The 288,358-nt window shown below is 37.1% G+C and overlaps 8 protein-coding genes across 12 annotated transcripts in view; 6 read left to right on the top strand and 2 right to left on the bottom strand.

The window, feature by feature from the left end:
- LOC121426060 (G-protein coupled receptor moody-like) overlaps positions 1-467 on the top strand; it is a 24,579-nt gene extending 24,112 nt beyond the window's left edge. Inside the window, exon 2 of the mRNA XM_041622203.1 lies at positions 1-467. This exon is cut by the window's left edge and continues 2,185 nt beyond it. The gene's annotated coding sequence lies outside the window, so the exon portion shown is untranslated.
- Positions 468-14,527: 14,060 nt separating this feature from the next.
- LOC121426153 (vascular endothelial growth factor receptor 1-like) lies at positions 14,528-79,217 on the top strand. The gene is made up of 27 exons (XM_041622334.1): positions 14,528-15,156; positions 44,305-44,694; positions 50,301-50,468; positions 54,638-54,775; positions 55,458-55,736; positions 57,027-57,326; positions 58,097-58,423; positions 59,152-59,342; positions 60,395-60,560; positions 61,330-61,617; positions 61,959-62,085; positions 62,813-63,051; positions 63,565-63,867; positions 64,386-64,688; positions 65,647-65,901; positions 67,371-67,468; positions 68,386-68,548; positions 69,437-69,541; positions 69,844-69,954; positions 70,195-70,394; positions 71,313-71,426; positions 72,788-72,910; positions 73,065-73,138; positions 73,775-73,915; positions 75,754-75,859; positions 76,135-76,516; positions 77,666-79,217. The coding sequence occupies exons 1-27, from the start codon at positions 14,751-14,753 to the stop codon at positions 77,698-77,700; spliced, it is 5,532 nt and encodes a 1,843-aa protein (XP_041478268.1). The 5' UTR covers positions 14,528-14,750; the 3' UTR covers positions 77,701-79,217.
- Positions 79,218-84,967: 5,750 nt separating this feature from the next.
- Positions 84,968-94,122, bottom strand: LOC121426743 (probable tRNA N6-adenosine threonylcarbamoyltransferase, mitochondrial). Its single transcript, XM_041623126.1, has 8 exons — positions 93,668-94,122; positions 92,867-92,966; positions 91,885-92,045; positions 90,745-90,874; positions 90,047-90,254; positions 89,163-89,317; positions 87,394-87,596; positions 84,968-86,001 (listed from the first exon to the last, which is right to left on the bottom strand). Exons 1-8 carry the CDS (start codon positions 93,901-93,903, stop codon positions 85,926-85,928), a joined length of 1,269 nt encoding a protein of 422 aa, XP_041479060.1. The 5' UTR covers positions 93,904-94,122; the 3' UTR covers positions 84,968-85,925.
- Positions 94,123-98,751: 4,629 nt separating this feature from the next.
- Positions 98,752-134,591, top strand: LOC121426938 (ankyrin and armadillo repeat-containing protein-like). 3 transcript variants are annotated; one of them, XM_041623355.1, is made up of 23 exons: positions 98,752-98,892; positions 102,820-102,999; positions 103,521-103,697; positions 105,100-105,352; positions 106,058-106,332; positions 106,785-106,944; positions 107,642-107,918; positions 108,238-108,421; positions 108,922-109,144; positions 109,836-109,850; positions 121,919-122,120; positions 122,661-122,869; positions 123,358-123,462; positions 124,312-124,725; positions 125,292-125,533; positions 126,118-126,268; positions 126,964-127,125; positions 129,512-129,741; positions 130,428-130,586; positions 131,327-131,444; positions 132,088-132,394; positions 133,160-133,209; positions 133,693-134,591. In XM_041623355.1, the coding sequence occupies exons 2-23, from the start codon at positions 102,832-102,834 to the stop codon at positions 133,941-133,943; spliced, it is 4,332 nt and encodes a 1,443-aa protein (XP_041479289.1). In that variant the 5' UTR covers positions 98,752-98,892; positions 102,820-102,831; the 3' UTR covers positions 133,944-134,591. The 3 variants fall into 3 exon arrangements, with proteins under 3 accessions (XP_041479289.1, XP_041479292.1, XP_041479290.1); XM_041623356.1 differs by lacking the exon at positions 98,752-98,892 and adding an exon at positions 98,923-99,047; XM_041623358.1 differs by lacking the exon at positions 109,836-109,850.
- Positions 134,592-151,475: 16,884 nt separating this feature from the next.
- Positions 151,476-223,359, bottom strand: LOC121425885 (sushi, von Willebrand factor type A, EGF and pentraxin domain-containing protein 1-like). Its single transcript, XM_041621975.1, has 24 exons — positions 222,946-223,359; positions 220,471-220,539; positions 205,526-205,588; positions 201,826-201,952; positions 199,864-199,982; positions 188,237-188,425; positions 184,362-184,538; positions 181,948-182,202; positions 181,435-181,620; positions 179,770-179,958; positions 178,686-178,880; positions 178,078-178,284; positions 177,370-177,579; positions 175,744-175,847; positions 174,518-174,686; positions 172,523-172,747; positions 171,868-172,056; positions 170,824-171,021; positions 170,054-170,189; positions 168,807-168,925; positions 168,412-168,600; positions 167,005-167,193; positions 165,951-166,150; positions 151,476-151,552 (listed from the first exon to the last, which is right to left on the bottom strand). The coding sequence occupies exons 1-23, from the start codon at positions 222,953-222,955 to the stop codon at positions 165,951-165,953; spliced, it is 3,714 nt and encodes a 1,237-aa protein (XP_041477909.1). The 5' UTR covers positions 222,956-223,359; the 3' UTR covers positions 151,476-151,552.
- On the top strand, positions 156,970-159,925 carry LOC121425884. Its single transcript, XM_041621974.1, has one exon. The coding sequence runs from the start codon at positions 157,773-157,775 to the stop codon at positions 159,294-159,296; it is 1,524 nt and encodes a 507-aa protein (XP_041477908.1). The 5' UTR covers positions 156,970-157,772; the 3' UTR covers positions 159,297-159,925.
- LOC121425883 (cytochrome P450 2U1-like) lies at positions 185,872-218,692 on the top strand. Of its 3 annotated transcripts, XM_041621972.1 has the most exons (8): positions 185,872-185,967; positions 186,334-186,416; positions 198,520-198,617; positions 211,773-211,947; positions 212,902-212,989; positions 214,756-215,164; positions 215,554-216,016; positions 217,043-218,690. In XM_041621972.1, the coding sequence occupies exons 3-8, from the start codon at positions 198,570-198,572 to the stop codon at positions 217,234-217,236; spliced, it is 1,377 nt and encodes a 458-aa protein (XP_041477906.1). In that variant the 5' UTR covers positions 185,872-185,967; positions 186,334-186,416; positions 198,520-198,569; the 3' UTR covers positions 217,237-218,690. The 3 variants fall into 3 exon arrangements, with proteins under 3 accessions (XP_041477906.1, XP_041477907.1, XP_041477905.1); XM_041621973.1 differs by lacking the exon at positions 186,334-186,416 and having other exon boundaries at positions 185,876-185,967; XM_041621971.1 differs by lacking the exons at positions 185,872-185,967; positions 186,334-186,416; positions 198,520-198,617 and adding an exon at positions 209,010-209,248 and having other exon boundaries at positions 217,043-218,692.
- Positions 223,360-223,593: 234 nt separating the features above from the next.
- LOC121426085 (sushi, von Willebrand factor type A, EGF and pentraxin domain-containing protein 1-like) lies at positions 223,594-286,784 on the top strand. Its single transcript, XM_041622232.1, has 55 exons — positions 223,594-223,959; positions 230,175-230,231; positions 232,876-233,005; positions 233,870-233,985; positions 235,932-236,126; positions 237,084-237,272; positions 238,128-238,379; positions 239,061-239,246; positions 239,690-239,884; positions 240,839-241,036; positions 241,751-241,957; positions 242,505-242,711; positions 244,468-244,571; positions 245,055-245,220; positions 246,407-246,634; positions 247,690-247,878; positions 249,749-249,949; positions 251,834-251,969; positions 253,253-253,371; positions 253,812-254,003; positions 254,317-254,508; positions 255,864-256,064; positions 256,482-256,724; positions 257,917-258,105; positions 258,762-258,968; positions 259,393-259,641; positions 259,880-260,125; positions 260,441-260,641; positions 261,552-262,145; positions 262,501-262,662; positions 263,339-263,500; positions 264,201-264,362; positions 266,702-266,914; positions 267,561-267,878; positions 268,475-268,834; positions 269,358-269,588; positions 270,018-270,171; positions 270,537-270,695; positions 271,095-271,359; positions 271,910-272,200; positions 272,800-272,944; positions 273,758-273,878; positions 274,378-274,511; positions 274,951-275,161; positions 276,182-276,381; positions 276,881-277,057; positions 277,839-278,069; positions 279,468-279,638; positions 280,143-280,346; positions 280,811-280,986; positions 281,906-282,023; positions 282,933-283,127; positions 283,507-283,680; positions 284,810-284,960; positions 286,078-286,784. The coding sequence occupies exons 1-55, from the start codon at positions 223,890-223,892 to the stop codon at positions 286,391-286,393; spliced, it is 10,860 nt and encodes a 3,619-aa protein (XP_041478166.1). The 5' UTR covers positions 223,594-223,889; the 3' UTR covers positions 286,394-286,784.
- Positions 286,785-288,358: the final 1,574 nt, after the last annotated feature.

Here is a 288,358-nt window from a genome sequence, read left to right as displayed (position 1 = left end):
GATTTTTCATGGTCGGTTGACGAATAAGGGGATCTAGAACATAGTATTAATTTGCCTAATAAGGAGATCTGGAATGTCTCACAATAAAGCGATCTCTTTCATTGTGCTTGAATTTGAACTAAGATATTGAGAGGGAATGAGATCAACCCAACATTTAAATTTAATTATTATGGGTGTGTGATATATGGCGTGAATGGCCGTCCATAGCTATCAAGTGAATCGGGGAAACCTTTTTCATGGAGTGATTTGTCTTCCAGTATACCTGTAGAGAGTTTCACGAAATGACTTGTCGGACGTTTCATCCGACAAAGTATGTATTAGCGGACAGTTACCGTAGGAACCGTATTTCTCTGTCAATCAAAATCAAGGAAAGAGCTGACTTGTTGGATGAAAAATTAATTGTTGGTGAAACGCAGTACAGAAGCCAGTAACATCAATCTCCTCGAATCATTTTGAGAACGAATACTAGTATAGTATAGTGATCCGACAATAGACATGATAGATGGCGCTATTTAAAGCTTGTGACCATGTCATACGGAGTGCAGGCACTCTACGTGTGACAGAAATTTCGTGTGAGAAATGTCATTGAATTGTTTTCCTGTAATACCATTTTTTAAATAACTTGTCATCATTGTTTATGAAAATAAAATAGGATGAATAACAGACTTTATTTTATTGAAATTTTTCATGCTAACGCTGAAAAAATCTTTGAAAATTAATGAATGATTAGTATTTGTTCTTTATTGATTACTGTGTAAGCTCCGTATCAAAGTAACCAATCTTCGCGACGATATTACTATGGAATAGATGCGATGAATTTTGCCTTAAACTTGCCAGACCTATCATCTATGTAGTAAGAGGGGAAACGGATTATTCAGGTACGGTGTTAGTGCGTTTGGTGTTTTGGGAAAATAAACACCTGCCCCCAAACGAGCTTTAAATAGGTAGCTGCATGATGTTCATAAATACCATTCAGTGCTTGCTCCAACAGCCCGATTCACTTTTTCAATAATAACACCAACGCCTTAACACCCGACACGGAACGTGCTTGAAATTATCCATTTATTCAAGTATTATAATCTTACACGCACACTACACAACTCAATCAAAATATTAAGGTGTTACCTCCCAGCGGTACAAGGATAAATTATGTTGATAGAGTTGAGACGGCCTAAAAGTGATGACCTTTTTTCCGTTCAATAATTACACGTAATCAGACCTCTCTTTAAAAATTTGTTTCGCTCATTTATTATTTTTTTAAAAAAAACCTTTTCCTCCTCCTCATTCTTTCTAAAGAATAAGCTACAGTTTTATATCAAGTAGCTTTCTATACATCAATTACTAAGTTGATGATTTTACCTAATTAAGTGTCTTTGATTCTATCAAAAGAGCGAGAAAGTGGTTTTGCTCTTATTGAAATGTCAAATGTCAAATATAACTATGCTATAAGCACAGATATAAGAATAAACAGAAGCAATATAGTGAATATCATACGACTTGTGTTTTATTTCATTTCATTGGTCGTTTTTTCTCTAATTTTGTAGTATAGAATTTTTTGTTGTATCAAGAGTCATAATGGTGATAGAAATGTCCAGCGAAATTTATGATTATGTTTCTATGTTTTATTCTCACCAATGAAATAATTTGTATTGAACAATAGCATATACTTAAACATTGGGAGGGTTTCGTAAATCAAATATTTTTCAGTGAAAATTATTGTTACAATCTACTGAAATCTATACTCATCTGATTGGCGAAGAATACATTCATTGTTTCACGACACCATGGCTGTGGGTTGCTTGCTCCGGATTGAGAATGAACAGCGCCATCTTCACGAACTAAACATGTTTACAGGTGTCACGCGCGTAAAACATTCCCCATAGACTTGTGTGTTAAAATGGCACTTTTGAAAAATTCATAAAAAATAAATGTGAAATTAGAGGGTGGAATGTTTACTACCATTAGATAGAATATATATCTGACATTCCATATTTGACCAGGAAAGGGTACTGTAGCCAGCTCATTTTAAAAATAAATCGCCATTTATGAAGATAACTATGAATGGATCAAATGAAACAATAAAATAGCCCTAATTAGTTCGCCAGTCAAAAAATAGTTCCAAGTCACTCATTTACCTTCCCAATTCGGAAGAAGGAAGTTCAGAAGTTACCATTTCTATAATCAGTGTTAGATTTTGAATCATATTTATACATTTTTGTCAATCAGCAACATCAAATTGAAAAAAATTCGAATATCTTTAGCCCTCCTGATGTAAATAGGCCCCCGGGGGGGGGGCCCACTTCCATTCACAAGTGGAAACCATGCGCGACCATGGGGTCTCGAAAAGCACCCTAAACACGTTCCATATTCTGAAAATGCACCCCTTAACAAGTATTGGCGTGTGAAACCCTACCCTTAACAAGTATTGGAAACAAAACGATATACTCTTGGCAAATATTCCCTGAAATGAACCCCTAAACAAGTACAGGAATGTTTTATTGTTACGGGTCCTTCGGTCGTCGGCTTTACCTTATTTGGTTTAGTACGACCCCATCTTCTACACCTCGCGCAAATCGGACTCTAAACACGAAGTGTTGGGGCAAAAAGGACATCCTTTATAAAAACATTTTAATTTTGTTTTATCATCCCCGCAAATTCGACCCTAAACACGTAATTTTCCTAGCGAAATAGATACCCTTTTTTCATTATTTTTGTGTTTTTGACACCCTTATCACGTTACGTACGTAACGTGCCCTATCGTGAAAAAGACATCATTTTTACGTGTTTTTTTGGTCGCGCATGGTATCCACTCGTCAATGTAAGTGGCCCCTCCGGGAATTAGGCTCGTGGCACCTACATACAAATATAGAATTTTATATTTATGTGAGAGCCGACACCCACGTTCACCCTTTCCATCCCCTCCATTCGTTTTGTTATCCCCTCTCTTTCTCTCTTTACATCCGCACTTTTGCTTACTATTATTTTCTCTCATTTCTTAATGTAGCATTGGACTCGGGATGGGGATAATATATATACCTCCACCGAGGCCCCCATGAGCATAGTCATTTTAAAAGACCGCTCGATCGGAAAGCAGACGACATGATCACTGTTTTATCGACTCTGTAAATTAATCTACCTCTACATTGCTTCGCATAGAGGTAGATCTAGAGATGTACAAGTAGATTACCTTTCTCGGTCAGTGCTCCAAGAGACTCATCAATTATTCAAATACCCCGGATGCAGTGATCATGGTTGGGCTTTAACACCTTGAGCCAAAGTAAAGGATCCTTTGGGAGTATAATGTATGAACAGGGAATACTGTGGCATGAGCAGGGAGTTAGTCATCATTATATTTACGATTTAAGGAATATGGTCTGGTGTGCATTTGTTTTACCAACTGAAGTAAAAAGGATTTTTTTTCTTTTTTTTCTTTTTTTTATACAATTCCATAAATCATTAGGGACCAAAATTTTCCTTTTTTTCCAAAATGACAAAAATATATTACCATTTATTTCTTTTTTATTGTGTGTGTTCCAAACACATACCGTGATCTTCGCTAAAAAATATGTATAAAATATATGATAAAGTAATATGAATAGGGGAACTCTTGTTAAACGTAAGATTCCATGCAGTTAAAGCCATAAAGCTGACAAACTCATGCAACACGATTGTATTGGATTTTGCTTTGATTTGGTTTATCACAATATACACACCGTGAAAATGTTATGTTTTTCTTTAAATGTCGCAAATAACTCTGGACTACAATAACATACTCCATGACTTGTGCTAAACTTGATTGTTTCATTATTTTGACTCGTAGTATCACAGTTCGGGAGACAATCTGAAATTATATAAGTCTATAACAATAGAAGGAATAAAGTATTGCGTTCGCATATTTTTTTTCTCGATTCCCTGTCTCGTTCTTTTAATCTTCCACCCTCTCATTATCTTCTTCTTCTTTTTCGACAACAACTACTACTACTACTACTACTACTACTACTACTACTACTACTACTACTACTACTATACTGCTACTACTACTACTACTACTACTACTACTACTACTACTACTACTACTTCTTCTTCTCCTTCAGTTCTTCTTCTTCTCCTCCTTCTTTTTCTTCTTATTCTTCTTCTCCTCCTATACCCTCGCTCCTCCTTCTTCTTCTCCTTTTCTTCTTCTTCTTCTTCTTCCATATGTCTCCCTCTCCCGTTCTTCTCCCATCCATCCTTCTTTCACCCCCCCCCCCCTCCCCCTCCCCTCCACACACTCTCTGTCTTTATCTCGTCTCATTGCATCGATTACCCTCTATCTTGGCGTCATTCTTCTCTCCAATTGGTGTGCTGGGATAGTAACTTCACAGTCCAATCGATTAGACCAGTTTAATATCATCTTGATATATGGATATAAATATAAAATATGGATGGGTGTCACTGGCTAATAGATGGAGGGGGGATTGGGGCACTGTTCTTGAAATGTTTCCGGGCCAAAACAAAATAGGAAAAAGTGGAAAGCGTGTATAAAAGGGTGAAATATGATACCATCTTCTGAATATCATGTCCACTGAATTCCATCATAAAATCAGGTTTCATTTCAAAAAGTTAAAAATATGTGTTCGGTCCTGTGGTTCCACTTTTAGCATTTTTCGTAAAGTGTTATACCATATTTTAGTGTTAATACCCCCCTCCACCTTCCCAGCGCCTGCTTGGAAAGGTGGCCCGCCCCCATCCTGACAGCATGGAGCTCCCGACAGTAATGATAAAGCAACGCCTCATTATCATCCCATGTCCGACGAGTCCGTTCTCTTGGTCGATTTCCGTTGCAATCTCCTCGGCACCTTCATTCCCCAACGTTCACATCCTAGCTAGCTTCATCAGCAAATTGAGAATGTGGTATTCTGGGGAGCTTGTCATTAAAGGACTTGTCGGAAGTTTTATCCAACAAATCCACAAACTGACAAGTCCCCCCCCAAAAAAAAATGGTAAAAAAATGCTTGTCAGCCAATCAAATTCAAGTAAAGTTGTGAAATCTGTAACATCCTTTCAGACAAAAATGTTGATAAAATGCTCTCCCGGTGGGGGGGGGGGTAAAAGGGGCGTCCTTGGCTTACCTCGGCAGGGGCGCCGCCACAGGGGAAGGGGCGATCACCCCTTGTGATTTTTCATAGTGAATGAAGAAAAATAAATAACAAAATATAAAGAAAAATAAAAAGAAAGGATAGAATAAAATAGAGGGGTGTGGGTCGTGTTGGTTTGACCATGGAGGAGAAAGACGTGGTTTGAAGTGATCATAATAAGCGATAGGCTTCCCAGAATATTTGAAAGGGGCCTCTGCGTCCGTGAATATTTTTATTACGATTGCGACGAGCCGGGCTTGAAGGTGAGCGATTCCTCACTCATCTTTGTGACATTAAAGGTATTGTTTAACTTTGTGAGCAGCCGATTTAAAAAATTCTCAAACCAAGATGAAACATGTGTACAAGTCCATGTATTAGAACTAATAAACCCTGAAACAACCATTATTGAGAATGAAAAGCTAAACTACAAGGCAAACCCTGATTTTGTAAATAGGCGTCTTATAGACACCTGAATAGTACACATAAGTGTACGGGATGAAATTAAGATGGTGTTTCCGGTCACTTTATATTTCAATTTTGAAGCACTAAATAATAATTTTCGAACGCAATTTTTTCTGGGCTTCATTTTTGTAACATATCACAGACACAGGTGACAAGTGTGACCTTCTAGCTCAGATTTTTTAAAGTCAAACCAATGTTAACCAATCACTTTAATGGGTAGTAAAATCAAGGAGACATATCTCCTTGGTAAAATTCCGGGGGCCGGGGGGGCACTTCCATTGACGAGTGGATACCATGCGCGACCACGGGGTGTCATTGCAGGAAAAGCACTCTAAACGCGTATTTTCCATATTCTGAAAATGCACGCCAATACTTGTTATGAGCGATTCCTCACTAACCATTGTGACATTAATGGGTAGTAAAATCAAGGAGACATATCTCCTTGGGAAAATTCCCGGGGGGGGGGTTGCACTTCCATTGACGAGTGGATACCACGCGCGACCACGGGGTCTCATTGCAGGAAAAGCACCCTAAACGCGTATTTTCCATATTCTGAAAATGCACCCCATAACAAGTATTGGCGTGTGAAACCCTACCCTTAACAAGTACTGGAAACAAATACTATTGGCAAGTATTCTCAGAACTGAGCCCCTAAACAAGTACAGCGATGTATTTTCCATATTCTGAAAATGCACCCCTTAACAAGTATTGGCGCGTGAAACCCTACCCTTAACAAGTACTGGAAACAAATACTATTGGCAAGTATTCTCAGAACTGAGCCCCTAAATAAGTACAGCGATGTATTTTCCATATTCTGAAAATGCACCCCTTAACAAGTATTGGCGCGTGAAACCCTACCCTTAACAAGTACTGGAAACAAATACTTTTGGCAAGTATTCTCAGAACTGAACCCCTAAACAAGTACAGCGATGTATTTTCCAGATTCTGAAAATGCACCCCTTAACAAGTATTGGCGTGTGAAACCCTACCCTTAACAAGTATTGATACTATTGGCAAGTATTCTCAGAACTGAGCCCCTAAACAAGTACAGCGATGTATTTTCCATATTCTGAAAATGCACCCCTTAAACAAGCATTCGAAACAAATCAATAGCAAGTAATCCCTGAAATGAACCCCTAAACAAGTACAGAGATATTTTAATTGTTATGTCACGGGTCAGTCGGTCGTCAGTTTTACCTTTACACATCATTTGGTAGTACGGTCCCACCTTCCACAACTCGCGAAAATTGGACTCCAAACACGTAGTGTTGGGGCAAAAGGACATCCTTTACAAAACATTTGATTTTGTTTTATCATCCCCGCATATTTGACCCTAAACACGTGTATTTTTCCTGACGAAATGGATACCATTTTTTCAATATTTTTGTGTTTGACACCCTTATCACGTTACGTACGTAACGTGCCCTATCTTGAAAAAGACATCATTTTACGTGTTTTTTGGTCGCGCATGGTATCCACTCGTCAATGTAAGTGCCTCCCCCCCCCCCGGGGGGGGGGGTAAAATTAAGTATTATATCCTGACGGTTTATCAAAATTGCGTAAGACTATTTATAAGTAGTATCTCACTTGACATGCTTCAGAAATCACGCAAAAAATCTCCAAAACAACTTATAAAGAAAAAAAGAGGTGTTGAAAATATTTTCCTTACCTTGTCCGAATTGAAGCGCACTTGACTGACCTTGCACATGTTGCAGGGATATCAACAACACGCTCTTCAAAGAAATTGGTCCTTGCTGAAATTCTCATTCACCTGTTCAATGAAATATGACAAGGGGGAAACCCCAAACTCAACAGGATTCGGGCAGACAGAATAATTTCACAAAAATAAATCTACAAGAAAATCATGCCCCATCCACCCAACCCTCTCTCTCTTCCTCACTTTCTCTATCTATCTACCCCCTATACGTGCGTCTTACAATAATAAAACAATATATATATTTCTGTCTTATAGAAAAATTAACCCCACACTCAGAAAACAGGTATATGCCTTGCGCACGTGCGTGGGGGGGGGGGGGATTTTTTTGTCAGTAATGTCCGTCGTTTTTAGATCTGAGTGGCAGCAATAATTAGCCTTGGGCAATATCGAATGACCCCAATCCAGTGAATCTACCACCGGGGGAATAATACATCATTTGGATAATGGACGAAGAGCGTCTGATATCGCTGGCGGATATGCCGAAAAGCCGTTATTTAATAGGGAACTCCAAAATCCGTGAATGGATGGATGGATGAATGGATGCGCTTTTCACTTCCATTCCCTGGAGAATAGATATTGGAGTCCTTGCTATGGTCATAGATGTATGTAAGAGCATCGACAGCAAAGGAGGGGGCAGGGGACTTGCCCCCTTGAATTTTTATTTTTTGTCGGAGAGGGCAACGGCGTATGCTATTATGGGTATTATTGCTAGTATTGGAGGCCCAGCCCCCCGCCCCCCCCAAAAAAAAAAAGGAGAAAAAAATCTAGCCTGCGTTAGTTAAGTCTGCAGGCACAGACCCTGATTGACACTTTGATCAACAAGTTTGTCTCCACGCAAAGACTAGCACATCCAGAACTTGGAGCGTGAGGTCCTTCAGTACACAAGGCATGAGCAGGCTGCATGCACAGTCACACCCTAAACTCGAGTGAAGGGTTTGCACAGGAGACTAGCGTCAGTTGGTGTTTGCATGAGTTTTTTTTTCTTTTCTTGTTCATCATTATAAAATTAATTTTCATTTCTTGCAATTGTGCCTGTATGAGTATGTTTTTTAAAGAAAATGAATGATATATAGGCCTGCTGATGATTGATTCAAAATAACAAATCTAATCACAGTTCAGCAAAACTGCACGAGGGGGGTCTAAAATAGCATGAGAATCAAAGTGTTAATTTTTAAGCAGTGATTTAAATGTTTCGTGTTTTTTTAAATATAGTATAAACTAATTCTTCGAATATTATGCAACCAGGTACATGTAATGGTGGATTGAATAAATCATTATAGAAACATAAGATATATATGTATATATACATTTGGATTTTGAACGTATCAATCTATTGAACCAAATGGATTGACTTGCATTTGAAAAAAAAAAACTTTATGGCGATAAAAAATGACAAATTATATAATGGCTTCTACTCTACACAATTGCCACGAGCGTGAAGATCAAGCTCGTTGAGTATTACCAATAAAAACGAATTCATGTTCTCATCCATCAAATGAGGTATAGTACAGCGTTATGATAGACAGATGGGGCCTGTGTTGAGGTATTTTACTTGTCCAATAAAAGTTGCACATTTTTAATCGCTCGCTACGATCTCTCGCAAATCGCGAAGAAACTACAGTAGCGCATGCAGTGAAAACCAAGCACAATATTTTGACGGGTGAAGTAGCCAAATATGTTGTATTTTCGATAAGATATTTCATGGGACTTAGGACAACGCCACCGGGGGGGGGGGGGTGATCGCCCCATATCTTTAGCTAAATAGTAAAAATTAAAAGGAGGAGGACATTTTATAAGGCAAGAAAGGAAGAGGAAAAGTATAAAAACGGAGGTTTGGACTGTGAAACTCCATAACCCCCCTATTATTCAATGAAGTATAAAATATATATGTCGTCAGAGTTAGGTCCTCTTGCCACCCCCCCCCCCCTTCCTGAAACATTCTGGTGCCGTCCCTGCATCGCCAGTGTATATGGTGGACTGAAAAAAACCCTAATAAATAATCATATTCCGTATGATTTTGATAAAGAAGTGAATTTTTGTACCAGGTATACATAGAGATGAAAGAGAAACTAAGTCAAAGTTGAAAATATTTCAACGCGTACCTGCATTGTAATTAAAAAAATATATATATCTCAGCCATAAACTAGAAGGAATACCTCGTTACGTGAGTTCTTCGAAAACATTATCGTACTCTTCTCTTCAATGTCCGTAATGATAGTTATGTGATGGTATACTCGAATTTCCAATTTTAGATTAAATTACAACTACTTGTCACGATTTGGAAACAAAAATCCGATTTAAAAAGGGGGGTATGTGATTTCAGTTTTATGTTTTAAGACATATCGTCATTAAACCGTCTGCAACATCCCAACGTTATCGTATATCTCATCCTGCACAATGCAATTTATAATTACCAATCTTTACTCCGCAAAAATGATATAGGCTAATTAAAAATGCAATCAGTGTATAATTTAAAGTTCATGTCAGTATGTACATGGTTTAACCAGCCAAACATTTAAAAGGGAAGTCCATGAAATATAAAGATAATTTCAAATATATGTCCGAAATAATAATAAATGAGAAAAGAGTTTGATTCCTCCTTACCTTGTAAAATTGCAATTGTTGTGTCGTTAATTGATTTGATGAAGAGTTTCCAAACAGTCAAATCTGAAAATTATAAATATTTATACATTCATATAATAAAATACAAAAGAAATAGTGGGTGGCTGACACGATCGACTCTCTTATTCGCATATCACTGTGAATTGTCAAGATTGGGTAAAAATCAGCGAAATGCTAAAATTTTATGAAATTGGCTTATTTTGACACCCAACTTTTGCTCATAATAATAATGATAATAATAATGATAAGATAATAATAATGATAATGATAATAAAACAATTGTAAGAAAGGTTTTATTTCGCACATAATTATTTACCTTAGGTGCACTAGCCGCTCCTTTATTACCCCCTGCTAGGCTTAGTTATATAGATTCCAGTGCAAACAGGTGCAGCGCATTGTGGATCAATTTCTAGCAGATGGAAATTAGCCCATGGCTGAGATTTGAACCACGACCCTCTGTTTCAGAGTCCGGAGTAATACCCCTGGGTCACAACGCTCCATATCAACGCTTATCTAATTGTTTTATTTATATCAAAATCATTTCTGTTGTGGTGAACTTGACCTTGAACAATCCAAATTGCTTTAGAAAACATAAAATGAAAGAGGGGCGCAGTCGATTTGTAAAGCGCTTTGGTACGATTGTACTATTTCCCTCAAACTTCACATTAAATATTTTATGTTAGGAGGGGTATCATATGGAAGATTAAAAGTGCCACCGAGATGTTGAGATAATTATCTCGGGAAGTCGACATCTTGATAGCAAAAGATAAGATGACGAGATCCTGGATCTCATCATGTCGACATCTTTTAGAAGAGATGATGAGATGACAAGATCCCGGATCTCATCATGTCAACATCTTTTAGAAGAGATGATGAGATGACAAGATCCCGGATCTCATCATGTTGACATCTTTTAGAAGAGATGATGAGATGTCAAGATCCCGGATCTCATCATGTTGACATCTTGTAGAAGAGATGATGAGATGACAAGATCCTGGATCTCATCATGTTGACATCTTTTGGAAGAGATGATGAGATGACAAGATCCTGGATCTCATCATGTTGACATCTTGTAGAAGAGATGATGAGATGATGAGATGATCTTGTCATCTCAACATCTCTTCTAAAGATGTTGACATGATGAGATCCAGGATCTTGTCATCTCATCATCTCTTCTACAAGATGTCAACATGATGAGATCCAGGATCTTGTCATCTCATCATCTCTTCTACAAGATGTCAACATGATGAGATCCGGGATCTTGTCATCTCATCATCTCTTCCAAAAGATGTCAACATGATGAGATCCAGGATATTTTCATCTCATCATCTCTTCCAAAAGATGTCAACATGATGAGATCCAGGATCTTGTCATCTCATCATCTCTTCTAAAAGATGTCAACATGATGAGATCCGGGATCTTGTCATCTCAACATCTCTTCGAAAAGATGTTGACATGATGAGATCCGGGATCTTGTCATCTCATCATCTCTTCTAAAAGATGTCGACATGATGAGATCCAGGATCTCGTCATCTTATCTTTTGCTATCAAGATGTCGACTTCCCGAGATAATTATCTCAACATCTCGGTGGCACTTTTAAGCTTCCATAGTATCACGGGTTCTGATTATTAGAATTCCCGCGTTTTCGCTTTTCATTTCTCATAATACTTGCTTCAAAAACTCCAGGACGTACCGCTTGACTTGATCCACTTGACTGACGAGCGTGAATGTGAAGATGATGCCATTATTTTGATTAACTAAATGGGGGAGGGGTTAATACTATACGTGGCGCGGCTTTGAAATTATCCATAAAGGCTCTGTCACGCTCTAAATCTCATGTATTTGAAATAAACCCAGATCTGCTGCGAATAGTGGCCAGCCGAATGTTATGTTTTTTAATAATTGAAAAAATCTTGAGATTAAAAAAGTTAATCTTTGAGATTAATAATGAATCCAAAATTCGTCTGGTCACAAGTCACGGCTAATCTGGATTCAAATCTTTGAAAATTAGAGTACACATAATTCATTGCATGTACTCTTAAAACAAATCCGTCAAATATGAAAGGGGCAGCTGGCTGCAACGAAAATTAGGCCTATTTTACTATAGGCATGGAGCTAATAGCTCCATGCTAATGGCTCCATGATTTAACTAGGAGACAATTATTTCTGACTGGAATACATCAAGAAATGTGACTAGACAACCTGTTACACGTAGCTTGTCACTGATACAATTTGAATTCTGCACTTCCGTAAGGCGTATAATGCCTATAAATGGCTAAATGCTCTTGAAGCGCACCCAAATCCGGTTCGGGAGACGGCAAGGTCGGACTTCATACGATTAAAGGCGATCGCACACCTTGGTCTGCGACTCAATTTTGGAATAAAACGTAATAGAATTTGATGCTGATATTGAGACTTGGAATATCTTACTGTGTAATGTTCGAAATCATCGTACAAATACCCATGTTCAAATCTGTGACTATGCTATACCATCCTTCCTATAATAAAAGCAAATTTGATATCTAGTCGTAATGACGTCATAGCAGTCGTACGATTGACTACGATTTGAAACGAATTTGGCATTTACTCCAAAATAAAGGCTTACAATCTTACAAAAATAATTATATTAGTATTCTTTCAATTAAATGTAACCTAAAATAAAATGATATGTTCCATTCAAATTTTCAGAATGAGCAAAATGCGATTTGTTCCAAAATCTGATCGCGAACAGTCGTAAGGTGTGCGGTGGCTTTAAGAAATGAAAGCGGGGCCGCAGAGGGGGGGGGGGGGGGGATGTAACGTCAAGGTAAAGACCGACAAGGCAAATTTCGAAGTGTGATAGGTACTGTGTTGCCATGGTAAAATCACAAGTTTTTCCCCAATTGCTGACTGGTGTAGGAGTGAAGACAATCATGTAAGACACGTTTTTGTATGTGATGGATACTGCGGGGTCGCGGTGAAGACATATTATAAGAAAAACATGTTGAGTTAACGTTTTTATGGAATTAAATTTCGTTCATCATGATCATCACACGACGCTTTCGTTACAAGACATGGGTACTAATCATCACCTGTGATATATTCTGTTGGTGTATAGAATTATATAATGGTTCGATCGATTAGTGATTGCATGGGGCAGAACCTGTGATCTTTCCATTCCAGTGGTTAACTGGCCACCGAGCAATGATGAAAATGGAAGGAGGCATGCAATATTAATTCAAAGGATGTAAGCATATCTGACGACGGTCGTGGTTTATATTTTGATTTGTATATATACAATTTATTTCTCATTTGTCATATTTTGAGGAGCCCTCAATACTTGCTTTTTAGTGGGATGCTCCATTTTAACAAATTACATGTATAAATCACCAATCCTTTAGAAATCATTATCAGTCTTGACTGGTAATCATTCTCTTGCTTTTCATATTTGGTAATTTCTTTTTAGTTCTAATTTATTGTTAAGTTATTTTAAGCTCTACCTTCAAAATCTAAATCCACAAATTTGATTAAAATTATCAAAGTTGATTATCAAATAAACATAATTTCCGAGGATACCGATATTGTTTTTAACAACATGTTTACATATATTTTGTGCCTGTACATATTATTCATTACTGTATTATATCTTGTTAATTTCTTCCCTATAATATCATCATTATTAATATTATTTGTTGTTCTTTGTTAAAAGGGCCACATGGAAGACCACCAAATTGGTGATATGTGTCACAATGTATAGATATAATAGATACATAAATAAAATTCACTACTCGCGATATATTACGAATCCGCTTTTTCGGGGGGGGGGGGGTAATGGGTATAGAAGATTATGAGTGTTCCAAGATTGCGACGGAATGGGTCACCATATTTGCCAGTTAATTCAGATTAACACATTTTATCTGAACTTGACGAGATATTTAATTTAGCGTTGTGGCCCAGTGGATTATTCTTCGGACTTTGAAACAGAGGGTCGTGGGTTCGAATCCCAGCCATGGCGTAATTCCCTTCAGCAAGAAACTGATCCCCAGTGTGCTGTGCGCCTGGCTATACATGGAAAGTCCGGGGTTCGATCCCAGGCCGCGGCACCTATGCCCGTGAGCAAGGCATTTAATCTACATTGCTCTTTTATCCTGCTTTCAAAATGGAAATGCTATATGCATTATTGGTAACGAGGTGTGTACTTGAACATTTCTAGAAATAGAATTGGCAAGATACCTTGAGTCGGCATGACAACATGTAACTTTTTAGAAGTCGACATGGCAACATACCCCAACATACCCCAAACCTTACTTGGCAGGATAAAACATCCGAGTCTGAGTAAAATGAATATCCAGCGCGGGAGATTCATCATCCCCCGTAAACCAATGTTGTTTTATCCACTCATAATACTAAAAACAATTACAACAACCCACACTTATTGAAATGACAAACTTGACAAATTAATGATAGAATATTGTATCATTTTGTTCTTTCAATTCCAAGTTATTGATGCGGAAATTCTATGACGACAGAGGGCGGTATAGCTCTGTAGAGATCATCAGAAATTGTATTACCGTATTACCCACCGTTTTAGTTAGAAGTGACTGATCCGATTATCTCACGGATGACAGACCAGAGAGAGAAGGAGAGAGAGAGAAGTGTGTCACACTGTACGGCTCGCGATCAATACAAGCACATTTACATCCGCATTTGCACACACAAACGCACACACACAAGGTGCGAGGAACACTAAACAGAAAGCTGCAAAAAGAAAAAAAAAGGCCACAAAAGCAAAGAGTCGAATCGAAACATGCCGTGCAGACGACGGCGAAGTCATAAATCATAAAGCGCGAAAATGAGTTCGGAATATGATCGCCCTTACTGCTGCCACAGACACTTAAATAACACATTTCGGATTATAAGGATTAATAATGCAGTACTAGACGTAACTCTTAGGCCATTTCATAAAGTAAACTGTTGCACCCAAGGACACGGGACTTGTACATCCAGACAAATGCGGAAGAAACGATATAAACACAACACAGAAATAGATAACTCCGGATATGGAGCACGGACTACCAGTGGTACCAGTGAGGTACGGGGGAGTTGCGGGGGATCACTCCGGTGTATCGGTGGTGGAAGTGGATTTACTCTTTCGTGTTCTGGGGAGCAGAGGAATATATCACGTTTATTGGGACGGTCGGGTGTTGCCATGGTGAATTTATTATGGAGTTTGCTACTTCTTGCCAGTTTTGCCTTTGGTAAGTAATTTGTATATTTTCAACTTTATGAAAAAAGTTTTCATTTTAGAGTGAAGTGTACGCGTGTCACAGTGTTTGAATTGCTCTATGGATTGAATGTTAAAAAAGTTTGGTTGCTGTATAGTACAAACTATATATTTTTCAATAATACATGGGCATATACTTTTTCTCTGAGTGATGGGCATATACTTTTTCTCTGAGTGATGGGCCTAAGTGAGAATTGGGAAATGACGAACAGATAATTAAGCCGATGATATACATAATTTATTCCATCCACATAAATTTGTACTACATGTAATCCTCGTTTCATGTTCTCAAGAGGTCCTTTCTACATGATTATCAAGGTCGTACGCAGGTTTTTCTTCGGAGGGGGGGGGGGGGCAGGACGCGTAAAAATTTCCGAAAAAAAAACTCGAACGTGATTTTTCTTAAATTACCAACGTCATACATGTACATCTATCTCCTAAGCCCCCAGAACAGAAGTCAGACCCCGCCCCCCATTAAAAAAAAGAAGGGGGGGGGGACAACAGCATAGGGTCTAGAAGAAGTGCGCCGGAATTGTTTTATTTTATGGTACAAATTCTTCGTTCACCATATCATGAGACCATGCAGGGGAGCTGCGTTTCATGAAGGGACGTGTCGGACGTTTTATCCGACAGTTACTAACAGTAAGTTCTCAGCCAATCAAAATCAGGGAAAGTTGTCAGATCTGACAACTTGTCGGACGAAAATGTTGATGAAACGCTTCCCTGTGATCTACAGATAGATTTAACAAAAAATACAGTTCAAGCAACAAACTTTACATCTTTGGCGCATTGTCATTCGGAGGGTTTTCACGACAATAGCAATAGTGATATCAACATTCAATTACTCAATTTATTGTTTTTTTATATTTTTTTTCTCGAACTATCAATGATCTCATATTTTGAATTGTGTGTTTTATACAATTTAACCGGTATTAATGGTTCCATTTTCCTATATCATTCGTCATAAATACATGTAGGGGAAGGCGGGGTAAGTTGAGCATAGGGGCAAGTTGAGCCACCAGCCCCAGGCCAATAATGAATGAGTCAGACGTTGTGGTGGTGTCATGTATTGATGACCCATAGCATAACCCCTAACCCCACCACATTGTTTTCCACTTTGAAACAAAAAGTAGTTTTTTAGAGGGAAAAGTATGAATTTCAGCCAAAAAAGTAAAAAAAAGAGTGTGAAATAGATAAGTGCTTTATACACACACACGTCTTTAAATATAGTAAAAACATGATAACAACATTGTTAGTCCAGGTATGGATCTTCATTCTTGTTATAGTCTTTTATATGATGGATGCATAATAAATGTGTGGATACAAAATTATCGCACTAAGTTCGGACTGGGGTAAGTTGAGCCAAACAGCATGGGGCAAGTTGAGCCATGGTAATTCTTATGGTAATGTATCTTAAAAAACAAACAAACGATAAAAATCGATTGAAATGCAGGCTGAAAGGAGCAAATTTACATGACTGCTCTTTTCCTTTTAAAGGACGTTAGTATTTATAGAGAATTAGCAAGTGAAAAGACTTTAAACAAAAAATTGACATGCTGGTTCTCCCCCCATACATTTTGTACGTAGTTTTTTGTGGCTCAACTTACCCCAGACGGTGGCACAACTTACCCCATATATGGGGCAAGTTGAGCCATTTGACATCGGTTTTTTCAAAGGTCACGATGACTTTCAGTGTGGGGGTAGAAAGTTATATGTAGGTGAAAAACATTTCCCAAGAATCAAATTTAAAGGCAAGGTACTTATTTCTACAATAGTACTAGTCATATCAATTTTAACATGCAAAATGCAAAAAGTGTCACAACTTACCCCGCCTTCCCCTACTATCTTGTAAGTCAGACATTTGCATTGGTTAACCTTTCATTTTTACATAGATATTTTCATGTATCTTAATTTGTAATAAAGGTCACTAACCTTCGCGACGCGCACTCTTTCCCCAGGCCCAAAAGGGGGGCTTCCATAACGAAAATTAGCAATGGTTGCTTGAGAGGTGACCGGTTTTCCCCGAGTTGTATAAATCCCAGAGGAGTTTAAAGGACATCGATAATTCATGACCAACTCTGCTTAAGTTAATTGGATAACGGGTTCGGAATACATGGACCGTTAAATCATTCATTAAAAAGGCAATGGAATGCAAATGAAGTGTCAGTTATATTATAAATACATGAAGTAGAATTCGTGGGTTTTGGCATTGCACTGTTCATGCACACTGACTCACAAAACAAACAAAAATTATGAATGTTCAAACACAAAACAAACTTTAAATCAGGAGAGTATTGTCGTGAGATACATGTAGTTTGTAATTGTATTTGTAAAAGCAGAAATGTGCATTGGTGTCTGGCCCTATTGCACCTCAACCCACATTGATGTATATACCATCATGTACATGTATGTACCCCTAACTTGTACAGTATACATGTACGTGATCTGAAGAGCTCAGTTGCAAAAGGGATTTGGTCCATTTTTTTTTTAAATAAAATTTGATTTTTGTTGTCTCAATTCCCCTAACCTGTACGTGATCTGAAGAACTCAGTTGCAAAGGGGGTTTGGTCCATTATTTTATCAAATTTGAAAAATTTTTTTGTCTCAATGTATAGATTTTAGTAGCTCATTATGAGATGATACCAAAGAAAATTAAAAATTCCCATTAAGGAGTGAACAAAAATGGCAAAGAAAAATCACCTTTTTCAAAAGGGGTTATAGGTTTATTTCAGTTTGGTTGCAAAAGGGGTGATAGGTCCACAAATAATTTTTTTTGGAAAAAAATATTTAAAAAGATATGAAGACAGGTAGATTTTTTGTACCCTATGTTATGTTCACGTGGTACATGTAGGGTATCATGGCAATTTAGTTTCGCATAAGAATATTGCAATATGGGAGAAAAAATGAATTTCTTGGAGTGGACCTAACCGCTTTTGCAACAAACTCTTCTGAAGAGCTCATTTGTCAAAATGAATTAGATTCATTTTTCATGAATTTTATCATTTTCTATCTCAAAACCTATAGATTTTTAGTCGCTCTAATGATACCAAAGACAATTTGAAATTCACAATAAAACATGAATAAAAGTGGCAAAGAAAAACCACTTTCTAATTCAAAAGAGATTGGATTCATTACAGTTTGCTTGCAAAAGGGGTTAGGTCCACAATGATAATTTTTGAAAAAAAAAATATATAGAAAGAAAATTAAAGACAGGTAGATTTCTTTTATACCCAATTTTATGTTCACATGATACATGTAGGGAAGTACATCATGACAATTTAGTTTCTCATAAGAATATTACAATAAGTGAGAATAAACAACATGATATTTCTCGGAATGGTCCTAAGTGGACCTAACCCCTGTTGCAACCAAACTCTTCATGACTGTGATGAATTAGGCTAAAAAAAAGTGTACAAAATACATGTACAAGTAGCAGCTTCTTTGTTTACATGTACATGAACATGTACGCTTAGCTGTTTATTTTCCAATTCGTCTTATATCAATTATGTGGTCTACCATCAGTTAGTCCACTAGACATGGCATGCATGGTCTAAAAGCCATTTCGTATAACAACCAGTTGGTCCAGCGCCATTTACATGTAGTCCATACACATGCACAATTCCGTCTATATTAATTGGACTACAATGTACATGTACATTTAGGTGTTAATTGTGCAAAATAAATGAAATCAAATGGATATTAGACCAACTGGTTATCAGACGAAATGGTTATACATGTAGGCAAAATGGTGATGGACAGAATGGCATTGGACTAAATGAATGAAAGTAGACCATGTGGTGACGAATTGGCGGACGAATTGGCAGTAGACGAATTGGCAATTGCCCATTATAGAGGGTATGTGGACCGGAAAGACAGAAGCAAAAATAGTAAAATAAGGAGCTGCCTACATTGTAAATGTAAGTCGTGTAACTCTATAGGCCCTATGTGTGTATTAAAGGTCAAGTCCACCTCAGAAAAATGTTGATTTGAATCAATAGAGAAAAATCAGACAAGCACAATGCTGAAAATTTCATCAAAATCGGATGTAAAATATCAAAGTGACACTTCAAACATGTCAAAGTTTCGCTTATTTTTAACAAAATAGTTATATGAACGAGCCAGTTACATCCAAATGAGAGAGTTGATGATGTCATTCACTCTCTATTTCTTTTGTTTTTTATTGTTTGAATTATACAATATTTCATTTTTTACGAATTTGATGATTAGGACCCCCTTGCCTGAAGCACAAAATATTAAAATAATGGAATTGCACGTTTTCAGGGAGGAATGAAACTTCATTTCACATGACAATGATGAGAAAATAAAAATATTTCATATTTCATATAATAAAATATAAAAGAAATAGTGATTGTGTGATGTCATCAGTTCCCTCATTTGCATACCGACCGAGATGTGCATATAACTGTTTTGTGAAATGAAGCGAAAATTTAAAATGTCATAACTTTCTTATTTGACATCCGATTTTGATTAAATCTTCAGTGATTATGCTTGTTGAAATTTTCTCTTTTTATTTAAATCAAGTTTTTGTTGGGGTGGACTTGTTCTTTAAGCTGAGAAAAAATATGACGTCATACATGTACATGTATTTAGGTCGTCTTCACCCCCCCCCCCATCCAAAACAATCTCGCGCCGCCCACGTGTTTCTGAAATTCTGACCTTCGTAAATGCTCGTTTGTAAATGTAATTTGACTCCATCGGAACTCGGAAATACGTTAAATGCAAATAAGGTTTCTGGGCCGGGTGTATAGGAATGGGTGGACTTTGGTTAATGACATAATCATGTACATGTACATTCATGATGTTCATGTACAGTACCATAGCCTCCTCCATCACTGATAATAAATGGTAATGATGTTTATAATGAAAAATGAAATTCATCATCATTATTTTATTGTGTTCCAGGTGGTAATTATAGCCCTGCAAGCCAGTAATAAATCATTAATGTTCTGAGCATCGAATGAATGATGCAATGTTTACAATACTTTGATTTATGAAGGACTTTCTATTTACATATTTTAAACAAAAGGAAAATAAAAAGTAGGCCTACATCGCATTTTCATGATGTTCATCAAGAGATATTTAATCATGGTTTATTCATGAAACCTTTTGTTTCATGAATATCACAACCACAAAAATCACAATCACAAGTGGATATTTCCAAAGAGTTACTTCTGAAATGCTGTATCTAAGATTGTGATTTATGAGTGCATGTGCATGCACCTTTTTATAAGTAAGTATTAAGAATATGAAAACATTATCAACTCAAAATCACAAATAAATCAAGAAAATTACCACCGTACAAAACGATGTTTACATTATACCCTAAGCTACATCTCTTCCTATACGCGTGCATGTGACCGTTGTCCTGCGTTTAATAATTAGTGTCCTTTTTAAAGTTTTATCCCATGAATCACAGACTTGGGGGTTCTTTCGCTTCGATTATTACTGCATACTGAATATTTTTTTCATTTACATGTTGATTTCAATGAAAAGAGAAAAAATAAATATGGCTGAAATTTTCTCATCAATATCGGACATTATACATGTAAGCTACATCATACACTGTAAAAAAATGAAGTGCTAATTTATACCTTGGTCACATTTGCTCTACGGCGGCCGTACGGCGAGTCGAAAACAGCCGTTTTATTACTTTTGATTCAAACCACCTATATGTAGTTGGACAAAAAATGCTAAAACGGCTGTTTTCGACTCGCCGTACGGCCGCCGTAGAACAAATGTGACCATGGCATTAGCATTTACAGTGCTTGTATACATGTAGTGACACTACAAGTGCTGATTTCCTAGTTCATGTAAACTAGAACTTTGGCTTAATGCTCAGATGCCATTTCAGAATGGCTGTTTGATAAGTATATAAAATATAACCAAACAAAACTGACGTTTTTAGAATTAAAATCGTTCGAGCTCAATATAGCTGAATAGGCCGACATGTTTATGGTTTACTACTCCCAGAGAGGTGGAATGTGCTATATCCAGTACACTTGGTCATTGGTTAAAGGACAAGTCCACCCCAACACAAACTTGATTTGAATAAAAAGAGAAAAATTCAACAAGCAAAACACTGAAGATTTCATCAAAATCGGATGTAAAATAAGAAAATTACAACAATGTATGGCATTATAAAATTTCGCAACATTTCACAAAACAGTTATATGCACATCTTGGTCGATATGCAAATGAGGAACTGATGACATCACTCACTCACTCACTATTTCTTTTGTATTTTATAATATGAAATATGAAATATTTTTATTTTCTCGTCATTGTCATGTGAAATGAAGTTTAATTCCTCCCTGAACACACGGAATTCCATTATTTTAACATTTTGTGCTTCAGGCAAGGAGGTCCTAATCGTCAAATTTGTAAAAATTTAAATATTGCATAATTCAAACAATAAAAAACAAAAGAAATAGTGAGTGAGTGACATCATCGACTCTCTCATTTGGATGTAACTGGCTCGTTCATATAACTATTTTGTTAAAAATAAGAGAAATTTTGAAATGTCATACCTTTCTTACTTTACATCGGATTTTGATGAAATTTTCAGCATTGTGCTTGTCTGATTTTTCTCTGTTGATTCAAATCAACATTTTTCTGAGGTGGACTTGATCTTTAAGATGATATAGTATTGCTGCTTGCATGCAATAGGGAAAAAAGTTTCAGGATGCACTGCTAACCTTGATGAAGACACAGTTCAGGAAACATGGCGGCTGGATATTTCATAGTTGATTTTCTTTGTGGTAATGAGTGACAAACGAAAATAATTTAATGCAACATTAACATTAACGTGTTTTATACATGTACATGTATGACCTTAAAAGTACATAAAAATCTGATGTAAAATAAGGAAGTTATTTTAGATATCCGCTTGCATTTAATTTCACGAAATAATACATGTAGGTCTTTAAATTCTGATGTCAAGAGCGAGGTCACTTTTCAATAAAACTTATATGGGATATGATCATATGACTATTATTATTCCATTAAACTCCATCGCACCACTTTTATATGTAGAAGTTCGTATGGGGAGGATACATGTATGTACATGCATATATCGTCCCTATTAAATATTTAATGGCAAATAAACTGACCTATGTATACCCATTCACTAACACTTTAGAGTCTATTGTACATCTGCACTTTATACATGTAGTCATTAATTAGATATGCGATGCGATTAACAAGTAAGGACAAAATCCATAGTAAAACTCCGTGTCCATTATTCATGGGTAAAGTATCTCACTGGCACAGTTTATATGGTGGGGTGTTACTGTATCCTCATTATAGATAATCTAGATTGACTAGTGTGATAGTTGTTATATCATTACTTTTGAGCGGATTATTTTTATCATTTCGATACATTTTATAATCAAACTCGACTCTTCACCGTGCGCGACACGGGCATCAACACTCAATATATGGGAGGGGGTCTGCAGGCACAAACACTTGGTTTTCGCATTTCGCGTAGTGCACATTGAAGAGTCTGAAAAGTGAGACTAGATTTACTTTGTACCGTGGCTAGCAAAGAGAGTTTGGTGTCTAGTCTTCACTCTAGACGTGGTATTGGTTAAAGTGTCAAATACACTGTAAAAGATGAAGTGCTAATTAAGCACTTACAGTGCTTGTATAGTGACTGCACTACGAGTGCTGATTTTCTAGTTCGAATTTAAACTAGAAAATCAGCACTCGTAGTGCAGTCACTATACAAGCACTGTAAGTGCTAAATTAGCACTTCAATTTTTACAGTGTAATAGTCTGTGCTTGCAGACTAGGGGAGGGACAGACATCTCTCAATTTGCCCCCACATCCATTACTTACCAGATGTATTACTAGAAGGTACGTTTCCCCCTCTTATTTCCGAATTGCATTATTTCAAGCTAAAATTACATAAAGCTTCACCCCCTGTTCGTTTTCCCCATTTTTCAGCACCGATGAGAGCACTTGAATTGGGCGCAATCATGTGAGACCCTTTTTTCCTTATGGGGTTCTGCACAAAATTCGAAAATATTCCCCTGGGGTCGTCGCCACACAAAGGAATCCCTACGACATGATATTACATCATATAGACTTAAGGCGACCGCACACCTTACGATTGGTCTGCGACCCGATTTCAGAATAAAATGGGGTAGAATTTGATGCTAAAAATTGCTAATATCGAGACATTGAATATTTTTACTGTGTATTGTGTAATGTTCTAAATAATCGTACGAATACCTATGTTTAAATCTGTGGCTGTGCTGTCATCCTTCTTTGAATAATAGCAAATTTGATATTGAGTCGTAATGACGTCATACATGTACATGTAGCAGTCGTATACAATTGGTCACGATTTGAAACTAATTTGGCCAAAGGCTTGCAATCTTTCAAAATGGTTAAATTAGTATTCTTGCAATTGATTGTAACCTCAAATAAAATGATATCTTCCATTAACATTTTCAGAAAATGAGTAAAATGCGATTTGTTCCATACTCGGATTGCGAACAGTCGTATAGGTGTGCGGTGGCCTTTACATTGCAGGGCTCGGGAATGGTTTTCAAAGTGTGTGTGTGTGGGGGGGGGGCTGACAATGCAAAAAATCACAATCATATGGTAATTTTTACGTTTTTGTTCACGGTTTTGGAAACATTTTTTTTTTGGGGGGGGGGGGGCTGAAGCCCCCTATTCCAGCACCCCGCTTCCGCTGCCCCTTCATTGCAGATATACTCGGATTATACACGTACATACTGGATATGTAGTATCTCGGGAAGTTTAATCACCTTACATATTAGTATTACATATAAATCCATTAATGATTAATGTATACGTGAAGTACAGTAACAGTATAGGGCTGCAGCAATGGCGTAATGAGCCCAAAAAATTGAGGGGGGGGGGCAGATATAGTGTATCGGACAAAATCTATGAAAAGTTGCGAGCGAGCGAAGCGAAGCTTTTGACATGATATTCATAAGTAATATCGTATTTTTCCCCTTGTCTCTTTCACTTTGTTTCTTTTTTCTTTATTTTTCTTTTTATAGTTTTTGTCTTGGTCGTCAGTGAATCTGTAACCCACTGGGCTGCAGAGATCATTTTCAGGGACCCGTTGCAGAAAGAGTTGCGTTTAAACGCAAGTCAAAAAATCAATCGCAAGTCCCAAATGCGCGCTGTTGATTGGTTGAAAATCAAGTTACGCATGATTTTTAGAGTTGCAATTGATTGCAACTCTTTCTGCAACGGGCCCCAGGGCAGCAAAAACATGTGGGCTGCGTATGATTCTTATTCAATCTCCATGAAATTATTCGCATTCAGTTCATGGTCCAGTATTTACAAGTGTAGGAGATATTTAATATAACTAAAAATAAATACTACTTCTTGTATGATAATTTGGAATAAGACAAACGAACTAAAAAAACAAACCAACAAATATAAAGTAAATGTATCATAGTGGAATTATGATGCATGTAAATGAAGACGTGTACATTTATCCACGTACATGTACATTCCCATTTCACGCCTAGCCTTCATTGTCATTGGCGTGTAACGTACATAAACAAGCGTCAATGCTTACGTAATGCCTCGCTCTATTATCAAGTACTTAGTCACCCATTGTCATGGTAGACCGTTATTGAATCAAGGTCCTTTGGTCGCCGGATAAACCTTTATTTAGACAACACACTGCATTGTAGTCGCAGACAAAATACAAACACACGAGGTTGATGCAAAAGTACTGGTAGGACAGGTACGGCTGTATACATGTAGGTGCCTCATAAAGCTGGACGTAACAAATGCCTTTGCGTGCGTACGACTGGTGACCCATTCTTTTGTTATACATGTACCATGGAGCTAACAGTTAATAGCTCTATTGTTATATGATACATTATGTGTATCTGACTTAGCACCAAAGAACATGTTCCAGTCATGCGTAACTTTACGGACAGCTTTTTAAAACACCGACCTGGGCCCCGTCTGCATACAAGTTACCATTATGGTAGCTTTGCCACCCACCCAATGGTAACTTGCATAGAATCCTTGATTCTGATTGGTTGTTGATGGCAAGGTTACCATGATAATAACTTTTGTGCAACGGGGCCCAGGTTATTCATTAGTTTGTCTTTAATATAGAGCGTGATTACTTCTTTGAGCAATCTTATCGTGAAGATCAGGTTTCATTCTATCGAATACACACACGTAAATAAATCATTTATTTAATGTATGTAACAAACAATTATCCAAAGAAATATAAAGGCAAATAAAGAAAATGGAAAAATCATGATACATGTAGGCATACATGTATATCACTACAGACAATAACCATTCCATGGCGATTATGCATCTGTTCAATACTTTCCAGACGGACCAGACCTCGCCGCGACGCCACGAGCCTTTGCGGATACTGCACATGCATGTAATATTGGCGCCACTCGCGATACCAAGTTCGTCTACATTTGGGAGCCATGTGATTTCATGCTAACTTAGTATTATTATAGAGCTATTATGGTATTATTCTTAAAACGTCAAAGAAAACAAGATCATCAAAATCAACTAAGTGTCCAGTGACTCCAGACAGTTTCTTGTGATGAGAGGTACATGTTTATTTCAAAAGTTTTTTTTAACAAATTATAACAGACTCCGCTATAGTGTCCATGATCAAATGAAATCAGTGAAATTGAATTTTACCTGCGTAACTACACTGTATACTTATATTCAATATTTACGTGCGGCTTAAACTTTTATAAATGTATATAAGCTGGTTGTATTTGTATAAAGCTTGGAATCTGGTCAACTTCTTTATTGGTCAAATCGGGGAAAATAGGATTTTCCCTTACAAATTTGCTGGTCAATTACAAGGACGTGGCTGTATGTTATATGTACTAGCGTATGTATTCAATCATTACTGACAGAGGCCAAGGTTTATCACCTCCCTTATTTCGATCTCTTTTCTCGGAAGTTATTACGTGATCGTGATGTCGATAGCTAAATGTAGTTCTAAACAGGACCCGTTAAAACCAAACTGATATCAGGACTTTTATTTTTACGATCATGTCGTCCGTTATGCAAACAAAGTTAAGGAGAGAAGAAGTGGTTGCAAACGATGATTTCATTGTTAGAAAGTCTTTTGAAATCAAGGTTTTTATACATAAGTATGAAATTAAGAAATAGTCATTTTAGGGGGGGGGGGGGTAGAGTGTATACATATTCTTAATTTCTTATATTCATTTAGTCTCCAATGGTCTCCATGTATAGAGTATAAGCTGTCGTTACATTTTAAAACCATTTCCAGCTTATAATTCAATTTCCCGAACCTACTTTCACATACGAATTATGTACCCCAATAATATTTTTCAGTCGACATGCAATCGAAATCCTCTTCCGCTTTTGAAGACTCGTCTTGTCCTAGACAAGTGCCATGTCCCAGCAATGCAATCTCTCAAATTTCTATCTCTTTCGCATTTAGGCCCAGTGAACATGGTATACTCATACTGATTTGTACCCAATTGATCAATAAACCCTCCAAATGAAGAGTAATTTGTGTCTCCGGTACGGATATGGCATTTCCATTTATGTCGGCATTTTTATCTAAATGGCTCGCAATATTACGATGCCCTGAGACTCGAATGGCACCAAGAAGTAACCTATCAAAGTACTCGTGTACCTGCATGTATATTGTATAGAAATGATATACATTACATGTACATTTATATGGTGCAGCCACAATCCATCATTAGTCTGCAGTCGCAGACCCTGATTGAAAATTGGATCAGCAAGTATGCCTCCACGCAAAGACTAGTACATACAAAACTTGCTGAGCAAGAGGGCCTTCATTACCATGATTACACAAGGCGTGAGCAGGCTGCACATTCAGACCCTTAACTCGAGTGAAGGGTTTGCACAGCAGACTAAACCCCCATTATGGCATGATGTTTATGCACAGTGTGTTTATGTGCTTGTAATTGTGTGGACTGCACACTGTGGACTTGAGATGCTACAGTTCTTGGTTCAATACCCTGGTGGCGATTCCTCCGGAAACGGCCGGGGGCCCCAAAATCCGTGTTGAACTGAAGAGTTTTGTATAGAGCTGCAAATCTTTGATTAAAAAAAAAACCTTTAATATCTCCCCCCAATTTTACACAAGAAAAAAAATAGCTGCAAATGAAACTTACGTGTTTGATCACAGTGAGTTTCGAACCCACAGCAGCACGGGGACAAGGTGACGAGGTGTTCGATATTTCCAAATGACTTTCCTGTTCCAAGGTGCGAAGTCTTTTGCGGATTTGACAACCTAGCTAGTACGTTAATGTAGATCATATCATAGAGCCGTACACGGACATGTAGGTCAAATTAACAATTTTTTTTTTTTTATTTACAATTATGTTTATACATGTACTTTATCGCTTATTTGGTAGGGATATTATTTTGTAGGGTCGTTATCGTTTATCACACAATCATAAATTATCAACACCACCACCGCCACGCCCATTATCATCACCATTATGTCGTCAACGACATCATCATCATCATCATCATCATCACCATCATCATCATCATCATCATCATCAGTACCATCATTATATTATTTTCATTCATCACAATCATCATTGTCATCACGTCATTACCACCACCCGGGATCACCACCATCTTCAGAAGTTACAGCCAACATCACCATTAACTACCCACACCACCATCACCACTATGGCATCATCACCATGATCGCCATCCTCACCATATTCATCATTAGATTTAGATTTATTCATTTTCCGTTCACAAAGCACAACAAAATCAAAGTCACAATACATAGTCAAATATAAAGTACAACATCAATCGGAATAATGCATAAGAATTAAAAGGTATAAACAATAAGAACTAGTGCGAAGTAAAGTAACTTTGACTAATAACTATATAAAACGGAACGGAGGGGCTTGCCAAGAAAAGCAAAGCTTGTATGGGAGGCAAGCCCCTGTAACTTAGTTTCAATACGTATATTACAAAACTATAGTATCAAGGAGAGACGGAAGACAGTTTAAAAGGAGGCTATACAAAATATCGAAGGTAACAAGGAAATAGTGACACAAATTAGAATAAATGATAATAGTAATAATAATAAATAATAATAATAATAAAATGGTAACAAAAATGTGATAATGAGGGAGGAACAGAGAGGCAAATGTAGGGAGAGAGGGGGTGCAGGTACAATTTTAGGTGCAAAGAGGAGCATGTCAAGTGCGGGAACAGGTCGGCAGGCAAGTTGTCCTGGGAGGTTAACAAAAAAGAAGTTTTTTAGTAGTTCTTGTAGTTTTGGTTATATGGTAGATTGACTTGTTTGTGTAAAGTATTGGCAAATAAGCATCAATGCCGCCACCATCAGCATCACCATCATCAAAATCGCTTTCATTAATCATTTTTTTCATGTATGTTATGATGAAGTGCCCATCAGGCCAGCATTAACATGTATTCCCTATATTCGGTTTCAACTACGAAGCTTAGGACCCACTCCGCAAACCCATTTCGTTCAATCCCCGGATTTCCGTTCGGTTCCCTTGGCATTCGAGTTAAATCAAAGAAAACATGGAGATGACACACATGCGCACAAAAGTTTATTAACCTCCTTGTATCATGTTACAGAATATTCGATATTCTCGCGTCATGTCTTATTTTTCTTGATCGATGAGCCACGCGAGCGCATGCATACATGGGCAGCTCCACGGGGGGGGGGGGGTGCAGGGGGTGACCACCCCATAGGATTTTTCAAGTAGTGAAAAAAAATGTTGGAAAAAAGAGAGATAACGGAAGAGAGAAGAAAATAGAACATATAAAGAGATGCATGCATAGGCCGTTTAACTATATCATATAACATTGTCACAGAGTTGAGAAAAATGGGTCGTCTTTGTCCCCCTATCACGATGCATTCTGGCACCGCCCCCTACGTGCAGAAACGATCAAATGTGCAGGACATATGACATGCACGATCATCATCACAATTGTGTAATTTGTATCTGATAATACTAAATGCTGAATTTGTTCTCAAACACAGGGTCGGCGCCAAAGGGGGCAGGGGCGGTCGTCCATGTGTATGTTTGAAGAAGTAAAAAGTACGAAAAAAAAGAGAAAACAAAACGAGGGAGGAAAAAGGAAGAAAGAAGAAAAAAATAAGAAGAGGAGAGGTTTCTCTCGTGTAGCTAAATATATGATACACATGTACAGTGGCTGATCTAAGGGAGGGAGGGGGGGGGGGCACACCTGGGCCCCCTGATTGAGAGCCATAATCCATATTTTTTAATGTAAATATGCCGTTAATACACATGTGTGCCCCCCTCCCGTGACAATCACGGCAAATGCTTTAAAAGGATTATGTCGTTCATACAGAAGTGAGGTTCTTTTTTGGCTTGTCAAATTTTGCGTGGAAAAATGACATTTTTTCTTTGCTTGTCAAATTTTCCTAGAGAAAATATGCCAATTTTTGGAAAATCTTGGATCCGCCCCTGCCCCTGTACAGTCTTTTGAAAAAAATAATGTGACCTTTTAGGTCGACTTGTCCCCACCCCCTTATCAAAATCTCCTGGGGAGCGTTTCATGGAAGGACTTGTCGGACGTTTCATCCGACAAGTCCCGTTTCATCCGACAGTTACCATAGTAACAGTACCTATCAGCCAATCAACATCAGAGAAAGATGTCAGATCTGACAACTTGTCGGATGAAACTGTTGATGAAACACTCCCCAGGTGTCGCCCCTGTGCAATTATGTTGTTTAGCTGATTCGATATCAACGAGCATGATTATTCAAAAGTAATAACATATATTTAATTACCAAACATTCTTCTCGTATTCATTTTTTGAAATGCTGATCATGAAGTATGTTACATGTCCATGTATACTCCTTGTATATGTTGTTTATACATGTACATGTAAAGGCAAAATGTCTTCTTGTCGCTACAACGTGTACTCTGAAAGTACATCCTTGCTCAGATGAGTTCCTGTGGTCTAACTGGATATTAATAGGTTTATAATGATGAATGATTCACATTTGTTTCGCCCTGCGTAAAATTTTCCCTTCCATAGGCCTACCCTAGTCTGCAGGCGCAGACCCTCATTGGAACTTTGATCAACAAGTGTGCCTCCACGCGGAGACTAGCACAGAAAGCCTTCAGTACACAAGGCATGAGTACATGGAGGCTGCACATTCAGACGCTTGTTTCGAGTGAAGGTTTGCCCAGCAGACTAGGCCTACCCCTTCACAAAGAGAAGCCATCTTTGGTTCTCGTTAAAAGTAATTACTCCATTATTCTTAGTGTTACGTAACTCCTGACGTAAAACATAACGAACGACGCCAATTACCAGCAATCATGCTAGTAAAGTAGAGAGACTTACTGCTGCCTATATTTGGATTGGATGGGATGATATGAATTAATGGCATATCGAAAAAAATGATCTGGATAACTTATGATAGATAGAAACTCAGGAAGGAAGTAGTGTAATCTTTTAATGCTCAGACGTAAGTTTTTTTCACTTCCGGTAAATTATGTAGGCTTTTATAGGCCTGTATTCTGAATGATGACATTCACATGTACGTGTACGACCTGTTCCTTTTCTAGGTTTTGTACAATGTATTATGACTAGGGTCTAGGGACGATGTAAATACACACACAGTATTACATTGGTGGTATCGGGGTAATGTCACCCCCCCCCCCCCCTCTGTCAACTTGATGTAGCGTTGCGCGAATTTGATGGCCTCTGAGTTTTGAACTTCTTCATGTTCTTTCTACTCTCTTCCCTCCTCCTCCTCCGCACTTTCTCATTTCACTCCTTGAAGGCCTTATAGGGGCGGTAGCCCCCTGCCCCCGTACATGTATGACCCTTCATGCTCTGTATGCATTACTGGTACATGTATATATCCGACGGAATCGATTTGAGAGATATCAAGAATTTATTGATAACCAATGGCAATATATTAGTATTGATTATTGCAATATAAAGGTAACGTGTAGAAGGTCTCTGAGGAAGTAGATCGATAAATAATTAAATATATTGCAAGAATGGGGAAGTAATTATATTATACATACATAAATACATACATACATACATACATATATTATAAATATATATATAATATCATTAACAAATGAGTACTTTATCATTCATAATGGTGATGACCGTGGAGCGTGGGTGTATAATTATTTCTTAAAAGTTAAATCTCAGTAAATGGGAGCGTGGGAGGTCAACACCTTCCGTTTCCCAGGTGCATCGCATTCGTTCATAATGCATCGTATTACCTTGATTTATTGAGACGCAAAGAGTTGTTATTTTTTAGATAATTATGATTACCGCACATCACTTTCGTCGAAACAGAAATCGGGGATATTCTGGCAATCGTAGTACAGTTAATAAAGAGATTAGTTGAATGAAACAAACGAACTGGGTTGGTTGGAGTAAAGGTTATACAAACAAATTAAATTACTCTATTGTCAAACTTGTCAAATGAGATACGTGTACAAAATCATAGCACATAGCAAACTACTGTTACCCAAAGTTACATGTATGCATTTCATAAACGTTTACATGTAAAGGGGGAAATTTTGAAGAAAAAAATGAAAGTGAGCTTTTAGTGTATGAATTTGTTCATAAATATTCAGTAGTGATTGTGAAATTGTCATTATTATTTGGGTTGTTGCTGTGTGTCAGGACAGATTTGACCTCGAATAAGCCAACGTTTATTAATTTTGTTACATTGTACGTAATGAATTTGTTTAAATTGACCCTTTCACCATGTGCTGCTTGTCTATTCTGATTATGTATAAATATGAATAGATAACTAAAAAATAAAAACCCTTATCAACAATCGATTGAATCCTGCATGCTTGTAAAATTCTTCAAACTTTTGATAAATTATCTGTCTGGACACTCAACGTCTGGGTAGATAATCTACCCAAAGGTTGCCATGTTCCCCATGGCTTGGCGATGACAATGCTGTACCCAGATGAGAAATGAGGTAGATACCACACATTGTCTTGATGTGAATAGCAGCCAACTACATGTAGTAGGTTGATTTCACACCGCGCGCGATTCTAAAGTAAAACGCATTCAAGAACATAGAAAATGTATTGAAAATGCCCGTCAAATCGCAATGAACAACCGGGAGGTCTTTGTCGAAAATTGGTGAACTGGAACAGCAGTTTCTTCCAAAGTTTCAGAGCTGAGAGGAAAAATGCAAATATGTCGTTTTTCCAGAGTCCAGGACGAAAAGTGTTGTTTTGTTCCACCCGTTTCGACAAAGATGATGGCCATTTGACAATACATTTTTCATGTTGATGAAAACGTTCTGCGTCGGAGTGCGAATTGCGAAAACTTTCTGAGATATATATACTTGAGTAAAAACCTCACAAGTAATGTCTCGTTTTCATTCGGTATACGACATCGTATAGGGTGATCTTATAAAGTGATCGTATTCCTTGTGTTGACGATAGTACGTAATCGCTATGGATGTTGACGATGGTATACGATTCTCGTACGGATTCGCGATCTCCGTAGCCTTAAAGATTTTGTTTAGCGTAAAGCGTGTACAAATTTCCACAAATCGTAAGATTGTATACATTCTAAAAACACAGTAAAATTTTACCCAATATTGGGTAGAAAGGGAACATGTATTTTTACGTCATTGTGATTAATGCGCGTAGCTGTACCATAACATAATTATCGTATATTTTAAATGTACTGCGGCACAGCTTTGCAAGACGGCCGGTGGCCGCCCACCGTCTTTCGCTGCTCACATACAAAAAAAGACCCGATTTCCGGATCAACTCTTTAGCGTGCAGATCATGTACGATTAGTTGGTTGGCTGATGAGTGACTTTTATTTTGATCAATGATGGATGGATTGATTTAATGTAAATTACATGTAATTTGATTACTTCTTTGATTGAATTTAAATGTATATGTAGGCTAGTTGTAGGGCCTAACCGTATTTTTTTTTTGCGTTTGAATTTGAATATTTCTTGTTGTTATTCTACATGTAGCTTAAGAAATTCAATCAAACGTGTATAAATTTTAGAAACTGCGAAGATGAGTCTTGACTTGATAATTAGAGGAAACACGATATCACATTATTCTTAGGGGCACAAATAAATTGATGCGGCCGAGATGGAGACAGTGCGCCCACTGCTCGTAGAGAAATCACACCTCAATTTCATATTCAGTGAAATTTAATGACATTGCTAGAGTTTTCCCATCCGTATCTGTGAACAAGCTTCATATATATTTTGATTATAACATGCTATGTTTCCGTTGATATACGGCCATCCTACACTGTAAAAACTGTGGTGTTAAAACTGACACCAATTGATGTTAATAGAGGACCACACCCTGAGGTGTTAAAATTACACCCTAAAGATTGAACGTAACACCAAAGAGTGTAAATGTAACAACCAAAGGTATTGTAATAACACCTATAGGTTTAAAACTACATGTAACACCACAAATAATTAACACCGGTGTAAAATAACTGGTGTGGTCCTATATGTACATTGGTTAACACCACAGTTTTTGCTGTGTAGATACTTTTAAAATCGTCTTTCGATGTCCAGTAAGTCAGTTTGGCGTCATTGGCAGAGGAAGCCCTATTATGAGTCATCTGTTACGTAATCAATCCATGGAATTCCCTCACCTGCACTGTAATGCGCCGAATTTGCCCTAACCCCATGCAATGTGCACTGTCTGACGCATCAGCAATCTATTGAATCGCGGATCACATTTCTTTCATCTGAATATATATATATTTATATTCTTTCATTTATGTTACTCTTGAATTTATTTTGCTACGAAGTTCGAGCCAAAGTTGAAAAAACCAGGACAATGCATTTATTTGCATTTATATCTGCAATACAAGTACACAGACGATTTTCAATTATTCATTTTGATTATATTCATTCTGCATGAAATATGATTATAATTATTTATAGATTGTACCTTAATTAATCACTAGGCTTCCCTCCTCCTGTTTGCACGATGGTGTCGATCTTTATAACTGCTTCCCAGGTTGTGTGGCTGTCCAATCCGTACTAACAATTTATCTTCCAGTTGTTCTAAAGTCGATTTAGCTGTACTTGTATGCTAGATGTAGGCCTACTCATTTGAACATTACTGTAGTGCACAACGTTCTATAAAGGGAACCGTTAGTACATCAATCGTTCATTAGATGGCCATTTCTACTAATTTATAGGCAACCGTAGTTAATGTGTCAACAGTAATGTACGATACTGTTGACATATACATGTACATTCCTCCTATTTCCTATTAAAATCTATATTGCTATTATTGATACCAACTTCACATTTATACATGTACATTCTAAATTTTGAAGTGTAATGTGAATTTGGTATCAATAATACCAGTCGATCTTAATCGGAAACATAAATGTTACTTTGAAAGCGTTGTAATCCCTATGTTCCTGAAAATGGATTTGCGGTGCGAATGCTATAAAAAAGAAGAGTTTATAATGGTTTAGGAGACAGTACATGGTCAAGGGATGGTGCTACGGATGGGATGGGGGGGGGGGGTCCTTCCCTATGATTCTTACATGTAAGTAGTGAAAAGGTAAGGAGAGGAAATAGGGGAAGATAAGAAGAAAATGAAAGGAAGAAAAGTATACCGAAAGAGAGGTCTTGGTTTTGTAACTCTTCATTACCTCTGTTATTCTATTAAAACAATACATTTGGTGCTCCCTTGAGGTCGCCTTGTCCTTATGATCAATATTATGATCGCTCCCCTAGCTGCTATAATATAATACGATAATACTTCAGTATAATAAATAATGGCACCTTTAATATGACGTCACAGTATTGTCAACCTGTCAAAAAACCCTGGCGATGCCCCTTGGGCAATACATATTTCATGAGTTAAAAAATATAAAGTTCATCTTCGAGGGCGAACATTTAAATTAGGGCCTATGAAATCAATACCATTTATTTCAAATTTAATTCGTTGTTGATGTCGGTTGCTCACGTTCGCACCGCCCTCGAATGAGAATAGGCGCGCTTGAGCTTATTCGAGGGGCTTCTTCCGTAAACAGCAATGTAAATACATGTGCAAGTGAGCTTCTGTCTGAAGCTCTTTGAAGTGAGGTAATCGTCAACATGGCAAATAAAGTCAAATTGACCTGGTCAATAATTGGTTTAATGGTCAGCAGTAACTTTGTCAATATGAAAGGGGTCTCTTACGGTAGTTTTTCATGACCTCTTGAAATTCCGTTTTCATTTTTGTATTCCCCCTATAAGCGGCGTACTTTGGTAAACTGAGAAACAAAATCTCAAATCTAGGTTAATCGAAAATATGACCAGAGTTTTCCTTTTTTCTGCACAATTAGAACATTAGAGTGATTATGAAAGTTCATAATACCAAATGATAGGGAACACTCCCTTTTGATCTCAAGATCGGGTCACATCGCAGAGGAAGGATATAATCAGTAGCCGAAAATTTTTGAGGTATCTTTTCGAGATTTTTTGTCTTGTATTGAGAACAAAAGTTTGATCATCGGTAACAATACTAGCGATTCTTCCTCCGGATCACCCCAATCCTCATCGCTATTTCATCCCCCTCCCCCTCTTCTGGTCCACTCCTCCCTCCTCTTCCCTCTCCTTCACCTATTTTTTCCCTTATTCATCTTCTATCTCTCTACCCCTACATCCTTCCTCCTCATTCTCCTCTACATCTTCATGGTCATCACCGCAATATTTCCAACCCTTTTACCCCACCTTCATATCCTTCTTCCTCTACCCCCTCCCTAGTCTGCAGGCACAGACCCTGACTGAAAATTTGTGATCAGCAAGCGTGCCTCCACGCAAAGACTAGCACATACAAAACTTGCTGTTTCAATCATGAGCGAGAGGGCCTTCAGTACACAAGTCATGGGTAGGCTGCACATTCAGACCCTTACTTTAACTCGAGTGAGGGGTTTGCACAGCAGACTAACCCCTCCCCATCTCCTACTTCTACCATAGGTGCATGGTCCTACCCTCCATCCAATCTCTTTCTTCCTCTAGCCCCCCCCCTCTTCCTCTGTTCTGCTCTCCCTCTCTTATTCACTCTCTGTCTTCATTCACACATGTACGTAATGTTTATCATTAATTCGCTTATGTAAACCAATAATTGTCAGAAGATCCTTGCATGCGGTTTCTCAATCACGTCACTTTTAGTCATTCAGAAACGCATCGAAATTTCCCAGTGCAGTCCGCATTGTCATTTAATTGCTCATCCCAGGAGAGTATATAGACGTCACAATATATGATGACGGTCATTAACATCATCATTAAATCACATGACATAGGTGCACGATGTGTCGGCTGTCTCATAACCACTATAAAGTCCGTTTATCATGATTGCTTGCTGTGATTCATTTCTCTATACGCTTGGAGTGTAAGGTAGATGTCAAGAAACAAACATGAAAATAAAATAAACTTCTCCGCTTTTTAATGAGAAACTTATACTGGGAGGGGAGGCGAGATGGTAGTTCGATTCTCAATTGAAATGATATTTTGTTCAAAAGTTTTGGAGTCGCATTATTCTGTTTGCAACTTTTTTTTGCAGCGGACCTTCAATAACACTGTGTTTGCATTGAGCATTTTGTTCATCAGGTGTGATGGTGAGGTCCTATGCAAGGCTACATCGCGGGGGGGGGCACTTCCATTCACGAGTGGATACCATGCGCGACCATGGGGTCTCGAAAAGCACCCTAAACACGTATTTTCCATATTCTGAAAATGCACCCCTTAACAAGTATTGGCGTGTGAAACCCTACCCTTAACAAGTACTGGAAACAAAACGATACTTTTTTAGTGGCAAATATTCCCTGAAATGAACCCCTAAACAAGTACAGGTTACGGGTCCTTCGGTCGTCGGCTTTACCTTATTTGGTTTAGTACGACCCCACCTTCTTCACCTCGCGCAAATCGGACTCTAAACACAAAGTGTTGGGGCAAAATTGACATCCTTTATAAAACATTTTAATTTTGTTTTATCATTCCCGCAAATTCGACCCCAAACACGTTATTTTCCTAGCGAAATAGACACCCTTTTTCATTATTTTTGTGTTTTTGACACCCTTATCACGTTACGTACGTAACATGCCCTATCGTGAAAAGGACATCGTTTTTACGTGTTTTTTGGTCGCGCATGGTATCCACTCGTCAATGTAAGTGCCCCCCGGGGGCTACATGAATAGAACCAATACATTGCATGATTATGACAGTCTATATACAGGTAAAGGGATCAACAATGATGAATTGTGTTTACATTTATAATTAATATTCAAGGGAAATTTCATCGATATTATGAGGCCTATGTTCATTTTTATATGATATCAAATACATGTGAGCTCAGCGAACAATATCAATGGAATGCATGTACCATAGAGCTATTTATACAGACAGTACATGCATATCAACCTGTGGTATCAATCTATAGCCTACATTCTTTTTCTGTCAAACGCCCGAATAGCTCTATGGAATTGGTAAGGAAATCCGACAATATATCGACCTGTTTTCCGGGCTGTTTTTCCTCCTTTGAGAACGAGACGAGGTATATTTCCCAATCTCAGAGAGTACATGGTGCATTGGGTATTCTAGTAAATCTCTGCATCAATTCAGGTTTACTGTTTTCTCCTCATGCCACAGTTACACCGGCGGGGAACGATCCGATCCGACCAAATCTATATACGGTATTCCCAATTACATATCGGTCGGTTTGGAGGTGATTTCGTTGTTGTGACTGAAACATCGACCGTCTTTGAAAACATCAATCTCAGAGGAGAGTAATACGTGATTATAGGTCGACCATCATTATTCATTTCTGACCTCCTACACGTAAGAAACAAGCTAAACTCATCGGTTTCGTGTTGTCGAAGTCTACGTTCATAATTTTGGCTTTAATAGACCACGTTCGCACATGTATTTCACACATTTCATTTATGGATAAAAGTGATGAATATACGACAGGAAAATTAGGCCTTTGGCATCTGATCTTTGACAATATCGTCCCAAACAGGTCAAAATTCCGGCTGTAAAATTGTGAATTCACACATAACTCATCCAAGGATTCATTCAAAGCATCCTGCAATAAACTAATAGGTCTAATAATAAAGTTTAGAAAAAGCTTAAATCAGATTTAAGGTTAGTGGTTATAAGCCTACTACAATTATGACAATGAACTGACCAACTTTTGGTTTTGAAATATCATCATGAAATCTTGTTTTTAATCAACAGTTACATGTAGTTATACGGTGGTTAATGTTTTGATAAATTTTGGTTATGTCGGTCAAGCTCATGGGAATTCTGTGGCTACTCATCATCGGTTAGGGTATGTTTGTAGGTCAGCAATGACTGTCATATTTTATGGGCAACCAAAAGGGCCAAAATTAATAATCTAAAAAAGAAACTCTTAGAAATAAATGTAGTACATGTATCTCAGAAATGCATGTAGTCTTTCAGAAACAAATGCAGTCTCTCAGAAATTAATTGCCGTTTCTTAGAAATGAATTAACCTCCTTAAGATAAAAGTAGTATCTCACAAATATAACATTCAGAAATGAATACATTACTCCGGACGAAGTCAGAGTTAAATATATTAACAGTAACCAGAAATTGAAATAATTGAGAAATAAGGCAGCTCAGAAATAAATCTTGTCAATCATAGATAAAATATTTTAGAAATATAAGACTCATTCAGAAAAAAAAAAACATCGTAAGTGAAATAGCAGTAAGTTTTTACAAACCAATGCCATCATTCAGAAATAAATAACCTCGCAAATAAAAACAATTAAAAAAAAGAGAAAAATATAGAAATAAAGATAAGTACAGAAACAAAAACAACAAAAGAAATAAAGACAACCGCAGAATCATAAGTTTACACGAAATTAAAACAATTCTTGGAAAAAAAATAATCACAGATTTGCACGCATTTGCAGGAATATATGTTATCAAATAGATAATTTATTGCCGAGAAAGTCAGAGAGACTGCATTTATTTCTGAAAGACTACATGTATTTCTGAGATATACTAGTAATTTCTGATTTTTTTTTTCAGATTGTTAATTTTGGCCCTTTTGGCTGCCCATCATTTTTTGCATTTATTTCCAAATATAAAGCCTAAAACGATATTAAACAAAAGTACCATGTAGCGCGGAATTCGATGCAAAAAGCGTTTATGATGTAATCACAAAGAACAACAGTTTGGCGAACGATATTTTGAATATTTTTGATGACCACTATTCAAAGTGAAAACAATTCGTGGAAAGTTCATTTTATGCCCTTGCATGCATTACAGCACCACTCCAATTGCATTGGACTCTTTTAAGTCAGTGATTACGTCATCATAATCTGTCGGGGGGAAACAGGCCACCATGACCATTTAAGCGTCGACCTGTCGGATTGTATTCATCGGCGGATCCTAATGAGGTCGCCAATAAGGGGCAGAAAATGTCTTTAATTCCCCTCCGAATATTCCACAAGCAAGAAAAACAGGGCATCACCTTTGAAAAGGTGCAAGGGGGAGGTGCTTTCTCTTGTAAAGTACATGTAAATACATTTACCGGTCTTCAAGACGGGAGGGGGGGGGGGTCCGACACTGGATATTATCATAAGATTATCACTTAAACGTAAAGTCCACCTCAGAAAAATGTTCTTTTGAATCAATAGAGAAATTAAAACAAGTATTATGCTGAAAAGTTCGTCAAAATCGGATGTAAATGAAGAAAGTTATGACATTTTAAATTTCCACTTATTTTCACAAAATAGTTATGTGCACAATTTAGTCACATGCAAATGGAGAATCGATGATGTCCCTCACTCACTATTTCTTTTGTTTTTTTTTATTTTTTTATTGTTTGAATTATACAATATTTCAATTTTACAGCTTTGACAATTAAGGACCAACTTGACTGAACCATGAAATGTTAAACAATGGTAATTCCACATGTTCAGGAGAAATAAAACTTTGTCTCACAGGACAATTTGGAGAAAATTTGAATATTTCATATAATGAAATACAAAAGAAATAGTGAGTGAGTGATGTCTTCAGTTCCCTCATTTCCCTCATTAAGCGAAACTTTAAAATGTCGTAACTTTCTTATTTTACATCCAATTTGGATGAAATTTTGATTGTTATGCTTGTTGGATTTTTCTCTATTCAAATCAACTTTTTTTGTTGGGGTGGACTTGTCCTTTAAGAAGAACCTAGTTTCAAGATCTCTCCTCCCTTCATGCCCTTTGACGCAGAATATGGTGGTATTCCTGCTTGTGCGCTGTAATATGAACACGATGGATATGTGTTTGTTTTTGTCTGCTTGCGTCAGATAAATTGAAACAAATGGTACTTTGACACTGTTTAGTCGTAAATCCTGCGTTTTATTTTTTTAGAGGTCATGACCCGGATCGGAGGTCAGAGAATCAGCCGCCATTTCCATAACAACGTTCTCACTAACTCGATATAGTTTCCAAAATAATAGACATGGTAAACATAGTAAAGCGTGTTTCTATAGGTACATGTGCGTCAGGCCTACACGACATGTCACGCATGGCAAATGATAAGCTCCACATTCCAGATCACGAGTAATCCTTTGAAAGTTTCCACCATTACCCATCCGCCCCGTCATGCAAAATGCATTTGCAGAAATCAAGACAACGTGTTCAATAAGATCTAGGAATCGTACAGATAGTTTTTGTCGTTTGATTGTCATTATTATAGGGTTCTCGTAATTGAGTTTATAAAATGTAAAACAATTATAGTAGTCATATTTTTTTTCATTTTCATTTGTTTATTCATTTTTTTGTATTTATTTATTTTTATTTATTTATTTATTTTATTTATTTATTTTTTTTTTTTTTTTTGAGGGGGGGGGGGCGCTCGCCCGCTCTGCCCACCCCCTTTATCGCCGCCCTTTACACGCATATGATTTTGGTCATGTATAACGAAACGTCATTCATGTAATAATCCGCATTGAATCCGCATTTTGTGGCAAATATAATCGGAAATGAAGTGATGTTACCGAGGGCAAAGGAGCAGGAAAAGAGCGGTATGACGTCATCATGTCGCACTAAAGGACAAGTCGACCTCATGCAAATAAAATTTAGCTCGAACAAATGAATTACATGTAGATCTACAGTGATCTATGTCAACTCGAACTGTTACAGAAATGTATTGTGTTAGCAAACCATAATTCAATTCTGGATGGCTTACTTGAAATCTATCTAGATCCATAAAAGTGTTAAAAAAATCAAGTAGGCCTACATACTAAAATCCAATCAATCATTTTACTAGTCATCTTGACATTGTTATTAAAAAATATAGATATTGCTAAGCCATATATTTGCAATGTCAGTCGTGCTGGTAGGCTATTAAAGTTAATGAGACTCTGTCTTTAGCGTGGTTATGAATAGGCTTTCTCAGTAGGTTTTACGCATGCACTTGAAATTTAAAAATCATCTTGTTTTTTGCTTCAAAAATATACATAACACACAATTCTGCTCTTATTAAACTAGGCATTTTTTACTTGTTCTGTGTTTTAGATGTTGTATACATTGACCTATTCATTGCATTGCTTTGAAGAACAAGTATGACAAATGATACTTCTTCCTTCAAAAGGATTACATTAAAAAAAGTTGATTTCTCGGCATAATTAGAATGTGGTTAGTAAGTTTCAATAGCGATTAAGGAGTTCAAAATCTAAATTTTTAAGCTCTTCATAGTCATGATAGTTACATGTATTCGTGAAATGTTTGCACTGGTAGGACCCTTCTACTTACGTGTCTTCTCCGATTCATTCTCTTGCACATTTCTATTTTGCAGAACTGAATAATTGCATGTAATATTCAGAGCTCAAATTCAAATATATTCGCATAATGAGAACGACTGTGGTTTGGGGAGTTAAAAATCTGTTTAAGAGTCAAGTCCACCTAAGAAAGATTAATGATTTGAATAAACAGAGAGAAGTCAAATAAGCATTATGTTGAAAATTTCATCAAAAGTTATGACATTTTATAAAGTTTCGATCGTTTTTCCACAACACAGTTATATGCACAACTCAGTCGATGATGTCCCTCACGCACAATTTTTTTTAAATTGGAATATATCAATTTTTACAGATTTGAAAATAAGGACCAACTTGACTGAACCGTAAACTTGTAACACAATGGTAATTCTACATGTTCAGTGAGGAGAAAACTCTGTTTCACAGGACAATGAGGAGCAAAAGTTAGAATATTTCATATAATAAAAATACAAAAGAAATAGTGAGTGGGTGATGTCATTAGTCCTCTCATTTGCATACCGACCACAATGTGCAAATAACTGTTTTTTTTTATTAAACGAAACTTAAAAATATCATAACTTTCTTATTTTACGTCCGATTTTGATGAAATTTTGAGTGCTATGCTTGTTGGATTTTTCTCTTTTTTTCAATTTAAAACAACTTTTTGTTGGGTGGACTTGTCGTGCAAGGTTTACTTCGTTATTTGGAATCATAACCTCTTCACAATTTGTACGGTTTGTTCTTATTCTAATAGAATAAAATTATATACAAGGTCCATTTTGCCGAACAGAACCGTATATAGACACGACATATTTTCTTTGATATATTACGTGATATTTGCCAACCAAGATTGAAACTTCGACATGCCCCAGACGATTATTGATTCATGATTGGTCATTATTTCTATAGAAGGGTCGTATAATAAAATTTATAGTCTGATATTCTCTCAGTAAACACAAGGTACTGTTTAGAATAAAAAAAAAACAAGTTCCCGAACGTGTAGGCCATATTACTATGGCAATATTTAAACTTTACTGATCCAAATGCAATTGTACAAATGTATCTTTAAAAATCCCGATGTAAATCACTGTCATTCATATAGTCGTTTTGAATATGAAAATTTTTAATTGAAAAAATACAAATATTTTCGAAACTTTGTAACAGTGAGTAGTTATTTCCAGTTTTTCGATGAAAGCTGCCATATCTTTGAAAATGTTGTTAAAATTTTGAATTTTGATTAGTGTTCTCGTTTTTCACATTATAATGAATTTATTGTATGATTGATGTTTGTTTAAATACAAATGTTTTTATTTTTCTCAAGAATCTACATTTAGGCCTATAACTGAGCTTAACATATATATCATGTGTCAAAATTTAAAACTAAACATGGGGTTACGGCAAATCTATGAATACGTGCTTCGCAGTTGATTTCAGCTCTGCTGTTGTCAACTTGGTCATTTACCCTTTAATAATAGAAACGTTGGAATGTAACATTTGTCACGTTTTTCGGCCTGGTCATTGATCACCATGGTAACTCGATTCCTCGATCACTGTGATGACTGGTTGTCTCTTGGCGCTTATTTAATTCGCCTTCTGCGAAACCCAAAGGTTTAATCTGTGTTACGTCCATAACCTACTTCGTCTATCTTATTAGGTGTGCCCTTTCGCTCATCGCCGTGATTTAGTGTTCAGTTGAATTGAATCTTCAGAAAAATGATTGAAAGATGATACACGAAGAAGGTACAGGAGGTCGCGTTTTACTTAGTTTGTATGATAATGAGTTCCATCGGCGAGATAACTCCCCATTTTTTTGGGGGGAGGGGGAGGGCAGACAAACGTGTAGCATATTCGGAAAAAATCTTACAATGCTGCAGCGAGCCAGAGAATTGAGCGAACAATTGTTTTGGCCGTTTAAATACAACAATCAGATTTTGTAATATATAGATTTGACTTAATTGCTTAATATCCAGAAAAGAATGTATTATATTTCTCCCTTTTCGTTTCATTTTCTTTACTTATTCTCATTTTTTCTTGGTCGTGGAAATTTTGGAGGTCCGTGGCCACAAAGTCGCCCTCACCTGTACGCTAGTCAGTGTAAAATGTGTTCTGAAACTGTCCTACATTGTACTTACAACCATGACAACCCATGTTCGGCGTACTATTAGGTGAATCATTTATATTTCATCTTAAACTGAAGAAATTTTCAGTGTGTGCTTTTTAGAACTATTATGGAGGCCCTAATACTCGATTTTGCTGTGTTTGCTTTGTTTACTTTTAGTTCCGGCTCTTAATTCTATCACTTATCTTTTATTCCATATGTCCAGTGCCAGTGACATGCCAGAGCATAATGGTGACGGTCTACCCAGAAACTGTCCAGGTAACTGAGGGATCCAGTGCAACTCTCCATTGTAATTATACCATGCCCTCCATTGCCTCAAGCCTAGACCAGGCTCTAAACCAGGACCTAGACCAGGAGCTAGAACCAGAACAGTCTAACCAGGAACAAACGGTCACATGGTTAAAAGATGGCGTCGTCCTTAGGACTTATACCGGTGACCTTGCCATAGTTTCCCAGAGTGGTGGTAGGGTGAGCTTGGTGGCCCCAGCATCGCTGAGGATATCGAGTGTTGTTGATGAGGACAGTGGATCGTACACCTGCATGATTGAGCAACGAGGTCTGATGGGGTCGGCAGCAGCTACTCTTCATGTTCAAGGTAAATACTTCGGAATTCATGTGGTTTTGGATAGTACACTGTGTCACACAGTGTGTTTACAGTGTAGTGGATTATTTGAAGATGTGATTCACACTGTAATAATGTTCAAATTTTAATAGTGTGGAGCTAATTCATGCTGTGTTCCACATGGTGAACACTCTGTGAACACTGTGGGTGACTGGGATTCACAACAGGATTACACTGGGTGACTTGGTTCACATTGTAAAGTGTAAACACACTGTAGGAGCCTGTTCCACACTGTTGACACACTGTGGGTGACTGGGATTCACAATGGGATCACACCATGGGTGACTGTGTTCCACATTGTGGGCACACTGTGGGAGACTGTTCCAAACTTTATGACTGTGTTTTACACTGTGAATACACTGTGGGTCAGTGGGTGTCACAGTGGGATTACACTGGGCGACTGTGTTCCATATTGTAAGCATGCTGTGGTAGCCTGTTCCACACTGTTGATACACTGGAATCACATTACAGGAGACTGTGTTCCACATTGTGGACACACTGTGGGAGACTGTTTCAAACTGAATGACTGTGTTCCACACTGTGGACACACTTTGGGTCAGTGGGTTTCACAGTGGAATTACATTGGATGACTGGGACTCACATTGTGGGTTAGTGGGTGTCACAGTGGGATTACACTGGGCGACTGTGTTCCACATTGTAAACACACTGTGGGAGACTGTTTCAAACTGGATGACTGTGTTCCACACTGTGAATACACTGTGGGTCAGTGGGTGTCACAGTGGGATTACACTAGGTGACTGTGTTCCACATTGTAAACACACAGTGGGAGACTGTTTCAAACTGGATGACTGTGTTCCACACTGTGAATACACTGTGGGTCAGTGGGTGTCACAGTGGGATTACACTGGGCGACTGTGTTCCACATCGTAAACACACTGTGGGAGACTGTTTCAAACTGGACGACTGTTCCACACTGAACACACTTTGGGTGACTGTGTTCCACATCTTGAATACACTGTGGGTCAGTGGGTTCCACAGTGGGATTACACTGGGCGACTGTGTTCCACATCGTAAACACACTGTGGGAGACTGTTTCAAACTGGACAACTGTGTTTCACACTGTGAACACACTGGGTGACTGTGTTCCACATTGTGGACACACTGTGGGAGACTGTTTTAAACTGAATGACTGTGTTCCACATCGTGAATACACTGTGGGTCAGTGGGTTCCACAGTGGGATTACACTGGATGACTGTGTTCCACATTGTGAATACACTGTGGGAGACTGTTTCAAGCTAGACAACTGTGTTCCACACTGTGAACACACTTGTTGTGACTGTGTTCCACATTGTGAACACCTTGTGTGTCACTGTTCTTTCCAGCAAGGGTAGGGAAAACTAAGCTAAAGGTCCTATTTTATGAGAACTACCAGGGGCATGTTGTATAAACTACTATGGTAACTTTTGATGGCTGCATTGTTACGAAAGATACCACAAATGCAGTCATAGGTCCCAGAATGACATCCACATCCCCATTGCATGATTTTTTTTCTTTTTACATCTACGTAGGCCTACAGTAAAGGCCTACAAATTTCGTAAGGCTCTTTAGTTCATTATACCAATAGAGTATAGAGTTTCAATATTATATGAGACATGCAAACCTTGCTCATCCATAATTGACCATCACTAGTCTTGACTGCCTTACAGGGTATCACTTGTAAGCTGTGCAGGTTTGTACATGTAATGTCAAATGAATTTACTGAACATTAAATGAATAGGGACTGGGGTACAAACATGACCAATAAGATGGTCTTGACATTTAAAAGGTGTAATTTATAGAAATAGGGGAGTTATTTTTGCTGTGCATATTATATGAGCTGAAGTATCATGCATATCTGCTTTTCATCTGTAGTACCGTTATTATTCAAATACTCTCTTTTGTGTTCATATCCATTATATTCATTTGTCCTTTAGTCAGTGCATTTCATATTTAGGTAGTATTCTGTATGTGTATCTGTCTCTTTTTCATCCACATAAATTGATAAATGTAAAATCTTTATTTAATTCTTGCATCAAATATATTATTTAACGCTGGGATGGTGCCAGGGCCTTTTTACTTTGTATAAGGGGGGAGGGGGGGGGCAAGATGACAGGAAATTTATGTCTTATTTATTTCTCCATTGAATTATATTAGAGTTTTCTAGAATTACATGAACACTCCCACTCCCCTCTCTCTCATATACCCTTCTTCTTGTTTCATTGTTTTTCTACCTTTTCATGTTTCTTCTATTTCAATAGTTGAAAAATCATAGGGAAATGCGAGGTCACCTCCTGCCCCCTTCTCTGGTACTGCCCCTGTACACATGATAATTCTCAAGGGCATAGGCTGGGGATGCACTTGCACCCTCCTGCTGGGGCAGAGGAGTTCCGACACTGGCAAGCAAAATGAAATTTGTACCCCTTCTTGTGCTGTCAACGTCTGATTTTCCAAACTTAAGTTCCACCTCCCCAAGATGTGCATCTCCATACCACTTTAGTTTCACCTCCCCATGCTCAAACCAGCCTATGCCCTTGATTCTGTCAAGGAGCTTCGAAGCTTCCTTGATTCTGTGCATGTAACTCCATGACTATATGGCTATGATGTATAAAATGTAGAAAGGGAAGTCATGCAACATGTATTTAAATGTTCTTAGTAATTCATATATCATATGGCTATTTTTTATATAGAGAGAGTAGAGTCATGCAACATGTATTTAAATGCTTCTTATTAATTCATATCAGACACACTTTATGGAACAGGGAAAGGTAAGATCATCGTTGTCTGTGTTTTCATTTTCCTTATAAGTGTCTGTTATATATGATTTGCAGGAAAAAAATAACCCCATGCTTTCTAGATAAGTTTCTTATCATTTTTTACTGACTTTCACTACATAGTTCTGAAGAATTTTTTTTTGATTGGCTATTTTCAGTGTCCCCATGCATTATCTGTACATTACACGTAATAACACTGTAAACTAAGCTGAAAAACACACACCCAAGTCCCAAAACTAGCCTGGCTGTCATAGAATCTAATTAATTTTATATCATGGGAGAAAGGATTAGCCTTTGATTTCACCTAGTTGCAAAGCAGTCATGCACAAATGATTACGACTCATTAAATGCGATCATTAAAGAATACATGTTACTCGAAGAGTTGTAATACTTCAGTGATCATAATTTCTTATTTTTATTTTTCCAGAGATGAGATGATATCCCCTTATTTGATGTACAATTGTGATGCTTCTCGATGGGTTTTATCCATTTTGACAGGAAATGTTAGATGAGCCAAGCCATGTCCAAAAGTCAATTAAATTCAATGCAGCGATTAGTCGGGCATTCATTCATCCAAAACATTTGAAGAATAAGTAATAACAATCGTAATACTAAGAATTATATCAAATGACATGATGCCATCTCATCTCCCAAAATAACCCCAAAGAAATAAGTTTTGGGCACGGAAGCATTATGCTTTATAGATTCAATTCATTGGCACATACATTTATATGATATAGATTGTTTATGTTGTAAGGTTTTGGAAAACTTAATTTCTAATTTTCTTATCTAGGGTGACTCTTAGGACTCTTGAATTTAAATTCTTAAAGCAGTTTAGGACGTATACTTTCAATCTAGACACATTTCTAACTGACCAAGGGGTATTTTATGTATATTTCAAATTATCCAGCAATATTTCATTTTATGCTATGCCATTTGATTATTATTTTTTAAATTTCAATCTAAATTATGATTTGGCAAAGATTCTCTTTCTTCGATCCTCTCCCTCTATAATCCATCTTTCTCACCCTTTCTCTCTCCTTTCCTCTGTCTATTTTATTCTCTTTTTTTCTCTCTCTATCTCCGTCTCCTCCTTAATTCCCCCCTCTCTCTCTCCATATCTCCCTCCATCTCTCTCTCTTCACGACTCGTTATTTTCGTTTACTCATTCACGAAACTGGTGATTTTTTTAAGTCACAAATCATCTTTACTATATCTATTTTGTGTTTTTGTTGCATTTGAAACTTTCTGAATATTTTTTTTTATTTTTATCAATGTTATTTTTTATATATTTCCTTTGTTGCTTGCACACAGGCAAACAATTATAATTTGCATTTTTTTTAAATTTTGTATCGTTGCAATTGTTAAGACAAGCTGGGTGTACAGACTTTAATCCGAAGAATGGCCATACAAGCTGTAAAGAAATTCTCCAATAACAAATTGATTTGAATTAACAGAGAAGAATCAAGAGAAGTATGACAATGAAAATATTTTCAAGAAGGGTTGATCATTACTTGATATTTAATTTTTTTTTCACTCAATAATAACTTTTATCTAAAACACTTTATTATTGAGATTGGATTTGAGTGGCCTCATATAATTTCAAAAGAAATGATCCATATTATTACATATGAAATGGTATACTAATATTATTCATGATCACAAATTACTATGGGACTTTGACAGATATACATGCACATGGGATCTTTACATGTACACAGTATGCACTGCTACCTTTTTATGATTACACATTCGTTGTATTTGAATAGAAGCCTTATTAAAGACAATTAGAATTATGATTTTAGATGAAAGGTGTTATTCTACTTGCATTGTTTATCATTGTTTTTTAATTTTATGTGTACATGTATGTACTTTCAATGAAATTTTCCCTTTGTTTTTGTATTTCTGTTGTCTTTGCCTTAATAATATTTAGTCAACGAAGTTGGTAGCAACAACAAACACTTCACAGCAAATATGTTTAATTTGATATACATTGTGTATATGTATAGGGTGTGTTGTCAACAGTATGTTTTATTTACATATCAGATTTTATTTTCTCATACAATTATGTGATGCTGATTTTGACAGGTGAAATTCAATATAAATGTAAATACTTTTTTTTTTTTTTGGGGGGGGGGGTTATGTACATTTCCAACATACCAATTATCTATTCATCTTGTGATATTCTGTCAATGATTCGTTATTTTGATCATTAGACTTTAATCGATTTCAGTTTTAGAGAAACTAGGATTGATTGTTGAATCTTGTGGATGACTTGGACAAAATTCAATGGCGCAAATATACTCTTGAATTTTGTTTGTCAAAACACATTCCAGATTAGGCATATTGAATGAAAATACTTTTGATATCATGTATCATGTCCTCAATCCAAAACCTAAGTGAATAAGTCAGGTTCATCAAAGCATTGAAGGTATGCACCAAATATTAATTTGCTTAATAGACCAGACCTGTCCATGTAAGAATGAATAAAGTTTCTAATGTTGATTACATGACAAGCTTACCTTGAATTGAATTTGATATCATACCATGGCTGTGAAAGCATTGTCCATAGCCAAGTCCGACGACTTTGAACAAAATACAGTTTGATTTTAATAAATACTCATGCAAATTCGGCTGGGGAAGCCCCATTACACATGGATTTCTACATGTATTTCTGTTATTCATTGATAATAAGAAAAGGTAAATTCCTGTACGTTTTTAGTTTTGTATCTTCTTTGCAATAGACTGACATGTACACTTTGATTTCAGGAAATAATTGGAAGAATTGTCTTATCTTTCCCCTGTAGGGAGACTTCCTGTTCTCTTGGGTCACAAAGGCCGTTCTGAGGCAAGTTTCCTGGCAGGAGAAACACTACGGTTACAGTGTAAAGGGTCATATCCACTTCACTGGACCTATCATACAGGAATTGATCACAGTAAAATCTCCATCAGGTCTAAGCTTACCCCTATACCAGGTACGCCTACACCAGGAAAATTTATTCCTGTACTCAGTAAACTTACTTGATACCAAGTAATCTCACTGTTATCACAAGTCTCCTTTACCAGGTGAGCTTATGTGTAATATTATACCAGGTAAAAGCCAGCTTACCTCGCTCCTTTGCCAGCTTACCTGACACTCTTATGCAGGGTAACAACATCTCCAGACAAGATAGCCTAACCCCCAGCTGTATACTGAGAGATTTTACTCCTGTAACAGGTAATCCTACCTCTATACCAAGTAACCCTACTCCTATACCAGTTAATCCTACCAATATACCAGGTACGTGTACTCTTACCCCTAAACCAATTTATCCTTCCCATATATCCAATATCCTGCCCTATATCACATAACCCTATCTCAATACCAGGTAACCCTACTCCTATAACAGGCAATCCTACCCCTATACCAGGTAATCCTGCTCCTATACCAGGTAACCCTACCCCTATACCAGGTAATCCCATATATCAGATAATCCTGCCCTATACCACATAACCATACCCTTATACCAGGTAATCCTACTCCCTATACTAGGTAACCCAACTCCTGTACCAGGTAATCCTGCCCCTATACCAGGTACTCTTTCCCCTATACCAAGTAATCCTTTCCATATATCAGGTGATCCTGCCTTATACCAGGTAATCCTACTCCCGATCTGAGGTAACTCTACCCATATACCCGGTAATCCTTCCCCTATACCAGGCAATCCTACCCCTATACCAGGTAATCCTACCCCTATACTTGGTAATGCTTCCCAATACCAGGTAATCCTACCCCTATACCAGGTAATCCTTCCCCTGTACCAGATAATCCTTCCCCTATACCAGGTAATGTTACCCCTATACTAGGTTATGCTTGCCAATACCAGGTAATCCTACCCTTATACCAGGTAATCCTACCCCTATACCAAGTAATCCTACCCCTATACCAGGAATCCCTACTCCTATATCAGGTAATCCTACATACCCTATACCAGGTAATCCTACCCCTATATCAGGTAATCCTACCCCTATACCAGGTAATCCTACCTCTATGTCAAGTATTCTTACCCCTATACCAGGAATCCCTACTCCTATATCAGGTAATCCTACCCCTATACCAGGTAATCCTACCCCTATATCAGGTAATCCTACCCCTATACCAGGTAATCCTACCCCTATTCCAAGTATTCCTACCCCTATACCAGGAATCCCCACTCCTATACCTCATACCCTAACTCCTATATCAGGAATCCCTACTCCTTTATCAGGTTATCATCTTTTTTCTTTACCAGGTACATGTAAGCTTGGTCTCACATCATGCAATACTTATGTTGATTACATAATACGAGCATCAACATTTTTAAAATCAGCCTTGAAAAATCTTATTAATTGGTCTATATCATTTTTTTTCTTGGTGGCACAGATACCATTGTTTCTTGATATAAGAAAAAGAAAGTTTTGGTTGAATTGGTAATATTTGCATTTTGTCAATATTATTCAAAGTTTATATGAAAGGTTAGGCAAACAGTATTTGAGATACAATCAGTCCAAAGCATGGACACTAGACAGTATTCCAAACCATGGACCTACTAGTAGGTCCATGTCCAAACTCCAAGCTCCAAATAACCTTTTCAATACTTGCTGTTATTATGTGACTTTGTGAGGTAGAATGACATTGGTAGCTTCATTTCATTTGGAAAGTGAGTGTCCTTGGAGAATGACAGCAATTCCCAAATGGCCATCTTAATAATCATAAACGCAAGAGAGGTTGGATTTATAGCTAGTTATTGCAACTCGTTTGTCTGTAACCTGACCCCCTGCTAACCCTTATTGGGTTTGACACAGCCGCTCAACAGCTGACGGTAGTACACAGCATGCTGTTAATGAAAGCGATATGTTGGAGCATTTAATGGATGTGACGGCTGTCCCTTCTGTTAAAAGTTCTGATCTTCCCAACTGCCATTTGTACACGTCTTTCTGAGAAATATGATGAGTGGGAGCTAACTAGGTCAAATAGATGAAAACAAGCTTATCCCATGATGAAGTTGTGGAGCCAGGATATTAACAGGAGGGGTAGCGACACAGAAGGGACAGGAGCCCAGGGGTGGGGTAATCAACCCCTGCAATTTTTAAACTAGTGAAATATGGAGACAAAAGGGAAAAAGGAGGGAGGAAGGGAAGAAAGAAGGGATTAAGGGAAGAAAGAAGAAATAAGTTTATAAACAGGCGATGTCAGTCTTGGCAATTAATGTACATGCAACTCTATGATACACCTATAAATTCAATTGGGAGGTATATGACATCACCATCAGGCCATTTTCCCCCACCCCATTAAAATATCCTGGCGCCGCCCCTTACTAGGGGACTGATATTAATGTTGTGCATCATTGGTTACAGAATTGGACCTTTGGGATTAGTGGACTTCTTAGATGTGTCATATTTCAATTTCCTCAAAAGGAAAATAATCCTTTTTCTCAATTATTTCTTACTGAACAAATTGAGTGAATACTAAAAAAAAAGGATAGGTTCAGGTGCACATAACTATTTTCATCAGATGTATGATTTCCAGAATATTCCTTTGGCATCTTATCTCTTCATGTCCAGATACGTATGAAATCACTTTAATACTCCTGATATATGGGATATGATTTTTTTTTTAATTTATTCATTGTTCCAGCTTTTGATGATAATAAAACATATGAAACTACATAGTTGAATTGTATATTGAAAAGAAAAACATGGAAAACCCAAGATCAATGAAACTTTGAGGAAGAAAATAACAAGTAAGAAATTTATGAGCATTTGAGTAATGAAATCACTAATGCTTCGGAGATCATACCATTGGCAATGTGACCAAGATGTGCAATGCCATTAAAAAAATCCCATCAGTACTTTTGTACATATTTCACTTAAATTTTATCATGTAAGTCTACGTTGCAATATTATTATTTTTTATGAGACGACGTGTTTAATGAGAGATCACCTCTTCACCAAGTCACAATGATGTGGATAATACACATGTTTTGGAGGACTCAGACCATGTCTTACATCAAGTGAAATAACAATATAGGCCTAATAAGCAGCGTTTTGTATTTGAGATCACCAACATTCTTGTACACTTGTGTCGTGCAAATTTTTATGTTATATGACCATTTAGTTTCTACCCATAATTCCGCTGGAAAGAATGTGTTCACAGTGTAGACTTTGTGAAAGTTGTGGTTCACATTGTTAAAATTGCTTAAGTGTGGGTTTTCACACTGTCACTGTTTAAAGAGTGGACTCATTGATTCAAAACAGTGTACTCATCAATAAAATAGCATACTTAACCATGGCAACCATGGTCCATGGGTGCCTGTACAGTGCAAGTTTTCACGCTGGATACCTCTCAAGTGTGGGTTTTCACACTGTGGAAATCTCTACAGTGTGAGTTTTCACAATGTGAACACCTTAAGTGTAAATGTTTACACTGTGGATACCTGTACAGTGTGAGATTTCACAGTGTATTCACAAAATAGTGCATTATGTATATGTAAAGAGAAGATAATTCTCATTTGGCAAATGCTCTAATTCAATAGTGTGAAGACAGTTTTACACTTTGGAAATGCACCTTTGCGTGTGAGTTTTCACACTTTGGATACCTCTACAGTGTGAGATTTCACAGTGTATTCACAACATAGTGGATTATGTGTATGTGAAGATATAATCCACATTGTTGAATGCTTCAATTCAACAGTTTGAAGACAATTTTGCACTGTGGACATGCACCTCATGAATGTTTACACTGTGGCCACTTCGTGAGTGTGAATTTTCACACTGTGGATGCCTCTACAGTGCAATTTTTCCCACTGGATACCTCTCAAGTGTGGGTCTTCACAATGTGGATACCTACACAGTTTGAGTTTTCTCACTGTGGACACCTTTTTAAGTGTAAATGTTTACCTCTACAGTGCGCGATTTCACAGTTTATTAATTTATATCACAGTGGACTATGTATTTGAAGATGTAGTTCACATTGTTAAAATCTCAAATTCAACAGTGTAAATATAATTTTGCATTGTGTTCCACATTGTTCCTTTCATCAGTGAATGCTCGCTTTAAGATTATATCTTGGGTCAAATTTTTCTCTATATAATCTGGTCGTTCAAATTTTTCATGGCTCGTTTAGAATCATCCTCTTGGAACGAGAGTAGTGTGCTGGTAATCATCAATGCAACAGCCTCGGACTCCGGATATTTCACCTGCTCGCATACCCATGACAGTCAAGACTTTTCCAGGGAAATATATGTTTATATTAATGCCACCGGTAAGTTTGAACGTTAAGCCCTGTTATGCATGGACACATTTAACTGAATTGAATGTGTGTCAACTCATTTTATCAGTTATTATTTTGTTGTTTACATCAAGCATTCACTTCTATAAAGATTTGCATTTTTTATCAACACAAAATATCTTGAATTCAACTTCTTTATATGAAGATTATGAAGAATATTGTTAAAACAAAATACGATTTTTGATATCATCAGTGATTTAACGAATCGGCATAAACCTCAGCTGGTCTCAAAAACACATGATAATCACGTTCAAAGTTAGGATGTTTTTCAAATGCTCATAACTTTGTGCTTTGAAAGAAACTAGAACAGTTATTCATACCAATTTAAAGCATACAATCTATCGAATTAACTATGGTTTTTGCCATTTCGTAAAATCATTCAATGCATACGCGCAAAATATAGGTCGGGTTATTGACCTCTGCGCGCCATTCTAGAGACTTATGTAGTACAGAAAGAATAGTTTAAGCCATTTGCAAAAGCACAGCCAAACCTTTGCCTAAGTTAAGCCTGACTTCTGAATATGGGCCTACATGTATGTCACTAAATAATAAACGCAAAGATTTATCTTGAACTAGGACCAGAACAGAAGATCCTCTCTCTGGGATCAAGTCCTCATTTAATCAATTTCTTACTAAAACTTCTCTTTATTAACAGATGCCAACAGTTTATTCTTGCCAAGTGACATCACCAATATCACCCTGTACGCCCTGGACCCCTTTGTTCTGCCATGTCGCGTCTCAATACCCTCATTTGACGTGAATATTATCCTGGCGAATGGTGATGCGGTACCGCAGGATGAATTACCTCCTTACAATGATAGGGTGGGGTTTAGCGTGAGTGGCGAGGACGCATACAAGTATGAAGGTAGCGTGGCCTGCGTAGCCGTATTCGATGGATTGCAAGTTGAGCAGACATACCTCGTGCAGATAATAAGTAAGTTGAAACACAAGACACTCCACTAATAGTGGCGTATCTAGGGAGAGGTAGAGGGGCATAGTCCCAGAAGTGAGAAAAAGGCGAAACTTAAAGAAAAGTATTAAAAATGTAAATAAAAATGTTTAACAAAAGACAAGATAAGAACGAAAGAGAGGATTTTTTTAAAGTTTTGATTTGATAAACAACTAAAAAAACCTACCAACGTTGAATCTTGGAAGAAAGTGCTCAACTGGGCAGAACTTTTCCTGTTTTCAAAGGTTTTATAAGAGTTGTGTTCCATTACATGAAATAATCTGTGACTAACACAGGAAATTTGTTCCAATTTCATTACTAATACCCATATTTATATTTTTTGGCAATAAAGTCTCCATAGTTACATTTATGTTGAAATATAACGAGTGATCCATTAGGCAAGCTTGCGTTAAGGGCTCTACTCACAATAATTATTGATCACCAATGAAATTTTTCCTTTAATCTGTTTCAATAAAAGTTTTTATCCTTTGGAATGATCTACCCCATGAATTTAAACAGTGCAAATCACTTAATATCTTTAACTACAAACTTAAATCCCAACTCCCAAAGAACTTTTTCAAGCAATCTGCTTATGATGACAATCCTTCTCCTGCAAATTGTAAATGTTAACTAATTTGGTATGAGATCAGTTTTGTTTGTAATGATAATTTTAGTACATTTAGTTATGATTCATGCCAAAAAGTTCTCAATATACTATGTTTGTTATGTTATGGAAAATGTATTATATACGAATGATGTAATTGCAGAAGTAAACAATAAAATCAAAACTTTCTGTATTCAGTTTAATCACCTATGGCTTGTTCTAGTTTTTTTTTCTCTATTTTACTTATTCATATCTCATATGTTAATGTATTTTCTACCACTTCAATTTGCTAAGAATAGGGTAAATCTTTTAACTTTTTTAGACCCACCACATTTTTATTTTGTATTCTCTATATTTATCCTTTGTTTATCTGCTGTATATGTATATACATTATATATCTTATGATTTATTTGTACTAAATTGTTTTTATTTTGTATGGCAATGTGGAAAATAAACTGTGAACTTTGAACAATTTCTTTTAAGCTTTTCCCAAGGCAAATCACAACTTAACGGGATTTACTTTATTTGGTGCCAATTAGTGAGAGTGGCATGAAAGAGTTAATGGACTCAATTGCATGTTAGCAGTATATTCCTGAGTGAATACTGTCCGAAATGCATTTCTACATGTAATGTGATTATAAATGGAGTTCTTCCCGCCATCCTCCCTGTAGGAAAACCCATCATTGTGAATTCAACTCAAGACGTCACAATCCCAGAATACACTACACTCACCCTGGTGTGTGAGGGCGCCCTGCCACTTATATGGGTCCACGAGCTCCCTGACATGGAAATAGATATCCTCATCTCCACATTAAGGCGACCAAATGGAGACTTGTATTACAGGAGTATCTTGAATATAGAAAGCGCGACGTACGGGAACACAGGGTATTTTTCCTGCTTCTACCTGCGATACATCAATGTAAATGATCTTTCTCTAAGAACATCTGTCTACGTCTTTGTCAGCAGTTATGGTTAGTACTTTTTTTTCTCACCCTTTTCTCAGGGAAGTTAACTCTTACCGTGCAAAGGGTGTCTCTTTTCAAGATTGTTATAAATCGTGAGAAAGGCTTGCTTTTTGTAGAACGTTTGGTAAGTGGTTTACTCAGGACTATTATGTGATTACATTAGGTCAAGGAATTGCAAAACCTCATCCTTTGTGAAAAGAGCCTTGGTGAAACCTGAGTCTGCCTTTTGGGAATTAAACCCTTTAATCTACCGATGTTCAGGTCTACTTACCAGGCACTTCATGAAAAGCGTCCTTAACATTGGGTTATTGCATTTGGTTGGGTTGTAGTGAAAGCAGATTTTTTCCACGAAAAAGCCCCCAAAATTATCGAGAAGGTGAGATGATAAAATCAGACTTGTTGAAATTTACTTGACCTATTTTAAGAAACAGTCAGTTCATGACCAATAGGTAATTGCCTGATTGTTCAGAGTCAGGATTTTAAACATTGTATACCTATACATCTTTGGGGGCAAAATAGACCTCGGCCACAAAGGGGCTAAATTAGTGTACAATATAGGTATCTTCTCCCAAGTCCAATTATTCTCATTTGTCCCCAATATACATGTATTCTTCAAATGGGACCTTGAAACATATATGCTTTTCCCCAAATATTTGGAATCCCTCTCTGCTTCCAGATGACCATCTAAAGGGTTTGGGCATAGCTTTATTGCCACAACTTCATAACGATACTTTATATTTCTATTCTCTTCCTGTATTTTCATCTTCTGTGAACAGATGAAGATCGCATCTTCCTTCCAAAGTATGCTATTGAGTCTATTGATTACAACAAGGCAACTCCGATGACCGTGCCCTGTCGGATATCCAACCCGAATCTGGATGTGACATTTGAAGTATACTTCAAGGACACCGGCGCGGAATTCACAAACTTCTACTGGACGCCTTCTTATGATAAAAAGGTTGGATTCACACTCACACCGACCGGTGAAACCATAGATGGCATAGCTCTCATCTTCACCTGCTATTCAACTGTTGTCAATGGCAATCAATCTGATACCAACGGTGGCATTAACGTGGCATCAATTTCCATGTTCTTGGGGGATTGTAAGTCTTGATGAAAGGGGTGAGGGTCCTGTTTCGTAAATCCTTGTTACAACAACAAATAATGCACAGTTTCTATGACAAGTTGACTATCAGCCAATCAGATTGGAGGATTTCATTCGCTTGTAACTGTTATTCCAAATTTGGTTTAGTAACAAGTCTTTATGAAACGGGTCCCAGGGTGGGTGTTTCATAAAGGTATTTCATAAGTTACGACTGTTGATTTTTTTTCTAAAGTTAAATTATGTGCGCCAAATTTTCAGTAGTGTGGATTCAGCTTATCCAAAAATTCAGATGAAAGTTATTAACTATTTTATATCCCTTACATCTGTATACAGATGTAATGGATATAAAACAAATATATATTCAGAACAAGCTAAAACCTTTCACAATGAAGACTATCAATAGTACCCTTCTAGTGAACAGTATTGGGTCTATGGATAATTCATTGGAAATTTATTTACTGACCATTTGATCACAGTCATAAGCAGGCAATAATGTATTTAAGTTGCCCTACTCAGATGTCTGATACGGTTGATTATCATTAACTTCATCATCATCATATATCTTTGTCCTCATAATCATCATGATCATCCTCCACATCATCATTATCTTCATTTTTTTGAATAGTCATTATTATTATTGTGGTTTTGGTTATTATATATCTGCTTCATTGTTTAATAATATAATTAGAAATATGCAATTTTTTGTTATTATCTTCCTTACCACAGCTGAAAAACCAATATTAAACTTGGAACTGGGACAAGATAAAGAAGAGGTAATTGCCAACAAGGAGGGTTTTGAACTGACGTGTCGTGCGTTTATACAATTCTCTCTGCTCTTTCTTCCCAACGCTCAGGATTACATACCCAGATTTGCATGGGTGGGACCAGGGGAAACGAGACCAGAGAATGTACTAGAGGTAAAATCTTAAATTTTTGCATATTTTCTTGGAAATACCATGTGTTATATTGACGGACACCCATGCGTACAAGCAGGAGGAAGCCAAATAAGCATGACACTTCCTTTTTCCATGCAATAATATTACATTTTCCCGCATGTGCCTATCTGTGTTGGCGATTTAGGGTGTGATCTTTTTTCATCTTAGATATCCTGATTGCACACCCTTCAGGTTATATACCTGTATCTGTCCCAAATCTAAATCTAACATGATATATGGTGACAATTAACCTTGATGGGACAGATGTTCTCATGAAATCAGTATCTACTTCAACTACTATCACTTATCTTTGAATAGGCAGATTACATATTCAATAATGATAATAACAGTATATTTACCCGGGGTAGCCACTTTAGTTCCCAGCGGGCCTCTATTATTCTTGCCCAGCTAAGCTATGATACCGATTCTGGTGCACACAGCTTTTTGAGGAATTATTTCCTGCCGGTACCCATTACCTCACCTGGAATGAGTGCAGCACAGTGTGGAAAAATTTCTTGCTGAACAAAAACAAGCCACGGCTAGGATCTGAACCCACGACCCTCTCTTTGAAAGGCGAGTGTCAGAACCACTAGACCGCGACGCACCCATATATTTAGGATAGTACCAGAGAAAAACCATAAAATTTGCACTAATGAAATCAAATCATTGGCGTTACGGAGAACACAGTTACAGTGAAGACAAAACCGTTCTTTGCACATTTTGAGTGCGTTACTCCACATGCTGTGTGTAGAATGTCTGCTGCGGTTTGGAATTCCTTGCAAAACACGTCACCCCCACTAGGAGCGCTCCCATAACAACAGGGCAACTTTACATTAAGTTGTTTTGAAAACAACTTTCTGCTGATCAGATGGGAACGCTAGCAAAGCGGTCTTCCGAACTGGTTTCCTTAACCAATTTCCAGTAAACTAGTTTCAGAAAGTATAATGATAACGGTGTCACAGTGTCCTATTGTATTTGATATTTCATGTCAGTAATATCTTTATATAATTTTGATTCCCAACTTCTTTCAACAGCTTGAACCTGACCCTAACAGCTATGTAACAGATTACATAGCTGGATTTACGTACTACAAAAACAAATTTGTTGAGAATGCCTCTGTGGATGACAATGGGATCTACACATGTTATGCAGCAAATATTGGGGCTGAGGCAGAGGAAACCATATCCGTTCAAGTGCATGGTAAGAAGAGATTTAACCCTATCTAGGCCAGAGGGGGGGGGGGAAGGGGGGGGGCTTCAAAATTTGTGCATTAAGCTTGCGCTGCAATGTTTCAGGATTTTTTTTCCTTCAAGTCTCCTGCATCTCTTAATTTTTGACGCCCTGGTTCGCAGTTTCGAAATCATGCAACATTCTGTAAGTGCATGTCAGGCCAAAAATTGCTCCAAAATGTGATTTTGTGTAAAAACTTATGTTATCATGCCATATATGATGGGCTGGGACATAAAGCTATGCACATTGTTTGCAAACTATGCCAATTTTGATATTTTCCCAAATTATCTTTCACTAACTTGTGATAAATATTCTTGACTAAGAAGAAAATATCACAAGACTCACTGATACGAAAACCCTGCCATGTTTTCCGACCACCTCTTGATTTCTCTGCCCGATGTAGAAGGGATCCCCAAGCTATGCACTCAAGTTATCATGGAAAGAAAAAGTGTTTTGTGTGCCTCAATTTCTAAAATATATTCATAATACAATAGGAAAATATGCAATTAAAATGAATACAAAACTGCATTTAGTGATTTATTCCAGCCTCTGTAGAAAAATTTGAATAGAAAATGTTCGTCACACAGCAGTCACAGCTCCACAGAGTGCGCACTTTGTTTTAATGGAATTAGAGTGCGTATCTTGTTTTAATGGAATGAGAATATGAAAGCTTTCATGTTCTCATTCCATTAAAAAAAAGTTCACCTATTCTTATTTGTATTATGTACTGTTCTTCCAGCGAGAGGATATGCTGACATCAGTCACCGATTCAACGTCTCTGACCCGACCACGAACCTGACGGCCATCGTTAATCACGACAAGTGCATCTGGTTCGATGTACCCGCTTACCCTCCACCCAAATTCAGGGTTTCTCCTCCAAGGAATTGGGTCCTGACTATGGATGAGAGCTCCAAGGTCCTCAACATGTGCAGTTCAAACGTCTCGGAAGCTCACGAAGGAGACTATACTGTGTATGTGTGGAATGACTACCAGAACGCCAGTATTACCTTCTTCTTTACAGTGCAAGGTATGACCAATACCAAGGATTGTTGATTGATGATGATTGTAATGATGATGACGACAACGACAATGATGATGATGACGACGGCGACGATGGTGGTGGTGGTAGTGTTGGTGATGGTGATGATGATGATGATAATGATGATGATGGTTGTGGTGGTGATGATGATGGTGGTGATGATGATGATGGTGATGATGATGGTGATGATGATGGTGATGATGATGGTGATGATGATAATGAAGATAGTTTTGTGATGATTATGATAAATATGATGACGATAATGATGATTGTGATTATTGATACATTGGATTTTAACATATTTTCCTCATGCCTTGTTGTATATGTAGTACCGCCGAGGTCTTCCATTGCAATTAATCCTGCACCGGTCACGCTGTTCAATTCTTCAATAAAAGGCTTTGTTATGGGAACGACATATACCTTGGAGTGCAAATCTACAGGAAAGCCAAAACCAATGTAAGTTTGAAGGATTTCAAAGTACACCCTTACATGAAGTTGTTCTGAAGAGAGAGAGAGAGAGAACAATCAAATAAGCATATTCTAAACATTTCATAAAAATCGATGTGAAAATAGAAAAGCTACAACATTTAAAAATGAAGTTTTCACAATGCAAAATACAAAACACCATAATGTGGAAAGGAGTTGTTAACGTTTAGTCACTCACATTTCTTTGGCTTCATTTCGTGGCAGGTCAGATCAAAGAAGGGCTCATAAAAGGAGAATACTCTAATTATTTCTGTCCCTATGGGCACGTGGGCTGTTGCAGAGATGTCTGACTAATCCGACCATACATGTAGATCCAGAATGTACAGCCATATTTTGTTATTTTTTACTTCATAGTGACTGTTCACGGCCCCATCTCACACAAAGTTACGATTGATCCAATCAATCATACCTCTTTGGAAATCCATAAGTGTCATAATTTCTTCTACAGGAAATTTGCAGAATGTCTATTGTAAACAAAGGTGTCCACACCAAATTGTCAAGAAAACAATTAATTTGTGAATATGCATCATCATATCCAGAAAACAGTTTGAACTATCATACATTTTAGATCTTGATGTTGCTGGCCGTCCATAGGTGTGGTTGATTGGATCGATGGCAACTCTTTGTAAGATGGGGCCCAGATGAATGAAAGGAAGAGTTTACAAAAGCAGAATATTCTTATTACTTTTGTTCCTAGGGTGTATTGGTTGTTTCAAAGATGTCCAACGGACCCGAGTGTAGATCCAGATTGTGTAGCCAGTGATCGCTGGGAGAAAGTACAGGCAACTACAATGTCAAGTGTGGAGTATTCCAGCGATGACAGCATTGCTACGCTGATCGTTGAGGCTCAGGAGTGGACATTGTTCCGCTGCACAGTGTGGTCTCCGTCGGAGTTCTTTCAAGACGTCCATCAAGACGTCGATTTCAAAATCCTTGGTAGGTCTTAGAATCTATGACCTGTGTTCTTAACATTAATTGCAACCCTGGTTTAGATTAAGGCGGTTGTATATATTTATTCAATATGCTTGAAAAGTTAATGGAAAGAGAAATATAAACAGAAAGGTACTTACTGAAGTTAAATTTTTATCCCTGTTTTAGTAACTTAGAAGCTCTAAAGCAGCAGTGACACTGACATAGTTTCTTAAGATTTTAAAACTGTAGCTCCTCTCCATATTCTTACAGATGTAAATGATATTAGGTATTTATATTGCACATAGTTTTCCACCTTGTTAGGTGCTAATGGTGCTTGTAGATCAACGTGGCTACTGATTCAGGCGCTCACAGATTTTTTTGAGGAATTCCTTCCTTCTGGTGTCCATTCATCTCACCTTGGTCAACTGCAGCATGTTGCAGATGAATTTCTTTCTGAAGAAAGTAAATGTTGTAGTGGAGATTTGAACCCACAGCTCTATTATTAGCACATGCCATACATCCTCCTCATTCTTGTAGATTCTGAGAGAGGTGTGCGCATATCAACAGACTCCGACGTGGCCTTTATTGGTGACGATCTCACTCTGGAATGCCATGCTACTGCGTTCTTCTTCACCGAGATCAAATGGTTCTTCGTCAACCCCAATGGCACTGATCGTTGGTTAAACAGCTCCACGCCAAAGTACAACTCCTATTCTCTTGTTTCAAGTCTGCGTGTCAGCAACATCACGAGTAATGATGCGGGATCGTACGTGTGTGTTGCAATCAGTGGTGATAATCCAGATTGGGAGAAAAACACAACACAGGTCATCGATGTCAGAGGTAGGGTCATGATTTTTCCTCAAGTTTTCAAAATGAGTATTTGGGTTATCAGAACAATTTAGCATTTTAGTAATGTTTATTTCTTCATTCTGAGGTAAATTATGTTATTATTATTATTAGAATTTTTATTATTATTATTACTAATATTATTATTATCTTAGCTTTTACTGTTTTTATGTATCATTGTTATTATATTTTAGAAATTTTTATTTTTTATTCTTTTGTTATTAACCATTATTGTTCTAATTACTTGCAATATCATTATTTTGAAGATTATTATTAGCATTACTATTAATCCCTTGTCATAATAATATTCATATCATTATTATCATTCTTATTATTAGTATTAGTATTATTAGTGGCAGTTGTAGTAGTAGTAGTAGTAATATTAAGAGTAACAGCAGTAGCAGCAGCAGCAGCAGTACAAAGTAGTAGTGGCATTGTTATTATTGTCATAATCATTATTATTACCATTATTATTGACACTATTTGTAATATATTTTTTGTTTCCCTTGTAGAGGTGAGCGAGCCAGAGATTATCAGATCATCTGATGATCCTACGGCTATCAGCCTGGATCGCATGAAAGAGAACCTCCACATCCAATGCCTTGCCAGAGGGCTCCCTCGTCCAAGCCTGAGCTTATACTTCACCCAAGCAGACCCCATTCTGCTTGAGGATGCTGTCGTCGGGGGCAACGCATCTGTGGTGTGGCTGAACTATGAGGTGGTACGGCCGCCCTTAGCCATGGGTGGGAGTTATGAATGCATTGCAGAGAGCAGAGGTGGAGAGGTCCGACAGACATATCAAGTGTCTATAACAGGTTAGTCTGGCATCAGAGGGGTGGTGGAGTATGCTGTACGGGGAGGGGGAAGGGTGTAATTCAATTCATTTCCATTATGTTATTGTTATTTGACAAAGAAGTGCAAAAATGTGTGGTTTTTTAATGTGTTCAATGTGTTGTGCCCACAATGCTGTGTATGTCCACAGCACTTGTGCGGAGACATTCCTGTGCGGACTCTTATGATATAATTAGAGTTTTTGTAGAGACTTTTGGATCTTTGATCAGTTGTAAAGTCATTGCAACTGTTCCCACTGTTTTATGTTCACTTACATGTAGTCTAAAAGCATGTGGCCTACTTCTCAAAATAGTCTATATCCACATGGGCTCAACTCATTTGGTGTTGATCCTTCACTTGATCAAATGCTCTATTAGTATATATCTCATTGGCCCGTATTCTGAAGACGGGCTTAACTTAAACTTAGGTTTGAAGTTGTGGTTTAAGTATGGGAAGCCAAAAGTATCAAAATGTTTATTTAGTTGTATGTTTCTTACGCGCCTTTGCTCTTTCCTGGTTTAAGTATGGATAGCCAATTGTTACATAAATCACTAACAGTAGAGATCTCATACTTCAGCTCATTTGGCTCCCAAATCATTCATGATTGTCTGGGAAGTATGAATATATGATTGTATTCAACATTGATGAATCAAGAAAGAGCACCGTAAACATAAGAAACATACAACTCCATAAAAATTTTGATACTTATGGCTTTCCATACTTAAACCATAACTTTAAACCTGAGTTTAAGTTAAACCTGACTTCAGAATATGGGCCAATGGCAATGAGTCCAAATGGTTAAAGGACGAACTGTTGTAGCCATACTAGGATTAGGCCATGTGGGATGATACAGAACGGAAAGTACGCAAAGCAGGTGTAGCCTTATCGGCAATTTACCTTACCTTCCCGACTAACTTCAGAATTTATGGTTTATAATTACAGAATCTCCTGAATTAAAGATTGGAATACTGAGCTCTGCAGTCAAAGTAGGAGACAATGTCACTATCAGTTGTTTGGTAGTGAGAGGGTTCCCTATTCCAATGGTTCAGTTGAAGAAAGAGAATGTTCCAGTATCCCTCTCGCAAGGCATCGGTAATATCTCCTACACGCTCACAGCTCAAGCCAGTGATGGAGGAAAATACTATTGTAAAGCACTTGATGCCAACGCTACCTCTGATTCCATTGAGCTAGTAATTGGTAAGTACACTCATAATAATAATAAAAATGAAGGCCTGGGCTGCGGAAGCAGGGGGGGGGGCTTCAGCCCGCCACTTTTTTCCAAAATCGTGTGCAAAACAGTAAAAATTACTGTATAATTGTGATTTTTGGCATGCTCAGCCATCGCTCCCAACTTTGAAAACCGTTCTGCGACCTCTGAAAGGGTAGATACAGTGTATTGTGCACATGCCCATCTTGTTAGATGCTCAAGACACTCGTAATTACTGCCTAATTTGCTAGACTACCCATCTTGGTGCTTGCAGCTCTTTGAGGAATTACTTCCGGCAGGGTCCCATTTACCTCCCCTGGGTCGAATGCCACAGCAGAGTCTGGATAAACATCTTAATGAAAGGAGTAACGCCATGGCTATATAATACATACCCAGTCTCTTAAATTTCTTTTCTCTTTCGTTTTCTTCGATTTCCTTATCTTCCTCTTCTTCGTGGCTTCTTCTTTTTCCTGTTCTTTCTTTGGTTTTATCTTTCTTAGCAGCTTATCATAAACCTAATTTTTGGTCAAATTTTCGAAAATTGCATATGTTCCGGAAGTGTGATTCACTCCTTTGATTCGCCAAATTTCAGATCAAAATTTGTATTATTTAAAGAGTAAGAGCATGTTCAATTTTTTTTACAAACCAGCTCAACCCCCTCCTTTGATTTTAAAAACCAGCTCAAACCATTCTTTGTGTACGGTAAGATCTCTGGAATGGTGCGCTCAGGTCAAAGACCTGACTTAGATGCTGCGCGTAGGTGGTGCATATGTGGTTCATGCCTATAAAAAACATGTGTATGGTATGAGTGATTTTACTAACTAACTAAAAAAACAGTGCACATGGTATCCATGATGATTTTACGAGGTAACTCAAACCCACTGTTGTTGGTAACAATTAGCAGCTTCTGAAATGAATACATGTGCTTCAGTTCAAACGTTGAAAGAATGAATACGAATTGCAGACATATTTTTGTATATTTTAAAAGAAGGTATGCTTTTAATTGGTATAAATGATTGATCTGGTTTCTTTCAAAAGTGCAAAGTTTTGAGTGTCTAAAAATCATCAAAAATTTGAACGCATTTATCTAAAAGTCATGTTTTGGAGACAAGCCGAGGTGTAAGCCAGTTCGTAAAATCACTGACAAAGTGTTATTATTATCTAAATACTGCTATGTATTATTATGATAGTATTTATTGTTAATGTGGGCAGGATCATTGTTGCCATGATAATTGTATTTATTTGTCAAATTTCTATGGGAGCTCTATATATCGTAATGATGGATGATGCAGTGGGTTCGGGGGATACATGTGCTCAGTCGCGCAACCCGTGGAGCATTTTTAGTTATTATTATCATTATTGTTTTTGTTGTTGTTTTTGTTATTGTTATCATATTATGTTTATCATAGTAATAATTTTTTTTTGTAATTTGCCTTTTTGATATTTGATGCTACTACAGATAAAGCACCACCAGGCACTTTGCAGAAGGTCATGCCTTATCTCCTCTCCTCTGTATGTTTGATAATCCTCATCATATTACTTTACTTCGTATGGAAGGTAAGCAAAACAAAGAATCATGGGCGGAAATCCTAGGGGGGACAGGGGGATGCGTCCCCCTACTATTTTGGGTCTTCTATGATGGAAAGAAATACATCAAAATATAACATGTATTTTGGTCGAAATGATTTTACATTTGGGGTGATAACCTTTTTTGGGGGGCTTGCCAAATTTTCCAGCCCCTGGTCCCCCTATCTTTGGGGAGAAATCTCCGCGCTTCGGATGTAAGGTTTGACAAACCTTACCTTAGACCCTAGTTCATTCCATCCATATGTGGACATTGATCCAGGGGTGGGTCCAGCCGGATAAGACACACTAGTTTTGAGGTGTCAACTCTTGTGCAAAAACGATATGGCCTCTAAAATGTAATGTGGCTAATCCTGTATTGGTCCGTATAGAGTTCGCCCTTGATGTTGATCCTGGGAGATAAGGACTGCTACGTTTCATGCGATGCCACGACCTATCAATTCTTCTCTACCGTGTTGGAAGTGGGCTCATTCCATTCCTTTGGTCCCAAATTGGGTCTATCGTGACAATGCTATTTTCTGGCATCCTTACAAAGTAGCCCAGCCATGTCAGCCTTTGTTTTGAAATTATTTGGTTGAGCAAATTTTGGTTTATTTGATTCTGTCAATAAAGTAATTGTCAGTTTGAAAAAAAAGGACTTACATGTAACTCACTTTATCACCAGGGAGGATGGGGTGAAAGCTGACAGATAATGATGTGGGAGTAAATATAAGCATTCGGCCAATTTCATACAATTCCATTTTCCCATAATCTGTTATTTTTGAACCAGTTTACTGTTTTTCTCCAACATTGTATGTTTAATAATTTGTTATTTCTATTCAGGTCATTCAAATTTTCACTTGTACAATGATGACCTTGTAAGATTAATGTTCTGTTTTGCTGCAATACAGTGTCGGCGGAGACCGAAAGTCCGTCGAGCATCGCGACTACCTCCTATGGAGATGCCACGCCTTGGTAGTAACAGGCGATCGATTTATTCAGTGAGCGATGATCCATATGAGAACATGGCATACAATCAACGATGGGAGTTTCCCAGAGAAAGATTAAAACTTGGTAAGTGTGGGCGAGATGAAGTCACTATTTCCTCCAAATTTTCCCTCTGGCGCTGGAATGTAGGTGCTTTGTAATGACTTAAGCTATTAAAGGGATTCCTAGTAATTTACCTTTCAATGTGCAGTCATATGAACTATAAAACTATATATCAATTTTGTGCAGAATTTTCAGTCAGTATATTTCAGAGACAAATAATGTTTTTTCCCCTGGTATGGCATTTGTCTAAATAGTGACACAGTAGGAATATGATTTTGAGGCAGTTTTTGTTAGATCTCTAAGGGTTTCAGGGCGTTAGGTAGTATTCTATTAGTGATAATGAAGTGGTAATCAATGCTAGTAGTAGTAGTAGTAGTAGTAGTAGTAGTAGTAGTAGTAGTAGTAGTAGTAGTAGTAGTAGTAGTAGTAGTAGTAGTAGTAGTAGTAGTAGTAGTAGTAGTAGTTGTAGTAGTAGTTGTAGTAGTAGTAGTAGTAGTAGTAGTGGAAGATTAGATAGAATAACTTTGAGAGGTTGGCTATTGTACAAAAACAATATGGCCCCTGAAATGGTATTGTGTTCAACCTGGCTAGATCAATTAGTAGTAGAAGTAGTATTAGTGATCAGTAGCGGACCGTGACCCGGAGGAGACAAAGCATGGGGGGGGCACTGTATTGTTGGTGAACAATGCTGTGCCCCCCCCCAATGCTTTGTCTCCTCCGGGTCACGGTCCGCCACTGTAGGTAGTAGTGGTAAAAGTGGAAGATGATGATTGCAATGAAGGAGTAGGCCTTAAATAGGCCTTCGTACTATCCAAATTTTCAGTCATTATTACAAACAATCATAACCATCATCATAATAGTGTGATTATTTTTCTGTTGATATTGATTTTATTTTGTCCAATTTTTTCACAGGAGGTATTATTGGGAAAGGAGCTTTTGGTCTAGTCATCAAAGCTGTTGCTGTAGGCATCGACGGCACTGAGAAGAACATAACCGTTGCAGTCAAGAGACTCAAAAGTATGTCGAGGGTGAAATGTGAATTATCAGTATCAATCCTCTGGCTTAGTCAAAGAATTTCAGCTGTTCTATTAGGATAAAATTATTCTTCAGATTAGATAATTATAACAAAAAAATGAAATTTTATACAATGAAATACAGACAAAATAATGACAGTCAAACATTTGCACACTGTCAGTCACTATTTTGTCGACTGTTGCTCATATTTTTGGTAACAGGAATCGATAACCAACTGTTTTGCGATAATACTTCCTTGATCCTCCTTGGATTATCTTTAATCTCTTGATTTCTTTTATTTTCAGGCGGAGCCTCATCCCAGGAGAAGAAAGCTTTGTGGGCGGAACTCAAGATGCTCGGTCACATTGGGAAACATCTCAATGTTGTTAACTTTCTTGGTGCTTGTACTCAAAATGGTGAGAAATGATAGATTCCACTTATTCTTGACTCTGCTTTCATCTTTACAGTGACACTGTTCTTTCCATAAAATGGCACATTTCATATGCATTTGAAGTTATGATGGAGTGATGTGGATGAATTTTAGTCACCTTTGCTTGCTTCTTCTTGCATTTACTGCTCCAAATTCACGTTGATCATGTGTATCTTTATGAAAGAAGGCGATTCATGAAGGTTTTCCATGATCGTGTTTCTTACAGGCCCTGTCTTGGCAATTGTGGAATACTGTTGTCGTGGAAACCTATTGGACTTTCTTCGTTCTAAGAGGAAATACTTCACAGAGACCCCTGAAGGCACCGGTAGTCAGAGTCACACGGGCCATTCTAGCAGTACCGGGACTAGCAGTAATTTCCAGACCTCGTCAGGAAGTGAGAGGCGGATGAAGGCTGTCTATGATCAGGTAAGGCACCTTATGGCAAGTCAGAGCCTCATCTTTCGCCGCAGGAATCATGCGGACATCTTTTTCTCGCTAATGCTCATATTTAGTCATAGACAATAATAATAATAGGCATTTATATAGCGCCATCTATCTAGAAATATTCTATTCTGAGGCGCGTTGTTATTATTATTATTACCCCGGCTTTAACTCGAGCTGCCTTTCAGCGCTCATGCATTTAAGGAATTAATCCTACCGGGTACCCATTCACCCCACCTGTGTCGAGTGCAGCACAGTGTGGATAAATTTTTTTGCTGAAGGAAATTAAACCATGGCTGGGATTCGAACCCACGACCATCTGTTTCAAAGTCAGAAGACTTATCCACTGGGCCACAACGCTCCACAAAACAGTGGTCCTGCATGGAAAGGCGTGGCAAAAACTTTTGGCAGGAATACATTGCAGGAAGCACCGTTGTCTTGTCTATACTAAACAGTAGAGAGAAGTGTTGAAAAGATGCTTACAGGACTCCTGTGGGAAAGATGGTACAATGCCACTATTTAAGTCTACATGATTGTCTTACGTGGACTTTAATTGTAAGCTCACGCTGTTCGTCTGCTGATTTCTTGTTGGGTATTGAAATAAAACCCAAATGGATTATGAATTGAATTATGAATTAGGACTTTTGCTACCAATGTTGTTATATCTGCCCATATCTGCCAGCATTATTTTTGTGGATGGAAGACCAACTTCACCCTAAGCTGAACTTCGGTTTAATAAGTAAATGCACTTTGGGCTTTGATCCTGATTGACGGCTTCACCTTTAAAGCCAGAGATACTCAAAAAAGGTTGTCTTTTGCCAATCATATCCGTACCCATTATATACTTTATATAACATAATCATTATATAATTGTTGATGGAATTGTTTGTTTTTGTATTGCAGGTGATTCCAGAGGAGCTTGCATCTCCTCTTCAAGATGATCCTATTGATGGCCAAGATCTTCTTTGTTACAGCTTTCAAGTAGCAAGGGGCATGGAGTTCCTAGCTTCTAAAAAAGTAAGATGATTTGGCTGTTGAAAATAGATTTTATGATAATAATATTAATAGTAATAATAGGCATTTGTACTTTTAAAAAATGTCTTTTTCTGAGACAAACAAGAAAAAGGAAGGAATATAAGAGTTTGGATGAAGAGTCTTACATGTAGTGCCAGGAACTGATACTATTAGACAAGATAAGAATTCAGTTTAGATTTGAAAGTCTCTTATAATGATATAACTCTTAAATGTATTGGTAAATTATTCCAAAGAGAAGATGCTGGAGCGGAGAAAGCTTGCTCACCATACTCGTGCTTCGGGGTCTTTAGAAAGAAGCTGGTGTGATGAGCTCAGGCTACGAGCTGGTGTATGAGGCGTGGCAAGGTCTTGTAAATGTATTGGTGTCATACCATTCAAAACTTTTAAGTGAGAAGAAGTGGTTTAAAATGTGTATTACCACACAGAGTAATTGCATCACAAGGTCATAGTCTCTAGATAAGTCCCCTTTTGTAACGTGAAATTTAATTTATTAATCAACAAAAAAAATTTAGAAAGGACCTGGTTAGAAGGGGGGAGTATTGTAAGCTTGACCATTGCTTACAAGTTAAGGCACTATAAAGGTTTTCTCAATTTCTAGTGCATCATCGTGATTCATATATTAATTCTATCTGTTTATGCATTTCACACTTAAGGTAAGTTAAGTTAAGCCAATGATATTGTTTTTCCCATCATGATACAAAATAATAATAATAGTGTATATTTGTAGAGCGCACACACCTTCAGTAGACGCCCATGGCGCTAGCAGAGCAACAGTTCTCTTTTACAATGTAAGAATTTAATTTTATAGAAATTTAAATACTACACAAGAACCAAGGACAAGTTATGGTGGAACTTGTAATCATTGATATGTTTCCTGGAATTAATGAATCTTTGGGAACAAAGTTTGCAGCAAAGTATCTAATCTAAATCATTGAAATTGTTTTGCAAAGCAGTTGGACTATTTTTGTTGAAGTTTATCGCCTAGAGATTACGCATCCTTTCATATAAAAGTTCTCAATCTTAAATCATCAATCACCATGATCATTTCTATGAATGAATGCTGCAAGATGCCACATTTTAGGTTTATAGATATTGGAAGTGTTGAAGTTCTTGACCCACAATTGGTGAGCTGTTTTCTATTATAGGAGAAATGTATTTGAAAATTGAATAGGCTTTAAAATCTAATGTGACTTTCTTCTATTTTTGCTGATTTAAAAATATATATGATGTCCCAGGACAGATTAATCCTGTACATAGCAATGATACAAATGTTTTTGTATTTATTAGTCAAGAAGATTATATTATGTATTTATCTTTCAATATAATCCCTTTTTTCTGGAAAGGTAATTCATCGTGATTTGGCAGCCAGGAATGTACTTGTGACAGAAAACTACACGGTCAAGATATGTGACTTTGGACTTGCTAAACACCTGTATGATGACCCAGACTATGTTGCTAGTGGAAAGGTATCCAGTATTATTACATCTTTACAGTATTGAGGTTTTATACCTTATTATGATTAAAATATTGGCCAATATTGTCCTTTCATTTTCCAAACAACAATATAATGAAAGCCATGTAATTATAAGTTATGTTTCCATATCCTTATCTCCATTGCAGCAAGGTCGTCTACCGATCAAATGGATGGCTCCAGAATCTATTTTTGATAAAGTATTCACAACATACAGCGATGTGTAAGTCTTCAAATGATAATTTTATGCATATGAAATAATAATCTTTCCACTTACTGTTGATGCCTGATAGCCAAGTCACCAGAGCAATGGTTTTGCTATCTGATGACGTGGGTTTTATTCCCAACTTGGTGTCCTTGTGCCCTTTGGTAAGGCATTTATCATCAAGCCTTCAGTCCTCAAGTTGCTTGCCTAAATATTTAAGGTTTCTTTATGATCAGTTTATAAAAACTTGCTATCAAATATTTACAATTTTCAATGAAAGCAATACTTTCCAGCATTTTTGCTTGTAGGTTATAAATTTTTTTAAATTATTTTTTGTGGGTTTAACATTTATGTTACCCTACTTGTAATTTGGGAGTTGACATTGATGTTCTACATGTATACCCACAAAGCTACAACAATGTACAGTTCACATCTGACGGAACGTGCAATAGTAATAATATTGACTGGCATTAATTTTTAGGAGTTAACAATATCCCTACATACATGTAGACTGACATTGCCCTCATCACTACATAAGCCGACATGGGACTTTTTCTGGATCAATACCTGTAATCTCCTTCAAGGCCAATCAATAGTTTTATTTTAATTAAAACTGTCATAAAACTTATTGTGTCCTGTCATTTTCTTCATCAGATGGGCATATGCTGTCTTCCTTTGGGAAGTATTTTCTCTTGGTGGTTCGCCTTATCCTGGTATTCAGATCGATGAGCAGTTCTACAACAAGATAAAGAATGGATATCGCATGAATGCACCCGATTATGCGCCGGCAGGAGTGTGAGTTTGTGGGACTAATAGTCACTGAAACAGAATTTCCAAGTATATATTAAGTAGTAAATCATGTCTTTGAATGGTTCAAAATAGTATCTTTTGACCAAACACATTCTGCAGTCTACTGTGAACTATACAATTACTTTATTTTTATATTTTGCTGAAATTCCTTCCCTCATTTTATTTTTTCCTAAGCACTTAAAGGCATGTTTTGTGGTAAGCACTATACAAATAATGTTAATTATTATTATTATCATCATTAAAGTGATTGGCTAACATTGATTTGACTTTAACAAAATCTGAGCTAGGTCACACTTGTCACCTGTATGTGTGATATGTTACAAAAATGTAGCCCAGAAAAAATGGCGTCCAGAAATCATTATTTAGTGCTTCAAATATAAAGTGAATGGAAACACCATCTTAATTTCATCCCATATACTTATGTGTTCTACTTAAGCGTCTTTGAGATACATAATTACAAAATTGGGGTTTGCCTTGTATTTTTAGCTTATCATTCTGAATAATGGTTGTTTTCAGGTTTTTCTAGTTCTAATGCATGTACTTGTTCACACGTTTCATCTTGGTTTGAGATTTTTTTTAATCGCCTGCTCACAAAGTTAAATAATACCTTTAAAATAAAACACATGTTAAGCGAAATTTGCTGTGTATGATGTCGATAATGAAATAGTGCACTATTTCATCATCAGCGTAGCTGATGGTAGGTGCTTTACCACGAAACTGCCCAGGGGGCCACTTCCATTGACGAGTGGATACCATGCGCAACTATGAGGTCTCAAAAAGCACTCTAAACACATATTTTCCATACTCTAAAAATGCACCCCTTAACTAGTATTGGCGTGTGAAACCCTACAAGTATTAGAAACAAAACAATACTATTGGCAAGTAGCTGAATTGAACCACTAAACAAGTACAGCGATATTACAATTGTTATGTCATGGCGGTCGGTTTTACCTTTACCAACATCATTGGGTGATTCAGTACAGCCCCACTTGCGCAAATCATGCTCTAAACACGTAGTGTTGACTCTTGGGGCAAAAAGTACCTTTATAAGACATTTTAGTCTCGATTTGTTTATACCCTCGCAAAGTTGACCCTAAACACGTATCTTTCATATCAAAAATAGATACCCTTTTTTCATTATTGAAGTGTTTTGACACCCTTATTACGTAACGTGCCCTATGAAAAGATGTCTTGAAAACGACATCCTTTTTATGTGTTTTTTTGGTCGTGCTTGGTATCCACTCATCAATGTAAGCGCAGGGCCCCTCCCCCCCTGGGCGAAACTGTCATGATGAACTTGATGTGATGGCACATTTGGACACCAATCAGACCCAATGAGCATGCTAACAGAATGAGTGAGTAGATCATTCGGTGTCTGTAACTTCAATAGAGTTTGGACTGGATTGGGGATAGATGAAGTGGAACTGGATTTCTGAGACCTAACATGTTTACATGTACTTCCAACGTTGGATGTAAAACATATGTACCAGGCATTTCTTTCAAAAATTTAGAGAAAATCATTCCTTCTCACTCAGATTAGTGTTATTACTATTTTCCCCCCTACATTATTGTTGTTTTTTCTTTTATAACTTGTTGTTCTCCTCCTTTTTTTCTTCATCTTCTTTTTCTTCTCCTTATTCTCCCCCTCCCTCCTCTTCCTCTCCTGTTCCCCATTACTTGATTTACTACTAAAGGTCCTTGCATAATTTACGAGGGTGTGAGATGCAACCTAAGAATCTTTAGGCACGCAGGTGAAATGTATATATTTTCAAAGTGTATATAACACTGATACTTTAACGAAATTTACAAATGTTCAATTTCAGTTATGACACAATGTTGGAATGTTGGACCCCGGATCCTGAAGCAAGACCTTCGTTCAGTATCCTGGCTGTAAGGTTAGGGGATATGTTAGAAGCAAATGTAAGATCAGTAAGTATCCAGTTATTAATTAACCCTCAGGCTTTAATACAATGATGAAAAAAGTCTACAAGCCCCTTTATTTTGAGTTGCATTTTCCGTATGTTGATTTTAGCATGTTGCCATTAAAATTGATCATTACTAATTTTCTTTGCTTTCCTCTTGCAATATGGGCCATTTGACATTATTTGACTTCATATTGTGATACATCTAATTGAAAATTGTTTCATATAGAACCGTGTATTGATGTTTCATTTTTTTCTCTCTCTCATTCATTGTCTCTCTAGGAATATATAGAGCTGAATATGCCATATGAACAAGTTAACCACACGGCATCCAATGAGCTTCCGTCTCCACATGAGGACACGCCCCTTTTGGGACCCAATCCACCTCCTGCTTTCAAACCCACACCAGTGAACAGCGCCCCCAATACTCCCCCTCCTCCAACCCGCATGGTACGGAGTGACGCAAGTGATTCCTCGCAAGACGTTTCACGTACCCCCGACCTATCGCCTCCTGTCAGAGGACTCGAGGCTCGGCCATTTTTGCCAAAGGACGATGCCCCAAAGAAAACGACTGTTCAGGATGTAAATGAACTAGAAGAGGGGAGGAATACCCCGGAAGATGATGTCTTTCTCACCACGGAAGTTACAACTAATGGATTAAAAGGTACAAGTACTGAAGCACATCTACCAGTATGATATTGATATTGAATACTCCTTATCTGTTTTAGTGCATAATGATATGCACAAGAAATTTTGTTGGGTATGTCACATGATTTTGGAAAGGCATTCATGATGGTTCTGAATTAAATTCAGATTGTAATGCTGCATCTCTGATTTATGATTACAGTATGTTTTAAAGTGCCTAATTATTTTAATGTATATTTAGCTGGAAACAAACTTATTTTAATCTTAGTATCATATGATACTAAACCTTTTCTGAAAGTTTTAAAGTTGTCACATGATGTTATGTGAATTTATTCTTTAAAGTACTAACATTTGTCATCGATGATCAATCTTGATGGAGCAAACATAGATTTTTAACTAGTATTGTACTTAAGCTCTGGTCATGAGAAAATGCTGTTTTTATCATTGTAAAATCATACTACATTTATTGATTGTCAAATAATGAAAGTTTGTGATATTTATCTGTTTTCTGTGAGTTTTTATAACTTATTCACTTTTATCACGATTCAATGCAGCCATTCTTGCGTTTTACGTTTAGGTTTGCAAGTTTTGACTTTAAAAAAATTCTGGAGCTCATAAAGAATATTTTTGTTTTTTCTTTTATGATTCTTTTTTTCTTCCCAAGTGCCTTGTGTTTAGTTTCATTGATTTCTCTTTCGAACCCAAGTTCTTTCCTTGATATATAAATGCAGTGTACCGTTTCTGGCTCCGATGTATATCAGGTAGAAGAGTACAGACCATTTGTGTTTCATTATTGAATGAACAATTCTAGGTTTTGTTTGATCCTTTTCTTTTGTTCATTGAAATTGCTGTACAAGTTAATTTGACTGAAGATAAAAAAATACAGGGTACAAAACTATTCCACCTATTCTTCCAGGTTTTTGTTAATTTTGAATTTAAGTTTGTAATCATTATTTGTCAGCACAAAAGCCAGGGGAGTGGTATACAAAGAATATATCAATGGTTTTCACAGGCTTACCTGTTCTAAGCCAATCAGATGCAAGGATTTAAGTAGCTTATAAAAGTCGTCAGTGAAAATCACTATTCGTTTCATGAAAGGCTCCCCTGTTTTTTCATTTTTCTATCCTCTCACTCTAATATTTCTAATATTGTTCTCGTTATAATACAGGTTTCACTGTAAATGCACAAAACACATGGTTATGACGTATGACCTATCCCCGCTTCGCTTGCACCTCTGTTCTTTTGTTTGCCTTCATCACCACGACCTCACATCCTCTCTATCGCTTTCAACGTTCTCTTCAAAATGTGTCGTCTTGTTTTGCTTGTGTGGTACTTCAAACCCCATCCGGCATTCTTTTGTTTCCGAAAAGCTCCCGTTTTGCATGTCATATTAATGTTTTGCATCTCATTGTGTTCTGTTGTGCCACTTTTGTAGCTTGTGCTTGCATGTTGAATTCTGTTGTCGATCCCGAAGATAAATTTTCTTTTGATTTTACACTTTGTTTTACAGAAAGAAACTGCTCCCTTTCTATTATTTCAATCAATGTTAGTATATTTCTACTTTTGTATTGTTATTTATTTCTATGTGCAGTCTATACCCACTCTCTTCATCTTATTCTAGTATTCATTTAATTTTATTTATTTATATTTTTCTTTAGATCAGACTAAAATCATGAGGGAACAGTATCACAGAAAAAGTCATATTTATATTCTTTTCATTCAGATTTAATAGAATATATCCCTGATTATTTTTTTTCCTTGATTCAAGAAGCTCATCTTGTTTCTTGTTTTCTTTTTAGCTAGTCCTTGATTTTTTATTACGGAAATGTTTCTTTTAATAAGGCACGATCATTTATGTTTTTAGATTTTCTTACTGAAATTTTACTTTGTTTTTTTAATGTAGCACAATCATTTGTTACATTGTAAGTTCATCATATCCCCAAATTATTTATTAAGTCTTCTTAATGTCGCAATATTCCATGTTTCATTTTTCTGTTTTTATATTATATTTTCTTTACACCTTGTGATATTTCTTTAGAGAAGGAAGAAATCAATGAATGATAATGTTCTGCTCATCGTACTTACACTAAATTGAGTCAAATTTAGTAAAACTTAAACCTGAAAAATGTCAGGTTTTATATTTTTAATATGAATAAGCTTTTAGAAGTTTGTTTCACTTCAGCTATGTAAGAAGAATGTGCAATAGCTTAGGGGTAAATATAGTATACAAATAATTTTTTTGTAGGATTTTTACCAGTACATCTTTGCCACAAGTACGATAGTAGCGTAATATTTCTTTTTGATATTTATGTATACATGTAATATACAATGTACATGTGATGATTCAGGGAATTTATATGTTTTTACCATTTGCCAAAGGGCCATGAAAATAAATTCATGTTCAATGCAAACTTGAAGGATAAGTTTGGTAAAAATACTTTCATCTTAACACATTAATCATTCCTGGATGAAATGGAGTAAGTATGGGTGCATTTAAGTGTGTGATACACTGGGAAAATCATTGGTGTCAAAACTACACCGCTAGTGCTTAGAGGTCTGAATCATGCATATACACCAGATTTTTACTTAGTGTTACATGTTGTTCAACATGCACCCATTTGTGTTGACACATTCTGGTTGTTCTATTAACCAGGGGTGTGAGTTCTTTTTTTTTTAAGCTGATTTCACTTTTTGTTTTTGTTAATTTCAGCTTGTTTTCAGCTTTTTGTGTACTCTGTACAAAAGTATGTGAGCTTGTGCAATTTCAGCCTTAAGTTGTGGTTACTTACACCCCAGATTAAAATTATTTGGTGTTATGTTCAAACTCATTGGTGCAGTTTTAATGAATGCTCGAGGGTGGATTCATCTCAGAACACTGACTAATGTTCTAAATACCAAAGTATTTACAGTGTAGGTATATGTGTATAGGTGTGAATGCACTGTTTGATTGGTGGATTCTGTATCATTTATGAAAAATGTAAGTACTTAGAGGCTGTTGACATTCATACTGCAACAAAAATAAAGGTTTAAATAAAAAAACAGTAATTCTTGCAAGATGACACTAGGCTGCATACCAAATTTTAGTATGCATCATTAAGAGAATATCAACAGATCTTCTGACTGTAACCCCAAATAAGCTTAGAAATGTTTCCAGGGGGGTGTTTCACAAAGATTTAAGTATGACTTAGATCGCACTTAAAGGCCGATGCATACATGATACATGCAACGCGCAATCTTATTGATCAATACGCAGTAATGCGCGTTGTCTTGGCATGATCTGACCAATACTGTCATGCCTTTTGTACATCGCGCAACTAGACATGTAAGTGCGACTCTAAATCATACTTAAATCTTTGTGAAACACCCCCCTGTACATCTCCGAGAAAAATCCTGAAGTATATACATCTGTTTGTAACATACATTTGATTACAACTGATTATTTTTAAATCAATTTATATTCAAAGATGTTTTTATTTCACATGGAAATCTTAATGGGTACTACATGTAGAATTACGAGAGTATTTTTTTAATGTATGAACCCAGTCTCCATTTGTTGCTTTGTGTGGCAAACCTCTTACAAATCATTGATGACATGGGATGAGTTCTTTATTTGCAAGATAGAATTGTCTTAAATGTTCATATATTCAGGAGATTTATTCATCAAGATGCCACTTGGCATTCATTCTTCTTGAACAGTTAAAATAATTTGAAGACTGCTGCATCCATTTTGGGGGATTACATTCTTTTCAATTTCTTTTTCCTGAAAGCTAGCAATCATACATGAAATATGATTTGAAAGAGAAGGGAAATATACTTAATTGTAAGGCACATCTTTTGCATGTGTAGGTGGCTTGTACAGGTAGTTTAAGAGAAAAATATATGTATATCTTTGAATTTTGAAGTAGTTTGTAATTTATTAATCAGTATGTATTGTGTAAATAGTAATATTTCAATTAGTGTAATGCATTCTTGCCTTGACAAAGACTCACAGATTTATTGTATAAATGAGAATGGGACACTTGAAGTTGGCTGAATTATATAAAATAGACAAATCAAAGAATGACATCAAAAGAAAATTTGAGAATAATTGAATATTACAAAGTTGTGAGCAGTTATTTTTAACCCTAAAAGGGGGAGGGATTCCATCCCCCTCTACATTTTTCATGATAAATTCGTCTTGCAAAATTTTTCAACCGCTCCGCTCAGTGACTTTACTGTCAAATCTCGTGCAACTTTTGAGACCAAATTTGCGATGCCCGGGTACGCGATTAAGAAATTACGCAGCATTATGTAGGAGTATGTCAGACCCAAAACTGCTTAAAAACGTGAATTCATGTACAAATCCAATGCAAAGCGTGTTTAGCCAAAACTCATAAATGTATCATTATTTCTACTTTTACTTATTGAATTGAATTAATTTTGTCTTGTTTATGATCAAAATCAAGTCTGCAACAACTTCATTGAAAAACAATAAAGGGGCATCCTTTTCAAGCCTTTGTGCTTATGACTGTCCCCAGTCATGCAATGATTGTTATTTTGCCGTGAAATATTGTCAATATATTTTCTATTGTATGATTTATTTTTTGCATGGAGATAAAGAATCAATCAACCAATCAAAACAAAGAGATAAATAAGAAATTTAAAAAAAAATACATATGAAAAAAATTGCGATACCAAATTTTTTTAAAGTACATTTGATAAGGATCCTACAAAGAGTCTGTGAATAAAATATTAGCAGTTTTGAGGCAGTATAATAGTTGATAATTATTATTTATTTATCATAATTACGAAAATTCTTATTAAGAAAAAATTAACCATACAGCCGTATAGATTTTATCACACACTACCACTGTGCAAATTTTTGTGGTACTCGTGCAATCGAAGGCCGAGACCTCGGGGGGGGGGGGGGGCAGAATCCACGTCTCCCCGGCTGTGAGATACATGTAGGTCCAGATAACCCGGCTCTTTTAGGATTAAGATCGGTAATACTCTGTAGATTCTCTAATTAACAATTCTAACAAGACTAGTGATGTCACACCAGACCAAAGTCCCCATATTTTCTGTACATGTTTTACTCTCACGCTTCTAAATATTGGTAGATCATATTTTGATGGGAGGACATTAAATACAGGTTTCACAAAGTATGTAATGGGCGAAGAAGTTGCACCGTCATTATAATGAGCAAAATATGATGGTTCTTTGTATTTTTCTCTGCCCAAGTGGCTAGTTGTTAATGTTTGATAACACACACCATCACATTGCAACACTCCAATGATCATAACAGGATGTCTAATATTTATCAAACTTTGATTTTATGCCTTGATTTGTCAGATTTCATAAGCTGACTTTTTACAAGAATTTCATTCTCCTTATAATAATAAGAAAATACAGTTGCACATTCAGGTAACAAAAGTGTACAGTACTGGTACTTGTATATGATATTTCTTATATATAGTTTCCGTTGCATTTGTGTAGAAGGATGTAATGTATATAATTTCAAGGGTGGTTATATTTCAGAAATATATTAAGATAGATTATTATGTACTGATCTTTATTATATCCTGAATACAAAATGCATGTCCATATTTGACTCATTTTTGAAGAGCGGCTGATGTCTGAATTCTTCCATTTTCTCCATCCTACAAATAAAATTAATGCTTAACACATACTGCTCTTTTTACCCATGTTAATTGTTAAATTAAATTTTCATGAATTTCAAAGTCAAATAACAGTAGATGTTCCGTGTACAGGAAATGCACTCTGTATTTTTTTCCCGATTTTCATTAGCTCATGGTTTTAAACTGTTTTTAATAGGCCAATTGTTTACCTTTAACATGTATAGAAACTTTTTAATAGTAGTTTGCATTTGTAAGAAATTATCATGAGGCTTAGCTTGTCAGATCAATCCAATAAGTACATACTAAATTTATGATTATGGGACACTCATTGCATCATGGTGCTTTTAATCTTGAATATCAAATGAGGAAGTGTGTAAAATTAATATTTTATATTTATTTGTAATTGAATTGAGCATTCTTGAAATGTGTATAGCTAGTTTGATGTATTTGGGGGTAGGGGGGTGTTTCATGAGTTCAGTATGACATTAAGTCATGCATTTAATGCAAACGTGCGCATGATACATGTATGTACATCTAATGTGCAATCTTGTTGATTAATATTGATTGATTGGCTAAATTTCACATCCCCTGACCAATGCAGTGATTCATTTCATACTGTACACAATCAGGAATTTAAGTGCGACTTCTATATAGTCACACCTAAATCTTCTTGAAGCATCCCCCAATATTTCAGGGGCTCAGACCGCTCTTCTACACAAGTTAGATGTGTATTCATACATGTATCTTGCTGCAGGGCCAATGCTCACATGACATCCCAACTGCATGCAGTTGGGATTTTGCATGGAGTGCAATTTTAAGACACACTTGAAATCTTTGGGAAACAGTACCCCTGGAGTCTATTATGTACTTGTGAGGTAAGAGCATCTTCTATGTTTAAATGCAGTACAAATGAGGAAGAATGATATTGTTAAACCCTGGAAAAATGTATACATTGTACACCAAATAAACCATTTGGTACAATTTATAGGACATTTTCAAACACATGTACATAGAAAGTTTATGGAGTACCCTCCCGACTTCCTTCTTCGAGATCTAGGTCAGTGTAGGTAATTTGTAAAATTTATGAATAACCAAAGTATCTGAAAAAAGACTCAATTATTAATGTTGATTGCCACCTCCCATTGTACTTTGTTTACTATCCAATTCTAACTTAGAAAATTGTAATCAGATATTTCATTTTATATTACATTATGAAATGCAATGTTGAATCAGTACATTTGTGAGTTGTTTTAATGTATCAGTACATCGTGCGCAGTTGATAACTTTCTCATAAGATAAAGTGTTAATGATTATTTTGTACAGAGAACTAAGGACTACATTCCAAAACTATATTGTACATGTACATGTATATGTTTGTCTATATTTGAAATCAAAAGGCATAGAATAAAATGAAAAATTTATGCACTCTACATTTGTTTGTCTTGCTATTTTGTTCCAGAAGTCACAAGTACTTTTAGTATTTTATATCCATAGTCAATAAACAGATTATAGAGTGAAAATTGTTCAAAAGAGGGAAGAATGGGTTCATTGACTATACAGTGCTACACTCTTTCATCAAATTTTGATTTGTTACTCCAAGTCGAAATAGCAAACAATACAGTTGAGATGGTAGAGGTAAGTGTAGCTGGTGAGTAAATAATATGCTCACTACTGAGCAATTCCATAAAACATGTACGTCCGACCCCCTTTAAGTGGCACCTTCATGAAATTTTCTGTCAAATTTCTTGCTCTTTTGAAAGTCTGTAATGTTCTAAAAGGACCATGACTTGGTTAGTTCAAGAAGTGAAGTCTTGAGAAAAATGGGTGTCAGGACGTACAAAAAGGTTGATCATTTTATGGAATTGCCCTACTGTGAGCATTCTGAATAAGTGGCAATTAAGGATTTACACGTATGTCTTTTCCCATTCCCGTTTTTCAGGCGAAAGGTCGTTAACTCTATATCTTGCATAGTGCGCACTAGGACCGACACCCCTGTGCTTTCTGCACAGATATTGAAAATCACCACACATACGCATCCTTTTTGCACGGTGCATGCTCAGACTCCATTTATGGCAGTCATGCAGGAATTGAATTCTCCTTTGCTTCCACTTTTCCTGGATTCCAGGAAATTCAAGGAAGTCTTGCTATTTTCCAAGATCATTTCAGGAAGTTACCATTTTCGGGAATGATATTATTTTCTGAATATTATTTCAAAATCTATCACAAAATTGGATCTTTTTAATCAAATGTCAAAAATTTTGCTGCTTGTTTTGCTCGCAGCTCTTAATAAACTTTGCCTGTTACTTCATGTTTCGCCCTCTCAAAATTTTTGGCTGGCTCAATTACAGCACTGGGCCCTAAATTTCATTTTTGTGTGTGGGTGTATAAGAGAATTATAACTTATCAGAGACTGGAGAACATTCAGAAAATTCCAGGATATTTTGTAAAATTCCAGAAACTCTCAGATTAAATTCCAGGAAGTTTCGTTTTGAAAAGTGGAAGCACTGAATTTCTCCATGTACACTCATCGTACCATCCTCCTGCCATCCAGGTGACAAACATCTGAAATATGTTACCTCTCTTTTTCTTCTTCATTTCTGGAAAATAGTTTTCACATTTTTGCTGGAAATACATGTCATGCCTGGGATTAAAACTCACAATCCTCTGATAGAAAGACAAGAGCCGGAACCACTAGACCATGACATTCCCATAATGGTATTCGATTTCACGTTGTATACAACTTTATGTTCGTAATTTTCTTTGTTGCAATGTACAAAAAGTTATTGAAATTTGGCTATTTGCATTAATTAAATTTAAATCCCTCTGCATATTTTTTTATTTTTCTCTCAAAATAAATTTCCCAGTAACAAGCTGTCAAAGTTAGTAATTGCAGCCTATCATTTGATATTTTTAACTGGTAAAGTTTACTTTCCTTGACAACCTACAAATTAAACTTGCTGCATTTGTTTGAAGTATGTGACAAATCAGGACCCCTTTACATAAATGGTAACTTTGTTATTACCATGGTAACAGCGCTCAAAAGCCAATTACAATAAAGGTTTCTATGGTAATACAATAATCAGAAAATTACAATCGTTGTAAAACTTTATTACGTGGGGCCAGGCAAGTGTAATTAATGGAAACACACAAAAAGCCATTCAGATTTCATTCTCTTTTTATATTGCAATATAAAAGGATGTTCTCAATAATCAAATACTTTACAAGTCCAATGTCATTTCAAAGACGTATTTTCATAGATCTTGACTTATCAGCATATTCACAACTTTCACAATTTTCCATGGAAATTCAATAAAATATTGAATTATCAAATCCTCTTTTATTTTGACATCATTGTTCAGATGCAATGTCATTGGCCTACATAATATGCAACAAACAGTTCTTGGAATGAGCAACATGAGTAGCTGACTTTGCACTTTTCCCAGTCCTGCTGGAGATTTCCTTAAATAAACTTGATGTTAAAACAAACTTTGGTGATTAGGATAATGGTCAGTTCTCTGCATTACTAAGGGTTATCTTGACTTCGCACCAGTCCAAGTTCTGCAGGAAGATTCCATGTATTTCCACACCTTAACTTGAAATCAAAGCAAGCTTTATCAAGTCAGGCAATGAACAATTCTTAGAATCCGCAACATCAGTAGCATGACTTGGCATTATTCTCCATCCTGCTTGAGATTCCACACATACTTGAAATGAAAGCAAGCTTTAGCGAGTAAAGCCACGAACAACTGTTTGAATTAGTAGCCTTGACTTGGCTCTATTCCAGTCTTGATGTAGATCCTTCCATTCTCTTCACCAAAACTTAATTCTTTTTACTTTGATGTTTGCTTCCCTCACCTGGTCTGAAATATCTTCACCAAGGGGCATCCTAGGAGTAAAAACACAAGAAATTCATAAAACTGTATTCATGGGCATGGGCGGAAATCTGTCCCCAAAGGTAGGGGGGACCATGGGCTTGAAAATTTGACAAGCAAAAAAAAAAAAGTTATCACCCAAAATGTAAGGTCAATTTAACCAAAACAAAATTGACAAAAAAAGAAAAAAAAAGGTTTTCACCCAAAATGTAGCGTCAAAATATGTGTATTATTTCGATTGTGAATGATGTTTTTCCCTCCATCATAAAAGACCAAAAATAGTAGGGGGGACATTTGATATTGTGGCCCCCCAACTAATTTGGTAGGGGAGACACGTCCCCCCTGGGATTTCCGCATATGTTTATGGGCTATGCTATGAAATAAAGTATCAAACCTTTTTTTATCTCACTAGAGTATGGCATAATCATTATTTTTAGGAGCTACTTCTTTCAATTCAAGGATAAATATTTTGTGCAACAAGTTGTTATACAGTAAATTTATAATCAGCTGTATGCAGAATACTGGTTTTCTAAATTTTGTAGTATTGTTTGTGGCATATCTCAGAGCATCTCTAAAAAAGTTGGTTACACGACAGCATTCAATTCATATTTTAAATATAATTTGGTCTGGGATGAAGGAAAATGCTTGATTCCCTCATGTATTTCTTTCCTTGTATCTTTCTAAATACTTCAATTAAAAAAAAAACTTTGTGAACCACAATAACTTTAAAGCAATATAACGTTTTTATATGAAACTACAAAGCAGAACTTGAAATACATTACACATGAATAATCAACTTTAAAAAATAAATATCAATTGATCATTTTTTTCAGTTAAATTAACCATGATATTGAAAACAGTATACCTTATCAAATGAAATTAGAATTCATACATGAAGCAACCACTGTAAATTTGACTGAGGCATTTTTTATTAGTTCTATTACATTTTACTCTGACTTGTAGCTTATCAGGGATTCAGTTTTATGATTATTAGGGGAGACATAAAAAGTTCTAAAACTTTTTTAAGGGGAGCACTACAAAAAGCTCTTGTTGAAAATACAAAGGGGAGCTCTTTTGTCCGATTACAAAATGGATGGAGGAACATACACTAAGTTTACAACCCACAACCAAAAGAGACAAACAATGAGATACATGCAATATTTATGTCAATGAACTTTTTAGTGTCATTCTTGCAATGTGAGTTGTTGCTTACAATGTAATTGTGTGTTCTTTCTGAGAATGAGGTTTTCAGGGTTGGCTCTAACATTTTGATCACTGACTGACACTGATTGTTAAGCGATCACTGAGGCGAGTGATAAATCTCTCTACCTGAAATGGATTAAAGGCAAGTGGTAGCCTTAAACCGAGTCCATGCTTGGGTTGCAATGTTTTTTTTTGTCACTTACTTTGGTTGGAATCTCACAGACTGAGGATCATCAGCAAAGCCCATGCCTAGTCTTAGTCTTTCTACCCCAGCCCAAGCAATCATGACTCCATTGTCTGTGCACAGGTGCGGTGGAGGGCAAATCAGTTTGTACTTGAAGTGACTGGCGGTGAAGTCTAGGGCCTTGCGAATGTACTTGTTGCTGGCGACTCCTCCCGAAACAACCTGTGAAGGAAAAGGTGTGGGTTATTTGGTGTAAGCTCTGCGGAAATATCTTAAGCATTGATTTGAAATGAAAAAAGAGTTACAGATCAATAGAATGTATTGGTAAGAAAAGTGACTGACTGCCATCCAATTCATTTCATAATAATCAAGAAGAAATACTTCCCCGGTGTTCAGCCAGTGCTCTTAAAAGTTGCCACAGATATTCATCTTGGGGTAAAGACATGCAAGATTCATTTTCTAAATGTGTTGGAAACTGAATTACCAAGGTAATGGCATATGGCAAGGGGTAATCACCTTCAATGTTATTTCTAGTCTACTGAAAAGGCAAAGGACCTCTTTTCTTCATATATCAAATATGGTGATAAAAAATGAACAGTTGGGCTATCCATCTGTACGTTGACTCACTTGCCTCCTACAGTAATTTTGATGTAATAATTAGCCCTATAATAATCTTTTTCTAAAGTGCAAATTACAATGAAGTTTATAAGAGCATGTTTACAAGTGGAAATTTACAGTGTAGTCAAAAGAAACAGAACTTGTGGCAGTTAGACGGGTGGTGCTTTCATGGTCTGACTGACTGTACAGAGTCACGGACATGATATTAAAGGGGAATGAAACCTTTGGAACAAAGAGGCTTGTGTAGAAACGGAAAAATCAAAGAATAAGAATAAAGAAAGTTTGAGAAAAATCAGACAAATAATGAGAAAGTTATGAGCATTTGAATATTGCAATCACTAATGCTATGGAGATCCTCCCATTGGCAATGCAACAAGGATGTGTGATGTCACTGATGAACAACTTTCCCTTTGGTGGACTATAAAATACCCTCAAAATGTCTCTTTTTACTTTTTCTTATGATGATACAAACTCTTTATCCAAGATGTAATCTAAAAAAATATGTATTGCATGCCCTCATGTAGAAAGAACACATGATCTATGGATAGATGTGATAAAAGAGGCAATTCAAGTGAAATATATATACTAAAGTAATAGGGAGAGTTGTTCACAAGTGACATCACACATCTTTGCCGCATTGCCAATTTGCTATCTCCATAGCATTAGTGATCACAATATTCAAATGCTCATAACTTTCTCATTATTTGTCCGATTTTTCTCAAACTTTTGTTGATCTGTTTTTTTTATTTTTCTGTTTTCACACAAGCTATCTTGTTCCAATGGTTTCATTCTCCTTTAATTTATGCAAAAAAAAGCTTTAAGATGTACTACATGTATGTTACAAAGGTATGTTTGAATGTTTTGTTAATTTTTCAACTAGTATTTATGTATTTTGTTCCAAATATACCTGTATTAGACTTAATTACCTCTTTTTTAAAGCGTATAGAGATTCTGTCAAATGTTATGCGCTATATCATTTTAATAATTATTACTATGCAAATTTCATGTATAATCCTATTTGATTCAATGTCCTTTGGCAAAAAATTAGACCTTAAGGTCATGACCAGTGTATGCCTTAAATCAGCATAGTCCATGGTTTAACCCCCCCCCCCCTTCTGGATGAATCCTCCTTTGTTAATTTAGAACAATGAGATTTTTTTATGAACCTACCAGTGTCTGGTTCTCTTCTGGGATGAGACCGGTCTGCTGGCAATAGAGCATGGCCCGAGCGATCCGTATGATCAGGTGCTGAGTTAACTTGTGCTGAAAGGATGCCGCTATGTCGTTGACGGAGTCGAGATGATCGTTGTCAGAGACGGACAGACCTTGATGCGCGAGAGAAAGGGAGGGATTCAGTATCATCCCTTACCATCTTCATCATCATCCTCCTCCTCATCATTGTCAATATCATCATCATTACAATATTCTTCAGTATAACCAACATCATTATTGTCACCATTATCATTTATCATCATTTATCATCATCATCAATCATAAATTTGTGTGTATTTAAATTCGCATTCGCTCGATCTTGCCGCGAAAGTGTACCACAAATATTTCAGAATTTACAGTATTTGCCTATTCACTGGTGATTTATATACCGGTATTACCCTGGTTATAGCAGCAGCTGCTACGTGAGGCAATCGGTGCATTCAAGATATTAATCCTGCCGGGTACCCATTCACCTCCCTCCCCTGGGTCGGGTAATGCACTTTGTGGATGCATTTCTTGCTGAAGGACATTACGCCATGGCTGGGATTCATAACCACAGCGCTCAATTTCAAAGGTGAGAGTCAGAACCACACAACCACAATGCTCTACAAGTTATGTAAGACTATTGGGAATTTGCAAGAATTTTTCTTTTCCAATGTACAATCGACATATCAATTGTAAATTAGGTAAAATTGATGTTTCACTGCCTGATGCAAAAAGGAGACCAGTAAATCAAATACAAATTTGCCATCAATTGCCAGAGTTATGATAGATTTGGGGACCTAAATTTGACTTTCAATTTCTTGCAAGTTTTTTGCAATGACCCATTAACATATACCTACCTTGTCTCACCTCATGATGCTGTATAAGCCAGTTTGCCATGTTTTTGAGACCGGCAAAGGAGAAGTTACAATTTCTATGATGGCTCATGGGGACCCCTCGTTCCATCAATAGCCTGATGTTGCCGTTCTCGGCCATCTTCTCTATCGCTTGTCCTCCGCTCAATCCTAGGCAGTCTGGGTGGTGCTGAAGCTTCAGGCGTCTAGCAACCTGACAGAAATAAACAATGAGATAAGCAGAGGCACAAGCAGTGCTTGTCAATGTCATATATGGGAATATGGAGATCTAAAACTTTCAGCTTAATCAGTTTGATGGAATGAAAAAAAAATGAAAATCCATATTTTGTTTGAAATAGACATGAAATGAAATACTCCGAAAATCTGCTTTGCCCAATTGATCGTGGGCCTGGCAGCTGCTGTGCAGCGCCAGATTAACGAGGCTCTATCCCTATAATCGTTGAACGCCAAACAGGATAGCAGCAACTCCCATCTACTGACATATTTTAATCTGACGTGGCTGGGGTATGAACCCCCGACCTCCCGGTATTGAGACGGACGCTTTACCTACTGAGCCAACACACCAGTTCATGGGGAGTTAATAACAATGAACCTCTTGAATATACTGACAGATTCACATAATGTCTGAATTTAGGGCTTTTGAAGATTTAGAAAAGTCTCCTAAACTTAAACGCAATCCATACCTTATCAAATGCCTCTCCTGGAGCGTCATCCAGTGTCACACCAAGAACCTTGAAGTCTCCTACTCCTCGTGCTACAGCCAGGATGCAGTTACCACCAGAAACAAGTAGAACCAAAAAGGGAAAGTCTACTCTGGAGAAAATAATAACAAAAGGCATTTATATAGCGCCATCTATCTAGAAATATTCTATTCCGAGGCGTGTTGTTATCATTATTATTACCCTGGCTTTAGCAAGAGCTGCCTTTCAGCGCTCATACATTTCAAGGAATTAATCCTGCCGGGTACCCATTCACCTCACCTGGGTTGAGTGCAACACAAATGTGGATAAATTTCTTGCTGAAGAAATTACGCCATGGCTGGGATTCGAACCCACGACCCTCTGTTTCAAAGTCAGAAGACTAATCCACTGGGCCACAACGCTCCAGATGAAATAAAAAAAATATATATATTGAGTCGGTATGTATCTATCATTGTTATCCTCATGATGGACAGCAGGGTTCTACATGTATCTAGAGACTTCACAGTGGCTGTCACAATAAATCTGACATTAGCAAATCTTTTAAAATAAAATAATTTGTATCAAATATAAGAATGCTTATTGTAATTTATACAAATAGAAGATTGAAGTTCAAAATTAATACAGCAATTCTTCTTTGCAATGAAATCAGTAGCTGTGGGGAGCAGTGCTAGTTCCAACTTCTCTCTCATTCTCGGTTTACGAGCATGAGCCTCCATATGATTGATGGGAATAAGTGTATGATAAGAAAAGATAAGTATTACTTTAATCTCTCCATCACTGTCACTGTAAGGGGATAGGCTCCACATGATGGATGGAAATAAGTACAAGATAAAAGAAAAATAACTATAGTTCTCACCTTACTATCATTCTCACTGTAAGGCAAGGACCTTCAAATGATTAATAGTAATAAGTGTAAGATAAGAGAATGATATGCATTGATTTTGTCTAATTTTCTCACTGTTAAGGGCATGAGCTTCCATTTGATAGTTGGGAATAAGTGTAAGATAAGAATAAGTAGAGGTCTCACCTCTCTATCATTCTCACTTTGAGGGCATGGGCCATCGGGCCTCCATATTTATTGGAATAAGTGTAAGATAAGAGAAAGATAAGTAGAGGTCTCACCTTTCTATCATTCTCACTGTAAGGGCATGAGCCTCCATATGATTGATTGGGATAAGTGGAAGATGGGGATGACGAAGCAGCATATCCTTAGTGTACTGTAAACCAACCCACAATGAGAGAGGCATGCCAGGCATGGTACTTAAGGCTACTGCTGATAAGTCCTGGATAGAAAGGTAAATAGATTTAGTCAGCTTGGACGCTTAATAATAAATACTTTATTAAGATGATATTAACAAACCAGGTGGGTGTTTCATAAAGCTGTTCGTAAGATAAGAACGACTTTAAGAACGGCTGGTGATCCTTTCTTGTGGTAAATGGTATATTCATTGGCGATGGTTTATCGCGTAAGAAAGGATCACCAGTCGTTCTTAAAGTCGCTCTTATCTTACGAACAGCTTTATGAAACGGCCCCCAAGTGACTTTCCATACATCTGACTACGAATCAGGGGATTCTATGATCTTGACAGATTGTTCAATGTTAGAGTTCACAGGATAAGATATCTGTCATTAGTTATGGTGTTCTCTTTAACAAGAAGGTAATATGGAAAGCCATCTGTTTCTTAAACATTGAATTGATAATTCATTCAATATTTCTGTGCTGTAGTAGAAAATGACCTGTATTGGTATAATTGTGTACTATGTATTCTAAACAGAAACATAATTCTAAACTTCCGCTGCACTCAAATGTGCTCTTAATATCTCAATATTTCTTCAGAATTAAATACAAGTTTACCATTCTATTGCAAAACATCTAACAATTGAAACTGAGTTCCCTGAACAAGTCTCAATCATTTCAATTTTAGTTTCTACAATTGTGGAATATATGCAAGTCATGGACAGCAGCCTGTTATCCATTCTGTGCCCATGGTATTGCAATTCATGATATAATAAAATCAGAAATGATGGTATAATAAATGATCTAGTAATATCTATCATAATATAAAGTAACAGAACTTAAGAAAAAAAAACATTGACCTTTTACCTTAGCCTCTATCCCAGCATCTTTGATAGTACCTTGAACAACGGGGTCAATGAACTGTCGGTGAAGATCCTGAGCCAGAGGAGGGATGATACCCCCATTTCTATAAAACGATTAACAAATTTAATTTCTGAATAATGAATGACCTCTATGAAAATAAAATAGATATGAAATAGGAAAATCAAGAAATCGATTCTAATATAATTACGATGATTTGATCATCTGAAGAAAATAGGCATGGTTATCTCAAGGGAATTCTTTCATGAAAGTCAATTGAACTAGAAGTTTTCATTATCCATGTGAATTATTTCATGAAAGTCAACAGTTTTCATTATCAAACAGTTACTAATGTGTGGCTGATGACAATTTAAAATCAAGGCATAGATTTTTCCTTCGGAAAAGAAATTTTTAAAGCATAATCTGTGTATTTTAGCAGACCCAACATGAACACTTTTTTCTGCGACCAGTACCTTTATCTTAAATACTCCGTAGGAAATGTAGCACAAAATTGATGGTTCATCATATAGAGCCATGTGTCATGATTGATTGCAATATCTAACAATTAAAATACAATCAATAATATCAATCAAACTTATGATCGATTGTAAATCTCACACAGAACCCACAAATCAATCAAGATGCCCTACAATTGATTGCAAATTCACGATCGGTTGGCCGGTTAGTTAACATTGATCTATGAATTGTAAACTTGCAACAGAAATCTGCATTTGATGGCAAATATTTTCTTGAATCCTCACCCCCCCCCCCCCCCCCCCCGCTAGTGTTACAGGCCTCATAGCTTACTTGGCATGAATCCTCTTCTGAGTATGAAGTCTTTCTGCAAGTATCTTGCCCGAATCATCCATGACTGCAGCTCCAGTGTCATCACACGTCGTCTCAATACCGAGCACTAACCTACCGTAGAACCGTCGATGGTATCTACACAGTGGAGCGGTCACGATGGATGATGGAGTACGACTTCGAAGCAGGTGCATGATGGGAGCTCGGGATGCCGATATGGGTGGTGCCATTTCATTCATTCATCCACTTCTAAAAACGATATGACATGAACTTGAAAGCATCATTCATAAACACATGTAAGCCTATATAGGCCCGAGTTGCCGTATGGCCCTGCCGACTCACACTAGTGCGAGGTATTCATGGTATTGTTATAGAGTACCAGAATATAGTAACCGGTCTTTGTATACAAGGCCGAGTGTAGCCGTGCCCCGGGGGGGGGGGGGGCAGTCAAATATATGATTTTGAGTTTATTTATTTACTTTAATAACAACAATAGCAATAATGATAACAATGTGTTAATATCACAGCACAAACATAACTATGCTAGTATACAGATGTAATTGCTAACATTATAAAGGATAAAATGAGAATACAAACGATAAATTTGAATACATAAAATGTGATGTGCACGTATAAATCTAAAACAAATGTTTTAACAATTTTTAAGATCCCAGTCACAGTTTCCAATATTGATAATCTAACAAAAAGATATGTGTATGGTTGAATGTTGTTGTCATTTTTTTTTCCAATGCTTTTTTTTCAAGACTGGCAAAACATGTGTTTTTCCCCGGGGTCATAAATGTATTCTAGCGATTAAAGGGCCAAAATGTGTAAATAAAGCCTGCGAAAAACTTGTTTAGGGGGTTATTTTGCACAAAGAGAAAAACTTGTTCGGAGGGTGTTTGGAATAATTTGGCCACCCGAGTGTACAACAATACATTTGACTGCCCCCCCCCCCCCCCCCGGGACTGTGCATGGGCACCCATTGCCATTTGATTGAATTGCAAGATTGGCAATGGGTTCAGCATGTTCAGTCATAACCCAGGGGGCTTCGGCCCGCTGCGCGGGCGGGAGCCCAGGACTCATCCGCGTAATACTAGTCAAACATACTCTCCAAAATGAGGTAGAATTTGGTCGCAATAGCACACCAAATAAAAGGGTAAAAATAAATTATGCACTTACATGTACCTCGATTATACGGATGAAGGTCCGTGTGTTGTAACACAGAATTCCAGACATCGTCACCGAGGCACAAACTGGACCCTCAAAAAAGGAAAAGTTAGACGTTTATGTCACATTTGTTTGTGCCTTGCACTCAGGAATTCTGTGCCACGATAACGTTAGACCTTCAATTATAATTGAGGTAGGGCCTAAGTGTAGGGTGTCTGGAGAAAAAAAATAATTTTTCCAGGAAATATCACATTTTCTTTGTGAATTTGAAGTGAAAAAACCTTCAGACTGACAGAACTTTAATATTTTTTGAAAAAATCCAATTATTGGCTGTAAAAATGAAGAATGAAATTAGGTCACTTTTCAGCATTTCTCTGCCATAGACTGTGTAGTTAAGAAATGGACACACACAAATCCAAATTTTTAGCTTCCAAGAGCTGTTATAATGCCAAAAACTTGTCCATAAAGTGTCTAATAGGAATTTTTATGCTCTTTCTGATGGTATGATTTTTATAAAGATTTGGAAACCAGATCACAATGAAAAATTGCGACAAAGTGAAAAAATTTGTGCAAAACAGAAATTTCATTTTCCCATAGAAAACGCATGGGGAAGTAACAATCTCAACACACAAACAAATAAGGGTTTGCAATTTATCTCTAAATCCTTATTTCAAATAATCCTATAAGTATAAACTTGTCCTTACTCAAAAGAAGCCCCTGAATTTTCTCTTTCCATACATGTCAAATAAAAGTTAATAATCAATTCAGATCACATTTTTTTAGCAGCCTGAATTTCCCGAAAAAATGTGCCATATTTTCCCCTAAATCAGCCAGGGCTCCGTAACACAAAGATTAGCGATCAATCGCTACTTGAACTGACCAATCAAGATCATCGTTGCATGCGCATTTTGCTGAGTAGACTGACTATGAACCAATCATAATCGGCCTTTGAAATTAGCGATCAATCGCTAATCTTTGTGTTACGGGACCCTGTTTTCATTATGCTGACACTTTTCAGTGTGGCTTCAAGTGCAAAATTATTTTTTCTCCTTTAAGCTTTATTTGGAGTGCTATTGCAATTGCGTCCACATTCTAGCCCATTTTGGAGAGTAAATGTTTGACTACCGGTATTTCAGAGATGCCAAGTTCAAAGACCAGCTATGCATGAGATTTTCTGTGAATCTGAGTGAGATCACAGACATTGTGTACAATGTATTTGGGGATAGGCTGTGATAGTTGAGTGAGACAGAGATTTGAGGGGATGAACAAGAGTCCAAAGTGCTTGAGTCTCAGGCATAATGCGTGAGACTTGGTAGCTCTGCTATTTTATCACAGACTACATGCACAATTCAGTCAGTGACACACACAGCTCAGTCAGTCAGGGTGACCAGACGTCCCGTATTTCCCGGGATTGTCCCGTATTTCGCTCCTTTGTCCCGGTGTCCCGACAAACCCTTCCCGGGACACCATTTGTCCAGTATTTCAGAATATTGAACAAAATGTAGTTAATACATTTAAAAGTGATGAATTTTCATTAAATAACTAACAGATGACGAAGCAGAGACAACAACAACCCAATATTGCAAACGAACTGGCCTCCTGCCTGTGTATATACAGGCTAGGCATGTAGAATCAAAGCAAATTCTCAATGGTGCAAACAATCTCACATGATAAACCGTTTTTCTGCCAAAATAATCACAAAATCTATCATTATATTATGTATTCTCAGATTTAATGATTTTGAGATGTTATCGGAGGAACAAGTTATTGACTTTCCATAGTTGTTTCAGCTTTCGTTTTTAGTCTTGGTGTGTACGATGCCGCGATATTTCATCTAATTTCTAAGTTTGACAATATGTTTCACTTTGAAATTATATTCATTTCTAAAACATTTTACATTAAAAATACAACAAATATTATGAATTTCATTAGAGGATTGGATTTTTGTAGTTTGCCTGAAGTTTGATCTTTTTCATTTTTCTTTCTTTTCTACCCTATCCTTCCTGCTTGCCGTTTTTTGTTCCATCTATCTTTATTTCTTACCTTTCTTTCCTGAACATTTTTTTCCACTCTCTCTGTTCATTTTTCTTTCTTTACTTCTTTCTCTTACTTTCCTTCTTTATCAAATTTCCTTTTTTATTTCCTTCATTCTTTAAAATCACCTTGGCTTCCTTTTCTCTAGCTTCCTCTCCTGTTTCTTTTCGCTTTTTCTTTCCTTCCATTATTTACTTTTTTTCGTTCTCTCCTCCCTTCTTTCTTTCCTCACTCTTTCTTCCTTTCTTTATTTTTTCCTTCTAATTCTTTTCCCTTATTCTTTCTTTCCCTTCATTCCTTCCTCCCTCCCTTCCTGTTTTCTTCTTTCTTTCAAAGAATGAAGGAAACATATTTCTTTCTTCCTCTTTTTCCCTTTAATTCTCTCCTTTATTTTGTCTTTCACACATTTATTCATCTTCCCTTCCTTTCTTTCTTTCTATATTCATTTCAAAGAATGACGGAAACCTTTTTTTTATCTCTTTTATTCTTTCTTATATCCTTCTTCTTTTCTAACTTTCTGTTTTTTCTAATCTCCATTTATCTCTTTTCTTTCTCTTCTTCATTCTTTCGTTCACCCTCCCTTCCAAATCTTTATAGGCCTAGGCCTATGTTTTTCACAAGTTTAACACTGTGTATGGGATTCTTTGTTTGTCAATTGTCCCGTAGGCCAGTAGAGGCGCACGGCCAATATTGGAGACTGTCTCCAATGTGGGAGATTATCTCCAATATCAGAGACTTTTGTGAAGAATTTGGGTATCCAATTTCAGAGACAGTCTCCAGTTTTGGAGACCAATTTCCTTTGTTTACCGTACATTTGCGGCAAAAGGATTACCTTGGCGGCAAATAAAAATGTGATAAGCAGATTCCTCATGAAAAATTACCCCTTTTCACCGTCTACTTTAAAAATTCACCGTCTACTTTTGTTTTGATAAGGATTTTTGTTGTCAATCACAAACAAATCAAATGGGCTTCCATACATGTAATGTTTGGACCTCATTGGTACTAGGAGTGTTCTGACCTCAGTGAGACAAAATTTTGGGTGGAAAAAATCATGCTTTTGTTGGTGTTGTTTCTTTTGTCCTTTTGCAAAGCAAGTCTCCAATGTGGGAGATTGTCTCCCCTATTGGAGAGTCTCCCATATTGGCCATGCGCCTCTACTGTAGGCCTATTTCATTTTGTGAAATCTGGTCACCCTGCAGTCAGTGCACTGACGCACATGGGCATCATGGCGCTGCGGCCTGCGGCTGCTGCGCTGGCTTACGTCGACTTTCGTTTACTCACACTCACAGTTTTCTCTTCAGTCCTGGCTTAAAGTTATGCGACGTTGTTTTTTGGTTAGAAGTCCGTGATCGCGTGATCAAGAGTTACTTCCAAAGGCAAAGTCATGGAATAATCTGTTTCATGGACTGCGATTTTACCTGGGGCTGGGTCCCTTCCACTGTCCACATACCTCCCTTTGCAACTTTCTTCAGGTAGAACCGCCTAGCCCTCCGCCTCCCCACGGCTTTACTTTACATGGGCGCATCCATTTTGTTTTTCATAGTCTTATTTTTACAGACCAAAGTGGTTATATTCGAAATAAAAGTTAGATTTATGTCCTCAAAATGCAAAAATTAGACAAAATGATATAATAGTCTTAAAAAAATGAAAAGTTTCAATAAACACTGACTTCAGTATATTTTTTCATGTTTTTATCTTATTGGCATAATACCCGCATAATATTTGGAAAAGTCTGGATTGAAATCTAATAATTGATTGCCGAAATTTGACCTTTGGCACTTGATGACCTATTTCGCCTTGACGCCGTATCAACAACCTCCATCCGAGTTTAGCTAGCTAGTATTTGGGAGAGAGTTCTAAAATCTAAGATTTATGGCCAGTTGGGCAATCAGTTGTTTGAGTGCTAAGTAGGGCGCTTTTATTGATGTTTCTCACTAATATGGCGAGATGACAGGATTATCAGAGATAACCACAAACATTTGAATGCCGGCAGCAGAGAGAAGTAACGCCAAGCAACGGCAACGGTAAGCTACGGACGGTTACTTCGGAACAGGCCAGGCGAAGTTCGTGCAGGCCCCACGGCCCACTCCACTCCACTTCAGTCCACTATCGCTACACTACACTCCACCTACCCAAACTTCGAGACCGTGAACTCGATCAGATATTCCGAGTGACAAAGGTGGGATTTTATGGGGAAAATATAAAATTCATGCAACATCACGATCTTTTGTTTGAAAAATAAATACAAGTATTGTAATTTAAATTCAAGTTCAAGTAATATTCTTTCTGTACACAAAGTTTCACTTCTTTTCCATGCTTCTATCACTCTAAAAATTGGTGATTTAGATTTTAGACTAGAGGCGAGCCAACTTGCAACTTGAGTTGATTCTTGAAGTTCCTCACGCGCATGAATGTGCCGCCGATTTAAAAAAAAATCGGATGCGGGAGGTACTACTAGTACTGGGTCCGGTCCGAGCTCGGAGTCCTCGTGCATGCAATGTTTTGAAATCGGAAACAAATTATTTATTCGTGTGAGGAACTTCATGTTGGCTCTAAAATCACCAATTTTGAGACTGATAGAAGCAAAGAAGTGAAACTTTTGCTTTGTGTAAGGTTACAGGTAAGAATATTAGTTGTAGGCCTAGGCCCTACTTGTTTTTAAAGATAGTGATGTTTCATGAATTTTATATTTTCCCACTATAAAATCCCATCTTTTGTCACTCGGAATATCCGATCGAATTCATGGTCTCGAAGTTCGGGTAGGTGGAGCGTAGTGAAGTGGAGTGGAGCCTGCATGAATTCGCTCGAGGTATGTGGATCCCAGCAGTCAGGCTTCCATGCTTCTCTCAGTCTCAAAATTGGTGATTTAGAGCCAACATGAAGTTTCTCACAAATATGGTATATAAATTCAGACCTTCATTTTTGAGGAGCGATCGCGCTCCTACCGCGCTCCTAAAAAAAATAAGGAGAGCAAAAAATCGCGCTCCTAAAAAAAAAAATAAATGAAAAACAAAAATTGCTAAAATTTCACATTTCACATCTTTAAATCCATGAAATTGCCTTCTTTTTCCATAATTCCTTGAAATTACTTTGATTTAGTGGAAAACTATCAGAAAAATGAAGAATATTCATCTCTTTCCCGACACTGAATTTGATTTAAACTCGGTCAATATTGCAGTCCCATTGTATTATATACAGAAAAATGGGAAATTCTAGCAATTTTTTTTTTATTTTTTTTTTAGCAGGAGCGCGTACGACATCTTGTAAACTTATGTGACCCAGGCCTAGTTAGTTTCACCGCAGATTAATTTAGCTAACACAGCTATTGTATATACAATGTTAAGAAAAATCTACAATTTATCATACATGCTGGGGCGGATCCAGCTTTTTATAAAGGGGGGGGGGGTTGGGGTGGTATGCGAGGGAGCGTAGCTACCGAGTCCAAACGAGCGATTGGGAGGGGGGTGTCCCCCCTCCGACAGTAGGGAAAATTTTTGAAAATCTGTGTGTGAAAAGTTTTTAAAAAAGATAAGATTTTAAAAAATGGTCCCCAGATTTTTTTTGGGGGGGGTTGCAACCCCCCCTCTAGATCCGCTTCTGTACATGTATTGTAATGAATTGATTTGAGCTCCTCATGGACATGGAGAGCGATTCTGAGGAGCTCAATTGAGCTCCTCAAAAAAAATAAGGAGAGCGATTTAGTGAGCTCCACGAAAGTATAAACGTGAAGGACTGTAAATTCGCTGCCGATTTCAAAACATCGGATGCGTGAGGTACCAGGTCCGGTCCGAGCTTGGACCCGAGATCGAGTTCACGGTCTCGAAGTTAGGGTAGCTGGAGCATGGTGTAACTTTAGCGGTAGTGAGGTAGAGTGGAGCTTGCACGAACTTCGCTCGAGGTAGTGTTATATCTGACAAATTAGATTTTTCACACGCAACCTCTCATATTTTCCTTTTTAGTCGATCGTACAATCAGACACATTGATTTTGTTTACTCCATTCGAACCCTATTTTACCAGAACAAATAACACACATAATTTGCAAAATTATCATTATAAATTGTTCTAAGTATTGATAAAAAAAAAATATTCAACCACTCAAGGGATCATTACATGCCGCCTCGCTCAGAAAAATCAAGCCATAGAAGTTGTGTGTTGTGTACACCAGAAGTGGGATCGCAGCACGCACGACTCACTAGTTCGAAATCCACTGCCAAATGCGGTTCATGCAATTGTGCAAGGTTTATACTAATACTATTAAACCTCGCAATATGTGTGTGTGTATTGAACTAATACAATGTCAAAATTATTTAATTAATTCAATTTTTATGTCAGACAAGGGTCTCTTTCGTTGAAATATCAATGAAAGGTGTCCCTGTGTTACAGTACATGTAAATAAGGGAAATAATGAAAATTTTGATTTTTCCAGTTATGTTTCTGAATCTTTAATTTTTTTCTCGTCTTCATAAAATAAGCTCCATACATCAATTCTACAATCAGTAATAAATGAAACATTACATATATTTGATCTCCATTTAATATTGAAATATGATTTTATGAAAAGTCGTCATTCGAAAATAAAAGGTTCAGGTGACGATGAAGACTAAATATTTTTCCGATACTATCGATATCAAACGATGTTGCGAAATCAGAGGTCACATGGTAAGGTCAAAGGTCATTTTCAGGTCAACGTTGAAGTTTACATGCAAGACTCTCTTATGACACCTAATTCTGTAACCGTAAGTCACTTTTCAACCTGGTACATGTAGATAAACTGGTAGATGGACATCTCACAATGAAGTCACAATGATTTCACAATGAAGTTTCGATACAATTATATTTTGCTGCCCTCGCAAATCATGACATTTCGGGTTATTTTCATAAGTGGGCTAGACACAAAATCACTTTTGCCTTGTTTTACATCCAATTTTTATGAAATTTTTAGTGTTATGTTTGTTGGATTTTTTTCTTTTTATTCAAATCATCTTTTTGTAGGGGTGGACTTGTCCTTCAAAGCACTGAAATAAAGGTATCCGGCAAGAGGATACACTGCCATACTTTTTCATCACGGAGCCATGAAATGGTTTCCGCATCAGCGAGACTTGTCAACAAGGATGGATTTCCCTAGGAAATCCATATTTAGAGGGTGAAATTGATTTGGTTTCATCTACAGTGTAGATCTAATATTGTTCAGGTCCAGCCTTATTATTTGTGTGTACTAGGTCTAATGTTGTTTGTCCTCTCTATATCATGTTTTTCATTTGTGTTTTTTTTTAATTCCATAAATGCAAGCGCTTTCATAACAGTATCTGGTGCCCCCCCCCAAATCATTTTATGTATTGATTAATTAATTCTTTAAATTTTACCAGGCTGTTCTCCATAACTGGTACTCAATGTAATCCAATTTTTTACTTTCCATTGATTTATATTGCACTATTATTGCCTTTTAAAAAATTTTCCTCGGTATATATCTCCTTTTGTGTTCCCGTAATTTCCCTTTTTAGTCATATGGTGCACTGATACATTTTAGGAAGAGATTAAAATCATGGAACAATAATCAATAGAAATCAATAACCATTATTGTTACTTCTAGATGAAGTGGAGATAAGACCATCTGCGCATGAGCCTAAATGAGAATTAATTGTTAAAATCAGATGCTTGGTCCATAATGTGATTTTCTAAGTCTATTATCATGGTTTCATTCACTTCAACATGCGTCATGAATCCCATTAATGTGGGTTTTACTCTTAGATCAAGTGTAATGTCGACCAAACAGAAATTAGGCCAAATCAATAGACCAAATGGGTTTTAATAAAGCCCATGAGCTATTAGCAAATCTGGGAAGCAGACAAGCTGCATATTGACTATTGTAAACCACTCACCCTATCGCATGCTATGAAACCACTTACTGTAGCTCCCAATGTATGATATTTTTGTCTTTTCTGAAACTCAGCTAACTGTTACGATGTCAGGCAAAGGAGCAGACACCAATCTTCATGCTGGGGAAGTCGACCCCACCCTGGTGGCAAACGCTACAGCCAATCGCATGGCAGCTCAGTTCTTTGAAAAGTATGACCGCTTCGAGGTGCAAGAAATGCTGGCTCAGACTTCATATCACTGGTTCTTATCTCAGGTAAATTCTGAAAAAAAAGAACCTCTGCCATATAACTAAGCCGACCCAAGTACATTCCACAGATGATTTCATTTCTTGTATATGATTTTGAAGAAAAATATGATTAGCCCTGACCTACTCCAATTTTCATTTTGTTTACCAAAAAAGTCAGTAAAACTAAAAAATCTCAGGGTCTAGATAACCCTTGATTTCTATTATATGTGTACTGTGCGAATACCTCTTTGATGTATATGCAAGGAGTTCCTCCTGCATGCACAACGGAAGAAAAAATAGCTTCCATAAAGATCCTTTTAATATGTGGAGTTATGCCTAGCTGGTAGCTGCGCAAGGGTTTATGATCTAGTCAACCATAATAGCCGAAACCTGTGATTTGTTGAGAGACATGGTTTGTCCGTAACTAGACAAAATCATTATTTATTTTTTTTAGGCTTCAGGGAAAAATGCTCTTTTAGTTGTTCCTCAAATGTTTTGTGATAGGGCAGGAAACCAACGTATGATTTTTTTTCCATTATTGTGAACAGGATGAGCACAAGCTACAAGCAGAGCCACCCAATGGTATCATCATGTCGAGTAAACCCTTCCTTAATAATAACTGCTTGATTCTAATGCCCTTTGACCCAACGGTGGAACCTATTGACTTTCGGCTCATTCACCAAATCCTTAGAGAACTTGTGATGGGCATTTACGGCCTTAATCAGGTACAGTATAGTAGACAAATTATTTTACAATTTTTTTGTTTACTTCTTAAAACAGTTTTTTTCAATGTCACTTGCTTTGTCAGGATATTGGCATCTCTTTCACCTTTCTTTTCTCTATAAGATGAGTTTTCCCCCTTTTTGTGAAAAGAAAGCAACAGAGAATGATAATTTTTTTTCTATATTCAAGCTTCCATATAATATCATATATAAGATATGATGTGAGGAAGTATATTAATATTATCTTTATTGGTTTTAGCAAACAATGTTTTTATCAGAAAGTCTTTATCACCATATTATAAATCTATATATCTTGTTTATTTATAAACCTAGCTTTAGGGAGTCATATACTGGTTAGCTGAGCTGAAAAATGATCACACTGTAGATCATTAACACAGCACATGGGAGACAGACACAGTGCATATTAATTGCTCATGAAAAAAATCTGACACCAGGCTGGAATGCCATACCTTCATTGCATTTGTCCACTTCTCAGCGATTACACATTTCTAACCAGAATCATTTGGCACAAGTACATACATACTCTTGGGTGGCCATTTTTTTTTGTATCATTTTGGTCAAACTTATTTTTAGATTCATTGGGTTATTTCAAGATTGGTGTTAAACTTTTGGTGTTAGTGTTGGATCAATTTTTATGTCAGCATATATAGCACCAAACCTGAAATGCTGCTGGTCCAGGAATGAATTTCACAAGGTGTTGAGCTGTCAATAATGGGATCTGGATAATTTCTATAAACTCACGTTAGTTTTTGGAGCTTACTTAAGCAGTCTCTATTGTGCTTGTACAAGCAACTCATAACCTACTTGAACCGAGTGGTCCCTGTCCAAAGCCTATTGGAATCACACATGTATTCAACTGGTTAACACTCGCACTACACTGAAGTTGAAATTACCCATTGTTACAACTGCCATTTAGATTTTTATGGGTAATAATAATATTATTACCCATAAAAATCTAAATGGCAGTTGTAACAATGGGTAATTTCAACTTCAGTGTAGTGCGAGTGTTAACCAGTTGAATACATGTGTGATTCCAATAGGCTTTGGACAGGGACCACTCGGTTCAAGTAGGTTATGAGTTGCTTGTACAAGCACAATAGAGACTGCTTAAGTAAGCTCCAAAAACTAACGTGAGTTTATAGAAATTATCCAGATCCCATTATTGACAGCTCAACACCTTGTGAAATTCATTCCTGGACCAGCAGCATTTCAGGTTTGGTGCTATATATAGCACTTTTCCCATAACAACTCAAAGCACTTTATAGCATATTATGCTGTAAAGTGCTTTGAGTTGTTATGGGAAAAGTGCTATATAAACACTAGCTATTATTATCATTATTATTATTTTATTATTTCATTTTTTTTAAACCTACATTAACTGCAGGTACCTTCAATAACCCTAGAAGCTAACTTTGATCAGAGTACCTCCTGCCAGTTACCGCCGGCCTACAACGATACGTACGTCGGCCAGCTCCTCACCAACGTGGACTACATGATGAAAGCGTTGTGGCACGGGGCCTACTTCCCCAGAGATAAACGCACCAAGTTCTCCGAGCGCTGGCGCTCAAGCCTCGACGTCAACGCGGAAGGGGTACCCGAATCTAAGAAGATCGTCCTCACAGAATTTACATTGGCAGGTGAGTTTGTTGGACCAGGGGAGCGTTTCATGAAAGGATTTTATCCGACAAGTTCCGTTTTATCCGACAATTACCATGGTAACATTACCTCTCAGCCAATCAGAATCAAGGAAAGTTGTCAGGTCTGACAACTTGTCTGACAAAAATGTTGATGAAATGCTCCCCTGGGCATCGTTACGTAAATGTTATAATTATAGTAAATTTGCCATCCAATAGTAAATTCCTGAAATCCTTAATTATCATGCCAACTAGTACTGATTTTCAGTATTTGGTAACTGGTAAAAGAGAGGAATAATGATGATTTCATTAAGTTTTAGGTTTATGTGTCATTCTATGGTAATTGTTTGCAAATACTGATTTGCTCACCAAAATGCATGTACTGTTTTTCAGCTTTTTTAATATACTGAAATGTTCTTGTTCAAGGTGGTAGCTCTGAGTCATGTGGAACAGATTTCTATTGGCTACTGGGAATGTAAAAAGTCTATTAGACTGTGCAATCAAGAATTACCGATTCTTGCAGGCATAATAGAAAAGTCATATTTTCCAAACTTTTTTTGTTTATGAATATGATTTAATACAATTACAGTGTATGTCCCTTGTTTCTGTTTATTCTAAAGCACATTTGGTAATGATTTCATCTGAAAGTGCGCATCAGAAATACTGATTATTAATTATTATTATCATTATCTCTCTCTTTCTCTTCAGGAATGATTGATGTCACCAAAGATCCTGACTACGCGACCATCTATGACAACATGAGGCTCTTCCCAATGAGCAAGCACGACGCTAACATTGACAAACGTCTCTTCATGCAGTACGTCAACGACATGTCGGTGCAGTTGACGTGGAGACAGAAGACTGTCCAGCAGCACAATAACTTGTTTGTGATTGATGCAGCTTATGAGGTTTCCGGAGTCTTGAGGCTTCATGAGGACAGGACTGACCGTGATATATACGAGAGACTGCAGACAAGATTACAGGTAGCTATTCACTGGGTTTTACTTGGATGTAGAAATATTGCTCATCATGTTGGATAATCTTTTATCAGTGGAAAACTTTTTTTTTCCAGCACCTTCAACATCCGATTTTGACCAAGTTAACATTACATGTATGTAGATGCAGTATAATCTGGTGAAAAAGCATTCCAAATCTGTTGCCTCTTATGAAAAGGAAATTTGCACTCGAGTATTTTTTTTTATTTTCACACTATGACCTCTGGTTCAGCCACCAACATGGATCTAATATATGTAGTGTACTATCTTTATCCAATCAAGTCTCTTGAAAATATATTCAGATTTACATCTCTCCTGGGATCAGTTCATATCTTTGTCTTGTATATGGTAGAGAAGGTAGTCTCAAAGCTTTTAATATTTCAAGATAAGCAGACACCCGATAAAAGCACACTATCATTTTTGCTTCCCTTCATGGTCAGGCCCATGTTGATGTTATCGAGAAACATTTGTGCAACAAGGCCGAGGTACGGCGCCAGATGTCTCTCTTGAGGCTGATCAGTTTCCTCGTTCCATTCTTGATGGGACTAAGGAGAAAGAACAAAGTCCCAGACATGTCCAGACTTCTACCTCAACTTACAGGTGAGTGCTGTACCAACAGAGGGACTTAAAAATTATCTTGTCATTTTGTAGAATTTGAGAATCAAAGTCCCTTGCCCCTGCAAATATAATTGATTCCAAGGAAGTTATTTTAAAGATAGTGTTAAAATGATAATAATGATGATAAATAATGGTAATATTAGTAAGTACTTTGAACTACAAGGTCCAGGATCCAAATTCCATTGCTGCTCTTGCATCCTTCGCAAGGCATTTACCTTCTTTCGCCACTCCCCACCCAGGTGTAGTAATGGGTGTTCAGTAGGAAGGAATTTATTGCTTACGCACCTGATCAGGATAGCCGTTCTAAATTCAACTCGGAGGTAATGCTATGCATTGCTTAGAAACATTATTTTGAGCATTTCATATATGTTTATTGATATTATTACTAATACTAACACTTTATAGCCCCTTTACCAAAAAAAGCGCATTACAAAGAAAGAACAAGTAGTCATAATGAATGGAAATTGAAAAAAAAACGTGAAAACCCACATTGTACATCTGGAGATCATTTTGATGAAAGAAATAGTGATTTTTTAGTGACTCGACTCGTAGCAATATTGTCAATGAAATTCACTCAATAATTGTTTCATGAAATACTCCCCTATTCTGCTTTTTAAGCCTATGCTCGAGTTTGCAGTCTTCTGTTATAAATTCTATTTTGGACCCTTTTTTCTCAAAGCTGATGAATGCAAGACAGAAAGGGAACTCCCACCCTTGATGCTGTCCCCGGAGTTCCGCTGCCCAAACTTTGACTTTGGTAACAAGTATTTCCACCTCCATGGAGGCATCCAGATCGACATCGAAGGCGATGACGTGGTCCTCGACCCCCCTGAGGTCATCCTCAACCACTACAACAAGATCCAGTTGGAGGCCACGGAGAGACTGGCGAAGCTGACGGAACCTGACACGTTCCAGGAGTCTTATCCTATGGTTGTCATTGAGCTTGGAGGAAAGAAGTGAGTGCTGTGTTTTACCATCCTCTACTGCTTGAAAAATCCTTTGAGGATGTACATGTAGAGGGGGAAGGGAGACATGACAGGGTATTTTTGGGGGATGGGAATGTTCAAGATGGCTATGATGATGATGGTGATGAGTGTGATAATGGTGATGATGACGTTGAAGACAATTACGCTAAAGACAACGGCTGTGACGATAATAATGACGATTTTGATGATGATCTTGGTGATAATGATAATGGTTGTTATATAACGTAAAAGACATTTTGTTAATAAAGAGATGCTTCAATTTTAATTTACCAATCCATTCTCCCTGTAGATACTATGCATTCTCGATGGACCTTGAGACCTACTACCCTGTGTCTCCGCCACGCCCCCTTTGGTGTCATTCATTCTACGAGAAGATCAAGGATTTGAAGCCAAAGAGATTACCCTTGACTGATATCCACATGCACGAACAATTCAAGCGGAGATACGGATACCACCAAGCCATCAAGTTTAAGGTCTGTAAAATAATCTTTGCGTGAATTCACAAAATTTGTTGTACAGAGCTGCTAAAATCACCATTGTTGCAAATATGTGAGAGGAGTATAAAAGTATTTTGGGGATGAAAAGGGGAAAAGAAAACAGAGATCAAATATGCATCATCATAAGGTCCATTTCAATGAGTGTGTACAAGATGGAATGCATGTTATTGGTGGGTATGTGCTATAGCAGAGGTTTATAGAAAATCTTGGGAGTTAAAAAAAAATAAAGATACATGTACGTTCTTAATGTTGTGCCGAAGCAATTGGAACTACATGTAGTGCCTCATGCTTGTGTCTTGACTGTAGATATCCTTGAACATAGTTTGCTGCCATTAAGACACATTTACTTGTGCATTATTTGTTTTATATATTTCTTTTTGACTTTCTATAAACACTTTGCACATTATTGCATGCCCACCTAAGGAAAATGAGTCACTCTTCTAGTTATTTATCTATCATAATTTTGTACATTTCAGTCCTTACAAGCTGGTCTCAGGCAAGCGGCAATCAGAGGCCTAGTCTCTGTATTTCAGACCCTCGCTCGTAAATGTCCCGCATCTCGTCTTGGCAACCAAGACGAGGATGGCTACTCCCTGGTTCACTACGCTGCCCTTCACAACCGCGCTCAGATCCTTCAACTACTTATGATACAAGGCCAAGATATCAGTGTAAGAAGGCATCATCTCACTACACAAGTCGGTAAGAAAAAAATTGTATTTTGGAACCAAAGGGCAGTACATGGCAATTACTTGATGTTTACTGGCAGTGACACTATATGCTTCTTATTCGAGAAGGGTTGTCAATTATGCATTTCCATTCTCACTCTATATGTGCCACACAACATTGCTTATTCTGTGCCATTTCTATTCATTTCTCAAATAATCATTTAGTCTCTACTGGTTCATGATGCATAGCCATTTATCAATTTAATTTGAAGCATCATCTTTCCTTATCTTATCTGACATGGGGTGCTTCACAAGGATTTAAAATCACAATTAAACAGGAACAAACATTATTGATAAAATAAATGTGTGGAGAAGGGAATTAAGGCAGTCAGAATAGTGCATAAATGCTCGAAAAATGAGATTGCTAAGATAAGACTCTAGTCATTTCCAGTGACAGCTTCAATAATTGAAAAGTTACGGTACCATTGTTGTAAGCCTCTATGAAACAAGGCATTGGTGTAGTATTTGCTGGCACAAGACTGACACGAAACTCTCTTTAGTGCAGGCTGTTTTACATTTTTACATATATACTTTCGATGCATATTTTCCAATTCAGCATTTCACCTGTTTTATTATGTTGTTTTGTACCTGTCATTATCTTCTTTCATCATATTTCATTCTTACATGATATATCTGTTCATTTTAACTATTCAACTGACTTATAGCAAGTATTTGTGGAGGTAAGTCCATTGCGTTGAAGATCCCTGTTACTTGCTAGCTGCTAGCCTTGTAGTATTGAAACCCAATCCTGTTTTCTCCCTCCCAATGACCTCAGTCTGCTTTAGCTACTTAAAATATTTTTGTTGTGGATAGCCGCCTTTAGCTGGTTTGTAGCCCCTTCCCCTTTCCATACCCTTTTGAATGATTTAATTTTTCAAATGACCCCTGCCTTTACCAATTTATATATTTTGATGTGGAAATTTGTTTTTTAGCTTTTTGGTAGCCCTTTTCCATACCCTTTTGAGTGACTTTTTTTCCTTTCCAAATGATGATAACAATTTATGAGTATTTAGATGTAATTTGTAGCAGATATGTAGTCGTTTTTTTTTTCTTCAAATTACTTTTTAGCAACTGACATACATGTATTTTTTTGTCAAGTCATGAAAAGTTGTGTCTGTGTTAAAGTCCCTTCCAACCCCCCAACAATTCAGTTGAGTACATCTTCCTCTGAAAGTTGTAGACTTTAGTCAGTTTTCCTAATACCTCCCTCCAAATTTATTCCTTTGTTGTAACTTTTTTTTATTTCATTGTCTTTACAGAGAGTTGTTATTTCAGTGACATTCTAATGTACTGTATCTTTAACCCATTGACATACACAGGAAATTATTCATCTATTTATATTGATCCTCAAATTGACAACAATATTTTAGAAAAATGCAATTTTTCTTTCATAGTTTGAAAAAAAAATTGAATATGGATTTAGCATTAGTCAAAAATATGATAACATTAATTGGTAGATTTTAACACTTTATTTCTTATATTTATATTGTTAATTTAATTATATTTTTATATTATCACTTTATTATTTTTAAGGTGGTGCATCCTGTTGCCACTTTTTGAGTGTATGAGGATTAGCCTATTTTAAATTTATATTTTTAAGGTCATTGTCTACATGTATACAGAGCTTTATAATGCTGCATTCAAACCAACAAAACTAACTCCTAACTGACTGATGCTAAGTCATTAGAAATGACACAATCAATGTCGTTGTAATGGGGTTGGTTTTGCTGGTACATGAAATAATAATAATGATGATAATATATACTGTCATATTTTACCCAGGGTAGCCATTTCAGTTCTGAATACTGTTCTCCCAGCGGGCCCTGCTTATTAAACATAATACTGTTATAATTAAACCAAGCTTTAGCATGGCTTCCTGGTGGGTGTTTCATAAAGCTGTTCGTAAAGTTACGCACAACTTTACACACGATTGGAACCTGTTCTTAGTTCATAAATCTATTACATAGGGATATCACATAGCACAAGAAAGGATCACCAGTCGTGCGTAAAGTCGTTCGTATCATACGAACATCTTTATGAAACACCCACCAGGTTTGACTTTGGCTTTAAAGGAAACCAAAACCCAAGATGAGAAGTGCACAAACTTTTGGGAAAGAGTAAAATAAGATAAGCAATTTAAAACAAGCTTCATCAAAATCGGTTGTAAAATAAGCAAGTTATGGATGTTTAAAAAGTCTTGTACTTTCTATGGGGATCCTCAAATTGGCAAACATGCCTTAAAATGGCTGATTTTGTGGACAACTCTCCATTTGTTTTGTGCACAATTTTTCAGATTTTCCCTATTATCTTTAAAATTGCATATTGCCTCATTCTGAGCATAACATATGTTATGAAAAAATATTATTCACACCACATATCGTCGCACGCACCACAAACCGTCCTCTCTGCACACTTCGATGCGAAAGTTAGTTTTGCAGAGAACGCATTTAAAAAAAGGTTTTTTTTAACCAGCAATAAGTGCACAGGTAGCGGCACAGCTTTGCAAGACGGCCGGTGGCCGCCCACCGTCTTGCGCTGCCCACGTACAAAAAAAGGACGGGAGTCAAAGAATGACAAGTTCGATGAAGTTAAGTTGTGTATCAGGTTTTATTCTAAATCAAAGTCAAATTACATGCTGGATAATAATAAATGTCGCATCTCTGGGCTGGACGACCGACGACAGACAAAAATTAAACCGACATGGCCTACGGCGGCAAAACAAATCGGGAACGAAAAACTGCCCCTTGTCAACTAAACACTCCCTTTTTATCCCCTTTTTGGTCAAACACCGCGTGGCGAAAAAAGCCTTTCCCCAAGTCGACCCTATCACTTTTGGTATAATGCGCGAAATTAATCCGCCTATAATGTAAGTATATAAAACGGAACTTAATTATTGTGTACTTCGATTCCAAATTCAAGTTCTTCGGCTTTCCATTATTCTTCCTACTTACGTAACTCTCTTGACCACTCCCCCAACTACTCTCTCAGTCAATTAATCCTCTTTTGCGACTCTTGTCACTTCAGCCACTCCCACTCACAGCTCACTTCCACCAAGGAATTACCAACACTCCTTGCTTCCACACCTGTTCACATTCTCTCTCTCTCCCCCTCTAATCACTGAAGAATGCAAGCGAGCCGAAGAACATGAATAAGAAGCAAAGTAGTAAAATAACTGAAGTTCCAATGGACTTCTATTAGCCCTGAACGCCTAGCAACCCAGTCAGTTTGCTCTCTTTCACTTCCACATTCCAATCGCTAGCCTGGCCCAGAAAAACTAGCAAACGAAATCAACACCTTTAAGGAATGTAAACAATGGAAGAAGGCGAACGAACTTCTTTACCCAAACAAACAAATCTCTATTTTCCATCCCGCTATAACTCTCCCCTACTGAATCGATCTGTTCCATAAGATCGCAAAAAATAAGGAAAAAAAGATTTGTTGATACTGACGGTCGTCCATCCATGACACTTACAATTTGTCATAAACAATATAAACATTTCAACATCGTTCTATATTTATGCCAAATATTGTTCTTTCAAAATCTTCCCTTTTTGGCAAATAAATTGCATGTATATACATTGTACCTGTACCTTCTTCAATTAAAAATAGGATTTGGAGAGCTTCTATCAGGGGAATGTCAACGTATAGGCATTGGGAAGTGGATGACCCAAGCTTCCTGCTGCTTCATCGATGACATCACCCCTTCAAAGATAAACACTCCAGACCCCTGAAAAAATGGATTAAAAGGTTAAGTTACAAATTCAACCTCTAAACATCAATTAAACCTTCATTATACCTCTTATGCACAACTAGTTATATCAAAAATACTACAGGTACATAAACATACATGTACAGTAGTAATAATAGCAATGATACATGTGAAAAGTAAAATTATCCATATCCGTATCTGTATCCACCTTACAAAATTAAAAACAGCAGTAAATCTGGTTATCTTATGTATATAAAAAAAACTATAAATAACCTTAGTTAACAAGTGCATGTTTCATGTCCAAAATGATACTAAAAATATTTTGCATCAGCATACTTGTATAATGCCCTAGTAAAAGTGTTTATTAATCAATTGAACATTAATCAATGGATGGGTTGTAATTGTAAACCATGAACAATCAACTTCAGGCATCATATATCAACCATGAACATGTATCATAAACAGTAAACAGTAAATATTTTGATATTGGACAGCATGCATGCACATGTTAGACCTCGCTGTGTTATACTTTCAGAATCATTACTTTACAGTGTTTTTTTATGTACAATTCATCCTTTGCTTCCAAACAGATGACATAGTGCACCTCTAGGGTAAACCTCCACATTAAAAAGATAAACAATTGTTTAAAAAAAAATCCCTTTTTTCATTTGTTCAAATTTTACAAGTCCTATTACATGGACAAAAAAATAACCCAAACATTACTGTTTTCTACCATTTACCAAGACTTTGGGATGATATCAAAACTACCATCAGAGGTGGATATCCCATGCCTCCTCCAGTTCGTTTGACACCATCCTGCCATCTGATATGTAGTTTTCCTATAAGGACAAATATAATTACATATTTACAGATTAATTAATATCACAAAATATATTAAATGATCCATGTCGGCAAACCAAACTGGGCCAGTCAATCAATAAAACCAAGCAATCATACATATAACTCATAACCACTAATGTACATCATTTATCCCACAATAATCAAAAACTAATTAAATCCAAAAATGTGTCTGACAAAAACTTACTATTCTACGTAGGTATAGCTCCTTCCCCCTTTCTGTTATGGGGTGCATCCGGCAGGGAACGGTGCTCCCAAACCCAGAACATATCCCTATGTATTTGTATTATGTAGCATTCTTTCAAAGTTGAGTCACCTCCAAAACTTCTCAATATTTGTTATTTACCACCAATTTCCAAATACATGCTCCTTACCCCACTCCCTACTAATCGTTTCACAAAGCTATGTCCAAATAATAAAACTGTCAGTCATAAATAATTGAAGGCGGAGTCCAGCCCAGAGACCCAAGGTAATTTTCTAATTTTTTACTTATTACTTTATTTTTCCAATACAGACTTAGGTAAGTTGTATGGATTAGAATGAATGCCTTTATTTTGTCTTTAAGATCTCATCTGGACGACACTTGTTCCGCCTCTGGTACGCCCACTTGTACGCCCCCATCCGTACTCTGGTTAGACCAGTACTCTCCCCTACTGTTTCTGTAGTTACTCTTTCTGGTACTAAAACATATTCATCCTCAAAATCTTTTCTAGAATCCTTGTAGCTAGCAATGATTTTCCTTCTCTCATAACCCAAAATCTTCCATATTTTGGTCAACCACATCTGATTCAGAAGGTACTTTCCTTATTAGCCTACGATTCACTATCTTTGGATTACCTCCATTAATAGGTCGGATACGATAAATATCCTCAGTAGGATTTATCCAATCAACACATAATTCATCAAAACAAACATTCTCCAACTTGTGTCTTTTACTAAAAGCACACTTCTTTAAGTAAACAAGAGATCCTATGCCCAGGGGAGGGGGACTTGCAGAGATATTTGCATCAGCTCGGGCCTTATTCCGGGCTGCTAACTTGTCGGTCCTTTCTCTGACAACCTTTTGAGCCCTCTCAACCAACTCGGCTTGTTCTTTAACAAAGTCTTGTTCCCATTCTACATCAGACACACCCAACAAATGATCTAAAGGAATACGCTCTTTCCTACCAAACATAAGAGCAAAAGGGCTGACCCTCGTAGTTTCGTGGGGGGTGGTATTGTACATGTAGACAAGATGAGGCAATAATTCAGGCCATCTACGTCTATCACGCTGATCCAGCGATTTGATTAGGCCAAATAAAGTCCTATTGAATCTTTCAGCCTGAGCATTACCCTCAGGATGATATGGTGTTGTACGAGTCTTACGTATACCATAAAGCCTACATAATTCTTTTATCACCTGACCCTCAAAATTACGTCCCTGATCACTATGAATTCTATTTGGAATTCCATACTTTGTGAACCAGTGCTCTTGTAGAGCTTTAGCTACTGTTGAGGCGTGTTGATTTCTACAAGGGATTGCCTGAGCTAATTTCGTATATACATCTGTAATAACAAGTACATCCTAAAATCCTCCCTTACCAGGATCTAACTTAACAAAATCAATAGCAATAATTTCCAATGGACTAAATGCCATTAGATGTCTCATTGGGGTTCTTACCCGAGGCTGCATCTCCTTTGCCTTAGCACATTTAATACATCTTTTAACATAAAATTTTATATCACGAGCCATGCCAGGCCAATAAACTCTTGACCTAGCTAATTGTTGAGTTTTATTTCTACCTTGATGTCCCCATTCATCATGACATCCAACTAAAATACTCTTACGCAAACACTGTGGGAGTAAAATTTGAAATATATTACCAAATAAAGGATCAAGAACCTTGCTTCCTAATATTCCATCTTTAACAGTAAAATTAGACCATTGATATAACCATTGTTTCAAACTATCCGGTTCTGAAAAATGTGCGGGAAATTCATCCCCCGGTTTCCAGTGCGCACTCCACCGTTCCCACACAAATCTCAGTTCTGGGTCAATTTTCTGCATTTGAATGAGTCGTTCAGGCGAAAAGGAAGGAAACAAATTTAAAAAAGTGGTCCCTAACAAATTTTTCCTGGTCAGAAACACCAGACTTCGATTGGATTTCATAAAAGGCTTGCTGCAAAGATTGCACAGTTTGTTTCTTTCCAAAATGTTTTTGAAATAGTTCAATAATACTTTTAGTATCTTATTTCCCCGAAAAACAACTTTTTTACGTGCTGCACCTTCCAAATTTGCTCTGATTATGCCGCACTTTTTGAGTTTCAGAGATTTGGTATTGTTCACAATAAAGATCTATTTCTTCTAACCATTCGGTAAGGGAAATGCCACCTTGTCCAGAAAATCTCTCAAGTCTGGTACTTCTATCACTAGGGGTAAACCTACACCTTTGTAATGCTCCGGTTAAACCGGTTACTAAATCTTCAACTAACTTTTCAGCCATAATTTTACTATATATATGTGAATACTACTGAAAGGAGATGCAACCTCAACTACGATAAACCTTCAGTTATAACACACTTATTAAATAGTCTACTATCTAACTCTGGGAGAGAAAGGTAACCAATCGAACCAGACGCAGAACCTAGGAAAAAAGGCATTTAGTTAAAATTGTGAAATGTGTAAGTCCAGATCACAATAAACATTGGGGGTCTGACATAAAGGTAAGCACAAAAGACTGCAAATTCTATATAGATTTTCTGAAGATGTATTTTCACGTGTTGCCAAAGAACACTATCAAAATCTAGATTTTTACTATTATTCTGTCTAGTGGTGTATTTGCAGAATTTATTTGTGCTATCCCCTTCAGATCCCAATGCACACTAATGCAAAACAGACATAATAACAAACTGCATAGCTACACACATATCTTAACACATCGTCATGTTGAGAAGATAACGAGTTCATATCTTTTCAGATACATTTCAAGCATATCTTATAGTTTGTAATACGAGAGTCTACATTAAATGTGAATGACTGTTCTGGAAAAAATCTTAACAAGGGCTTCACTACATACCAGCGACTCCTGCTGCTTCACTCGCCAAGGCTATCGGCTTCCAAACGACAGTGCCAGCTTCCACCGTCGAAGATATCGAAGACAGGGTCTACCACACCACGTCGATGACGAAGATGAAGGGCCGTGTCGAAGCGTTGGTTGGAAGAACGATGTCTCGGAGCTCCTCGATAGCGTCCAACTCCCCGAGCCGGACTAGCGCCTGCGGCCTTCAGTACCTAACCTCAATCCATCCTCATGAGACGACCAAAGGAAAAGCAATCGCCCTGCTGAGTTCCTTTACAGCCCCTTCCAAGACGATTCTCGCGCAGTTAAACGACTCCTCTCACCGCAGTGTAATGTGAAATCACCAGACTTCGTCGGTACCAACTAATCCGGAGGGTTTTAGTGGAAACCAGCTATGCTACCCCGTCAGGTCTATTTGCAGTGGTTTTCACAGGTCCCTCGACTCCTCGCTACAATGCAGCCACGCGTGAGTCCCAGGACGAAGGGTTCTTTCTCCTGAGCTCAACGGCACATGTAAGGTCCCAACGTCGAAAACCCAGGCGATGTGGGGGCTCAATCCAACCCCTGCAGCTGAATTTCTCTCTCCAACGTTAAAGTTAAAATAATATCATAATTCACATCCTCGAACAAAAAATAAGCCGGAACCGGTGACATGAAGTGAAGCTCTCCTTGTTGAATTTATCTCAATGACCGATAAACATTGTGTTTATGCGTAAAACCAGACTGAAGGACTAAAACGTTCCCCGAACATGCTGAAGATGACGGTCGACCCCATCCGTACTACCAATTTTGTAGCGGCACAGCTTTGCAAGACGGCCGGTGGCCGCCCACCGTCTTGCGCTGCCCACGTACAAAAAAAGGACGGGAGTCAAAGAATGACAAGTTCGATGAAGTTAAGTTGTGTATCAGGTTTTATTCTAAATCAAAGTCAAATTACATGCTGGATAATAATAAATGTCGCATCTCTGGGCTGGACGACCGACGACAGACAAAAATTAAACCGACATGGCCTACGGCGGCAAAACAAATCGGGAACGAAAAACTGCCCCTTGTCAACTAAACACTCCCTTTTTATCCCCTTTTTGGTCAAACACCGCGTGGCGAAAAAAGCCTTTCCCCAAGTCGACCCTATCACTTTTGGTATAATGCGCGAAATTAATCCGCCTATAATGTAAGTATATAAAACGGAACTTAATTATTGTGTACTTCGATTCCAAATTCAAGTTCTTCGGCTTTCCATTATTCTTCCTACTTACGTAACTCTCTTGACCACTCCCCCAACTACTCTCTCAGTCAATTAATCCTCTTTTGCGACTCTTGTCACTTCAGCCACTCCCACTCACAGCTCACTTCCACCAAGGAATTACCAACACTCCTTGCTTCCACACCTGTTCACATTCTCTCTCTCTCCCCCTCTAATCACTGAAGAATGCAAGCGAGCCGAAGAACATGAATAAGAAGCAAAGTAGTAAAATAACTGAAGTTCCAATGGACTTCTATTAGCCCTGAACGCCTAGCAACCCAGTCAGTTTGCTCTCTTTCACTTCCACATTCCAATCGCTAGCCTGGCCCAGAAAAACTAGCAAACGAAATCAACACCTTTAAGGAATGTAAACAATGGAAGAAGGCGAACGAACTTCTTTACCCAAACAAACAAATCTCTATTTTCCATCCCGCTATAACAAAGAGAGCAAATTATTTACCGGTGTCTTTGTTTGATAGCTCAGGTTCCAAAGTTTCATCCTGTATCTTTACATTTTCTTGAAGTGAATTATTTATGCCACAGTGGGCAATGCGACAGAGAGGACGGTTCGTGTTGAAATCGCGAGGCGCGATAGCGCACTGTATCTGCGCAGAGAGGACAGTTCGTGGTGCGTACGATGATATGTCAAGGTCGGGAGGAGGTGACGTGAAATATGTAAAATAAAGGGCAAAATCTGAAAATATGTGTACAAAACAAATGGAGAGTTGTCCACACGATAAGTCATTTTGAAGCACGTTTGCCAATTTGAGGATCCCCATAGAAAGTACAACAAGACTTTCAAACTTCCATAACTCGCTTATTCTTTAACCGATTTTGATGAAACTTGTTTTAAATTGTTCCTCTTATTTTACTGTTTCGAATAATATAGCACTTCTCTTCTTGGGTTTTGGTTTCCTTTAATAAATCTCTTGTCAAACTGTAATGTAGATTTAACCTGCAATAACCAATCAATCCAGTAGAATATGAAAGTTTATGGAGTATGTTTAACTATTGAGATTGTAAAGTTCCCAGCCTATCAGGGGAATCAGAGAAAATTATTTTACCTTTTCCAGTCAGGGAAAAATCAGGGAATTTGATAAAAATACCTCAAATCAGGGTAAAATGCCTCAATGAAGCATGTTAGTCAGTCAGACTGTTATATTTTGTTGCATATCAAAACAACATACATTGAATGACTGGTTATTGTGGTACTAATTAGTTTTTCATTATTGTAAGCATACATGTAATTCACTGCTACAACTTCGAAAACATGCGAAACTGGGATTGTCTTTAAATAATTATTAGGGAAATTTTAAACTTCATCAGGGAAAAATCGGGGAATTCTGTTTTCTTGAAAAGCTTGGAACCCTGTCCATGCTCCTGAGAATGTGAAATTGCATTGTGTGCAGGCAAGTCAGTCTCAGGTGATATCTCGGTAAGAGATGTGTCAAGGTCTGTGTAAAAGAGGACTAGATTACTATTGCCTAATTAGTATTAATCACCGTAATCTGTACATCTATGTAGCTCGGAAAGATCATTTTCTGCAGTTTTGGGGATTAAAAATGAAGGTAATTCCCTGAATATGTCTGTCTCTATTCACAGAAGCAGATATTTGCCGAAATTGACGTATTCTGTACCATTAAATGTATTGCCAAAAGTCTGTATAGAAAGAAAAACATACCGTTTACCCAAATGCATTAATGTTGAATATGTGTTTATTTATTATAACCTCTTTGTATTATGCATATTAATAAATTATCAAGTATAAGTAAATTGTAATTAAAAGACATTTATATAACTTGTTTCCATTCTTTTGAAAATGCTCATTGCATGATAGGGAGAAGGCGACTCCGTGGGGGTAAATGATTTGCTTCCATTACTTGGTGAAAAGTTTCTCCTTCATTTTCATTTCCTTTTTTTTTATGTCAAAGTCCAATATTGTTACACATTGTCTTTTCGGATGTCTCAACTGGAAAGTTTGTTGTTCCCACCATCTATATTGTTTATCCTTTTAATTTGATTTGTGTGCATCCTGTGAATTTTCTTTCTTCTTTGGGATTTTCTCTCTCTTTCATTTGTGAATTTCTTATCAGGCATCTGATATCTAAAAGTGAAACAGACACAAGGGGGGAAAATATTGATTTAAATTTTCAGAAAACACAACTGGAATTAATTACAATATGAAGAGTTCTGGTTTATAGAGCTTTTCAAAAAAAAGCAACACACTTTGTTTGTAGGCTGTCGATTTGGGGTCTTTTTTGTGTGTCTATTTCTCCTTGGCTTCCTGATCTGTAGCTCCATTGCACCTTGTAGCCCCAATTCACAAAGGTGGTTTTAATTATGTGGTTTGAAACAATGGTCTATGCAGATTTCTTGTATCGATTATGCCTAATTAAGAAAGCGTCCAATAATGAATGTATGTTTATGTCATAGTATGCTGAATTACTTATTACTAAAGGCTACAGCACAAATGAGCCCACTATGTTTATATGTTCATCATTTACATAAAACATGATGCTTATTAATGCAGTAACATTAGTAAAAAGCATCAATTACATGTAGTCACCTTATGATATTTGTCATTGGATAATTTCTCGTTATGTGCATAGAAATAGGCCAATGAAATCTGCATTAGGGTTCCCAGCCCATCAGGGAAAATTATTTTACCTTTTTCCAGTCAGGGAATTTTGATAAGCTCAAAAGTCGGAAGCACGGTATCAGTCTGACTCTGTTATATTTTCTTGCATATCAGTCTCTTTCTGTATAAGGTGAGGAAAGGATGGCTGGGTGGGGAGAAGGGAGGCCATTACATGTACATGCCTGTGTAATTGTTTTTTACATGTAATTCCCGGCAATAAATAGAAAACATGTACGTGCAACCCTAGGAATGGGTTTGAATATTTATCAGGGAATTTTTTTATTTCATCAGGGAAAAATCAGGGAATTTTGGTTTCTCAAAGTGCTGGGAATCCTGATAGATTTACCATGGTTTTAAACCACCTACATGTATATGTATGTGAATTTCAGCCTTGGAGTTTGAATTCTACATTTTTTCTTAATTTTAAGTGCACCTTATATGATGATAAAAGAATCCACAATTTGGTAAATGCGAGTTGGTACTGTATCTCCTTTTTTATTTTCTTTTGTTATGGTTGATTGATTTGTTGAGGAATTTGAAAGTGTTTGGTTTATTAATAGCTTTCTAGAGGAAGTTTTTAATAGTTGCACAAGGAAACTTCCTTTAAACTATTATATAATATTGAGTTTGTTGTAAGAATGATTTCATATTATGAATTTAAGAACCAAACGTATACAGGGAAACTGTACTAGTCACATACCTCCCTCGACTACATGTGTATTGATATTTGCAGAAATGTTTCATCAGTAGGCCTATGCTCTTTTTGTATTTATTCAAATGTTGAAAATATTTATCTAGTAGGGTGGCCCCATCAGTAATTTTCAAACTTTTTTTTTTTTCTTCTTTGAATCTTGACATTGTGTATTCTTACTTTTCAGGTAAAATTAACAAAACCCAGAATATCTCACTTTCTTAACAGATAAATTTGAGACAAATACTTTTTTCAAATAACTTTTTGACTTTTATCAATTTTCTGTATCACTTTTCTTTCTAAAAGCACTTTTTTTCAAATACTTTTTACATACGTTTTTTTTCAGATGAAACTATAAACAAATATTTTTTTAAACACTCTTTACAAAAGAATTGTATCAATTTTCTTTCAGCTAATACTTTTTCAAACACCTTTTTTACAAAACAAGGGTGTTTTATCAATTTTTCTTTTTACATGTGAACTTCGTTTTAGCAAGTTCATTAGCCATCAAGCACATTATCCAACTTTCCTGCTCTCTCTATTTCCCCAGGCACCACTCCCCTTCATCTTGCAGCCAAGAGTGGAAGCTTGGATGCCGCCCTGTTGATGGTGAGTAACCATGGCGATATGGTGAGTGCTGACAATGCTGGCTGGGCAGCGATACACCATGCATCCTTCTACAACCACGCTCCCATCGTTAGGATGTTCATTAGGAAGTTTGAAGACCAGATGGAACTGGAAACGTGGGATAAGTAAGTGAAATTCAGCTCCTTCATGTAGCTACGACCTAAATCATTTCCTCTGACAGGCTGCAGCAGGCACAAATATTCCTAGCTGCAAGCAGCGGGGCCCTAGAGAGTCGGTCACGATCCTGAAATTAAAATTACTTTATTCTAAACGATGGATCAACCTAACGCCTTTTCTTTGCCAGTTGATGGCAAACCCGCAGCTCCTAGCTGCCTGCAGTGGGAAGTTCAAAGATCCTGAGATAACTGTGCAAACATCCTGAAATGAAAATAAGTTCTTAAAGAAATAAATCCTTATTCTTAAAGATCAGCATAGTCAAGATCCTGAGATGATGAAACTAAAAAAAAAGCCTTGATATTAAAAGATTAACCCCAACCTTTCCCCTGTGAAAGGTTTCGGCAGACCCCACTGCTCCTATCAACCACCAGTCAAGACTCGGTCAAGATCGTGATTGAACTTGGTGCAAATGTCCGGAGATTGAAATAAACTCTTAAATAAAGAAGTTCATATTCTCAAAGATCAACCTACATCTTTCCCCTTGACAGGTTGCGACAGACCCCTCTGCTACTAGCTGCCAGCAGCGGGGCCTTAGAGTCGGTCAAGATCCTGATAGAGCTAGGTGCGAAGATCCTCAAGACGGACATGGAGAAGAACAACATGGTTCACCTGGCTGCTCTAAGGTTCCACACCTATGTCCTAGAGTTCTTCATTGAATGGAATCACAAGGATGCACCAGTCTGGAAGACTCTCGTTGGTAAGTGGTCATTCTTGATTCTGTGGGTGTGCCCTGGGTCCCGTAAGACAAAGGTTAGCAATTAATCGTACGCCTGATTTTTACACTTCATTTTAAATTGTAATATGTGCAATCTGTCGTTAAGTTGTACGATGATTGCTAAGCTTTGTACTATGGGCCTGTGGTCTGGCTGTACTGGTTCTTGTCTTCTAATCCGATGGTCAAGGGTTCAAATCTTAGCCATGGCATCTATGTCCAGGGTCTCAAATGAGTCACATTGTCAATTTTCTTGCATAATACATAAATCATTGGATATTGTTACATGAGCATATCTTGTGTGTAATTTATCCCAGAATTCCTCCAAAATGAATTAAAAATTGACCGAAATCCTCGTTTTGATTTACGCAAAATCATTCTGTTTCTTGATTTACTCAATATGGGTTATCATGGACTTGGGTTTTCCATGTATTCATATATGAAATTCTATTTTTTTGTCTCCTATAAAACAGAGATGTTGAATTCAACAGATTTCCGGAAGAAAGACAGTGCTGTTCGATCTCTAGAGGTTCTTACAACATCTGGTAAACATCACTGGAAGGCTATATTGGAAGCTAGTAAGTCAGTCATTTTTAAAGCTAAATGATAGTAGTAGCAGTAAAACACTAATTTCGTGAGAAAGTCTGTAAAACCAAGGCTAAGTATGACTATATCATTGTGGATCTACATAGATCTGGTAAAGTTACATAAACTGAACTTTGTGAAATTTTAAAATCTAAGCTGAAATGCGATCACACTGAAAATCGCCAACAGAGATAGGCGCATGTGGGACAGTGTATTATTATTGCTGGAATAAAGACCCGAAAGAAGTGACCGAATCCGCGTTTATTTTGCTTATTTCTCAGCAATTACACGATTTCTTCCAGAATCCTTTGGCACATATTTTTTTATTTATATACAAACAGACACTTGGGTGGTCATTATATTAGATTCTGTAAAAAGTCATTTTGAGATCGTTACCAGAACTGGAATTTACCTTTAAAGATGCCAAGCTCACATTGTGGGAAAAATAATGGAATATTTTACCTCTTTTTTAACCCTACATATCAATTTCAATGTATTCATTCTAAAGAAAAACTTCCTACAAAAGAGACATTATTCATAAGCATAGGTAGAAAAATAATTGAATTTATAGAAACTTTATAAATAAATCTGACAGGCCTTGGCAAAAACTTTTCTTACAACATTGATTATGTGGTAAATAAAGGGTAGCAGTAAAAAAAGTCTCCATTGGCTAATTGGTCCTCCAGTTGCTATTGTCCATGATTTATTTGTTTGATCAGGAGAGCATTTCATGAAGTATGTTTCTTCTCAATGATTTACCCCTCACCCAATGAAATCCAAGGGTTTTAGTAGCTTATAACAGATGTCGATCTTAAGAAATTTCTTCTTGACATACTTCCCAGATGGTATCCCAGCCTTGGTGAAGATCCTTCAGATGAAATCCCCCGAGATGCAGTCCCTTGGAGCCGCAGTCCTGTGCAATATGTCCTGCAACGAACCAATCTGCCACGCCATCGCCGAAGCAGGGGGAATCCCCACCCTCATCAAGCTCCTGGCCTCCAACCGAGACGACATCCAGTCCCGGACGGCCATCATCGTAGCCGACATGGGCGCCTACGATGACCACCAGACGGAGTTCAGTCGGGAGGGTGGTGTCCCGCCCCTCATCCATCTCCTGGATTCAGAACTTGAGGATGTCCTCAAGCAAGCAGTCAACGCTGTCCGGGTGCTCTGTCTCGATCATCACGAGAATCAGACACTGGTGTCCAAGCATGGTGGAATTGCGCCTTTGGTGGAGTTTCTTACAGTCAATTCTGGTAAGAATCGTCTTCGGAACAAATTCTTCTTTTTTCTGCTACAGCCACACCAACAAAACTGAATAAGGGCATGTCATTGGTAAAGTCTTAATACCTTTGTTTGTTTGGAGTCAGTATTGCTTGTGTGACTGGAGTATCAAGAGTCATTTTGGACCTTCATGACCCCTACTGTTTTTTAATCACAGAGTTAATAATGATTTGCAATATCTATTCAGTGCTTGATAAAATGTTTCTCATCACTGCATATTTAAGGTACCATATTTACTACACCCAGGTAGAGAATGAACTCCAGCTGTAGCGGTTTAAAGTCTTATTTAAAGACTTATCCACTTAGCCAAAACACCCATGAATCTTACTTATGCTTTAAAAAGTATAAAAAAACATCCAATATGCTTTTACTTTCATATATTATATTCTTGAGTAGTTTCATGCCCATTCATGATCATTCTCATTTCCATGTATATCCAGTGTTTATTTTCTTCAATCTGGTGCCCATTCCCTTGTTTATATCTATCCTAACATATTCTGTCCCCCTTTCCAACGTTTACCTTCTTCTGCCTTTTCAGATGAACTGAAGGAGGCTTCAGCTGCTGCCCTCGCAGCCCTCACTTACGGTCACCATGACAACCAGAATGCTGTCATCGCAGAGGGAGCGGTTGAGCCGCTGGTCAAGCTCATCAAGTGTCATAACATCAAGGTGCAGGTCAAAGCCGCTGCGGCCTTAGAGTCTCTCGGCGAGAGCAATCCCGACTCTCAGAGGGCCATACTTGATCTACACGCTCCGGGAGCTCTTATCAAACTTCTAACGGTGAGTCAGTCTGTTACTAGTATATTGCATGGTCTAGAATGTGATATCACAATGTACTGTATCTGCCAAAAGTTCTATTCATCTGGGGGGGGATATTTCATGATGATACAAAGCGCCATCCCCCTCTAATGAATAGAAAGCGTGAGCGGATCGACACCCATGCAATACCAGAAATATTCCATGTGTTCTGAGAAATTGCATGAATTAAGACGGGTGCATTGTTGGCTGTAGGGATTAGACTTGTTTTGGTATCCCATGAAGAAAAGCAGTGTTCAGATATTATGATTGTTTTTAGTGATCATTATTCATTAGACCATGTGATATGGCACAGTATTGCATAGCAATTTATAGGAAATTTGGTCGATTTCTTTTCATCTTGCAATGCACACTGATATTGCACAGGCAAATGATGAAAAGCAAAATGTCTTATAAGCCCTATGTTGATGATAATTCTATTTGTTCATGCATTTCTTTACAAATTGATGATATTGTTATGTAATAATAATGATATTAGATGATATTATCATGTATAAATCACTTTTATAGTATAAGATCTTAATCAAATGTTTTTTTTTTTTATGTAGTTCTGGGCTTTAGATGTGAAGGAGCAGGCTGCTTGCTCCTTGTGGGCTTTGGCAGGAAACACAAGGAGACAACAGAAGGAGATAGCTCAATACATTGGTATCAGTGGTATCATCGATCTTATCGTCAAGTCAGAAAGATTACAGTATGTGGGTAAGTGAAATGAAATTGATTGGATATGCCGTGTAAATCAAGCTTATTAATCACTACATTCTGCTTATTATCTCTTATATTAAAATCAGTTCAATTCATGTATTTATTTTCAGATGTTGCTATATGAATTGTATAGAGGATAAAGAATGGGTAGCAACTCAAGAAGGTTAGACTAGTCGAGCAAGTTGATCCTCACAGAAAATAAACTAATGACTTTCCATGTTTATTGGATTCCATCTTGCCTGCATAAGTTGCTGGCACATTTTCCAGTCAGTATAGTATATCCTGTAATGAGCAGAGTCAATTTGCTCATGAGGCTAAGGCATTAAAATGTCTGTAATATGCTACTTGAGCTACTCAAATGACCTTTGATGATTATCTTGAGATGTCAGTTTAATGGTTCAGGGGCCCGTAACACAAAGCTTAGCAATGATCGTAGAACCGTTTTCTATGATTGATTCCATTGACTACAAAGTACAATCAACCGTGAAAATCAAGCGTACGATCAATCGCTAACCTTTGTGTTACAGGAATCAGTTATTATCTTTCACCCCTGCCATATACATCAGTTGAGGGATTTGTTATAGATTGTATATGTAAAACTTATTTATAGAGTAGTGAACCAACAAACCTTACAGAGTGCATTATATACAGACTTTATTCTTATTTCTTTGCTATTTTTCTTTTTATTTCAGCCTGCAAGGCAATGATTGCATTGACGAGAGAAAGTTTCGACAATCAGAATGAAATCAAGAAGGAGAATGGAATTCTTCCCCTGGTTCGTATCTTACGCTCCACTAAAACGATAGAAAGGGTTCTCATGACGGTAATCAAGGCTCTTGGGACACTCTGTATAGGTAAGACCTAGATGATCTAATTTTCCTGTAATGGGGCCCTTATTTTGTGTAATGGGATTTTTGCTTTTTGCATTGGTATTTTTATTTGATTTGATTTCTATTTTTTTCGTTTTTGTCTCACCTGCGAAGCAAAGTGAGACTATAGGCGCCGCTTTTCCGACGGCGACGGCGGCGGCGGCGTCAACATCAAATCTTAACCTGAGGTTAAGTTTTTGAAATGACATCATAACTTAGAAAGTATATGGACCTAGTTAATAAAACTTGGCCATAAGGTTAATCAAGTATTACTGAACATCCTATTAGAGTTTCATGTCACATGACCAAGGTCAAAGGTCATTTAGGGTCAATGAACTTAGACCATGTTGGAGGAATCAACATCGAAATCTTAACCTGAGGTTAAGTTTTTGAAATGTCATCATAACTTAGAAAATATATGGACCTAGTTCATGAAACTTGAACATAAGGTTAATCAAGTATCAATGAACATCCTGCATGAGTTTCACGTCACATGACCAAGGTCAAAGGTCATTTAGGGTCAATGAACTTTGGACGAATTGGGGATATCTGTTGAATTCCCATCATAACTTTGAAAGTTTATGGATCTGATTCATGAAACTTGGACATAATAGTAATCAAGCATCACTGAACATTTTGTGCAAGTTTCAGGTCACATGATCAAGGTCAAAGGTCATTTAGGGTCAATGAACTTTGGCCGATTTGGGGATATCTGTTGAATTCCCATCATAACTTTGAAAGTTTATGGATCTGATTCATGAAACTTGGACATAATAGTAATTAAGCATCACTGAACATTTTGTGCAAGTTTCAGGTCTCATGATTAAGGTCAAAGGTCATTTAGGGTCAATGAACTTTGGCCGAATCGGGGGTATCTGTTGAATTCCCATCATAACTTTGAAAGTTTATTGGTCTAGTTCGTTAAACTTGGACATTAGAGTAATCAAGTATCACTGAACATCCTGTGCGTGTTTCAGGTCACATGTCCAAGGTCAAAGGTCAATGAACTTTAGCCGAATTGGGTGTATCTGTTGAATTACCATCATAACTTTGAAAGTTTATGGATCTGATTCATGAAACTTGTACATAAGAGTAATCAAGTATCACTGAACATCCTGTTCCAGTTTCAGGTCACATGATCAAGGTCAAAGGTCATGTAAGGTCAATGAACTTTGGCCATGTTGGGGTTTTTTGTTGAATAACCATCATATCTCTGTAAGTTTATTGGTCTAGTTCATAAAAAGAGGACATAAGAGTAACCATGTATCACTGAACATCTTGTGCGAGTTAGAGTAGTATGCAAAGTCAGCACTGCTGCTATATTGAACCGCGTGATGCAGGTGAGACGGCCAGAGGCATTCCACTTGTTCAACAATTGCAGTTTGTTTTGTACATTTTGACATATAAATAACAAAACATATTTCAAGTATCCGTGTATAAAAATTATATTCAAGATTACTACTTATCAGGTTGGAAATGGAGGAGGCTGCTAAAAAGCGCAGCTTGTAGAGTGCAGCCTCCTAATAAATATTCTTGTCATTACATAGCATATATACCAATCAAAATGATAATAATAACTTGAGCTTAAACCAGTTGAATTAAAAAGAAATAGGAAAAATTCAAATAGAATAGGAAATAAGAAATATTTAATGGAGTTCTCAAGAACTCCAATGCTCTTAGGACAGTCTGTATAGATAAGAACTAGCTAATCTCAATTTCATGTAGTGGGGATCTCACTTTATGTAATGGGATTTTTTTTTTCAATTGATGCATGTATTGCATTATTTTGTGTAATGGGAGTTGCATGATGGTAATCCCTGCCAATGGGACACTGTGTATAGGTACATGTATGATGTAGTGATGTAATGGGATTGTCACTTTTTTGCATTGGGATTTTCATTTTATGGAATGGGGTTTTCATGACTGTCTTCAATGCTCTTGGGATACTCTATCTAGGTAAAGTCTAGGTGAAATCAACTTTATGTAATGGGGTTTTCATTTTACATCATTTTTTTTCTATTTAAGAAATGAGATTCTCATTTCATTTAATGGGGTTCTCGACACAGTTATTATTGTAATTATTTTTTAACTACAAGTCTTCCAACTTGAAGGTTTTCATTTTACATCATGATTTTTTTTTCCATTTAAGTAATGGGATTCTCATTTTATGTAAAGGGGTCCTACAACTACAAGTCTTGCAAAAGGGAATAACAAAATATCTCTCTCCTCTGTAACATTTGTTTTTTTGTAGTTTCATACCCCATTGACTTTTTAAACAAAATTGTTGGCAATGATACACAGAGCTCTTCAATCACACAATACTTTGTGTACTTTCTATGAGTGAATGTTGGTTTGGGCTTCCTTCAACCAGGTGTGGCCAACCGGAACAACCCTGTCACCCAGAACAAGATCGCTGAAGAGGGGGCCATCGGTACCCTCGTGGGTCTCCTGCGCTCCTCCTCAAACCCTCACATCAAGGTGGAGATCGCCGTCACCCTTGGGGCTATCATCCTCGGTAACCGTAGCAACCAGAAGCTTCTCGAAGAGGAACCGATGTTCAGCATCCATCTGCTGCTCCAGCTGATGAATGAAAAGGATGAGGTGAGAAGCTGGGTAAAGAAAACAGTGGCCTTGTCTTACAAAGAGCTGCAATTGATCCATCAAGCTCAACTCTGGAAATCCATCGTTGTCATAACTCTGCATATATAGGAAATGTATACAACATTCTTTTGGGAACAAGGAGCACACTTGTTGACACAATGATGCATGCAAGAGAACATAACATCATATTCAGAATACACTTTGATTGTTAATATGCATTCTACATGTTGGGGTTTCTGGCCTTCCATAGTTGTGACCCTAGTTTTCCCATTTTTTTTTTTTTTTGGGGGGGGGATAAAGTTTTAATTTGTTGCACTTCTCGGTTAGGCACTGGAATGATATCGATATGCCATGTTTTGTACACTAAATCTATGATTCATGTCAAAAAGTACTAACCATATTACGTGTATGTTTGTTATGATTAAAAATACATTTCTTGAACACTAAATCTATAGTCAATGTCATAAAATAATGGTATTTATGTTATTTAAAAAAATATGTATTATTTAAATGAAGTACTTGTAAATGGAGAAGAAAACAACAAAATCCGATCAGATCATATCCAATCAAATGGTCTTCTCATATACTTAAAAGTCATTTCCCAATAAATGTCACGGCTTCCTTTGAACAGTGTAGCATTTACAGATTTTATTTTTCTTTTTTCAATATTTTTCTCACCAACCCAGAGTGTTCGTCTGAAAGCAGGAACAGCCCTGTCCACCTTTGCCTTCAACAACACCAGCCAGCAGTACAACATACGGGAAGCAGGAGGGATCAGGATGTCAAACTTCCAGAGATTCTTGGAGTCCGAGGATGATAGTCATCAAGCCCATGCTGCTTTTCAGGTCAGTCAGGTCAAAGGTGAAAGTGAGGCCATTGAATCATGTGTGTGTGTATGGAATTGTTGCTATTCATCAGCTAAGTATATGGGTCCTAATTTATATACTGGAATTGGGAGGGATCAGGACTTCAAGCTTCCAATGTTTCTTGGAGTCTGAGGATGATAGTCATCAAGCCCATGCTGCTTTTCAGGTCAGTCAGGTCAAAGGTGAAAGTGAGGCCATTGAACCATGTGTATGTGTGTGTGTGTGTGTATGCAATAGTTGATATGTATCAGCTATAAATATGAGTCCTAATTAACATACTGGAATCGGGAGGGATTAGGACTTCAAGCTTCCAATGTTTCTTAGTGTCTGAGTATGACGTCATCAAGCTCATGCTGCCTTTCAGGTCGGTCAGGTCATAGGTCAAAGAGAGGTCATTGAATTGTATGTGTGTGGGGTGTGTATGAGTGATGCCATTTATCAGCTCAACTTTGAATCCAATTCACAAAAGAGGTCTAAACTTCCATGGGTAGAAAATCATGGACTATGCATATTTCTTCGATAATTCAAGCATGAATTTAGCACCCTTTGCAGTGAAGTGCATTCATTATTGACCTTTCTTCATTTTGTCATCATCTGATTGTCATTATTTCCCTGGCTGTAAACAACTACCTTTTTATGAATGAATATGCTTGCTGGGGACCCATGTATCAGAGATCCTTTTTCATGGATTAATGTAAAATTGACTTTAAATCTTTCAGATTGTGGTTCTGGCCCGTGTAATCGTTGACAGGGATCAGGTATCATTGTCAGCTGAAGGAGTAACAAGGCTGGTGGGATTACTCAAGTCTGAGAATCAAAACACTGTTATCCTTGCAGGTAAGATATTCTAGTTTTTTAGTAGAAAAATCAGTATTGCTAACTTTCTCAATTCTAGATGACTGTTCAAATCCTGTTCGTGTATAGAAAAATTCTGACTCTTTCAGATCAACCATGTAATCTTATTCATATGATTCAAGCCAAGTATTAGAAATTTGTGTTTGAATTTATTTTGATTGATTATTGACCAATTAACTTCAAACAAAGTTTGTGTAATGCGTGCATTGGATTGATAACTGGCTGATAAGGTTATTAAACAGAATTGAAATGTGTGATACAGGTATATTCCTGATCTTCAAAATGATGAAAGCATTAAATTTAAATGTGAAGAGTGTAGAATCGAAAATCCACCAAGTTCTTAGATTGTTAATTGAAACATGTAATACAAGTGAAAACTGGGTGTTTTAAACACGGGTTATTTTTTACACTAATTGGGCATTTTGCAAAACAGTTGAGTGTCATTTGAATGCAAATCAACTGCCAGATTTCACTTGATTTTTTTTTTACATTTACTTCATTTGGAATTGAAGTTCTTGCAACACCCTATAATTTTCCACTGTATGATCGTATCCATCATTAAGCTATTAATCAGCATATTTCCTTTCCTACAGTACATTTAATGATAAAAACTTTCCTCAATCAGGGAGCCTCCTTGCCAGTCTTGCCCATACCAGGGCGGGTATACCCGATGCCATGATCACATCCGGTGCTGTCGATATCCTCATCAACCACCTCAACTCCGACAACATCGAAGTCCGTAGCTCCTCGGCAGTGGCCCTTGGCTATCTGACATTCAACAGGACGGCGACGCGGCTTTTGCTGATCGCCACCAGGAACACGCCGGGTCTCTTCCAGAAGCTGATGGACAACCTGGATAAAGATGGCAAGATCTCTGAAGACTTCACTGAGGAGTTCAGAAGACAACAGGTTGTTGGACTACCGGCTCTAAGGTATGGTGTATAAACTTGGAGAGTGATTCTTGGTGCATATTTGATTAATTGGGGTGTGCACAGTTCATTGATACTTGATCTACACCCTCTTCATCTTCTCTCCGTAGGACTTCCTCTGACATTTTAATTCTAATTCATCTTCAACCAGTCATGAACTAGTCATTTGGTTTTCTTGTCGTTTAGACCATATCACCAATCAAACTTTCACTGAGGCTAGTTAAGCTATACCCATTTCTAACATCCACTCAGTGTAATACTACTTGGTGTATTCGGTTAGATGAACTTTTTATGAATCAAATTTTTATATGACAAATAAAGGCCAGATCTTGAGAATCGACCAATGCTCCGGTATATTTGACCGTCTCAGTGGTGCTTGCACTCGCGAAGTACCATCTGGGGTCCGTTTCATAAAACTTGTTGCAATAACAAATCTACAGTTATAGTTTAAAGCTACTCAAATCCTTCAATCTGATTGGCCAACAGTAAATTTGTTACTATAACAAGTCTTTATGAAACGGGACCCTGATTTAAGGGTGGTAGGATGTTTTTTATAGTTTTCCTGAAAAGATGGTTGTTCCTTTTTAGTAACCTGTTATTATACCCTCTATAAATGTTATAAATTCCAAATATGTTTCCTGAAATTGCAATTTTTCTGTTGTACCCATCCCAGGAGGTTTGGTCACTATGCTCTCTCACAAGCATCAATTTTCCTCTTATCAATATTTTTCTGTTTCATGCCTGTGTATTTATTCTCTTTTTTATCAGCTTGGAGAAGCATGGAGGACCATCAGCTGTACCTCCACCAAGACCAAGAGGTAAGAACTACCAAGTGGCTATTACAAACCCAAACATTATTTGAAATACAGCGAAGCCTGCACTATATATAAAGACCACCCAGGAGGCAAATACATCAGTCTTTATGGACAGTATGCTCCCCTAGATGTGTTATTGGGGAAAATTATTCAAGGGATACCTTGGTCTGTAGAGATGGGTGGCCCTCCTACGCAGGTCGTTGCTAGAGGTTTGACTGTTATAATATTCCACTTATAAATGTTCTTGCAGTATTATTGTGAGGTTGATGATCACGTTGAAAGAGAAACACCGATTAGTGGATAGTATTGAGAACACTTTGGCCAACCAATTACTCGAAATTAACACATACATGTGAGTGAATTTACAATAAGAAGGGCTCAACTTGCAGCATGTGTTATGAAATTCACAAATTTATCATGACACTGAACAAGAAAAGCTAATCTCCACCGTTTCTTAATCCTTGTATTTGTGTATTTTCATTATAGGCTCAAGCAGGCAACATAGTCGACCAAACACGACCATGGGTTTCAACAGCCGTCCCACCACAGCAGCTTCCTCCAAATCGGGTAAACCGCCCCCAAGGTCAACCTCGGCACCGGTCCGCTCCCGTCAGGTCCGTACTCCAAAGGTCATCACCCCTAAGGTCATCGCCCAGGGCAACGGACGCAGGGTCAAGATAGAGGAGGGTAACGTGTCACCGGCTAAGTCGACAAATACAAAGGTAGCTTGGGACTAAGCGATAGGATTCTCCCCTTGTTTCTTGAAGTCATTTGTGTGTCATTTCAACCTGTCTCTTAACCTGCCTGTATTGAAATCTTGTGCTCAAATAGCACATTTAGTAATACTGGTGGGTGTTTCATAAAGCTGTTCGTAAGTTAAGAGCCACTTTAAGAACGACTGGTGATCATTTCTTGTGGTAAATGGTATATACTGGTATAATGGTTTAATCGGAGATGGTTTAGTGCGTAAGAAAGGATCACCAGTCGTTCGTAAAGTCGTTCTTAACTTACGAACAGCTTTACGAAACGGCCCCCTGGTAATAATGTGTTATACTCTGCATTGTTTGTGCAGTGTAATGCCTTTTTATATTTGTTTTGCCTTATTGTATTGTTTTTTGTTTGTTTTGCAATTGACTCGTGTGTGAACAATACTTAATTAATGCCATGTGAAAGCATTAAGAAGGTTTTGCTCCACAACACATGATGGATGAAAGAACATAATAAAATGTATCGTAAAATGCCCTTCATGACAATGATCAACCAAGAAATCTTTGACAAAACTTCATGAATCGAAGAGCAGTTTTGTCCGGGGGAGCGTTTCATGAAAGGACTTGTCGGACGATTTATCTGACAAGTCCTGTTTTATCCGACATTTACCATAGTAACAGTGCTTCTCAGCCAATCAGAATGAAGGAAAGATGTCAAATCTGACAACTTGTCGGATGAAAATGTTGATGAAACGCCCCCCTGGACTCTGGATAAACGATATACAGTCCGACATCTCTTATCCGGCCTCCCCTTATCCGGATCTCTACTATCCGGATGCACACTTGCCAAGATTTTTTTTTTTTTTTTTTATTCAATCTACTGCATGGGGAAATGAGATTTCAATCTGAACTCAATCCTACGCAAACTCACTTTCATTACATGCATTTTTTTAATATAGTCTACCTACATCCACATTGTTTATCGTGAAAAAATCTTACCCAAATAAATGAAAGAACTTAGACAAGGAATTTTCCAGTAGGGCGCAATGCAAACATTTCATCACGTTCATCACTTATCCGGATTGGTGCTGGTCCTAACGTGTCCGGATAAGAGAGGTCGGACTGTATTTACAAATTTTTGTAATCTCTAAGACTGAGGATGAAACTGCTGTTCCAGCTCACCAAGTTTTTAACAAAGATCTCCCACAGCTGCTCATTGTCATCTGACGTGCATCTTAACTACATTAACCATATTTTTTAATCCCATCTGCGTCGCGAAGCGAAAACTCCCTATTGAAATGTGATGTCAGAGAGTGTTATGAACATTTTTTTTATCCCACATAGAATAGTCTTTTAATAAGTACATGTATTCAGCCATTGGTAGCACACACATGAAATTCATTAAGAAGAGATCCATCCAATTGTATGTTTATATATCTAGCAGCATCTTATTTGTGCAATGGAATTTTAAGTATAGTTTAGAATTGTATTAAAGAGAACATATTAAGTATAAACTACATATTAAGTAAATTTAATAGATGCAAATAGAAGTGTATTTGAGGAAGAGATGAAAAAAGAAAATATGAATTGAAGTTTGATGACTGACTAGTTATCATTTTATAGTGGTTTGTTAATTCTACACATAAAGTTTATTGCAATTAGGTTATGATATTAGGCATATTTATTTACAGCAGCATTAAATAATTTTAGAAATAATCTTATTTTGGAAAGGGGCGTTAATACAACGCCAGCAAGATTCTTGTAACATTTGGTTGACAGGGTAGCATGTTTTAAGCTTTATCTTTATATTCCTTTATTGGATGGAATTCATGATGTTTATACCGTACTTGTACCTTTATAACATGAACTCAACCCAGCAATGTATTTAGATCATATTATGCAGAATCTCTTCAAGTGCATCACATGTGGGGTCATGCATTTATTGTGCATTCGGGTCATTTGTTTTTTATACACAGAAGTGATTTGTTGCTGTATAGTACTTGCATTGGTTTGTGCCTTACAATTGTTACTTTTGCATGCAGGATTAGGTACATGTATGTATTTTGATCTTGATACGAGTCACATTTATCTTTTACCATTCTTCAACTAGCCACTTTGTCTGAATCGGTGGTTCTGATCTGATCAAGTTATGACTTTCATGTCGTGAACTATGTAATATTATGCAATGTTATCAAAATGTAATCCATTCTAGCTATTGAATTACACATGACTTTGAACTATCACACCTTGATAAATTCCAAACTTTGATGGTCCTAATTTTTTATTCGAGTATCCGTCCAATGCTTTTATATAAATGGAAGCAGCATATACAAAATGTACGTATGTATAACATGATGAAATCTTTGATATCATAACTGAATATTTTTATGTTTGATACAATTTGTGCATTCCATAATACACATGCTCCCAAGGTTTGTCTTCAAGAGGTTTTCTTTTCCTTGGGGTTCAACAATAATTCCTACATAGCATGTGCTGTGAGTCAGAATGTGGAGTGTCATGGCCCTGTGGATTAGTCTTTGGACTTTGAAACAAAAGGTTGTGAGTTTGAATCCCAGCGATGGTTGTTTCCTTCAGCAAGGAATTCATCCACAGTGTGCTGCACTCGACCAAGGTGAGGTAAATGGGTTCCGGCAGGAAGTAATTCCTCAAAAAGCTGTGTGCACCTGAATAGGTAGCCTAGCTTTAGCCGGGGTAATACGGTAATAATAGCAGGGCCCGCTGGGAGAACAGTTTTCGGAACTGAACTGGCTACCCTGGGTAAATATACCGTTATTAGAATTGAAAAAAGAGGGATATTTTACTGAACAATGAATCCTAAATTCAGGGAATATTACAAATTAATAAAGTAGAACTACAAGTGACATCCCAGGAAAACTTTAGTGTTTAAAAAAAGGTTTGTAATTAGTTTTAAAGAGACAGACTTTCATTAATACTTGTATACTGTATGGTGTTGAGTACACATAATCTCTTATGATTATTACAAAGGGGCGATGTTACAATACGAATGCAAAATGTGCACAAGTTATCATGAAATGCACAAATTGCAAATGATTGTAATATAATGTATATGCATTAAGATATATTTGCGTTTGCTGCCATTAAATAGATTTTATATAATTATTAATGAATGAATATCACCTAATTACTGTCTTGTAATAATGTATCATAGTTCTATCAGAAATTCCATTCTATACAAAGAAAATGTGTAAATATATATGCCTGCAAAGCAAGTATTTCCTTTTTTTAAACATTTTGATGGACACAATGTAAGTTTTTTATAAATATATTTGTATATTACAGAATATGGATTTTCTTTTCTATTGCAAATGAAATAAACTTGAATAAGCGACATGAAAGGGGTTTCTGTTTCTTTTATTGATCAATGTCATTGTTGTAGAGTACATTGCAAAATGAATGATACATGTTTATTGCAATTTTTATTTTTGTTTGAAACATTAAAATATAAAAACAAAAGCCATAAAAAAATTGACCATCTGTTAAAATGGTGCATTCTATTTATTCCTAGCAACTCATACAGCTTCATGTATTTACACTATGACAACAACTACTACATGTACTACTACTACTACTACATGTACTACTGCTTCTACTGCTACTACCACTGCTGCTGCAGCTAATACTTCAGGGGTTTTTTACAAATAAGATATTTACAGTATACATGACAACAAATTATAAAATTGGATGACAGATAATATGGTTATCAACTATTAATTATGAATAATCATACTTCAAGTGTGGACAATGGCATTCTAGCATTGTACAGCAAAGAAGAGATGCATTGTACATTATTAATAATCATACTTCAAACAAAGTGTGGACAATATCATTTGAACATTGTACAGCAAAGATAGTATGCATTGTACATTATCTACACTGCATGGTGGAGCATGCATTTGCTTTGAAATAAAGGGAAAGTACATGTAATTAACATCCTGGGTACTGTAACACAAAGGTTAGCAATCAAATGTTCGCTTGATTTTCATGATTGATTGCACATTGTAGTCAATGCAATCAATTGTAAATTGTAAAAAAAAATGTTCTACGATCATTGCTTAGCTTTGTGTTAAGGGCTCCAGATAGATGTCTAGTTCATTTAGAATATGAAGAGAAATTATGAGACAAACATGACTAAGATTTATTACCTGTCCACAAATCATTAATTTGACCAAAGTGTGGACAACTTCATTCAAACATTGTACAACAGAGATACAATTTATCTGTGAAATGCACGATAGGGTAATCATTTGCTTGAAACGCTTTTTCAAGAGGAAACTTTATGGATTCTACAAATCACATTGAGAAATCTTTTATTGAAAAATAATACATGTTATGTTTGCCACAAAGGGAAAGTAATATATTATATCCTGATGTCTGATTAATTTTGAGTATGAGCAGAAATGTGACACAAACACAATAGTGAAGATTTGACATAAATCAATCAATTAATACCCGGGGGGCCACTTCCATTCACGAGTGGATACCATCCGCGACCATGGGGTCTCGAAAAGCACCCTAAACACGTAATTTCCATATTCTGAAAATGCACCCCTTAACAAGTATTGGCGTGTGAAACCCTACCCTTAACAAGTATTGGAAACAAAATGGTACTCTTGGCAAATATTCCCTGAAATGAACCCCTAAACAAGTACAGGAATGTTTTATTGTTATGGGTCCTTCGGTCGTCGGCTTACCTCATTTGGTTTAGTACGACCCCAACTTCTACACCTTGCGCAAATTGGACTCTAAACACGAAGTGTTGGGGCAAAAAGGACATCCTTTATAAAATATTTTATTTTTGTTTCATCAACCCCGCAAATTCGACCCTAAACACGTAATTTTCCTAGTGAAATAGATACCCTTTTTTCATTATTTTTGTGTTTTGACACCCTTATCACGTTACTTACGTAACGTGCCCTATTGTGAAAAAGACATCCTTTTTACGTGTTTTTTGGGTCGCGCATGGTATCCACTCGTCAATGTAAGTGGCCCCCAGGAATTAATAAGAGTTGTGGATCTGTCAAATACATGTATGTGATACCACCCATCCACATGTCATGTGACAATCATTTTCAAATGCCATTTTCACTAAAAATATGAAAATATTCTACTACATGTAGTGCATCATTCATGAGACACATTCATTCATACATGTACAGTACATGTTTTTTTAAGAGGAAAATTGCTGTATCATACAAGTCACATTGTAATATCTTTAAATGAAAAATAACATGTTAGCCACTGTTAGCTCTTTAGACATGAACTGAACCAGTATCAGTTCCATTCCCATATTGTAAATTGACATTTGTAAGCCAATGGGGGTCCTCTACAACTTTCATAGCTTATCGTTCCCTTGTCATTTCCTGTTCCTTTGTTTGCTCTCATGATTATAAACTTGATTTCTGGTTGATAGATTACTATTTCTTAATTTGTGGAAGCACCCCGCTCGTATGTCAGACTTTAAAACTGTGTCCATTCCAATGCTGATGTGTAGCTCTCCACTTGAGGATAAACCAAACCAAAGTTCATGTGTTTGCTCCATGACCTCCCCTTTAAAATTTCATTTAAAAAGGAGTGTTTTATTGTAAAACAACAATACAGGTAGATTGCTTCCCCTAATTACTCCTGCATCGTGCATTCTATGGTATACTTTGAACCTTAGGTACCATGTCCGTCTTGTATCTTACAGTCCGACCTTGCAATGTGTCTGTTTTCTGAATGGTTGGTATGAGCCTGGCGGACAAGGTAAGCACGGTTGATATCCTGATGCCGAATAGTGACCCGATGAACACGGCTCTGAAATATGAAATAAAACATTATTAGATGATAAGGGGAAACATTCCACTTCCCTTTATCAGAGGTGCCAATCCTTTGTGGACAAAAATAATTACTTTTCTTTAAAATTTCAATTAAAAAAAAAAAAAAAAAAATCTGCATTCTTACAAGTTTCAAAAATCCTATTTCAACTGGAAAATCATATTTACTGTCACTTTTCCCTTAAAAATCCTACTTAATAGGATACAATTATTTGGCAAAGCTGCTTTATAATAAAGTCAACCATGCTATAGTGACCACCTGTTTAAAAATCAAAAAAAAAAAATCCCCATTGAAACATGTAGTAAAGGAATATCTCCATAAAGGCCACCTGCTCATAGAGACTTTTTCTCAACTCCCCGAAGTGGTCTTTATAAAATACAGGTTTAAGTAGTAGTAGCAGTAATGATAATGATTGATGATGACAATGATAAAATATCAGATATCTATGGACTGCTTTTTAGGCCCCTACAGTTTTGTGGTTAAATCAGGGCACCATTTCAAGGAGCTCATCAGCACCAATAATTTATCATTTCCATATTGTAACAAAAGACCTGTGCTTCTTAGCCCATCAATCCAAGGATTTCCCTGTAATTCTCAGAGCTGACAAATTTTCACGACACCACACAGAACGCTTTCAAGAACATAGAAAATGTATTGTCCAAATGCCCTTAATGGCAATGAATAACCAAGACGTCTTTGTCGAAGAGTCAGGACTCTGGACAAACAACATATTTGGCAATTATTCGTCAGCTCCGAAACTTAGGACGAATGAACTGCTGTTCCGATTCACCAACCTTCAACAAAGTCCCTCAGCTGTTCATTGTCATTTGACGAGCTTTATCAAAACATATACTGCATTCTAGAATGCATTTAGCACGGCTGTGCGAAAACTGGCTAATTAAGTCCGTGCTGACAATTTTCATGAAACACCTAGCAAAAACAAAGTATGTATGTTACCTTGACAGTCCTGAAGGGATGTTGATCCACTTGGAGACGACAGTCCGTTCGGGCACTGAAAGCATTCCGAGTGACCCCTCAGGGGTAAGAACTGACCCTCTTCACAAGGGATGCAGGGGGAAAAACCAGATGAGGAATGGTACCCAGGCTGACATTGCACTGTCAATGCAGAAGGAAATTAGAATGAGTTACACTGTGCTGCACTCAACCCAGGTGACTGGGTATCTTGTAGCATAAGTGCCTTGAAAGCATGGTAGTGCACTGAGATTAGTCTAAACACTGTGACATACTCAACTCAGGTGAGATCACTGGGTATCTGATAGGATTAGTGATTTTACTGCACTGAAGACTGCTGATGAAGAGGTAGCGCGAGCTAAAACCGGGCTAACAGTAGTTGCTCTTTGTATCCTCTGGCAAGAAAAACCTTTATTATAAATCCAGATATCATTAATCAGGTTATACCACCGCTACAAGCCTACAAAAGATATCTGATGAAATCCCAGAATATATTCTCATTACTCAAACACTCATTTTCTATCATTGATATTTCAGAGATTAGGAAATACGGTATTTGCTTATTTATGCTAGAATCAAAGAGGAACGTTCTATTTATTTAGATAGGCATTCTAAATGTGCAGATGGAGCCAATTTCAAAATATGTAGTGATACTGACTTACTGAGCAGATGAAGAAGAAGGTTGTTGAGACGTTGCAATGTCAAAATCAAAGAGCCAGAAATTACTCTGGGATTTATCATGCATTTTAATAACTGAGAACCACAAAGATTTTTTTAAAGATTGAAAAGTGGTAGAAATTTCGAACTCTTTTAATCTATATTTTCATTACTCTTTTCAAATTAAACTTTACAGAAAAATGTTATTCAAAAAATTCAAGCATGCGTTGAACTAGTCCTACATCTGATAATTTGTTCTACTTTGATCCACATGTCCCAAGAAAGCTAATGAAAACTACATAGAATTTTGGTTTGTGGTATCTGTAAAATGATAGGTAACACAGTTCCAATGTATCAAGCACTAGGTAAAAACAAAATATAATAACTATTAATATTATCTGATCTAGAATATTGCAGAACATGCAGAAAGGGAGCAATTAATGCACAGAGTTGATAGAAATCCTTATATCAAAAGATTTAAACCAAGTTGAACATAATCCAATATGATAACAACAAATTTTAATTTCATTTATTTCAGATATATTTTACATCAAACTTTCACAATCAGCAGCATTTGTTGCGATAAGACTGCGGTAATGTACATGTACTTGGTTAAAATTCCTTCCATGCACACATGGTTGCACTGACACTGATATCAAAAGATTTAAACCACGTTGAAAATAAGCCAATATGATAGTAACAAATTTTGATTTGTATTATTTCAGAAGTATTTCTAAACTAACCTTCACAATCATCTGCACTCCTTGCTCCCGGCCCCCTGGTAAAGGTTCCCTCCGCACATGGCTTGCATTGACTTTGAGCTTGTTCATCTTGATAAAAGCCCCTTTCACATTCAACACATTCTCCAGATGAGTGAAGGAAGGAGTGCCCAGTGGGACAGGCAACTAGTAGAAGATAATAAGACTAATATATATTAAAGTCATGAATCAATGAAAGAGGACCTGTATGGCAAGTTACAAATAGCAACATGTAAGATCAGGAAAATATTTCACACAAGATTTATTGATTCTGTATTTTTTTTTCACTGCAGCATTCGAGGATCACACAAGAAATTCTGCTTAAGGCTGCAATGAAATCAAGCTCTGATTTGTGCTCAGAGGCCTAACAGGTCTTTATACACAACACTCTCCACAAGATATAAATACTGATATAGATATTCATACAACTGACATGGAGATTCAACAAAAGACTAGAACTTTACATAACTGCTATGAAACGTGTAGTGGTTTTTCGATCTAGAATAACTAAGAACTAGTCTGTAGGCACAGAACTTTGGTTTTTGCAGAGTCTGAAAGTGGTTTTCGATCTAGAGTAACTGAGAACTGGTCAGTAGGCAAGGAACTTTGGTTTTCGCAGAGTCTGAAGAAGTGAGACTAGATACAATATGTAATGTGGCTGCTTCTACCAAAGACACAGGCAAAGAGTTTGGCGTTTATTCTGCACTCTGGACATGGTATAACTGGTAAAAATGTCATATATGAGTCTGTGCTAGCAGACTAACTGAGAACAGGAAGAATTTGGATTGTTTCTTTGTTTCATCGGCCCACTTACTGCAGGAGTGATGACGATGATCTGGAATGTATCCAGGGTCACATTCAGAGGTGATCTCATCAAGCCACAGATGAAGGTCTCTGCCTGCAGACACCAGTGAGTTCCTTCTAATCCCACTCCCGACACCGTAAATAGGACCAGCTTGAGTCTCTGCATGTGAAATCCCACTCCAGACACCATATGATGGACCAGCTTGAGTACCTTCGTCTGAAATCCCACTCCTGACACCATGCAATGGACCAGCTTGAGTCTCTTCATCTGATATCCCACCACTGCCACTAAATATAGCTTCCCGGGTGTGTTCATGGATGTGCCTTGCTAATTGGTACATGAATTCTGTCTGGTTTTGCTTATTCTCAGATAAATCTTCATCCAACACCATACTCAGAACCTTGAGAATGAAAAAGATGGCAACGGTAGGAATAATAATCTTCAGGTCAGCATTGCTGACAATGAAAAATTGAATTGAGAGCCTTATTTGTAAGGGGGTGTGGATACAAATATCTGGACTTTAAACAAGAAGGTTGGGGGTTTGCATCCCAGCTTAGCTATTAATCAACATTTTCCACTCTTCAACCACATGAAATAAATGGGTGAACTGTATGAAGAAATCTCATTGATCAGGTGACATTTTACATTAGTTGTGCTACTACAATGGCCAACTATAGGTAGTAAATATATTCCTTTTTATTAAGAGCTATACAATGTAATCCTATCAAGAATATATTTTACATAATACATACATAGCACCTTTTTCTTGTAGTTACAATGTGCTGCATAAACCACTCTGCAAAAATAGTGCATGTTTTCAACTATTAACTATTACTGTGAATTAACTAATCATTATCATTGTTATCAGCATCATCATTATTATCATTAATATCATTCTTCTTATCATTATAATTCTTCTCATTATTATTAGTATTATTGTTAATATATTTAATATTATCATTGTCATCATCATCAGTATCATATACACGTATCATTATCATCATTATTATTATTGTTATCATTATCGTTAATATGTTTTGATTTTGCTATTTTCTGCATTTCATCGAAAGGAAATGACATTCGAACTGGACGACCCACATATCACATCATACATAACTTTTAGTGCAGTCACGAGTATATCTTGAACAATTCCTCTGAGCTCCTTGTATTACCATTGATACAGCAGCAATGCCAGACGCCTCTCCCAACTTCTCTGCACTGGCATCACGTTTCCGACGATCGTTCCCTCCTCCGCAAGTGACCCTGACATGGTCGACCTTGCAAAGCTGGTTCAGGGTGCAGATCTCAGCAAAGTTCGTCTGGGTGATGATGCTCACAAACTTCTCTGAGATGGCATTCACGGACTGGTTGTCACCACTGTCACATAATCCTTCGAAGTACATCATGCTCAGTGGAAGGTTCATACGCCTTGGGTTACGTCGTCCTGGAAAACAATATTAATTTCTCTTAAATCTATATATCTACAGAGTGTTTTAGCGATGAATTACAAATGCTTATTTTGGTCTGCATCAATTGCCCGTTCACATACTCCAATCGTACATGTAGTTTATCTACAACCAGTTAGTCTAATAACAATTTGGTCTAAGTACCATATAGCCCATTAACCATTTTTTTCTAATTTCCAGTTAAGATATACCCATTTTGTCTAATAGCCACTTGGTCTAAGTGATTAGATGACTTGTTCATGAAACAATAAGAAAAAATAGATTAGATAGAATGGACATTGTATCATCTGGAAAATTAACCGAATGACAGTTAGAAACAAGTGGAATGCCTCTGGCCGTCTCACCTGCATCACGCGGTTCAATATAGCAGCAGTGCTGACTTTGAATACTACTCTAACTCGCACAAGATGTTCAGTGATACATGGTTACTCTTATGTCCACTTTTTATGAACTAGACCAATAAACTTACAGAGATATGATGGTTATTCAACAAAAAACCCCAACATGGCCAAAGTTCATTGACCTTACATGACCTTTGACCTTGATCATGTGACCTGAAACTCGAACAGGATGTTCAGTGATACTTGATTACTCTTATGTACAAGTTTCATGAATCAGATCCATAAACTTTTAAAGTTATGATGGTAATTCAACAGATACACGCAATTCGGCCGAAGTTCATTGACCTTTGACCTTGGTCATGTGACCTGAAACGCGCACAGGATGTTCAGTGATACTTGATTACTCTAATGTTCAAGTTTAATGAACTAGACCAATAAACTTTCAAAGTTATGATGGTAATTCAACAGATACCCCCGATTCGGCCAAAGTTCATTGACCCTAAATGACCTTTGACCTTAATCATGAGACCTGAAACTTGCCCAAAATTTTCAGTGATGCTTGATTACTATTATGTCCAAGTTTCATGAATCAGATCCATAAACTTTCAAAGTTAAGATGGGAATTCAACAGATATCCCCAATTCGGCCAAAGTTCATTGACCCTAAATGACCTTTGATCTTGGTCATGTGACGTGAAACTCATGCAGGATGTTCAGTGATACTTGATTGACCTTATGTCCAAGTTTCATGAACTAGGTCCATATATTTTCTAAGTTATGATGACATTTCAAAAACTTAACCTCAGGTTAAGATTTCGATGTTGAATCCTCCAACATGGTCTAAGTTCATTGACCCTAAATGACCTTTGACCTTAGTCATGTGACATGAAACTCTAATAGGATGTTTAGTAATACTTGATTAACCTTATGGCCAAGTTTTATTAACAAGGTCCATATACTTTCTAAGTTATGACATCATTTCAAAAACTTAACCTCAGGTTAAGATTTGATGTTGACGCCGCCGCCACAGTCGCCGTCGGAAAAGCGGCGCCTATAGTCTCACTTTGCTTCACAGGTGAGACAAAAAGGAGTATTAAAAAATTATGTCTGGACTGAATGGAAATTCGACCAAACTGATAAGTGGTTATAGCCACGACCATGATAGATGATCTGAGAATTGGACATCACACACAAGGGGATACAAACCTTTGTAATGTTAACTTACGTGAGCAATCTGGTACATTAGAGTGAGGGGACCAAACTCCGGAGGAGCCACAAATGAAGAGTGTCTGGGGCGAGTCGGAGGACCTCAGACGAGGGATGTCATAACCCTTGTTACAAACCATTGTACAGTAACGTCCGTATGCAAAGCCGTCATCGCAGGCCAATGCACCATTTGCAGGGATGTGGAGATTATGACAAGGGACAGCTAGTATAAAGAAATTTATTAATATAATTTTAACACCATGTAGCAAGAGATGAATTTGCAAACTTGACTATTTTTTTCTATTTTGCACTCAATATTGCATGTACATGTAATATGAACAAATAAAATGTGTAATAACAGACTTAAAAATATCTTTTTCTACTCATTCTGCTCTTGAACATCAAATATAATGAATGAATGAATGAATGAAAGAAAGAACAAATAATTTAGCCTCCATATGCTGACTTATATGTGGCACACCATTTTAAAGGTGAATGCAAGTCAAGAACCTTGGGGGTAATTGAATCGTACTTAATATGCAAAAGGCTTACACTATTTATATATATTCAATTCAATTCAATTCTTTATTTCATTTCCATTCAAAACATAAAACAAAGTAATATAAAGTAATACAAATCAAGTACAATTTTACAGAAGGGCATTCTTTAAAAAAAATATATACATAATGATCTGTCCGTTATTTGTCCGCGATAAAAAATTTGCACAGTACAAATTCAATAGAACGCAATTTTAAAAACTTCCTTTACTGCAGTTTTTTTTCAAAGTTATCAATAAGCCTGATTCCCAGACCCAGTCTCATGATTCTTATAACAGCACCATCCCCCTGCATCATGAATTTATGTTTCAAAGTAACTTCTGGTTCCCTAGTCTATACCGATTTCCCTTGCTTTCTTCTCTCAGACATTCTGGCACTGATTACGCAACACACTCCAGGGCCCCATCTTACAAAGAGTTGTGATTGATCCGATCAATCACAACTATGGAAAGCCAGCAACGTCAAAATCTAAAATGCATGTTTGTTCAAAATACATTCTGGATATGACATATAATCATGCATCCATTGTTTTCTTGGAAATTCAGTGTGCTTCTCTTTGTTTACAAAGGACATTGTTCAAATTTCCTGGAGGAAAAATTACGACATTGTTGGATTTCAATATATTTTAGTTAGTTTGGATCAATCGTAACTCTTTGTAAGACAGGGCCCGGGTCTTTTAAGTGTGTTTCTATATGATATACTTCTTGGCTGATTTCTCATCCTGCAGAGATTAAACAATAAATCATGGCACTTAGCATGATATTAAAAATCTTGCAGGAAACCCAAACTGAGCAAGTTCCAAATTATGACTATGTACTTTCCCCTGATAGCTTTGTCAATTAAGTGAGGCGTTAATATCTAAACACATTTTGCTATCAGTAAATTATATCAGTCTTGATATCAAAATGAAATATGCAGTTCTTGATATTAATAATTAATTTCTTGATGTCAAGAGAACCAATTTTAAGTCACTATTTCTCTTTTTAAAGTGAACATAAACCTTTATTGTCAATTTAAACACTACAGCCTTCCTAGGATCTTACTTTCACTACTACTGCTTGATTATTATTTATCCTGTGGATTCATTGCTCAATTGAAAACTTTTTGCTTCAATTCTCACTGCTATCTAGGAAACAGTGGTCAACCTAATTGGGAATTAAAGTAAGCCTCGTAAAGATGTTGGTTTTTGCAAATGTATGATGAAACGCACAAATTGTGAGGGCATATGATCGCATCCAATACTTACGCTCAATGTTCACGTTGATACGACATTCTGCCTTCAATCCATTCATGCCGTCACTGGCCTGATACAAGATGGCATGGTGACCCCACGGAAGCAGAGCAGAATTTTTGTTTTGGTTACAGTTCTCAATGATGTCAATTCCCGGAGGAGCTAGGAACACAGGAACGTCCCATTTAACCGCTGTCATCTTCGTCAAAGTTGTGATGTTCTGGTCTGGTGGGCAAAATTGCACGACTGGCCGAACATGATCTGAAATATCCAAATAATACGGGGCACGGTTTCATCCTGTCAGTCTGATGTACAGGTTATATAAACAAAGCAATACAACAGGTTAAAGGATGTAACCAGTTGTGAGGGCATATGGAAATCACATACATTGTAGTAATGCTTTAATTCTATGCAACCATCTTGGCATGCATTTTCGACGGCTTCTGGTGCAGGAGAATGCAGATGCAATGACATAGGCAGGGAGTCGGCATATTTGAAAAGAGTACTAAGCAATAGACATGGAAATGTACCAGAAATTGTGAGATGCATATACTCGCTTGTGCGTTCATTTAGCTAGTTTCTGATGTCACTTCCAAAAGCAGATAGCAGATGTGGCCTCTTCATCTGAGCGATAGGGGGGTTTTAAAATTTTCCACTACGAATTCATATTGCCAGCCCATTTTATAAAACAAATAATGCATTTGTGTTGATAAAGGCATCTTGTGTATTCACTTTGTCATACAAAAGCACAAAGTGCTTGAACTGCATTGCCATGAACACACTCACAACTGCGCATTATTTGGATAGTATTTTAAATTTTCACAAAACCGCCATGAGCATGAGTTACAGGGGTGGATCCAGGATTTTTCGAAAGGGAGGGGCACATTTCCCCGAGGTAAAATTTGACAAGCAAAAAAAAAGAAAAGAGCTTCACTTTCAAAAGGGGGCACACTTCTGTTTTAACAATATTTGTACATTACAAATTTTAATTGTGCCTCTCAAAAGGGGTGGGGACACGGGCCAGCTTTGCCCCACCCCCCCCCCCCCCCTCTATCCACCAGTGATTAGTTATACACACACACCTACATTTCATTATAATTGCTTCTCAATAGATGACAATTATTAGATATTTTACATTATTCTTATCTTAGAATTCAGAATAATAAAAAAGAATACCGAAAGATCACCATGGACAATGAACTACTAAAGAGCCATTGATTTGGTGATATCATTGACTCATTTACTTACTGGTCACATAAACTTGGAAGACACAGGTAGCTGTATTGTTTGAATGGTCACTAAAGGAGAAACTACACGTGGTGTCGGTCGTGAAGTTGTAGGGCGACGTTAGGTCAATGGGATCTGTTATCATGGTAAGATCACTGTCAATGTTGTCTGCTGCATTAGGGAGGTCAAAGGTCACTTCCACTCCCCAGAATTCAGTGCGCATGGCCGTGACAGGTTCAACTGGACAAGATGTGAGTGTTGGAGCTGTGAGATCTGTAATCCATTACAGAAACATTGATTTATAAATACTCTATTACTTTACACTGGAGGATAAGGTCTACCCCAACAAAACGTTGAAAAGATTAATCGCACATTGTATCTAACATTAAACTCATGTTATATGAAAAATTAGAGTGTTATTATTTGCTTATTTTAAAAAATCAGTGATATGCATATCATCAGCAGTTTACAAATGATTGCTACAAACACAACAAAAATCACTAGAAAATGACATTAAATAAGGTTTTTAAAGTTTTTTATATAATGTTTTACTCACTATGGTTTTTACTCCTTATGGCTTTTATAAAAGGTCTTTTCTCACTATGGTTTTCATATGAGGTTTTAGCTCATTATGGCTGTCATATAAGGTTTTTATATCAGTTTTTTTACTCACTATAGATTTTAAACAAGGTTTTTTTTTACTCACTATGCCTTTTATTTTGAGTGTTTTTAGTCATTATACCTTTTATATAAGGTTTTTACTCACTAAGGCTTTTACATATGGATTTGAGTAACTCTCGCTTTATATTTTTACTCACTTTGGCTTGTATACCAGGTTTTTACTCACTACAGCTTATAAGCAAGGTTTTTACTCAGTATGCCTTTTATATGAGTTTTTTTATTCAATATGGTTTTTATATATAAGGTTTTTACTTATTAAGGCTTTTATATCAAGTTTTTATTCACTATGACTTTCAATATAAGGTTTTTACTGACTTATACTTTCATATAAGGATTTTACTCACCAAGGCATCTTAGTTGACCGATAGTATCCAAATCAGAGCTCCAGTGACCAGATTCTAAGCAGGTCACTGATTCAAGTGCCCCATCAAGTGTGAGATCAAGATCACAATGAAGTGTGCAAGTTGTCCCAGAATGCACTTTGTCTGATGATATACATGATGACGGAGAAACAGAAAGGCTGGAATCTACAACCAATGGGTCACATCCAATAACTGTAAAAGTAAAAGTAAAAAATAAGATACTGTCATATTAGTTGAATGGAATACATACATATAACAGTGGATTTTCCTAATGCACTTTACATAGCTACATGATGATGGTGTTGATTTTTTGTTAAGATTATAATGAGAGTTTGCTGGAATCACTGGAAATGCTGGAATCTATAACCAAGGTGTCCCATATCTAACAAGGAAACTTGAATAGACAAGATATTGGATTGTGATACACAAAGCATGTACCGGTAAAACATAGGAGAGGATTTTCCAAGGTAATTTTCGCTTAAGAGTTACATAGTAAAGTTAATTTCTAGTTTATACAAAAATGACATTTTTAAAGTAATGGGTCACTTTTAGATTGATAAAACAACCACCAGGTGTGCGATTTCCTATAATTACCTTGACAGTATGGATCTTCCTCGGTGTTCCAGTACATGTCTGTTCCATTAAACTCGCAGCTTGCTTCAGATGAACCAACCAATGAATAACCAACCAGACAGGTCAGGTGACACACAGAACCATGTGACCTGTCATATGACCCGACCAGGGTTCCAAACAAAGGAGGCTCATATGCTTCTTGACATTTACGTACTGAAAGAAAGAAGAAATGAAACAGAAAAAGAATAAAAGAAATTAAGTAGAACAGAAAGTTAGAAAGACAAAAGGAAAAAAAAGAGAAAATAGATAAATGAAAGAATAAAAAAAGTAAGCAATCCTATAAAATCATCAATCTAGACATTTGTACTTTACTGGCAGATCTGGAGAGTTAGGGAAGTTTAAGTGAACTGAATTTGAATTTATTGCATCTATTTCATTCATCATAATAGAAGATAGAATAACCTAGAAAGACTAAAGCCTTGTTAATTATTACTACCACCCTAACAAAACTGGAAACCAATCGATTTAAATAATAAGATAAGGTGCGAATCGCTTTTCCAGTCTTGAACAATGATCATAAAATACATTAATTTAAGCAACAAGAATTAACAATAATGAGGACCTGACAACTTTAAAAAACTGAGGTTGATTTAAAATAAAGTAGTAAACTCAGTTTAGCGGTATGAGTACCAACCCCAAAGTACTCACCAATGACATCTAATGAAAACCTGCAGATGTTTTCATTCCCGGTCTCATCTCTTGCTATACAGGTGACTGCATATGTGCCCGCAGTCATGACCCCAGCGTAGAGGTCACAGGTCACTTGAGGGTCACTGCCACTGTTATCTGATGCTTGGACAGACCACCGGACATTGGTCTCATTCATACCCCTCTCAGTGTAAACTACAATGTCAGCAGGGCATTCATCAAAAGTAGGGGCCTCCACATCTGGATGGAAAGAAAACCAAAAGTGGTCAATTCAAAATAATTTTCTTGACTAATGGATTCTATGATTCACATAGACTTTACATTATACGGGTCACTTACATAAAGCTATTGGGCTAAAGTTAGTCTTATTTGAGTAAAGGAGTGAAAGTTGAGCAGACAGAAGTACATGTACTGAGTCTCTCAAAGACTTAAAGACTAAAGACTAAATTTTAACCCATTAAAAACAAAAGATATTCATTCTGCTCACAAAACTTTGGACTTTGACACTTGGATTATTCTTGTCTTAATGTTTTCTTACCTACATATCCACAAATTCCTAGTTATCATTGGTATATTGTGGCAGCAGTGGGATATAACCCCCAAAACTAATTATTACCATTGATGTTGTGAAAGCAGAGGGATATAACCCCAACTACTTACAACTACTAACAATTATTGATACGGTGGCAGCCATGGGACAAAACCCCATACAACTATTTGTTATCAGTGACATTGTGGCAGCAGTGGGATATAACCCCATACAACTATTTATTATCATTGATTTGGTGGCAGCAGTGGAATATAAAACCATACAACTACTTATTACCATTGATATGGTGGCAGCAGTGGGATATAACCCCATACAACTACTTATTACCATTGATATGATGGCAGCAGTGGGATATAACCCCATACAACTACTTATTACCATTGATATGGTCATTATGGTGGCAGCAGTGGGATAAACCCCATATTATCATTGATATATTGTGGCAGCAGTGGGATATAACCCCATACAACTTCTTATTATCATTGATATGGTGGTAGCAGTGAGATATAACCACATAAAACTACTTATCTCTACTTATATTATGGTGGCAGCAGTATACAACTACTAAAATATATATCATTGATATTGCAGCAGCAGTTTACAACTACAGTCCGACCTCTCTCATCCGGCCTCCCCTTATCCGGATCTCTCTATTATCCAGACGCACACTTGCCGAGATTTTTTTTATTTTTTATCTTGTACCGGTACGTGAGGAAATGAGATTTCAATCTAAACTCAATCCTATACGTAAACTCTCTTTGATTAAATATATTTCCCAACATTCACCCTACACCAAACATATTTTTCATGAAAATATCTCACCCAAATCACCAAAAGAACTTTAGGAATGATAATTTCCAGTAAATCAGGGTGCAGCACAAACATTTCATCACGTTTCTCTTTTTGCTTCGCGGGAAAAACAACACATGTCTTGCTAGCTAACTTTAGGCCTCAATACGGACAGCGCCATCTATCATGTTTGAGCCTACAGTCAGTGTAACAATGGCTGACATTGCGAAGCTGCGATACCCGTCGCGATGATCTTATTTTAAAACTTGGTTTCATCGAGTCATTCTCTTTCTTTTGAGGTATGCTCGATGTATACCTCAGTCATTTTAGCAGGTAAATTATCCAAGAGTTTTGGCCATCGATCGATTTAATTTCCATAAAAACAATGCCTATAATTTGCACTGACTCTGCAGTGAATATTGTCTTTACCGTAGGCCCACTTAGTGTAGCTACCGCCGGTGGCCTGGGGAGGCAGTCGGCAGCGCAGCTGCGTGTATTTAATATTGGGTCTCGCAGATCCGGATAAATCCCTTATCCGGATTGGTGCTGGTCCCAACGTGTCCGGATAAGAGAGGTCGGACTGTACCTATTATCATTTATATAGTGGCAGAGTGGGACATAACCCCATACAACAACTAACTTTTATTATTGTTAGAATGGCAGCAGTGGGATATAACCCCACAAAACTATTTACTACCATTGATATGGTGGCAGCAGTGGAATATAAACCCAAAAAGTACTTATTACGATTGATATATGGTGGCGGTAGTGGGACATAACCCCATACAGCTACCTATTATAATTGATTTGGTGGCAGAAGAGTGGGATATAGCTCCATACAACAACAACTACTCATTGATTTGGTGGCAGCAGTGGGATATAACCCCATGTAACTATGGGGCATAACCGCATACAACTACTTATCATCATTGATTTGGTGGCAGCAGAGTGGGATATAGCTCCATACAACAACTACTCATTGATTTGGTGGCAGCAGTGGGATAAACCCCATGTAACTCTTGGGCATAACCACATACAACTAATATCATCATTGATATGGTGGCAGCAGTGGGATATACCCAATACACTAACTACTAATCACAATTGATATGGTGGCAGCATTGCCCAATACTGATTACAATCGATATGGTGGCAGCAGTGGGGCATAACCCCATACAACTACTTAATATCATTGACATAATGGCAGCAGTTTTACAGTTGCAAGTGAAAGGTCACAAACATATTGCTCGCCCCACAAAAAGTACATCAAGGCCTAAAAGAAAACAGAGAATTTTTCAAGCATTAAGATGACTTATTTATATCAAATAAACCATTCATTTTTCTATATTTTACCTCACTATCTATTCAACTATCTAGAGTGATGGATATTTGTATCATTAAATTCATTGTATGTAGGTGCAGCATACATATTTACTCCCACAGCCATACTAATATTACAAAAGAGTTGACCCAAGATATGCCAGGGGCGGGGACACCACCCTCAACCTGTGGTGTTTCACAATTTTTTTCTTCTGTTATTACTGCATATTTCCTGATACAAAATTTGCAACATTTAAGTATGTGGTTCTAAATTATGCAACATTTCATATGTATACAAAATTGCTCAAAGAATGCGTTTATGGAGGTGCAAACAAAATTATACAGCCAATCAATATATATGCATATTTTTGTATTATCATGAATGATTAAAATCACTGGCAAGCGATTTTATGCTGGTTATGATCAAAGTACTGTTGCTAACAGATCTTTATTGAATAAACAATTTTTGAGTAAGTTGTAAGAAATTATAAAAAATATCATTAAACTCTTAGCTACCATATACAAAATTTTTTGACAAATTCTATTAGAATGCCACAATACCTACATGTACTTTATTTAATGATATTAGAGCCACCCCCCCCCCCTTAATTCATCTGCAAAAATGCAATAGTGAAGGAAGCACATCATTCAAAAGATGAACAATATTTATGATTTCATACATATCAAGCATGAATTCATACTCTTTTTTTTGGGGGGGGGGGCAATCTATTAAAATTTCAGATTAAATAATAGATGATATGGGTGACAATATGGGGACAATGTGATGGATCCCCCAAAGCTGTGGTAAGCCAAGGGTCCAACACCCCAGCTATAGCAGAACTAAATAAGATATTAATACAGATTTCTTTTTTTAAATTCTATTTTTGTTGACTTTCAACAAAATGAAATATAAAAAACAACATTTATAGCCATATTTAATGTTTCTAAATACATTAAACAAGGCACAAAGACAACACAAGATGACACAAACCACCGCAATTACATTTGTCAGAGAGAATATGATCTGGGTAAAATGGTGTGTGAAATGGGATAGGAAGATTGAGATGGGAAAAGAGATTAAGATAGGGAGAGCGATGAATATAATTAGTTGAGGTCAAGATAAGATTTTTTTACTTGCAAAACAATACCGCAATACACCCCCAAAAATGATTATACTACATCAAATGAAACTTAGTTATGAAAAGAAATTGTAAGATGGTAAAAGTATGAATTCAATTAAAGGAACAGATACTAAAGAGCACTACATGAATAATTATATCAGAGAATACTTCAACTTTGTACATGTTAAATGCAAAAATAAATTTAGTAAACATAATATACACATATTGTAGAGTGGCCAGAGCTGTAAAGGGCGTGGTTCTAAAAACTTATAAAGATATCAGACAACCACACTCAATTAAGGATTGCCTGTGATGAACTGCCCTGGGCTGAATAACTTTAAACCTCAGGGATTTATTTGGCATAAAATATGAACATGCATGATTTATATATAACAAAGGTAAATAATGAATATTCAAATATCAAAGATAGCAAATAAAAGAAAAACATGAATATACATGGCAAAGAAATACATGAATATACATGGCAAATGAATATTAATGAACCTAAGTCAGAGGGAAAGAACCAATCAGAGAATAAGAACTTAGCAAGAATCAAGTATGAGTGAACATGAGCATGAACAAAAGAAAGGGATGGCAGAGTGAATCTAGTATGTTGAAAGGAATGTAAAGAAGGTTATGGAAGAAAAGACAGAATTTTGATGACTAACAAGAGAAGAGAGGATGATCAAGAATAATGAAGAACACATCTATAAAACCCTGTTCACACTACAGCTATACAAACAATATCTCCTCTTACAAATAAAATGTCCCCATTTCAAAATTGCAGTAATCTTCATGTATGAGGAAAAAAAATATTTGACAACATAAAATGTATGTTTTCAACTATGATATTCATATTATGATATCTGAATAAAGTATATCAAGTTTTTATTTCATATCAATCATGGTGACTATGAAGTTAAAAAAAATACATGTATTATAGGCCTATATGTATTCCACCGCTGTCACCAATTTGAAGAGTGGCTAGCTCTACAATATGAACATTTCTAAGGAACCAAATATATAAGCAATGCATTGTATGATAACAGAAAAGCTGATATACATAAAGCATATAAAAATGTACATAAAAACACAAAATACTTAAATGTGTTCTCCAGAATGGAAATAAAGCAACACAAACAATGATGAAAAAAGAAAAAGTGGAAAAAAGCGAAAAATGTTCATATATATATATATATATACATACATACATGTACATATACATATATATATAGGCATATAGTAGAATAATCATGTCTCAAAAATAAAAGGTAAATTTCCATTCTTTGCAGTGCCCATGATGCAACCCCCCCCAAAAAAAAAAAAAATAATTAAATAAAATAAAAATCTGTCACAGTCATGAAAAATATGTCTATTCAGAATGAATGCATACGTATATACATTCATTCTGAAAGACATGTTAATAAACTTAAAATAATATGAAAAGGTCATAAAAAATAATCCAAAACATTGAAGAAAACAGGCTCAAATATTTCACTATATGTTTCTTTCATTTATTCAGATATATTAAATTAGAGCATTATATTCCTGTCAAATGTCTTTCTTTTTTTATCCTACTGAATGCCAAAGCTAGTCTCCCATATCAATGATATGATACAGTGGCAGCAGCCGGTAAAGCAACATTAGTTGTAGGCTGTAACAGTGAAATCCATTTCAATATATCCTTCCCTTTAACTCTGTCTCCCAATGACCTTTTGTAGTAAGGCCACCTGTCTGTCTAGGGCCATTATTAAACATCTATTCATAGCTACACACACTCAAGAACTACTTGTACACCCAATTGGATACAATACCTACCATACCACCCCAGGCCACACACATATTCATACATCACACACACACAAGAAAGAAACAAATCTGATTGAGCACACACACACAACTAATACACGCAAACCACACACAGAGAAGTTAACACACTGCATCCAAACTATACACACAGGCAAGGTCTTTATGCAGAGGGGATTTGTATGCATACAGTGCCTATATACACAATCCCAGTATACAGATCTAATAGAGCATGCCATTCAGTGCACTGGCTGTACATATACTTCAAGCTGTCTGGCAGAGTTTTGTGGTTTTTCTTCCAGCAATATCCATTGAGGCATTTTAGAACTTTTGTTTCATTTTATCTGCCCAAACATTTTGTATACTTTTTATCTGACATCATTTGACCAGGCAATAATCTTCATGAATGTAATTTACTAAGTTTTGATCAAGGCCAGAGACTGCAGTTCTACAAAATGTTATTGCTTACTCAGACATACATGTAATGAGACACTGTGACAATTAAGCAAGGATATCACTTTGGGATTAGTATATCTCAACCACCAGCTACCAGCGATCATAGCATCCCGGTAACACCTGCAACTTCGCCAACACTACAAGCAACACCTACAACTACCAAGTTGCTAACGTACAAACTTACAGTCTACCCCTGCAGGCAACAACACAGCATCATCTTGCATCATGTATCATATTAGCATCACTGACAACAGTTAGGTAGCGCTTCAGCAACATTGCCTACCACTTCCGCACTGCAGTTTCATACCACTCCTACAACACGCAAACGGACTTATCATCGGCTGATAAAAAGTCAGACGTGATTCATTCAAGTGGAAATGAGCTATCACAACTCTCTTCCACATCTTTAACGTCAGCAATGGCATCAAAGACCACATCAGCAATACCATCAGCAACCACATCATCTGACTGTGAAGGTAATATTATTCAATCAAAATCAAGCTTTGCGGAGGTATTGAATCTACAAACCACAAGCACACTGACAGCATCATCCTGCAATGAGAAAACAACTAGTTTCGCCACCATGCAACCTACAACCCCAGTTGGCAACACAGACAACGCATTCCCAAAGATTCTTCAATCTCAGGCAGTGGTTAATGCAAAGAGAAGTTGCCCACAGAATGAGCAAACTCCTGAACATGCAACATCTCTCACAACACCAACCACACCCGACGGTCAAGCAGCCACACCTACCACTACCAACAGTCAAACAGGAACTTGTTCAGAGCAGAAATGTGCAAGCGGATCGGTGTCAGGTTCAGAACCTTATTCATCAACAATCTCAACTTCAGCAACTGCAACAACAACTCTACCATCAAACCGAATACGACCTGCTTCTTCACCCCATCCCAATGTGTCACAGCCATTTCACCCAGGCAAGCTTTCTCGCAACCAGTTACCCCTCGATATGAAGATTGAAGCTATACGTCTGAGGGAGGAGGAGGGGCTAAGTGCGCGGAGCATCATGGAGATCATGAATATGCATGGGTTTAAATGTGGAAAGACACAAGTGCAAAACATCTTGAAGCGTAAAGATGAATGGATTGACCAATATGCACAAAATGTACCGCTTTCTCGCAAACGGAAGCTGCGTAAGACAGGCAATGAGGAGATCAACCACAAGGTTTACGAGTGGTTTGAAGGCGCTATAGACCGTATGATACCAGTAAATGGACCGATGTTGCAACAAAAAGCAGTGGAGATAGCGAGGGAGCTTGGTATAGCGGAGTTCAAGGGATCAAACGGATGGTTGGAATCGTTCCGAAGGCGGCATAGTATCTCCTTCGGGAAAGCAAAGGGATTGGAAGGAGACAGCCCGGCCAGTGCCTTAATGATTCCAAAGAAATCTTCGCTTTTGGAAAAAGGTTCCCTTGGAAGCAATGGAGAAACTTTGTCAAAAGAGCTCCCACAAATGATAGTTGGGGAATATATGAAGAAGGATACATGTACGTCTGAAAGTTCTCTGCAAGCAGGGGCGATAGACGGAAATGATAGCCCTAAACTTTTGGCGATGTTACTGAAGAAGAAGGGAAATGATTGGTGTAAAATCAAACAGGACGACACTGCCGGGCCAGAGAAAGGTCAGAATGAGAAGAATGAAGAAGAGAAGAAAGACAATGAGGACAAGAAAGACAAGGAGGAAAAGGAGACTTCGAGCAATCTCAAGTTTAAGTCCATCCATCACGTTGCTGAAGCACTGAGGGAAATGAAAATCTTCTTTGCTACCAACAACTATTCTCATCTTCTCGATAGCTGTTTGGATCTTGAGGAGCAGGTTACGCTGGAAAGCATTGCAAGGAAAGAGGCAGAGGAGAAGGCTACGGTCCTTGATCACCTACACCCCTTGGACACCCGACCCTCGTCTAACATGGATCCCACTTAACTTTGGAGCGACATACAGGGCATGGACCTGGCCATGGAAGAATATCTATTGTTACTGGGGATGCTGTGACAATGCTCAGCAATCCTCGTAACAATACAATCATCCTCCATGGACAGGTCCCTGATGCAGGGGCTGCGGAACGGTATCGAAAGTCAGGTGGGGGTGACTATGCAAAGAATTACAATTAGATAGTCATTTTTAGATTTATGTTCAAGGTTTTGATGAACATTTGGGGGGCAACCCCCCCCGCCAGTTTGACTTGTACATGCATGCAGAGGGATATTGACACTCAACTTTCAATTCATTCTTAATTTCAGCTGATTTACATGTATAATTGTCAAAGGGGAAGTTCACCCTGATGTCGATTGGTTAAAATTTATACAAGTTGAAAATAAAATATATTGGTGAGATTTGGTGAAAATCTATTAAAGAATATAGCGATTAATTTTTTCATAGTTTTTCTTTGTGATGTCACATGCAAGCATCTCCCCATCTGACATTTTCTAAAAAATTGAAAATGATTATTATATCATCAGACCTATCTCTTATCTGCTTAGAAAGATGAACTAGTTGGTTAACAAAATCTATTAAAAATGGGAATTCCTGGAATTCAGCACCTGCTTGCAGATGTTGTCACTAATTGAAAACTAAGAAAAATCATACATTAACTTTATTTTCTTTTATGGATTTTCCTCACACTTTCGCTAGCATTTTTCACAATTTTGTCAACTTTTTTTTGAAACACCTGTATTGGTCAGAGTGAACTTCCCCTTTAAATCTTTGTTTAGCATTTCAAACAATTATCTCTGTGCATATATTTAATATCTTTCTTATACAGGAGGGGCACTATGTTTTTGAATTATTTTGATAATTCTGATTAATTATCAAAGTAAACAGCTCCGCATACACCATAAAAGAGCTTTAAAGAGTTTAATACATAAAATTTGATGTCAAACACTTATACCAAGTTTCCAGAAGAAGCAAAATGATGGATGTTAACCTTTGCCCTAAAACAGGGAGTTCACCCAAAAAGGATAATTTGCAAAAATACCATAAAAATAATAAAAAATATTGATGAAGAATTGAGAAAAATTCATCAACTTAGATTAAGAATTTTATTTGTATTCTAGGTTTTTGATTTGTGACATAATGTACGAGCAGCTGCCCCATATCTTATGCAATATATAAAATTCCTAAATTTCAATTTGTAATGGTTTGTGATGACTTTTTTTTCTTTCATGAGTGGGTGTGAAATAATTTGTCTATTGATATACTGAAGGTAAAATAGAAATTAAAAATTTTGAGAAAATTACATGTGGTTGCTCCTTTATAATACAAGGTTTATGGGGAAGCTGCTCGCATATGACATCATTAATTAAAAAAAAAACAGAATTCTAAAGACATTTTAAATCTTTGATGGATTTTCCTTAAAGGAGAATGAAACCTTTGGAACAAGATAGCTTGTAAGAAAACAGAAAAATCAAAGAAACAAATCAACGAAAGTTTGAGAAAAAATTGACAAATAATGAGAAAGTTATGAGCATTTGAATGTTGCGATCACTAATGTGATGGAGATCCTCACATTGGTAATGCGACAAAGATGTGTGATGTCACTTGTGAACAACTCTCCCCATCACTTTAGTATATATTTCACTTAAACAGACTCTTTTATCACATCTATCCATAGATCATGTATTCTTTCTATAGGAGGGCATGTAACAGAATTTTAAAGAATACATCATGGATAAAGAGTTTGTATCACCATAAGAAAAAGCAAAAACAGACATTTTGGGGGTATTTTATAGTCCATAAAAAGGGAAAGTTGTTCACATGTGACATCACACATCCTTATCGCATTGCCAGTTGGAGGATCTCCATGGCATTAGTGATTGCAATATTCAAATGCTCATAACTTTCTCATTATTTGTCTGATTTGTCTCAAACTCGTATTCTTTGATTTTTCTGTTTTCACACAAGCCTACTTGATCCAATGGTTTCATTCCCTTCCATGAAATTTTGAAATATATTTTTGTGCTAACGGTCTGCTATTTACAATATAGCATTTTTGTCAGGGTGAACTTTCATTATTTTGATAAACAAAGTGCTAAAAAGAAAAGAATGATACCAAGATCTTTAAACTTGATAGAGGGTTTCATATATGGTTCATTTCATGAAATCCATTCAAACGTGAGCAGAAGCTGAGAATAGAATTGAGAATATTCCATCATACATGTGTATGTTGTTTAGGCAAAGACTGTTGATATGTGCAAATATTTCAAAACAGTTAAAACAGATGGGCTTTCCTAAAAAAATCATTTTTGGGCCACATGAAAGGCTAGTTTCGGCATAATTTGTTTCATTTGTTTGAAAAATTTTTAAATGAATAAACTTTTTTAATGCAATTATTCAGTGATCTTGGTGTTACTCTCATCAATCAACACTTGAACAACTACTGCGATAAATCATCACATTTTGACCAGTGATTTCATAAAGCAACAAAATTTAACCAATGGTTTTGAAAACACCAAGTTCATATCCAGGGTAATAATATCCAAGTCCTTTGACTGATTTTGACATAATGTGATATGTGCTATACAAGAGCTGCATTATTATTATTATTTTTAACCATCATTATTTCTTTTATGCCAGTTTCTACATTTCATTGGGTATAAGAAACCCGAATCATTCCACACATGTTAAATGCGGTAATATCATAGTATAATTTCTCTAAATTTGTTGGTGATAATGCTGGTAATTCATATTTCACAACAGGGCCCCGTCTTACTACGAATTACAATTGATCCAATCAATCGTAATTATATGAAATTCCATCAGTGTCATAATTTTTTTCTACAGGGAATTCGCACAATCTTCTAAAAACAAAGAGAATCACACTGAATCTTCAAGAGAACGATAAATGTATGAATGTACATCATATCTAGAAAATATTTTGAACAAATTTGCATTTTTAGATGTTGACGTTGCTGGCCGTACCTCGTTGTGATTGATCGGATCGATTGTAACTCTTTGTAAGACAGGGCCCAGATCAACTAATAAGAATATACATGAGAAGGGTTTGTTGTTCTTATCTAATTGTTTCATGAAGTTGTTTATACAGTTATGCATCTTTTATTCAAGAATACCACATGAGTCCACAGTTTTTTCCTTAAACTGGAAGTACTGGGTGATGTAACTATGTACAACAATTTGTACTAAAATGTGAAGACCAACTATAGAATGGACAATTACATTATTACAATTAAAAGAAGAACAAGATTATAGAGAAGCCGTGCAGGGATTTGTTTTAATCTACATGCAGTGGTATATAAATGAAAAAAAAGCCAAGTCACATTTAAACCTGGCTAGCGCATGCTACAAAGTGTATCCAAGTCATTTGTAATTTTGATTGTAACTGTGAGAAGAGGTTTATGAAAAAATCTTCTTGCAGCACAAAATGGAGCAATAAAGAGGGATAAAGAAAATAGGGGCAAGGGAAAATACGGCACAGTTGAGGGAGATGGAAAAGAAGAATGGGGGAAGAGAATAGAGGGTATGCAAAGGTCCAGGGTCCCGTCTTACAAAGAATTACAATTGATCTAATCAACCTCGCTTCTATGGAAATCCAACATGGTCATAATATTTTCTACAATAAATTTAAAAAATGTCCTTTGCAAACAAAGAACACACTGAATTTCCAAGAGAACAATGAATGTATGAATATACATCATAGTTAAAAAATATTTTGAACAATCGTACATAATTATAGATGTTGACGTTGTTGGCTTTCCATAGTTGTGATTGATCTGATCAATAGCAATTCTTTGCATGACGGAGCCCTGATGGAAGGAGTGATGTGGAAGAAGGGAAAGGATGTGAAAAAAGTATAATAAGGAGGTAGAGGAGTGACTAGGGCAGATGAGGGGGAAAGAAACAAAGGAAGGAAAGAAAATAGAGGACAAAGAAAGGTAGAGATAAACACGAGCGAAGCGGAATAAGAAAAATTTTGCAAAAGAGCATTGATTAAAGAGAAGGAAGTAGAGAAATGTAGAGGGAGGGTAGAGATATAAACCTTTATGGAGAGTGGAAGTAGTATGATGAGGGAATAGTGAAAAAGGAAATACAGAAATTTGGAGAGAGAATGGAAAAGAAAGGAAGGTATTAGAATAGTCTAATAGAGGATAAAGGTAAAGATGGAAAGGCGTGCAGAAGTTTTTCTCTCCCACCATCCCTCCCCTGTCATTGTCTCTCCTTTTCTATCTGCAATGTATTCACTTCCAACGCTGTCTCTATTCTCTTTTCTCAATGCTCTAAATTCATATCCTCCCTCTCTTTCCCGCATCTGACTTGCCCTATAAATCTCATGTCCTTTTCTCTAAAGTATAAAAGCTCAAGCTCCTAGTATTCCCTGCTTTCTTTACTTAAAGGGCAAGTCCACCCCAACAAAAACTTGATTTGAATAAAACAAGAAAAATTCAACAAGCATAACACTGAAAATTTCATCAAATCGGATGTAAAATAAGAAAGTTATAGCATTTTAAAGTTTCGCTTATTTTCATCAAAATAGTTATATGAACGAGCCAGTTGCATCCAAATGAGAGAGTTGATAAAATCACTCACTATTTCTTTTGTATTTTATTATATGAAATATGAAATATTTTTATTTTCTCGTCATTGTCATGTGAAATGAAGTTTCATTCCTCCCTGAACACGTGGAATTCCATTATATTAACATTTTGTGCTTCTGGCAAAGAGGTCCTAATCGTCAAATTCGTAAATATTGAAATATTGTATAATTCAAACAAAAAAAAATAGTGAGTGAGTTACATCATCGACTCTCTCATTTGGATGTAACTGGCTCGTTCCTATAACTATTTTGTTGAAAATAAGCGAAACTTTGAAATGTCATAACTTTCTTATTTTACATCCGATTTTGATGAAATTTTCAGCATTGTGCTTGTCTGATTTTTCTCTATTGATTCAAATCTAAATTTTTCTGAGGTGGACTAATATAACTAGCACATCAATGTGGAGCTCATCCGGCATCTCACAACACAATTTAACACAATTTTCATTTCAGCCCAGTTGACACTGTAGTGAATTATATTGGTGACATAAATTGAGGATATAGAATTGAAATTGATGAAGAGACGACATAGAAGCATTTTTTGTGATCCATGAATAAATTTCATATGAATTAAGTATTAATTATTGTCTAGTTAAAGTTTCTTAACTCTGTGTAGAAACTTGGTGAACGGTAGCTCTCAGATGGAACAAAAATAACCAAAATCAATCAACAAATAAGTAAGCAATTTTTGTGAGTTTTGAAAATATATGAATAAATAGCAGATTCAATGAGTTTCAAAATTCTATGTTTAAATTTTGTATCACCACCTCGAGCTATCATATAAAGCAAACAAAACTGAAATTGATCAACAAATGAAGAAGAAAAAACATTTTTTGTGATTTATGAATAAATTTTGCATAAATTAGAATAAATAATTTTCCAGACAAAATTTCAAAATTTTGTGTACAAGTTTGGTGAACCTCATGCAGCTCTACCAGATGGAAGAAAAAAAATCAAAATCTGTCAACAAATAAAGAAGAAGAGGCATTTTCTGTGATTTCTGAATAAATTTCACATAAATTAGCATAAGTAATTTTCTACTGAAAATTTCAAAAATCTGTGTAGAAGTTTGGTGAACCTCATAAAGTTCTACAAGATGGAAGAAGAAAAAAAGTAAAAATCGGTCAACAATCAAAGAAAAAGCATTTTATGTGAAATTTTAAAAATATGAATAAATTAATTTCGAATAAATTAGCATAAAAATTGTTCAAGTCAAAATTTCAAAATTCTGTGCACAAGATTGGTGAACCTCATGAAGCTCTACCAGATGGAAGAAAAACAAGTTGAATGCCTCTGGCCGTCTCACCTGCATCACGCGGTTCAATATAGCAGCAGTGCTGACTTTGAATACTACTCTAACTCGCACAAGATGTTCAGTGATACATGGTTACTCTTATGTCCACTTTTTATGACCTAGACCAATAAACTTACAGAGATATGATGGTTATTCAACAAAAAAACCCAACATGGTCAAAGTTCATTGACCTTACATGACCTTTGACCTTGATCATGTGACCTGAAACTCGAACAGGATGTTCAGTGATACTTGATTACTCTTATGTACAAGTTTCATGAATCAGATCCATAAACTTTCAAAGTTATGATGGTAATTCAACAGATACACCCAATTCGGCCTAAGTTCATTGACCTTTGACCTTGGTCATGTGACCTCAAACGCGCACAGGATGTTCAGTGATACTTGATTACTCTAATGTCCAAGTTTTATGAACTAGACCAACAAACTTTCAAAGTTATGATGGTAATTCAGCAAATACCCCCAATCCGGCCAAAATTCATTGACCCTAAATGACCTTTGACCTTGATCATTTGACCTGAAACTTGCACAGGATGTTCAGTGATACTTGATTACTATTATGTCCCTGTTTCATGAATCAGATCCAAAAATTTTAAAGTTTTGATAGTAATTCAACAGATACCCAAATCGGCCAAAGTTCATTGCATTAGGCTTTTCTGAGGTACCTCATGGTTTCAGTAAGCAATGGATTAAGTGTAAAAATGCAATGTCTTACCTATACACTGGCCTGGCCTACGTCTTTAGTCCAGGTTTGGTTCCCAGAGCACATGGTCTCTCTGAGAATGGAAGGGCTGATCTCAAACCCTGTACTCCTGCATGCAAGGTTACATGTATCCTCAAAGCGTGGGTCTGATAGACAAGATTCAGGTTCGATCGATATCTTTGACGTCTCCACAAGAGATGGACAGGCTTTACCTTCAATGAACAGATAACAAGGAAGAGTAAGTGTACATCATTCAGGATTATATGTTACAATGTTATAAATTTTTATGAGTCAACAAATGTAATACATGTATCATTATCAATACAATAACCATTATCAACACCCTCATCATCATCATTATAATCATCATCATCAACATCATGTTCATCATTATCATCACCATTATCATCATCATCATCATCATCGCCATCATCATCATCGCCATCATCATCACCAGTGTAATCATGATCATCACCATCATAATCATCATTATCATCATCATCACCATCCTCATTATAATCATCATCATTATCATTGGAGACAAAAACAGATATAGAGACATACAGAGATGCAGAAGGATAGAGGGAAAGAGAGAGATGAAGAAAGGAAATGTGAGGAGAGAATTAAAGATAAACAGACACAGGAAGGTAGTGGACGTATGACTGTGTGTGTGAAAGAGAGAAAGATGTTATGAGAGACTGAGGAAGAAACAGGCATAGAGACAGATAAAGAGAATGAAAAAGATAGAGAGGGAGATGGAAAGTGAAAAATAAGAGCCAAGAAAGAAACAGATAGAGAGAAGACTTACGACTGTGAGAAAAACAGGGTTTTAGGAAAGAGAGACGAATAGACAAACATACAGAAAGACAGATAGAGTGAAGTAGAAAACAGAAAGAGATATATAGACAGGACTTTAAACTCTGTGTGAGAGCGAGAGGGTCACATACATAATATGGAGAGAGACTGGGGAAGATTGAAAAAGATATATGAGAAAAGGATAAAGATAGAAAAACAGACAGAGAGAGATATATATATATATATAGAGAGAGAGAGAGAGAAGACTTACGACTGCAGGTAAATTCAGTGCTGCTCCACGTTCTATCGGCCTGACACCTCTTCTCCCTATCCCCTTCCCCATCGTAACCAAATGGACAGTGGAATGTACACACTGACCCGTACGGTACACTCTCCCCTGGTTGACCACACCCGGTCAGTGTGGCCGGATCATCAATGACCAGCGCTGGACATGTCCGTACTTGAAATGGAGAAAATAAAGAAAAAAAAAATATTTCATTCAAATATTTTCCCATGGATTGAAAGGCAAATTTCTCTCAAACAAAACCCAAAAACTTGGAAATGTCTTTCATGTGCATAAACTTCATAGTACATGTAACTGAAGTTACTATTGAACTTCAGTTATGACAGAAAATGAAATATTCTGGTGGACCAGTCTGCTACAAGTTGATACCTCAGTTGGTACAGCAGTAGTTTCACAATCTGGTGACACAAAACCCAAAGAACGTTGAAATGTCTTTCACGTGCATAAACTTTATAGTAAGTGAAGTTACTATTGAACTTCAGTCATGACAGAAAATGAAATATTCTGGCAGACCAGTCTGCTACAAATTGATAGCTCAACTGGTAGAGAAGTAGTTTCAAAATCTTGTGACACAAGTCAAATTCCCACTAAGTGAGCCAAATCCGTCCGGTAAGGCATAAAAATTTATCCTCACTGCTAGGTCACTGCCAGAGGAAATCTCACGCTTTTGGTCCTTTAATTGCTTGCTCACAATTATTTTTGCTTTGTTAAGGCGACCGCACACCTTACGACTGGTATGCAACTCAATTTTTGAATAAAACGTAATATAAATTGATGCTGATATTGAGACTTGGAATATCTTACTGTGTAATGTTCGAAATCATCGTACAAATACCCATGTTCAAATCTGTGACTATGCTATCATCCTTCTTGGAATAAAAGCAAATTTAATATCTAGTCATAATGACGTCATAGCAGTTGTACAGTTGGCTACGATTTGAAATCAATTTGGCATTTACTCCACAATAACGGCTTACAATCTTACAAAATGATTTTATTAGTATTCTTTCAAATAATTGTAATCGAAAATAAAATGATATGTTCCATTCACACTTTCAGAAAATGAGCAAAATGTGATTTGTTCCAAAATCAGATCATTAACAGACGCAAGGTGTGCGGTGGCCTTTAGCAATCAGGTATACAATAATTAGCACCACCACAAAGAAAAACCTCCAACTCAATTACAAAATATCTAAAATAAGAAATACATGTACCACACTGGAATGAGAAAAAAAAGAGGGAAAATAGCTCAATTATCACCTTCTACAATCTGTATGAACCTAAACCTCAATTCATTCACACAGACATACAAGGTTCTAATTTCACCATTTCATTGATCATGAAGATACATGTATGACACTCAACGATACTCACTCTGACAAACAGGTCTGCCAGCACTCCACACTGGGAGAGTGTCAGGTGACAGATCACATGACAGAGTATCTTCCCCAATCAAGTCATAACCTACGTCGCAGGAGAAATGACATTCCGAGCCATGGAAGGGATCAGGGCAACCTTGTAAGCTCCCATGGAGAGGAGGTTGGTGAGGTGCACATCTGTAAACTGAAGGAAGGACAAATTTATCTTATATTGTGAAAACTCTAATTAAAGCAAACATGATTTCATGAGAAAGTTGTTGAGATTAGGGTTAATTGTCACCATATCAGTAAAGATCCATTTCTAGTTCATTTACATTTACATGAATCTAACTACGCCACGGCATATACTCATCTTGCAATTCTGGCCGGATGAGCTAAAAATTGACTGACCTTGAACTGTTATGACGACATCACATCTGGACGATAATCTACTGGAGTCTGTTGCTAGGTAACCAATAGTTGTATCACCTTCTTCAAAGGTGCTCCCTGGGCCATGATTAGGAGCTAGCCTGTCAGGAGAAAGAAATATCGATTCCAAATAATATATGTCTCAAGAACGGTGGAATGAGTTCAAGGTGGCAACCAAAGAAGACGTGGAAGAAGCAAGTAGAGTAGGAGAGTAGGAGGGTTCATAATAATAATAATAAAAGCTGGATTTATAAAGCGCTTTTTGCCCGAGGATACAAAGCGTTATTATTCCAAACCAAGAACTCTAGTACAATCTCAGCTCTAATCTTTTATGCCCTCTGAATTATTAAGACCACAGAAAATGTCGTAGTAGCATATGTCGTGTCACATCTCTGTGAGGGTGAGGTGAATCCCCCCCCCCCCCCCGCTGTAGTCAAGGACTAAACTGGATTTAGAACTTGAATGACTGACTGATTGCATGCCTGGAGGTTGAATATAACATTGCCTTTCCCAGGTATAAGGAATTATTTTATCCCCATTGCAAGGGATAATGTCCCAAGGAGAAAGTTATAGCTTTGGAGGGGAGATGAAATGTTATCTATGAACAGACAGATGAGATGATATCTGTTATGATTTACGTAGAGTGGCCATCAAAGTCTGCATAGGATAAGTTGTGAATAAAGATTCAAGACAAGTCATTGTTGTGTATAAAATACACAAAATTTGCTTTTGAGCAAATAAAAAGTGAGTGAATACCACATATACACCGACATATATTACCTACATTTTGACAAACAATTTTTTTTTAATTCAGACCTTAAGTAAAAGATTCTAAATAGACCTAATTTACATCAATTCACAACGTGTACAGGAAAACTAAAAAGAAATGCGCTGAAGACTTAACACTTTGAAATGGTCTCAGGGTCAAATCGACCTTAGGCCACCCAAGCCAAAGTCCTCTGATACCCTCAGAATGACCTTGAAGCCCTTCCAAATATTTGTAGATTTTAGGCTAAAACAAGTGTCAATTTTGTCTGAGATTTTGGTGCCCTATGTTAATCCAGTGCATATGTGTCCCATAAAAAGTAGTTTTCTATTGATGATCTTAAGGTGAGGATGCCCTTCCCTTTCCTTTAAATGCCCTATTAAAAAAAGGTCATGCCCTGTTTTTTTTTAAATGGCTATGCCCCTTTGAATTCTTAATTCACGCCCTGCCAGGGTAGAATTACCTTGTGAGATTGACTAGGCCAGAATTATCGTTTGGAATTGGTTCCTCAAAGACTACCATAGCCTCAAGAGTCCCTGGTTGAGCAGCTAGTGTGATTTCATGAGGGCAAGGTCCCCTGAATGATGGGGGCTGGATGTCTGATGAATGCAAAAAAAACAATATGTTGTAATATCGAAAGTTCAGGAGGTTGTGCATGCGTGTGTGTTGGCGATTTAGTCAGACAATTTTTTTATAAAGCTCCCAGGGGGCCGTTTCACAAAGCTGTTCATAAGTTAAGAGCGACTTGAAGAGCGACTGGTGATCCTTTCTTAAGTGCTAACACATCGCCAATGAACATTTTGGTGTATACCATTTACTAAAATAAATGATTATCTGCCGTTCTTTAAGTCGCTCTTAACTTGCGAACAGCTTTATGAAACACCCACCTGGACTCTTTCATGGCTATGGACCCCTACAAAAAACAGCATTTGCTGATGGGCTGTTCGGTCCCATGAGTGGTAAATAAATAGATACAATTTAATGTACTTGTAAGTAAAAAATAGTATTCTGGCCTGCTTGTTAAAGGAATATTTTACATGAATTAAAAATACATGCTCCCAAGTGTGCTTATCTATGTAGAGGAGACCTCCATGCTGTAGACAAAGAAGATGAATACTAAGATGAAAAAGAAGAAAATGAAGGAGAAGAAAAGAAGAAGTCAAAGTCAAAGAAGGAGAAGGAAAAGAAAAAGAAAACGATAATGAAGAAGAAACCGAGACTAGGAGGACTTACCTTTGCAGTATGGTATGACATCATGATTCCATATCCCATCGGTGCTACAGGCAAGAGCACTCGGACCCTGTATCTGGTAACCCGCATCACACGCGAATTCACACCTGGTATTAAATCGTACAGTATCCGATGACTCGCACTCGGGTGGGTTCACACTCCCATGGTCAATATCAAATGATGCAGGACAGGTCTTTGTAACTGCATTTTCAACAAATATGAACAAGGCCAGGAGTTTCTTTGGTCACATACATCTTTTTTATTCAGTGATATTGCAGGCCAAATCAGGCAAATAATCATTTTTGTCATTTCGGAGGGAGGGGGAATTTTCACAACATACAGCCTAAATCTGCTTCTTTTGATAAGCTCTAACATTGCAGTAAATGGGGATTTTCCAGGGCTATTTAATATTATTCCCAGGGCTCTCTTATTAAAGCATTTCAGGGACAAAATCACCGCGAGTCCCCACATATCCTTTTTTCCCCTGGGCCTTTATGCAAAAGAGTCTTGACTTCTTTCCTACACTGTACATGTACATATTCTGAAGTTCTGTTTGACCCAGGCTATGATGAAGCAGTGTGTGAAAATAATGGGAAGCTAAAAATGTCCGTAATTTTGTTTACAGTATATGTTTCTGATGCTTATTATGCCTCTTTCAACTCTTACCACATGGTCTAACAGGGCATAGAGAACAATGAGCAACATACAAACGGAAGTTGTGTGTTTCAGAGATAATTTCACAAATCTTAATTTGCTTGTTGATGATCTCAGCAGGTAGATGAATAAAAGCGATGTATCTATCACGCAGAAATCATAAAAAGGTTTCATTGCAGAGGCTCATATTTATCACATACAATCAAAACAGTGGATGACTGTGAAAGCAGGAAAACTACTACTGACAAAGACACATTGCATGTAGAACTATAAAGGCACTGTGAATCTTGAATGGCGCAATAAAGGCGCTAGCGCATCCTTCACACTGTATTTCCTTCCTGCAGAATTCTGCTCCGATCAGGAATAGAGTTTGATAAATGTGGCTACACCAACCTGTGCATTGAAGATCTTGTCCGCTCCATGTCTCATCAGCCTGGCAGGTCCGAGTGACAGACTCAACTCCAGAGGGCGTGCTATACCCAGGTTGACAGTGAAAATGACAGGTTGTTTGATAAGAGACCTTGGGCCTGGAGCAGTCTTCAGTGAATCCATTGATGACGGCAGGAACAGTGCAGTTCTTCACTGTGAATATGATCATTCAGGCAAAAATGCTACTTTTGCATAATACAGATCAATACAAATACATATTTCTATGTCTAGTTTACACTTAAAAGGGAAAGTCATCATTTATTATAAAGTTTATAGCTAAATATGTGTACATGTAACTCAGTCAGCAGCAGATCTCCAGCAGTATTGATTTGACGTGGATATTTGGCATTCAAAGTCCTTACAAAGTAGAATTTGATGATATGAGAAATATGACATTTTCATAGGCCATGAAATAGAAGTAAAGAACTCTAAAAATACTGTAAAGAGTATGAAACATGATAATTATTTATGACATGTTTGTTGATGCTAAGTCTAAACCATTTTGAGCCTAAACCTAAATGTTTTTCACTCAAGTACTATAAAACCATTCGCAGATATGTATCAGTAAATGAGTGAAGGTGAAAATAAAATAAGAATGCTGTACAATAACTAGCCTCACCATTGCATATCTCATTCTGCCCTGTCCAGTAGCCAACCGGTGATATATCAGTGAGCCTCTGGCAAACTCTGTCAATATGATCCGTGCCTGATGAGAGTCGGTAACCTGCCTCACATGACACGCGGCAGTCTGCTCCAAAGATGGGTCCATCCTCACATCGACCATTCCCTGAGAGGAGAGCTACTGATCCATGCTCAGGGAGTGGAACGGGTGCACATCTCGACACTGGTTAACAGAGCAGGAAGATAAGGGTTGTGTCTTTGATTTAGAAAACATATCTATTCAGCAGTACCACACCATGCAGCTGTTTCCTACAGTTTTTTCTACGAACTAATGCATGACTGGTGCCTCATTCTTGTGCTTTCATGTTTTTAGTTTATTTTTGTAAATTTGTACACTCATGCATTAAAGGTCCTATGACACCAATTCCATCTTATTCTAGATACATATCTATCATTAGGTAGTTTTACTTGAAAAATACAAGTTTGCCATCGGTTCCTGAGTTCGACGAACCGTGTTGAGTTATTCTATGGAAATGAACTTCAACGGGATTGCCCACTAAAATTTTCGAAAGAGTCGACCGATCGACCTGTCAATCATTGTCAGGTCATAGAAGGCAGGTTTTCCCAGCTGTGCAACAAGACCCCTAGTTATTGCTCACGTTCCATGTGCAACCACAATAGGCACTTCACGCTCCAAACGTCAACAACACTCAGCAGTTTCCTTCCCGCACGTCATAATTGTCATGTGATATACGAAACCCAAATCAGGCTGAATTTTTGTGGGAGGGGCGAATTTGGCTCAATTTTCAATATAAAACTGCCTTTGAACCTGATGTGGGATGTTTTTCAGGTAGAATTTTGATGAAATTGTAATAAGTAACCACTAAGCTAACAAATAAATCAGCATCTTTGCTGTATTTCATGGGACCATTAAAGAGGAAGTTCACCCTGACAAAAAGTTTAATGTAAAAATAGCAGACAAAAATCATTAAAAATATTGCTAAAGGTTTGAGAAAAATCCATCAAAGAGTTAAAAAAGTTATTAGAATATTAATAATTTGATTTGTGACGTCATATGCGAGCAGCTTCCCTACATATCGTATGGTAAAAAAATCAATGAAATGTCATTTTCTCAGATAATTGAAAATGATTTTTTACTGTACCTTCAGTATATCAATAGACAAAGTATTTCACACCTAATCCTAAGAAAAAGACAAAAGTAAGTCTTCACGAACCATTCACAAATTGAAATTTATGCATTTTCTATTACATAACATACGGGCAGCTGCTCGCTTATGACGTCACAAATCCAAAACTTAAAATTTGAATAACTGTTAATCTTTAATGGAATAGTCTCCAACCTTCATTAATATTTTTATTATTTTTTCTGCTATTTTAACCACAAACTTTTCTTCAGGGTGAACTTCCCCTTAATGCATTTTTAAGCATATATAGAAGAGATCTGTTGCTGGGATAGCACCAAGAACGTTTTTTGGATGATATGTGCACTCTAAAAATCTACCATTTGTAGAGATTTTCAATGGCGGAATTTTAGTTCCCAAGAAAGGGTCTCCAGTCATCGTAGTGTCACAAGCAACTTATAAACAGCCTAATGACACACACACCAGTGCTTATTATTAAACTTGAAACTTGAAAATATTGATACTGTAAAAGCCTTAAATTTCAATATTGAGGGGGGAGCAACTCTTTTTTAGGGTACATTTCTAGAGGAATTACATGTACTTCCTGCCAGTAACCAATGAACTTACCTGGGTTGATTTCTGCACATTGTGGATCTATTTCTTGTTGGATGAAATGATGCCATGGCTGGAATTCAATCCAACGACCCTCTGTTTCAAAGTCTGGAGACTAATCCACTGAGCCATATGGCTCCACTTTGGCAACAACCAGTTTGTCTACTAAACCATTTTCGTGTTAATGTCATTTAGCCCTCATTCCACGGCCTCATCCCCTCGCCTATTCCATATCTCACCTGCTATTTCAATGTCAAAGGAGCATGTAGTAGTGTGTCCCGCAAGGTCCGTCCCTCTGTATGTAACTCTGTGAGTTCCTTCCACGAGGACGTTTGGTTTGGAAGACCCTACCTCTACCGAGTCTATCGCATATAGGGTAGCTGGTAAAGGGGCACCTCGATCAGTACCCTGAATAGGATTATAGAAATTGGAACCCAGCTACATGGTTAATTACTGATTAGTAAGCAACTACTGAGACTAAACAAGTATTTGGACCAAGTGCATGTGAAATAACCCAAGTTGGTCTACTCCCCTGCTTCTTCTACATGTACTTGCTGTGTGGTCTTATCCTACAAGTTCAGTCGTGCATGTACTTCATCTACTTGTAGCTTGTCTACTAACCATTTGGCGTAATTGTCATTTAACCATGTACCATTCAGTCTACTTCCCAATTGAAAATATGTTTTCCAACATCTACTTGGTCACACACCATATAATTTGTTTTTTTCTTCTTGCCGAAATCATATACATTTACCCCCCCCCCCCCTCCCTGTATGTTTGTTGGTGTTTGTTGATGCTGTGTGTACATTTTTACTCAATATTAGCATCATTCAATTTTAATTTAATTTAATGGGAACTACTATACACAAGTTTTGTATACACTTTTCTGTACTTTCAATTTTTCTCTTAATATCATTTGTCATTCCTGTACATATTGTGTGTATATATCATTTTTATGCTGATCGAGAGAAATTAAGTAAAATTGAACTGCATGAACTATAGTTTATATAATGTATGATTAATTGAAATATTTATCAACAATATTTTCATTCTATTATGTGCAAATTAATACAAGTAGACAAAGTGGAAACTAGACCAACTGGGCTTTAGACTAAAAGGGTTAGCCTAAGTGGTTACTATACCAAGTGTACAGTACATGTATATCAAGTTGAAATTAGACCAAACTGATATAAGACCAAGTGGGTGTAGCCCAAGTGGTTTTAAACTATCTGAGGTGTTGTCCAACTGCTAGTAGACCAAAAAAAACTATAAATCTATGGGTGACTGAATAAAAATAAACAAATATGATAAATATACATATGTATTTCATTTTCCATCATTGAACCATTTTTGAACATTTTTGTATGTAGACATCCATACATTGTTTTTCATTAATTCACAGTTATTCTCATTGTCACAAAAGTGAGTTATGTTGTTCTGTTTGTAACATTCAACATACTCTTACCATGACTGGTTCCCATTCACTCCACAGTATTGGAGCACTAGAACTGTCTTCCCCGGCAAAAAGACGCTTGTTGGATGGGCACACAAAAACAGGAGGTGTGGTGTCTGAGGATTGGATACACATAATATTATAATGATAGTGTGAGGTGAACTTATGTAATATCCAATGTTACATAATGAGGAAGTATTGATGATGCTGATGATGTTGAAAATGTTGGTGATGATGATGACTATAATGATGATGGTCATGATGATGATGACGACGATGATGACGATTATGATGACGATGATGGTCATGGTCATGGTGATGATGGTGATGATGATGGTTCTGAAGATGATCATCATCATGATCATGTTGGTGATGGGGGTGATGATAGTGTTGGTGATGATGATGATGATGACGATGATAATGACAATGATGATGATGATTATGGTCATGATGATGATGGTGATGATGTCGATTATGATAACAGTAATGGCGGTGATACTGATGATGATGTCAGTCAAATTAATGACGATGATCATATTGGTGATGGTGGTGATAATTTTGTTGGTGATGGTGATAAGGATGATGATGATGACATGAAGTTCATGATAATAATGATGATGATGAATTGTGATTTATGAAGATGCTGTGTCAGTGATGATGAATGGGTTAGAAGGAGTGGATGTGTCAGTGTGTCATTACAATCTAAAGATTACCCCTTTTCCTTGAAATAATCTACAATGTGCACTTACACAGAGAGTTGTTTACAAACTCAACAAAATAATAATCATAATGATATACACCATTCACATCTAGCACTTTCTGTAATGTTTTCACTTCTAGGTGCTGCTTACTTTTACAACAGCTTTAGCAAGGCTACCCTGATCAGGTGATCAAGCATTTAAGGAATTCCTTTCTACTGGGTACCAATTTACTACACCTGGGGCCAATTTTCATAAAGCTATTTGTAAGTTCTTTACGAGAAACTTAAAGAACGACTGGGGATACTTTCTTATGCGCTAAACCATTGTCAATAAACATCTTTATGTATACCATTAGCGCGTAAGAAAGGATCACCAGTCGTTCTTAAAGTCGCTATTAATTTACGAACAGCTTTATGAAACTGCCCCCTGGGTGGTGAGTGGCAATATAGATAAACCTTTCCAAATCAAATGAGTACTGCTCTGGGGTTTGAACCAGTGACCTTACATTTTATTCCCCAAATCACATTTGACAAAGAATCTGTTGGCCATATTATCTGTCGGTCATCTCATTGTTAATATGGTATTTACAAAAGAAACAAACTGAAGAGAAATAGTGACCGATACAAAGAAACTGTTGGCCATTGCGCTGTCTGACTATGGTATTTACAAAAAGAAACAAACTACAGAAAAAGTGACCTTGACAAAGAGTCTGTTACCAATCTGATTGTCCATCTATATGGTATTTACAAAAAGATCATACTTAACAGAAACAGTCACTGTGACAAAGATCTGTTGGCAATCGGACTGTCCGTTTATGGTATTTACAGACAGAAATAAACCCAAGAGAAATCGTCATATTAACTAAACATCGGTTGACCATTCCACTGTTCATCTATGGAATGCACAGAAGAAACAAAATAAAAAGAAATACAGTCACCTTGACAAAGGATCTGTTGCCCATCCCACTGTCCATCTGCCTGACAGACCATGGTAGAGGACCCTCCGGTCTGACTGAAGCCTTGAGAACACACCACACTACAGGTTGAACTGTACTTCTGCCTACCGTCAACTCCCTGCAATGAGCCTTGGTACAGGCATCCAGTCACTCGACTGTTGCTGGGTGTGGCAGGGGCGGGGCAGGTCACAACTGAAAGGATAATATGATTTTCGTGATTTTTATTTTATTTCTGAGGAGTCTTGGGCATGGTGGGATTATGGTTCACGATACTGTAGGAGCATGGAAATATTGCACTGAGAGGTATGAAGGCAAGACATTAACATAATTAACATTGTCATTGTTTCACTAACTGCCATTACCATCATCCTTACCATTACCATTAAGAATGCATGCATTGTTCGTTTTATACAACCCCCTCCTCCCCCATGTTACTGAGTTGCCCCGAAGGCTACATTTGATCTAAATTATAGATAATTATAGATAATCCAATACCTCGCACTATCCTGCAATCTGACATCAGAGTGCAGGATAGTACTTTTGGTATGACGTCAGAGTGCATTTTATCATTATTTGGTATTATCATGCATCATTATTATGAATATGCCCTCATCAATTCTACACTTTTCATAATCATCCAACGATTTAATACCATCCTTATCATCATTTTCATCATTATTAATCACTCACTTGTGCAGGTGAGATCGGGTCCCGTCCAGACCCCGTCCCCATCACCGTTACCGTCATCTGAACAGGTTCTTTGAACGGGCGTGGCCGGTAGGTACCCCGTACCGCAGGCCAGGGTGCATACTGTTCCATAATTCTCCCGGGAGGAGGAGCATCCGCGCTTCTCACCGTTGACTGGAGGAGACAGATCACTCCCGGCACAGGTAATCACTGGCAAAAATGAGAAATCAAAGATGAATAATTTTTTTTCTCTCACTCTTATTCTAAATCTGCATGATTCAATCCAGTTAATTTGTACCTACTTAGAAACATTTCGATCCAAACAGATTTGTATGTATGCATGCATGCTATATATATATGCCATACAATTATGCCCCACTGTAATATACCATAAGTTTAAGGAACCCACACCCCCCCCCCCCATATAAAAAAGAAAAATGGTCACTGGTCCCCGTTCTTACTAGATAACATGTATTTCAATGGTTGATCAATTCAAGTATTTATTTAAACCATCCTCTCTCTTAGTCCATAGGATTGATATTTGAATAAAGATAAAATTAAAGAAAATAAAATGTATTAGGGACAACCGGTCTGATAGTACATGTACGTACAGTGACACGTTGGTGCTGCTTGACTCCAGGTTCGATCATGTTGACAAGTGAGGGCAGCATTTCCTGAGAGATAGTACCCTTCACTGCAGGAGAACCGACACTGATTGCCAGAAGGGACCTGATCACCAGTGGGGCAGGCCTGGCTGGTTATGATCTGAAGAGCGGTGGTAAGCACTGGCTTCCTGCAGTATATCCCTTGATGAACGAATCAAGAAAGTTTGAAATTAGCCATACATTTTAATCAAACTTTAACATTAAAATGCTTATTTCTATTGAATAAGTAGGTTTGCTACAAACATTTGATAATAATGGATTATATAGTGCTTTTTGCCTGAGGATACAAAGTGCTCGCTATTATTACCCCGGCTTTAGCACGAGCTACCATTACCGGCATTTAGTGTATACAAGGATTGAATCCTGCCGGGTTACCTATTCACCTCACCTGGGTCGAGTGCAGCAGTGTGGATAATCTTCTTTCTGAAGGAAAACAAACTATGGCCAGGATTCGAATCCACGACCCTCTGTTTGAAAGGCGAGAGTCAGAACAACTAGACCGAAACTAGTCCACGACGCACCCACACATTTGTGTTACATAAGATGATTGAATTGGGTCATATAATAAACAGATTTAAATAATGCATATCACATTCCTTATTCATGTAATATTTCTATAATTCATAACACACAAAACCTCTATTGGTGTTTCAATGCCCTTCACAGTGTATAACTACATAGAATGTTCAGAATTCAGCAGAAGCAGTAAAGGACCAATATTTGGGAGGAAAGCAGCAAATATAATACTGATAACAGTATTAATATTTTTATAAAACAAACTGAATTTTTCTAAGGCAGCAAAGGAAAGAAATGCCATTCCATAACAGACACATCTCTCGTCATCAAATGAAGCAGTACCATCAACGACCAGATAAAAATACAATGAACCTATTTGACAGGACCATTGGGCTGGAGTATAGTTATCCCCCACTCCCTGTTACTTTATGAAAGTAAACTGTTAAATTATTTCATAATATAAATAATTATTTACCTCCATGAGGAAAAATAACAGTATTATCAGAGTACTCACTTGTGCAAGTGGGTGTTGAGCCGACCCAGAATGCATCAGTACTTCCTGCTTGGGCACTGCACTGCTGAGCACCGTTGCTTATCTCGTAGCCGATGTCACACGCAACGTTGCACCTGGAGCCATAGTTCCTCGAGCAATCTCCTACAATTCTGCCATGACTAGGTGCAACCAAGGTAGGGCATTGAAGAACTAGGAAGCAAGAAAGAATGAAATGTGTCATAGGGATATTGAATCTTGTGGGCAATATCCTACATTCCTACCATGGCTAGGAGCAACCAAGCAAGGGACAATGAAGAACTACTCAGTGAAATTGAATAAGGATTTTACACTTTGTGGGCAATGTCCTGCCATGACTAGGTGCAAGCAAGCTAGGGCACTGAAGAACTAGGAAGCAAGAAAGAATGAAATGTGTCATAGGGATTTCAGATCTTGTGGGCAATATCCTATATTCCTACCATGGCTAGGAGCAACCAAGCAAAGGACAATGAAGAACTACTCAGCGAAATAGAATAAGGATTTTACACTTTGTGGGCAATGTCCTGCCATGACTAGGTGCAAGCAAGCTAGGGCACTGAAGAACTAGGAAGCAAGAAAGAATGAAATGTGTCATAGGGATTTCAGATCTTGTGGGCAATATCCTACATTCCTACCATGGCTAGGAGCAACCAAGCAAAGGACAATGAAGAACTACTCAGTGAAATAGAATAAGGATTTTACACTTTGTGGGCAATGTCCTGCCATGACTAGGTGCAAGCAAGCTAGGGCACTGAAGAACTAGGAAGCAAGAAAGAATGAAATGTGTCATAGGAATTTCAGATCTTGTGGGCAATATCCTATATTCCTACCATGGCTAGGAGCAACCAAGCAAAGGACAATGAAGAACTACTCAGCGAAATAGAATAAGGATTTTACACTTTGTGGGCAATGTCCTGCCATGACTAGGTGCAAGCAAGCTAGGGCACTGAAGAACTAGGAAGCAAGAAAGAATGAAATATGTCATAGGAATTTCGGATCTTGTGGGCAATATCCTACATTCCTACCATGGCTAGGAGCAACTTCGCCAGGGACATTGAAGGACTATGAAGCGAAATAGAATATGGTTATTACACTTTGTGGGCAATGTCCCACAATGACTAAGTGCAACCAAACTAGGGTATTGAAGAGCTAGGAAACGAGATAGAATGTAACGTTTCATATAGATGTACAACATTGTGGGTCATCTCCTACAATTCTACCATGATTAGGTGCAACTAAGCTAGGTCACTGAAGAGGTCGGAAGGGAGAAAGAATTAAAGGTGTCATAGGATGTTAATCCTGGTGGGCAATCTCCTGCAACCCTGCCATGTCTAGAAGCAGCCAAGCCAAGGTTTGAAGAGCTAGGAAAGGAAAGAGAATGGAATGCACTGAGGTAATGTCAAAACCTAGAATATAACAAACGCGATCTTCGCAGCTACGATCAAGTGATGGCATATTGACCTATCACTGATTCAAAACTATATAACCTAACACTAATATATAAGTATACATGTATCACTGTATAATAAAATAATATAAAAGAGGTGCAAGCAAATTTCAACCTCCTACTGAACCCACCCCCCCCCCATACAAAGTCTATAGTAAATACAGAATTCAGTCCTCAATGGGTTGAGCAAAAATAAGACATACTCTGGCAAGTTGGCGAGGGCTGGTCCCATGACCCCGCTGACCCCGTCTTCTGACATTCCGTTGACCTCTGACCCTGAAGTCTGTATCCCACACTGCAGTCAAAAGTACAGACCGAGCCTCGTATTGCTCCATTCGGACAGGTCACTTGGAGTGGGGCAGATGCAGAGAGACTGCTGCAATGTATGACTAGAAAGTAAAAGAGAATAGGGGAATGTATTACAACATCAGGATTGATTATCAAAGACCCATCTTTTATGATGAATACTGGCACATTACAAATGTCCATATTTTTATCATTATCTAAAGATTTAATAAGGGGTAAATAATGTGACTCATACAAGAATATCATTCCGATCGTTACAAAAATGTACTCAGCTATTGATTTTTTTTTAATGTTTGATTGTTTGAGAAGGATTGAAATTGAAGTATTAATCTAGCACCCTCTCTTGATGCTTCTTTATGAATAGTACTCTTTAATTCAAAAAATGACAAAACTTACAGTGTTCTACTGACCTGTAACAGTAACTGAGAACCGACAAGTGGCTTCGTTCCCAGAGCTATCCGCAGCGCTGTAAGTTACAGAATACGTGCCTGCTGCATGAGAACTTCCAGATCTGATTGAGCTACTTGACAGGCTCGGGGTAATGGATTCCCCAGAGTTGTCGGAAACTGAAGGTGATGCCCAGCTGACTGTAGCGCGGGAGGAGAGCGATGGAGCATAGACGGTCTGAGATGAAGGGCAGCGGGTGAAGGCTGGTGCAGCAGTATCTGAATTCAAATCAACAAATAGATTTATTTTTATTCATTTTTTTCATATTTCTCAATTGACTCACATTAAAATAAAAGCAGCAACAATAATGCGTAACAATGAAATTGTTCTGAGAAGTAAACACGTAATATAATGATCAGTCACGTTATAACATTAAAGCGTCATTAAGTGAAAGAAATATGATTAGATACATAAAAGCATCGATCCACATCAACAAATAAACTGTTGCAAATCATCAACATCAAAAAATGATAACTATTGCAACCACCAGTCTACTGACCTTGTCATACTTGCTATATCACTGTATTATGTTGCTCTATAGATGATTAGATAATTTATTACCATATAAAGTTGCATTCTGTTAGTGCTACCCCTTTTATAGTATTTTGTATCATATGCTTCTATCTACTCTGTTTATTATGTTTTCTATACGTACCATTTAAGTTATAAAGCATTTAGAAACAATACTGTATTAAAAAGCTATAGAAAAGCCTCATTATTATTATTTACAAAAGCAATCTCAATTAGAGTTGCAAACTTGCAGTTCAAAATTTCTAGTGGTTGAATTTAAACAGTCATTTTTGGTTGGTTTTCAATTTCCATTTGCACCTATGATTATGAGGCTAAGAGGTATTGGGCTCTAAAAATTTGTATTCTGAAGTCAGGTTTATCTTAAACTCAGGTTTTAAGTTGTGGTTTAAGTATGGATAGCCAATGGTTCCATAAATCACTGACAGAAGGGAAATCATATTTCAGCTCAGTTGACTCTCAAATCATTCATAATTGTCTATGAAGTATAACTAGATAATTGGATTTACCATTGAATAATCAAGAAAGAGCACAGTAAATATAACATTCTGTACATACAAATTAATTTCAAACAAGTGGAATGCCTCTGGCCGTCTCACCTGCATCACGCGGTTCAATATAGCAGCAGTGCTCACTTTGAATACTACTCTAACTCGCACAAGATGTTCAGTGATACATGGTTACTCTTATTTCCCTTTTTTATGAACTAGACCAATAAACTTACAGAGATATGATGGTTATTCAACAAAAAAACCCAACATGGCCAAAGTTCATTGACCTTACATGACCTTTGACCTTGATCATGTGACCTGAAACTCGAACAGGATGTTCAGTGATACTTGATTACTCTAATGTCCAAGTTTAATGAACTAGACCAACAAACTTTCAAAGTTATGATGGTAATTCAACAGATACCCCCGATTCGGCCAAAGTTCATTGACCTTTGACCTTAATCATGAGACCTGAAACGCGCACAGGATGTTCTGTGATACTTGATTACTATTATGTCCAAGTTTCATGAATCAGATCCATAAACTTTCAAAGTTATGATGGGAATTCAACAGATATCCCCAATTCGGCCAAAGTTCATTGACCCTAAATGACCTTTGACCTTGGTCATGTGACGTGAAACTCACGCAGGATGTTCAGTGATACTTGATTAACCTTATGTCCAAGTTTCATGAACTAGGTCCATATATTTTCAAAGTTACGATGGGAATTCAACAGATATCCCCAATTCGGCCAAAGTTCATTGACCCTAAATGACCTTTGACCTTGGTCATGTGACGTGAAACTCATGCAGGATGTTCAGTGATACTTGATTAACCTTATGTCCAAGTTTCATGAACTAGGTCCATATATTTTCTAAGTTATGATGACATTTCAAAAACTTAACCTCAGGTTAAGATTTCGATGTTGATTCCTCCAACATGGTCTAAGTTCATTGACCCTAAATGACCTTTGACCTTGGTCATGTGACATGAAACTCTGATAGGATGTTCAGTAATACTTGATTAACCTTATGGCCAAGTTTTATTAACTAGGTCCATATACTTTCTAAGTTATGACATCATTTCAAAAACTTAACCTCAGGTTAAGATTTGATGTTGACGCCGCCGCCGCCGCCGCCGCCATCGCCGCCGCCGTCGCCGTCGGAAAAGCGGCGCCTATAGTCTCACTTTGCTTCGCAGGTGAGACAAAAATGGACACTTTTGGCTTCCCATAATTTTAGCACAGAGTTAGACTATGGTCTAATTAAACCTGACTTCAGAATACGGGCCAATAGCTGCGACTCAAGGCTAGATCACAGGCCAGGCTTGGATCAGATCAGATAAGTGTTCCTATATACCTGCACAGGATGGGACTCCAGCTGACCAACTTCCAGACTGTCCACACAAGAGGGAAGAGCTGCCTTGCAATGTATATCCATTGTTGCAAGATATGCTGCATCGACTGCTGTAGAAACTGCCATCAGTACAGGTGAGTTGGCCACTGGATGGACTGGAGAGGGCGCTACACGTTACACCTAATAAATATATCATGAAAAGTTTGATTTACGGTTTATCCCTTACAGACAGAAAAATACAAAAAATTTATAAAAAAACAAATAAAGAACAAGTATAGTTATAAGTACAAAACTTTTAAAACAAAGAACAAGTATAGTTAGGAGTACAAAACTTTAACATCTATTCCAAATCAAACGCAGCCTCATTTTCTTGTTTGTTTTTTCTTAATGGTTCACTTAGTGACCAGCTGGCATGTCGTCAGTGTTTTGGTTTGAAAGAAAGTACTGACGACATGCCCGCCGATCATCGCAATCAAACTCTAATGTTACTGTTGTGGCAACGCATTCCGGTACTCTGTTCTATTTGTAAATCATTTTCTATAATCATCTTGTGTTTTATTCTGGTTTTCCTTTTAAAGCCTTTGAGGCTTTTTGGGGATACCTTTTTCTTTCATTATTTTTTTTTTCTTCAAATCTCATCTTAATGTTTCATGATTATATTTGTATATTTATGTTCAAAATAATGTATGATATTTGTATGTATTTAAAGGTATATGTTATTGAAAGAAATAAATGAGAGTATTTCCACTCTCCCTCAATATACAATATACTAAAAATCTAAATGAAAACAGTAGTTTGAAGTACTCTTTAAAAAGGGTTGTTTGTTGGTTCCAGTAATTTGAATACTGATAACATCGTCCATTCATGTAGTGCAGCTACTATAATTGCATATACTCTACTGCGCTTGAAACTCGTTATCATATTATTACATCGGCTGTAGTTGAGGCAACATTATAGGTGCTAAAGCGTTCAAGGAATTAATCCTACTGGGTACCCATTCACTTCACCCGGGTTGAGTGCAGCACAATGTGGTTAAATCTCTTGCTGAAGGAAAATAAACGACATGACTGGGATTGGAAACCACATCCCTCTGATTGAAGACAAGAGTTGTAACCACTATTACAATTTATCAACATTTTATTAGGATAAATTAGATTCATTTTCATTATTCTAATGCTGTAAATTGGGTTTTCCTCATATAATTCTTAAAAATCTAGACAAAAGGATACTATATTTTGTTATTTCATTGCAGTACATGTAGTATTTGAATATAATGTACTAATGAATCTATATATCACATCATATCTGCCAACATTATCTTTAGTACTCTTTCTCCCTCTCTGAACTTATACCAACTTTGCCTTTGCTCTTTCCCTCTCTGCTCATTGCCTAATTCTTTCCCGCCTTTTTAGGAGTAGCAGTAATGCCAATTCATGTACCCCCTTTAGGGATGCTTTTGTACTTTGATGTGCACCATTGCACTTTCATTGTTAGCTAGGGAGAGAGCCAAGTGACTTATGACACTGGCAGTAGCAAGGGATTCCTACTGCTTGATGTTGGATGAGGATACTTGTACCTGCAGAAGAAAGTTTGAGTTTGAAGTATAGAAGTAAGTTGATTTATAATATATACTCTTATTTTAGTAAATTAATTGTTTATTTCATTGATATGTTATACTATTACTGTGATATATGCATGTTATTGTAATACTCAATTTTGGAATGATATTTTGACTGGACAGATAGCTCCTCTGATAGTGATTTGTTATGTGCCTGACTTTACTTTGATTGTTATATTCTATATTTACATTGGATTAGCAATTGCTACATGTATAATGTTCATTTTGATATGATGAATTCTTGCACAACCTTTAATAAAAGAAATGAATAAAAAGTCAGTGTCAATAGACCAAATAGTAAATCCAATATGGTTGTGTATATTTGCAAGTGACATACATCAATTTTTTCTGTTATAGGACTTCTGCAAGGACATCCCTTCATGTTCAATATACAGTAGGCTGAAGACCATGAAGCAAATGCTGAATTAGTGTTCTAACTGGTGAGTGCATGGTCTAGAGAAAGTTGTTTGATTTATATCATATGTATATTATTGTGGTTTTCTTAATACAAAATATTGTCGATATGATTTTATTTCTAATAATGAAAGAGATATAATGCTAGATTTACTTCGTCTTTGTTAATGAAGAAAATGTAGTTTATTGCCTTGATTGATAATCTGAATTTTTTATGTTATGTTTAGATTTAAATTTGTTATTTGTTATGTTTAGACTTGTATTACTTTTGATACCACTATTTATGTAATGTCTGGTAATTATATTAATCATGTGCTTGTTTATATTTTGTTATCATACAGAGGCTGTTTTTTGGGCCCAGGGGGGCCGCTTCCATTGACGAGTGGATACCATGCGCGACCATGGGGTCCCGAAAAGCACCCTAAACACGTATTTTCCATATTCTGAAAATGCACCCCTTTACAAGTATTGGCGTGTGAAACCCTATCCGTAACAAGTATTGGAAACAAAACGATACCCTTATGGCAAGTATTCCCTGAATTGAAGCCCTAAACAAGTACAGCGATATTTAATGTCACGGACGTCAGTTTTACCTTTACCTACATCATTGGGCTTATTACGGCTCCACCTCCCACACCTCGGGTAAATAGCACTCTAAACACGTAGTGTCGACTGTTGGGGCAAAAAGTACATCCTTTACACAATATACCCCTCAAAAAAAGTTCTGCAACTCAAGTTTGAGTGCTAATAAATTTCTTAGTGTGCCATCATCATATGTAAAAGTGGTATCATTGGAAAGTATGATTATTCCTCTTTACGATCATGTATCATTTGTAATGCTAGTGTTATCATGAAATACACAGACATGATAAATGCAACAATGTAACAAATGAAATGTTGCAAAATTCATTGCCATGTCATGTTTGAGTTCTGCAACTCAAACTGCAAGTTTGAGTGCTAATAAATTTCTTAATGTGCCATCATCATGTGTAAAAGTGATATCTTTAGAAAGCATGATTATTCTTCTTTACAATCATGTGTCATTTGTTATGCTAGTGTTATCATGAAATACACAGACATGATAATACGCAGCAATGTTAGAAATGAAATGTTGCAAAATGCGTCGTTTCCAATAGCGAATTTCCAATTGTTTCGAGGATGGACCGAGTGCATTCACTGTCACCTGCATGGTGGAAATTCTATAGAAATGGAGACTCTTGTTAGAAATCAATGCATTTTGCAACATTTCACTTCTGACTTTTCTCAATGTTCAGGGTGATTGCATATTCCATGATTACATAATCACAGCAAATGGCATGTCATTGTAAAGAGGAATAATTCAGCTTTCCAATGATACCAGTTTCATCTTTTATACTTCATTAACCAAAAAGATATCATCCCCCAAATCTGAGTTGCAAAACTTTTTTTGAGGGGTTTAGTTTGGTCTTTTTACCCTCGCAAATTTGACCCAAAACACATAGCTTTCCTAGCGAAATAGATACCCTTTTTTCATTATTTTACTGTTTTTGACACCCTTATTACGTTATGTACGTAACGTGCCCTCTCTTGAAAAAGCATCCTTTTTACATGTTTTTTTGGTCGTGCATGGTATCCACTCGTCAATGTAAGTGCCCCCCCCTTCGGGTTTTTTGGTTGGTCAATAAAAGAACTCAAGAAACCTCAGCCCTTGTGTCTGTGTTGTGTGGTCATCAGTGCCAAACCTTTCATTTAATAAAACACTTAGGGCATCTCTATTTATCTCAAGAAAATATCCCAGTCAAACATAACTTTACAAATGTCGGCTCATAAAACTGCTTGAACCCCCTCCCTCCCCCACCCAACTTACGGATGCATTCCGAACCAGATCCCGTCCATAGGCCTGAATTCCCTGAACGTGAACAAGATCTTGGCACCAATCCACCTGATAGCTTATAGCCCGTTGTACAGGAATAGGTACAGATGGATCCAACATTGATGGAGTTCGTACAGGAGATGGCACCGTGGGCAGGGCTACTCAGCGATAAACATCTAATAACTGCATTGGGAAGAAGGAATAATAATAATAATAGGCATTTATATAGTGCCATCTATCTAGAAATATTCTATTCCGAGGCGCATTGTTATTAATATCATTACCCCGGCCAGGGATGCCAGTCAGTTTTACTCACTGGGCCTGACAAGAAGCCAGAACATGTTAAAAGCTCATATGTACTGTACAATATAAAGCCTGAAAAGACTGAAATGAGAAGTTGTCAGAGCCTGAAATCAGGCAAAAGCCTGAAGACTGGCATCTCTGCCCGGCTTTAGCTCTAGCTGCCTTTCAGCGCTCATGCATTCAAGGAATTAATCCTGGCGGGTACCCATTCACTTCACCTGGGTCGAGTGCAGCACAATGTGGATAAATTTCTTGCTGAAGGAAATTACGCCATGGCTGGGATTCGAACCCACGACCCTCTGTTTCAAAGTCAGAATCCTCTGGGCCACAATGCTCCACAAGGAATGACAGAGATTGTTAAAGGCTTTACCTTGGACATATTGTGTTTGCCTGCATCAAAATTTAAATTCAAGGTTGTTTTCATCATTCCAGGATCGGGGGGGGGGGTTACTTAAATTAGAAAACCTATGTGTCACATCAAAGTTGAAAATAGGGAGCTCTGGAACATCTTGGTCTTAAAGGTAAATGCTAGTTTTGGTAACGATATCAAAATGAGTTCGTACAGAATCCAATGAAATGACCATCTAAGTGTCTGCTTGTATAAATAAAACGCATGTGCCAAAGGATTCTAGAAGAAATTGTGTAATTGCTGAGAAATCAGCAAATAAGCACAGGATTCGGGTAGAGCGTCGGGCCCGACGCTCTAAGCAATAATTATACATTGTCCCACGTGCGCTTATCTGTGTTGGGGATCTTCGGTGTGAACATTTTTCAGCGTAGATTTCAAGATTTCACAAAGTTCAGTTAATGTAACTGTACCAGATCTAGATCCTCGATGATATACCATGACAATTAAGCCTTGTTTTACAGACTTTCCCACGAAATCAGTGTTTACTGCAACTACTGGAATTTCTCTTTAAAACAGGGGTCTCCACAACGACTCTTCAATCAACAATTGCTAAAAATGCAATGCTCTAGAACTGACCCGGCTATGTAAAAACGTGTGAGCATCTTGCTAGATTCATATCGGACTCGTATCAGGCCAGCGCTTGCTAGCTGCGGGCGGTTTGGAGCTTCGGCGGCTCAGCTTATGGCTCCGCGTTTATCAAGCTTGCCGCTCCGACTGGCTGAGTAATTCATGATGGGCGCACACTGGAACAAGAAACCACAAATTTGAGGGTCTCTAGAATGGGGAAAAATAGGAATTTCTATGGCTTTCTGAATTGGTGATGCTCAACCATGAAACATACCTATCATACACCTATACTAAGTGGGGCCAAGTTATTAAATAAAAAATGAAAAGCTGTAATGGAAACTGACAGTGTAAAAAAAATCAGGCATTTGTCCAAAAGATAATCATAAAGAGAAAATAATCCAAACATTGTCAACCTTATTTTGCCACACATGATAGAGATGTAACTGAGAATAAGGTTATATCATAACCTTGTTCATTGAATGAGTGGGCCTGGGAGAAAATCATGAAAACCATATATAATTAGTGTCGTATCAATATAATCCCCTTAAAAATTCTAGGATAAAACCCTTTAATGGCAGCCAGTCTAGTATCTAGTCCTAAATATAAAAAGGGCTGTTTGTAATGATTGACCAACAACATTTCGCAATTAATTCTCAAGCTTCAGCTGGAACAAAACCCGAGCAAGAATGTACCGCACCTACTCAGCTCAGGAAGCTCCGCCGATGCCGAGGGCCGAGCTCGGCTCTGGAAGTTCCCAGTGCAGGACTTGGAGAGAGACTGCCGCGTGCGCGAAGTGACAAGTACCGTAATCAAGACCCGGGAATCAAGATTCATATTGAATGACGGATAATCAAGTTAGCTAGAGACTATACAGTCTAGAGCTATGACAAATACTACGATATTTTTTTCTTAAATCCCTCGGAAACTCTCAATTCCTTACCAACAAAACACGTAAATAACACTCAGCTTCTTTATCGAATAGCGCGGGTGGTGTTAATTCGCAGATTATAATTTAGCTTTTTTTCAGTTATATTGTATTAACATTTCTCTTACAAAATTATGTTTTCAAAAAAACTGTCACGATTCTTGTATTGTCAATCTAACCTTTCGAAAATAATGTGCATGCAAACACAAGATATTACTTTGGTGATATCTAATGATGAAGTATCGATTTAAATACGATTTTAAATGTTTCATTTTGCTTTTCGTCAAGACTATTAGGGAATTTCCCTAATAAAAGGGCGTGGCATTGGGTGGGAGATGCCCTGAGAGGATGACACGGGGGGGGGGGGCACTCAGTATATAATGCATAGTGAGTATGTGCCGCGGAGGGGATCCCCATTTTTTACACCCATATTTTTCGTCACGCCGTTCCGGTCGCATTGATCTGCTGCAAATTTGGTGAAAAGCGGCCGCCGAGCGCTGTCCGACCATCGTCTCTGCGCGAGCGCACCCGGCGGAGGCCGCGCTAGCTGCATAATGCACGCATGCCCGTTTCATAGGGGTGCATACGCACGTATTCACACGCTGGCGATCCGTTCCAAGGATCCCCGTTTTCACAAAATTGTAGTTCAGAAGCCCGTTCCAAGGACCCTCCTTTTTACAATAAGCCCGCTCCCAGGCCCCCGTTTTTTTGTCTCGCCCGCGGCACACCGGCCCCTACCACTTTTTTGGTCGAGTGCCCCCCCCCTGGGGATGACATCATGGAGGGAGGGTTTTATTGCTAAGATTACGCTCTATTCTCTGGTACCTTAGTTTAATACCGATGATCGAGCCATGTGCGAAGTAACATTTCCAACATTTTATCGTTAAATTTACCATTCTCATGCATCTGATAACGCCCTCTTTCATAAATATCCCTGACAGTGTCAGGGATCTTGGAGGTGCACACACTTGCTCTTACGACATTGTGTGTGTGTCTTTGAGTTTTTTTTAGACGTGTATCAATCAGATATGATTATTTACGTCTGGGACCGACCTTAATCGTCACTATCCGAAAGACGTGACCAGGGCTCGAACCTCGAATCTCTGCATCAATTTGTAACCTCCCCACACAGTTTCACGCCAAAACGCAAAGTTGTGAACAATTATTGCTCCGGTCTGAGATTAGTCTGCTATGCAGACTCTGAATGGCTCGTCAGGTTAGGATCTCACCAGGATAGGATCTCACCGCGTGAAGCGCGCTGCTGAAGTGACCAACAGTAGACCTAGTCTGCTATCCAGACTCCTTGAAATGTAGGTCTACATTTGCTAGTCTTAGAGGGCATAGGGCTAGTGTTAGGATTGTAATTGAGTTTTTGGTTCAGAACAATGTTAATATAAGGATTAGGGTTTATTTAGTTTTGGAAGTTAGCTTTATTGTTTGGCTTTATGCAGATTTTCCATCGGAGCAAATATCATGGAACCAGCTTGGAATGACATTAACAATTATATTGGTTTATATGTGCTTACTTTTATCTAGAGTGTGATTAGTCCAAAGGAATACCATTCTTATTCATAGGCAAGAAAAATCAAATTGAAAACTTTCGGTGGATTACATGATCCAAAATAAATAAGAGGTATACAGGCCAGTATAGATGAAGAGGAAAAGGTCATACGCCTTTCATTTCTGTATGAAAACAAACAAGTGAACTTAAAAGATTAAAAAAGGGATTTCCAATCCTCCGGTTTCTATTATTTTTCTGTTCAATCACTTTCACTTCATCGGCGACAACAATCGATTTATTCAATTCCTGTTCCTCTTTTTATTGTTCCGATCCTAGGCCTATACCTCAGTCTATTGGGGCGTCTAGGAGCTCTGTTTGTGTTCCTGAAACTTAAAGCCATATTTCCGGAGCAGAGATTTCCTGAATGCGAATGCTTTTTATTTTTTCTAACAATTGCACAATATCAGAACACAGTGAAAAGTTAGTGGACAGGTTGTTAGTGTCATTTTACAGTTAATGGAATATAATATAATCGTTGTGGTATCGGATAAATCGGTCAAGGAGAGGCGGAACACACCAACCACCCCCCCCCCCCCCTATCATTGATTTTAAAGCGATGAAGATAACGGGAAGGAAAAGAAATAGGAAGGAATGGTTTAAATAAATTGGAAGAGAGACAGATTGGTTGTGTCTGTATAACCAAGGCCTTTATTACAAATATTATCAGCATCAATTGCGACATCTCACACTCACCACCACCCCCCTCCCCCAAAAAAAAAAAATAATAAAAATGGACAAATGTATAATAGCGCAACACTTATTAAGACGGAAAAATGTCATTTGCTAACCTTCCCCACTCCTCATTTTGGTAAGGCTGCCACAAAACAAGATTTCACTACACTCTAAAAACAGTTTACCGAATATTCTGTTTAGAGTGAATATTAAACAGATGCAAAGTTACACCCTCATTCAACCGATTTACCAAAATGGATTTGCGCGTCTATCAGCGATGTGATAAAATAATGACATGACATTTTTGCATTCTTTCACATTCTTTACAATCTCTCGTTGCCTTAGCAAATAATAAAAATTTGTTGATAATACTGTTACACCTTTTTATATAACCCTCAGGGAGTCTTTTGAAGATACTTTTATGTTTTGAACGTGCTTTTTCATGGATAATGTGACCGTTTTCGCATGAGGATATTTTGTGTTTCATGACTTTCATCTTGCTACCTACTCACTGTTGTTTGAGTACATGCAGCTACCTCTACAAGGCGCAGAACTTTGATGCCCACTCAGCCATGATATTGAGTAATTAATAACTTTTTTGCTACACAAAGGGAGTGTTTAGCACTAACAATTACAGTTATATAAAATACTTTCACTTCTGCACCACATATACTCAATCATCTACTTTTGGCGTTTGGATGTTCTCTCCTATTTTTGTCTACACTTTTCTGCACACATTTGTCTATGCACATTATTCCTCTCACTTCCCTGCTTACACTAGGACTATTAACATTCCGTTATCTTGATGACCTCGTCGATATTGTTTTATTTTCTCTCGCTCTGTCTCTCTACACATGTGTGTTCATGGACCTACTACTCTGTGTCCTACAAGCTGTAGTCTTCCGCATCAGGCGCATTTATTGTGTTTTTGAAGAGCATCAGATTGAATTGTATATACACTTGCTTATATAGCGCTTTATATCAGAAGTCTCTAAACTCTTCAGTAATGCAGCAGAACTACCCTGGTTTTGGCAGACCAGCTGTTACGTGTTCAGCGTTCCAAGGAATAAATTCCTGCCAGCTTGGTTACCCATTTACCTCACCTGGGTTGAGTGCAGCACACTGAATGTGGATAAATTTCTTGCTAATACAAAAATGCATTTATACCAGCTACAATTCTCACTTTTGGACATGGAAGATGCAGGCGTATACTATACAAGTGCTTCATGGACCCTCCAGGACATTATTTACTTTTGTTGAGTCAATGAATAAGATGTAGGCCTAGACTCGTTTGTGTGAGTGGGGAGTGGGGAGGGTTGTAAGGGGGTGTGTGTGTGTGCGTGGCTCATATTTATGTCATGAATTTTGTTTTCTATTATTTGTTAATTTCATTTTTATGTTCTTTCCATGTCTCATCTGGTTTTGAATATGTTACTATCAAATCCTTTAAGCGCGTAAAATACTTTCGCTCTCGGATTTTATATTATCATAATTCCGTGGCCACCTTTCAAACAGCAATATATCAGGAACATAATCAAGTCTTTTTTCGTGTTTTATTGTCTGGCGACGTTGAAACAAATCCCGGTCCAAACTATAAATTCCCTTGTGGTCATTGCGAGAAACCCGTTAAAAATAACCAAAATGGACTGTTGTGTACGACTTGTCAAAAGTGGTATCACACTAAATGTCTCGAGATCTCTTTAAATGAATATACTAGGCTGTATCAAAACCCAAATGAGAATTGGATATGTTTAACCTGTTCATTGCCGCCATTTTGTGACTCAATTTTTACACAATCCTTAATTGATGTTCAACACACCTCAACAGTTAATGCACCTCCTATCCCTGAATTTAACACACCTACTGGAATTGATAAGGCTATTTTATACAAATCATTTAATGATATATTTAAAGCAAAATAGGGTTGCATTTCGTTCATTTAAATATCAGATCCATTTTACATAAAATTCCTGAACTACGCGTCCTTCTCTATGAAAGTAGAATTTCAGTAATTGCAATTACAGAAACATGGTTGAATTCGTCCATAAATAATGAAGAAATTTATATCGATGGTTATTCTATATTAAGACGAGATCGTGCAGGCGACCATGGTGGTGGGGTCTGCCTTTATATTAAGAATGATATTGCATTTAATCTAAGAGAAGATCTTACACCTGATGGTATTGAATCATTGTGGATCGACATTCTATTACCACATACAAAGCCTATTACTTTAGGTGTAGTCTACAGACCCCCCAGAGACAATCACTTTATTGATTCTCTCCATGATATATTGGACATATTAACAAAAGATGATGAGGTTATTCTTTTAGGGGACATGAATATTTGTCTATTACAACAATCAGCACTGACCAAAAGATACAAGAATATTTTGAATTTATATGGTTTTAGCCAACTTATAACAAAACCCACCCGAACTACACCTACCACTTCTTCATTAATAGACCATGTAATTTGTAGTAAAGAAGAAAATATTTGTCAAAGTGGTGTCTTTGAAATTGGCTTAAGTGATCACTTTTTAACGTATTGTTCAAGGAAACTTATCAGGCCTGTATTTGGGCAGCATAGAACTATAAGCATTCGATGTATGAAAAACTATTGTGAAAATGATTTTAATTTCGCTTTATCTCAAATCAATTGGTCTGTTATATTTGAATGTAATGAAGTGAATATTGCTTGGTCACACTTCAAAAGTATTTTCATGTCAGTAGTTGATAAGTGTGCACCTTTAAAACAAGTAAGAATTAAGCAAAGAACAGAAAGATGGATGACCAGTGAAATTATTGGTTTGATAAGACAACGAAATATAGCTTTCAGGAAAATGAAAAAAGATATTGGTAATTTAGAACTCGAAAGGAAATTTAAACTATTGCGAAATGTGGTACAAAGGAAAGTGAGGAAAGCTAAAGACGAATTTTTCCAAAATCAAATTGAAGACAATAAACATGATTCTAGGAAATTATGGAAAAATCTCAAAGAGTTAGGTGTAAAAAACAAACAAAAAAATATTCAGAAAAGTGTTATTAATATTAAAGGGGAACTTTGTCATGATAATCTAAAGATAGCCAACGAATTTAACAATTATTTCACAACAGTGGCCGATAAATTAGCTTGTGAGCTCCCCATTACGGACAGAAGTGAGTTTGGGGCCGACAGTCCTAATTCAAAAAAACTTTACGACAATAAAGGTATACAAAAAGGCTGTTTTAATTTTTCTCCTGTCACAGAAAAGTTTGTATTAAATGAATTATCCAAGTTGAAAATATCAAAAAGTACCGGACTTGACTTGGTTCCTGCTAGATTTTTAAAGGATGGTGCAAAAAACGTCTTTATTCCTTTAACTTACATTATTAACCTATCTATTTCAACTTGTACCTTCCCTGATGAAATGAAAATCGCTAAAGTCACACCATTACACAAAAAGAAAGACAAAACTCATGTTGGGAATTATAGACCTATTAGTGTGTTAAGCATAGTGTCGAAAATTTTGGAGAAATGCGTGTATTCTCAAATTGAGAAATACTTTAAAGAATACAAAATCATTTATGAATTTCAGTCTGGTTTTAGGAATGGTTATTCTACTGAAACATGTTTAATTCACTTGTTGGATTTTGTTAGGAATGAAATTTCCGAAGGCCGTTATGTTGGAATGGTTCTTCTTGACTTACAAAAAGCATTCGATACGGTTAATCATGAAATACTCTTAAAGAAATTAGAAGTGATGGGTTTGAATTTAGCATGTTTAAATTGGTTTAGGTCTTACTTGACAAATCGCCGCCAAGTGGTATCCATGCAAAATGTACTCTCATATTCTATGCCTATAAAGTGTGGAGTTCCTCAGGGGAGCATATTAGGTCCCATTCTTTTTATGTGCTATATCAATGATATGTGTATTTGTGTTAATGAAAGTAAATTACTTTTATATGCAGACGACAGTGTTTTACTCTATTCTGATACAAGTCCTAAGCTGATCGGTGAAAAACTTAGCTTAGAATTATCAAATTGTGTTAAATGGATGACAGATAATAAGCTTAGCTTACATGTTGGTAAGACCGAAAGTATTTTGTTTTGTTCGCGGGCTAGGTCTAAGCATACAGATGATTTCAATATATACTATAACAATCAATTAATTAAGAGACAGAATTCCGTGAAGTATTTAGGCCTGATATTAAATAGTGATCTCTCATGTACATCTATGGTTGACTCTATTGTCAAAAAAGCTAATGCTCGCTTGAAATTTCTATACCGGTATCAAAATTGCATGAATACGAAATCCAGACGCATTTTAAGCTTTTCATTAATACAGTGTTTATTTGATTATGCTAATGCAGCATGGTACTGCAGTCTTGGAAAGGTTGATCAAAAAAAGTTTAGAATTATTCAAAATAAGATTGTTAGATTTATTACTTGCTTACACCCAAGAACACATGTTGGGAAGAATGAAATCGAAAAAGCTGGCCTTCTTCGCATAGACTTGAGGTCGCAACAACTTATACTTCACCATGTTCATAAAATTTTCTATTCAAACGAATATCATTACATCTCAAAAAACTTTACACGGTCATCTAATATTCACGAGCATGAAACAAGAAATAGTCTGTTTAACTTTGTTGTACCTATGAGAAAAGGTCAAATTGGCAACACATTTTATTATAATGGTATACATTTTTGGAATTCCCTCCCTAATCATGTTAAATCGGTTAAGACTTTTACACAATTTAAAAGAGTATTGAAACAACACTTAAAAAATGTCCCCACTCTGTAATGTTAAATATTCTTTCTAATTTCATGTGTATCATGTAGTCTTATATATAACTATTTAGTTATGATTTATTTTAATAATCAACTTGTTTTACATTTTATCATCATCTTTTGTTGTTTGCGTGAAAGTTTGATGTCAAACTTATTTGTACTTTTTCATATCTTAGGTTTTACGATTCATGAATCTTGTATTAGTTACGATGCATTTAGCGCTATTTAAAAACTGATTATAGTATAATTTTCATATGTAACCTAGAAGTAATGATCGTTTACTCAACCTGTTTTACAATTATTTTAATCATATTTTGCGTAAATGGTTTTCATGGCAAACTTATTTGTTTTTGTCTTTTCATATATTAAGTTTTACAATTCTTCGCGTAATTTCAGTGGTCTAGACTTAATTGATGTAGTTTGTAGATTTCTATAGGTGTTTTTCATATATGTACATTGTTGTCAATTACTGATGTAAGGACCCCATTGGAAATAAGCCATCTCGGCTTTCATGGGCAATCCTGTCAAGGTATACACTACTGTTCATATTTTTCATGTACTTGTTCACAGTTACCTGACAAATAAAATCAATCAATCAACCATTGTGGCTTCAAGCATGTTAAGTGCTATACTAGAGCTTCTGTGAATGATGTGCTGACCGGGGTTGTCCCTTAAATTGTTGGTGAACGAAGCAGCAAGCAACAGGCCACCAGGGCTCCGTAACACAAAGGTTTGCGATGAATTGCAAATACGAAAGAACCGCACAGATTGGTCCCTGGTCAGTATTTCAAACCTAATGCGCGTGTAACATTGATAGTGATTGGTCAGTTCATTTAGCGATTGATCGCTAATCTTTGTGTTACGGAACCCTGGCCTCATCTGGCGCAGTTGAGAACACCAATTGTTGATGTACTTTAATGTATACAATTCTATACTTTTTTGTTACTTAAGATTTATATTTTATTTTCGACAATCGTAAGCGCTGTGATACTTTTTGCGTATATAGCGCATATAAATAACCGTTATTATTATTATTATTATTATCGCTTATTTCCATTTTTCCCCAGATATACTGTAGCAAATACGTGAGGAGCGGGAGACTGAAGGATAGATAGAGATGTGTCAGGGTGTTCAACTTGACAAGATCGAAGACAGATTTGAAAAGGTGAAAATACATGTAGATAATATAGGTCCTAATTGAAGTGGAAAAGGGGGTTATTTCAATAAAATGAAATGATGCCAAAACCCAAATGGATCGGATTTTTTTCTATCGTTTTCTCCCTTTCATTCATTATTCATTTTCTTTTTTTTTCTTTCTTTCATTCCTCTTTTTTTCTGTTTTTCTTTCTTTTTTTCTTTCTTGTTTTTCTTTCTTTCTCTCTTTTTTTTTCTTTCTAAATCACATTCATTGCCTCTCTACTTATTTTTCTTTTTTCTTTCTCTATTTATCTTTATACTTTCTCTTTTTTTCTTCCAATATTATTATTTCTTCATTTCCTCATCTTTTCTTTCTTTTTTCTGTTTGTTTCTTTCTTTCATTCTTCCCTTCTGTCTCTATTTCTTTGTTTCTCTTGCTTGCATTCCTTCGCTGTGCACTGTTAGAAAAAATAGAAGAAGTTCCTGCAGCAGAGTCTCGAGAACACCTGTAATCTTACCGAATTGCGTAATCTTACAGGAAATTGGTATTTGATGTATGGAATCTTACAAATGTCCTTGAATAAAACACCCTTTTCCCCCTTTTTAAACAGACCTGTTCTGTTAATTGCAGAAAAATTCTTGTTTTATGAATTTACAGAATGATTATTACGCAATTCGGTAAGATTACAGGTGTTCTCGAGACTCTGCTGCAGGAACTTCTTTTATTTTTTCTAACAGTGTGATCTGCACTTGGGAATTCCCAGGTTATCGAGTCTGTTTTTTTATATAAAAACTTCCTTTTAAAAAAAAGAAAATCACCTTGACCTTTTCCTGTAAAATTCCCCTGATCTTTAAGCATCATTAGATCATGAAAGAAAAACGGAAAAATGACACCGAGAAGAAACAGTATTGGATAGAAAATGAAATCAAATAAAATGGAAAAGAATGATGATGATGATCATGATGATAATGATGACGATGGTTGTGGTGGTGGTGATGATGATTATGGTCTTGATGGTTGTGGTGGTGATGGTTATGACATAACGATGGTGATAATGATGATGATCATTATTGTAATGGTGATGAATATTATTGAGATGATTACGATGAAAATGATTTTGATGATTATGATGACAATGATGATATAGGGAATTCATGTTCACTGACAACAATAATGAAAACAACGTCTATCATTGCAACATCACAATATCTCCATGCCCCCACCTCCCCCCCTCTCTCTCTCCCTCTCTGTATACCAATCGATCCATTCTTACCAATGACCGTAAAGCTGACGGTACAAGTTGCTTGATTCCCGGCACTGTCCCTGGCTGTATATCTTATCGAATGAGAACCAGGCGAGAAGGTAGATCCAGGACCAGAACCAGATGTTAGTCTAAGGAAAGACAGCATTTATTTGTTTCGTGAACTTCAAGAAAACTTGGGCGAACAAAACAAAACCACGCAGTTTATAAATATTTTGATGACTACACATCCATTGGGAATTAACAATGGCGTGATGACCCAAACATTTTTTTTTTTTTTGGGGGGGGCAGACATCGGTTTTTGTTAACCCCACATGTTGATTTTTCAATTAAAAAAAATCATTTTGTGATAGATGTTGACATAATATTCAGAAATTAATACAATATTTTACCCGTTTTACTATTCTTTTTCTTTCTTTTCCCTTTATTTCCCTTGATCGTGTTGTTTTTCTTTTTTTTTGTTAGGGGAGGGTCCATGGCCCCTAAGCGCCCCCATCTGTGTGTCAATGGTGTTCTTCCTTTTAACACTGAACCAATCATTTCCTGATTGACTTGTTTATTGAGTTTGATTTCAAAAGGTTATGAATAATAAAACAAATATCCAATAGATCGAATTGAAAAATGTTTTCTAACAACATTTCTTCTTAATTATTGTATACCAAAACTCTTCTACTCCCGATCGGGAATAGATAGAATTTGATCATTTTCTTCATCATCGTCATCATCATCAGTGTACGGAAGAAGAAGGCAAAAACCTGTCGTGACTTCCAGCCGTTCCTTCTGATAGTACTTGTTCTAACACGACTATTATAAATGTCTTGTAAATTGCATACATGCATGTTGTGTGGAGGGTGGACGGGTATTTTTTAAGGGAGAATTTGATGATGGCAAGACGAATGTTTGTCCAGCCTGTGTTTGAAAGAGTCAGTAGAGAGTGCCGACACAACAGATGGAGGAAGATTATTCCATAGGTCTACAACCCCCTGACTAAAACTGTTCCTCCATAAAGCAGTATTAGACCTCTGTTTAAACAGTTTTAGATGATGTCCTCTTGTTGTGTCTTGAATGGCGGGGATGAAATATACAGAGGAGTGAACATTGACAACTCTATTCAAAATCTTAAAAACCTCGATCATTTACATATAAGACAAAGAGATAAGGCCCGAGAATATTTCCTTCACTGTAAAACATGTAGTGTTAAAACTTGGTGTTAATAGAGGACCACACCCTGAGGTGTTAAAATTACACCCTAAAGATTGAACATAACACCAAAGAGTGTAAATGTAACAACCAAAGGTGTTGTAATAACACCTATAGATGTAAAACTAACACAACCAATTTAACACCGGTGTAAAATAACTGGTGTGGTCCTCCGTATGTACACCGGTTATTAACACCACAGTTTTTGCTGTGTTGAGGCACGCCACTAATTACAGGGGTCCATTCGTACTAGAAAGGCTTTGATCCACTCAAAAAAATTGTGCTCGATGCCATATGCTTGTATTTTATTCGCTAATGAGGTACAGTATAAAGGCCTTGCTAACATCAAGATACATTACATCTACAGGTCTCCCTTTATCCAGAAGGTATGTCCAGTCCTCCATTTGCCTCATAAGTTGCGAAATACATGACCTTCCTGAGGTAAATCCATGCTGGGCATTATGTAACAGTTTATTACTGTGAATATGGTCTATTAAAACGTTGCGAATAATGGCCTATTATACTGAAGTTAAACTTATGGGCCTGTAGTTACCAGCAAGCTGTCCAGACCCCTTCTTATGTACTGGAGTTACATTTGCCATCTTGGCTTCCACTCCTCTGGTAAAGACTCCTTCGTTTAGAGATCTTTGAAAGATAATCGCTAATGGGAGACTTATCTCAAACGATAACTCCTTCAGAACGCTTGGATGAAAATCATCATTTTCTTTTTAATTCAAAGTAAATATTTTTTTGGAAAACTGGGCATATACTTACGAAACAGAGGCATGACCTCTATTATCAGTCGCCGTAGGCGTTCTCCACGAGACGGTCATCGATGTCGTTGTGGTATACTGATTGCCGAGACCATTCGGACAATATGTGAATGTCGGTGCTGTTCGATCTGTAAACAAATTATTTTAAAAAGGTAGTGTAAATGGCGGTGAAATCATGCTCAAAGTAAGATTACTCATGCATGCATAAAAAGATGTGTCCGTGGTTGTGGTGTGAGGGTGAGGGAGTGTGTGTATGTGTGTGATATTTTTTTGGAAAACTGGCGCATCTATTACGGTTTTTATTCTTCGAAATGAATGCAATATAATACTAGTGTTATTCAGTGATATAGGCTAAAATGAATTCACGTCTACAAGCTCGGGGTAAAATGACACAAGGTTTGTGTAATTCATGGGGGATAATGAAATTATTAGTTATTCTCTGGTAATTAGGACATTTTAGAAATCGCTCCGAACATGCTTTTTATAACGCAGAGAATCTTTTGTAAAACGCGCCCTCCATAACAAAGCAACCTTTATCGAAAATCGGCGGATCAAAACAGCCGTGTCGTTCTGGATTCTGAACAGAACGACATTTGGGTCCGATCCGAATCTTAAGATGATGTGCTGGCCCGGTTCACAAACTTTCGACAATGACCTCTAATCTGTCCATTGTGACTTGACTGGCATTTCCAAAAGATTCTAGAAATTCTGCGAAGTGGATGCTAAAATACGCTATTGAACTAAGAATTAATGAACTACGCTGTCATCAAGAGAGTGTACTTTGGGATTTTCTTTGGTTTTTGTTTTACATTTCAGTCATTTCTTGGCACTAATTCAATAAAATCAAGATATCACGTAAGCTTGCCTTACATAGCAGGATGGAGAAATTGAATAGACCAGGTGACTAGAATAGCACACCTGTCCAATGAACACTTTATGAAGGTATTTGTTGCATTCCTACAGCATGTGGCACAATGTACTTGGCAAACTGTGCAATAGACCAGTTCGTAGTTACTTCATGGACAATTTTGGTCAAATGACCATTCATTTCTTTCATTATGATAGGCAGATTTCAAAGCAAGATATTACGTAAGCTTGCCTTACATAGCAGGATGAAGAAATTGGATAGACCAGGTGACTAGAAAGCACACAAATGAACACTTAATGAAGGCATTTGTTGCATCCCTTCTTTGAATGCATATCTTAGCATGTTGCACAATGTACTTTGCAAACTGTGAAATACCAGTCGTTCGTGGAAGTATTGTTGTTTTTGTGGATGTAACTGAAAACGACAATTCAAAAGAAAATATGAATAATCAAGACATCAAAGTTGGTGCTTATCTCATTAGATTTTAAAGCGCCATGTCCCTTTAGTACAAATGACCTTCTTCTGATCATGCGTAGAATCTTTTGATCATGCGCAGAAAGGAACTACGAATTATACCTGTCGTTCGTGGACGCATTGTTGTTGTTTTTTGTGGATGTATAAACATGGTAAATGAATACCGCTATTCAAAAGAATATATCAATAATAAAGACATCACAGTTAGTTTTTATCTCATTATATTTTAAACCACCATGTCCCTTTATTACAAATGACCTTCCTCTGATCACGCGTAGAATCTTTTGATCATGCGCAGAAAGGAACTACGAACTGGCTTATGTTATTCTGGCACTTTGAGAGTAGACGTGCATTGGCATGGTCTGTTTAAAAATACCAGTGCATTGATTTAATTTCATTTCGCCAAGGAGTTACCAGCACTCACAACACCCTAAAAAGTATTTTGTCATGTTTTTCCTATCCTAAATGATACGTGAAATAGTTAATTTCATGCAACAGCATGATAGGCTTGAAAGGGCTTGAAATGCAATTTGATACATTTTGACTGAATATAATACGTGTACATCACCGGATCATGCATAAGACTTTTGTACGTGCGTTTATAAACGAGCACTACAGGGGCGGATCCAGGATTTTGAAATAGGGGGGGCGCCAGCGGCGAGGGAGCGAAGCGACCGAGCGGGGGAGGGTGTGGGAGGGGGGATACCCCCCTCCCACGGCAAGGACTTTTTCAAAAAATCATGTCCAAAAGTCGTATTTTGAGAGCACCTTTAGAAGAAAAATGCACACTTAAATCACTGTAACTTCATGAATAAAAGACACATACTGACTCGTTTAGGAGCTGGTTTCCAGTCACACACCGTATAAGCGGTCATTCAAAACATACATTTGGCAAAGGCTCTTCACTTGCTTGCATCGAGTGATTGAAACGTCAAATTTAAATGATACGAAACTGAGACTTGTAATCGATAAGTTCCGAATAATCCATTCTGTTTATTGTCATTTGTGTATTTACATTGTGTGTTTCAAACGAGAATTGTCGTATGGCAACATGCATAAAATTTGGTTCTTTTTTCCCCAAAATGCACAGTAAATTGTTATAAACTACAGAAAAAACGACATCTTCTTCTGGTAATCAACCTTTTCCCTATTATTTTCAAATCATCTTCAATAATCCAGTCATTCTGCACAACCTCAAAGTAATATAATGCTTCTTAAGGGGATTCTCATCATTTTGATTGTTTACGTTTTCGATTTTGCTGGCAATTTTTTTTTTTAAGATATATTGTAATCAGCAAACCTATAGATTATCAAACATTAAAAATGGGGTAAGGGGGGTTAATGTCACAATTTCTACTTTTTAACAATACACAATGTGTCCTCGGGACGTTTTTCCCCAGCACGAAAGTATTTTTATCCTTCCCCCCCCCCCCCCCGTCACATAAAATCTTCGCTCCTTACGCTGACATATAGCTGCCTATACACAGCAAACGCGGAGTGGGGTCGACTGGTGATTGAGAATATACAATTTTGCTCCTTGATAATTCGTTGGAATGATTGCTTCGGCGAAACTTAGTTGGGGCGCCCTGGATAATATGCCTGTGAATCTACCAGAAAGTGTAAAAGTTAGTTTACATTAAATACAAATATGTCTGACCTATACATTTCAGTGAAAACGTACATGACCAAGGCAAAATGATAATGCTGCGCACGTGGCGCCCGATATAGGGCTTCATCTTTGAGTGAAGAATAATCTCGGGGATAGACATTATCATTCGCATCGTTGACACTTTCTCTCGCGATCTGTTACTTACAATTTACATGTATTTGCCATAAAGACGGACAAACGCATGTTACAAAAAACACAAAATTTCGGGAAAAAAATGATATCCAATCCAACATCTTCACACTGGTCACTGCACTGCAACTCCCGATTACAAGTGGTGCAACTTTCCAACCAATCGACTTGCGCGCCCTGGAATTCCGGAATTTACATTATTGCAATACAGTATGACAGAGGTGCATTTGTGCGAACACAAAGGCCATGAGCGTAAGTTAAAATATAGTTTTGACTAGATCTAGCCCTTGAAATTGACTACATTGTACCAATCCAGTAAATATAACCATCAAAAAAAAAAAAAAAATCCGCCGAAAATAGGGGGGGGGGCGCGAACCCGGGGCGTCCCCCTCTGGATCCGCCACTGCACTATAATGTTGTACCATGGGATTGTGCCACCCCCCCCCCGCGCTTGCGGCCGTATAAGGGTTATCAACCAAAGGCCTTGAATAAACGATGATTGCTATACATTTCAGTTTAAGAAAATATAGAAAACTACATGAAAATTGACATAGTACTTACCAGGAGGTGGTGGAGGAGGGGGTGGTGGGGGAGCACGGCGTCTTCTTCTTCTTCTCCATGCATCTGAAGACAGAAAGAAAGAAAGAAAGAGAGAGAGAGAGAGAAGGAGGAAAGAAGGAAGGAAGAAAGATATAAGGTAACAAGAAAGAAAAAAGAGAAAGGAAAGCAGGAACGGTGGAAGCAAGCGAGGTAGTGAGAAAGAAAGAAAGAAAGAAAGAAGAGAAAGAAACAACAAACAAAAATAAAGGAATGGAGGAATGAAGAAAAAAAAGAAAATAAAGTGTTTATTGTATCTGCCAAAAAAAGAGTTATATTTAACGTAACGTAACGTTATATTTAACGTGACACCGTCCAGTTTCAACATAGTACTACACTATACACTGTGATCATGTTCGAGAGTAATGACCTACACGTACAGGCGCAATTAAGCACTTTTTGGCGTTGATATGACACCGCATCTGTTTGGTAATATATTGACACTGCATTATGTATAGACAACGACCTGGGGCTCGTTTCATAAAGATCAGTTACAACTACTGCAATTTTACCATTAAGGTAACAGGGCGCAATGAATCAAAATCAAAGTTACCATGGTAATGATAATAATAATATAGGTATATTTACCCACACTGCAAAAATTCCGGTGTTGATTTAACACCAGCCCGGAATTTATATATGTCCACATCAGAGATGCATTAAAACCACACGTACTAGTTTGGAATCAAACCAATGCTGTTGTAATACTAATTGGTGTTGTATAAACACATATCTGGTGGGCTGGTGTCAGACCAAAACGAAACCGGTGTTATTTAACACTTCTCTGGTGTGGACATACTGTATATAAACCCCTCAAAAAAGGTTTGGAAATCTGTGTTTGGCCATTAATTTCTCCCAACTCCCAATTTTACAAAGTGCATGTTTTATATCATTCAAAGGATAATTTAATTCTCTTTAAAGTAATACCATGCTTGTTATGATCATGGCATCATAAAAAGAGCAGGCTTCAAAAGTGTTGGATGAGGTCTGAATTGAAAAGCTGCAAAATGAGCAAAAAATGTTTAGAAATCTGAGTTTGGCCATTAATTTCTCCCAACTTCCAATTTAACACAATGCATATTTGATATCATTCAAAAGATCATTTAATTCTCTTTAAAATGATACCATGCTTGTTATAATCATGCCATCATGGAAAAAATCAGGATTCAAGTGTTGGATGAGGTCTGAATTGAAAAGCTGTAAAACGAGCAGAAACAGTCATGAAGGCTCAATACAGAACATGGTTCTTTTGTCTGTGCCAATCATTGTCAATAGAGATGAAAATCCATTCAAATCAAGCCCCCGCTTCTGTCGTGATGGTTCTGTGAGATAACATGGTTTGAGTCGTGGTTTTAAAAAACCATGCATGTTTGTTTGTTATGTGTTTGCTTGTGCAAATGTTAATGTTAAGGTGCATGAAAATAATTAAAAGAAACTCTGAAACTGAGAAACTCACTCATCACCACTGAAAAAAGAACAGTTACTTTGAATATTGTGTCATTTTGTAACTTTTGAATTTTGACCTTGCTCCACATTTCAAGACACTGCACCACCATGTGAAAAATAATCACATCATTGCATGTAGCTAGGGTATCATTTTAAAGACAATCGAATGATCTATTCATTGATATTAATTAGACATTGATATGTACTAAAACCGATGAGAAATTATCGATCAAACTCGAAAGATGCCGCTGAGAAACTCACTCATCACCACGGATAAAAGAACAGTGACTGTCAATATTGTGTCATTTTGCAACTTTTGACCTTGCCCCACATAGGCGCTCCACCTCCACGTGAACCATAATCATATCATGTAGGGTATCTTTGTAAAGAGAATTAAATGTTCTATTCATTAATGTTAATTACACATTGATATTTACTAAAAAAAAAAAAACGACGAGGGATTATCGATCAAAGTCAGATTTCCAAACTTTTTTGAGGAGTTTAGATTCCAGGCTGGTGTTAAATCAACACAGAGGTTTTTGCAGTGCAGGGAAGCCATTTCAGTTCTGAAAACTGTTCTCCCAGTGGGCCCTGCTATCATTATTACCCCGGCTTTAGCTGGACTGCCTACGCGCTCAAACATTCAAGAAATGTCTTCCTACCGGGTATCCACTTACATCACCTAGGTTGAGTGCAGCACAATGTCGATAAACTTTTGCTGAAGAAATTACGCCATGGCTGGGATTCGAACCAACGGCCATCTGTTTCAAAGTAAGGAGACTAATCCACTGGGCCACAACGCTCCATGGTAACTGCCCATGCTGCTATAATGGCTAAATTACAATAGATGTATATAGTAGCGTACCTAGGATTTTCCAGAGGGGGGCAAATTCGTCCGCCCAAAAATCTGACAAGCCCCCCCCCAAAAAAAAAAGGTCTTCAACCGCATGTAAAGGATATTTCGCACCAGAAAAAAATGACAAAAAAAATGGTCTTTAACCGCATGTAAAGGACATTTCGCACCAGAAAAAAATTGACAAGCCAAAAAAATTCTTCCAAGTTCAAAGTACGGGGCCACTTGTGGCTCGTCAGGGATCAGTTATGACTCCTCAGGGGGGCAGTGTGCCCCTGCAGCCCCCCTCCCGCCATAGGTACGCTAGTGGATGTATATCTTTATAAAACGGGTCCCAGGTTCTTCTTTTGAATAGCACACTGTGGTGGATAGGCCCTATGCAACGGCAGTATTTTATATCATCAAGTAATTCAAGTGTGCATAGCTAAACAGGTTTTCTTTTTGTTGTTCTCCAGCCGAATTTATAATGAACTTTGAATCTACAGTTTCGACCGGCCTTCAGCGTATAGGGGAAATGAAAATGCAATCAAATGCAAAAAGGCACAAATAACGCAAAGTCGTAGTGCTATATACTGTACGGACAAAACCGGATATCATAATCATCTTACCAAAATCATAACAATATTGATTAACATTATTTGTACAGCGCTTATCACAAAATAATACAAAGTAATGGCAGTATAAACTGTAAAGACGAAACCTGATATCAAAATTATCTTCAGATCACTTTAGGAACATGCGAGGTGATCTAAATACGTATTTTTGGGGGGTATACCATCCCCCCCCCCCCCTCTCCATGACGCTACTGGTCGTCATTTTGCATTCCAACTTTCTGTGTACATGACCAAGTTTTGAAGAGTGACTCTCTTCAGAGACTAAACATTCAGCCCATTAAAGCACGTTTCAGCAAAGTAGAAGGGCGTTTCATGATCGAAGCACCGACTAAAATGACAACTCTGACCGCTGACAATTACTTTATTGACATTCGTGATCAATGTTTCTCGGCGTTTTAAAGTGCTGATAACTTGATTCAAATGGCACGGATGAATAATCTTTGTGAACAATAGTCACAGAAATATCCATGTTGCAAACAAAAAGAAAAATTGGCATCAGTCCAAACTTCAATCGTTTCCCCGGGTCCCTAGCCTAATTTGCACCATTGAACTTAGCTGTTTAGCGAGGGTATGGCAAAGGAATTATTTTCAAACATGGCAGAACATTTACCTGATAGCGCAATATTCACGGTATTATCTGCCTTTCTTTTGTGTTATTTTATCTACTATATCATCACCAGTCGACGCCAAGTTCGCCACCCACCAGGACCAATCGGGCTACCTTTTCTTGGGAGTGTATTTGCTCTTTCTTCAACGAAGAAGCGACAATATGAGGTACACATAATTTTTACATTACATATTATTTTCGGGAATGTATGGCTACATTTTACCGGTACAATAATGTTATGTCGTGAAATTTGGTAATTGACGCAAACCCCCCGGCGCAAACCCAACGCATGTATATCAAGGGCCTAAGATATATGTTTTTACAGCAAGGAGCGTAAATAGTTGGTATGCCCTGCCACATTAGAAGTCATTAACTCCTACCCTACCCGACTCCTACCCTGACACATGCGCCGGGTTTGAAGCCCACTCCGATCGGAGCCGGCTTTATTTTTTGGAGCCGCCTTCATATCACGCCCGCAATTTCAAGCCGCATCGAGATCAATATACCCCCTGATGCACATGGTCATAGGCTATTAGTATACTTAAAGCCCATACGACCATTTGCGACCTTTTGGTCGTGCGACGTACGTACAGGCTGCAACAGGCATCAGTCGCTGGTCATCTCATATGATCGCACAGAGGCTTTCACAAATGCACCAGCTGTCGTACAACAAAAACAACCAGTAAACCCCGTTGCACGAGTAAGTCGCGCATATGCTGTTATTGTGCTCGTGCGTTCACATGCGAGTGTGGCACGAGGGATTGCGAGTGGAACGGTCGCATATATGCGAATGCAACGGTAGTGCAATGTTGCAAGCCGCTGCGATCAGTCTTGCAAAAGTCCTATTATGATAGCCTATATGTTATCGCATCCAGTCGCAAGACTGGTCTCCGTACCTGTAGGTCGCTAGCACGTGTGCAAGTGCTGTACGACCTCCAGTCGAGTAAACACGGTAAATGCGACTACTTAGTTGTGCCACCTCTCGCACGAAGTTGTACAACGTTAAACAACACTCACACGATGATCGCTCGATGGTACGACCTGATGCGAGTGAATCGATCGTATTTGATCACGTTTGGATTTTGAAAATCTTCAAAGTTCAAATGCGACCAGTCACGAACACCTCTAGTTCGTGCGATCGTGCTCGCAAGACACCAAGAGATCGGTCATGCAACAACAGGAAAAAAGACTAATCTCTCTAGGTCGCGCTAGCACATGTGCAAGTGTTGAACGACCATAAGTCGACATGCAACTAGTTAGTTGTGCCACCTCTCGCGCCGCATCAAGTCGTACAACGTTGAACAACACTCACACGTTGATCTCCAGACCGATGGTACGATCTGATGCGAGTGAATCGATCGTATTTGATCGCGTTTGGATTTTGAACATCTCCAAAGTTCAGATGAGACGAATCACGACCACCTCGAGTTCGTGCGATCGTCTACAACGACTGCGAGTGCTCGCAAGATATCAAGAGATCGATCGTGCAACAACGAGGAAAAACAGTTGCAGGCGGTCGTAAAGAAGGTCGTAAGTCAATTGTGAAAGGGGCTTAAAACGGCTTCACGTCGCCGCGACACGAATCACCTGACTTTTCATGTAACCATTGTTACTGTTATTGCTAGCTATATTTGTTCGCTATTTCTAGAGCAGTGGTGAAGCGGGTCTGAGTCCAATTGGGAATGTTACGCGGATATACCAATTGCAGGACTGTTCAAAGCTGGCTTGACGCCTAGTTACTTCAAACTACAGAATCCAAGTGCCCAATGGTGCAATTGGGCACTCGGTCCTAGCAGGTGTAAGTTTCGCTTTTTGAAAGAAGATGTTACACACATTAGTCGAGCAGCCTCCGACGCCGGCCTCAGTCCACTTTCGATATGTATCACCACGCTAAGTCATCCGTATGAAAATTATTGGAAAAAAAGTAAATCAAGTTTGACCCTTACTTGATATGGGATTGAACATATACATGGTCCAGAGAGTCAGATAATTATGCTACAATCCAGTCTGTACACCCAAATACATACCCAAGAATATATCAATATTTTTATCTTAACTTACCCGTCTGGGAACTGAATGTTATCGGAATGTGTTTTCATTTGCCTATTATGACAAAAGATAGGAAAGATGTCTTGTTTTTTTTTTTTAAATGAGAATCGGCTGTTTAGTCCTTGTTTCTGAACAAGCGACAGATTTATTTGCAATTTTTCTTCAGCTCGGAAATTTAGGACGGAACTGTTATTCCGGTTCACCAATTTTCGACAAAGATCTCCCAGCTGTTCCATATCATTTACTGACATGTGTTCTTAGATACTCCGTACATGCATCTGAGCAGATACTCGATATTTCTATTAGGCCTAATTGATATTTGTATCACCATAAAAAAATCCATATTGACAGAAACTGCTATTCTGTATATATTTGTCTAATTTCACATTCTTTTCATATGCATTTTGTTTTATGTAATATTATTTTATCATGTGTTATTTTTGACAAACTTCATGTATTTTTCATGTGTTATTTCTCTATATACTTGGTTTTCATATTAGTTGCTTTATGTAAATTTAATATGTTTTTAATGTTTAATTTGTCTATTTTTCATGTGCTGTATGTCAAATTTGATATTTTCGTATCTTAATTGTCGACAATTTATTTTTTTCATGAATTATTTGTTTAATTCAATTTCCTCAGGTGATAAATGATTGGACCAAAAAGCATGGTTCTGTGTTTTCCTTCAAGCTTTTGAACACCCGGGTCTACGTCGTTAGTGATTTCCGCATGGCACGGGATATCCTAGCAAGCACCCACGTGACCGCAAAGTTGCCATTTCCAGTGCTAAAGACGCTTCATGGAACGCACAACGCTGGTAAGCCTGAAGCCCTGAAACAGCTTCACTGAAAAAACGGTGTTACCAGCCCGGTTTTTTATTTATACTACACCAGAGAGGAGTTGAAACAACACTTATCAATTAATCTATCAGTGTTCAACCAATATCGGTTGGATTCTTAACTGGTGTTGTTCCAACACTTTCCTGGTGTTTTCGATATAGATGTCGTGCCGGCGTTAAATTAACACCAGTGTTTTGGCAGTGAAGTTGAAATTCTGGCCTGTTTTATTTGAAATTGACCGACCCTCTTCATCACCAAGCAATATTGTTCTCTTTTTATATATTATATATGTACCAAAAGATCTTATATATCGCCAGGATGAACTTTCCTTTTAAGGACGTTCCAGTTATGTTTGTGCGCATCATGATCTGCGCATATGCGCATATTTTACGACTTTGAAGACCAGTAGAAAAAAAAAATAAGCACATGAACCATAATAGCTCCATGCATGAACCTATGTTATTTTTTTGCATTTTCACATTGCATAGATACAAAAGTAACTCTCGGCAAAACTTAGTGAAAATGACAGGGGCTTCTTCTTAACTGTGGAACGTCCTAAATGTCATCATTCCGTGCACAAGGGCATTTTTCAACCAAGTGATTGATGATGATGTGGTGATGCAGAGGAATAATAATGATGATGATTAGAAGAATTAAAAAAATAACAGCAGATGAAGAAGAAAAGTAGATGATGTCGAAGAAGGAAAAGAGGGGGAGGAGGAGAAGAAGATGGTTTTACTTGGGGCCATGTATGACATAAAATAAAACACACTACAAGCACAAATGGGAAACTGCATAAAATAATTTCCAGGGTTTTTTTTTTGGGGGGGGCGTCCATATGTTTTATCTGTTTATAACGTACAGAAATTATTCCTTAACTATAACCACCAGCACTTTTTAAACTCTCATAACTTTTATCATTACTTCAATAGGCATAGCGTTCTGTAGCGGAGAAGTATGGCAGGAACAGCGTCGTTTATTTGTATCTTTCCTCAAGAATGCTACTTTAGGCGGGGTCAGGTATACGATTTTCTTTTCTTAAAAGTAAGGTCCACCCCTCGAAATACTAGTTTGAGATGAATCTACAGAAGGGAAAAATCAAACTAGCATAATAGCCCCATTTCACAAATAGCTACAAGGTAATTTTGGGACGTGCCCACAGTGACGCTTTATTCTAAAACTGTTTATTACTTTTTTCCACAAAACCAACACTTTAAAATTAAACAAATTTAATGTAAAATAAGAAATCAATGAAATTCAGAGTTTCACTTATGTGACATGCACATAATTATGCCCAAATGTCCGTTTGTAACGCTCTACTGCAGCAGCTACCCCTACAAAGTCATGGTCTCACCTCTCTTCATCAATCTATGTATATACCAAGGACGGTTGTGCTATTGAGTCCACTTCCTGTCAACACATTCCCTTAATAGCTCTCAACATGGTATCCGAGGCAAACAGAGTAAAGAATAGTATTGATTTATATTCAATTAGCATGGTGTAAAACGTTGTACTAGTGCTTTAATTATGGTTTAATATGTGGCAGTCATGGGCCACTTTTCATCATTTTATGATGGCAACATCAGGCCCAAAGAGAGCATTCTATATAAAAAAATTTAAAAAAATATGACAGTTTGTGAAATGGGAAGTCGATTTAATGCACCCACTGTGTGTGTGTGTTTTTCACCATTTGATATAGAAAGCAATAATTGTAGGCTCCATTAACCTATAGTCTGATTCTTTATAAAAACACAATGAATCTATGAATAAGTTAAGACCCTCATTGTCACCAGAGGTATAGTAATTGGAAATTGAGTATAATAAATAGCCAAAAAAGAGGATAGTGATTGGATGGCATCATCGGATCACTCGCCTGTATTCTGATTTCAGGCCAGAATGCATAACCTTCTCCATTGCTTTGTCATGTTCCTTTCCTCCCTGTTCAAAGAAGCTGTCAAATGTGGAGGGGGCTATGCAGGGGCAGCGGAATGGTTTTGAAAGTAGGTGAGGACTCTGACCATGGCAAAATTAACACGAATTTGTAATTTATTACTCAATACCAAATGTAATTCTTCTCGATTGTAACGGTATTCATCTATACCTCTAAATCCTCCCAAATATGACGATGTCTGTAAATAGTTTTACTGACCTTGTTTTCACTTCATGTCAATGATGTCAACCTGCATTAATCGCATTGATTTCATGAATTATTTCTTTCACATATCTAAATCTGGTTGAATCATCATTATTATTCATGTTTTATTTAACAAAAATCGATAAAAAAGAACAGTGGAGCGTAGTCCGGTTCAGTTAAAAACTGTTTTACAACGGAGCCCTCCACGAATAAAAAGAAAACATAAACATGATAAATAAAAAGCAGAACACACCATCGTAACTTACGAATCATGGAGAAATTCATCCGATAATTTCCCAGCTGGGTGTTTCTCTGTTCGTAGATTACGAACGTCTTTACGTACGATTTGTGAATCTTTCTTGTACGAGATAAATGTGCTACGGGTGAAATCCGATCTTATACGATTAAAATTGTTATTGTTAGCAATTCTTCGAATGCAAAGTTTGCTTTTTGTTAAGATTTAATAAGAATCATAGAAAGTTTTCCCCACCTGTGTTAAAACAGAGCAAAATAAGGTCTATGGGGGTCTAGCCTATCAAGGAGCTACTATCTTATTCAGCAAAAGAGCTTGTCATCATCGTGCGTAAAGCCAATTGTAACTCACGAATTGCTTTATGAAATGCCCCCACCCTTGTTTTCTTTATCTTCAAAGGTTTGAAAAACTCGTTGAGGAGCAAGCACAACGCGTTCTTTTGGAAATGGAGAAGACGGACAAGAAGAGCTTTGATCCCAGATACATGATCCATGCTGCGCTAAACAACGTGGTCCTAAGAATCATGACTGGGGTGAATTATGATCATGGAGATCCTGAATTCATCCTATTCATGAAACTCTCATCACGCCTCTTCAGTTTGTTAGGTCCGGGAGGACTGCTAGCAGTGCTCCCGGTACTCGCAGCTGGCACTTCTAAAACGGGACAAGATTTGACAGAAACATGGAAAGACATCCTGATCTTCCTCAAGAAACGAATTGCAGAGCACAGAATAAATTTCGATCCGAATCAGGAGACTACTGATTTTATGCACCTGTATCTCCAGGAAATGGCAAGAAGGGAGTCGCAGGTAGGATGTGGTGAAAATGATTCTTTACCTTTTAAATTGTTTCTACAAAACAAACCCACCTGTCCATAGCTGTTATCCCTGAAGCGAGAAATGCATTTTGCTTAACCTATCTCGAAGAGCAAGATGTATGCCGAAGGACCCAGCCCCAATTTCTGATTATTCAAGGTTTGACCGAACCAAAATAGACGAAGAATGGTAAAATTGTTTAATAATGTCACCGTATGGCAGGCCTTATTTGTCAATGCTTTGGACTTTTTTTCTGTGTTCTGAGTTGAAAAAAAATATCATCTAGGTGTGTTCAAAAGTATATTGTAAACCTATTTTAAAGAGATAGCATCATGCCGAATACAGATTGTAATGAACCTGTTCAACTTGCTTTTACTATCCAGAATGATCAGCGATCTTTCAATGACACCAACATGCTGGCGAGCACCTTTGATGGGGTTGTAGGTGGAACAGACCCAACAATCCTAAATATCTTATGGATCTTGCATACATTTGCTTGTTATCCCGAGGCCCAACGCCGAGTTCGTCGAGAAATATCCGAGGTTATCGGCAACGACAACTTTCCAAGATTCTCTGATCGACTACGAATGCCTTTGACAATGTCAACGATCACAGAATGTCGCCGTTTCCGACCAGTGGTTGATATTCTTATTCCCCATGTGGCCACAAAGGATTGCAAGATTGGCGAGTATGACGTCACAAAGGGAGGCGTGGTTACGGTCAATTTATTTCATTTTTCCAGAAGTCCCGACCTTTGGGACAAGCCTAAGGAATTCCAGCCAGATCGATTCTTGACAGAAACCGGGGAGTTTGATATGAAGAAAGAGCCTCTCTTCTTTGGAATAGGTAGGTGGAACAGTACTAGATGACCGTAAATATTCCAATAGAATATACAGTCATTCATTTCTTTTGCAATAACATAAGTAGTTCTCATATATAAAAGCATGATTGCAAGATATTGAGCAATACGTCTAGGTTTGTTAGTGTGTTTTCCAACCTGAATAACCTGAATACGGTTGTTTAGTAATAATTTTTGAATGCCATAGATCTAGCCTGGGCCTACTTTATTAATAGTTAATAAGAAAGAAATGGCCAGATCATGATTCTGTCAAGAAAAGACCCCAGTTACGAAATTAATACCCGCCATTTCAAGGAGTCCCCTGCATTATGGACTTTCATCGTATAATTGACATGTACATACTTTTTATTAAGAGTTCTTGCTACACTAAATTTTTTCTACAAATGGGACCCTTGGTGTGGAGATCTCATGCCATTCTTTCAATCAGGTAACAGTCATACAAACGAAACTGACTCCAAAACGACCGATGTTATGTCATGAGAAGTTACATAAAATTTGTGTGTTGTGGTGCGGCTGCCGCGGTTAGCCTAAGGCGCCTGAATAGACATTTGTAAGTCTAGGGTTCGACTCCCGGCGAAGGCACCTATCATGCCTAGGCCCACGAGCAAGGCATTTAATCGACAATGCTCTTTTATCCTGCATTCAAATAAATGAAAATGCCATGTGTATTCTTGATAAAAAAATGTGAATTTAAACCCCCTCCAAAAAATAAAAAGCTTTTCGTTGATTATCATTAGAGTCGTATATGCCGGTGTGACTGTATGTTATAAGGTAACGAAACACCCCGGATGAAGATGATGATCATGATCATGGTGATGATGATGCACAGCATTTGTATAGCGCCATGTCAAAGACATTCAAAGGCGCATTGGAAGAGCCAGCCAATCTGGGTCGACAAGAAGGGCGCACACACAAAACTGTGAACTGAAATCTCTTATAAGAGTTTATCTCCTTTAAGCGTGATAGAATGCTGACCAAGAACTTCTTCACTTATTGCGTTCTCTTTTATGTAGGTCGGAGAGTTTGCCCGGGAGAACAACTGGCGCGAATGAACATCTTTATTTTCATCACTCACATCCTGCAGAGATTTGCCATCAGTCTTCCAGAAGGTGCCCCGATGGACCTACCTGCTCTCCATGGTTTAACTACCACTCCGGATCCTTTCGAGATTCATGCTGTACAGATTGATGACGACCAGATCGAATGACCGAGGGGTACTCGTCACCTGACATATGGGGAGCGTTTCATGACAGGACTTGTCAGACGTTTTATCTTGACAAGTTCTGTTCTATCCGACAGTTACCATATAGTAACATTACCTCTCAGCCAGTCAATTTGTCGGACAAAAATATTAAAACGCTTCCCAGTTGTCAGCTTTCTACCTAAGATGCATTGTTTCTGGGGAAAAAATCAGTACACAGGTCCATAGTCGCAGTACATATTAGGATTTTACGGAGGAGTTTAGCCTCTGTATCGTTCATAAACGACATGCAATACGTTTAATAATAAGTTGATTGAAATCGTCCTCTCAGCTACAAGGCCCCATCATCGCCCCAAGTCAATGTAAATTTCTGTTCTTAACTCGGTGTACTCCACACAGTCGAGCTTATTGTAGGACATTAATTGCTCATGTGCGTAATTATTGATTGTATTGGCGTGGTAAAAACAACTGTCAAACGGATGAAATGTCACCTAAGCTCCCAAATAGCTGATATCGCCCACTCCTCGGGTATTTTATCATTGGAGCTATATAATTCTGGGCTCCGTATCACAAAGGTTTGCGATCACTCCTTAAACATGTTAAATATCAATGATCAATCAAAATGATCGTTGCATGCGCACTCTGTATAAAATACTGACCGGGAACCAATCAGTCCGGTTCTTTCATAATTGCCATTCACTGCAAACTTTTGTGTAACGGAGGCAACGATCATTTCTTTTCCAGCTAGAGCAACGGTCGTCTATCTTGGATATATGCATTTCAAATCTGGGGTACCTCAAGGATGAGTGATCGGGCCACCTTATTTCTGCTATATATCTATGGCATCCAGTCCAAGATGCATCACTTTACCTATAACTGGTGTGATCATGTAGATATCGACACAAAATATGTTGTTTCATATTACAATACGACCACCCACCCGGGCCACCAAACCATTTCTGATCGGTCTAGTGTCCTTTTGGTACTTATAGAGTCAAGAAGACTGGGGAAGGTCCTTCCCCATGATGGGAAGTGAGCCCCTGTACGACACAGCTACGCATTTTCAAACGAGCCAATATATCGAAGGTCGATGCAAGTACCTCGGATTTACCATATCAAAAGATCTCGGATAAAATACGAACTGTCAACTTGTCAACATGGCCAGCAATAATCTTCAGAAGCTGAAGAGAACTCCTTCACCTCAATACAAGTGCATATAAAACCCTGTTTCGACCACAGCTTAAATGGTGCTGGCAGAAAGCCTAAACTTTTTAAAGTAATCCGTTTGAAGGTTAACTCTCTTTGTGGCCTCCTTGGAAAAAATATGAAAAGATACGACATCAAAATCCATTTACGAAGTAAAAATATGTTTATGTGTTTCACTGATTTTCAACTTTTGTTTACTCATTGTTTTCCAATGAAAATATTGTTGCTACATTTGTAGAATCATATTGAGCATTTAGTTAATCAATTTTAGCTGTAGTAAGATTCTTTCCACGGTTAAAAAAATATTCTTTGTAATCTGATTCTTTTTATGTGTAATTATCATTTATATCAATTATAAATCAATTGTAAATGTATGAAATTAAATTTGTACAATACTTTGTGCCTTTTTGGAAATTAATCGAATTTTATATTTGTTTATGGTATAATTATTGATTGCATAAACCACACTCATTTGGAAGAGGGTGACTAGTTAAGAGCTTCGCGTAAGGACTTCTTGTTGGATGTTTCATGATGTGAGGTTCGTTGGTCACCATCGACGCTTCCCAGCCAATCAAAATCGAGGAAAGTTTTTAGAAACCCTACCCAGACGTCCGTTTCGTGAAGATATACGAATAAACTCTTAAAATGTTGGGCAACATACTGTCCACACAACAATACACTGGGCAGTTTTCAACAAATACTGTGTAGTTTTAAAAAGCACACATTATTGATTTAAAAATACCCACAATTTGATAAAGTTTTAACTGTTTAATTGTTGTGTGGACAGTATGTTGCAAATCTTTGTTAAGAGTGTATGCATGACCCTGGGAAGTGAGAAAGATGTATATCTAGGAGTGCTGGGGTGGGGTTTGTTCAGAAGTAAAAACAAACAAACAACAACATTGACAAGCCAAAGTAACAAAGTTATTACTCCGAAATGAAGGGGATTTGGTCAGATGAAAACAAAAATTAAGAGTAAAAGGTTTTGTGTCAAATCTCGACAATTAGGCATACCAACCTGATTTCCAGGGGTTGCTGTCCATGCTAAATAACATTATACGCACCCCTCTTCCCAGGTGCATGCAAATAAGACAACTTTGCCATTATTGTCATAACTACGGCCATGTAAACATTATTTGTGATTGGCCGCATCGTTGCCATGGTAGTTGCTTTAACACATCCTGGTCAAAAGTGAAAGGATCTTCAAGGGGTCGTTGACCTGGAGCAGACATGTTGGAGGGCAAATAGTGAACATTTGCACATCAAACCATGATAAATCATTGTATTTATGGCCTGGTGCAGCTCAGGTTTTCACATTGCCCTATACTGTGAAGTCATCTGTATATCTTTACGAGATTGACCCTAGCTGAAGTTAATATTACAGGGCAACTCTACATAACACTGAGAATTTCATCAAAATCGCATGCGAAATAAGTTTTGACATTTTAAAGTTTCGCTTGATGTTACAAAACGGGTTAATATGCAGTTCTTGATCGGTATGCAAATGAGGGGACGGATGACGTCATCCACTCACTATTTCTTAAGTTTAATTCCTCCCTGAACGTGTGGAATTACCATTGTTTTAACATTTAATGGTTCAGATACTTAGGCCCCTATGGTCAATTCTGTACAAACAGAAAAATTGTATGATTCGAACAATGAAAATCAAAGGGAAAAAATGAGCGAGAGACTTCATTGATTCTCTCATTTGCATATATCACTGAGCTGTGCATAATAACTGATCTGTGAAAAATAAGCTAAACTCTAAAATCCACAGTTTTCTTATCATTTTGCATCGATTCTGCTGAAATCTACAGTGCAATGCTTGTTATATTTCTTCTCTATTGATTCGAATCAACATGTACTGGGACGGACTTGACCTTTAATAACGTTATGATATTGCAACATCTTGCAAATGGCCCTTTAATTGTCTTTAAATCGAGTAGCACCCAATTATCCCCATTCGACCCCGCATTTACAGAAAGTGATCGAATCCGGGAAAGACGGAAGATGTTATCACATAAGTTATCTTACCACTGTTTCCTGCCAGCATAAGGATGATAAAACACGCCAGAAAACAACCAGTAAGAGTTCTTCCAGCCACTGAAAAAATAAATTGTATATATTATGTAGGAAGGAGTCTCGAATGATCTTGGAATGTCTGTCGGGGGGGGGGGGGTAGTACTCTGCAAGCAGTCTCAATACCATGTCTACGTTAGATACTCATTTGGTGATTTTTGGTGATTTGTTTTTTTTTGTTTTTTGTTTTTTACCTTTCATGTAAGGGAGACAAGACATACACACTTTGAAATAATCATAATTTCATGTAATAGCCTATAAAAAAAAAAGAAAAGTGGGGATATGACATATCCCACCCATGGCGTTATATCCTTCGACAAGAAATGTATCCACTTTTTGCTGCACTCAACCCAGGAGAGGTAGATGGGTACCAGGCAGGGTAACCCTGGCTTCTCTCTACAACGCAACAATTCCTTTGAAATTTCAAGTCAAATCACAGTGGAGAGCTGAGAGGCTTTTGTCAAAAGTTGGTGGACCAGGACAGCATCGGAATTTCTTGACTCTGGACAACGACATATTTGCATCTGTTCGTCCGGTACAAATCTTTGACTGATCTGCAGTCCCAGTCAACCAACTTTCGACTAAAGCCTCTCAGCTCTCCATTGCGATTTTAATCGCATTTTCAAAGGAATCGCTGTGTTCTAGAGAGTGTCTCCGTAGGTAATGCCAAAACCTATTACTTTCCAATCGAGCGCATGTAGGGACCCAACTGGCAGTGATATTAGCATGTTGGTATTATTATTATGACATCATCGGTCTGCCCAACGGACATTCATGACGACGTGCATAAACTGTTTCTTTGAAACAAAAACAACATTACTTTATTATTTGTTTTCAGACTTGGATGATATTTGAAGCATTTTGCTAGGTGAATGTTACTATATATATCAACATCATTCTCACCCTGGAGTACATCTTTAATTAAATGAAAAATGCATACTTAACAGCCATGTTTCATATTCTCTATGTAACGACTAAATTTTTCATGTTATCATACATGCACGCCCGTTTCATTCAATTGCAAACATATCTTACACGTGTATATGTTCTACTATTTGAGTGTAGAAGTCAAAGTCAATAAATAAAATAAAAAATAAAGTGAATATATTCTTGGCGTAACCACTTAATGGTATGATACATGTTTGGTCTAAATATTGGTATTGTTCGGTATTCGATATCCCAAGATTAATTCAAATTTGGTATAAGCTGAATGGACATGCTCAGCTGTGATGTTATGCGCTACAAAAACCTAGTATTATTCATTGTTGTTATTATCATTATTTGTAGTTAATACTAATGGTATAATAGAAGTAGCAGCAGCAGTAGTAGTAGTAGTAGGAGTAGTAAGTTAGTTAGTTAGTTAGATCATCATGATATTACCATCATCATTGGTTTATTACGATCATCATCATTTGTTATTCCAAAACATTTTGTTTCTTTTTAAGATTCCAGTCTGTATATGGTAGCTGTCAGAGCGTATATTTACACCTGATCATTCAGTGGCGTAATGAGCCAAACAATTTGAAGGGGCTAGACATGGCTCATCTGGCAAAATCTATTAAAAAGTTGCGAGCGAGCGAAGTGAGCGAGCAAAATTTTTTGCATTTTTATTACAAATATCCAATTTTGTGATAGAGTTTGGCATAATATTCAGAAAATTATATTTCACCCTTCTTTCTTTCCTTTCCTTTTTTTTCTTGGTCGTAAAAAACCTGGGGGGCAAGTGCCCCAATGTCCCCTCCCCTTCTGTACGCCACTGTGACTATGTTTAAGTTTTTTCCGGTCATGCTTCTACCATCACTAACGCCTGACGACATGGGGATGAGGTTACTTATTTCATATTCTTAGCATGTGTGCGAAATGATTGTTATCAGTATGGGGGCAGTTTATATAAGCAATTGTGCTTCCTTTCATGCCAATGATTTGTATGAATATTATTGTGGAAATAAAGTTTAAACTGAATTAGAATTTGAACGTACGTGACCTTTTGGAGATAGCGACAGAGCGAGAGTATATACCATCATCTAATATTGTAAATATCAAAACAAAAGGCACGCGACCCTGGGTATAGGCTGGTGGCCGTGCATGGTGGTGGTATAGTGCTGATGATGTGATGGTGACGGTGATGATGATGACGTCGACGACGATGGTGATGGTAGCGGTGGTGCTGCTGATGATGATGACGCCCGGTGATGATGATCATGACAACGGTGATGATGATCATGACAACGACAGTGATGGTGATGGTGGTTGATGAAGATGATACACTTGCGCGGTATGTCTGCAAAGTGTGGGCTATAACAATCATGCAATCTGATCAGCTATCGAGGACGACTACAGACCTCGTTAGCATGCGAGTATATCAGAGTATGAAAAGAACAATACATGTCTTTAAACAAATGCGAAAGAAATAAAAAATAATATTCTTACCAACAAACATCTCTGAAATTGAAAACGTGAAGCTTGGTGATTTGAAGAAAAATAGGTAGTATATTATACCTCTACTTATTCTGCAGAAGCTTTAGTTTCGAATCTTGGCTTTAAATTTTCGGCGACCAATCCGTACTACTGATTTACATAAACAAACAATCTCCCGCCCACAGTTAGTTCCCTATCCCATACAGAAATTGCTTGTGCGTACTCCGAATGTTTCAAGCTTGAATGTCCTATTGAACGCTGCTCAATATCGTCGAAAAGTCTGACAGCAATATCCAATGGGCCAGGTAGAAGATGATGGAAGCAAGAACGGTAATGGATTTTTTTTTCTCCAGGGAATTCCCAGACTGAGTACGAAAGATGAGACGACCGAATTCACCGAACATAAACCAGTTAGCCACTCGCGTTTATTTTCTTCTCTTGGATGAGCATGTTATCGGAAAGCGGAACCATGTATCAAGAAACGACCGACGTGATAGGCTAAACAAGTTCGTGCATACTTTCTTTCAACCAATCAGCGTGAAGTCACCGCCCATCCATCGAGCGACCAGTCTCGCAGGAAAGCCTCGCCGAAGGGTGATTGTATACACTCAGGTTTTAAACAACTGCCTCTTATTTCACTCGTTCGGTGACTTAAATGTAAACATATCTGAAGGATAATACCTGAGCAACGTGATATGAGTAAGAGGTCAACAAAAGCTTTTGCTGGAAATTTTCAGATTTGAGTAGTCCAAAGGAGCTTCACTGCAAACGGGATCCGAACTCCCTGATTGAAACGAGGGGAAACGAGGAGACTAGATCTCCTCTGTGGAGAGTTCTAAACGTTGCTATACGTTTGATATTCAAGAAAATCTTCTGGATCAGTTAATCTTCTGGATCAGTTCTTTGTTAATATCTGTTCACTACTTTGGAATCTTGTCAAAGACTTCAGTACCAGGATGAAACTTCCTCTGGTGAGGGGGTTGTGCATTTTGGCAATTACAGCGCTTCTGCATCACCATGGAACAGGTAGTGTAAAATGGAACATTAAATTTTCTAAAGATGGCTGCATATATTACGGAGCTTCCATTCATATAGCTCCATGGACAAGCCATGATGAATGTACATGTTTGACATTATATCGTAGTTTGTGTTTTCGCATAAATCGTACAGTGGGGTTTAATTCGAACATGGTGGTGGTGATGATGATGATAATGATGGTCGTTGAAGATGTTGATGACGATGGAGGTAATGAAGGTTTTTTTATTTCTCCCATCTCGGTACCAACCGTTATATAATGATTTTTATTATATATTATTAGTAGTATTGTAATAGTTTGTATTATCATCACTTCATCATCATCATTTTCATTATCATCGTTGTTGTTGTTGTTGTTATCATCATAGAATTAGTATAATTTTCATGATCATTATCAGTATTAGCAACGTAAAGATATTTATCACATTTGTTACTGTTAATTCATAATTAGGAATAAGGACATTACATAAGAATTGCCCATTTAGAGGTGTTGAAGATGAATAAAGTATAGTGGGTTGAAGAAGTAGTAGTAGCTGTTAAAATTGTTAACATGGTTGTAAAAACTGAACAAGATATTTTGTATTAATACGTGTAATTACGCTTACAATTGTCAATAGGAATTGCATGTGTCGTGCCACATGAGCGCATAATTTGGCAGTCAGTGATCGCCGGGGGGGGGGGGGGGGGGTAAACGGGCAGCGGCGCGGCCCTTTGATGGAGTGTCGAGTCAGCCTCGGTTTTTCGAGATTGAAATACGAGGCTAATTAATACACGACCCAGACCTCTCTTTGCATACTCTTTTTCCTTCTTTCAAATTTCTAACTCTCCCAACCCCCTCATTTTTTTCCCGCTACTTATACAACCATAGGGGCAACTATATGGCAGTCCCTGCCCCCAATCGTCCATAGGCGAGATACAAGCCCGTTACCTGTGAGTGGTTTCAAAACTTACTAATTGTGAAAGTCAATATGATGTTTTGCCGGAAGAATATGAATGAATTGTATGGTGGATATTTTCACCCAATCCTACATGTTTATTTTTAAGTTTATACCCTATCTTTTGCATAATGCGTCATCACGTTGACAATATATATGATGTCACCGATAGATATGATTAACCTCCATAGATAAAACTGTTTAGCAATGACTATTGTCAAGTTTGACTAATTAAGCATTATTATAACATACAACATTTATCCTACATTCCATGCATACTAGGAGTTAGCTCTGTAAATCTATAGCTTTACTGCTTTTACGCTCGAGCGAGTTTGACTAGAGTACACCTGCTAATTCTCAATTGACATCTGTCTGATTCTTTAGGATATAATATTACACTTGCTTATGGTTTGTAACATTTTGATCAGAAGTTCGTAAGTGTTTTTTATAATAACTTCAATGCAACTACCCTGGCTGCTAGTTACGCGGGCTCAGCGTCCCGTGGAATACATCTCTGCCAGGTTACCTCACCTGGGGCGAGTGCAGCACAATATGGACGAATTTCTTGCTGAAGGAAATATTTCCTGGGCTATTTGGACCCACGACCCTCTCAATAAGATACGGGAGTCAGAACCACTTAGGCCTACACCTTGACGTCTCCGCCTTTTGTTGCAAATTTTTACTTTTTGTTTTTCATATGGGGTTCACGATAACACCTAAAGGGGTTCCTAGTATTGTGGTATTGAGCCGACCGTCTGGAATCTTCCATTATCCCCCCCCCCCCCCAGACACACACACCTTTGATTCCCGGTCTTTATCGTTTTATTACGGAAGTCTGACTGATAGTGATCAGATCAATTTCTTTAATCTCTCCCTCTCTCTCTTTCTCTCTGTGTGTTTCTCTTCCATTTCTTTGCAAGTAAACGTCACTACTTCCTGATTGCACTATAAGATTACCCGGTACCGTTTTACCGTTGAGTTTAATGTAAGCCTCTGTAACTCCATTTATACAATCGCCTTAAAGCCAGCAACTGGTAAAAAACCGATAATACAGTTTAAAGGGATGCTTTAGGCTGAAGACATTTATATCGCAATAAATAGAGTAAAAATTCTCAGAGCAAAATGCTGAAACTTTGATCAAAATCGGATAACAAATAACGAAGTTATTGAATTTTAAAGATTTGCATTATTCCGGTGAAACATTTCTAAGCATGTTTCGAGAGAGGGGGCCCCAAGCCCCCATTTGCAAGCCAATGATTGTCGGCTATTTCATTATGCCATTTTGAGGTTACATTTTCATAATACCTTAATCGCACACGGAGTAGAAACACATAACACCGACATAACAGTATAAATATAATATAATAATCATATGGTATAGGTCTACGCCATTATGTTTCTGTACCAAAATAGTTTTACAAAGTCAATAATCACCTTTTTATTCCAGGTGAAGAAATGCATGCTCACGAGATGCAATTCTGGATTGAGCTGGACGGGGGGGGGGCATCCCAAGAGGCTTAACTTTAAAGAGAAAAGGGCCTCTTTGCAAAGATTTCTAGTGGCACACATAATTTTCGAGGGGAGGGGTAGAGGGAGATGTGTAATACTTATTAAAAAAACGATGCTGCAAGGTGATCAAACTTATTTTTGTTTAATTTCGTTGAATTTGGAAATAAAAAAAATCTGCCAACATGTAAGCTCCACGTTTTGTTCTGTGGAGAGGGGAGGGATGGTGAGACAACCCTTCCCCTACCTTACAGGGCTAGGCTATGGAGTTGACCATACCTTTGCATAAAATAGATCTAATGCATAGATCCTAAATAATTTCTGTTAATAGCATTTTTGCCTCACCTGCATAGCAGAGTGAGACTATAGGCGCCGCTGGCGTCAACATCAAATCTTAACCTGAGGTTAAGTTTTTGAAATGACATCATAACGTAGAAAGTATATGGACCTAGTTCATGAAACTTGGCCATAAGGTTAATCAAGTATTACTGAACATCCTATGTAAGTTTCAGGTCACATGATCAAGGTCAAAGGTCATTTAGGTTCAATAAACTTTGGCTGAATGGGGGTATTTGTTGAATTACCATCATTACTTTGAAAGTATGTTGGTCTAGTTCATAAAAATTGGATATAAGTGCAAGTATCACTGAACATCCTGTGCGCATTTTAGGTCACATGACCAAGGTCAAAGGTCAATGAACTTTGGCCATAATGGGGGTATCTGTTGAATTACCATCATAACTTCGCAAGTTTATTGATCTGACTTTTGAAAATTGGACATAAGAGTAATCAAGTATCACTTAAAGGTCAAGTCCTCCTCAGAAAAATGTTAATTTGAATCAATAGAGAAAAATCAGATAAGCACAATTCTGAAAATTTCATCAAAATCGGATGTAAAATAAGAAAGTTATGACATTTCAAAGTTTCGCTTATTTTGAACAAAATAGTTATATGAACGAGCCAGTTACATCCAAATGAGAGAGTCGATGATGTCACTCACTCACTATTTCTTTTGTTTTTTATTGTTTGAAATAGGCCTATACAATATTTCAATTTTTACGAATTTGAACGATTAGGACCTCCTTGCCTGAAGCACAAAATGTTAAAATAATGGAATTCCACATGTTCAGGGAGGAATGAAATTTCATTTCACATGACAATGACAAGAAAATGAAAATATTTCATATTTCATATAATAAAAATACAAAAGAAATAGTGAGTGAGAGATGTCATCAGTTCCTCATTTGCATACCGACCGAGATGTGCATATAACTGATTTGTGAAATGAAGCGAAACTTTAGAATGCCATAACTTTCTTATTTTACATCCGATTTTGATGAAATTTTCAGTGTTATGCTTGTTGAATTTTTCTCTTTTTATTCAAATAAAGTTTTTGTTGGGATGGACTTGTCCTTTAATATCTTGTGCAAGTTTCAGGTCACATGATCAAGGTCAAAGGTCATGTGAGGTCAATGAACTTTGGCCACATTGGGGGTATTTGTTGAATTACCATCCTATCTCTGTAAAGTGTATTGGTCTAGTTCATAAAATGTGGAAATAAGAGTAACCAAGAATCACTGAACATCTTGTGCGAGTTATAGTAGTTTTCAAAGTCAGCACTGCTGCTATGTTGAATCGCGTGATGCAGGTGAGACGGCCAGAGGCATTCCACTTGTATTATTTCTATACCCCCCCCCCTACACAGTACACACACACACAAATACACCTTTCTATGGCAATTACCCCCCCCCCCCTTCTTCCAGTATGTTGCTTTGATGTCCGCTCCTGGTCCCTTCCCCATTATTGTCTCCCCCCCCCTTCCGTCATTATCTTGGGTGCATAGTATGTTCACCTTTGTTCATGTGGGTGCAAGATCGATATCGCCCAAAAGGTGATGTGATTGTGGTATTTAAGATGAGACTTTAGGGCGGTCTTTTTTTTTAATCTTCCAACACGTGCACACCTATACTAAGTATGCATATACAGTATTGCATTTTGTTTTGCAATTTATCTGAATGCAGGATAAAAGAGCACTGTATAGTAAATTCCGGGCTCACGTGCATAGGTGCCGTGGCCGGGAATAGAACCACGGATTTTCAAACGTCTTGTCAGGCACCTTAGACCACAGTGCACCAGGGGGGGGGGGTTGACATCCCCAATTTCGCCCTCACCCCACCTCATGCATCCGACACCACTGATCAGATGTATGATCACTTCCTCGGCGAAATCAATTACATGTAGATATCATCAGACGTGATGATGTGTTTCCCTTCGGATTTACCGTTGGTATTTACTAAGGACCGCGGAACGGTTTTGAAAGTGGGAGGGGTCTGAGCCAAGAGTGTGTGAGGGGCTGAAAAAGAATCACAATCAGATGAAAATTTATATATTTTGTACGAGATTTTGGAAAGGTGTATTTGTGTGTGTGTGTTTTGAGCCGCTGAAGCTTACCCAATCCATCTCCCCGTTTCCGCGGCCCCTCTTTATTTGACTTTTTTCTACCTTGCTTTTAAATTTTTGTTCTTACAGGGGGTAACTACTGTCAGATCTTAATTTGATTTAGATTCATTTCATTCTTATTGCATTTCATGACGGTTTCGTTTTGTACATGTATCCTTTAATTCGGATCAACTAGCTGCAGAAAGTTCCATCCATCGTCTTGAATGTTGCATGGTTGATGTTCACAATTGGCTGACTTCTTACTCTCTTAAGTTGAATCCAGCCAAATGTGGATTTCTTCTTTTTGACTCTTAAGTACAGCTTAGTAAAATCCACATCGACTCTATCTCATTTTCTGGCCTCACTGTAAATTTGTCAAGTTCTTGTCGCAATCTCGGGATAGTTTTTGATTCTCACATGACAATGTCGAATCACATTTCTTTTATTCGTAGATCAGTTCGCTACCAATTGCGAAATATTGGTTTAATTAGGAAATACTTGTCTCGACTGGCCTTAGAATAATTGGTTCACGCTTCAATTTCGTTACGTCTCGATTTTGGAAACTCCCTTTTATTCAATCTACCACAGATTCAAAGTTCAGAAACTTCAAAATGCTGCCGCTCGCATCGTTTCTCTATCCACCAGGCGCACTCACATTACTCCTATTTTAAGATCCTTACATTGGCTCCCTGTAAAACAGCGTATTATGTTCAAGATTGTGTTGATTTAACTTTCCATCGTGCTCATGGCGCATCTCCCCAGTACCTTATCTCACTGATCAAAAGTTATACCCCTTCAAGATCCTTACGTTCCTACTTTTCCAATTCTCTTGTTACCCCCAAAGTTCCCAAAACCTGGGGTGAAAGATCATTTGTTTACTCATCCTCTAAGTTATGGAATAGCCTCCCTCAAAACATCAAACAGTGCTTGACTTCTGAAACTTTCAAAAATTACCTCAAAACATTTCTGTTCAATTCTTAATTACTTTTATAATTTCCTAAAATCGCCTTGAGCACTCTACAGATTCGATTTGGCGCGATATAAGTCTAATTATTATTATTATTCATTTGTTTCTTTCTGATTTGGTATCGTAGTTGATTTCGTTTTATTTTTAACTTGTGTAATTTCCTTTTTATTTGTAATTTTCAAAATTATATCTTTGTGTACTGTGTGCGTGCATTGCATTTATCACTAATATACCACAAACATAAACATAATGTTTTCAAATCGTACTGTCATCCTCGCTAAATGTGTTATATAAGCGCTACTTTTTATTAGTATGATATCATCATAATATAATTTATTGTTTTATTTCCGTTGTTTTAGATGCATTTTGGAGGAGAAGAAGAAGAAGACGAAGAGCAACGCCTATAGTAGAACAGGGTATGTCACTTTCCTTGTTCATCTTTCTAAGTCCCTTTTGGCCCACTATTCTCAACGCTTTCTCTCCTCTAAAATTCTCTCTCTTCTTCTTCTTTTTATTCTTCTTTTAACATATATATATATATATATATATATATATATATATATATATATATATATATACATTATGAGAAAGAAAATTCTCCATTAAAATCGCTGTTATCTGATTAGAAATCAGAAAAGGGACAATCTAACGAAAGTGGGGGGCTGAAACCTACCCACTGTCAGAAAATTTCTATTGCACCCCCCCCCCCCAACAAAAAAAATCCTGCAGCAGAGTCTCGAGAACACCTGTAATCTTACTGCACTGTCATGACTGTGTAATCTTACATACATTTGTGAAAAAATACAGATAATTGGTTTTTGGTGTATGCAAACTTACAAATTTATTGTAAGAAAACTGCCCCCAGATTTTTTAAACAGACCTGTTCTGTATATTTTTAGAAAAGTTGTATAAAGAAATCTTTCCTGTTATAACAATTTACAGAATGATTTGGTTACTTCTTTCTGTAAAAATCTGTTTTTTTTCTTCTGTAAAATCTTTTCTAACAGTGTACTGTATGTTAATGGGAATGATTAACATCAACGAAAACTAACAGATTGCTTGATTTATGGACCCCGATATACCAACAACATGATCAACCTTTACCAATGGGAAAAACATTATTCAAGCTACAGGAGAATGTTCAATGTTGTACCTTGCAATTCGTCCGATTCATCTAATAATAATGATAATGACTTCGATGAATAATTTCAGAGATAAAAAATAAAAATCTATAGATTATCTTCTCCTATCAATCATCCTTCCATATGGAGGTTGGGATGACACTTTCTATTTTTTTTCTTGGGGGGGGCACACAAAAAGCAAAACAAGAAAACAGTCATCATTTAAACATCGGAAACTATCGCTCTCAATACTCACTTCTAGGAGGGTACAAATTCAAACTGGTTATGTTTATGTATCAGATTTGGCCTGGGAAGGGGGGGGGGGGGGTTGGTTGCGTGCTCCCTGTACCCCCATCCTTGGATGTACACATGGATGAAAGCAAACTTTCTATTTTTCCGGTTTCACCAGCTCGTTTTTATGGCGAAAAAAGTAAAATTGAAAATACCCTAATCCTGACAGACTATTATGGAGACGGATGTGTGAGATGAGCTCCGGAAACCAGTCCAGGTTGTTTAAAGATCAATAAAAAATTTCGTTCTTTGTTGTCGAATGTATCTGATAAATGTGCGATTTGATCATGGTAGGTAATATACATGTAGTAGCACAATGATAATAATCAGGAAATGATATCAAAATCTAACTGTCACGTAAATCACATTATAACCCTCAACGCTTAAAGTGATGGTCCGGGCCGAAAGTTTTTATGACTTAATAAATAGAGTAGAATTCACTAAGCAAAATGCCGAAAATTTCATCAAAATCGGATAAGAAATAACATTAAAGTTATTGAATTATAAAGATTAGCAATATTTAGTGAAACAGTCGTCATTAAAATTCATTAGGTTGGCTGATGATGTCACATACCCACTTTCCGTTTTCTTATTTTATTGCATATATATTTTTTTTCATTATTTCATACTTCTGTGAATAAGTCTCCCTTATAATGAAATAAGTTTCAGCAAGACATTTCTAATACACTAACTCAGTTGTTAACCCTTTTTCTAGTTCTTGGAGGAAAAAATTTGAAAAACCTAATTTTATATGATAAAATGCAAAAGAACAAGCGGGGATGTGACATCATCAGCCCACCTAATGAATATGTGACGACTGTTCTTAAGCTATAATTACTTTCAGCCCGGGCAATCCCTTTAAGTTTGGTGAAAGGGCTGTTTGGTATATTTTAATCTACATGATCTCATGATCATGTATGTGACAAAATTACTGACTTTCTGTGAAAAAAGCAAGCAACTCTGTAGATTTTATTTCTTTGTAAATGAGAAAACATGTAATGGTTTTATGTGGAAAAATAGAGTTACTTTAGAAATTCGGGGGGGGGGGGGTATGTGACTCCAATTCATTTAGCATCATGTAGAGCACAAGGAAATTACCTCAAATTAAGAAGAAATTCAGCTGTCCTCTCCTTCACCCTCCCAAGTAATTCATAACTAGCAAGATAAAAAATAACACATTTTTACTCAGTTCTTAGATGAGAATCATCCTTGAAATTGAATGGCATCATAATAAACAGGTCTAATGGAGGAACCTATAACATACTGAAGGAGGACCAACGACTATGTTTGGTCTCTCATTTAGCGTTATAAATAGGAGGCCTTAAAATAGACTGTTGGGGTGAAGACTTGTCATACAGAAAATAAAACATTCTATAATTTTATTAAGAGAGAGAGTAATGTGTTTTGATTTCTTAAGTAACCCTTGTGCTACTTTGTATCATAGCAATCGTGATATGACTGTATTAATGGAGTAGTGAATCATTCAAGTGGGCCTCAATACGAAACTACACTGCTTAGAATATTGCATTATGGGATAGGAACCTGACCAGATTCGGTTAGTAACGGACTTGAGGTTGTGCTATAACAAGCAAGGCTACATGTTCGTATTTGCGTTAAATAAATATTTTTGTTCTTCTCTCGAAAACAGACACAACGCCACCAGTGTTCAACATCGAATGCCCCGTATCCCTTGGGACATTTCGCACGGCCTCTGTTCCCTTTCGTGTCACGTGGTCTGAACCTACTGCTACAGATGGCTCTATAGCAGCGACGGTTGAGTAAGAACCCTCAAATATTAACTTGTACAAAAACGTATCAATGGGGCTGATAGCGCGATGGAGGGGGGTCATAGCAAGGCATTTTATTTAATTTCGCACACACTTAAAAATAACTATGCAAATAAACTAAAGAAATAACAATATCGAATAAATCTCGGTTTCCATTTTATTTCTTTTTAAATACAAAGTGGAACAGGGAGTACTATGGTCAACATATCCGCCACAACGTTTTTAAAATGTGTACCAAAATGTCGAAAATGATTGTCTGCGTTTTTTTTCTGTTCTTTTTTATTTCGTCTTTTTTAATGGTAAGAGCATCTTAATTTAGTGGCCGCGGAACCGAGGATTCAGCACACCCAACACTTTTTTTTTCTAAAAAAACAAAAACAGAAAACACACACACATACAAATGACTGTCTGAATTCATTTCGTATGGTCAACCCCCCCCCCCTCCCCCCTTCTTCAAAATCGTTTCGCGGTCCTTTTATTTCATCTCAACAATGCCAAACCCTCCGGGCAAACCCTGTATCTTTTCTTCTCTTCTCCCCCGGCCCTCTCCCCATTCTCCTCTCTCTTTCTCTCCCTCTCCCTCTCGCTTCCTCTCCCTTTCACTCTCTTTCTTCTACCTTCACTCTCTCACCCATTTGTCTTCCACTTTCCATATTCCTGGGGTGTGTCTCATGAAAGTTGTCAGCACTGACTGAATTGTCGGTGCTGGCAATTTCAGTGTTATCCTTGGTTTTGATTGGCTGTGTGAGGCACTTTCCTCTGACTGTTACTATGGTAACTGTCGGAGAAAGCCAACTTGTCAGTGCTGACAACTTTCATGAAACGCTCCCCTGATTTTTTTCTCCCTGGTTACAGCCGTCTTGGTAGTGCACCCGGGACTTCATTTTCAGAAGGTCATCATACGATCACGTACCAGGCACGGGACAATGTACCTAACTATAGCCAGTGTGCAGTCATGTTTGAAGTCACTTGTAAGTTCACATTGTCATAAGTTATTCATTCATTTCCTATACAAATTCAATAGTCTGACGAATAATATTTTGATCATTATTCATATTTCTTAAGTAAGTAAATATTTTTTTTTTAACTCAAATAATCAAAATCAAATAATTTTACGCTTGTTATTATGGAAACATTGTCATAAGCAGGCAAAAAGTAGAAAACGAAGGCATGTAGTCAGAATTTAAGAAAACAAATAATTATAATATCGTACTCGTTTTTGTGGTATACATTCGACTCGAATATTGCAGTGTAGGCCTATCAACCAATAGCAAGTTGAGTTTGAGGGCCTTTCTTAATGAACGAGATAATATCAATAAATTTATTTTTCGAAATATAATCCTTGATTACTTTTTAGACGTGATGCTATAGGTGACTTGCGTCCCGATTTTCGTAGAAAACCTGTCGGTCGATGGCCTAGCTAGATCGAGGGAGGGGGTCGTTTGGATGGAATGACATAACCAACTTTCAAATAATAAATGCCGACCCATCCAAACCTTTGTATTGATGTATAATTTATATTCCTAAATCTGTTATCAAAAGGGCTAGCTCATAGAGATATTCTGTTCCATTTTCCTGATCCTATTTGAATTAATCAAAAATATCATAGGGTTTTTTTATTAGACCAGCACATATTATTTTAATATTAGCATTACCATATTGAAAGAATGTTTATCTGAACATGTTATCCTGTATAATGATATTGTATTGACTATGCATGTATATTGATTTGCCTGCCGACCTGTTTCCGCACCTGCCATGCTCCTCTTTGCACCTCAAATTGTACCTGCACACCCTTTCTCTCTCCCTACATTTGTCTCTCTGTTCCTCCCTCATAATCACAATTATTGTAACCATGTTGTTATTTTTTTATATTATTTTTACTGTTATTACTAGTATCATTTATTCTAATTTGGTTCACTCTTTCGTTGTTACCTTCGATATGTTGTATAGCCTCCTTTTAAACTGTCTTCCGTCTCTCCTTTATACTATAGTTTTGTAATATACGTATAGAAACTAAGTTACGGGGGCTTTCCTCCCATACAAGCTTCGCTTTTTTAGCAAGCCCCTCCGTTCTGTTTTATATAGTTATTATAGTCGAAGTTACTTTAATTTGCATTAGTTCTCATTGTTTATACCTTATTTCGATTGATGTTGTACTTTAAATTTGACTATGTATTGTTTGATTTTGTTGTGCTTGCTTTGTGAACGGAAAATGAATAAATCTTAATCTAAATCTAAATCTAAAAAATATCATATATTCAGGCACTTGATCGTAGAGTTATCTGTGTGTGACTTTTATGTAATCTTTGGTAGATGATAAGTTCCCGATACTGTAGGGCCTACATTATGATCAAAACTCGAAAAAAAAACATTTTCCGTTATTTGAGGCAGTGGGGGAATGACAAGAATTTTCAGGGGGGTTTATGTTGCGTATTGGGCAAAATTTATTTCAAAACAAGTTGCAAGCGAGCAAAAATTTCGACATGTTTATAATACAAAAAAAATCAAATGTGATAAATTTTGACATAATATTTAGACAATAATATAGCATTTCATTATCAGTTCTTTTTTTTTCTTTTCTCTCCTTACTCTCTTTTTTTCTTTTCTCTCCTTACTCTCTTTTTTTCTTGGTCGGGATTTGTATGCCACAAATTTCAGGACTGATATATATAGAAACAATTATATGACCTACATCTCACAAATTACACGGGGACACTGCTAGCGCCATCGCAATGACGAGGCAAGCGGCCAAAGTTATAAGGGCCTACGGGATTCTTGGATATTTTCTGCCAAAACGGAGGCCTTCTAATATCTGCCATATGTGATGTCACAGTTACGGTCAACAGTCTTTCTTCTTTCATTCTAAACTGAATCTACAGTGATAATTTGATACTGATATTTCGTTATTCCGCAGTGATCAAATGTAGCGCCATCGGCCATTTGGACCGCGGGTACGTTTCTTGTACAGAGGGTAATCTGGTTGGATCCACCTGTCGCTATGCATGTTTTCAGGGGTACACTCTCGTTGATGGTGTGGCCGATCGAGTGTGTTCTGAAAATAGACGATCCCAAACAGCGGACTGGACCGGGTCCCAACCAAGATGTGTTGGTGAGTTTCATGATAGGTCTCACGCTCGATGTAATGTGTGATTGATTACAAGAGAAACCGGGATAAACGTGTATACAACCTTAGATAAGAATTAAGTTTGATCTTTCATATGGGCAATATTGTTTTACAACTACATAAGTAGTCTGCTGATAAGTACCTTTATTAAAATGTGGGAGTGGTAAGATTAAATATAGGAGATGAACAATTTTAAAACATGTTCGTGTAAGGGGTAGGGGTTAAGCCTCGTGAAATAGGCAAACACAACATTTCAACTTGGCATTTCTCTTTTGTATGTAGAGGAAGTAAATTAGAAACTACCTGCAATTTAGCAGCACTTTTTCAAATACGGATGTTTATTAGTGCATGGTAATACAAGCTTAATCAAACCTGTAATGCTGTAATTTAGTGGTAGTGTTTAATGTCATCATCATTTATTTAATAGCCTAGTCTAAAATGAATATGATACGATAGGCTCATTTTCATATTGCTCTTACTAGAAAAGTTGTTTCACATTAACATCTACGAAAATATATACTGTTGTTAGCTTGACAGTTAATTTACCTATCTGGTCTTGCTACCTTCCAAATCTCTATTCTAAATCTTCTTTGTAAAAGCTAATAACTAACAGATAAAAATACATAGATAGGCCCGCATAAAACAAAGAATGTATAAAAAATGTTCATCAAATGAATTAAAGTGAGGAAATGGTCGAAAAAGAAAGAAAAGAGGCCAACCCATTGCAAAAGTAACACATAACAAAATATCATGTGGGCAAATTGTCAGGGGGTCAATGGAACTCTATTACACTTGGGGAAATGGGCCCATCTATTTCTTTGTCATCGTTCATGCAGCTCTGCTTTTGCTTAGAACATTCATTTTCTCATCTTTCTTAGATGATATTAGCAGTATCGTTAAACAAATATTTATTTTTCCTTTTCTTCTTTTTTTATAATTCAGAAATGACTTGCTCAGATGATGTTGTTTCCTCTCCGCCTGAGAAAGGTAGCGTCTCCTGTACTCAGAGTAATCTGTTCCAGAGTGTGTGCTCCTATTCCTGTGATGAGGGTTATTCGATTCCACCGGGTCAGACCAGGGACCGGGTCTGTACCTCGTCAGGCTGGACTGGGTCTAAACCAGAATGTCAAGGTAGTTATGATAAGGACAAAGTGGATCAATGACCACATAGACCCTATGTGTGCTCATATTCTTGTAATGAGGGTTATACTATACAACCAGGTTTGATCTGGACTAGGAACAGCATCTGTACCTCTTCAGGGTGAACCAGCTCTAAACCAGAATGTCAAGGGAGTCATGATAAGAAACCCTATCAAAAGTCAGAGCTGCATATTTTCCCACAGGAATCCTGCAAGAAGTGATCCCCATATTTCATCATAGTCAAAACAAAGGGAATGTGAAAAAGATGCATATTGCCTCAATAGTAGGATTCCTGCAATAAGGCAAAGTGCAGACTTTTGACAATGAAGTTGCCTAAGTAGAAAGTGCATGACCACATAGGGCAATGTGTTTTCCTATTATGATGAGCATTTTACCACCAGGTCAGACTATAGGGAAAAGATCTGTACTTCATCAGGCTGGACCCAGTGGGTGTTCACAGTTTGGAGTTTTTGAGCCACTTTATAAACAACTGGTGATCCTTTCTTATGAACTAAATCAATACTAAAGAAAGGGTCCATGATCTCTTGTAAAGTTGCTCGTAATTTCTAAGCACCTTTATGAAAACCCACCTAAACCGAAGTGTTATTCTGAGAACAAAGAGCCATGATTCTAGGTATGTCCCGATGTATGCTGCTATTTCTGTGATGAGGGTTGTACTATGTCACAGGGTAAGATGAGTGACAGGGGTGTGTACCTTGTCAGGCTTATTTAGATATGAACGTTTTGGATTACATAACATAAGTACTTTCAGTTTTTCATTTGTTACTTGGGTCATTTCTTAGAGAATTATATTGATTGTAAATGCATTCTTTTTTGTTTTTGCAGACACGACAGGGCCTAGTTTTGAAGACTGCCCACTATCTCAGAACATTTACGCAGAGGACCGGCAGGAGAGTGGGAGAGCATCCTGGTCCACTCCCACAGCCGTTGATAACTCCGGTGCGACCATTACAGATATCACTCATGACGGCCCTGCCCCAGGGACAGACCTCCCCCAAGGTCATTATGTAATCACCTATACAGCACGAGATCAGGACGGGAATGAGGGGAGCTGTGTATTTACAGTGACTGTCCAAGGTTAGTAAACAGTTTTTGAACCATATGACAGTAAAATGCCAGTGGGTCTACAACTTCTTTATCTAGCTGGTGGAGGTGCTGTGGCTCAGTGGATAAGTCTCCAGGCATTGCACCACAAGGTCTGGGGTTCAAATCCCACCACAGCACTTGCTTCCTTTGGCAAGGCATTTATCTACATTTGCCACTCTTCACCCAGGTGCAGTAAATAGTTACCTGATGGGAAGGAATTCCTTGTATGCTCGAGCGCCCGATCAGGGTAGCCTTGCTAAAGCTGGGGTTATAGTATGCAGCGCTTAGAAACATTCGTATTAAGCGCTATATAAATGTTGCTTATTATTATTTGTTTTACCTTGAATTTGGTCTAATTGTATTTTAGCCCATTTTACCATTTGTCTTTTTTCCAGTTAAGCTATATTCATTTTGTCTAATACTTTTATCCACTAGTCTAACACCACTAATTGTATATGAACCATATTTTTAATTTGACAAAGTAGAAAGTAGAATGAAGATGAAGTTAAGCTAACTGGACATTAGATTAACTTGTTTTGCAATTCTTAGGATGTCACCTGTATGGCAGACGTGTAAATATTATTGATTTGATTTCCTTAGATGTTCATTTAAGAGTAATTTTTCAATGATAAGCTTTTATTAATGATTATTTCATTTCTTCTTTTTATAAAGTCATACGTTGCTCCACCATGCCAATCACTCCTGGTCTTATTGTCGATTGTAACCATGGTAATCTCCGAGGCTCAACCTGTCAGTTCACCTGTAGTCATGGTTACAGTCTCCAAGGACCTAGGTCATCATCGTGTCAAAAAGATCGTTTCTCAGGAGTGTGGACATCCCAGCCTCCAACATGTGAAGGTTTGTTTCTTTTTTTTTAATAGTTCAAAGCCACCTGCACATCAAATGAAACTAATAAGATGCAATTTTTAATGAAACACATTTTGGATTAAATACATGTATGAAAGGTGCAAGAGGTGAAATTACTTTAAATAAATTTAAAGTTTGACATGCTAGGAATCCTTAAGTCAGAATTTTGCTTAGAATAAGCAGTCACGAACAAAAATATTTCCTTTAGATGAATAGTCCCTTCAATATAAAACACATTAAATACCTATTATATTTTTAGGTAAATCTTGGTTATTGTAATATTTTTTAATGAAAAATCATTGTATTCACCTTTTACATTATCCTGATGTAATGTAGTTTTACTTAAATTGCAAACATTTAGTAAAAAAATAATCATATCCACTGCAAATATTCAATTTTGGGTTTTGATGTGAATTTTTTTCTTCATATTCTAGAGCTTCAATGCCCATCACTGGATCCCCCAGAGAATGGTGTATTTCTCAACGGTAGAGATTGCCTTACATCCTACGGCTCGTCCTGTTACTTTGACTGCCTGCCTGGCTTCAGTATCACTAACAATGTGCTTCGGTGTTCCGCACATGCAGGAAGTGATGAGGCATTCTGGGAAGGAAATATTCCAGTGTGTGAAGGTACATGCATGTGTATATTTCTCTGTTATGTTCGGTATACACTACTTTCTAAATGCAAAGGAGCTAATCTTGTGCCTCATCACTCTCCTTTTGGGGTAAGATGAGGGACCAGTCCTGATGGAGTGACATTTCAGTCTTTCAAGAGTGAATTTTCACCTCTTTTGGCATGAAAGTGTAACAAAAAATGCACACTTTCACTCCCAAAAAAGGGAAAAACCTACACTGGAAAGACCAAAATCTCACTCCATCAGGACTGGTCCCTCATCTCAGTCTGAGAGGATTGTGTTGACCAGTTGAGCTCCTTTGCATTTAGAGAGTAGGTAAGAAATTACACTTGAAACCATCTGAATGATCTTTACATGTAACTATCATGTCACAAATGCCTTTGGAAGTGCAATGAGATGTTAGATGATGATGTGAAACGTGCTATTATCATGATGATTCTCAACTTCAACACTTGGTATATGAAACTAATTGATTATACTTTATAATTTTTCTGTTAATAATCAGGAGCAAGTTGGCTTCGGTAAACCATCTGCCTGTTGAAACAAAGATTTTATGCTCAATTTCATTCATCAGTGGTGTGTTAAACTGCCCCTCGCTTGGTTCATAAATATGTGACAGAGGAAAACACTCTGTCTCTTGGATAGGATGTTGAAATGAAGTCCCAGTGCAGAGGAAAGTTTCCATCTTTGCCCATTAGGAACCCTTTCAACTATTGGTATAAATATATATTGAGAAAATCCTGAATTAGGGGTCCACCTAAACACCCTCAATCAGTTACGTCAGGCCTATATCAGGAGGAGAGACCACAGGACATAGTGATTAAGTTCAATTTTCTCCTCCCAGCCATAGATGATACCAAACAAATCATAACAATAACAACTTTTCCGTATCGATGTCAGTCATATAAATGTTTAAAATTGGGAGGTTTTTTTTTTAATATCATAACAGTTGAAACATGTGACAGGCCAAGCATTGATGGACCACTGGAAGTGCCTGATAATTCCTCGCTATGTGGAACAGAGGTTCAAATCCCTGCTGGAATGGAATGTGAATTTGAGTGTACCCAAGGATACTTTATTCAGGGAGAAGCTCTGTCAATGTGTGGTCTCACTGGATCGTGGCAAAACCCTCTCCCAACCTGCAAAGGCAAGTTATTCTCTGGGCACTTAAACCGCTGTGAACTGAACCCTCATTTTATGTTGACTGGAGTGTATTGAAAGTATACCTTCGCTCGAATGGGTAAACGGGTATTGTAAGAAAATATATGCAATCAATTATAAATTTCTGATTCAACTTTACAATGGTTGATCAATTTAAGCTGTAGCTAATCACCTTGCAATTCTTGTTGCAAGGACCAGATCACCAATCAGTCACAAATTTGAAATTTATTGCAAGATGTGTGTTTGCGGAATCAGGAAAGCCAAATAAACTGGCATACGATCTTAAGTTTTCTTGCAATTAACAAATTAGTTCACTGAGAAATTTTGAACCAAGCTGCAAGCAAAAGTCATTCTTTATAGGATGCCATTCTTCAGATATAAATTTTGTTATATGATTTATTTATGACTGATAATGAATTACCTTTTGCCGTAATTTATGACAAATTTAATTTCACAATCTTTTACTATTCAAAATATCAATAAATAAATTTTAGGGGTCTATTCATGTAAAAGTAGGCTTAATCTTGGGGTCTTTGTAAGTAATAGTACAATTCATTCAGAAATTGTATCCCAGTGGATTGCAAGATGAAAGGAAGTTTCCTCAATGCCTCAGCTTTGCTTTGCTTTATTTAAAATAGTCACGACTACTTTTTGGCCCATAGATCTAATCATCTTTATTATTTTGTTTTCCATCTGGCAGCTGTCACTTGCCAATCAAGTAATTTACCGGCTCCTCTGCATGGGGGTAAGAGTGGGTGCCCCCATGATCGAGAGCAGTTTGGTTCTGTATGCTCTCTCTACTGTGATGTTGGCTATGAGGCAAGTGAACCGACACCTGTTAGGAGGGTGTGTGAGGATGATGGCCAAGGAGCCGGGGTCTGGAGTGGAGGTCCTATATCTTGTTCAGGTTAGTTTGTATACTAGTAATTCTCATCAGGGTGAACTCGGATTACTCTCTTTGTGGTGATGTTGAGATGATGGGTATAATGGGTATGATGATGATGATGATGATGATGACTATGATGGTGATGATGATGATGGTGCTGATGCTGAGATGATGGGTATGGTGGTGATGATGATGATTATCATAGTGTTATGATGATGATTATGATGGTGATGATGGTGATGTTATGATGATAATCATGGTGATAATGATGGAGGTGATGATGATGATGGTGATGATGAAAATGATGGTGTTACAATGATGATCATGTTGATGTTTCTAGTGTTAATGGCAATGATTAAATGATGCCAGTGTCTATGATGATGATCACGATGATTATGGTGATGATGATGAATACAATAATAACAAATGTGGTTAAAACAAATTACATAAAAAGGCACAGATTTTTCTAATCACTGTATACCAGTGAACAAATGAAAATCCTAACGATTTATTAATGGCACTGGCTTAAACATCTCTTACAGTTTTTCTTATGACATTCTCAATCTAGTTGTCCAGTGCCTTCCGCTGGAGGTCCCATCCCATGGCTACGTGGAGAGCTGCCAGCTCGCAGACCAAGCTGAGGATCCCACCCAGAGACAGTCCTATGGCACTACCTGCGTTACCCTCTGTAGTCCGGGATACACCCCTATCGGAACTACTACAAGACGCTGTATGGCTAATGGACAGTGGGATGGTGTGCCTCAGACTTGTGTTGGTATGTTGGTCCTTTTCAGTTGCTCCGGCGACAATTGCTCTGATGGAAAATCTGCATGGTAACCAAACATAAAACCTAACCCCCAAAACTAAATAAACCCTAATCCTTATCTTTACATTATTCTGAACCGGGGAACTATATTACAATCCTCCATGACCCTATCCCTATTCCCTCTGAGCTATTGAGACAGGAGCAAATGTTGCAGGAGAATAAGTCATGTTACCTGGTTTGTACATCATTTTACGTCATGGCCTGTAACATATGAACATGTAGGATGAATTGCAAATATGGAATAACCACCCTGACTGGTCCCTGACAGGATTTTTGACAGCACTTTTGCAACGATGATCTTGATAGATCATTGACCTTCTGTGATTAGCCACAGACTCTTATGTAATGGACACTAATTAAGCTGGGTCCTGTAACACAAAGTTTAGCGATTAATCATACACTTGATTTTCATAATTGCACATTCTAGTCAATGCAATCAATCGTTGAAAAAAATGTTTTGCAATGATTGCGAAGCTGTGCGTTACGGAACACCAGGGCTCCGTAACACAAAGGTCAGCTATAAATCGCTAATGACCAATGACCAATCAAGATCATTGTTGCATGTGCATTTTGCTCATTAGGCTGACTTGGAACCAATCACAATTTTCCTGCCATATTTGATAGCGATTAATCAAGTTAATGAAACCTGTCTATCAAGACCCCCAAAGAAGTTGTCTTTGTGAACAAGCAGAGTTTTCATCTGTTTAATTCTTTTTTCAGTGGAGACTGCTGTTTATTGACAAGCGGTCTTCCCATACAGTTGATGTACATGTGTAGAAACATCTCCTACAGTACACCCTTCCATAGAAATTAAAAATATACAATGGAAATAAAATTGTAATAAAATACACGTTTGTAATTATGATTGCATTTGCAAACCCCGCAACTTTAAGGTATTATGTGTTCCTCGACAAGGGCAATAGATGTTAGTGAATAGTTTTCCATTTAGAAAGTATGAGATTTACATAGGGTTAGAAATTATCACTTCTACTGTATATTTCTTTGCTTGTTTTACTTTTCACCATGCAAAATAGTATTCAAACTGATGGGAAAGAGCGTGGTATATTTGCAGATATTAGGAACAATTTTTTTTAGTGTATAGTCCCCTGAATAGCACGGTTTAAAGGGCCCAGCAACTGACAAATCATGGGGAATTGAATCAATACAAAATATGCAAAGGCCAATTGACTTGCATAGTATAATCCGTCCGTCATGAGCACCCTTCAGACTAATGAGGTAAAAGTTCAGACAACACCAATTTGACCAAAATCATGATGATTATTTACGTCGGATCATCGCAGTTCCAGTTTTTAACAATCCCAATTCCTATACTCATAGCAGGTCTCTTGATAATGAACCAAAAGAAATAACCTCTGTTAAGTTACATGTTTCAAAGTGAAAATATGCACTTTACTTCTGGTTGGTACTAACTATTGCTCTCCTATAGACCTCCCAGACATGCCGGCGTCTATTATATAACATCCCCAGGCATGCAGCCGAGTGAAAGACTTGAATCCCTTCTTTTTTTTTAGATTAGCCTTTATTTCCCCATGATTTGTCAATGAAAGGTCGCTTTAAGTAGATTAGGGCTTGAAGTAATGCATTCAAAATTTTGTTTTGAGCACAGAAACAAAACTATATAGCTACCTGTAGATTAGACATAAATACCAATTTACTTATTGATTGATTTTATTACTTGGTATAGATGTGACAGCTCCAAACCTCCTCTGTCCTCCTGATACTGTCATTTATGCTGACCCTGGCCGGACAGTGGGCACAGTCAACTGGGATCAATTTGAACCTATTCAGGTACGTTACCAAGGTTAATGATTGGTCCAATTGGTATCAAATTTCGATACCCAGTCGCACCATAATGGTATGTCTACAAGCATTTGCACTCATGTCCGTGTACCCTAATTCAATTGAAGGTTTATTGAAACAGGAGTTGAAGTTTACCCAATTGTCAAATTTGTCAAAAGACTAAAAAAATGTATATTTGACGAAACTGAAATACACAAAAGGTCTTTCACATCAAAACCAATGAAGTGTGAAATGAATTGATGCAAAAACATGGGGCACAATTTATTTGTTCATTATGAAAATGTTTTTATGTAAATAAAACAAATTTTCAGCTTTTCGCAATCAATTTTGTTTTTTACTTGTGCGCTTTCATCTACAATTTGACAGTCTCCATCAAAACAAAATTGATTGTGGAAAGAAGAAAAATTGTTTTGAGTTCTACCAAACAGATGAATCTCTTTATGGATATTCTTTATGATTTTAACCACACAGGCCACTGATGCTGGGCTAACGATAACAGCCCAGCTGGAGAGCATTGATTCTAATCCTGTTGGATCCAAACCAACCTCTCTCACAGAAGGGGAACATTCCCTTATCTACAGAGCTACGGATGCTGCAGGAAATACAGATACATGCTCTTTTGACCTCCAGGTCAAAGGTAAATATTCATCGACCAAGAGTTTTTGCACCAGATCCCTTGGTCGGCCATTGACTCTCTCTGTACTCATAACAATAATAATAATAATAATAATAGCGGCATATTTACCCAGGGTAGCCACTTCAGTTCCGAAAACTGTTCTCCCATCGGACCCTGCTATTATTACCCCGGCTTTAGCACGGCTACCTTGATCGGGCGCTCGAGCATTCGAGGAATTTCTTCCTACCGGGTACCCATTCACCTCACCTTGGTCAAGTGCAGCTCAAAGTGGGTAAATTTCTTGTTGAAGGAAATTATGCCATGGCTGGGATTCCAACCCATGACCCTCTGTTTCAAAGTCCGAAGACTAATCCACTGGGCCACAACGCTCCACTCATTCATCACACACATTATACTCTTACTGTATCTGCTTCAAAATACTGGAATGATATGCCACTTTCAATTGGGCATTCAATTCTTTATTTCATTTCCATTCAATCATAATACAAAGAACATGCAATATTAATCATATACAAATTAATAGATTGAGAGATTAACAGATTTTTAAAATAAAAGCAGTATAAAATAGGGCACATGGAAGTGACTCTATGTTTCCATTAATATCCATTTTTCAGAAAATTACATCAAGTTTGAATTAAAGCTGCAATTCTTTATTGTCTAGCCTGAACAAAGTTTGGCCAAGACCTAGTTGCCACTTTTAGTGCTAGTCTGTGTGAATAAATAATGAATAAATGTTAGTTGACTGATTGATGGTTGATTTCAGCAATTACCAATGTGCATTTTATTTAAAAAGTATGTTCACATCTAATATAGATCAAACAAATATGCATTTTCCGGGGATCTTTTTTTATTTTTCCATGGCTCTTTTGGGCATTTTTGGACAAACGCATCTCAAACCCCTGAGTAATTTTTCTCCTGTTCTGAATGCATTCATTATATGAATTAATCATCCAGTGAGATTAATGGGAAATAAATAATGAGATTAGGGGAGCTATGTGGTCCAGTGGTTCTGACTCCCGCTTTTCAATCAGTAGGTTACAGGTTTGAATCCCAGTCATGGGGTTATTTTCTATAAGCAAGCATGATTATAATTACTATTATAAAAATGGTTTATTCACATTTTTATTTTATTTTCTGTCAGCAAGTATAATTAAAATTGTTTTCATGAAAAAAAATCATATTTCAGTGGTAAGGTGCCCACCTGTTTATGCTCCATCGAATGGTCAAGTGACCCTCTCCCTTGGACAGGGGTCATGCGAGGGTGGAGCTGTGTTGGGGTCAACATGCCGAGTGACCTGCGACCTTGGTTATGACCTCCCAGATCAAGTGGAGAATGTGGAGATGCTATGTGGGCAGATTGAAGGAGGTAGCAGCACTATAGGAACATGGAACGAAAGCGTACCAGTTTGTGAAGGTGAGAGTGGACATTGGCTGGTTGTTGGTCTTCAATGGTGGTCATTGAAAAAAAAATCATACAACAGTCAAGGAATATCTAGGTATTTCTAAGAAACAATCTTTTCTCCTTATTCAAATCATATTATGAAGAATAGTATATGGACATTTGTAATGTGCCGGTATCCATCATGAAAAGATGCTCATGGCACAGGAATGAAAAGAAGAAAAAAAGGAAACATAGTTAAATAGGGGGATGCAATATAATTACTAAAAGCTTGTCTGAATAACCAGTTTTTCTGTGAATTTTTACAAAAAATATTCCAGATTTTGTTTGGAAGTTTATTCCATAGGAATGGACCAGCATATTGAAATGATCGATCCCCCCATGAATTATGAGATTGTGGTACAGCAAGTAAAAATAAGCTAGCAGACATGAGGTTACGAGATATGATAGCTACCAGAAATTACAATAAGTGAAATGGATGTATTATGTATATAAGATTTTTATTACATGAATTTCATGAATTGTTTCTTATTGGGAATCTCTATATAGTACAGGTTTGAAGTTAGTAAGGACTGTTTTTTTTCTCTGATTATCGGTGCAGCCATTCAGATAGGGACTTAGATCAGAAAAGGAACAATGATATTAGGACCCCCTCACATGTCTACCCCAAAATATATGAAGTGGCCCAGTTGTATATTATTAAAGATGAAATCACATTGTACTGCTTTAAAAAAAATTTTAACAATTTTTTTAAGTTTGCTGGATGTCAATCCAAGGCCACCATTAACATAAGCAGCCTGCTCATGTCTGTCTCATACGCTCACAATTTATGTATTTTTTTATTGATTATAGAAAGTTATTTTCACGTATATTTTATTGTATTTGAATATTATTATTTGATATATGAAATTGTCTGCATGGATTTTTCTGTGATGTTTTTTGCGTAATATTGTTTTGCATTATTTGTTTCCTCAGAAATTAATTCAAGCTGAAAATAAAAAAATAACCCAGTCCTTTTTTTAGTCAAAGACAAAATCACTTACTTTTATTTCAAACAATTTTTTTTTAAGTTGCCCGATGTGAGATCATGCCATCTGCTAATAGCTCAGTGCGAGGATGTCCCTTTGAGGATGCCTCATATGGTGACCAGTGTGAGTTTGCCTGCGATGATGGATACCTGACTGAGAATGGACTCAAGAGGGCGACACGCACCTGCACTGAAGACGGAACCTTCTCAGGAGATGACTTTGTTTGCAATGGTAAGTTACTTCAAAGCAGATGTAATATGTAACAATGAATTTGTATACATGTAGATCGATTTATATCTTTGAGTGCCCGATCAGGGTAGCTGCACTAAAGCCAGGGTAATAGTATGCAACGCTTAGAGACAAATGTCATTTGTATTAAGCGCTATATATAAATGTCGCATATTATCATTATCATCATCATCATTATTATCATATGTTAAGATTAATCTAGAGAGCATTAGAAATTGATCTCTATACCTTAAACAATAACACATGACGAAAATCTCCGTTTGAGAACACGTATACCCCAGTTTTTCCATGGACCTACTCCATGGTTTTTCTCAATCAATTACTGCCCCAAGTAAGTATCAAAACACCTGTTTCTTGACCTCGGTCCGAAGATAACATAATAGCCCGAGCGCGGTCCCTGGCAAAGCATGCCGCCATTTTTTATTCACTTACTTTCCTTATTTCAAGGTCGATTTTCTTCGTTCGAAATTGAAAATGGACTAACATTGAATTTCTGAATACAATATGCCTTTGAAAACGTGATTAAATATCAAATAGAATAATTTCATTCCGAAGGTCCTACTACAGGCAGAGAAGTCTTACGTAATAGCACAGCTGTTGTTTATCATTTTGTCCCTGGCCCAACGCTCATAATCTGGCCTGTGGAAACAGCGGGGATTACCTGGTCAAGAGGGGTTGATCAGGCGGGTGTTTCATAAAGCTGTTCGTAAGTTAAGAGCGACTGGTGATCCTGTCTTGCGGTAAATGGTACACACCATTGGCGATGATCACCAGTCGTTTTTAAAGTCGCTCTTAACTTACGAACAGCTTTGTGAAACAGCCCCATGATCTCAAACACGATTTGGGGTCTAATACCGCAGTTTGCAGTCTGAACTGCGGTCTTTCTTCAAACAGGGGTTTTTCTTCAAACGGGGGTTTGACGTAATGAGCTGCTTTCTTGAATCACACACCCACGTGAACCTGTTTAGGCATGGCTAATCTGCCCTGAGTGATATTGTGCATACACTTCGGAACTGTGCATCATTTCAGTCTACAGCACATTTTGTGATCTAAAATTGAATATGCTTTTCACCTAAAGCAAAGCCAGAAACGTATATCAAATAACACTGAAGCAGGCCAACAAAAACAAGCAAACTAGAATTCATGTACAGAAGTAATATCTAAAACGGTCTTTTCAGATTTTTTTAGATTAAATTGACCGAGCAATGAATATTGCTCAGTCTTTTTAATGGGATCATTGAAGGGATTTCTCCACCCATGATGTTTGCGAACGGCTTTCCCCCATACCTTCATTTTCCATTGCAATTATTGCTTTTTAATGTTTCACTTTTACAACTGTTATCAGTTAAAGCTTTGGGCATTGCAAGAACATTGTGATCCATTCTAAATAAATTTTGTATTCAAGTTCCAAATCTTTTGTTCCTTATAGATTTTTTTTTCCATTTGTGCTTTAATATGAATAAGCACCTAATGGACTTGCCCTACAAATATTGAGAGTTATTGGCTCGTCTGACAAAAGAAAGTTTAAACTGATTACTGTAGTTGACATTGATCTGGAAATTGTAAGATTTGCAATTAAAAGTTTCTTGCAACTCCCCCTGAGAATGTGTTAGGGGTGATAGCGCTGATTTTCTTCTTATCTCGTTGCTAGGAAAGCATGAATGCTTGGAATTAAGCAACCGGAGGATGAAAGGCTAAATAAGGTCCTCTCGTAGTAATTACCTAATGAATGCCTTTGATACCGTAGGGCTCATGCACGCCAAGTTTAAATCATACCTGGGTTACCGAATTGCTCACCACTACTCTACAGAGTTGTCATGCCTCCTTTTTACATTTAATCTTCATATTTCAGCTTCTGTAACCTGTCCCTCCGGTTTTAACCTGCGGCATGGTACCGTATCGCCACCAGAGTGTTCCAAAGCAGATTCCAGGATTGCCTATGACACAGCCTGCAGCTTCCTCTGCAACAACGGCTTCCTACAGCATGGCCCTTTCGTGAAAACCTGTACAGCAGATGGCACCTGGAGCGATACCAGGATCACTTACTGTGAAGGTTTGTGTGATGAATCAGTAGACCAGGGAGTGTTTCACAAACAGACAAAATGGTTTAGACCCTGTTTAGATCTACCAAAAATCTTGAGTGCGCCCAGAAGTTGGTAGATCTAAACGGTCATGGCACAAAAGGACAAAGGACAAATCTGAGGTAATCACAATGGAAAATACACCCTAGACAGTCTAGCAAAATTGTGAGATCATGCGGCGTGATCCACTGTTGGACTGTAAATCTTAACGGTCTTGGCATGAACTTGGCATAGAAGGCCTTTGTCTGAGCACATAGTATCAATCTTTGTGGAGCTTGCGCTTTCTCCTTTGATTGACCTGTTGCCATGACAATACAATTTGCGAATCTAAAGCGAGGCAATGTACCTTGCAATTACCGCAGATGGTTTAAACGACTTCCCATGTTTTGATAAGGAATTTCGGGATGTGTTCACTCCAGCAGAGATGCCAACCCTCCTGATGAAATTGGGAGGCTCCTGAAAATTCTTCCCAACTCCCGCCCTTACGATTACCATCCTTATCCTCCCGAAATTATGTTTTTTTTTGCATTGATCAAATTGGATTGGAAGTACAAGTATCGTCTGCTAACTTTAGCATGTATTAACTCCATTACGTTCGCTGCTACTAAATTCTGTGTGAAAGGCAGACAAAAAAGGAGCAGCGAAAAGCTGCTGCATGTGATATGCATAACGGGAATCCACTGTGCACCAGGCCGGTAGGCCCGACTAGCTTCGTGAGCCGTGTGCGCTTCCGGCCGCTGGATTTGCCGAGTCGTGCGGTGGAATATCATTGTGTGATTTCGGCGTGTTGATGGGTTGATATTGACCCGAAATGGCGGAAAATCAACAAAAGAAGACCAAGAAATGGTCTCAGAAGTATAAGACTGAATACAGTCTCTAGTACATGTGTATTCGGAAAGAGGAATTTACCATGCATTTTGGACAATTTGCAGCGTGGACATTTCAGTTGAGCACGGAGGTCGTGATGATATTCGAAAGCACTTTGGGAGCAAACGGCATACGGACATTGCGAAGACAAGATCTTTACAGGTAGACGTTACCCGCGCTGAGCTTTTCTTTACTAGATTTATAGTGGAACATAACCTGCCTATAGCTTATAATTCCTCATCATTATTGTTGAATGGGTGCTTTTCTTCTATTGTCCCCTCATTTTTTTTACATGTATAAATGCATATTTGATATTTTTTATGTTAAAAAATTGGGAACAATGATTTTTTAAAAACATGTGAAATGCTCCAAAATAAGGGTCAGATTGCACCAGAGAGCATCTAGAAACCCAGAGCTTCCAGGGCCCTAAGGCGGGCCCTGGACCTCAGCCGCAAGGGTCGAGCGCTACGTGCACTTTTGGTGTCGGCTGCAAATCCTCCCTAATTCTGATTTTCAAAAGTTGGCATCTCTGCTCCAGATTATTGTCAAGTTTGGCACTTGAGCAATATAGATTGGATATCAGTGAGAAGTAGACCATGTAGATCTTGGAGACCAAGTGAATATGACCCTTAGCTTCCACCACTTCACACTCGGTTCACTTATTGATCACATCATTTCAAATACTGTGTTCACATCTACTATAGATCTACTAGTTTCAAATCAGTCATTACAAACATTAGTTAGTGTTTATGATTCACTGAATGCATTAAATATGCAAATGAATCCATTTATGGGACTAATCAACCAGTTTAAGTTTCATTCCCTCTAGATTTGTTTTATGTGTGCAGCTAACTGATTCAATCAACATAAGTTTCTTTTAGGAGAGTCTGAATGCATGCCATATGCGAATAAATCTCTCAGTGGGATAAATCAACCATTTCAAGGACCGTTCACACTGTATATATATTTTATGTTTGTATCTAATTCAGATCATCAGGAGCCTACGTTTGATGAACCCTGTCCAAGGTATATCAATGTCAATGCAGACAGAGGATCAATTCATACAACAGTCGAGTTTACTATTCCAACTGCTTCAGATAATTCTGGGAATGTTACAGTGAAAAAGTAAGTTAAAAGAACAACTGGACAATGGGAATAACCTCTCATTAAGACAAAAGTATGATCAATCATTGTAATTTTTAAATAAAGACTATATCTTTAATGTCTGTGAATATTATGAATAAGTTCCTTTAAAAAGGATTATTTTACCTGAAACAAGTACTAAGACTGATCTACAATTATTGAGATTTAGTTGTGTTAAACTAAGGCAATGACATACTTTTTTTTCTTTGGCCAATCTCAATTAGCATGTTGCTATGATGTTAGCTCCAATTAATACCAGCAACTGTCTTTTATGAGATGTAGATATATTTGGAAGTGAGATTTTGTTTTTGAAAAATCAATTTAATTCAATTCACTTAAGGTCTTCTAGGTCAGTTACAGTTCTCTTGCAATTCTTTTGTGAAATTTTATTAGTTGTTTAATAAAGTGGCACAACTCCACTGATAAGGGCATATGGACAATCAAAAGTTTTTTTTCAGCATTCCTTTCCATTAACATCATTTAAATTATATATTTCTAATTATGCAACTTATCTTGTGTTAAAAATTGAATATAAATATTAGGTTATAGCTGTAATGATATATGAATCTTCTGCAACAATTATATTTATGTTGACAATCTCTTATTCCTGTAACTTTGGTGTTTTGACAAAATATTTGTATCACTCATTCAAGTAAGAACCTTTGATATTATTATAGAAAGTTTGGTCTAATATGCATATAATTTTTGTATTGGTGTGGTTTATCATAAGCTATCCGATCATTTCTTATCTTCTTATAGTTTGATTTGAAATATCCTTAAATTGATGTTGATATACTATTCTATTTTTTCAAAAACATTTCTTTTATCACAATTATGTTTTGCAGTATGCTTAATTGCCTGTATTCTCAGTTCAATCATGGTACAAAACAATGGTTTACACCTCAGTTACATTTGCTCTACAGTGGTCATATGGCGAGTTGAAAACAGCGGTTTTAACATTTTGTGAATAGTTACAGATAGTTGGCTTGAATAAAATTTCATAAAACAGTACTGTATATAGGTATAATGCAGATTACTCATTTTGTTGGGCTTCCCTTTTAGTGCCTTTTGCCAAACGCATGCAATTTGATTTTCTTAGTGTACACAATAAAATAAGTGTAATTACAAACAGAAATCTGCATAGTCCGTGATTTCGTGCCATCGTGCAATTGAAACCTGTTTCAAGAATACAGGTTCATATGTTTGTATGATATTATATTCTTCCATGATGGAAATAAAACAAAGAAGTAAACTCTTTTACCCAGAGTCACAGGTCTACCAGGACCCAATGCTACTTTTTCTGAAGGCGCTTCAATGAGTGCCTACATCGCTACTGATCAAAGCGGAAATGCAGCACGCTGTCAGATAGAAGTCAACGTTAATGGTGAGATTTAAAAAATAAATGTTGATTTTTTTTTTGTTCTTCATGACAGTGATATAAAAAAGAGCATTGGGTAAACACCTCAAAATTTTCCGAACTTGCACTTAATATAAAAAAACACAAGGATGAGCAGACGACAAAACCAAATACAATAAAATGGACAAATCTTGTGAAAAACTGATGAGCTCTTTAAAGATAACTGTTAATCTCACCTTACTGCTATGTATCTGTATTTTAGTATTTTCTCCTTATATAAATAACTGGGACTAAGCCCTCAGTGTTTATTGTTATCGTCTTATAGCCAGTCAGATATCAAATTCTGTCAAATGCACCATTAGTATTCTTTATTTGAATTTATAGTGTAACAGTTGTAGACATTGCACTAAGATTCACTTTTAAATTTTAAGTAAACAACTTTCTGTTTAATTCCCTTTTTCATCAAGTTTTCCGATGCCCTCGACCCCATGCACCTGCCAGAGGTTCGCTTGTCAACTGTACAGATCCTATATATGGCTCAGAATGTTCTTACACATGCAATCAAGGGTACGAGCTTGATGGTCCGCCAACTCGAACCTGTGAACTGACTGAGGGCCAGGCTCCAGCATCTTGGGATGGGGAACAGCCTTCATGTAGACGTAAGATACATGTATACAATTGAGAATGCATGGTGATTTCACGTTTTGTTGATGCTGGTGTCAGAAATATTATTCAGCTTGCCTTCCCTACATGTAGCTCAAACGCCTGGGGAAATTTGTCCCAGGGTCGTCTTCGTTTCATGTTTGTTGCTATTCTGCATTTAACATTGACCCGAAACCAAATGGTCAACAATAAATCTGAAATCTCCTTATGATTCTGATAGAAATTTTTGTAAAAGACAATGAAAGTGAATGTAATCGACCATTCCATAGAGTACATCTCATTATTTCTTTGTGTCAATTGCTCTTATAGCGAGGACCTGTGCATCCCTGCCGACCCCAGCACTAGCAGTCAGGTCAGGATGTCACCTTCAGCCACCTGAAGAAGAGACCTTTGGAACTCTTTGTACCTTCTACTGTCCTTATGGCTTCCGAGGCATTGGAGATCATCAGAAGCGCTGCCAAGCAGATGGGATGTGGAGTGGTTCTGACTTCAGTTGTGAAGGTTTTTTTAGCCTCATGTTTTTTTTCCATAAACTTGCATTACATCTTACATTATAACAATACATGTATATCATTAAATAATAACAATGATGATATGGACATTTGTATTGCACCAGTATCCACCATGAAAAGATGCTTATGGCGCATTAAGGAAGGCATTAAAGAATAATGGAGGGTGCCCCCAAATTTCCATTACCAAAAAATAAGCCTAGGGAAAATAGAAAATAACTTTAGTAAAGAAACGCAAGGGAAGAGGGTAAACTATGGAATAATTCTTTTAATATTTAAATTTTCTTTTGAGAAAGGTCAACATTTTTGCTTGCTTACTCTTTCAAGACAAGAAGTATGCAATGTTCAACCCCCTCAAAAACTTTTGACTCAAGTAGGCTTAATTTTAAGATAGTATAGTGGTAGAATTCAATGTTAGACTTCATGTTGGCAATTTGAATATGTAAAAAAAAATTGTTTGCACCCTTGCCATATCCAGAGACTGAGTTCTTAGGGTCTAAGGGCAATTGGGAAAGGGATCTAACGCTCACTTTGATATTTTGTGAGTAAGAAGATAAAGTTTGCAAATCAATTTGGGAACTGAATCTGTTCTTGAAATAAAGTATAAAACATATGGATGGGATATTATAATAAGTAATAATGATGATAAAAGTTATTGTAATATATGTAATAACTTGATGATAATGTTAGCAATAATAATATGTCCAATTCTTTATTAGCAAATTACACCAAGTAAAGCAATTCTCTATGCACTAAGATGAAACGAGAAATAAAAATTAAGAAATGCCATATAAAAGTTAGTATCTGAGAATACAATAAACTTACCAAATGACTGTTCATCATTAAAAACAAGATATATGCCAATTATCAATAAAATACACTGTCTCCCATCTGTGTTGATGATGTTCAGTGTGATCATTTACAGCAGTAGATTTCATGATTTCAGATTTAGGTATATGCAAATGGTTTAGATCTAGATCTATGATGATTTGATGGCAATTAACCTTGATTTTAAATACTTCCTTATGAACTCATTGTGTGCTTCAACTGCATGTACAAGGATGAACCATATTTGTGTGTTCAAATCCCACCATGGCCTAGCGCCCTCTGGCAAGGTGTCATTCTACTCATTGATACTCTCACCCAGGTGCTAATTGGGTACCGGTAGGAAGCAACCGTCATTGTGGTTGGTTAAGCAAGTTTGTGCCTAACAGGCTGCTTGAAATGCTATGAATCCAGTGACCGGGTAATAATAATTGTGAAGTCCTTTGAACAGTCGTAGATTGATAAAGTGCTGTATAAACGCCAGTTATTATTTTTTTGAAATTGAAATTTTCTTTTTGTCAGCCATCGCTTGTTCTCCTCTAGAGGTGGTCGATGGAGCAACCATCACACCTCCAGACTGCCAGACAGACCCAAGGTTTGGGGAGACGTGCCTGCTACGATGTAACACACCAGGTTTCCAGATCCAGCCAAGGATCCTGACTGACACTGTCTGCCTGGGTACGGGGTTCTGGTCCAGGAACATCACTAAAGCATCATGTGTAGGTCAGTATTGTTCAATCTTATCCTGATACTGCAGTTATCAATATTGTTATATTTATTATCATTATTACTGTTTATTATTATTATTATGATTGTTATAATTAATAGTGACATTTTTATCATTATTATTGTCATTATTATTATTTTCATGACTGTCATCATAATTATCATTGTTTTCATTGATATTCCCAGAATTATTATTTGAATTACTATATGTAGAAGCGATAGCATCAGGAGAAGTTGAAGTTCATGTTTGAAAAGACTGTCCGATATCTCTTTAGGAAAATGATGGTAGTATATGGACAAAAGAAATTTAAATGGCACTTCTAAGAGTTATAATCATGAAAAATGTTATGAAAGATGTATTCATTCATGAGCTTCCAATTTAATAGTTTTTACATTCAATTGATTCCTTTTCAGATATTGAAGAGCCAGTGTTCACCACCTGCCCCAATGACTTCATTGTGTACGCTCCCCAAGGAGAACTGCTTGCCGATGTCACCTGGAATGTCCAGGCCACTGATAACGATCCCACCGCTGCCGTCGATATTGTGTGTAACATGGAACAAGGATTGAAGCCTGAAGGGGACTATGCCGTGACGTGTACTGCTTCAGACGCCCAAGGAAACACCCAGACCTGCAACTTTGAGGTCTCTGTCAGAGGTTAGTAGATTGAATCAAAGGAATGAATTAAGTGAGAAAGTAGGAAAATTTGTGTCTGATCAAATGATTTTTATTTATGTTTATTGTGTGTGCTTGCTGGTGTATGTATTGAAACCCGTAGCAATAACCAATAACACTGTATATCACTGTGTAAACATACTTCCTTATTTTATTATTAATCATACATTTTAGTATGTATTCCCATTGGGCCTCGTCCACAAACTTAAGCTCATATCATTAGGTGCTGGCTCATTACTGTGCAATCTTTGTGATTGTAAATTATTTCGATGTTGTTTTGCCAAATGTATTGAATTTATTAACTTCAAATTCAATTCAATAGTTATACTGTATCTCTTCTTAATATATAATAACTTAATTCCCAAACTTTTGCATGATGGAATAGTCATTGACTAACTTGACTTATAGTATAGTTGGACATTGAGAAGGGTTTGCCATACTTTGTCTGAAAACAATATAGGACCTGATTTGTCTACAAAGAAAGTATTTTTATAGTATTGTGTATCTTCCTGATATTTAATCACTAATAACTGAACTTTCGAGATGGAATAGAAGCCATCAGTTACATGCGAAGTCGAGCAATGATTGCGGATTGCCATACACCGAGTGAAAGCATTTAGAGGGCTTGATTCTACCAATATATATTTTTTTCTTTTGTTATCATTTTAACTTGTAAGCAGATATCTACACATCCACCAAGCATCTTTGGATATAGAAGCAATTAATTATCTACAAAGTTGAGCAAGATTTCAGGATTACCATACACTGTTTCTGAAAGCTTTTAGAGGGATTGATTCTACCAATATATATTTTTTTCTTTTGTTATCATTTTAACTTGTAAGCAGATATCTACACATCCACCAAGCATCTTTGGATATAGAAGCAATTAATTATCTACAAAGTTGAGCAAGATTTCAGGATTACCATACACTGTTTCTGAAAGCTTTTAGAGGGCTTGATCCAACAAATGTATTATCTAGATCATTTCATGTGGTATCAATTTGACTTGTGAGAAGATATCTAACCCTCCACCAAGCGTCTTTGGTTATAGAAGCCATTTATTATATACTAAGTTGAGCAATGTATCAGGATTACCATACACTATTTCAAAAACTTTTAGAGAGCTTGATTCTACATATATATCATTTATTTTTCTTATTTATTTGACTTCCAGTGAGGAGATGTCAGCCTCTCCATCCACCTGTCTTTGGTAATATCGTTGGATCGTGTGACAATGTTTGGGGAAGTGAGTGTGAGGTAGAATGCGCTCTTGGATACTCCCTCGTAGGACCGAGCCTGACACAGTGCAACTACACAGGACAGCGGATGCACTGGCAGAGAGAAACGGCACCCTATTGTGATAGTAGGTATCCAGCAGCTTGTGCCCGTGCCACAGGCAGGGTGGTGGAGAGGGAAAGAATTTTCAAAGGAGAGTTGAAGATGTGTGCTTGGATTTGAACCTGTGCAATGATGGATTAATTTGGCAATTAAGCCCCGCGATTCTCAAATTGGCAAGAACCCTAGCTAGGATATTGCAAAAATACATTGTGAAGAGGAGGCCGGCATGATGCCATTAGAACACTCAATTTTGCTGTCAGGTATTTTTGGTCAAATTGTAAAAGTGACAGGTCAAAACTCTACAATGCACTTAATCATAGTTTGAGTCTCACTCTTGATAGGTATATAATAAAGAAACTTGGGTGTTTCTGCCCAGCCTCCAATTTTACATTACCATTCTCTGCAAGCAGTTCAGATTAACTGTTAGTCCAAAATGAATTAAGCACAATGTTTTATCAGGCAAGTTCTGTCTTATCTGACAATTACCATAAATTTCTCAGCAAATTAAAATCCAGGAAATCAGATGAGGCAACTTGTTAGATGACAAAATGTTGATGAAGCACTCTACATTGAAATTTTATTAATGATTCAATGGACTTGTTCTTTTACCCTTGTAAATCTTTCTCTCCTGCTATTGTTGCTTTCCTTATCAAAACGTTTTTTCTCTCTCTCTCTTGTTAGTTGTTGGATGCGATCCCCTGGACCTACCACTCAACATCAGTGTATACCCTGCTACATGCACGGATATAGAGAAACTCTATTATGGGACGGAGTGTACCTTCTTTTGCCGCAATGGACTTACGTTAGAGGGCGCTGTTCACTCTGTTTCTTGTGGTGCAGATGGAGAGTGGGATGCAAATGTCTCAGAAATTGAAGTCACATGTATTGGTATGGCTGGCAGAATAAGATACATTAAATTTAGATGCTTGATATTTTAAAGAAATATTGTAGTGGACAAGCTAAAGATATTTCAGTCAGTAAAGAAAAGCGTTTTTATAATCCCTTTCTTAAGAAATGTTGGCCTTGTCATCCACTCTGGGTTCAGAATCAAATTGATTCACATTCGCTCTTTTGTCTTATTAGAAGCTCATGTGTGGAATTACATATAGGTATTCTATATAAAAACTTTCGTAGAGGTTGAAAACTATAAAAAAATGGAGGTAAATCTGCTTTCCTCAGTGAATATAAATTTAGCATAAATGTTGCCACAATTACTTAAACCATACAACCATATACTACGGCTAGACAAGGCAGGACAAAAGAGCACTAAATATTAAAATAAATGTTTTCTCTTACTCTCGTTATCATCCAGATAAAGTAGCTCCAACACTCACATTCTGTCCCGGACCGATTTCTGTCATTCGTACTGAAATCTGGGGCGTGGAAATAACCTTCGACCTGCCCAGAGCACAGGACAACACCGATGAAGTTCTTTCAGTGATGACTGTCCCAGAAAATTTGACATCCCCCTATAACTTCACAGAAGATGCTGTGGCTAGCTATACATTTATAGATTCATCGGGAAACTCTGTGGTGTGTTCGTTCTCTGTGTATGTTCAAGGTAATGAATGCATATTCTAATTTTGCCATGTTGAGATTGTAGTATCATTATCTTATGTTACCTGGCTTGAAAGTTGCAATTGCTAGTAAGATAGGCGTGGCCAATTAATTTCCTGATGAAACCTTTACATCAAGTTTGCTCCCCTTAAAGAAGTTTCTATTTCAGATATTTTCAACGTTTTTCATAAATGATAGCTCCCAAGTAAGCTGATACCAGGTGAATCTATTGTCTGTTTCAGATGAGATCCCTCCAGTAGTAGTCTTCTGTCCTGATGATATCCATGTCAACACCAGTGAGGTCTTGACCGAAGTCACCTGGGAAGCACCAATCTTTGAGGAGGTCACCGGCGATGACCTGCTCATCACCAGTAACCATGAAAACCACATGGCAACATTTCCCTGGGGAGAACATGTTGTTAGCTATCTAGCCTCAAACACAGACAATGGAAAAACTGTTGGATGTGAATTTTCTGTTGAAGTGAAACGTAAGTTGCAGATTGAGGTATTTTTCCATCAAACAATCAATATTTAGATCTAGATTCTAATTCAATTTCTGATTAAAAGCAAATCAAACATCACATGAAAAATTGAAATATAGTCCAAAGGTAGGTTAGTATCCTAGTTTATATGATAAATTAAATATTTTGGAAAAAATAAACAAACACAATACAAATAACCTTTGTTGAGTTTTAGAAAAGATTATCAAGATGAATGCATTTATTTTTAAAAAAGTCCTTCAAAAAATTAGTTTCTCTGCAGCCTATGCATACCACAGTATAACACCAACTTTGCATTTTCAGCTGTTACGTGCAATGACCTGAGAGCCCCTGGGAACGGAGCGATTTCCTGTGACCAGTGGGCGTATGGAAGGTTCTGCAGCATCTTCTGTAACAATAACTTTGACATCCCAAGACTTCCATCATCCCGCAAGCCCCCTGAACATTACGTCTGCGGAGGCAGTGGGCTCTGGAGTCCTCATGCCTATGTACCAGATTGTTCAGGTGAGTATTAGAAAGTACCTTACCAGAAGTTTGAAGTTTTCCCCTATGAATAACACAAGCATCTTTTCATCACCGATTTTATTTTTTTTTCATAAAGAAAACAATGGGAAGAAGATTTCTTTCTGGAGTCCAGCTTATAATGCCAATGATGAGATGTTAGGCAAGGCTCCACACTAACTTTTTTCTTGGTGGCCCAATTGGTCCACCAAAATCATCAATTTCACAGTTTTGGTGGCCAGCAAAGCAAATTTGGTGGCCCTTAAACAATAGAAAACATTACAATTTATCCAAACGTTAGTATCCCGTCTGGGCCACCAAGTGTGGGCTTTTATAGAATTTTGGTGGTCCGACTTTCAATTTAGGTTGCCCCGGGCCACCAGGCTGCTGCTAATGTCGAGCCCTGTCAGGAACAGCAATTCAAAGACACTTTGAGGTTTCTGTAGGAGGCACATGATGCTGGTTGTTGCCTATATAATTCAATTTTTTCTTGTTTGGAGGATAATGCCACCATCACCTTTTCTTATTAAATCTATCTTCTGACATTCGCTTACACTGTTGCAGTTATAGTCCATTCCAGTTCTTGAAATTCTCTATCCAGCTGATTCTGGTTCCTACTCTTGGTGTAGTTCTACACTTCCCTCAGACATATTTTCCTACAAGCTGTAGACCCAAATGCTGTTAAATTTAAAATCACCAAATCATTTAATACTTTACATTATCCTTCCTGTCTATTTTGATTTTGCCACATGCTATGCTATGGCTATAATTCTTTATTGCTTTTATTTCACTTTCAAGATATTTGTTGTCATTTTTTGAATTCTTTTTTAGTTGTCCTGTTCTGTGATTTTATTAGTACTCTAGTATCTTGTTATAATCATATGTCATAAACATTTGCTTCCACTCCTTATAGCAATCAAGAGACCGGGCCGATGCAACCTTCCCAATGAACTTCTGTACTTCTCTGGAGATTGTGGCACGCAGGAAACTCTGAATCAAATCGCCGAATCCTTCCTAGCAATCCTCCAGGGAACAGACTTCAGTGATATCTGCACCCAGTCAGACCAGTGCACTGCAGATAATGTCAGGGTTACATGTGGACCAAATATTGAGGCTAGCCGAAGAGGTCGCAGAGAGATTCCTCGACGACGGGCTATCCTTAGAAGCAAAGAGGAAACAGACATGGTCTTGCAAATGGACAGGAGGACTGAACATCGCCTGAAACGACAAGTGGCCAGCCCATTTGTGGTTTCCGTAGAGTGGGACTTTGAGGTTAACATCAATCAAGACCCAAGCCTTGATAACTTCGCTGCTGCCACAGATGCTGAGGACATTATGATATCTATGAATGATATCATCTATGACCAGATCTTGGACGGTACCTTCCCCGACATCACAGATGTTCCTGGAGCAGACATCATCCTGGATGTGGATTCATTGACGTACGACTATGCAGAAGTTATGTGCGATGATGGATTCACTGCCGACAATGAAGATTTGCAATGTGGTATGAAATTTTGAAACTCCAGTATCATTATTCTTCAATTAATACACTGACTATTAAATTCCAGGGTTTTTCAAACCTGTCATTGATGAATCAATATCCTGTCTTTCAGTTTCGTGCATCGTGGGTACATTTATTGATGATGTGAACAGGGTTTGTCAAGCTCTAACTAGATGAATCCTTAACTTGTCTTTCAGTTCCTTGTATTATGATGGCATTCTTCAACACTGTGACCAGGAATTGTCAGGCTTTTCCAAGATTAATTCTTGTCTTTCAGTATCTTCCATTGTGGGAACATTCAATGTGTCCTCTGTCTTTCAGGTTTGACATAGACAAATTCCATATCCTTTTTCTCCAGTTCCTTGCATAGTGGGGACATTCTTTGACAATGTGACCAGGATTTGCCAGGCCTGTCCTAGAGGAACCTATCAAGACTCTGAAGCACAGTCATCGTGTATCCCATGCGAAGAGGGACAATGGACAGAGGAGGATGCATCTACTAATCATACTCAGTGCTTGGGTGAGTAGAAAAGTAGAATAAAGTAATGTCAATGCAATTCAATTCAGCATTTATTTCATATTTCACTAAGAAGCAAACTGATAACCGAATCATGTACAGACAAAGAGACAACAAAAAAATATTGTTACAACATCAACAAAACCAACAAAAGTGAGAAAGTATAGTGGGCACATTATAATGATATATAAGAAATTAAAAGATAAATGATTTCAATACAGGAATACACTAAAAGGCCAGGAGAAGGTTAAATGCACACACCCAAAGTAACTTTGCCCTTAAGGTAATTGTTATGTATAGATGCAGCAAGTGACAAGTAGCAAAGAAACAAAATAAAAGATAAAAAAGAGAATAAAACAACATCAGTTGTACAAAGAACTAATGCACAATTTCCTATAATAACCAACCTTCTATATGTGCAGACTTCATTGTTTTCTCTATTCTTACTTCAGAAACTGGCCAAGTAATGATAGTTTGAGAGCATTACAACTAATTATATAAACTAGAAAAAAAGAGACAAAGTCTTACTTATAGGGAGCCAGACGTACATGTTTTATGGTATTGCCCTGACATGAACAATACTATTGGTACCTGTTAGTGTACAAAGTTCGGTAATGACAATATTTTTATTCTTATATTTATCATTATTATCATCATCATTATAATTTCACATCTGCAGATATATGTGATGCAGGTCACTTCTCACCTACTGGTGTAGCCCCCTGTGAGCTTTGTCCTATTGGAACTTACCAACCTGAAACCCTCAGCACCTCATGCCTTCAGTGCCCTAATGGAACAAACACAATGGCTAGCGGCAGCAATCATATTCAACAATGCATAGGTAAGTCAAAATGTGACAAGCCACCCCAAAACTAACAATAAGTCACAGGGAATAAAACCTACGCAAAAATGTGGTATTCAAAATGATAATAATCATCATGATAATGATAATTGATATTTATGAAGCACTTTACACAAAGGTTTCAAAGTGCTGTGTACATAAAAGAAATATTCAAATAAAATTGTATAATAAATGAATAATCTACAGAATGACAATTAAGAAAACAAAATTAAAAACATAACTTTTTTGTGCTGGGTCTTGAAAATGTGCATCTTGAGTCTCTTCTTGTAGGTGTCAGTATTGGGTGCATCGTGAAGGGAGAGAGGTCCAAGTAGAGGTGCACGAACAGAAGAAACCCCAGTGCCGTAGCAGTTGTGGGTGCAAGGTCCAAGTGCGAGCTGGGGTCTTATCAGAAAGCAATAATAACGAAATTTGATTATCTGAAAAAATAGTAATTCTTTTTCTTTACACTGTCAAAAGTTCAGTTAGTGTACATTACCTAGTAAAGAAATAGGCATGAGTGTTAATGAGTGTTAATTAATAATCAAATTACCTCATGCTAAACAATTGGCGAAAGTTTTAATGATTAGATAAGGGTATCAATCTTGCTAGTTTGGAGAATTACAGATAATAAAAAAAAGGTTTTGATGATGCAATTATCTTGAATGGTACTGTATATTTTTCCACTTTCACCTTACAGAGCCATGTCAGCCTGGCTCCTTCTCTCCGTCTGGTTTTGTTCCTTGCGATCTATGTCCGTTGGGTTCGTATCAAAATCAAGTGCAACGGACATCCTGTGACCTTTGCCCTGGACATCTTTCAACCAATAACACTGGAGCACTATCGGTGCAGGAATGCACAGGTAAGAAGTAAAAATAAATCATGATTGTTTGATAAAACTAACTAAATCTGTTTTAAGTGTATATGAAATATGTAACATAAATATGGTTTTGATTTGTTTCTAAATTCGGTCAATATTTCATACTTCTCACACTTATAATACTTTTGTACAGTAGAGTATATTTTTGGTTCTTGCTGGAAATGCACTAGCACGCCACCACTTGCAAATGTTCAGATTCTTATATTTTGTCCAAAATAATTGTTATTTATTAGGTGGTCTGTCTTTGACAGATCACCTCTTAATTTCGTCAGAATTTTCTTATTTTTATTTATTTATTTATTTTTACGGATTTTCTTGTCGCCAAGTTATCTCAAAATGGACTTGGTCAATTTAATTGAATTTCATGTCATCTATAGGATCTGTCATGGACACGTCAAAATAAGCTTTTCAAGGTCATCAGGTCATGATGACGTCATCTAGGCGCCATTTTGTAAAATCACATTATCAATCATATCTCCATTATCAATTATCAAAAATCAATCAAATTACAATCACATCAACTTCAGGTCAAGGGTCATCAGGTCATGTCATCAAAGCTCACCTGGAGGTCACGACGCACGCGTACGCGCGCGTCAAAATTTCAAAATGCCCAAAATCACTTTTTGACCAAAGTAGAGTACGTTTCAGGTCATTTTAAGCATTTTAAAATTTTGTGCGTAACGCCTTAACGCAACGCAGAAACACTGTTTTTTTTTTACATCTTTGCATTGATGATAAAATTCTGAACAATTTGATACCTTGATACCTTGATCAACCTTCTACGACCATTTATGACGAAATTAACACCCGTTGAAGTTTGCAGCACGTGTGCGCGCGAGCTCTCACTATAGGCCATATATGGGCAAAAATATGCCTATCGAAAATTCACTGTAGCTATTTAAATAGTCCATTGACCCCCAATTTTTTTTTCATATATCGATAGAGTATGAGTTGTAGATTTGATTTCATGTCATCAATGTCCCTAAATTATATCATGACGTCATCAAGATGGCGCCTAAACTAAAAATTTCATTTTTTCAAAAATGACATCAAATTTATGCGAATTTGGTTGTAACTTCTCGAACATAGATCGTTTTTCGCCCAGATTTTGATAAGCAGTAGATTAGAATGTACTCTTTCTTGTCAGTTGACATGAATTTTCGTTTTGAGAAATGCATCATTGCGTAAAACAGCGATGAAAAGAGGCATGTCATTTTTCCTTATTTTGTGTGTAATGTCTATGGGAATTGACTTTTTGTCAAAACTAGATTCGACATTCCTCTATTTCGTGAGCCATATCTCCATTGTTTCTTGTCAGTTTTCCCTGAGCTGTTAGTATGTTGTAGCTGAGATTCTGAGCTTTTGGAAGTGTGCTCTTCATTTTTTGATCAGATGCCGGTATCATGCCCGTTTTTCACTTGCAAAATTGGATTTGTAATTCTCAAAATTGCTTACGTGTATTCTCTATGGGGAATATCGTGGCTCAATGGATAACGCATTTGACTTGCTTTCTGAAGGGCGTAGGTTCGAGTCCTGGGGTAAACAAGATTTTTTTTCCATTTTTTTTCTTTTTACCTGCTCGTACATGATCCTTCATGATAATTTAATGGTATAAAAGTTAAAATTCAGCAAGATAAAACAGATTTTTATTACTTTCATATCACATGTATTGTCGTACATCAAAGAGACCCTTTTCACAGTGCTTTATCATCTCCCGTCTTTCACAAGTATTCCATCCATAATGAGCATTCCGTTGTCATCATGAAGATCATATTGATATGCATGAACATGGTAATAGTAATCATGATTCCGAGAATAAAGACAGACCACCTAATTCGTCTGCATGACAAATTAAATTCTAGTTATTATTGTTGTTTTCCAAAATTTATTTATAATTACAGATTTGGGAATTAATGTATTTACCCTTTGTGTTTATTATTATTACTTTTCTGTTATTTTTATTATCATTGTGATTTTCATTGTCATTATTACTATTATTATTTTGGGGGTGGGGGTTAATAGCTCCAAAATGCCCCAATTGTAGGTCAGAAAATAAGCTTAGCTTGATAAATATGCATGCTTGTGTGAACACATGATGATGATATTTTTTGCTTGTATACACTAGTACATAATACAATGGTAAGATCAAGTCAGGTTTAAGAAAAGAATGAAGAAATGTTGTTTACAAACTACAAACATGCAATCAGCAACAAAATCATTAGTGTGATTTTTCGTGAAGTTACATCACCTTAGTGTGAAAAGTAGTTGATGTCATCCTATTGATACTACTGAGATTCAAATGAATTGTATTTCATTCTTAGATATTAATGAGTGTGTATCTGAGCCTTGCCAGAATGGAGCGACCTGTGTGGACTTACGAGGCAACTTTCAATGCATATGCGCTCCAGGCTTCACTGGCAGCAATTGTGAGATTGATGTCGATGAGTGCGCCCTCTATAGACCATGTCTTCACAGTGGGACATGTCTTGATCGTGTCAATGGCTATTCTTGTATTTGTTTACCTGGATATACAGGTTAGTGTTGTACCGGTATAGAGTGGAAAATGTGTTTTTTTTTTCATTTGATCAAAGTAGTCAATTGTGTACTACTGTGTTCCAATAAATATGAAAATGTCCCAGGATGCACTCTGATACAAGAACCATAAAGACAAATAGTTACAGAGAAATTATTGAGTGAATTAAGGGTTAGGGTTAAGTGAAATTCATAAAAAGCTGTAATATACATGTAGCTTTGCATGATATGATTCTCTGTCATTTGTTAAGTCTCCCAGCTTAGATCGACAGATTGATACATATTCTGTTTAAATTGGTAGTGCCATTGCTCACAAGCATTTTAATGCAAGTTGTATTTTTGGTCAAAATAACACTTGAAAAATGCAGTCTTACTTTTGTAAAAATTAAAGAATACTTGTGGTCTCTCATTTGCCACTTAATATTCTAGTCAAGTATACAATTATGCATACATTTTCAAATCACTGTATGACACATCCCCCATATCATAACAATAAGATCATGGGATGTAAATTAAAGAGATAGATTACAATGATCACAAATTTTCTGTATATGCTTTCCAAGTTTACACCTAATCATAAAATGGTTTGCATCTTTTTGTTACATGACCATAATGAAATAGATATCATCATGCTTTATTTTGTTTTAGGGGTGGAATGTGAAAAACCCTTTGATCTCTGCCAGTCTCTGCCATGTCAGAACAACGCAACATGCTTCAGCTCGCCGACCCACTATGAATGCCTGTGCACCCCGGGGTATCATGGTGATGATTGCCAATGGGTGCGTCACCCCTGCTCACCGAACCCTTGCCCCCATGCCGATATATGTCGAGTGGTGGAGGGAGAGTACGGTCCTGACTACGAGTGTGAATATCGCAGAGTCATCAACGAATGTTACAACCAGCCATGCTTCCATGGTGGTTTGTGTTTTGATACATATAGCGGATTCCTGTGTTTGTGTACATCTGGTTAGTATAATACCATAATTGATGCACGTCATCGAGGGCTTTAGTGAGAATTATACACACGAGGTACTTTTACAACAGTTCTGTTATGTCTGAGGCATAGCTGTGGGTGTTTTTGTTGTTTTAATTAAAGGTAGCAAGTGTGGAAAATTATTCTAATGCCCATGGAAAATGATGTGTATTATCTTTTTTATGAAATGAAGATGTGGATCCTTGTTATTTGATTAACCATCCCTATCTTAAAAGTATGACCGGTCATAGACCTCGTAATTAGTACCCAACAATGGTAAAATTTTCCTGTTGGCTTGAATAGCTGACAGTCACATGATTTCAGCCATCCATTTCATTAGATCCTTATCGTCATTATATTATCAATCTTTAAGTCCTTCACTAGCTTTGGTAAATCCCGTCATATGTGTCTATCACTTTATTATTGTATGCAGTGTATTAGAGTACAGGCTGGGAGATGGAAATTTAAGGAGATGAGCAACAGTCCCTGTCAGACATACGACACATCAGGTCTGTTGTCTGAAGCTTGGTATGTGTGGAACACTTTTGAAGTCACACCTTGCATTTTTCTATTCATTCCCAAAATGTAGGTTATGAGGGTCGTCTGTGTCAAATAGATATTGACCTTTGCTTGAGTGACCCCTGCATGAACAATGGGACCTGCTTTGACCTGGATGACACCTTTGAGTGCCTCTGCAAAGAAGGCTACGCAGGAGAGCTCTGTGAGAGACACAGAAACGCATGTGATGATGCACCCTGTCTTCATGGAGGATCATGTCAACCTATAGAGGGTGCTTCTCATCTCTATACGTGTGAATGCCTTCCAGGGTTCATAGGTCGCAACTGTGAGGTCAATAGAGACGACTGTGCATCCATTCCTTGCTCCAATGGAGCGACCTGCATGGATGATGTTGATGGATTTACCTGCGCTTGTACTGAAGAATTTACAGGTTTGTAAATCTAGTAAAATTCCAAGTAACTCACTGTGCAAGCCATGTGGCACACCTTTTCCAGCTTATTTTCAATACCATAATTTTTTTCAATTTGTCTTATACTTCATTAGAACTTTAGTTGATTTTTTTTTCATAATAAAATTGGCAATCAACAAGCATGATGATATTAAGAAGGAAAATAAATATTGACAGTAATAATTAAACAAGAGTAAAAATAATTGCACTGATATTACTGATGCTATTTATTATAGCATGATAATATTAATATCAATTCACAAGAATAATGTTGATAATCATAATAATAATAATAATAATGATCAATAACAATGATGACATTAATGATACTAATAAAGTTTGAGAATGATGACCAAAGAAATGATAAAGGTTGTAATATGAGGAGAACAAGGACAATATTGGATGACAAAGAGCACATGTTTACAAAACAAGGGCTAATACTTGAACAGGAAGATTCTTCTATATTTCCAGCAGAGCTTAGCTAGGATTTCTGTTTTCATAATAGGTCCAACATGTGATGTGAGTATCGACCTGTGTACCCAGAAGCCTTGTGGTCCCAATGCTACTTGTTTGGACCAGGTTGGTGGTTACCAATGCCTGTGCCCTCCTGGTAGGACCGGGGAGGTTTGCCAAGATGCTGTAGATTTCTGTCAGGGTGACGATCAGTGTTTGAATGGAGGTAGCTGTATCAGCCATCAGGAGACCTTCTCATGCCTCTGTGTTCCTGGGTATCAAGGTAAGCGAGATGAAAGCAGAGTAACGTTTCTTCAACATTTTTTTCTGGAAGATATGACTTTATACCTTTATATGAATCTATATTACTTGAAGTATAAATAAAATATTTTTTCATAAAAGTAAAGTGATTGAATATGGGGTTGGGAAAATAAAAACATTGAACGGTGCTAATCAGGAATACAGGCAATTATTTTCTCGTTTTAATCTTGAAATCTTGGAATTATGAAAAGAATGTGACCTTTCATATCTTAAAAAAATAGCAGTAGGAATGATATTTCCTACAATATTTGATGAATTATATCTGGAGATTCAAAATGCATGTGCTTCATGTGATTTTCCAATCTGTTTATGACTTTTATTTAATTTTTAGAGGACGTGAGTAATATGTTTATATGTCATGCATGTTCATTACTTTGATATGTGTAACCAGGGTCCCAGTGTGAAATAGACATTGATGAGTGTGCAAGCGCACCCTGCTTTCACGGATCAGCGTGCCTGGATTTGATAGGGAACTTTTCATGTGTATGTGCATCTGGATTTTCTGGCCCTACTTGTGAAGAAAACATTGATGATTGTTTGTCAAGGTGAGACAGTCTTTTTTTTTGGAAGATAGGACCAAGAATAATTTGCATTTCAGTTTCATAATCCTGTGAGAATTGTAATTGTTTATTTCTCCCCAAGAAAGTATTTCATATTTCATATATTTTTGTGAGTTGCTTTATTTCAGTTATTTACCTCAATGAACCATATTACATAAGTTGCATTTTCCTTCATCCAACACCAATGTTGTTAAAAGCTTGTACCACTGCTTTAGTTTAATGTACTCTAATAAATGATGATAATAATGCAATTATCAATGATATGTAAGAATTCACATTTTGTTTGGATGCATTTGCCATATTGGATAATTTCTTGATATAGCAGTCTCACACCATATTCTATTCCACAGTCCCTGCATTAATGGAACATGTCATGATGGGATTAACTCTTGGTCATGTGACTGTTTCAATGGATACCATGGCGAAGTGTGTGATGTTCCCATTGATTTCTGCCAGGACGCACCTTGTTTGAATAATGGCATCTGCCTCAGTCTCCAAACTGGTTTCAGGTGAGTATAGTTCAAGCATCGATTACCAATCCAAGGACACACAAATGTCAGCTAAGTTTACATTGGGTTGATAATGATAATGATGTTGATGATGCTGACTCAAACAAATGGAAATTAAAGTTGAAATGTGGAATGGCATAACATTTCAGAGCTCTGGTTGGCTGTAAGAATTTTTTTTGTGTGTTTTTCCTCTTTGTTTGATTGTTTGTATTGTTTTGTACTTGCATTTGCCCTTGATTAATTTTGTATAGTGCTTGTCGAAAAAATATTGGGCATGTCTTTCATACTGAACCAGTAGATATAGGGGTCATAATGAATTTCCTCAATTTACATTTTTGTAATTATATAACAATATATTTCTATTCTAATTTTCTTTTTGTCTCTATCTCTCTCCAAAAGTTGCACCTGTCTATCAGGTTTCACTGGACCCACATGTGAAGTGAACATAGATGAGTGTTCTAGTTTCCCCTGTATCCAAGGATCGTGCCTGGATGATGTTGATAGCTACACCTGCCAATGTGATGAAGGCTTCACTGGAATCCGCTGTGAGACAGACCAGGACGAGTGCCGTAGTGCTCCATGTCTGAATAATGGGACTTGTACTGACAGACCAAGGGGATATACCTGTCAGTGTCCTGTAGGGTTTGAAGGAACAAATTGCGAGGTAAATGGATTTTCTGATTATTCATAGGGGTTGTACAAGTATTGTGACGCAGATTATAAGTCTCTGGATTTTGAACCTGTAGGTTCAGGGTTCATCTCCCACAGCAGAACATGTGTCCTTTAGCAAGGTATCTCTCTACATTTGCCACTCTCCACCAAGGTGTAGTAATTGAGTAGCCAGTAGGTAGGAATTTATTGAATGATTAGAGGCCTAATCAGAGTAGCCATGCTGAAGCAATGTGTATAGTACGCAGTGCGTTGAAACATTCTATTGAGTACTATATACAGCTTCCATAGTGATATTATTGTGATCGAGATATTACTATTTGACATTTTAGCATTGTTCTTATGAATTGTCGCAAGATAATTTCAGGGTACAAAACAAAATTTGAGATAAGTACTAAGCACATTCCAAGGTTAGGGTTAAACATAATTATTTGAATATATTTCATCCCATAATAGTAACATATGTAACAAATAGAGGCTGCTAAAATTTGTAAAGATTGTACTCATTTATCTGTTTTATTGCCTCCCTCCTTCCTCATGAACAGATCAATGTGGACGATTGTTTTAGCAATGAGTGTGAAAACAATGCCACCTGTGTTGATGAAGTGGCTGGCTTCCGTTGCCGATGTCCCCAGGGTTACACTGGTCTGCTGTGTCAGCTCCCGGTGACCCCTGCCTGCTCATCGTACCCCTGTGCTAATGGAGGCTCCTGTCTGGAGGATGATGTTGGGTTCAGGTGTGAATGTCTGGAAGGCTTTAATGGCACTACATGTGAGATTGATGTCGATGACTGTGTCAACAATGGCTGTGAGAATGGGGCTACTTGTATAGATCAGGTAGATTGAACATGGCCCACAATTAATGAAGATGGTCCTGGCTGTATGGATATTTGTTTTGAAATCAACATTTGTTTAAAAACAAATTCCAGGGACCTTTGTTCCAGGGATTTTTTTTTGCTGATATTTTTAGGTTCTTTTTAAACATACACTCAATCATTCATATTTGATTTTAATAATGGTATGATTTTTTATATGTATCTCCATTTACCATTTACAACTGTAAGTTCATTTTTTTTCTCATTAATTTGTATATCTGTATAGTGAAAATTGAAAAAGTGAAATAAACCAATAAATCAAACAAGGAGTAATTAAAGTAAATGAAATTTGAAAATATAGGCGTGCATATTGTTGAGTGCTCATCCAACCATTCTTTGACAAAATAAACAGATATTTTTTAGAATACTACAGAAATATAGGAACACATATAAGATTGTGTAGATGTAAGCCATGAAACTGGATGTTCGAATGTAAAGAAAGATAGAAAGGAATCAACCTAGAAGCAGAATGCCTCCAATCATTAGCGGTGAGCAGAGAAGCAATGTGGTTGTCCTACAGATGAGAATGCACTGTTGTGATTTTGTCCATTTGTTCACCAGGTCCTTGGCTACATCTGCCAGTGCCCACCAGGTTACAACGGGACGTACTGTGAGATGAATATTGATGAGTGTTTGTTGCAACCATGTTTGAACGATGCTACTTGCATTGATCAGGTATCTGGCTTCCAATGTGTGTGCAAAAATGGTAAGTTAATAGTATGTTGCTATTTATTAGTTTACATGTTTAAGATAAGAAAAAATAAAAAAAAACAGGGAATTATATAAAATATAAAGTATTTGTCATCTTTTTTGAGCAGTGCGGTCTAACAAGTTTTAATTTTTGACTTGTGATCATGAGGTTGTTTAATCTGATATTAGCCTTGTGAACTTTGGAAAGACATCAATGTACACTTTTGCACCCTTATTATATAGGTGTTCAATGGGAACAAAATAGGACGTCATTGTTAATATTTCTGGATATGCAATTTGCTGTACTTATAATAGCTGCAATACTCCCTAGGAAGTGGAGATTGTGCATACATTGTGTGCATTCAAGCTAGAATCTGTAGACACAGGTAAAAATGTCAATGCTGTTGAATTTTTGATTAGCTTCACTACTTATCAATATATTATTACTCAGGGAGTGAAGATTGTTCTTGTATCATGTGCATTTGAACCATAATCTGATGACAAGGTTAATGTCAATTTTGTTAGATTCTTGATTTGCTTTACTACTCCTTTATATGATATCCCATAGGGAGTAGAGATTGTACGTACATCGTATACAGTCAAGCAAAAATGTGATAGTCTATGTGAAAATATTTGTGTAAAACACTTAAATATTCTGATGTGGATGGTAAAAAATCAGGATATTATCATAACTAGTAGTAGGAGTAGTAGTAGCATTATTATTACTAGTATTATTTATTCATTTTCATATATTACGCAGACCTGAAGTTGTTATATGAATTAATTATCTTTTTAATTAATAAATTCATTGGCATTTCTTATTATGCAGGATACACAGGGCATGTTTGTGATACTGACATAGATGAATGCGGCTCAAATCCCTGTATGAATCGTGGTTCTTGTGAAGATGCCATTGGTGGATACATCTGTAACTGCACTGTTGGATTCAGGTAAAAAAAACAAAAACAAATATGTTAGAATACATGTACATAGAAGTGTTGTGGTGCAGCGGATTAGCCTTCAGACCTTGAACTATTTGGTCCAGAATTCAATTCCCATCCAGCACTCACACCCTTTTGCAAAGATTTCATCTACATTTGCCACTCTCCATCGAGGTGAGGTAAATAATGATCAGAGGAGCTGTTGTAAAATCGGGATGATATTATGCAGCATGTAGAAACGTAGTATTAAGTACTGTAAATGTTGAATATCATTATTCAAATTATATTTGCTTTAAGAGTGAAGTAGTCATAAAGCATGTAACCAATGTCAATATATTGATGTGGCAAACTATTACATCTGCAGCAAATTGCTTGTAAGTTCGTACTGATAGCAGCATGGTCATACCTCCTGTCATCAGCACCTCCAAAATAACCCAGTCCTTTGAAATGGATATAATATGTCTTGCCATTGGAATTTCAATTTCATCTGTTTGATTGGCTGTTACAGGGGGATTCACTGTGAAGAAGCCAGCATGGAATGTGAAAGCAACCCCTGTCTAAATCAAGCAACTTGCATGGAAGGATATACTCAGTTTGTTTGTCAGTGTGCCCCTGGTTACACTGGACTTCTTTGTGAAACAGGTAATCTTGAGCATTCAAACCTCTTATAGCAAACACCTGTATAGAAAGACCACCTGACTATTACGACCACATGATTGGTTACCCTTTTATTAGCATGCATTTCTGCAAGAATCGTCAGAAGGAGGCTGGTTATTCTGAAAAAAAAGAGGAATAATTTTAATTTTTTCTTAAAGATATGTCTTGCCTTTACTGTCTTAACCATTTACAGTTTATTTTGTGTATTACCCAGCTGGCATAAAATCAGTGTTCAGTTTCAAGATAAATAAATGCAGTAGTAGGAAACGCTGATTTTTTTTTATCATGAGAAAGTTTGTCATACCAAGGATGTCACTGTCAGCGTAGATCTAGATTTCTTACAGTTAAATAAACTGAGCTTGGTAAGATCATGAAATGTAAGGTGGAAATATTATAGAAATGCATTATTGTTTTGATTTTGCAGCATTACCCTCCGATTTTGATGTCATCTTTAACTCTGGGTCTGAAGTAGTCCACCTTGCTGATATTCAGTCAGGTCATAGCAGTCATATGACTGTCTCATCCTGGATGCGAGTTTTGGCGGCACCACAAGATTTCCTTATCTTTGGTTACATTGTTAATGATGAGGCGTACTCACTTTTCAATCCCTGCAGTCTCAAAGTCTTTAGTAAAAGGTAAGCTTAATATGCATCATCATTCCTTTTAAAGTACTTAGGGAATTGTAAAAATAAAGATATCAAGGGAAAATATAATATTTAATATAGTGATGTGTATTTTTTTGTGCTCATTGACAATGTTTAATCTCATTATTGTGACACTTATATTCTGATAAGCAGTTTGGGAGCGAAGTGTCTCTGTCCTGAAGAGTATGGTATTACTTAAAATACATAATTAATTTATATCATTTCTTTTATTATTTCATCATACAAAGCTAAATTAGAGAAACACAATACAATGAGCAAGAACAATAAACTTACAGAAGTAAATGTGTTATATTGATACAAACAAAACACAGCGATTCACATTATCACTATTTCATAATTCTTTTTTTTTAATTCAACTCATTTATTTAAAGAATTTAATGCTAAGAATAAATGTGCATGGGGGTTACATAAACAATTGACAGCTTTGTTATTGATTGATTATTCATTTGTCATTTTCAAGAACTCACACAACAGAGAAATGATATAACAAATAATTAAAATGATTTCGATTGGCCGTTGAGTTGCCTTACCATGGTAGTTGCCATAATGGTAAAGTTACCATACTTCCAAGTCTATATGAAGTGGCCCTATTGGCCCAACCAACCGATGTACTCTGGAGGCTGTACAAGATATAACATTATAAGCGTAAATGAAATGGGTTAATGAATTAGTTAATCATTAATTTATGTTTCTTTCTAGGGTGAATGCCTATAGCTTTTAGAAATGAATGAACTTGATGATGGGTTAAAATGATTTATTCACTACAAAGTAAAGTCCAAATAACAGCCCAAAAGTAGAAATCAATCCATTTGTAGGTGCACACTAATTCAACTGCAGTGGAGTATTTGTATGTTTTTTGTGGTAAATTGTCTGAGGTAATAGCTAAATATAGAAAAAAAAACATACTACATAACATCTGATAATTTTTTGTATAATAAAATCATGTTTTAATGCTAAAATCATTGATTTTTTTCATTGTTTCTCATTCAGTACATCGTTCAGCATAGGTTCGTCATTGTGTGACAATGCCTGGCATCACATTAGCCTTCAATGGTCATTTGAACCTGATATTAGCTGGATCCTCTCCGTCGACCAAGGCAGAACGGTATTCAGGAACAGGACCTTGTCTTCTGCTCGAGGCATTGGACAGGGATCAATAGTAATGGGCTCGGATAGCATGGGGCAGAAAGGTGAGCTTCTGGAAGAGTGATCTTGTTGACTGGTCAGTCTTGGTACAAAGATTTCTGGCCTGCCCCCCCCCCATTTAACCCCCAAAAAATGCCTTGTGCCCCTGATCTTAAGTTAGCCCCCCCCCCCCCAGAAAAAAAAAATTTAATTATAGATTATTTTCTCACAGAGATTTGCAAAATTTCCTAATATAAACCTCTTCTTTTTTCCTTGTCATAAAATTGTGTAAAAGAATGTGAATGTAACAGATTTTGGGTTGCTCCAGTACAAACATGTAGTATGCCTTGTACCAAGTTTCTATGCATCAGTTAAAATAGTGCTGCCATGGAAATGACTGAATGTTAAACGATCAGTGTATCAAAACTGAGTTATCGCATAATGAGAAATTAAATTCATGCTATTTGTTTGAACCACATGCTCGACAATCAATATTTTTTCATTCAAGTAGGCTTATACTGACTGTATTTGAGTCAAGTTTTATGTATTTATATCTTACTCTAGATTACGTGGTGATGAGTGGTGTCAATGTATGGGCTTCTCACCTTAACGAGCAAGCATTGGATGAAATATCATCGACTTGTCAGCCCGCCCTCTTTGGTGATGTCGTGTCGTGGACAGATGTCCTGTCTTCAAAAAACATTACTTCTTCTCAAATAGAATCTCCATCAATGTGTGATGGTAAGTTAATTTTCTTGCTATCAGTATTTACAGCATTTTAAAGAGAGTGGAACCCTTGATAGCAGTAAATTATTTTAAAAATATATATATACATATATAAAAACGTGAAAATCAAAGAAAGAAGTGTGTAAAAGTGCATACTTTTATTGCTTCAGATACACAGGCACATTTTGAAGTCCAGGGCTCCGTAACACAAAGGTTTGCGATGAATTGCAAATATGAAAGAACCGCACTGATTGGTCCCTGGTCAGTATTTTAAACAGAATGCACTTGTAACATTGATATTGATTGGTCAGTCGATTTAGCGATTGATCGCTAATCTTTGTGTTACGGAGCACAGATTATATTAACTTCTCTTTCCTTCTTCGACATGATTATGTATAATGCTGATGTTTGCGTTCAAGTTGCAGATTTTTTTTACTTTTATTATTACACTATCACTAATACATGACGAAAACCTCCATTTGAGAACACCATACCCCAATTTTCCTAAATCAATTATCTTCTCCAATTACGACAAACCCACTGCCCCAAGTTTAAGTATCAAAACACCTGTTTCTTGACCTCGGTCCGAAGATAACACAACAGCCCGAGCGCAAAGCTTGCCGCCATTTCATTTACTTACTTTTATGATTTCGAGGTCGATTTTCTTCGTTCGAAATTGAAAATGGACTAACATTGGATTTCTGAATACAAACTTCTCCAAACGGGGTAGACTAATGAATTCATCCCTACAATTTACTAATTCATGTATCTCTTTATTTACCCCAAATTTCTCCAGCTGTGAATGAGTGCGCATCAAACCCATGCATCCGTGGAGCTTGTGAAAACAAACTAGATGGTTTCCATTGCGAGTGTGAAAGTGGTTACAAAGGAGAACTATGTGCAGACACGCAAGACCTGTGCAGCGATGAACTGTGTAAGAACGCTGCATCATGTCAAACAATAGAAGGGGAACCTATTTGCCTCTGCAGGGATGGGTTCTCCGGGCAGTTCTGCGAAACGAGGAAAGGTAAATGCATCGAAAAAGCAGGCTGTAATTCACTAAAATACACATTTATTAAATTTTTTTGTTCATGGTTTTGCATTTATTAGAAAATGTCATTATGATTTTTTTTCTCCTGACAGACTGTTTACATATTGGTTTAGGATTGGGTACAATACCCGTTACTTGTTTCCTTCAGTACTCTAAATATATGCATATACAGGCACACATTGCCCGAGTGTGCACCTACATCTAATACATAATGGGATCTTATATTCACAATTAGCTAATTCACAGTTCTTTGTGAGGGGGCTTTCACACATAAGCCTTTTAGTCAGCTGGCTATGATAAGTTATTTTCATCATCATTTTTTTCAATAACAAGAGTTGCCCCAAGTGGTTCATCAATTCAAAAATTGAATTTGTGATATTTGTGTTGTTAACAAAATGTAATTGTTGTTATCAAGTAATGGAATGAAAGGAGAATTTAAAAAAAGTGCTGGCGTGTAGCAGGTTGCAAGCACTTTTTCCGGTCTGTATTTATGTGCTTTATTATGTTCTCTGCATTACTTGAATATCAACTTTGAACTATCATTTGAGTATGCTATCAGGATTGAGCCGGATAATTTTCTTTCTAAAACTTATTAACCTTTGCACTATTTTTTATTATACCATAATATCTAGAATTGCAGCTGTTGTTGTAATTTATTGATTCTTTTGTAATATTTTTTGTTAATTTCATGTGTATTTGTTTATTCTGTTCTGTAAAACATTTGTCAATTCAGCTGTCATCAGCTGTGATCATCTTTTAATAAATCTTCAGTCTTGAGTCTTGAAATTGGCTTTCCATAGCGTACATGGCCCCCAGGGGGGGGGGGGTGCGGGCAGTCAAATATATTGCTGTACACACGCCTGACCAAAAAACATGTTTAAAGAGGTTTTTTACAGTTTTGGACATGGTCCACGCGTGAACTCATTAAGGGTATCAAAACAGTGATTTTCAAGAAAAGGGGTGGTTTTGAAAGACTGGTCAATGGTCAATCGCAGGGTCAAATGTATTTAGGGTATGTTTTTTTCCACCAAAATTTTTTTTTTAAAGACTAGCCAAACGTGTTAAGGTTATGTTTTTTTTCCCAAGCTTTTTCCCAGAGGTCATATTTTTGATACATCTTGTTTAGGGGCCAAAATGTGTAAATAAAGCCAGTGAAAAACTTGATTAGGGTTTTTTTTGCACACAGAGAAAAACTTGTTTAGGGGGTGTTTGGAAATTTCTTGGTCACACATGTGTACAGCAGTATATTTAACTGCTTCCCTCCCCCCATGGGACATTGGCATAGGCTTGTTGAAACTTTCAGGTGTTACAGCCATTTAAACATACCCCTTTGATGGTAGATTCCCATTTTGATTGTCATCCTTGTTATTGCAGTTGATGGAGCCTGGTCCCACTGGTCCTTGTGGTCAGAGTGCAGTACTACCTGCGGAGGTGGTACCAGATCAAGGTCCAGGGCCTGTACCAACCCAGCCCCACAGGGAGGAGGTCTAAACTGCTCAGGGAAGGCCGAGCAAGTTGGAATGTGCAACGAGTTTGAATGCCCAGGTATCAATCATAAGTTGTTTAATTAGGAACAATCAGAGCATAGAATGTCAGATTAACAATTATATTGTATGAATGTTTGGTTGGCTATAAAAGCCTCAATCGTAGCTTACCTGGGCTTTTTTCTGAGCTTAAAGATTTTGGTCGCGGATTGCAAAATCATGAAAAAAATCGGTAAAGAATGACATAATCTATGCTGTTGCATAGTTACATTGCACAGAATTCATATATATTTCTTATGTGAATTAATTTTGCTTATTTATTCATGAAATCATACTTAGTACTCTAATTCACTGAATAAAGCTCCTTAATATCTATTTGTGCTGAAAATATGTCGATCATCATATTTTAACCAATGTTTTTTAATTTGATTTTGAAAGGGCATATGTAATATATGGCCCTATGGAAAGCGATTCACAAAGTGACAAAACCTTGGAATGTTAATTCCTTTAGATGTGACAGTTCAATGCATGATTATTGGTGATTATTTTATCTTCCATTCTAAAGGATGTTTGAGGCTACGAAGACCCCTCCGAGGCTACCTCAATTGTGATGAACAACCGGAGATGACAAACTGTACCATCAGCTGTCGTCATGGTTACGGCTTTGCCGAGAGGGTCATGAACAGCTACTACTGTGGGAAGGATACAAACTATCGATGGAATCACCAAACTTCCAAAAATAGAAGGGCTGTTTTTCCTTCATGTACAGGTAATAATTATAATAACATATATATCAGTACATAAAACACAATGCATATATAATTTAACAAAACGTTCAAGATTTACTCAATATTTGACATGAGATGCAGGATGTAAAAAACTGTGTTATGTTATCCTTAAAGGCATATGATATGAAACAGAATAATAGCTTTATGTGCTACATGGAAAGCATGACAGCATATATATGCTGCACATGTGCACTTTAATTGATGCAAATGTATTCAATTTGTATGAATTCTTCCTTTATCTTGTCACTCATATTGAAGGAAGTAAATTTAATCAATTGGACTAAATTTAATTTTAAAAATTTAAAGTAAGTAGAAAATGTTTACTTTTTGATATTGACTTCTTTCCAAGGATGTCATATACGTGTTAATTAATGTTTCATAAAGAAATAGGTGTATTTATTATTAAAGTGGAACAATTAACATTCAAATTTGATTCAAATTTCAGAACTTTCTAAGAGTCATGGATCCACGGGGGTAGTAGAAGTTGGCTTCCCTGGCGCTGTTTGTTCTTCGGCCAGTGATAAGGAGAGTTTAAAGCAAGCTGCGTATCAGTCACTCAATGCACATTCTGACGATATAGATTGCCTCAAAGACAAATCATGCAAGATTCTTCGTATCCAGGTGAGCATTTCATGATGGTTACCATAGTAACAGTGCTTCTCAGCCAATCCAAATCAAGGAAAGTTGTCAGATCTGACAACTTGTCTGTCAGATGAAAAATGATGATGAATTTCTCCCCAGGTAAACTAAGGTTTTGTGAGTTCATGTTGCTACTTGGTCTATGCCTGCTTTGTCTTCATTTGGTTTCAGCTATTATTGTCTAATCCTTCCCTATTGGAAAGGACACAGCGTTCCACAGTGTTTGCCACAGTGTGTTCACATTGCAGAACATGATTTGAAATCACCTTCACACTGTGAAAATTTGAGCATTTCAAAAGTGTGAATCACAATATTCACAAAGCCGACCATGTGAGCAGTCTCACTGTCGAGGTGTCCACAGTGTGAAAAAAATCTCCACACTCTTGAATTTGACAATTTCAACTGTGTGAATAATATTTTCACATAGTCCAGTATGTGAACACACTGTGATCACACTGTGTAATACTTTATTCTTCCAGCATAGGTCACTGCCAACCAGATAGTCTAACAGCCATTTGACCTAGAAGCCATATAGCTATTCACAATTTTGTCTATTTCAAGTTAGTCTACATTGCATCTACATATCATGTAGATATAATATCCACATAGTCTAACTAGATATTGTCTTTGTGGTTGATGAACTGTCCATGAATCAAATTTTCATTTCACAAAGTGTACAAAAATTAGTAGGCAAAGTAGAAATTAGACTAGCTTGCCATTAGCCTAAATTAAATGTGCATTTAATTAAAAACCTAATTCTGTGACAGTGTGGAATATGTATATTGTCCCTTTTGGAAATTGGTTGCCATGTCATTATACACTTTTGCATGTTCATGGAAAATAATAAGAAACAAAAACACCTCTTTTCATTGTATTTTCTCTGGTCTGTTTCTGTGAGTAGGTGTTGAACTGTCAGCTCGAAACCAACAAGCGTAGGTCGATCCATCCACAAGGAGAGGTCAGAATAAGTATCACAGTCTCTGAGAACGATACCTACGAGCAATATTACCCGGAAGCTGGTGAGTAATGTATAAATGTCAGTGTAGTGGGGTGTTTCATAAAGCTGTTCGTGATTTACGAATGACCTTACAAATGACTTGGGATACCTTTTTTGATGCTATAATCTGTTTGTCGTTCATTGCATATAAAGGTATCACCAGTTTTTCATAAGGCCGTTTGTAACTCATCTTGATGAAACACCCACCAGGGGGCCCAAAACACAAAGCTTAGCAATGATCTACGATGGATTCTATTGACTACAATGTACAATCAGTCGTAAAAATGAAGTGTACGATTAATCGCTGACCTTTGTGTCACAGGACCCTGATTCTTTTACATTCATCATAACTGTTTTTTGAATAAACAGTATTCCTTTTTCTTTATTTCATAATGAATTCTAAAAAAAATCAAGAATTCTGTTGTAAAGAATGTGCGCTTCAAATTTTGGCATGATCACGCAAACGATGGCTGATTTCATCAGGAGAGTTATGATGACCAAGTTCTAAATACATCTGAAATAGCCTTCTATCTGTATCTGTATCGTTCAGTCAGGAAAATACCAGGATTGGAACATCAAATTATGCTAACTTGAAACTTGAAAAGCATGTTACGTGTGGAGTGGCTCGAAGTATTAATTCTGCATTAGTCCTGCATGTTGCACAAATTTTCAATATTTGTATAATGTTCTTGTCCTGTCATGTCATGTATAACCTGTGCACTAAAGATTTTGTCTTGTATCTGTGTTTAAGTAAAATTTCATTTATAGCATCAGTGAAATTCATTATTATGATTATTAACAGACCATTTTCAAGCAATGATTACAAAATTTGTAAACAATACCTTTGGGCAGAAATGCTGCAGAATAAAAAATAACAATATTTTGAAACTAATAAATGTATTAATATATGTAACAATAATCTTTCTTGCAGATAACATTACAGACTTGGAGATTTCAGAGCCACTGGACCTATTCTATTATGATGTGTCTTCACTACTGACGAATGACTCATTGACGCTTGAGATCAATGATGAAATCTTACACAGTGATCCATCTTCCTTCACAGGAGATGTCTGGGAAAACTGTCCGCCTGGATACATAGAGGGCAGTCTTGATGGATATTGCGGTGAGAAAATCATGTGCAATTCGTGAAAGAAAATCATCCTCCATCTGTTTTCTTTTTCATATACACTTGTGTGTAAAAATAAAATTCATTTGGTATTTCAAGAATTGTATGCATTTCTATTCCTTTTCAAGAAGATATTTTGAAATATATTGTTATATTGATTTGAGATAATTCTGACATTTATTTATGATGTTATAAATATCGACCTAATATAATTGTGCTCTTAATTGTTTGTTTGTTTTACATTCAGTACTTTCTCAAACATGACTGTATGTCTTCGTATTTGAGACAGTGTTCCTGGAAATAGGAAGAAATAAAGTATATTTTTAGTAGCTAAGCATATAAACTAAAAGTGTTGTTTCATTCTACTTTTCTGCAGTGCCATGTGGGATAGGAACTTACTATGGAATGGAAGGCAATGCCACTGATTACGAGTGCTACTCGTGTCCTTTGAATACATATCAAGATGAGGAAGGTCAAGATGAATGCATTCTTTGCCCCCCAAATACATTCACTGATGATTTCCATACATCTAACATCACTGATTGTAAAGGTAACATCACTGTAATTCATAAACACTCGATTGTGTATCTTACTTATTATGAATGTTAACTATGTCAGTTGAATACTTGCCTTGATGAATGCATTCTTTGTAATCCAGAAAAACTCACATAATATCACTTATTGTATTGTAAAGAAAATGTCACTGGATATGAATGTTATCAAAATCCTTAGAATACGTACCAAGAAGAACGCATCGTCTGTCTTGCAAAGACTCCCCTAACATCACTAGCTATAAATCAAATGTCACTATGAATATTATAAATGTCCTCTGAATACTTTTAAATATGAAGGACAAGATGGGTGCATTGTCACCTCATTATTGGATTCACCTATTGCATTCTCACCCCTAACAGAACTGATTTTTAATGTTGCCCATATTTTGCTTTGAAGACGACAGTCAAGATATATGCATTCTCCGTAATATTTTGACACATTCACATGACACTGATTGAAGGAAATGCCACTGACAGTAAATATTAGCTACATGTGTATCCTTTGACTACTTACCAATAGATGAATGCATTCTTTGTGTAACCCAGAGACACTTGCATAACATTGCTAATTGTAAAGTAAATATCTCTGATTATGAATATTGTCAAAGTCCTTTGAATACCTACCAAAAATGAATGCATCCTCTGTTATCTGGAGACATTTACCCAACATCACAAGTTATTATACAGGAAATGTCACTGACTATGAATATTATCAATCTCTTTTGAAAACTTTCCAAGATGGAGAAGGGCAAGATGAATGCATTCTCTGCCCTCTAAGAAAGCATCCACTGATTGCTTTCACACCCTAACAGAATTGATGTTACCCATATCTTTACTCTGATGAAGACAGTCATGATGAATGCAATCATTGTCCTCTTAATTCCTTCACTGATGATTTCCATGCATCTCCTATCGCTGATTGAAGTTATGAAGATATAGTTCCAAATAATTGCTAATCATGATCAATAATATTGTAATACAAATTCAAAATTAATTAAATAACTTTCACCGGATTCATTAACATGTTATTTAGGTCCATATTTTGATCACAGATTTGGTATTCGACTTTTTAGCAAGTTAGACGGAAAATTTGTTCTTGCAATGTCTTCATTTTCTTTGCTATAGTTCCTCCACCTATTCCTGTTATCATCACACTGCCTCCTACTCAACCACCAGATCATTTCCCCCTTCCTCTCATCTTATCGGTGACGACAGGGGCCATCGTTCTCTTGGTCCTGGTTCTCCTCCTTGTCGCATGGTGTAAACGAAGACACCGGTATGTAACTGGCAAGGGCCCAATTAATAAAGACTTAAAATCATAATTGTGTCATTATGGTAGTAACCTGAAAATCCTTGTTTTAATTGTTACAAAGTTACCATGATATAGCAGCCAACTTATCCTTATCAGTGGCAGATTCAAGAGGGGGGAATTTTCGGCCTGTGCCCCCTTCCCCCCTTTTTAGAGTCACAGCAAATAGTTTTAATGGGAATATGTCGTTCATACACAAGTCAGGACCTTATTTTTGTCAATTTTTACATGGAACAGAATGATCTGCATTTTTAGTGACCACCTTTTTTTTGCTTGTCAAATTTCCCTTGGAAAAAGTGCCCCCCCCTGGATCCGCCCCTGATTCTTATCATTGGTTCTTGATGGATGGGCATGATTCGTATTGATCTTGGTACCTTTGCAATATCATAATTGTATTGACTATGAAAAGTTTGATATTAAATAAATGCTTCTTGTACAATGATATATAGCTTAACAAAGAAGCTACAATATCAATTTGTAAAATTATCAGTATAATCGTCTACAACTAGACATTGTTTTTTTATTTATACGCGTATATAGGGGAATAATTGTTCATGTACCTGGCATAATTTTCAGTGATGGCACAATGGTTGATTGCCCCTCTTGATTTATATTTTTAGTGTCAGATTCATAATAATTTATAAATAAAATTGTATGAATCTTAATCAGATATTTTGCTGAAATCAGAGTCATGACCAGCCATATATTCATTTTAGCAGGAAACTTTGCTGACTGTAATAATGATTGGAAATAATAACTTGATCTATTGACCAGTGGTGGCTTTACATGAGCTTGCTTTATCAAAAAACAAGGATCCAGATCAATATCTTATAAAGTATGGTATATATGGTACACATCATTTGCTTGGGCATTATAATAATTGCACAACGTTTATCTTTGAAATTGTCCAAACATTCTCGGCTATGCCTTGGGCATGCAAGAGCTACTCTAAAGGTACTTTATAGTTGTAGTTCTTAATGCATAGATGACAGATTTAAGAATCATAACTCATACTGTTTAATTCCTCAAAAACTGATGGTACGCAAGTTGAAATTTATATCCCACTGTCCATTCCATCTTCCAGAAACAAGACAGGATCATTTCCCACCCAAGATATTCAGATGTTAAACGCAGCTACAGCCGGAACCAAAGGCACCAAAGGAACCTATAAATCCTCTGAAGAACAAAGTCCAGGGATAACGAACCATGCATTCGTCTTTGGAGGCGATGATAGCTCCTCTTCTAAGGAGAAGATGTCCACCATGGACAGTGGAGACACCAACTTTACCTTCAGAGAATCATCTTCAGATTACCCGACGCTTAGAGTTGGCACAACACCGCAAGACGACTTGCAGGTTTACTTACCACCGAAAACGCCAACTACATTTGGAACAAAATAACAAATCTCTGTGTTGACTGTGCACTGTGTGTAATCCAAATAGAAAAAGTATTTAATAAGTGTAATATTCTGCTTTTGCATGGCACTTAATACATTGGAACATCTCTCCGCACTTTACATTTTTCTCATGACCCCAGTTATCGGATCTTGGTCCGCCTGCATGTATGCTCACTCTCCACTACCTTTGGAGTATTCCAACAAGAGTTTCTGAATTCATCTAGGCATAAAACTTCCAAGTTGACGGGTAGAAAGTAAAAAATGTGGATTTACTATGATCATTATGGCACGAGGCCTACATGTTTAATAGTCGCTGTGTGTTTCAAGAGTTTAAAAGCGTGTGCTTTTCATGATTTAGCCATTTCCAGTTTTCATGCAAGTATTTTTTCTTGAACTCTTCGAAAAGGAAGAAGTGCTCATACAAGCTGACACTTTTGTTGCCTGTAATATTGTCATTCACTTAAAAAGACTTGTATCAATATATAATTTTGCAACAAAGCCTCAGGATAATACAGAAATGTAATTTTACAGGATTTATAAATTTATACCTTTTTGAAAAACTGTATATAAATTTTTTTATATGGATTGTAATTGTATATTTTCAACATGAATTCGTTTGTAGTAATCACAATATCAAGATTTGTATAAAATAATTATATGGGTCCTGATGAGATGATTGGCTGAAATCTACTATGTGACCAGTAATTTTGAGCTTAGCATGAGTATTTTCTAAAGACAGCTACTTATGACTAGTTCTGTTGTCTGGACACGGTTTGAGTTAAGGATGTTTTATCAAATAATAATGATCCTCATCACTATCTTATAAAACTTATAATACAAATCATTTTCATCAGGCAGTATAAAATTACTTGATGATGTATATTATACAAATATACTAGGCTTTGAGTAAGTGTAGCGGGAATTACTCATCCGAGGTTGGACTGGCATTACTATTTTTTCCTGAGGGGAAAAATAGTGATTTTGCCAGTACAACTGAGGATGAATAATTCCGTCTATACTTTCGAAATAAAGGCCTGGTATATTTGTTTTATATCCTACTTTAATAAGTTAGACCAATAGATTCTGATAATCTAGTTCTTGTACTCTTAGTTCATCCTTTTTTTTAATCTGAACCAAACCAGCCACGCTGACTGACCTACTTTTCCTCAAGTGCTTAGCTACACGCTCAGTGCGTGGAACGTGCTTGCGCCGTCATGATCACGGAATAGCACATTTTCTTTGTTGGGCATTTCATTTTCGACATCATCGCAAAGTAGTGCGAATATGTTTGGTCACATGATGCTATTTAAACCAATCAGCATACAGGATTTAATTTATGTAGGGTATAATGAGTTACACCCTGCTTGTTTACTTAATAGGGAAATATCTACATTCTGGGTCTGTATTCCATGAGGCCCGAGGATGGTGGGGTTAAAGGTCATCTAGGTGTCAAAAGGTCAAGTTTTGTTCAAATTGCTCTCATTTTTTTAATTTCTACATCAATTATGGTCACACATGATGCAAATGATCCTTGAGTAATACCACGGAACCAAAGGAACCTATAAATCCTCTGAGGAACAAAGTCCAGGGATAACGAACCATGCATTCGTCTTTGGAGGCGATGATAGCTCCTCTTCTAAGGAGATGGCCACCATGGACAGTGGAGACACCAACTTCACCTTCAGAGAATCATCTTCAGATTACCCGACGCTTAGAGTTGGCACAACACCGCAAGACGACTTGCAGGTTTACTTACCACCGAAAACGCCAACTACATTTGGAACAAAATAACAACTGGGGCAAGAGATATAAGCGATCAAAATCAATCTCTGTGTTGACTGTGCACCGTGTGTAATCCAAATAGAAAAAGTATTTAATAAGCATAATATTCTGTTTTGCATGGTGCTTAATACATTGGAACATCTCTCTGCACTTTACATGTAGTGACCCCAGTTATCGGATCCTGGTC

This window comes from Lytechinus variegatus, chromosome 13, assembly GCF_018143015.1.
Source record: "Lytechinus variegatus isolate NC3 chromosome 13, Lvar_3.0, whole genome shotgun sequence".
Lineage (NCBI taxonomy): Eukaryota > Metazoa > Echinodermata > Echinoidea > Temnopleuroida > Toxopneustidae > Lytechinus > Lytechinus variegatus.
This window is presented reverse-complemented; position numbering and strand designations above follow the sequence as displayed.

Excerpts from the sequence above, each read along its gene's own strand:
- LOC121426153 (XM_041622334.1), top strand. The coding sequence starts at position 14,751 with ATGAGTTCGGAATATGATCGCCCTTACTGCTGCCACAGACACTTAAAT. Across the intron at positions 15,157-44,304 it reads TCTTGCCAGTTTTGCCTTTG|TGCCAGTGACATGCCAGAGC; the intron begins GTAAGTAATTTG and ends CCATATGTCCAG. Across the intron at positions 72,911-73,064 it reads ACTATGTTGCTAGTGGAAAG|CAAGGTCGTCTACCGATCAA; the intron begins GTATCCAGTATT and ends TCTCCATTGCAG.
- LOC121425884 (XM_041621974.1), top strand. The coding sequence starts at position 157,773 with ATGGCATCAAAGACCACATCAGCAATACCATCAGCAACCACATCATCT.
- LOC121425883 (XM_041621971.1), top strand. The coding sequence starts at position 209,045 with ATGGCAAAGGAATTATTTTCAAACATGGCAGAACATTTACCTGATAGC. Across the intron at positions 211,948-212,901 it reads TCATGGAACGCACAACGCTG|GCATAGCGTTCTGTAGCGGA; the intron begins GTAAGCCTGAAG and ends TTACTTCAATAG. Across the intron at positions 212,990-214,755 it reads GCTACTTTAGGCGGGGTCAG|GTTTGAAAAACTCGTTGAGG; the intron begins GTATACGATTTT and ends TTATCTTCAAAG.
- LOC121426938 (XM_041623355.1), top strand. The coding sequence starts at position 102,832 with ATGTCAGGCAAAGGAGCAGACACCAATCTTCATGCTGGGGAAGTCGAC. Across the intron at positions 106,945-107,641 it reads ACTTCTACCTCAACTTACAG|CTGATGAATGCAAGACAGAA; the intron begins GTGAGTGCTGTA and ends TTTTTCTCAAAG. Across the intron at positions 131,445-132,087 it reads AAACACTGTTATCCTTGCAG|GGAGCCTCCTTGCCAGTCTT; the intron begins GTAAGATATTCT and ends TTCCTCAATCAG.
- LOC121425885 (XM_041621975.1), bottom strand. Across the intron at positions 179,959-181,434 it reads GCCCTCGCCAACTTGCCAGA|TTCTTCAATGCCCTACCTTG; the intron begins GTATGTCTTATT and ends CTTGCTTCCTAG. Across the intron at positions 175,848-177,369 it reads GCAACAGATCCTTTGTCAAG|ACACCACACCTCCTGTTTTT; the intron begins GTGACTGTATTT and ends TCCAATCCTCAG.
- LOC121426085 (XM_041622232.1), top strand. The coding sequence starts at position 223,890 with ATGAAACTTCCTCTGGTGAGGGGGTTGTGCATTTTGGCAATTACAGCG. Across the intron at positions 262,146-262,500 it reads CAATGAAGATTTGCAATGTG|TTCCTTGCATAGTGGGGACA; the intron begins GTATGAAATTTT and ends CTTTTTCTCCAG. Across the intron at positions 266,915-267,560 it reads TTGTTTACCTGGATATACAG|GGGTGGAATGTGAAAAACCC; the intron begins GTTAGTGTTGTA and ends ATTTTGTTTTAG.
- LOC121426743 (XM_041623126.1), bottom strand. The coding sequence starts at position 93,903 with ATGAATGAAATGGCACCACCCATATCGGCATCCCGAGCTCCCATCATG. Across the intron at positions 90,875-91,884 it reads ACAGTGAGAATGATAGAAAG|AGTAGACTTTCCCTTTTTGG; the intron begins GTGAGACCTCTA and ends TATTTTCTCCAG. Across the intron at positions 87,597-89,162 it reads CAGAAGAGAACCAGACACTG|GTTGTTTCGGGAGGAGTCGC; the intron begins GTAGGTTCATAA and ends TTTCCTTCACAG.